The sequence below is a fragment of the Tachypleus tridentatus genome, chromosome 13, assembly GCF_004210375.1.
Source record: "Tachypleus tridentatus isolate NWPU-2018 chromosome 13, ASM421037v1, whole genome shotgun sequence".
Taxonomy (NCBI): domain Eukaryota; kingdom Metazoa; phylum Arthropoda; class Merostomata; order Xiphosura; family Limulidae; genus Tachypleus; species Tachypleus tridentatus.
Genome location: NC_134837.1, coordinates 106035802 through 106278776, shown reverse-complemented (window position 1 = coordinate 106278776; position 242975 = coordinate 106035802). Strand labels below are relative to the sequence as shown.

Genomic DNA, 242975 nt, shown 5'->3' with positions numbered 1-242975 from the left:
GGAAGCATGACTTCTGCCAATGTTAAGGTCGTTAGACATAGACGTGAATTCTGTATTGTATGGCAAAAGGTGAAGTTTGGGAATGCTGCTCTCCTCTGCTCGAGGTGACTCAGATCCCAGAAATGTTAAAGTAACACTGAGTACTAATCAAGAAGATTTTGGATGCCAGGTCTGTGTGCTAAAAATGACTCTTTGTTAATGTATTCCATCAGGATGAAAATTAGGTCTGTAGCACATTTTCTTTGGTGTCTGATGAAATCAAGCTCCTCAACAAACAAGAAATTGCTGCCATTGTTGAATTCCATTATGGAGAAGCTCTTCTAGCTTCAAAAAAGTAATAAGCAAAGACTCTAGTGACATTTCTGTTGAGCTCTCACTACTCTATTATATTGAGTTAGTGATTCTCGTGAAACATTCGATGTTTTGACACAGTAAATATCACTCAATAGCCTGGAAAGCATTTTGGCTATGTTTTCGAACACTTTACTCTCATATTCAATCATGCAAACTTTAAATGCATTAGGCATTATATAAACTGGCACCAGCAACCCAAACTGTATTAATAGAGTAGTAGTTGTAAAATGTAGTTCATATATTCTGTTACGTATTACTACCCAATACTTCAAGAGCTAAGCAGCACTACTTACTTTCTTACTTACTAACTTTCAAATATTAGTTATTCACATTAATGACTGTCTTAACTATTAAGACCTTCAGTGAACTAAACTCTGCTGACTTTGACACACAACACCAACAACATGTTAACAACTACATACATACAAATCAATCTTCCTTCCCACCACAATTCCCCGGTAACACACTAAACAGCTATACTAGTTCAATTAATAGAAAAATCACCACATTGAACTAAAAATTAACATTAATAACTTGAATAACACTTTCTTCCGGACAAGATCAAATATTATTCTCAAAAGAGGCTCCAATCTCCTATTACAACATCTCACAAATATCATGAATCTCTCACTAACAACAGGTTATTACCCCGACACTTAGAAAAATGCTAGTATCACCATGATTCCAAAGAAACAAATAAAGAGGTCTAATCCTGAAAACATTCGTCCCATCAGTCTGTTTTGTTGTCTTGGCAAACTGATGGAGAAAATGATTTCAAATGGCCGCCTTCATTTCGGCAAAATAAATAACATCCTACTCGAATCTCAAAACGCTTCCAGGAAAAACAAACAATAGATCACTTAATACGACTCATTGAATCAGTGTACAAAGCATTAAATAACAATGAGGTAACCACAGGCGTATTTTTAGATGTTCAAAAAGCATTTGACAATGTTTGGCATAATGCCATTAAGTATAAACTACCTAATTTGAAAGTAAATCAAACTATTATCAAATGGATATCAAACTTCCTAACAGATAGAACAGCTCAAGTAAGAGCCAACAAAACCTTATCATAACATTTCAAAATAACTGCAGAAGTGCCCCAAGAATCCGTCCTCTCGCCACTCCTTTATATTATTTTCGTTTGTGATATACTTTTCCTAGTCTAACTTACACTTACAATTCACAATACGCAGACGACATTGCTATCTGGAGTATTTTTAGAAACCCGCTAATAGATATGTCTCGCGTTCAGAAAACACTAAATACTGTCTTGAGCTGGAGCAACAAGTGGAGAATGGTTTTAAATCCAACAAAAACTCAAGCAATCCCTTTTATAGGAAATTAAAAAGACACAGAAAAACTTTGGAAAAAGTAAACATCTCACTTGGTAATATGCCTATCAACACGAACAAGCACTTCACATTCCTTGGAATCACTTTCGACTCCAGATTAACATGGAAAAAACATGTTAACAACATACATTTATCCATCAAAAAACGCATTTCACATTTGATAACCACAACTAGCAAACACTCAAACTACTCGCCAGAAACCATCATACAAATATACAAGGCTTACATCCGTCCGTTAATAGAATATGGATGTCAAGTCACATATAATGTTTAACAACACGCTACAGAAGATCCAAGTACAACAAAATAAAATATTAAGAGCAGCAAACCGACTACCATCATACACACCCGTAAACTATGTACACACAATCAGTAACCAACCAACTCTTAGAAACAGGCTCACAGAAATATCATACAAATATTACTTAAAAGCAGAACATAGAAACGAACTGCGTCATTACGTAACTTAGCCAGAGCTCCCACAAAATACATCTCACCATATAACATATTTCAACAATTACAAAACACTCAACAAAATACATAACGATAAAAATGGTGAATATATGTTTCTGTTTATAAGTATTTCTTTTCAGATCTGGGCACAAGACAGGTAAAACATTCGGCGCCTGTCCTGTGGAAGTGGGTTTTCTTGGGGCACTCCCGTTTCCCCCCATATCCAAATCTCAGGCACTGGATCTTTAGATCTTAGCCAAAGCAATATTCTTGCTGGGCCACGAATCGTGCCATTTGAGCTGATGTCTCGTCGGCTTTTTGGACTACTGGCTCCGGCCTGGCCTGCTTCCGCTGTGCCGCCTTTGTCTCGCCCCCTTTCTCACCCGTCATTTTTATAATGCCCCATCCCCCATCGTCACCTTGAACCAGTCAAAAGCAAAATTAAATAATATTTCATGTGAGGGGACGAAGAGGAATCACAACGTTCCTGACTACCCCTGTTGGGGAGAGAATTCCTCTGACCTCTCTCTCTCTAAACTGAACCCCTGCCAAGTTCGTTTGTATTTGCGAGTTTTCTTCCCGTTTCTCCAATGCATGTTTGGTTGCAGGAACACGAAATTTCATAGATGACGTTTTTGAGATTCTCTTTGGTAGGTCGCTGTTTGTTTTTTTACCAGAATGGACCTTAAGGTATTCTAGGATTTCCACTGGACTTCTATGTTGAATTTTTTGGCTATGCCTTTCAGTTTGTCACTGAAATGTTGCACGTATGGTAGGTAAATGGTGGTAGAGGTGGTGACTTTCTGATCTTTTCTTTCCTTCGTGGTCTTCAAGGAGTTTTTGACGAAGGAGGATGTGTAACCATTTTGTTTAAAACTCTCTACGATATTTTGGTGTTCTGCTTCGAGAGATATCTTATCGCAAATGGCTTCTGCTCTCTTGTTTCGGCATTGGATTATACCAAGTTTTATCAAGGTTGGATAATAGGACTGGAAGTGTAGGTTCGTGTGGGTGAGTTTTCTGTATACAATTGTGGTTATTTGTCTTGCTTGTTTGCTGATGAATATGTCAAGAAACGGTAGGCTGTTCTGTTCCACCATGGAAATAGGGAAGTGGATTTCTTTTGTCTACAGAATTGAGATATTTTAAGAAGACTGGTAAGTTTTCATGACCGTGGGACCAAATAACGAAGGTATCGTCAACATAATGTCTGTAGAAACTTGGTTTTATTGCTGTAGATGAAAGGGTTCTTTCTTCAAAGTCTTCATTAAAATGTCTGCTAGGATTGGAGAGAATGGTGATCCCATGGCTAGATCATCTGTTTGTTCATAGAATTCCTCGTTGTATTGGAAATAGGTTGATTGTAAGCAAATGGTTGTTAGTTCCATTATGGCGTCTATTTTCATATCTGTTCTGTGTGGTAGAGAGTTGTAATTCATCAGTCGTTGTCTGGTGATGTGAAGGGTTTTTGAGGTTGGAACATTGGTAAATAGGTCTGTGACATCAAAACTGGCCATAATATCCTGGGATTTGATTGTAGCTTTCTGAGTTGTCCTATGAAATCTGTCGAGTTTTGAATGTGATGTTCAGAGTTTCCTCGTATTGGAAATAAGATAGGTACTAGGAAGGTAGCCAGTTGATCGCAAGGTGAGTTTTGAGTACTGACGATACCCCTTAGAGGTATATTAGGTTTGTGTATCTTAGGTAGTCCGTAGAACTGAGGAGGGAAATTTTCGTTGGATCTTAAGTCTTTAGCTAGTTTTTCGTTAAGCCTTGTTTCTTTAGTTTGTTCAGTGTTGTATTGACGAGTCTCTGTCTTTTCTGTAGGATCATTGGTGTTTGTCTAATAACTGTTTGATCTTCGTGTCATAACCGTTGACATCTAGGATGACTATACTGTTTCCTTTGTCTGCTGGTAGAATTTTGATATTTTATTGGTTTCGATTGCAAGATGTAATTTCTGGATGAAATAAAAGTCTGCCACACGGAGAGCGTTAATGACAGTTGTTTAAAGTTAAAAGTTTATTGTGTGTTTCAGGCCGCAGCTATTTTATTGTATTTAAAGGCGAGTTTGAGGCAGCGTTCTTTGACAGAGGGACATCTGTTAAATGATGACGAAGAATGGTCGGATGATTATATGACGTATTTTGCACATGCTTTATAACTCTTGAGCTCAAACAACGAATTATATAGCCCACATAGCTATGGTTACACCTTTGTCGTGTAAATTTATAAGACTACGTACGAGCGATGCGTTTTAGGAATTCCGTCTTTAAATTTAGGATAATTACATAAACGACATATAGAATTGAAAACTTAGTTTGTGAATAAAATGAAGTTTATTGTCATTCATTAACAGTAGTGAGATTTAACCTTGTTCATTAAATATACTTCGTTAAACATGTGATATTTTAAATCTCATCTTGAAACTTATCTTTCTCAAACGTCATTCTTTACAATCTGTTACATATATTCTTATACTGATCAGCTGAACTTTGTCTTATCAATATTTAAAACAAAAAATCACAAATAATTATTTGTTACCCCAATTAAGTGCTATTATTATGATAATCACGATTGTGGATAAAGAACTCCATATAGATCTTGGAAGACATAATACGTAATACTTAGATAAACGACCACAATTAATGCAGTAAGAGTAGAAAATAATATTACATAAATTACACTACTATACACAGATTTACACTAAGTTATACTCTTAAGTTCTTTTGTCAAGTATAGAATATTAAGAAGGAAATGTTTAAATAACTATTTATTTAACATAATGTACAATTAGTGTGATATCACAAGTTTGAAAACCATATGTTTCATTACTTCGATCTTAAATATGCTAACAGCAAAAATTTCTTTCTCTCTCGGATCATCACAAAGTTATCCTGTCCAAAAGGATTTAAATCATAAATAATGAATACACCCAAGAACTAAATATCTTCTATCATATCCAACGTAAGAGTTGTCTGAACACTGCTCATTTATCACACAATTTCACTAAATTACACCATGTGTAAGACTAAATAACTTAATGCAACACATAAGTAGTAAAATAATTTGCACACTGTATTTCAATTCAAAACCAAACAAATAAATACATATGGTTCCCTATTAAAAATCTATTCCAAGTGTTTTAATATCAACAATAAACAAATGTAACAAGAGCATGATAAAGTCTTAAAATAAAAGAAATGGTTAAAGAGAAGAAAAAATTATATTGTCAATATTTTGCGTGAATAAAACAGAATTAACTGAAACATTGGCCACATAATTGTTTTTCGTCATTAATTTGAACCATTTCTCTGAATTACATTATCTACTTTTTCAATGTTTTAACAGCCTAAAGAAACCACAATTTATTTACACGCATTTAAATTGTTACCCATTCTGTAATTACTTAATTCATATATAATTGATACTGATAGCATATTTGTTTAAACAATTCTTGAAAAATTTATTACAAGAATATATTTTTGAAAACTATGTACAAAATAACAGCTTTATATGAAATAGAAATTTATATTGTAATATTGGTAAAAGCTCATTAAAAGGCAAAGAACAAACTAAATTCAACTCCAATTAAAAATTGAAACTGTCCTTAATTCCAGAAAAATAAAATGTAAGAGTTTAAGAAACACTTTCTATTCCTTGGGTTGTCTGAGATATAATTTTATTAAACGATAACCTCATACTAAACAAACGTTCTGTTCATGGAGAATTGAATCTACAGGATATTTATAGTAAAAGGTAAAAAATGCCATTTATAATAATAAAAAATACTCTTCTCAAGAAATATTCTAGCAAACCTGTTATATGCAACAGCAACTCAAGATCCAAAATACTAACTATACTATTAGTCATACCTTATTTATAAACTCTAGTTCAAAGGCATCTGAGATACTTGTTAAGTTTAATATTTACAGGAAGCCACAAAAAATTGTCTTATGAATTTTTAAAATCAAATTAATGTAGTATGTATCTTACACAAAGAACCTTTATTTTTACAGTCTAGAAACATCTGTTTGACCCTTCGAGGTCAATTTAAACTATGTTCTTTGTTTATTTCTTTTCTTCATCACACATGAATTTCAGTGAAGTAAAGACAATGTAGCATCCTTTTATATTATTTGATTTGCTACTTTCACTGTAACAAATTGGTTTTGCAAGGTTTGGGGCTCATCACCATAAACAATGCTTGGAAAATTGAAGCTAGTAAACAAAGTACGTTTCACATAATACTGAATAAATAAATATCAGTTAGTTCACTGAAATAATAATGAATAATTAATTGTGATGGTATGTTAAACAAACACCTATTTTAAGTTATTAGATGTGAGTAAAGGACTACATATTTAAACTAAATTAAATTTTTTGTTAAGCTCAGAAATACCTAATCACATGTACACATGCATCAAACACTATATCACAGCCACTACAGATACATATATATCTGATAACTTACCTTTGTCTATAAACCTGCATAATGATGACATTCAGCCTTTCTTTCTTTTTTGTATTTATGGCCAATCACATTATAATATAATCAGTCCTAGCAAAGCTTTTTAATCACAGGAAAGAAAGAATAAGTTTCCCCCATAAGAACACCTTTTGTTTTTTAAATATACCAGGTGATCAAAAAATTATTCATCCAAAAATAAAATATCATAAAAAATATGAATTCAGAAGTGTTGTAACTAATGTTATCAAGTTTCTCATCACAACATGGCAAGTCAGTTGCATCTGTAACAACATGGTATCATGTAAGGGTACCCAAAATGCAAGAAACACCAAGTCAATATTGAAAGTAAGATGCATGTTCTATTAGTACTATTTCCTGGTCATGTACAGTACTTGAGGACATTAATAACAACTTTACAAAGTTTTGACATTGTGACATACCTCATTTTTACGTTTATATTTTATATTTGAAGATGTAAATATATGAAGGCTGTTCAAAAAATATGCAGACTGTTTGAATTGCACGGCTCCAGTTGTTTCCAGGGGAATCCGCTTGGTGTCGCTAGGTTCGCACAGATCAGCTGATTACGACGCCATTTCCCGATTGCAGATATCTTCATTTGTGTATTAGCTACGCGGTTTTAAGTGAAGTGCGATTTTTTCGTTTGGCAGATTTCAGAATGAATGACCTGAAGGAGCAACAACTTGCTGTGAAATTTTGTGTTAAACTTGGAAAATCTGCAACTGAAACTTTTGCTATGCTTAACACGGCTTACGGTGATGTTGCTATGAAGCGTACAGCATGTTTCAAGTGGCATGAACGTTTTAAGGATGGTCGACAGTCCATTGAAGATGATGAGCGTCCTGGACGTCCTTCCACGTCAACTGACGACCCACACGTCGACAAAATCAACACCCTGGTGCGGGCAACTCGACGTCTGACTATCAGGGAGTTTGCTGAAGAGTGTGGGATATCAGTTGGATCTTGTTACGAGATTTTGACCGAAAAATTGAAGATGCACCGCGCTGCTGCGAAATTCAGCCCTCAGAACTCGTGAGTTTTTGGCCAAACACTCGATCACTGTTCTTCCCCACCCCCCTTGCAATTTTTTCTTGTTCCCCAAACTCAAAAGACCCTTGAAAGGAAGAAGATTTGAGACGATTCCCGAGATTAAGGCAAATGCGACAAAGGAGCTAGAGGACATTACAAAAGAAGCTTACCAGGACTGTTTCAACAAGTGAAAACACCATTGGGATAAGTGTGTGCATTGGGGAGGAGAGTACTTTGAAGGGGTCTCAGACCTGTAACTTCTAAATAAAGTACATTTTGTTTTATGACCTCAGTCCACGTATTTTTTGAACAGACCTCGTATATATATATTTAAACATTAAGATTGTTTAGAAGATATTTATCTAATGATTTTGATTACAAGCAACTACAATAACTTGAAAATTACTAAAAATAGTTTTTCATAATTACAAATACCCCAATCAAACAGTACAAGATGTATATGTCTATAACCAACAAAGACAATACAATATTGTGTTGAAATCCAGTATAATCATATCCTATGATATAAAAAAGAAGTTTCAAGTTATTTTATGCAAGGGAAACTTTGCCTTTAGGATACAAACAGGCTGTTCTGGTATTGCAGCCTTATTTTGATGAAGAAGAGAAGTAAGCAATATTCTTCACTTTCTGGATAATTCTGTACAATAACTTTACACCATTATATTTACCACAAGTTATTAGCACTGATCTATTTATTCCATTAGAAAATACTAAATCTTCATGATATCAGCAGCCAGTTCTATTTAATCTAAAGTTTTCTGATGATACTGCTCACAATATAACAATTCTAATCCAAGGCACCAACACAAGGTGTTTTTTTCAGTAGACAGGTCCTTCATGACCAGCACCTTGCTGGATAGAAGCAGATAAAACATGGGTCTTGTAGTGCATACTGAGACCTGTCATCCAAAACTTCAAAAGCTACAATGAAAAAAAAAAAAACAAAAAAAACTTTGATATAATTTCAGCAAATTTATTGACTTTTACCTAACCAGGAATTATTAAATTCAATTAGCAATTACTTTAACTGATCAGATAGAAAAACCAATTATTTTGTAATAAGTAAACATCTTAAAGATCAACTTCACCTCACTCTCAAAATAATGTTCACAAAGGTTAGAATATAGTCATGTAATTTTTTTAATCATGTTGTATATAATTAAAGTAAAAAACACTATTATAAGAGAAATAGAAAGCCATGGTTAAAATATATAATTCACACTAAACTAGACATTTGGTACAGGATAACACTGGAATTGATATGTAAACTCACTACAGCTCATTATATTCTGAGCAGCTGTTCTGATTAATATGTCATTTAAAGGTAGTAGAAACCTTAAAGTTATTCTTGAAACAAATTGTCTGACAACTAAACAATAATTTAACTTTCTCCTCGCTATCATTAACAATTACAATCATGCTCATAACTCATAAAGAACACTGATAATACTTTCTTTCAAAGAAGTTATATTCACTGTGGTTGCTTTCCTATGTATAATATCATACCTCACAACAATGGCTTCCTTGTTCTAGTGTGGTGATGTGCTGGTTACTTAATGCAAGTTTATGGTCAGAAACTTAAATATCATAGAACTACTGCATATAGTGGAATATTGTGGTAATATATATATATATGTATATATTTAATTTTTGCATCCAAGCAGTATAAAGTTATTTGTTATTATAAGAACATTATGTCAAAATACTCATAAAAATACAAGGTCATGTTTTTCACAAAAGTAAGTACTATTCTTCCAGCTAGCCTAAATGAGCTTTTAGAAGTGTATGTTACATTTTATTAACTCCTTAAATTCAAACAGATGCTACCAGCATCCAGCCAAAAAATCCAATTTATACACCAGAAGGTGACTCCAAATGTTTAACAATGTTTGAAGCTATTTACACAACAATGCTTCATGTGGGTATCCCTGAAGCTAAAGAAAAAACAAAAGAAATTTTAAATTTTATAAGTTGTGTTGATGATTATTAGGAAGTCATGAAAAATAATTCAAGTAGAATGCTCAAAAACTGATGGGTTTAAAGAATTAAAGCTTTAATTATAGTATAATCAAGTTTCATGTACACATTCAAAACTTACTGTTGATTGGTTGGATGTCTTTATCTAGCTCTTGTTTACAAGGGAAAAAATCTTTTACTTACATTTTTTCAAAACAAATACATAAATGTTGCACTTACAGTGCTCAACTGCTCCTATAAATGAAGTATTTTTTATTCCACCCGTGTTTATCACTTTAAAACAAAACTTCAGTACTTGAATGTGACAGTTGTTAGTCTACTTTAAAGCATATTCAAAATGAGCTTTCAATCTAGACAGTTTTTATGATACTCATACAGGTCAACAAATGTGCATTAAGAAAAAACATGATAATTTATAAGATATTGTGAAGCAACTGACAAAAAAATTATCAACTAAAGCTTCTTAACACAATAAATAATTTAAAAGATGAAATAAAACACAACCCTTTCTTTATACTTTTTAAATAATTTTCTCATGACCATTACCATGTCAACTTTTTGCCTGACATAATGTTATACTATTTCCTATAATTGTTGTTTTGTATTGTTGTTAATAATATGAGTGTTAAAGATAGTTTTGCATAACAAGTTGTCATATGATGATACATTTCTGGTTTTCTTTGTACAAGTACACACATACTCAAAAAACTGCACTTAAACCACTCATCGATGTTACACATTGACAATGGAAAACTGCTTTAAACTTAAATGGTTTAACTCATAATAAAACATATTATAAAGAAGGTTATTTGACCAAAATATTAATCATGCAATTCTTTTTTATCTCCAATAATTTTAATAATTTCTTTATGATGTCTAAAAATAGAATTCAAATAACAGCTTTTTTAATTGCATTATCAAGCTCCTCATTATGGTCACACATAATCTACATCATCACTACCACACACACACACAAGTTGAAGACCTGATGAAGATGTACAGGAGCAGGTCAAAATAGTATCTAATCCCCATTTCACCAGGCAGATTATCTGTTTCATCTGCTTTTAAATATAATTTTTGTTTATAAAAGTAGTATTTATCTTTTGCCTTTATATCAAATGCTGTATATTAATGTATTTCAAATTAATTGTAAATTAAGTGAAAAATGTATCAAGGATAAATTTCAAAATTCACGAACAAAGAAATTAAGTAACAGATTAACAGAAATAATAAGTACAAACAACACAAAGAAACAGGTGAATCCTGAAAGATAATAAAACTGAGACAGTGCATGAATAAATTCAGAATTCAATATAATCACATACAAAGTTTGAAACAAAATAGCTAGATGGTAACAAAAAACAATAGCTAAAGAACCAAGGGAAAGTTTTAAATTTAGCCAGTAATAAACGAGTCAGAGGAAGTACTTAGAGTATTTCATCCTCTCAAAATAATATCATAATATTTGGAATTCAAGAGTAAATCAAGTAAATTCTTCTTTATTCAAGCATAACATTTTTTAGCCTATTCACTGTGGAAAGTAACTATAGCTGACAGAAGATTAATTACCATTGACAGCAAAGATCAACTTTTCATTACAGCCATTAACAAATTGTTCTCTCCATATCAAAAAGCAACAATTCTCTACAAACTTAAATTGTTCAACAGACAGCAAATGTGTTGATATCCGAGAGCATAAACAGGAAACACAAGTATAAATAATCTTTCAACTGAGCTACCAGCCATCAGGTAATGAAAAGGCACCAATGTCACCTATATGCAAATATATCAGTTGACTGTTATATTTTCTTTGTGTTTTTACCATAATGCAGGTATGTTAGTGATGTGCAATGTACAGTTACGACAGAAAGTGTTTGTACCCCTGCGTCATAAGTAGTTTTTCCTCACAACTTAAAATGTATCATGATTAGGATAATGAAAGTACAGTATATTATAAATATTATACTAACACATATCTACATACATTTTTATGTAAATTGAATGACAAATAAACTGTTTATAAACAAATAACCAAACAAACTTAAGTGTTCGTGCATCTACTTTAATGGTCAGTTGTGTAGCCTTTCAGGTGAATTACTTGGCACAATCTCTCCTCATAGCCCTCCATTGTCATTTGACACTATTTGACTGGTATCTTCTTCCATTCTTCTTTACAGAAGACCTCCAACTCTTGCAAGTTTCTCGGATGGCACTGATGAACCCTGGTCTTCAACTCATGCCAAACGTTTTCAATTGGATTGAGATTGGGTGACTGCAATGGCCACTCCAGAATGCTTATGTGGTTCCTTTGCAACCAGGATTGCACATATTTCGATGTGTGCTTAGGGTCACTGTCGTGCTGGAAGATCCAACGATGCCAAAGCTGCAAGTTCCGAACATCATTCTTGATAAAAGTGCCTAATATATCAACATACTCTTCTTTTTTCATGATTCCGTTGAAGCGGTGAAGGCTGCCTACACCAGAAGAGCTGAAGAAACCCCATAGTATGATCGAGCCATCTCAGTGTTTAACTGTAGGAGCAGGATTCTTTGGAAGATTTTGTTCCCCCTTCTTACAGAAAATATAGCAAACATCATTGTGACCGAAAAGCTCGATTTTAGTCTCGCCTGACCAAAGAATACTCTTCCAATAGGTAAAGGGTTTATCTACATGCTTTCTTGCATACCTCAATCATGCTTCTAAATGAACAGGCTTTAAATATGGAGTTCTATGAGGACGGCATACTTTGAACCCAGAAGAGCGTAACATGTTTGTAACTTAGAGGTGCTTATTTCAACCCCAGTTTCCCTTACCAGTTTCTGTATGTCATTACGTATTAAACGAGGATTCCTATTAACTTCTCTGAGAACCTTCCTCTTGGTTCTCTCTGGAATTTTGGTGGGGCGTCCGGAACGAGGGAGGTTAGCAGTTGATTCTATAAGCTTAAACTTGGCAATTATGCTTAGAACAGTAGATTTTGGCACATTAAGTTGTGTAGCAATACCGGAAAGAGACATACGAGACTTGTATCTTACAATAATTTGGTTTTTTAAATCACTGGACAGTTGTTTCCTGTTCGCCATGATGACCAAGCAGATAATGACGGAGACAGCGCTAAATTGCCAGAAGTAAATTTTTTGCTAGCTAAATTCCAATAATTATGTCTAGTTCTGAAATGGTATAATGTAATTTATTTGCCAAACTAAACAAAATTTTTAGGGAAATATCAGTTTTTATACACTTTCAAAAATGTACAAACACTTTCTGCTCCTCCTATTTTTGGTTATTTGTTTATAACCAGTTTATTTGTCGTTTAATTTACATAAAAATTTATATAGATGTGTATTAGCATAATATTTATAATACACCATACATCTTTAAGTTATGAGCAAAAAACTAAAATGATGTAAGTGTGTCTCATATATCACAATACAGCGAATTATACTACTACAAAATGATGTTGCTTGATGGAGAAAAAGCACTGACTGGAAATTTACTGTGAAATCTAATTATGAAGTGAAAGGATTATGAGGGAAATTCTGAAATTAATAATTGCCAAACTATGCTGGACCTTGTATATTAAAAACTTAAATAATGAAATCAATACCACAGCTTCTAAAGTCACTGTTTCAAAACACTGCTACTACAAAGCAAGTAATTTATGAAGTATCAGTTATGAAACAAATCTGAAACTGCAAAGTTCAATCTTAAAAACAGTTTCATAGTTTTATCTACTACACTTTACACCACAATCAAGAGAAATATACTTTTACCTATATTTTAATAGTACATGTTTTTTTGTAAGCTGTATTATCATCAGTTTAAAAATAAGGTTATACAAAGGTTAATATGTTTATAAAATATACCATGCTTGCTAAGAAAAAAAAATCAATTAAAAATTTTCTATATTATTATAAATCTTGTGAGCCAGCCTTTGGAATGAAATTATACTTCCATGTTAACTCCACATTATATTCATTTACTGCAAGTTCTGAGTCCATTCTTAAATTTCCTTTCAGGTGAGAGTCATTTAACAAAGTTCGTTATCTGAAGAAAAGTAATGAATGAGCTTGAAAATATGCAATGAAAATTGTAGAACTACTTTGGAGTCATAAATTTGTAGTTTTTTTTCCCCTGACACTTAAATTAACAAATAAGTCTTTGTTGTTTCAAAAAAATAGTAATACTAACCTCTTTGTCATAATCATAAGCTCCAAGGACCTGAAGTAGTTTGTTCGCCTCTTCTGATGACCTCTGACCAGCACGTGAAAACGTGAACAAGACCTTTACTTTGCTAGAAAAAAATTCATATGTTCACAATAAAATAACTTATTTCAGACAAAGGATCTTTGTGGTACCTGTGAACAGTATTTAATCATAATATTGATTTGTATTTCAAGATTCTGAATTGTCTTTCCAAATTTCAAATTAAAGGCATACCTCCATTTACATTAATTATGTTAAACAGATGTTATCACTTAACTAATTACAGATCAAATACAGCTTGGTTCTTGGGAAGGAAACAAGTAAATTAAGTTTACCTTTAATTTTCTAGTTTTATAACTACACAGCCATTTGATACATGAAATAAACTATAACTAACAACCATTAAATCCTAAAATAAAATATACAACTGATGTTTACACATGTGAAATATGTTCTGAAGATACAATACCAAATGCTATAAGCAGTGGTAATTTAAATATTACTTTTATTAATAGTTTAACTATATATATAAGGCATCAACAATAAAAAAAAGTTAACATTTTAATGAAAATGTTTTGATTTTCCAAAAATATGACATGTAAAGGTTTTACTGACTGATCCAATCTGACAAAATCAATCCAAGCTAAGAAATTATACCAATTGTGCATGAATGCTACGCAAACACCAGCCTCTGTTCCAAAGGCATATTTATATTACACTAGCTATATTTCTCATCTCTTACTTCATCCAGACTTCTTTGATGGTGAACAAAAATGTTTCCAAGGAAGATTTTGAAAATGTAGGATTCTGTATGGCTCTTTCCATTTCAGTGAGTACTTGAGGAACTGTAACGTGATTAAGAATGTTAGAAACATCTGAACTCTGCACAACGTATAAAATTTTTCATTAAATAAAAAAGCACTTTTAAAATCAAAAAAATATTAATATCCACTTTGGAAATAAACTTTGATTTATTTTATTTCATTTTATGTTAATAAATAATCAAAATTTTATCATTTACAAATCTTTTATACTTCAAAATTGGCAGTAAATTTTGGAATAATAATGAATAAGTAAATACTACCCAAGAAAAATATTTTTTATGCAATCATCATTTATGCCTAAAATTGCATCTGTTAATGTTTATATCAGCTGAAACTTAAAAGTACAAACTATAAAATTATACTTTTTTCTGGTAATTTTCCATTGAAGTGCAAAGTGAACTCATAATCCCCAATATTTCTACTTGAAGAAACCTTCTGCGATGAATTTATACAAACATCGATGCAGAGGTGTAAACTAGAGGACAAGACGTGAGCAGGAATTTGAACATCCTCATTAAGACTCAAAACATTACATTTCCATGAATCTTCATAAATGTCACTGTTCAGCACAGGATGAAAACACCCTCTGGGAAGTAGATCCTACAGAATAAAAATTAAAAGTATAAAATTAAATTTGAAATATGAATATATTAAATATATATATATATATATATATATCATGCATATTAAACATTAATAATTGTAAACAAAAATAAATCACTTCAATACATGACTTACAGTAACTCTTCTCCCTTTATATAAGAATGAATAGCCACATTTTTTATATGCAATCAGACTACTCATTCTGTTTTGTAAATAACATGTTTTTAATGAATTAAAGTTTAGGAATTAGATTTTTAAACTATATGTAGTTCTAACTGATGAAGGAGTTCTCAAATGCATGTCAATCAAACTTGGTCAATTAACAAGTCTTAAGTTTTCCACTTTCCAGTTACCTGATAAAAGATCTCATGTTTTACTAGATTTTTGATGCATTCTCAGACTTTGAGCCAACATGAGTTATTTAACACTTCTCTACATAATAGAAATTTATAAGTTGCAAATATTAAAATTAATTTGTCAGGAATGACATTTATAGTTTCCACATATTTTCATAATTTGTTTTTATTTCATACTTGTATTATTTTTAACTGTAATAATTACAAAACAGCATCTGCAAAGGCAGAACATAAACAAACTTGATGTTCATGGTCAACATTTCTGTTTATATTGAACACTGATTTAAGGACACATTTTAATGGTCAGAAGTCATAATTTTCTTTAAACTGGTTGGAATTACAAACTTCACTTACAAAACTGGATAACTGATTTAGTTGCAAAAGAACAAATGACAGAAATTGTTTGCTTTTTTTTTATTAGAAAATTGGGAAGAGGGTTACATTATGAATTTCTAACAAAGTGAAAAGTTATTAAGTTTGGTCAATCATGATGAATACTTTACATGGTTATTTATGAATTAACAATACAGAAATAAATTCTGGAGCTCATCACCTACATAAAAATGAATCTCAGAGTAAAAGTCAAAAATAAAAAGAATTTGTCTGATATTTGTTCATAATCATAATTATATTTAAAACATGTAATATATATTAGTCTCCTTTATATCAATGTTATAGAAACAAAAAAAAAAAAAATCAGGTTTTAACTCACACATTAAATGCACTTTTCCCCTTTCACCTGCAGTTTGCAGTTCACTGGTCTTATGTTCAAATCTATATGTTTAAAGCATCCATACTGTGAAATAATCCATTTCATAAAATGAATCTACATCACGTATGGTCTTTGCAAGGATCACTAGTTTAATCTCATAAAAAATATTAAGTAATCAATGCTGACAAAATTGCATAGGTCATTCCACAGACATATAGAACAGCCTAAAAGAGGCCTAGCATTTAAAACATAAAATAAAGTTAAACATTTACACTTGATAAATAGAAATTCATTATAAACCTAAGAGTTGTTAATATCACATTGTAAACTTAAATTTAAAAGTTATTACTTGACATGGTGACATTTTTGGAAATGGACAATTCCACATTCATCAATACCCTTCTTATGCATTATTTGTTCATAAAGGCCAAAAACCAACAGTTAAAACCTTTTTGTTTGTTTTTTGAATTTCATACATAGCTACTCAAGGGCTATCTGTGCTAGCTGCCCTTAAATTAGCAGTGATAGACCAGACGTAATACAATTAATTAGTTTCATCCACTTCTGATTCTTAGGACTACTCTTTTGCCAATGAATAGTGGGATTCTTCCTCACATTATAGCTTTTCTAAGGCTGAAAAGGGCAAGCATATTTGGTAACAAGAACTTGAACCTGCAACCCTCAGAGTTTGAGTTTAGTGCTTTAACCATCATGCCATGCCAGGCCTCAATAATTAAGAAGCCTCTTTCTTTTCCTCTTCATTTCTATTCCTTCATTTACTATGGTTTTTAATTTAATTATCAATTTCAAATTACTTTTGTACCAACTGAATGTTTTGCTGAAGTTTAATTGCCAACCTTTTCAAAGTAACATTTTTTACGTCCACTAAAAATTTCAATATGGGCTTGAGACAATTTAACTAATCTTGTTTTCCTCATTAAAAGTCGTTACAGTTTTGATACTAATAACTTTTAAAACAGTAAGTTTATCTTCACAAAATTTCAAAGGTTTCATTAAACATTACAAGCCTTTAACATACACCAAATCATATATTTTGATGAAGTACTTTTAATACACTAAAACAAGATTTATCCATACAGTTTTTTTTTACTACTCCACATGCAAAGTGATTTTAATGTTAAGATTAAAAATATTTTTATTTATCTTAAAAATCTCAGATTTCACTTGTGGAATCTCTAAAATACATTCCAAATGTTTGTTTTTGGTAAAACTTTACACTTTATCTGTTACTTCCATTACCCCATCTCTCTACATCTCTAAAATAAAATCAAAATAAATCTAAATTACCCCTCTTTTCTTTCTAGAATAACTTCAAATTGTAACATGAAACCATGTCTAAGTCCTACTATTCATACCACTATAAGTTGCACATCACTTGAGGAACTTGGAACTCACATTACACTATATAAGCTACTCTGAGCTGCTTATGTGTGCACTTTGTGAAACATTATTATATTATTTATTTTACCTAATCTAACCTTGTATAACCTAAAGATATCCCTATTTTTACATTTCAGTTACTTTTATAATAATGAATAAATAATAACCATGAAAAACAAGTTCTTTCCAAGGTTGTTTTTTTTCTGTTGACTTTCAGTGACACTTCACCCTACTTTTTTTTTATACAAATGGTAGTGATAGACTTTATTTATTTATTTATTTAAATAATACACTAAAGAACATAGAATAATAGGATGCAAAAAGTAGACAATTTCCCTTAACTATCATAATTTTTCTGTCTTTCTAATTATGCAACAATAGCCACTACAAATTCACACAGTTAATTGTTACCTTTTCTATGGGAACCAAGCTTGTACTGACAGTGAAAATGACAATTCTCTGTATAAAAAATAGCAAAATATAATATATCATTTAATAGATGAAAACTCTTGTCTTTTCTGGTTATGCACAATATAGTATTAAGAGTAGTAGAGGATATGACAGGTGGGCATGGCAAGAGAGGTCTGATTTTATATTTAATGATTCTGTAACTAAATAAAATTGAAGGCTATTAAAATTACAGTTTGTCTGAACAATGACAATTTTATAGTGAGTAACTTATGTTGAATTTCATACTTATTGAAGGGACAGTGAATAAAACAGAGGAGATGCTTAGAGAAAAGATGTCGTTTATCCACTATCCCTTCAATAAGGGAAATTCAGTATTTTTTATATTATTGCCTTGTAAAATTAAAAGTTAAAACCTATACAATATCAACATATGGATTTTATGCTGTACTAATTGGTATAAAAAAGTTCATAGTTTAATTAAACTTTGAATGTAAGTAACTAAAAATCTTCTGATATGCACAGTAAAGGATACCTGTGCAGAAAGAATTAAAACTGGTAACTACTTTTTTGTAAAGTAAAATGAATAAAAAATAAATGATGATTAATTATTAACAGTACTTAATACTGTAAATATTTAACTTATCATAATGAAACCTATTATATGAATCAACCTGTAAATGATAAGTTTTCTGGAGAAGAGGTCAACTAAATGGGCAAAAATACAATGGGATAAAATTAAATGTTACCTATATACCTTACCTTGAGGCACAAAATAACAGATGAAATAAGAGACCTAGGCTTTCCTCTGAAGATCAGTTGATTGCCAATCACTATATTGTAACAAAGCGTATGAAACTTTTCTTTTCCTAGGACCTAAAAATCAACATCAGATAAATCAGTATTTCACAAAAATAGCTATGATAAATCATACAATATAGAACATTCTTTATAAGAAATTACTTGAAAAATACAATTATTATACTGAAAATCTTTAACAATTGATTATCCAACCTCTTATTACACGTACTGTGGACTAAAATAGGATATATACATATTTGGAATCTAATGTTTATTAACCATCAATTTACAGATTTGTTTTTATATCATGTACATACTGCATCATATTCAGTCATTCTGTTTATTTTTCAAAGTATAACCAAAGCCCTATTTATTTATGTTATATCAATATTTTGACTTTTTTTTTGTAATCTCCTTCTCTTAATTTTTACAGTCTTTCATTCATTTGATTCTAAGAATGACATTTTTTCTTGTGGATAATGTTTGTGAAAAACTGTATAACTTATAAAAATAATGGTCAACATGGAAGATGGCATTAATACATCAGGAATTATACTTCCTTACACATGTGAGGGGTGGAGCAAAGTAAAAAAAAATGTAAACATTTATTTTCTGTCACTGCTCAGGCTTTGGTCTTTAGCTCATAAAATAATTAGATACTATATTCTACCAAATATGGTAAATAACAATAAGTTAATTTATCGAACTCGGAGAGTGTATGTTATTATTTGTGATATGATATTTTAAAACTTATTTTCAGTCCTTTCTTCATACTTTTATAACATTATTTTTAATCAAAACTTATCTTGAATATTTAAAAGTTGGAATTACACAAATTTACTGTTTTTAATTATATCTATAAATAAGTAGATATTATAATTTCATTTGAAAAGGCAGTTTCCACAAATTAACATCTTTAAGATGTTATTCTTTTTTCAAGACAACATTATTTATGTTTTATATTTGTGGCACATTTCTTATAGGAAGGTAACCAATCATGGAGCTAGTGACTAGTATTATAAAGTGGATGTACATAATATTTATAATATATCAAAGGATAGATATTCCAGTAATACTAGATCAACCATGAATGTCCAGACTGGACCTCTTACAAGTACTTTCACAGTTACTAAACACTACAAAGTTATTCTGATTCCACACAAAGTCAGTACCACACCTGCAGTAACTATTGTTAAATGGGATTTCTCAAACTTTGAAGAGGTCTTAAGACCAGTCTCAATTTTTACAAACAGTGAAAGTCAGTTGTCGGCCAGTTGTCAATTCTTTTCCATAGTCAATGTCCCTCCTTTAGATGGAAACATCTTAAGAAAGGTGGCCTCACTGACTTCAGATAAAGCCACCTTAGAATCTAAAGTGAAGGAGCCAAAGTTTGTCCCAGAAAATCTAGATTTCAGTTTGTATAAGAAATCTGAAGGTGAGTTGCAACAGCATTTTATGTTTTTTGAAGATTATGGAGAGAGAGTATTATCCATATGATGGTATCATAATATATAAGAGCTGTATTAATTTTAATCTTGTAGCTTCAATTGGCACTCAAATTTTGTTGTTTTCATGTGTACAATGGTTTCATTAGTTTACCTTATAAAATTTTCATAAACTTGTTAGCATTCATAGTTTTTATACACCAAAACTATACAATTAAATGAATTAATTTAATGTTGATAAAACATGAAGTTATCCTGCAAAAACAAACTGTTCAAATCATTTTTTCATGTTAGAACTGTTGAATTTGTGTGTCTGTCAGCATTCACAAGGTACAATGTTTCAAATACCAAACATCAGTGTGAGAAATTTAAATTGTAGAAGCAAATGTAACTTATTCTATGATAAATAAAAATATCTGAATACAAATATAAAATAGAAATAATACTTTCATCCTTATATTTGCTATATCTACCTTTAAATAGCAAACTGCTCATAATGCTAAGCCTAAGTGATATTAATATTCAAGATTAACATTAGGTAAAAACTGGCATGCCCTTATTAAATTAATATTATTATTTTAGGAAATATGGTTGAGTACTAAATTTTTCCAGGCTATAAGGATACTGATTAACCAATTATCTTATGCTTTGAATCTAAAGGAAAGTGCATTTGTGTGTGTGTAATGTTGTAAGTATAATGTTTATCCTTATACACTTTATCAAAGATGGCACTTGGCAGTAAGGTTTAAGAGCCAATTTTTTTAATTGGAAGTAAGAGGGATGTGCTGAGCTTTGTAAAACTTTTACATCAGAGACAATTACATAACTTTTCAGATAAACTGCATTTTGTCTTAACATTCAAATCCTTTACATCACCTCAACTACTTCTAAGTTTCTTTAGAACTTACTCTGTTGTGCAAGTTAAGGATCATTAAGTATTGTAAATACTTATTGTCCTAAGATCTTCATGTGTGCGTGTCCGTGCGTGAGTGCATGCGTCCGTGTCCTAAGAACTTAACCTAATTCAAAGCTGGTCATTTTCTTCTTTCATACTTAAATTTATATATTAAACTTAAATTTATAAGCTTTTAATAGATTTTGTATTAAAACTATTTGGAGTATAATGAAAGGTTTGGCTCACATGAAATACTCTATATAAATATCTTATTTCTGTTATTTAAAAGAATGTGACAGAAGAACTAAAGATAATTTTTCATTAAATTTGTGAAAACACACATAACATGCAATTCAAAAATGTATATTAAAGTTTAATTATTTAAAGGTTTTGTAATTCCAAAACTGCATCTTTAAGTTGGTTGGTTGTTTAACATTTATTGGAGCAAAGCAACTGGGCCATCTGTGCCAAACAACCGGTAAAAAGGTAAAAAAAGTAAAATCATTAAAATATGTAAAAAGAAATCATGCTAAAACAAAACACAGCCCAATCTTCAAATTAAAATCTTAAATAGAGTTAAAAAGACTAATGGCCTTTAAAAATTTAAAAGCACAACTGAGGTGGACAGTGTCACTATCGCCAATGACACTGTCTAAAATCAAGGGTGAACCCATGGTAAAAATATGTTTAAAATTGTGCCAACACTCTCAATCGTATGACAGTAAAATGTGGGCTATTGTGACTTGAGTTTCACACAGACAACATATTGGTGCATCAATACCAGATAAAAGAAAGCAATGAGTTAAAAACTGTGACGAATGTGTAGCCTAACCAGAACAACTTCCCTCCTTCCAATCCTTACAGAAACAAGATGGCTAAAAAGCAAAAGAAAGTTTGATCTGAGAAAAGCTTGTTATAAAAAAGCACGTTGCTCACTCCAAGTCAACTGCCAACTGGCATGAAGCTGAGCCTTGAATAAAGGACCATTGTCCATGTATGGGACAGGCATGGTGGTGATAGTACCAGAGCAGACAAACTTAGTTGCAATATCAACAAGTTTGTTCCCATGAATGCCAACATGGCCTGGTATCCAGAAAAAATGGATAGAAGTAGATGATAGAGAGAAAATGACAACTTGGTTTTGAATATCAACAAGAACAGGGTGAGAACTAACATGAAGCACTTCCAGGAGCTAAGCGAGTTGATACAAATACAATATACTGAACAATCCAGTGCGTCACTGGTGCCATGCAATCATCTACTGATGGTTTGCAAATGATGGCAAAATCAGGTCCTGAGAGAGCAGTGAAAGAGGGCCAGTTGACCTGGTCTCCAACTTCCATCAAGGCATGTGGGTCGGGTGGCATAGACCATGGGCAATCTCTTTCAAAATTATAGGAAAATTATCACTGCCTAGTAGGTTATTGTCAACCCTCCATGAAAAGTGGGGGAATAGTGAAGAGGAAAAATTAAAAGATCAATAGCAGTAAAAGACTGACTAGGTACATGAAAACAAGTATAAGAACCAGTGTTGAAAAAATAAAGGTTGTGATCAAAGAGCATATGCTCTATGGAGTGACCTCTCCCATCAATATCAGGATTAAATATGGAGACAGTAACTGCTCAATGAGATCATCTAGGTCTGACTGATCACAGGTTTCTTCAGGCAACAGGTTGAGAGAACAAACAGTGATGGTATGACCGAATAAACCACGGATGGCTACAGCCTCCAAGGGTGTATCAAATGGCAAAGACTGAGTGGACACGTACACATCAACCAGCAATGCCACCCCACCATGCACTCATCCATCACAAAATCTGTCCTTTCTGTACAAAGAAAACTGCCAAAGGGTGACTGAACTAGCAGGTTTCAGAAATGCTTCCTGTAAGAAGAAACACACAGGATTGTAAGAATCTATCATATTCTTAATATTATCAATATTTGAATGAAAGCCCAGACAGTTCCACTACAGTTGATACAGCATTGTTCTAGAGTGCACTCGTAAGTGTTATGGTCTTTGTTCCACTACAACGAGCACATTAAAGAACCATGATAGGGTCACAACAAGCCTTAAGGACAAGGTGAGAAATAGGTAAACTACTCCATGATGAACAAACCAAAAACAATGACACTTGTTTTTATTGGATCATGAGCTTCTACAAAAATGCAAAAACTTCTTAATTATATCCTAAATTCTTGCATTTAAAAGTACCCAAGATCACCCTAAGGTTTTGTAAACAATACCGTGATGCCCAGAAAATACTCTCAAACATAGAACTCCTGAAAAAAAAAAAAAACTTTTATCATTTGTTTCTAGCTTCTTACTGTTAAAACATATTAGTAGCTTGGATTATGTATATTTAAAACAAGCCATTGAGATTCAAAGTAGGCAAAAATTATGGTGTAAACAAATCCAATTAAAATAGCTGCACAAGATAAAAAGATGCCAGAACCTCAAACACATTTACTGAAGTCATTCATAACCTCACTAATCATGTTTTAATTGACCCTGAGAAATATGCTTTGTTACATGCTTTAAACTTTGCTATTACTCCTAAGAAAATCAAATTATCTGATTACTTTGTAAATTTTGAATTAATACCTTTGGTATCTTTGTCACAGAAATTTAAGGAATAACTTTATCTGGATTTTATGCTTATCAATTTAAAAAACATAATAGTAACCTGTCCAAAATGAAAAAAACTGCCCTGATTAATCTAAAACGTTTAAGTAACGTAGTGCTCTCAAATCCAGATAAAGGAAATATTGTTGTCATTCTCAACAAACAAGTCTACCATGCTAAAGTCTATGGCATATTAAATGACTCCAGTAAGTTTAAAGTTTCAAAAAAGATCTCAATTAACATAGATAAAAGAAACTTCAAAGACTTATTAAAACTGAAAAAACAGAATGCCATTTTTAATCAAGTATACAACCAGATTCAACCTGTTGGATTACATAGTTGCATTATGTGTGGTCTGCCCAAACTACATAAAGATCAGATGTAGTGATCAGACCCATTGTATCTAACACAAAACACACAATTATAAACTAGTTATTTTTTTTAAGCAAGTTGTTATTTCCATTTACTAAGAGTAACTTCACCATTAAAAACTCCTCAATTGGTGGTGTAGCCATAGACTATCCACTTGCTCCTGTACTGGGTAATTTTTCTTGTCTCATCAAGAAATCAAATATAAACCAGTATAAAAGAAATACATTGATTATACATTAAAAGACACTTATTATATTCAGAAAGCAAAACCATATCAAAAAGTTTCAAAATGATTTAAATTCAAAGCACAAGAATATTAAATTCACAGCCTAAAAGTGAACATAACCAATAAAGATGTCTTATTTAGATCTACAAGTCATCAAGCATTTGAAATAACAAGACTGAAACTAAGTACCACCACAAACCAACATTTTCTGGCCTGTACCATCATTTTAGCATAGTTATACCTGACTGTTACCAAACTAATTTAACAAGTATTTTAGTTCATAGAGCATATAAACTTACCATCTTTTATGGTTAAGTTCATGATGAACTTGTAAATAATAAGAAACATTTGATTAAAATTGTCTTTCCTCTAGCATACATCAAGAAAAGTATTTTTGAAAATATTATTAAGATCTACAATCCCAAAATTCCTGACCTTAACCTTTTTAAATATTGGTGTTACTTTTCACTGGTACCAACAGCATCTCACTGAAAAGTAAAATCAAAAGCATTTTGCACCTGAGTCAGCCTAAGAGTAATTTTCAAACTGAAGTGGAATGGTAATTTTTTCCTGCTTAAAGATTTAATACTTCTTTCAAAAAAATTGCTAATAGTATTCAAATATTTGAGACAACAACTTTAGTCTTAGAATCAAGGAGAATGTACACAGAAGCACTATCAAGAACTCTGGAAATTATAATCATCTTTGCAGAAACTGTAACAAAAGACCTTATATTGAACACTTCAGAAAAACAGATTCAACAAATGACGAATGGATGCTAAAAAAAAAGGAAGCACTCCTACTTCATAATGTGCTGAACAATCAACTTGCTACAGCATCTAAAAGTATGATCAACTGATCATGCCTGAGATGAGCAAAAAAACTCCAAATTTCATCCAACAAACCAAAGATAGCTCCTTGACAGACCACATATTGGAATATGCAGATAAGCATTTGTGACATCTGCCACAATCATACCACAAATCTGGAGAAAAAGCCCACTTGCAGGTGGGAAAAAGAATCCATGTTAAATTAGGGCAGAACCAAAAAGTTATTGAGGCAAGAAAAATTGACCAGTGATACTACAAACAGCCTACAATAAAAACCTGGAGAATGATGCGTCAGAGGTTCATTGACTTTCTGGGAGAGAAGATTTTGTACTACCTCTAACAGAGGTAGTATGATCAAAGACAATTGAAAGAATATAGGGACTGAATACAATAGAGGAGGGGAGAGGCAGTGGATATTAAGTCCCTCAAATAATAACCCAAATAACTCATTGATCTGTGGTGAAAACTTATCATAAGGGAACCAGATCAGTAAATAAAGCCCCCACTGTGTTGTTACTGGTACTGTTGGTGACATGTCTAGTATCATTAAATAATAATATAATGATAGGAAGAAATCCTGGAGATAGAACTAATAAGGGCTGAGAAGGAGTGTGATGAGTAATGGGGCTTATCTAAGCTTGGAGTGAAACAAATGATCAACCAAAGATGAAAGGGTTGATTGTTGTCTCACCAGTTCTAAAGTCTCAGGAATATTAAAAAAAACAAAACAGATTGCCAGAGAAAGGGGGGACATATGTAAGTTCCAGAGATAAGCAGGCATTAAATGAACTTGGGACAATACAGTCTCCCTCTCCAGAAGATCCAAACAATAGAGAAATCAGCTGTGGTAAGGAAAGAGCCAAAGAAGACAAAAATGCTAACATGGAAATAATCAGGAAAAGACTTTACCTTAAAACCTCTCAGGACTGCAGTGAAGCAACTCGAAAAGGAGATGAATAGTAGGTAAAAGTACCACATGAGAACTGATAGAGCAAAATGAAGGCAAGAAAATTGGAAATGATATAAATGAACAGGATGATCAGGGTCTACAACCCATATGGACAAATCTGATTCCAACAGTTGAAAATCAAGAAATAGCAATTCAGCTTAATGGCATGCTAAAGACAGACACAATGCCCTGTATGAACCCTAATATATCCAGTGAATGGGTATAATGTAACAAAGAATGAAAGGGATTATAAGAAATTGGAAAATCGACAATCAAAACAAACCTGAGAAATAATGTCTAAAAAGTTGTATTAGACCTAGCTGATTCTGCACTAGAAGTGCAGGAAGACACAGCAAAAATAAGGTGAAGGTAAAAAACTTCAAATTCTTTGTTGACCCAAACAGGTTCAGCATGTTCAGAAGGATTATGGACAACATCAGAAGAAGCAGGTTAACTCATATAATGATCAATATCACATTGTATGAAAGCCAACAACTCCATAACCAAACTACCCCCAACCTGCAGCCTGTGTAAATGTGTTGGTAGACATGGCAGTATTACTTTCAAAGTGCCAACATGGGCTTCAGAATACATTATTAGCAATGAATGATCAAAAACAACAGTTTTAGAATAAATAAATTAAACTGGGGGAAAAAAAAAGTTATTTTTATGTTTGCCAACTGTTTTAGAACTGGAAAGAACAATTTCATTTTGGAATTAATGACAAGAAAAAAAAAGCACTAAGTTCAAAGAAAAGATAACACAACTGAAGAGTACAAGAGAAAAAATATATCAAATAGACAAAATTATATGCATCAGGAGGGTGTATCAAATTCCCACTGGTGGAAGGTTTTTACATAATAATTTATGTGTGAAATGCACTTAAATTATGTTTGAACATGAAATACGTTGTAGCTCAAAGTTTGTAACATGCAAAAAAATGACTTCCATAGGGTGGGCAGCACCAAACAAGAATAGCTGTTTAAATGAGAGGAGATAATGTACCACATCAGATAATACAATTAAAGGTATTATGTGGGAAATTATAGAAATTTTTTATATTTAAAGCAATACACTATATTACATCAAAACCACATAGACACAGTGTCTGTGAAAGTGTCTATATATTATATTGTCTTTGATTTTAAATTATGAACCAAGTTAAGCAGTTTGGCTAGCTGAGAGTGGTTGATTACACCAATCAATCAGATGGATGTACAATAGTTTAGGTTTTATCCTGTACAATGGTTTTTTTAAAAAACTGTTATTGTTTTATATTGTTTCAAAAGAAACCATGCATAAAAGTGTTAAAATTAATATTATTTGTGGAAATTACTAAACTGCTTGTTCATAATAATTTCATATTCATAGAATGTTTGAAAACTGTATGTCTTTCTCTTATGTACTAGTACCCTCATGCATTTGGCATGTACTTCCACATAAAAACTAAAATATTGATTCTTTCTGTTTAAAAATAGCTAAATGATGACCATTTGTTTAGGTAATGCCTGGCCAATGCCAGGTAAGGAAAGCTGGTGCTAAGAATAAAAGCTTTTTTTATTTACACTTTTCAAATTTTATTTCCATAACATCTGGAACCTAATAAAATAATATGAAATGCCTTTCTTCAGCAGAACTTTATACTGTATCTGTAATTTTCTCTATGGTAACACTAACTGTAGAGAAATCATCAATATACAGTGAAAACCAGTGAAATAAAAAGTTGGAAAATATAAAATAAAATGAAACAATACCTTATTTTTATTCTTCTCTGAATAGATCATTTTGCTGGATTAACAGTTTTCTTATTTTCAAATATCAACTGTTAACATTTGTGTATCTGTTTTACTTAATCATACGATTTTAGGACTATCGTTAGCATCGATTTAAGCAGCAATTCTCTCATTAAAAGCAGTAATATCACAATAGTAGATCATAAGCAAGTATCAAAACACTAGAAGCAAATTGCATGACCCGTGTGATCTTTGCAAGTTCAACATTTACCTGTTATAGGCTTTGCTTTTCTCACTAAAGTTGTTTTTCCAAATATAAATTCCTTCTTACTTTCAAATGTGCATTTTAGAACAAAAAACGTGTACCAGACAACAGAAGAGAATATCCGAAAGCTATTATAATTTAATGACTCTTCCACAAAGCCATATTTTGATCAAAAAATTATTTTAGCTGCTTGAAGCTGAAATAAAAACAATCACATAAAGCTATTTGATGTAAACATTTACACCTGCTAACAAAAAACATATACAATTGTAATGTAATTCTATGAGTTCAAAAATTGCTCTTTCTATTAGTTATAAAAATGTCTATGAAAATAGTGTCATGTGATAAAGATAAAGTTGTTCAATGCTATGATAATATGAGGTATTCCCAAATATATTTATATCTCAGCACTTTGAGATTGTAGGCTGTTAATATCTTATATTCTGGCCTGTCAATACGTGTAGTTTGTGTTTAGAATTAGTTTTAACTCTCAGCAGCCAACTTCTACATGTTAAAATATTCTGAAAGGGAAAAATTGAAACTCAGATGTCATATAACATGGAATACTGACAACTGACAATTTGATTAAAAACTTCCTTTTGAAATTAAAATATTAAAACTCAGATAATATTAAACTTTAAATAATAAACTATATTTTAATGTCAAGTTTAATGCCATACATTGATAGTAAAGATTTTAATTAAATTTTAAACCTAATTCTCAATATACACACTGACTTTCATCACACATTGGGTTAATAAATCTGTTGAAAATTAAAGAGGAAATAGTACAAAAAAGGTATATCTTAAACCAGCTTTTTCAATTTAAGGATAATTTTATTAAAATTTTGTCTGATATATCTATAATCTTGCAAGTGCATGGGATTAATTTTAAAAATCTTGAAATAATTTTCCTAATATTGTAATAAGAAAAGTACAGGGTAGATTCTTGACCGATGTTTTCATCACCCCCTCACCAAATCAAGACATAATATTCAACAGAATGTTATATCACATTATCACATACCTGTACATGTGGTTTGAAAATAATGAAGTAACTTCACAATATAATCAATTATCAGGTTTAGTTCACAACTGTTTTTAAATCTGCTGTGAGAACTGAGAACTCTTTTGTTTAAACGACAAAATCAGCAAACTCAACTGCTCCAATGACACTTAAGATATATAGATCAACTGAACATCTTGGTGAGTGAAAAAGAGAACATACACACAATAAGAAAGTTCCAGCATAGTCCAATATTTATGCAATAATTGTGATCAGCATATAACAGTGGCTTAAATCTCAATAATGATTCCAACAGAAAATTACAATCAGATAAGAATTATGTTTTAAGAACTGAGTTTTAGAATTTTATATTTCTACCTGTTAAAAAAAACACTATAATAAAGTAAAACAGACCAAAGGCCAACAGTGAAGAAAATAATTGCAATATTTTATGTAGCTGATACATCATTAGAGATGCTATATAATTAATAGTCATGGATTCAAAAGAAATTATGTGCATAAATAGTTTATAAAAACCAAAGGAATCTTGTTCATAATCCTGGGATTAACCAGTTTTGAAGCAAGTAGCATATAACCTTGTAACAAGCCTACTAAACAGAGTTTGAGTGTATAAAAAACTAACAAAAAGGTGTGCTAGATATTGTGAGGCTCAGATAGGTATTTGAACTTCAAAGCATGTTCAAAAAGCATATAAACACAATACAGTTTATATTTGGCCTGCAAAATCCAAGCACATCATTTTACTATTAAACCATTAGGTTATGTTTACTGACCCATCTTAGCTACAAGTTTACTTCCTTCTCTCTTTCCATGTATTGCCTGACAAACATGCTTATACTAATATGAATGGATCAAAGACAATATTCCTCATGTTGAAGAAAAGTTCAAAATTACACGATTTGTAAACAATGATAGCAAATAATTGTTAATTCAATATATATATATTATATACACTTTTGCTATGTAATACACATTACATTCCTCTTGAGTTGTAACAAAGGTTACTAAATTAAAACCTCCATTAAATTATGTTAAAATTCTATTTGCATGATTAATACATAAATAATGAGATGTTATATGAAGTCCTTCTTCAGAACAATTTAAAAAGTTAATAATTTTATAGTTACAACAGGCTGAGTATAGAACATAAAAATATCATTTAGATATAAAAAAAAGACAAGTCCATAAAATTATAGCATTTTGTGAAAGCTAAGTAAGTCAAACTTTTTACAGTAAACTTAATTCATGAATCCATGAAAAGAAAAGTTAAAATACATCATAAACTTGATGATGGGTAATGGAAATTATTCAATTTATTTTGGTCAAACATTTTGTTGTTCAATGATATAATCTAAAAGTGATTTAGACTTATAGATCCTGCCCAACAGTTATCAATCTGATTCATGATTATATTAATGCTCAAAAGTTGTCCTTAAATAAATATGAACAATGTACATAATATACAATAATTAAAAACTTGCAAGCATTAATCTTCACACAAACTTATGATTGTTCATGACTGACACAAAGGTCAGTGTCCACACACCTAAAATTATCTGGTAAATCACAATAACTGTCAATAGGAAAAAACTGATTGTTTAACCAATGTCGTCATCCTCTTCACACAAAAAAGACTGATTAACATCCTTGACTAACATCATATATGTATATACATACCCAGACAATATTAACTGTTTTGTAAGACATGTATATTAAACAAAGAAACATTACAATATTACCTCCACAAGATCTTGAAGACTTTTTACACAAGGACTATCATCTGGAGCAAAGTCATTTTCACTTGTAATACCACAGCTTACACTAGCTGTTTGTGCTTTAACATAAGACATTGGAACTTTTTTGGTGTGAACTTCAACAAACCCTTCTTCAGTCTCTGTAAAAATATCATAAAATATGATCTACACAAAGCTTTATGATGATACTTTAAAACAAAAATGGTAGGTTTAACAATAAAAAAACAACAAAATAAACAGTTCATAAAAAGCAATAATAACTTGAATAAAACTATCCTATCTAAGGTTCACACACTTTTAAAGCAAATCAATTTCAGGACTTCTGCAAAACATTTTCCAGAATTAATCATAAAGTTCCATATCCAAAAGCTGTTAGGTCAATACATCACCTGCAGTAAGACAGTGTATCCAAAATGACTTTGAAATCTCTCAAAATCATTTTAAACCTGATGAATTTGAACCAATGTTTAATATACTCATTATGTTGTCCCTTACATCAGTAATAGATCATTGTATAGCAAACATAAGCTTCTTTCAACATGTGGATAGATTGAGAAGCCTTATTAATGTTAGCAAACTTAAAATATTTATCATAAGCTATACATCTGGTACAATATTTGTTTGATTAAGCCTCTCAATCTATCCTCTGTACTTTGCAGTTACAAGGTATTCCCAATTTTAATTAAACATTATAATTTTCCTATACTTTAAATGTATATTTCCCATAAGCAATTACCTCCATTCATATAAATAGCTATTCTTGTTCAGTGCTGTCCTCAATTTGCAAAAAAATCTTTTACACATGCCCAAAGTCTTTTATCTCTCTTCCATTGTAACTGACTGGTTCCAATGCATTTCTTGTGCAAATCATCGTGGAATAACCTTTCACCAATGAGAGTGTGACATACTCTCATGATGTAACTCTCTCTATTAAATTCTACCAAACAATTACTTCAAATTTTGAAGAAAATGGAAGCACCAGTTTTCAGTGGGAAGTGTGAGAGAAGTGCCTATTGAAATACATTTTTAGTATCAGAAAATTATAGCTTCTGACACAATACATTATCTCCTCTCACATAAATGGTTAGAATCCCACACTAAATAGGTAGAGACCAGTGTGAGGTAAAGAAAGAAGCATCCTTTGAAAATGTCTGATGAGAACTAAGGTTGGATAGTAATCTGAACTATGCAATATTTATGAAACTCTATCCTAGAAAATATAAAAATGGATTAAAATGAAAGAACGTGTCATAGTTGTAGAGTGGGTATGGCATGACAAACGTACATGGCAAGTCAATTATATCCAAAACCCATGCTGCTGAAGAACTGACATCCATGTGGGATTAGGATAAGGATCATACCATTGGTAAGTCAACTACAATCCAAAACCTGACCATCAGCTACTAACATCAATGTGGAATTATGAAATAGAAACATATTCCTGGCAAATTAATTACAATTCAACATATAGCCATCTAATGAGGTAAGAAAGAAGATCATACTATCTTCATCTCAAGTTTGCAAGACTGCAAAGAATCAAGAACACCCCAACCCAAGAACTAAGCACATATTAACAAAACAAAATTGCAGAGAGATCCAAGAAACTGACATCTGGTATCAAAAAGATGTCTGCATAATGTAAACCATCTCCCTCAAAACTGAAATAAACAGGAACTGCCTTAAGAACAGTAAAATCCTCAGAATAATAAGCACCAAAGAACAGTGGAATGGAAAGAACCACAATAATCTGCAAGTACCTCCACTGTGACCTATAACACTGATAGAATAATAAGAATATAAATGAGGGAGGCACTTGCAGATTATTATGGAATACAGACATCTGTAATACAGTTATGACAGAAAGTGTTCTTACCCCTGCGTCATGAGTATCTTTTCCTCATAACTTAAAAAGTATCACGTTGAGGATAATGAAAGTATAGTATATTATAAATATTATACTAACACACATCTACATACAGTTTTATGTAAATTGAACAACAAATAAACATAGGAGGGGCAGAAAGTGTTCGTGCATCTACTTTAATGGTCAGTTGTGTAGCCTTTCAGGTGAATTACTTGGCGCAATCTCTCCTCATAGCCCTCCATGATCGTTTGACAGTACTCGACTGGTATTTTCTTCCATTCTTCTTTACAGAAGACTTCCAACTCTTGCAAGTTTCTCGGATGATGCTGATGAACCCTGGTCTTCAACTCATGCCAAATGTTTTCCATTGGATTGTGATCGGGTGACTGCGATGGCCACTCCAGAATGCTTATGTGGTTCCTTTGCAACCAGGATTGCACATATTTCGATGTGTGCTTAGGCTCATTGTCGTTCTGGAAGATCCAACAACGCCTAAGCTGCAAGTTTCGAGCATCATTTTTGATATAAGTGCCTAATATATCAACATACTCTTCTTTTTGCATAATTTCATTGACGCGGTGAAAGCTGCCTACACCAGAAGAGCTGAAGGAACCCCATAGCATGATTGAGCCACTTCTGTGTTTAACTGTAGGGACAGTGTCTTTGGAAGATTTCATTCCCCTTCTTACGGAAAATATAGTGAACATCATTGTGGCCAAAAAGCTCGATTTTAGTCTCGTCTGACCAAAGAATACTCTTCCAATAGGTAAAGGGTTTATCTACATGCTTTCTTGCATACCTCAATCATGCTTTTAAATGAACAGGCTTTAAATATGGAGTTCTACAAAGACAGTATGCTTTGAACCCAGAAGAGCGTAACATGTTCGTAACTGTAGAGGTGCTTACTTCAATCCCAATCATTACGTGTTAAACGAGGGTTCCTACTAACTTCTCTGAGAACCTTCCTCTTGGTTCCCTCTGGAATTTTGGTGGGGCGTCCGGAACGAGGGAGGTTAGCAGTTGATCCTGTAAGCTTAAACTTAACAATTATACTTTGAACAGTAGATTTCGGCACACTAAGTTGTGTAGCAATACCAGAAAGAGACATACGAGACTTGTATCTTACAATAATTTGGTTTTTTAAATCATTGGACAGTTGTTTCCTGTTCACCATGATGACCAAGCAGATAATGACGAAGACGGTGCTAAATTGCCAGAAGTACATTTTTTGCTGGCTAAGTTCCAATAATTATGAACCCAGTGTCTAGTTCTGGAATGGTATAATGTAGTTTATTCGCCAAACTAAACAAAATATAAACAAACCAAATAAAAGAGAATATAAGTTTTTTCACATGTTCTGAACTGTATGAACACTTTCTGCTCCTCCTATTTTTGATTATTTGTTTATACACAGTTCATTTGTCATTTTATTTACATAAAAAATTATGTAGATATGTGTTAGTATAATATTTGCAATATACTATACTTCTATTAGCCTAATCATGATACTTTTTAAGTTATGAGCAAAAAAACCACTCGGGACATAGGGGTACGAACACTTTCTGTCGTAACTAACTGTACGTGTCCAATTTTGACAGCTCACTCCCTTTTATTTTTCATTCATATTGGAAGATATCACCAGCAGAACACTACTGCCCTACTTGCAAATGAATGGTTTTATAATCATTTCTGTATTTTGTTTGTATTTCATTAACTCATTCAGAAGAATGCATTCATGTCCTCTCATCCCAGCAGCTTGAAATTTGAAAGTGGTAAAGACTCTCAAACTCCACTAGAAAAAAAGGGGCAAAAATGTTGTGTAAAGTCCAGAGGAAAGTGCATAGGGTGACTATGAAATCCTATTTTTAAAACAGACCACACAGATTTACTCAATACAAGGTATGGAAGGGATGGGCACCTATTATGAACTAAATGGGTAAGCATTGGCCAAGACAGGCAAATTAATTAAGCCAATTCTATCACAACGACAAACCTACAAGTGATCTTGTGGAATCCTCTCTCTCATGTATGAATTGGATGGCCATGGAATTATAACATGTTAGTCAACATGGCCTTACAATGCAGATTTAATTGGTTAAAGAACACTTTGTTAGGCATCATTTGGCACAGAGGAAGATCCAAACAAAGAGTAATAATAAAAAAGAAAAACAAGTCCCTGAAAATAAATAAAGAGTAATAAAAAAATAGCACACCCACTCACAGCCTTACTGAAGTCTGAAAAATGGCTACAGGTGGAAGATGGTAGCCTGAAAAGAAAAAAAACCACAATCCTATGTAAATGATGAAAGGTGAATGTATTAAGGGTAATTCACATGCACATTTGCAGAAATTTCTCCAAGGGACGAAAAAGATGAGATGCCAATGAAAATATAATGTGTCAAATTTGATAAGAAAACACTTGGAATGAAGAATGGGAGGAAGACAATAAAGAAGAATAAGCCAATTGAATTAAAAGATGAACCTAACTGGTGAGAAGGGAAAGAGCATCATGGAAGGAATCCATGCAAGTAATATAACAGTGAAGAGCACGCACAGGACAAAGAGCAAGAGAATAAGAGAAGAAGACCAAAAACAGAGGCAATTTGTGTATACAGCAAAAGCATCAATGTGAGTAGTACCCCCACTAAAGGCAAAGCCACTAAAGAAACAAGAGGATTGAAAGATCACTTAATCAAATAGACTTTGTTTGGATGGGAAAGCTGATCTGTAACAAGGTCGAAAGCATCTAGAATATGACACATGATACAAATATCTAGTGTGTGAGCCCCCCCCCCAAAAAAAAAAAAAAAGAAAAATGTTCCAACATATGAATACAGAGGAATCAAGAATGTGTGCCGTCCTTGTGATTGAGACAAGCAACCACTGTAGAATTGTCAGATTGGATCATTAACAAATGATTTCTGGCCAGATGCACAAACTGAAGCAAAGCACGACATCAACATCCTACAGCTTCTTGCTGTACATATGATCTCTCTGCCATAGACCAACATCTGAAGCTTCCTATCCATAGAGCCATACACCCCATCCCTGAAGGGACACATCCATGAAAATGTGTAAATCTGAAAGAAGAGAAGGAACAAAAACACCCACTGACATGCAAGTCTTGTCCAATCACAAATGCACATCATCAACAATAGTAAGAGGAAGGGTAAAAAGAGCCATACAAGGATTCCTTGCATGTGTGAGCCCAGCTTAGGGAAAAAGGGCTACCATGGAAAAAATCCACATCCTCCAAAAGTGATAGACAAGCATGAGTCAAACCTGAGGGAAAAAGGGCTGCACAGAAAATCACATTCCCAAAAGTAATAGAACCTTGCAAGTTGTAATACATTGTGCAGTAAGAGTGTGGAAAACTGAAAGCTTCATTGAACAAGGTCAAAGACGAGAAGGTTGGGCTCAACTGAAAGAGTTGTTGAAAAAACTTGATTAACCAGCCAAATCAAGCCACCTCCAGAACAAGTTGTTGAGTGGGATGGGTTAATTCCTGTTCAGAACAAGCTAACAGGAGCCAGTTGTCCACATGATGATGAAAGCACAACCTAAGGGCATTTAAGTGACAAGTTAATGCCCTGACCAACTGACAAAAAAAACATATGGGGCTGAAGCAAACCTGAAGGGCAATCTGTGAAACTGATAAACCACCCTGTAACAAACAAACTGAAGATAGGGTTGCAAATGAAGAGATATGGAGATATAAAAATAAGCATTTGTGAAATCCATCTTGTTCATCCATAAACTTGGAAAAAAAGCCTATCTATGGGTCAGAAATTACTCTATGGTGAAAAGAGGCAGATTGAGAAATTAGCTGAGATGGGACAAATCTGTTGCAGGACACCATTCTTCAGTTTTCTTGGGAACAACAAACATCTTGGAGAAAGATAATGATCAGGTTTTATAGACTGCTGAGACAGATCTTGTACCACCTCTGACAGATGTTAACTGATGGTAGGTTCCTAAGGCATGGGAACGATAACAGTTCTCTCTGATAAATCCTGAAGAACACAAGGAGCTGCAGTGGAAGATTTCCAAAGGGAAACAAATTTGTATGTTTGAGCTTCCACCAGACCAGAACCCACAGGACAGTCACCTGTACTGTTGACAATAGACCCATCTTGGTCAAATAATGCAATAAGATAAGAAACACCTGGAAGGAGGAACAGGTAAAGGCTAAGAAGGACTAGTATGAGAAACAGGAATAGGGGCTTGTCTTGGCTTCAAATGTGCCATCAAAGAAGAAAGGGTAAAGTGTTGATGTACATTCTCTGCATGATTCCAAAGTCTCAAGTACAAGATCAAATACATACCACCGAAGAAGAGGAGCTATACATAAATCCCTGAGATTCAGGTACAGCAAACAGACCTGAGACAAAGCCACATCCCAACCCAGAAGATCCCAACAACACAGAAACCATGTTTGTAAGGTGAGAGATGAAAATGATAACCTAGCCAACATGAAGGTAATAAAGGAGAGTCTTCCCTAAAAGAACCCTTATGGTCTCAATGGATTGTATATAAATACCATAAGAGACATAAGATGAAGGTATGAAAACTGGGCATGTATTAAACATGCAGAAAAATTACGAACTACCCCATAAACACAGATAAAATCAACTCCAACTGTTGAGAGTCAAGAAACAGACAGTCAGCTTCATGGTAAGCTAATGCAAATTTATTTATAGCCAATGGATGGGCAAGGCATACTGGCACCCTCAACCAACTGTGAAGCAAATTGCTCAGCATGAATGAACCCTAATATCCAGGGAGGGTGGGAAAACTAAATATGGAGAGGAAAAACTATCATGCAATAAAGAACAGAGGTCAAAGAAAACTATGAAAATGGATAAAACATCAAATACCTAAGAAATCACATCTAAAATGTGGTATTAGGTCTAGCTGATTCCACAGATAGACCATGAAGACATGGCAAACTCTGGCAGTGGAAAAAGGCTATCAAAATCTTCAACACCCTGAAGGTTTAGCTTGCTCAGCAGGAAGAGGGGCAAGTCTAGGAGAAGAAATCTGATGTATATAACACTGAATCTCACAATACATTATTGTAGATAAATCCAATGATGGGTCTCCCCCACCTGCATACTGTGATATTGTGCTACTATAAGATACAATACTGGATATGGTAACATGAGTCTCAGAATTCACTGTACAAATATATATCACGTAAAAGTGGTTGATGTAAAAAATGCTAGTGTGAGGTAAAAAAAAATTAGGAAATGAAGGTAAAATAATTCTTCAATGTCAAGAAAATATTTAATAAAGAAATCCAACTTTAAAAATTAAATGATTAAAATCATGAATGAGAATTACACAAAGAAAGAGAACCAAAGAAAATACATTTGAGTATGAGTACTGACAAATGGAAAGTGACAGTTGTATAGAATTAAACAAATGGAGCCACGCCATATGTCGCACTCTTTTTGGTGTAGGATTATCACATGGTGATTTACATGGAAGACGTATTGAAATCAGTCAATTCCAACTGACAGGAGGTAAAAGTCTTGTAGGATGCATAAAATGTTTTGCATACAGATGGCTGCACGGAACATTGTTGCACAGATTGGCTACACATTTTTACATTTGACTTCACCACACCATTAATTTTCTCACCATTAAATACCACTGTTCTTGTGCCCACAAGCATTTCTTGTATTCTCATTACCACTAATTATGGATAGTAAATAAAAAGATATTCAGTATCATCTGTTTCTTTTGCAAAGAACTACCTAATTGGAATTAAAATAAATTTTTTACTCTATTCTGTGTAAAACTTCAGAAATGTATGTATTTTTGTATATACAAGAGCTACATACAAACATTTTAAATTATGCAGTTGTAAGTTACAAATACATCTACAGCAGTGTTTGTGGCTTTACAATGTTGACTGTGAATGTACATTTATAAGATATGGCATAGTGTAATAAGGCATCAGCTGAAAATTAATGTTTATTATCTAAACTATCTTGTTTTTTTTTAATATAAGTTATATATCAATATTTGAGAAGATTAGTTTTCTAACAGCCAATATTACCAACGTGGTCAAATATCAAATAATAATAGATGTATAATACAAGTACTCAATACATCTCTAAATTCAAAAGTACACAACTTCTTCTTCTGTGCTATTTCCACAAAATATCTTGAAATGTTTTACAAAAAGGATATGCCTCTTTTAACTACAACCTAAGGTTGGTGTTGTACGGAATCATTCATAAGGGGACAAAAGTATTTGCCTTTAGTCTTATAATTCATATCTTTTAGTTTTCCAATCACAACTTTTGTTGTCATAGAAAGTACATGCTAAATTAAAATATATGATGAAAGAAACTCGTATAAGTAATATTTTATTTTTAAGAGCTATTCCAAAACATCAGCAATAGAAATTCAATTTTTCAAGCACTTTGTATGTATGATGTGTATGAATCCTGCAACTGTCAGTTTATACCAGCTAGCATATTACTACATTATTACATAAACTATAAAAGCATTTTACCAAATTAAAAAATAATGTGAATGCTTTTAATACATTGAATATAAAAACATCTCTAAATTCATTATGCTATCATTACACACAGACCTTCCTGTCTTTCCAAATCAACAACAGTGTCTTCACATGGCAATCCTTCCAACAATCTTTCTGTTAACCTATTTGCTCCAGCCCTGAGCAACCATGTGAACCAAAGATGTAAGCAAATAAAGACTTCTTTATCATTTGTTAAATCTTGTAGTGAACGAGCTTTGGCATTTCCTCGTTGTCTACGGAAATTATCAGGGGTTGTCCTTGTAACACTGTTCAGACGAACAGCTCGTTGAGGATTTTCAGACTGCTCTATGTCGTAAACCTGTAATTATTAAATTCTTGATCTATAGTCATATAAAAACTATTTAATTACTTCATTTGAGTTGTTTCCCACTACACTGAAAAATAAATTCAAAATTCTATAGGGAAGGTAATTTTACAGAAAAATCCATTTTAAAGGTTTTTATTTTTTACATAGGAGAAAAAAATAATTAATGCCAGTCAATAGGAGCAGTTTACATGTGAAAACAAAACTCACAACATAAAAAGTTAAATAGGTAATAAATTATTGTAGTTAAAAGTGCAAGGGGAGTTAATGGCCATAACTATGGTTAAGTGTCAAATATTTGAAAATGAAAAGCATTACCAAAGAACTTGTTAACTATTCAATCACTTCATTATACTGCACTATATGGGACTGTTATCAGAAACAAATTACAAAATAAATATTTACAACAAAAACAGCATGTAGAAACATATCATTCCATAACAGAAAAGGACAATTTCACAATTTTTGTGGCAGAAGTATGCTGTATGCTATATCTGAAAGAACAACTGTACCCCACATTTACTGATCAGAATACAAACTTTATATGAGTCTGCTCATGTTTTTCAAATAATAACAGTCACAGAAAGCTTTTTTGTTTAAGATTAAATGTGAACAAAGCTTTAAACACAAGTTTTAATGAAATAAACTGATGAAACATAAACAAGAGAATGTTATTTGCAAATGAACATGTATTGGTTTTGGATTACCGCATACTGAACAGTGATTTTATTGATTAGAAAAAGCATATTTCTAGAAAAGTGACAAGGCTGGTACAACTTAGGTTGCTACAACTTTCAGTTACACTCTTTAGAAATGTGTTTGGTGTTGCATTTCATTTTTAGTTCTTTAAACTTTCAGAAATATAGAATACTTTTTTTTGCATGTGAAAGAATAACTTAATGAAAATTGGTGCAGAAACATTTAACTATTTCAAGAATACTGTATATTCTTTCAGGCTGTTTATGTTTATCACCTTTAGAGGAATTGTTTGACATACTGCACCTAGCTATAACTGGAGGTTAAAATAAAAAATTATCATTAGAATACATTAATTTAATCACATTGTGTTAATATTGCAAATCTTAATGAATAAAAAATAATAAAAATGATACATTTTGATATGGGCTCTTCTACAATATATATAAAAATTCTTACACTTTTGCCATATACTTTAATAATGAATGTCATAAAGTAACAGTGAATAATTAAAAAGTGAAATGTTACCAATCACTCTTTGTTGATTTGATACAAGGCTCATACCTTTGCATAAGTACAAATTTCTGTTATGTAAATAAAAAAAGAGGGAATGAGGAAAATAATTCCAATGGCTTAATTTTAATAGGTAAATAGCACGGTGGAAAATTATTTTCTGATTTTAACTTGGTAAATCTATTCAAGGATATTTTTTTTAATTCTTTAACAATTAATGAAGAGAATACTTTTAACTTTTCTGTTCTTCTTATTAAATTTCAAAATAACTGATGTGTATTTGTCTTCCTTTGATGTTTAATCACTCTGACAGTTTTCTATATTAAATTTGTGCTTTTATACCTTTTGTTTCATTATATAAATGACAAATATTACTCAGAACAGTCTTTGATATCATGTGCTTGAAATAGTTTTAATTATGTGGTTCTAATTCACATCAGGTTAACCAGCCTTGTTTTGACTGGTTTTATTTGTAAAAATTGCAAAATAACACAAAGCAAACTTGTTCAAAACATAATCCCCTTTTAATCATATATAAATATTTTAATATATCTTTAACAAATCTGAAGGTATATTAGGTTGTCCAGAAATAAATTTTGAAATTCTCACGATGACATTTATAAGCTATATTTTGAGTAATTCATCATTGGTTGGTTGGTTTAATCCAACGTTTGTCACTTACAAAGTATCTTAATTGTCTGCTGTTTCAACTCTACTCAGAGTAAGTTTCTCAATCCCCAAGGCAGCATGGACAAGAAACACTTTTGTCTGATTTTCCTCTACAACTTCAAACTTGGAAGAAAAGCTACTGAAATTACATGGAACATCAACCAGGCATTTGGTCATGGATCTGTTACTGAACGTACAGTTCTGCATTGATTCCAAAGGTTTCATTATGGAGATTAAAGTCTTGAAGACCATGAAAGTTGTGAAAGGAAGCCATCCTTAGATGAAAACACATTAAGGGAAACAGTATGTCAGCTTGCATAAAAACTAGGCATATGCAAATTGGGCATTGCTAACCACTTGAGTGTGATTGAAAAGATGAAAAAGGTTGGATGAGTAAGCTCCACATGAGCTGACTGAAAATCAACAACACAATCAGCATTATGAGACCTGCACTACATTACTACTGTGGAACCAAAATGATCCCTTTCTTGAATGGATTGTGATATGCAATGAAAAGTGAATTATTTACAACAATCAAAAACAATCTGCATAATGGCTCATATGCAAAACAGCCTCAAAGTATTTCCCAAAGCTCAACTTTACACAAAGAAAGGTCATGGTGACTGTATAGTGGATTGCAGCCAGCATCATTCATCACAACTTTTTGAATCCAGGGGAAACAATCGCAGCAAACAAATACTATCAAGAATTGGCCAAAAGGCATAACAAGTTGCATGAGAAATACCAACTCTGGTCAACTGAAGGGGCCCTATTCTTCTTCATAAAAATGCTCGTCTCCACATGTGAAGAATGATGCTCCAAAATTTGAATGAATTGGGAATTGAGGTTCTTACTCATTCAACTTATTCCCAAGACCTTTCCCTTAAAGATTTTCATATTTTCAAGCACTTTGATATCTTTTTGAACAATAAACACTTTCAAAACCAGGCAGCTACAGAAAAAGCTTTCAAAAAGTTCATTGGTCACAGAAAACCCAATTTCTAAAGAAGGGGCATAAACAGCATCATAACACATTGGCAAAAATGAGTTGAAGCAAATGATGCTTACTTTGATTAAAGCATGTTTTACAACACTGGTTTATACTTTTCTAAACTTTGCAGTTCAAAAGTGATATTTGTTTCTGGACAACCTAATATTTCCTAAATATTACTCCAAGATGAAACTGTCTCAACAAACCCTATTTAGGTGCAAACTTAGTCACTAGCCTTTAAAGTACATTTTAAGGAACTTTTATGTATTTTCTAATTTCATAAAATCAACTGGATGTTAGACCAAAACAATTAAACAAAACTTTCTTAGGATGCATATTATTTTTCAATGATCCATAAAAAATTACTTAACATAATTTTTACATTACTTGCATCTATAATTTATGTTGTCCTAAGCTTCAGTCACAAGTAAAATCTTATTGTTGCTTCAAAAGTAAACATCAATTTCAATTCATTTCTAAACATTAGTTTATTATAACAAGAATAAATACCTTATTAGCTCTTTCTTGAAGTTCATGGATAATCAATTGTAAATTCTTCACCAAAAATTGCCAAGAATTAAGGAGAAATATTTTGTCATTCATAACAATAATAATGCTATACCACCTCTGAAAACCACGAGCTTGGCTGTCTTTCATGAAGAAAGTATGGCTGAGAATATGACCTCTGTGGTCATCACCAAAAAAGATTGGTCCTTCTCTACCTGGGCAAACCTATGGAAAAAAAAACAATGAAAAAAACTTCAAACTGAAATCAAATAACATCCAGTAAAAATTAAGTTTTGTTTTGCTTCATACTAGAACAGTACAAAAATATTAGTTTTAATGGAACTAATATTACATTTAAATAAAATTAATAATTTCAATCAAATTCTTCTTTCCTATCTGAGTAAGAAATACTGAAAAAATAGTGTACAACAGAATTTTAACAACTCTTAGTATATTTTACTCTTTTTCCTGATGATATTGGTTTCTGAAATTTATACATGCATATATTTTTTTTACTGAATATTAAAGGCCTAGGCTACAAACTATTAAAAAGGTAAACAGATCAACCAAAAAGGTTTAATAAAAATATTTAATACACTTTTTCTCACCTCACAACTTAAACTTCTTACACAAGCTTGTCGAACAATACTAAATACATCTGGGTGAAGTGGAAATTGACTGCTAATGTAGCTGACTCTTGCTTCATGGTCATTACATATGTATCCTCTCTGACTACTGGTTACTGATGTACATCCCTAAAAATATAACCATTGTATTATGATCTCCATTTCTAAACTATGAATGTTATAATTTTCCCATACTGAAAATATATTTCTGACAGGTACTTACCTCTTCTGACATGCATAGCTATTCTTGTTCAGTGCTAACCTCTATATGCAAAGAATTCCCACTTACTTACAATTACCATGGCTCCACTGTATCTTGCATGCAAATTATCATGCAACAACCTTTAACTGATAGGAGTGCAATACAACCTCCTGATGCATGTGACTCTGTCTATTTGATTCTACCCAATTATCACTTTGAGTTCAAGCAGAAAAGAAAGCACTAGTTTTCAGTGGAACAGGAAGGGTGAAAAATGTGAGTGGAGGTAAGTACTTGTTGGAAATAATATATTCAGTATATCAAGGATAATAACTTTCAATATGGTACATTACCTTCACTCAAATATATAGCTAAGATTTCACAATGAACAAGTGGATGGACCAGTGTGAAGGATACAAAGAAGCACCCTTCAAATACCCTGTATTGATAATCCTCATAATAAAGAATCATCCTTGGGAAACCTCACCACTTCTTAACCAGGTATACTCTTTGTCCATGTGAAAATATATGTAGCAAACACAGATGGAAAAATGAAAAGCACAATCAAGTGCAAAGAAAATGGTAGGATTGGAATTCAAACCACTGAAGAATATATTCTTAGTCCTGATGAATAGAAATTATAGATGAATCCTCTCTAGGCAATAATATGTGGGACAGCAAAACTAGATGTACTGCAATGTGATGGATCAACTCCAAAGCAACATTATCTCTTCAGACAGGGCTATACAACATTGGAGCATACCACAAACTTTCAGATACTATTGCATGAAAATGGACTTCCCCTAAAACTATATGCAACCATACCCTTCAAACAAGTTGTGAAAGCTTGGTGCAACATCAACCCTCAGAACCCACTATACGGATATGGGTAATTTTTATTATTAGTATACATGTGCATTCTCATCAATTTGGACAGAACCATACAGCACTGGAGCACATTGCTGACTTTTGATAACCACTGCACATTAGTGAATTGCCACTATAAACGATATGCAACCTCACCCTCCAGAGAGTCACAGAAGCCTGGTGCAACATCAACCCTTGTTGCCCATTGAAGATTAACAGAGATGGTGCACATTAAAGGGAGGACCAGTATCAGCTACACCAGCAGAATAGTCCCACCCTACTCTTGACTGAATGTAGTTGCATATTTAGTTATTCTAAATATCACATTCAGGAGGTCCACCACCTTACCACCTTGGAAATGGAAAGTAGCAATGACTACCATGTGATATAATGCAGCAGAAAGTCCAGAGAAATGTTTTTAGTGGAGACAGTGCAATGGGTGACCATGAAATCTCTGTTTTGAAGAGTAGACTACCCCTGATTTATTCAATCTAAGGGATGGCAGGTATAGGCAGCTGTCCCTCCTTCTGCTTTACCCATGTAAGTCCATGGATTAGTAGTCTGAAATAGGTATATTTATGATGCAAATATATCACAAGAGAAAACCTATAAGCAATGTCATGAAGCACTTTGTATTAGCAGTGTGCATTATAGGCCCTGGGAATACAGTATTTTATGATAGCAGTATATCCATACAGCACAGATTTGTGATGTACTGATCATACTTGGACAGTCAACACTCACTACAGATTAGGATCTTAACATTAAAATTGGTATGCACCTGCGAGAAAGTAAAATGTATACAAAAAATAACTTACACATTGAAAGTCTCATTGAAGTTCAAAGAATGGCAACAGACAAAACACTGTATCCTGACAACAAAGAAATAGCCACCAAATGTAAACAGTGAGAGATGAACGTACGAGTAGTCCACATGCCTGCTTTGAAGTATATCTTCCAATGGATGACAAGAAAAGGAGACAAAAAAGAATAAACCAATTGAACCAAAAGTGAAACTCAACTGGTAAGTGTTGAAGAAGAAAGGTCTTGAACTGAATTATGTTGCCATGGGATGATAAGGCAGGAACAAGAACCACAGAAGGAAACCATACAGGGAAATGTAAAAATCAAGACCATGTATAGAACATAAAGCCCATCTGAATAAGACTGGATATAAAGATGGTAGATGAGAGGAAGAGAAATTAGTGAAAAGGAAGAATATCCATAAAACTGACTCATTGGAGAAATAGAGCCATTCGCAAGTATCTAACACTTTCGCCCTTGTTCCTTCCCTGTAGGTTAAAGTGCACATGTCACGACATTTGGTATGTTTGTGTGTTTTCTTATAGCAAAGCCACATCGGCTATCTGCTCAGCCCACCGAGGGAAATCAAACCCCTGATTTTAGCGTTGTAAATCCGGAGATATATCGCTGTACTAACGAGGAGCATCACAACATTTGGAGTGTTATTTTCAATATTTTTATTAAATAATATTTTTACTATTTATGTTAATGAGATTTGCATCAAAACATAGTTTCTAATTTAAATTTTAAAATTATATATGTTTTAGTTTCCTAATTTAAAAGGAAATGTAAAGAAAAATGTTAAGTACCAGTTTTTGTGTGTCACATAACATGTCTTACTTGTCTTACTGCTCAGTTTCTATTTTATTATGCCCACCATACAACATGTAAAAGTAACTAATGAATTAAAAACTCAAATTTGAGATACAGACAAGATATATATAAAATATGAACCTCCATCTCTATGATTTGCTGAGTTCTCAATATATTTAACAAATCTACTACAGTGGGTCCACCCTTCAAATGATTGGTTTGATTCTTTTGATGATTCTTTCTTCCATCTTTAGGCCACTTACAAACAACTATCAGAATTTTGCTGAAACTGTAGATGTGTGATCAATGAATCTTTGCTTTGAAGAGGAATAAGATTTTTTCAACCCACATATACTTGACTTAGAGACCCTACTAAATTACAGGGATTTTGAGGATGCTAATACTGTAATTTCATATTTTTTTTATTTTTCAAAAGTTAATGTTTGATGCCTAGAAACATTATCTTTACACACCCCACCTGCAAGTTTAAACAAGGCTTAGAATAGTACTTATACCCAAGTGCAGAATTTCATAACATGGGTAGGTACACAAAATCAATGTTTTTCAATGTATTTCTCATTTACTTTCTATGTTTTGCAAATATAACTAATATTTAAGCATTTATGAGTAAATAGTAATATGTATATCTATATTTATACACATATGTAACAAATGATAAATGATAAATGAAACAGTATATTTTTGTTTGCCAATACAGTTATGTCAACTGCATTTATGTTATTTTAATTTTCTAAACTGAGGTAAATTTAAAACCACATTCTACCATATTCGAAAATTGACAACTTTATAACAAGAGGACAGTAAATTTTATAAGTATGTGACAAATAACACCATACATACACATATGCTGCAAAATTCGATAGAAATCAAACAGATAAGCAGTAGTAGTGAAACACCTGCAATGTAAATGGATTGGTGAGGCTCAAAACCTATAATGTTTATTGGACCCGACAGCATCCCCCGATGAAAGTCCCAACAGTAAAAAAAACACTTTTGGAGAGAGACCTGAGGAGAACAATAATACCACAAAGTTAGTGGTAATGGGGTTAAAGGTACTCCCCCATAAATCCCTCAGAAAAATGTTGGTGTGCCTCAGAAAGTAGGGTACGATAGACAAATACTGTAGGAGAGTCTTAATGGCAAAACAAAGGTGGGAAAACTGGACTTGGGATGAATGGACAGCACTGTCAGGGTCAGCCTCCAAACTGGCAGTAGCAATCCTAACTGTTGAGAATAATGAAAGAGGGAGATTTGACTAATGGTAAGTCAAAAGAAACTTATCTGTCATTTGTGAATGGAAAAGGAGCTAGAAAGAAAATACAATACTGAGAGGAAATACGGTCATGTAATAAAGAGGGGACTGAATTACAGGAATTCAGGGAAATAAATAAATTGGAACATACCTGAGAAATCATGTTTAAAAAAGCTAAATTAGGCCTTACAGATTCCATATGAGAAGTATGGGAAGGCACGGCATAATTGAGAAATGGAAAAAGGATGTAAAACTCCTTGTCATCATGAATAGGTTGGCTTGTTCAGGAGAAAGTCAATTACTATTGGAAAAAGATCAACTCAAATAACAAATCTCCTGATGAATAAAGGGCCAAACATTTCTCAGTCAATGATGTTTGACTCCACACTTCAAAATTGGAAACAAAGAACAGAATTTCAAGCTAATTGATGACATAAAAGTGCATGTAGATTCAACAACATATTCATAAAAATTACTCAGACTTACAAAATTGAATTGAAACTTGTGTTAAATATTTCAAAGGAAATACTGTTAAAATTCCTTAATTAACTTAAATGCTACAATTCAAGTTGTTTCAAATGAGTGAAAGAAAGTAAAATTGTGCTTTTAAACTAAAAACTACTAAAATTTCAAAATTGTTTTAAAAGTCAGGTCAAATTTTTATGGCACACTTATGAAATCGAAGTTAAATATTTTGCAATATAAAAGCAACTGTTGTGACAGATTTAAACACATTTTATAATTAATTCACACTTACTTCACATGTATCAGAGCATTTAGATAATGAAGAATCCCCAGATCCAGATATGGATACTCGAGCAAGCAGTTCACGTGGACCATAATAAGGCTTAGGAACTGGGGTTTCTTTCACACCCCAAGATAATTCTTCAGGGTCTCTGAAAGTCTGAGTACAAAAAAGGATACTAGGACCATGTAGCTCACAGAAGTGACAAAGTGCAACAACTGCATTCATCTGGAATTAAAGAGAACATATACATTATTTTGAACATACTTCTAACTTATAACAGTTACCATCTAATGTTAGCCCTACATATAACTATGATCAGAAAATTGTCAAATCATGAATATGTGAAGAAATACAAAACATTGGGAATCTCCTTGAGTCAAGAAATGTCATAAGTCAGAGCATACACAATAATCAGAACATTATGTTGAACATCTCAAGATTATAGAGTATTAATATTTGCCATCAGTATATATACTAAACCTTTGAATAGATGCAGTAAGTACAATAACTACAAAGTAAAAAAAAAAGTAAACACTTTGTTATTTAAGCAAAACATAAACAAAGTCATTGATACAACCTATTACAATATGGTTTATCTCGCATGTACAGTAATTAGAGGCTTGAATAAACTAGCAAACAAAGACTGATTGTTAGGCAATGTTTTTGACTCTTAGAATTCACAAGTTGTAGAATAATGTGCCACATAATTTCATATGTAGTGTACTGGTAGACCAAGTTTTATTAAGTTTTTGTTGGTTAATTTTAATTAAGTTGGTTGTCTTTGTTGGATTATCTTGATGGGCTAAATGCTTTCAGTTGTCTATGGATTTTTTTTTTACTGCATTCACAAATGAAAAAATATAGAAAAAGTAGGTTAAAATATTTACGAACTGTTAATGTAGAGACTCTACAACAATAAAAATCACTTACACTGAATGGGTGTAATATTTAAGGATAAAAGCAAAATTAAAATACTAAAATTATACATTAACATATTTTAACATTTTAAGTCAAATATTTTACTACCATTTCTCTCATCAAACAATATAAACAGTTTGAAACATATTTTACAATAGCTGACAGGCACTTATGATGATTGTATATGGGTGGAACTGGAAGGACTGTAGAAATTGAACTAAAAAATTCTTCATCCTTCACATCTTTTTAAACATGATCACAATATAAACATAATATAATGGAGAATACTGTTCAAATTAATTATGATAAACCAATAAAAATAAAAATTTTAATTAAAGAAGTCCTCTTATTAAACAGCATAAGCTCATTAATAAAGACCATGAAGTCACTATTCCTTAACACCACCACCACACACACACACACTTGTTAATGTATTCATTTTGTCCTGATGATGCTTTGTCAATAGTGGTGTGATGAAGTATGGACAAACTGGTTAGACCTAGATGATTAGTGGTATTTGCTAACCACTTAATTGATGGGCTATTAATGAATAAGTGCATCATCTCCCCATAACCCTTACACACACACACACAAAGCTTCCATCTTTCAGGTTTCTGAACATATCTGATGAGAAATCAAGATTTGTTTTTAGCTTGGCATCATACAGATAGAATCATTTAAAGACAAAAAATTAAAACTGCCCAATAAAGAACAATATACATGTTATTGGCTCAATTACTCTTAATATCAGAGCTAATAAAGGTAGCAAAATACTATTTACATAAACCTCTTTCATAGTGTTACTCATGCATAAAGACATGTGATATTGGGTGTGGAATTTCTTTATAACTTATAAAGAAGTTATGAAACATTTAAAAAAACATTTTAAACAAGGAACAAAAATCCACTTTTTTTCCTCACGTCTTATAAAATCTATTTTATATTTGGATAAAATGTTTGATGATTCCTTAGGTACTTTTGTCAAAATTCTGCATATTCATCAATACATGCCACTGGCTTAATTTTGTTGGAATATTGTATGCATCTAATTTCTTCAGAGACATATATGTGTAAACATTTACATATTCATTTATGGTTTATAAAATATTAATCATCATGATTTTACAATACAGTACATATAATGTAAAATGTTTTCATGAATCAAACTGGTGTTTGACCTATATACACATATACACATACACTTTTATTTTAAAGCTTTTTCTGTGTTTTTTATCATGTTATATATTCTTCATATGGTTGACAAAATTTAATGGGCTCATTTGATAGACAAAAAAAATAGTCTCATCAATCCAAGTATATTTGTTTGTTACTTTATGTGTGACTGAGAGTTTGTGGATTAGTGGGATATGCATATTTGTGTATATAATTTAGGTTTGAAGTTTAGAAATATGCAATTTTAAACTTGTGCATGTACATATTACACCTAAATGTTTAACATATTCAGAAGCTTATGGGTTCCCCCAAAATGTACCCAGAATATTTTCTAACATTAGAACAAGCACAATAAACAAACCAATTTGTTCAATGGACAAAGTATAGCAGCAATATTTCATGTCTCAGATACTGAAGCACATAAATTCCACATCGTTGGTATAGTATTAAGAAATGGTAAACATTCAAATAAACATTTTTTATGGATGTCATGAGTATCAGAAGTGTTACACACGTAATCAGGCCTACTAAATTATAAGTATGGGATAAGAGGTTGAATAAACATTTTGCACAGCAGCAAAAATGTCAACAATAAATCTTAGCTAATTCATAATGTATGTTTTTGTATGAAGTAGTTAAATTACTGAAGAATAATGCTAGTTACACTATGTACCACAATACACAAGTGTAGGCCTAGACTGGCTAGAGCATTATTTGTAATATATCACTAAGAGTTATAGAGCTAATGCTCAACTACTACTATACCTAGCATAATAAGTAGAGTACCAGTCTTAATTTATAAGATAGTTAAGTAATATTATTAGTTGCAGTAATTTCTTTTTGGAATAACAAGGTAATCTGATTTGATAATAATCAGAAAATATTGTAAGTAGAGTCAATCTTTTAAAGTAAGACTTGAGTACATAATTATTTTCGACTAATGTGAGATTAGGCTTAGCAAGTGTACTGCTATTGTAACTGGAATTCAATTAATTGGTAAATTATGAAACAAACTATATATATTGTATTATTAAATAAATATCATCTAAAGACTAGATTTTTTACTTTTATTTTAAAAATCAAGTTAACTGATTTAGTATTTAGATAAAATAAGAATAAAATACTGTAACATTTAATTCTCCAACATAAAGCATAATAGTGTCATCAATATACTACTTGTATTTAGTATTAATTATTTATCCCAAGACTACAATGGTTATGAATAGTGTTGCTGTTAATGGCTCACAATTTGGAAAGTATAAAAGGTGCAAGAGTGCATTTTGTTTGAAAACTTTCACTTGATATGTGCATTTTTAAGGAAGATAGTATTGAAGATGCACACTTTGAAGAATTTGTGGGTTAGATAACAAACTGAGGTCTATCCCAAACAGAGTAGAGAAAATGTAGACCTTTAAAGTATGAGAAATGACATCAGTAATTAAAGGTGAACATAAAAGTTTTTACCTCCACAGGATACAGTAATTAAAAATGACTTTCAGATAGTTAGAAACACTATTAGGACAACAAGTATGAATTTAATTTTAATGACCAGGTTCTTTTCAACAACAGATTTCATTCTTTAGCTTATGCAAAGGACAACCTAGGGAAAAATTTCATTAGATGTTTGGCATTTATTGGCACAAATCAAGTAGACTATCTGCACCAAACAAGTGGCAGAAATATTGTATAAGTAAAATATGTATAAAAGATAAAACATAAATAAAGTTAAAACTACACAAATTGCAAATAAAAGACCAATGGGTCATAATAATTTTAAAAAAATAAAATTGGACGATGTCACTATCACCAATGACCATGTCTAATTTCTTTGTTATAAATACATCTAAAATGGTGCCACTGCTCATTGCAGTGAAATCAATCCAACTATAAAATATGGGCTAATGTGACCTGAGAGTCACAAAGGCCACACATCAGTGGATCAGTTCTAAATGAAAGAAAACAAGTCAAAAAAAGTCAGGACAACCTCCTTCCGATTATTATAGAAACAAGATGACCAAAGAGCAACAGAAAGTTTGATCTAGATAAACTTATTACAATGTTGTTCACTTCAGGTTGACAGCTAATTGGAGTGAAGCCGAGCCTTAAATACAGGACCACAGTTCAGCACCAGAACAGACAGACTCAGCTGCCATATCAGCGATCTCATTCCCACAAATACTAATGTGGCCAGGTGTTTAGAAAAACTGAATGGAAACAGAAGATAAAGAAAAGAAAGGGCCAGTCAGTTTTATATATCAAGCAGGATAAGATCTAATATTAAATGATTCTGAGTCAGAAGAGAGCAAAAAAAAATTAAACAGTACAATCAGCAAACCGTAGATTTCTACATAATCTAGGGCAAGAGAAATAACATACAACTCTGCAGTAAACACATAAATTGTAGAGGGAATCCTGTGAGCAACCATCAAACAAAAACAAACCATAGCAGAGCCCACAGAGTCACATGATTTCAAACCATCTGTAAAAAATATTAACAGAAGAATGGTTCAAAAGATATTCTACAAAGAAAAGATGGTACTGCCAATCTTTTGTGTATCAAGGAAAAAATAAATCAAATTTCAAATTTAAAAAATTATTAAATGGATAAGAAATTTGCATTACTAAATAAAAATATAATAATTGCAAAAATTTTGTTCTCCACCTGAAACTCTTCCACAACATAGTTTAGGAAGCACTGAACTATGGGACAGGTAGTATTTAGCTGAGTAGGAGTCATCTTTAGCTAAGACAGGTTTATTTTTATAACAGGGTGTTTGGTCTTTGGAATGGGTTACTTTCAGATGTTGTAAAAGCAGTAAATTTAGAAGAGTTTAAGAGAAAGCTTTATAACTATATGAATGATAAGAACTGGCTGCAAGATTTTTTAAATCTACAATAAATTCATTTAAACAATGTGACAGCTGAAATGAGCCAATAGGTTCCTTGTTGTTCCTAAATGCTTATATTTAGAATGTTGTGCTTCTGTTCTACTACTACTAGATATGATAGACATGTTAGTGTTACATACGACACAGTGCTACTGTGTTATTCCCATACTACTTTACTTACGAGTACATGCGACACTTAAGTCATAAGTAAGAGTTAGTCTCTTTAAAGTAGTTTTTTTTGTAATTCATTTATTAATAGTTTTCAGTTTATCTTTGAGGAAGGGACAGCCAAGATAGACCAATAGGTGCCATGATGTCTCAAAACATTATTTTTGACATAAGTTATTTGTATGTAATACAATAAATGTGTAATGATACAATGTGATGATGATGTACCAGTAAATGCCAGCATCTGAAGGAAGAAACTTAGTTTCTCATGATGTTATAAAGAACAACAAGTAGGTTGTTAGTTGTTATAACTTCAGTATAAGGGTGAAATGCTCTTAGTTATCAACTTCCATATCAGATTGATAGAATTAATGAACAACTTCATAATTACATCAAGAAAGCAGCAGGTAACAAGGTTTCTATCATGGGGTATTTTAATCTTAGACATTCTGATTGGGAGACTTTAGTGTCAAATAGCAATGATAAGTTCTTAAAAGCTGTTCATAATGGTTGGCTTCAGACAGTTAGGGAACCTACTAAGAAGGATGCTATTTTAGTTTTATTACTCACTTTAAATGTGGGTATAATTGAAGGGATGGAAGTGGGAAAACATCCAATAAACATGATCATTATACAATTAGGATTGAAATGATATTATATACATAGATCAATAACAATAGTTACTTGATTTCCAGTTTTGAGAAGGCTAATTTTGGAGGGATGAGATAGGAATTGATAATGATTATTTGAAATACTAAGTTAAATAGCAATGTTTGTCAGATTTGGAAGGCTTTTTAAAATAAACTGTTATATATTCAAGACAAGTACATCACTGCAAATAACATTAAAAGAGAACAAAGTAACTTTTGGTGTATCTAAGTCATCCTATCCACTAAATTAAACACTAAAAAACTCAAAGCCAACATTCAGATGTTAATCAATATTTCTCTTAAACTTCCTTAAATTAAATGTATCTACAACATATGAAAGCTAACCATCTTTACAGAAAAATAAAGCTGTCTTAGCTGAAGATGACTCTTACCATACCAAAATGTCTACTTTTGTCCCCTATTCTTATCTTTCTTGCCATTAAATACAGAAAAAAGATGATGGATCAGCACTATCAGTTCTTTTGACAATCTTAAACATCTTAAACAGACTCACTCTAACTCTTCTCTTTTCAATAAAAGACAAATTTAGAGATCATAATCTATCCTTAAGATCTCTTTTCCATCCAAAGGACCATCATAGGAAACCTTCTCTGAACCCCTTCCAACAATTCAATGTTTGTTCCAAGGTAACAAGCCCAAGACTCAGACATCACTCCAAATGTAGTTTGACCAGTGATGGATACAATGCCATTATATCCTATTTAGACTTGATTCAATATTTCTTTAGATACTACCTAAGTAGTATCCAAGTTGCCCTTGCTTGGATGGCTTAAAATAGAGTCTGATCAATTATTACACCAAGGTCCCTTTCTTTCATTACACTATTAAAGTTATTTATATCCATACACATTTATAATCCAAATTATGATAACCCACATGTATTATCTTGCATTTATTATAATTAAAAGTGATCTACCATTTATCTGCCAAACTCATCAAACTATTATTTTCTACTTTAAATATTATGAATATTAAAGAGACAACAATAATTGACCAAGAAGACCCTCGATGTCACTCAAATATTACGTTAAGATTACATAAATTTCAAAAAGCCCCATGACAAGGTAATCACACATAAATAAAGGATTTAACACCCACAATGTCGAAGATAAATCTAATATTAACCTCTTACTTCTAGTTCTACTACTGTGATTAAGGAAGCCTCAAAATCAAAGAATAACCATTATACTTACCTTTTTATAATTTCAAAATGATTTCACTCTCTAAAATTCAAACAGCTTCATGTCATAATGACAATACGTTATCAACAATAAAATGTTTCATAAAAATAGAATAAAACACAATTTTCACAAAACTAAACTTAACATTAGCTTTAAAAATCGAAACGTGCATAAGTTTTGTTTGTCACATTCACGTGATTTCATTTTCGTTTCTCCTCACCAGGCTATCATAAAAAGTTTTCTGATGTTGAAAAACATTTGAAATAACTAAGAATATATGTGAAAATTGTGAATGTGTACTGTTTATCATCATTGTTTGTTTGTAATTAAGCACAAAGTTACACAGTGGATTATCTGTGCTCTGCCCACCACGGGTATCGAAACTCGGTTTCTAGCATTGTAAGTCCGCTGTGCCACAAGTATTCTGTTAATAACTCTTCACTGGGTTGTAAAAGACGTACAAACTCTAATAACTGTTGTTGTAGTAAATGGCTTACATAAAAAGCCACTGCTGTATTTGTTGTGTCTCATCTGACATGTAAGGCCGTGAAATGAGCAAAACACGTCTTTGGCAATGGATATGGCAAATGTGGTATGGCTGGAATACTATTATAATACATTCTTTTAATCTTTGAAGATCCTTCAGCGACTAGATAAATAATGTGGTGTTTAAAATGTAATATACTACCAATTGCTTTCTACAGTTATTAATCTTAAAGATGCGACCCTCAGTGGCATGAGTCTGAAAGCTCATAACGCTAAAAAACTGGTTTTGATACCCGTGATGGGCACAGCACAGGTGTTTTGTTGGGTAGTTTGGTGCTTAACAATAAAATAAACAAGCTATTAAATACAGTAGTATACTGTTATACTCCCTGGTTCACAGGGTTCCGACGGAGTGAACAGGAAGATCACTCTGCATTGTGTAGATTGTTTTCTTTCTAAAGTGGGGCCCGGCATGGCCTAGCGCGTAAGGCGTGCGACTCGTAATCCGAGGGTCGCGCGTTCGCGCCCGCGTCGCGCTAAACATGCTCGCCCTCCCAGCCGTGGGGGTGTATAATGTGACGGTCAATCCCACTATTCGTTGGTAAAGAGTAGCCCAAGAGTTGGCGGTGGGTGGTGATGACTAGCTGCCTTCCCTCTAGTCTTACACTGCTAAATTAGGGACGGCTAGCATAGATAGCCCTCAAGTAGCTTTGTGCGAAATTTCCAAACAAACAAACAAACTTTCCAAAGTCAGATTGAGTTTCTCAACATGAAAGTGTCAATACCTAAAATGTATGAAACAACAGTCTTTTGAACAAATACACTGTCAGAAACAAAGAAAAATATGTAACCAAAACAAAAACAAGTGTTTGTAGTGAATATGTAACACTGGTAAGATATAGAAAGAATGTAAAATATAAATTTTATTGGCTTTTTCTTCCGTTAAACGTGAAAACTCCCCCTCTTCCCTGTAAGCTAAAAGATTTGTTTATGGAATTTCTCGCAAAATTCCACGAGGGCTATCTGCGCCATCCGTTCCTAATTTAGATAAGTGGGTTTGATCGTAATATTTTAACGTCACGACGTTAAAGAGCGAGCATCTTGGTGTGATGGGGATTCAAACTCGCGACCCTTAGATTACGAGTCGAGTTTCCTAACCACCTGGCCATGCCGGGCGAAAGTAAAATAAAAAGAATGCTAAAGTAAAAAATAAAGTTAAGCTAAAACAAAGTTAAAGCAAGTTACTGAAAGAAACTTTAACTCGTAAGATCTGACATAACCCAATACCTACAAAATCCATATCAAAATATACGCGAAAGTGTAAGTCTAAAATCGCTACTTAATTAATGGGGAAAACCTATCTTTTAATACAAAAATGCAATAACATGAAAACCAAAGTTGTTCACGCGTCGCACCTTGTTCGCATGACCATAAACCACTTACTCTTAATCATTATGATCTTGAAGATATTAGCCATAAAATACTTAAAATACTACATGAAAATTTCAAGCTTTCCACCTTAATATGGGTTATGGCCAATCCCAAACCTTTGTAACATTTCTAGGGTTAATCAAGATGCTGTCTCTTCTTACTAAATTAATTAGAAATTCTAATATCCCACTTAATATGACTTAACTTTAAGCCTGATGTTGTTTTCCACTGCAAAACGATGGATACCTTCCTTACAACAAACTCCAACATTTGGCTAAGCATTACGACATCATTCACATCGACCATGGATGACTCCTTAGCCAACACCATGAAGGATATTAGAGAGCCTTGGTTATCCATTTTAAATTCTGTGTACCAGCTTCAGATTTCAAGTTGGCATAAAAAAATCTATAAAATATGCAAATCAAAAACTGAAATAAAGTAAAATTAAATTTAAACATAATGATAATAAGTAATTCAGATACAAATGTTTCTAATGGCTTTATAATAATAGCAGTAATTAGAAAAACTGGGAAACTACATTTATATGAATGCTTCTGTCATATACTTTATTAATTAAGGTGCAATGACGTGTACTAATAGTAAATTTAAGTTAAGCACTTCTAGTTACCTTTTCCTAATTCTGTTTCCTAAATAAATGAGCATCCTCTGGCACACATGCTATCACCGATACTGTATTTCTTGCATTGTAATTCTTCAAGCACAAACTACATTAGCATCTTGAAAGTGGAAAGATCATTACGTGTGCTGAATGGCATTATTTATAATTCAAACAAACCATATCGAGAACTAAACGCAGTTCTGACCCTGTTCTAGTCACTTAGATTGGTTTGGCAGTATCAATAGGTCAAATCTAAAGTGCTAAACTATTGTGCATTTTCCAATTAATACAAATATTTGTCTCTTTATTGGAATGGAAAGACAGAGTGAGTGTCATAGAATTCACCTGGCGAAAGTCAACACAGAACCTGCTATGCCATTTCCTTCTTCTTGATAATCGCCACCAGTAAATGACTATATACTTGTTGAAGGCTGTGTAATGATTGCTTCATTGAAGTTACATGACATGTTTCTATGTGGAAGAACTTTATTGTAGTTCTGCCAAATCAGTGTTACAGTTAAATAAATGTGTAAGCAGATTGAGTCAACAAGTCACCGAAACTTGAACTCATTTTAAATTACTTTGAGTCTAGATTTCTGTTGCAATATGTTTGCTTATGGACACGTTGCAACAAAAGTGACACTAGTGTTACCAACTGTATTAATTTCTTTTTGTTTGTTTACCATTATAACAACCATTTCAGAAGGAAACTGGATTGCTGATCATTCCTAATTGAAGATAAATACTGGGAGTTCATCCCAAAATGCACGAGCCACTTGATATGCTAATGTGATTACTTTTCAGACAGAAAAAGTGTATTTTCTAAATCAACCAGTCTGTTACATAATACCAATGCACTTGACCCTGTCCACAGTAGTAAGCCATAGAACACCACTTGAGTAAGCACAGGTACTATAATTATCTCTATAAGACACACTCACTGTTCCTCGGTTGGTTCTGACTGTCAAAGGATGGCTTTACCATCAAACTCAACTCACCAGTTGTGCAGATGAATTTTGCAGAGAGATTCTGTAGATGTCCATCCTGATAATGCCAATACCTTAACCGAGATCTGAAACAATTGCTTTATATTACGGCTCATGTGTTCTAGATGTTTTTCTCCAATCACGTTTAGTGTGCTAATATTTACCAGAATGAAATGAGAGTCCACTGTCCAGAGTGGTCATTTCATTCAAAGTTACTAATACACTGCATCATTCATCAAGGTTCTTGTCTCCCCCATGACAACCTAAAACTTCATTACTTTATATATATATTTTCATAGACACATACCAAGCATACCACAGCCCTGAAAAAGCTGACTTGACAGCCATACCCTTTGGTACAAACTACCTCCTGTGCTTCCTTAATTAAGGCAGCAACTGGACCTGATTCAAACCTGCTAATTTTCTGAAGCTAAAGCAACCGAAGCAACAGCATACTATTGACCCAAAAGGACACAAAAGGTATAATTATGTTCAATTCGATTGTACTATTCCCTTAATTAATTACTAGAAATAAATATATTATGTAAAACTGTTCTTCAATAGACTTGGTGTACTGGCTTGAATGATATTAGATTTCGAGTCAACAAAATATCAGTTTATTTTTTGCTTACTTAAAACTTAACTTTTTTCAGTATCAACTTTTGATAAAAAATTTTAAAAAATACTTATATTTTCGTTATTACAGTAACGCATGATGTTTTAACTATTCTGTCAAAGTACACGAGATATATCATATTGATTCTATTCTTTTCTACAAGTAACACCAGTAGAGCTCTGTTAATTTTCTTACGATTTAAAATATGATTACACTTAGTCATTGTTATCTTATTTCGTTTTAATTCCTACAAATGTAGAGTAACTCATGTGAAAATGCTTAATGAATAATCAACAAAAAATTTAGATTATATAACATTGAACTCTATGAGAAGTCAATCAATAACCATTAAAATATCAGATTAGTTACCTACAAGAAACTCTTTATTTCTTTTTGAATTTCGCGCAAAGCTACACGAGGGCTATCTGTGCTAGCCGTCCCTAATTTAGCAGTGTAGGTCTAGAGGGAAGGCAGCTAGTCATCACCACGCACCGCCAACTCTGAGGCTATTCTTTTACCAACAAATAGTAGGATTAACCGTTACATTATAACGCCCTTGCGGCTGAAAGGACAAGCATGTTTGGTGTGACGGGGATTCGAATCCACGGCCCTCAGATTAAGAGTCGAGTGCATTAACCATCTGGTCATGCCAAGCCTGGTAAGGATATTAGTCAACCTTATTCATTATGACAAAAAGGCAAGATATCCGCTTATTTCCGCCTTAAAATGATTCTTAAAACTTAAACCACTTTTAAATTTGTTAATGTATTAGACCTACGTTTATAAATCTCTATAATAACAATATTACTACTCACATGTAATCAATCCACTTACTTGTAATTGCATAAAGTCTCACGTTTATTTCAACTCTCAACTAACTTTTTTATTTTTATCTCATTTTTCAACTAACTTGAGGCATCATGAAACGTTGTCCGCTCTTCCCCCTTTCAATGGCTCAGTGGTAAATTTGCGTGCTTACAACACCAGGGATTGGGTTTCGATGTCTGTGGTGGATTAAGTACAAACGGTCCACAGTGTAGATTTTTGCTCAACAGCAAACCGTAATTTACGCTTGTTCTAGATATCTACAGGGTTAACATGAGCTTAACATCACATTACATTATTACAATCCATCAAATCCTTATAGTTAACGTATAAAGTAAAACATTAAAAATGTGTAGTTTACAACATCATATTAAACACAATCGAAATGCATAACAATTATCAAAATTTTAAGGACTACAAAAATCTGTTATTAGCAAGAGCTCCAAATACAAAATAATGAGCATTGCATTTGATTTTATCAGATTAAATTCTATTTTTCAGTTTTTGGTATTCCCGAATATAACCAATTTCCATACAAGCATAAAATAGATCCATTAATAACAGTCTTCAAAAATTTCCCACACCTGACGTAAGACTAATGGTTCTATAATTATTGGGATAACTTCTATCACCTCCCTTCAAGACAGGAGTGACAAGATACTATATGAAACATACAAAAGGAAAAGTAAAACTTAGTTTGAGTCATAAAAAAATCCTTTAATATTGACTAAATACACAAATACAACTAAACCCTGAACAGCTATACACATAATAGAAATAAAATTACAGCATTTTAAGATTGCTGTTGTTTTAAATTAAGCACAAAGCTTCACAATGAACTATCTGTGCTCTACGCACGACGGGTATCGAAATCCGGTTTTTAGCGTTGTAAGTCCGCAGACATATCGCTGAGCCACTGGGTTCCCGTTTCTAAGAGCTCAAAGAAAGAAACTTTACGTCTATGATAAACAATAATTTCTTTCAAAAATGTAAATACAGGGAAAATATACCTCTTATCTTTAACCTCTGAAAATAAATTTTACACGCGAATAAAAAAACTAATCTTCTCGTACAAGTGCAGATTGAAAGAATGTGCGTACACATATACATACTAAAAGAAAACAAGAAAAACCCTTCATGCAAATATATATATATATATATACATACACATACAAAAGGCTTCAAATACCTGCTTTTACACACTCTCTAACGTGTATGAAAGAATGGGAGTATTTCATTATATAATAAAATGGACGTACATATACATAAAACTTCAACTTAGAACATAAAGTGAGCCTGGCATGGCCTAGCGCGTTAAGGCGTGCGCTTCGTAATCTGAGGGTCGCGGGTTCGCGCCCGAGTCGCGCCAAACATGCTCGCCCTCCCAGCCGTGGGGGCGTTATAATGTGACGGTCAATCCCACTTTTCGTTGGTAAAAGAGTAGCCCAAGAGTTGGCGGTGGGTGGTGATGACTAGCTACCTTCCCTCTAGTCTTACACTGCTAAATTAGGGACGGCTAGCCCTCGAGTAGCTTTGTGCGAAATTCCAAAACAAACAAAGAACATAAAGTACACATTTTATGTTACTACAAATTCTTCAGTAAAATCTGGATAGCTTGGTAGTAATGGTAGCATAATGCAAGATCCGTCAAACCTGATTCATTTATATTTCCTGGCCCGGCATGGCCAGGTGGTTAAGGCACTCGACTCGTAATCCAAGAGTCGTGGGTTCGAATCCCTGTCACACCAAACGCGCTCGCCCTATCAGCCGTGGGGGCATTATAATGTGATGGTCAATCCCATATTCAATGACAAAAAGTAGCCCAAGAGATGGCGGTGGGTGGTGATGACTAGCTGCCTTCCCTCTGGTCTTACACTACTTAATTAGGGACGGCTAGCGCAGATAGCCTTCGTGTAGCTTTGCGCGATATTCAAAAACAAACATAGTTCAGACCTCAGTAAATAAATAACAACTGATAAAACTCTTATGAATTATATTTTTTTGACTGAAAGTCTTTTTACCGGGATTAAAATTCATCCTGTTTCTATTGTAGTTTAATACACATTCAGTGAAACTTGGATTCCCTACTAGATTGTAGATTCGGCATAATCTTCAGATTAACAAATGAAAAAAAATCATACTCTGCAGTCTTCTCGCCATTCAGCCAGATTGTGAAAGTGATTTTCTAATAGAATTGGACGACATTTTGCATTAATAAATTCATTTAACCTTAGCTTGAAAAGCAAGGATTGCAACACTCATTCAATCACATGATCACCCTAACTGTTAATACTTCAGTGATAATTCTATAATCCTTTACGTACATTGTATCTCAGCGCCACTCAATACTACTTGGGAAATTAATAAATGCCACTTCCTTGCAGTCATGATAATAAAGATCAATAAGTGTTCTAACTGTCACAAAACATAACCCAAACATTCTATCAGACATCACTACATGATAGTTTAGAAATTAAAGAACATTATATATTTTCAATCACTGGTTGTCCAAACTAATAATTGTCTTAGCTTTTGATGCTCAGCACTACCCATATCAATTGTGAGGCTACAGTAGTATCTTAATCACTGCCCATTTTTAGTAGCCACCTATATTCCCAGTGACTCCTCATCTAACTCATCATAAATCATCAGGTAAATCTTTTCATTGTTTTCTCCTTTATCATGTAGGTTAACATGACAGAGGAAGACATCTTTATTCTCCTCTGATTAACTGGTTTCCTCAAGAGAGACTCCTAATCCAGCTGGTGCATCACTTTGTTGGCCATGTATGGTGTTTGGATTCTACTTATTGGCACGCTACATGTGCATTTGCGCATCTAACTTTTCAAGATATCACGTATGGATCAATCCAGTCAGATTAAAGTTTCTGTCATGCAGAGTACATCTATCACAGCCACACCTAATCAATGCATTGTAGCTTCCATTCTTTCACCATCCAATAATAGCACTTCTTTTGATGTGCGACTTTTCCAAGATTTTGTCGGGCAGATTCATGGTGCCAATTACTGTTGACCTGAACCACCATGCATTGTGCACGCTTTTGAGAGTACTAATGGTCTTCCCCTTGTAAAAGAGGAACGTACATCATTGCGTACACATATTGTTTGAAAGTGTTCCTCCAGTAGTGATTATATTTGGTTATAGATAGTCATATTGCGTTTCTGTAACAAGACATGTTATGAGATTGTTGTTTTCATTTATACTAGTATCATTTGGAATTTTATCATGCTCAGTCAGTTTATTCGAAATAACAGCACTTGCTTCATGGTAATTACTGACGTTGGACCCTAAATGGAAAGCGTTGGGCTCATCTTCACTTTAATTTTCAAACTCTACAACGAAAGGTTTGCTTTCTTTTACTTTTAGCATATTTTTTCTGTTGCTTGAATTTCTTCTCTGGTAAACCAGATTTATACTTATATTGTTGAGCTTGTTTGTTTGTTTTAAGTGAAGCACAAAGCTACACAATGGGCTATCTGTGTTCTGCCCGTAACGGGTATCGAAACCTGGTTTATAGAGTTGTAAGTCTATAAACATACCGCTGTGCCACTGGGGAGCTATACTGTTGATACATTCCTCAGTTAGAAAGGGATTTAAGACTAAAAAAGGAAAATATCTTTAACATCTTCACGTCATCAATATACATTCAAATAAAAAACTGAATTCTAGATTTATATATTCAGAGACAGTATTCATAAAAATTTTGCAAGTGAACATTGGTAATAATTATAACTAAGATTCAAACATCTCACTCTTTGATGATAAAAATAATAATAAAATTGCTTCACGAAAGAATAATACAATATAGGTATGAAAATATTCACCTCTCTCTGTGTATATATATATATATATACATTTCTTACTGTCGTGTTTTTCATATACAATAAACCACTCTATTCGAAATGTGAGAAACATATTATTGAGAAGGAAATCCTTTTATGTGCGGCTCAATCAGCTTCTACTTTCTAAGGCTTGCTGTTGATAGCAAAATTGGATGAAACTTTGTATTTATCTTCCCATGGACCTAACGAGCCTCTGTACCAAATTTCGTTAAGAACCATTTTGAAAACCGTAAAAGTAAAACTGAATATCTGTATGTATCACCCTTATGGATCTAATGGACCTCCATACCAACACTGGTGAACGTCTGTTCACAACCATCAAAGAACTGACATGGAAATACAACAGACAGTATTGTTATATTTATATAGAGAGTAGCTGGAATACCCGTCTCCTGGACGGAAGTTATGTAATTTTGTGATTAGCGAAAAGTTATCTGTGAGTATGAAAAATTGATTCCCCTATGTGTAATTGTAAAAAAGTGTGAAAACTCCCAGAAAAATTGCAGAACACGAAACACGAAAATGCAAGTTTGCATGTGTCTTCTCATAGACCCAATAAACTTTCATGGCAGTTTTATTGAAGATCCTTAAACATGGGCGAAACAGTGGTAAAAGACGCCCGGAAAACCCACAAAATGCAAAAATAAATATTTGTGTGTATCTCCCTATAGACACAATGAACCTCATACCAAATTCGGTGAAGATCTATTTACAGGAGGCGAAGTGATAGTAAACAGACCCAAAACGCACTTAAAAACCAAAATATATATATATATATATTTACCCCTCTCCGCGTGGACCTCTTGTTCTCCATACCAGTTTTAGTCAAAATCAATTCACACCTTGCGAAGTAGTTAAATGGAAACACAAAGACACTACTGTTATATTTATATAGACGCTTAATTGCTAAGCAATGAGATATAAGAGCCGTTATTGGAACGCGACATTTCGTAAACGTACAGGCTTTTCTACATACTAGAAGCTGTTAATCTAACTGATTTTTACCGTAATTATTCTTTAATAGGTTTGGTTTGGTTTTTGGAATTTCGCACAAAGCTACTCGAGGGCTATCTGTGCTAGCCGTCCCTAATTTAGCAGTGTAAGACTAGAGGGAAGCCAGCTAGTCATCACCACCCACCGCCATCTCTTGGGCTACTCTTTTACCAACGAATAATGGGATTGACCGCTAAATTATAACGCCCCCACGGCTGGGAGGGCGAGTGTGTTTGGCGTGACTCGGGCGCGAACCAGCGACCCTCAGATTACAAAGCGCACGCCTTAACGCGCTAGGCCATGCCAGGCCCTATTCTTTAATAAGCCATGAATTAATTTCATGAATTATTTTAATTTTGATTACCTCACAAAGGAATTAATCGACGTCTGATTGCTTTCACTTCAATTTCTACTTCTTTGTTGGTTCAGTTTCGGAAAAGTTATTTATTTCAATTAGGTATAAAATGTAAGGTTAGGACAGCGTATGGGATTGAGGTGGTATATATTACTTGCCTCGTCATTTATGAGTTAAGCATATAATAAAATACCATATGAAATACTAGTAAAATAGTAAAAATTAAGAATTTTCATGCATAAACGCTACATCAAAAGCTTTATAATGGGACTAACCAAGCATTATATCGTACAATTATTTTATACTAAAATCTTGTATTTTTTATTCTTTCTTTTTTCAATTAAAGAGTTTTCTTTTTTCGGGTCTTCACTTAAGAAGACCCCCGCTAGTACAGCGGTAAGTCTACGGATTTACAACGCTAAAATCAGGCGTTCGATTCCCCTCGGTGGGCTCAGCAGATAGTCGGATGTGGCTCTGCTATAAGAAAACACCCACACATTCACTTGAGAAATAATACTTTCTTTCGACTTATTATTTAAAAAAAATAGTAATCAAATTCTGTTCATCAAGTCCCATTTTGTCTAAATAAATAAAAATCAACTCGAGTTATACGTCAAAAAATAAAATTGAGTAATATTTTTATATTTCAAACAGAGATCACTAACAACAATCTTCAACAAGAAAGATTTGTCTTTGTTGAATTTTAAGTCTATAGGTGACGCTTAAGTAGTGCTCCGATAAGAAGTAAATTTTGATAGAACAAATTTGATTGGTCTAACAGTGATTTGACCTCAAGTTTGTTATAAACAATGATTGAACTTTTGAGCTACATGTTTAACTGGTGGTGTAACGTGTAATACTTAAGCTATAATAATATTTAAGCTAGAAATGTGAATTTTTTAAAGACGTAATTCTTACCCGAAATATGTTGTAAAGTCATTGATTTCGAAAAGTTTAAAACATTTGTTCAAGTTTCTTTCTCAAGCACAAATTACTCAATACTTCAGAATGAGACCTGTACATGAGTAAGTGGAAAAAAAAATAGTATTGACAAATAATCCTTAGTTAATCTAACTTCTAAGAAAGAAGAAAAATAACTTATTTAATTTACAATGAATTTTAAATTTTATAATTATAAGAATATTGTGATATAGCTATTTTGTACATAATTTATTATATGACTAGAATTTTGCTCAAACTTTTAAATGCTAAAGTTTTAGATGCAATATGGACTTAGATAATAATTATAAAAAAACATAATATATCTTCAATAATAATATAAACTTTAAGTTACAGTTCAATAATTCAAAAATACAGATAGCATTAAAATATTTCCTGAATTTGTTGTATTCACTATTTTTCTATTCAGAAAGTTAAGTATAACTTACAAGGCAGTAAATGTGTAGACAGTGTTAAATCAGTAATTAATAACTTATACAGAAATAATTGTTTTAAGCATTTTTAATACATAAAAATTGTTATATATTTCAGATCGGATCGTATTTCAGACCAGTCTGAAGTAACACCATCAGCTCCACTACTTCATGACTTTGATGATCACTGGAGTAGGCATAATAATTTTATCCATAGCCATTCACAAAGTAACAGTACTGTTCTAACAAACTCATCTTCCTATGGTCTAACAGTAAATCTACCACAAGAAGACAGTTGTTCCAGACAAAAATATCTATTATCCAAACATTGCGATGTAGATAATAAACAGGGTACTCCTGAAGTGAAACCAAAATCTTCAGAACTAGGTGAGTCAATTGTATCTTCAAACTGTACTTTAACTAGGGTCTGAAATACGTGTTCATATTTAAAATAATCATTATAATTTTTGCATTAAGATCCTTTAGTATAATAACAAAAAAAGTAACTTATAATTTGAGTAACTTTTTTGTTTTTGAGGTTGACTAGTGTTAGCTGACTGTTTAAAATAAAAACATTTTTTGAGGGTTAAATACAAGAAATAATTGGCTATAAACTTATATGTGTCTACTTGCTTTTATTATTTTCAATATTAGATAATAAGAATTCATTAAATTTAACTGAGTAATTTTTTTTTACCAATAATGATAGTGATATTCATAATTAATCATTTGTTTCCCATACAAAAATGTTATTGATATCACCTGCATAACAAGTTTAATTTAGAAACAGAAGAAACTGGAATAAAAAATAAACAGTAGTCAAGAATTAGACTTCTGCAAAGTTTACATGTTAACAGAGGTGTTTAAAGTCTTGTGTATGCAAAAGGTCTTGTTCTGTGTTTAGCAGTTCAAACAAATGTTGCAAGTGTCTGAAAATGAATAATAATTGTATTGTGCACAGAATGTTCCAGCATAAGCCATCTTAATCTGAAACATGATAACCTATAAGTTAGTTTTCTGTAACAGAATAATTATGACATCTCAGCAAAAGATGTGTATTCTTATGATTAAAAATGAAATAGAAGGTATCTTAAATGAAGAAATTGTTAAAATCAGCTAATGTTTTACAAATAAAAAACTGAAATATTTGACTCATAATAAGTGTTGTATTTTTCCTATATTTTCTTGTATAAGATTTTAGGGTATTTATGTTTTAAGTTAATGTTTCTCTACAATGGATTTTTAGTTTGTTTTCACAAAACAAAATATATAGTCAGTTGTGAGAATATTTATAAAGAAATTAAAATATATAGTAACATTGCATGGGTACAAGATAGGAAGGAGGAATTTCAATGGTTGCTTTATAGTTAGTGATTGACAGACACACAACCTTAATCTCACTGAGTAATGGATAAACCTGTTTGGTGTTTTATAATGTTTAAATGTAAATAACATTTGAAGTCTTTATTGTGGTTTTAAATAAATCCTAGTTTTTATGGGTACATTTTAGATTCAACTGTTAATATTCTGTTATAATTAAGTCGTATTCTTAGTGTATGAAGCATTCTATTTTATATCCTGTTGCCTTGGGGTAGAATTCTAACAGTTATGTTACTTTGTAGTTTATACCCCAGGAGAATTGTTTGCTTATTCTTTTTATAATACAAACAGTTTGTAGAAATTGCTTTTTGTGTAAAATGTGTTGAGGAGATATTATAAGGAGTACATGTATCCATTGAATTTGATGAATATAGTGAAGTATAATGTTTGAGTTTAGCTACATGAAGAGTTCACTCATGATTTGTCAAAGAAATTTTGGCTTTCAGCTAGTTAGACTAGTTCAAACGATAAAACACCCATAAACATACTTTTATCAGGCAGTAAAATTTTGCAAGTCTTATAATATATTTTCTTCCCTTTAGCAGTTATTTTCTCTTGGAAAATTGAAACATTTTTGAAAATATTTATAATTCTGCAACATTTTTTATTGTTAAAAAATAATTCATGTAGTTGCCTAAGGAAAATATACATTTGTTTATTTCCATTGAGAAAGTTTAGCCACAAAATTGAATGAGCAGGCTAGAAAGTTTTTTTCTATACTTTAATTAGTAAAAGAAATTGTTTCATATGTAACAAGCCCCAAGAACAGAGAGCTTTGTTGTTGTTTTCTCCCTGCCATTCAGTAATCTCCAGAAAAAGATACTCTATTTAGGTGTTAACTGTCAAGTGGTAAAGTAAAAATTCATTGATGTGTGTGTGTGGATGTTATGCACAAATGTAGTAGTACAGCTTTGTTTGACGTTTCTTATGCCAGCTTGCCAAGTATTGCATGTAGGTATGGGAAAGAGTTGTCACTAAGTGTGAAAAAGAAAAGTGCAGTGAAGTTTTTTTGTAATATGAGAGTTCTAGGTTTTTTTAGTTACAACTTAAAAACTGACAAAATGTTATAAATTTATAGGCCTAAGTTACGGAAACTGATTTTTTAAAATGTTCCTCGTAATTTATCCATTTCGGATTAGTAATCAAAGACGTGTAGAAATATAATTTCGGATCAATCTTTTGCCTTTCACAAGTATTAGAATAAGTTGGACTAGACGATGAGAAATAAAACAAATAATTGAAACACAATTTGTATATACTGTATAATTATTTAAAAGTTACGATTTAAACGCCAAAATATAAGCTTTTCGCGATTTTTTATCATAGCCCTAACTTCCGACGTTTAAATCGTAATTTTTAATATTTGCAGCTACACTCAACATTCATCCCAGGTGAGGAGCTCTAAAAGTCCAATTGTTCTCGCTGCTTAAATTAATGTATACTGCGCATGGCACACTGCTGTATGTTTACCATAATAGTTTGCCAAAAGGGAACACACATTTTTGTTTATTGCGCAGGACAGTCGTAGAAGAGAGACTGTGCGCACTTGTAGTTGTAGATATATAGGCAAACAAGAAATGCCCGTTTTGTTATTTATAATTGAAACAGCGTAAGGAATGCCATTATTTCATTTTGTAATAGGGTTTATATAGATTGACGTCGTCAATGCTGGAGGACAGAGAAACGAGATCGACTTAGGCAGTGCCGATCGACGCACTACATTGAATTTATTTTTTATGTGCTATGTAATTATCGTGTAATAATACAAATATGTTTTATTTTACATACACATATATTTCACACAAAATAAGTGTTTTTAGCTTTCTTTGTTTAGTTTTTATGAGGATTCAAAGTTCGCGTCCTGTTAATGCAAAATTGTGCTTCACACAGTGAATTTGCTATACAAGTATTGGTTAAAGCCCACAACTTCATTTGAGTAGTCCAACATTTGGCAGTGTATTTTGTTGATTATCTGTCTTCCATCTGGTGTATCACCTCAAAATATGGACGGCTAACGTCGATAGTCTTTGTATAGTTTTGCACGAAAATCCAATACACACTCACGAAACAAATTTCGTTCATTCGCAGATATATGTGTAATTGAACTTTGCACAGCAAACATTTTTCTATGTATATTACAAGTGTTTCAAATATTACATGGTTTTCTTAAAAGTGAAACGTGTGGTCTGAAATTTCTAACACGTTTGTCGTTCAGCCATATAATTTCACATCGTAAACTAACGTATGAATATCATCCCTTGTAGAATAACTCTGAAGGCTTTTATAATACTAAAAAACCGTTTCGATATTCGTATTGGGCACAACATAGACGACTCATTGCGTTACTTTGTGCTTAACAACAAACAAACAGGCCGAATTAGTATCCACAATATTGTAAGGTGTAATTGAAACTTGTATTTAATTTTTTTCAATTCTATATTAGTTACCCCTTCAGAAATTATAATTGAAACATTTCTTAAAGCAATGAAAAAGAATCTAATAAAATTACACAATTCCATGGCGGGTCGGAAGTTTTTTTTTTTTTTGACTGTGGGTGGGGTGTGAAGAATCCGTTCTTGATCAGATGTCAAAGTTAATTTTAAGAATCTGTGAATGAAAGCAAGGAAGAATAAATAGCTTCAACCTTACCATGTCTGCCATAATCAATGCCAACGAAGCCTTTTGCCTAAAACCATTAAGTGAGATATCCAATTCGCTGAAATATTTAACCGTATAATTGCAACCCATTTTTACTTTTTAGGCCATTCACATTTGCTTAGGTAAAGGTTGTTCATATTAGTCGTGACTCAATGTTATTAGATCTATGCAGATTCCAGTCGATAACGCTAGGGTTATAACTGGAGTAAAAGTTACCGATGATGCTACAGTGTTCTAAAAATTACATCAAAAGACATATGTTGCTTAAATAACATACTGTTTATTGTTTCCCAGCGATTTAACATTGAAAGACTAAATGACATATCCGTGGGTCACAATTTGTAGTACACGTACACGTGATCATAATAACTATCAATCAACCTTCCTTATAAAAAAAAAAAAAAAAAAGATATATATTTTTAAAAATCTAAGGAAATAGAGAAGTAACTTTAATATTACAATATACATAACCCACGCACAACAAGGGACCATTTAGTTTTTCAAGTGGTAATAATAATGACAAGGGTAAAGAAGACAAAAGAAAATTACACAAACAGGTGAAAAAAACAACAACAAAACACATACAGTTTAGAAATGGTATAAATGATAAATACCTAAATAAACATTTTACTTTTTTTATTATCAGATACATACATGAACCGTATATGACAAAGAAAATTACATAAACAGATAAAGTAAAAACAATAGTCACCATATTTTTTAATAATGGTATAAAATGAGGCTTGGCGTAGCTGTTTTTCAATTCGTTTTTCAAAATACTTTTTGGCATGTTTTACCTGTTTGTTAATTTTCTTTGTGTTTTTTCCCTTGGGTGTTTCATTAACTTTTTTTTTTCATTTTCTTTTCTCATTGTCTATTTTGCCGTTGTCTTTATTACTTAGATCTGCCCTTACAGATTCCCCTCTTTAGCTCTCGTAAAGTGCTGGCGTCTACTGTTTCCCATGGCAACTAACTCCATAAGTCAGTCAAACCCTAGCTTGTCTTTATCAAACTTAACTATATGAATTAAACGTTATTTAACATACGTCAGTGGTGCATGTCGTTAGCAACCGGTTTCGTGGCATAAACTAGGGTACAACTGGGGAAGAGAAAAAATTGAAACTATTAAAATACAGTAAAATGTATTAATAACTTAAAAAAATAAAAATAATTGTAGGTAACTGTCAAAGCAACTAAAATTTAAAAGCTTAGCCTATATTCATGAAATTAAAGTTCTATTTAATATAGAAAATCGTTTAAAATCACGCCGTGTATAGTTTAATTTTTTAAAGGAGACATTACAATGTTGTATGTAAAAAATAATTATTCTCTTTCAGTACTAATCCAAAACGACAAAACACTGAAAAAGCAGCTCTTAAGTTACCAAAATTTTGTTTAATACATTTTTAAAGAAGAATAAGTAATGGATTATACATGAGATTTATGTACATATTATTATATATCAGCAACACGATATCTGCCATATCCACGATATTTATGTATCGTCATAAATATTCCTAACGAAAAATTTCAAGAAATATCGTTTAAGTACACATATAATGGAGTATATCTTCCCTAAATACACTTGAAAAGTATTACATTACGAAACCGGTTGCTTTTATATATATTTATGCGAGTTATCAGTTTGTCTTCTTGACGTTACTAGTTTGTTTCAGGGACTGGCTGAACCAGTGTCGATTACATTTGGTAGATACCCCAAATATCGAAATTGTTTAATTAAATGGTTAAGAAGATAGCGTAGAAAACTTTGTTTGTTGTCGGTTTTCTGCAGGCTTGCACAGAGAATGATACACGTGACAGCATGACATCCGTAAGAAGTTAACGAAGTTAAATGCTTCGCGAACCATGGGTACACTTACAAGTAGTATATCATTAGACACTCCGAGACAAATTAAAATGAAATAATAATTTTTTTATGTTTCCATTAGTCATATACATATTTTGAGTAACTTAATATTTATTGTTTTTATATACACGTGTAGTTTAAAATGTATATGAAAGTTAGCTTGATAATGTTGGTCATTGTTTAGTGTGGCGTCTAGTTGTAAAATTCTGTTTGTGTTCTCACTTGTATTAAAGCTGCATATCGTTACTTCTGACCCATATATGTAGGTATAAGTAAATGAACAAAACAAATTCGAACAAAATTAAAGACGCTACGTAAATTAAAAGGCTTCCTAAGGTACATGCTATAATGCGAGATATAAAACGTACCCTAGGATTTGGAGGTGACTGTGGAAATAGGGCTATCGCGGTGGAGATACTCCATATGTCAGTCGTAACTTCCGTTCGTCAATCTGAAATGAAGAAATTCACTGAAAAAAACAAGTAAAATAATCAAAAGAAATACAGGCCAGGAGAGCGGGATGTTGGTGTTCAAGTCCACCGTGTGCTACATCAATATCACTCTTTACCATCTGCTGTCAGCTATGGGAGGGTGACTGCTCTTCAAAGTAAAAAAGAAAAACGAAATAAGGTACTGCCACCTGGAGTAAGTGGAAATCCTTTTAATTTATGCATTGCTTTTAATTTACTTTTGTTTGTTCTTTATTCTTTTCTGATAGAACTTGGTCCGTCGTTTTTGACGGGTTGTACGCGTGTTAAAGATAACAAAACCTAGACCACTTCATTCACAAGAAAAATATTCTGATTTGTACGTATGGTCGCCGTCACGACCTTGTACATTTTTCTTCGATACGAAACATTATTCACCGTGGAATTACACAGTATCAGTTAAAACAATCAGTAGCTGTTTTTTATTTATTTACTAAAGTTGATACACTAAACAGAAGAAAAGTTAAAAAACGATGTTCCACATATTTGGAAGAACACACGTTTCTTTACGAACCCTACATTAGTAAACGGTCGTTAACAGCACCCGTGTACAGTAATACACATTGTGTGCCTTCTGGAGATCTATGCGGAATTTTAACGCGAATTATCTGGATAATTGCGGACTGTGTATTAGTTCATTGTTTGGGGAAGTCGCCGAAGAGTGGATAAAAACAGTGATTGAAAATTTGGAATGTTCTATTACTTTCTAATAGGAGTTTTTTGCAGTTTCTTGAATTGCACATGTCACTTTCGTAGATGTCACTATAAATTGAAAGTAGTAAACAGGTATATACAAATATTTACAAAGTATAGAAGATAATATTCCATTTCATTATACGGCCCGGCACGGCCTGGTGGTTAAGGTACTCGACTCGTAATCTAAGGGTTTGCGGATTCGAATCCTCGTCATACTCTATCAATCCCACTGTTTGTTGGCAAAAGAGTAACTCAAGAGTTAGAGGTGGATGATGAGTAGTTGCCTTCCCTCCGGCTTGGTATGGCCAGGTGAGTTAAGGTGTTCGACTCGTAATCTGAGGGTCGTGGGTTCGAATCCCCATCGCACCAAACATGATCGCCCTTTCAGTCGTGGGGACGTTATAATGTTGCGGTCAATCCCACTTTTCGTTGGTAAAAGAGTAGCCCAAGAGTTGGCGGTAGGTGGTGATTACTAACTGCCTTCCGTCTGGTCTTACATTGCTAAATTAGGGACGGCTAGCGCTGATAGCCCTCGAATAACTTTGCGCGAAATTCAAAAAGCAAAAACAAAACCTTTCTTCCAGTCTTTACACTGCTAAGTTAGGGACGGTTAGTGCATATGGCTCTCGTAACGTTATGCGAAATTAAAAACAAACAAAGAAACCATTTTAGCGCGCACCAACAAAGAAAAAGCAGAAGCCTTCAGACAACAACTACAGAACACTTTCAAAACACGTAACGACCCAGACATGAACAACTGTTTTTACAATAGAGTAAACAATCGTGTAACAAATAACCCAGAATTATACAAACTATATTTTTCAGTCAATATCAACAACAATAACAAAATAACACAAATAATTAAAATAATATATTGCTCACCAAAAAAATCACACTAATAGGACTCAAACAAGCAGTAACGAACTCAAAAAACAAATCACCAGAAAATGACGGTATACAAGCAATTCTCATGAAAAAAAGTACTCTAAAATTATTTGACCATCTATTAGCAATCTTTAATTAATCATTTTCCTCTGGTTACCTCCAAGTTTTTTGGAAGCAAGCAAATATACTAATGTTCCACAGAGAAGGAAAGCCAGCCAATAAACCAAACAGTTATCGACCAATCAGCCTGACCAGCTGTGTAGGCAATATTTTTGAACGAATGATAAGCAATAGACTCTCTACATTTTTGGATATAACATCAAAATTACCTGAGGAACAAAACGGATTCAGAAAATTTAGACAAACGACAGATCATTTAGTTAGGTTAACTGAAACAATAATAAATAGCTTTAATAAAAAAGAATGCGCTGTTGCTTGCTTCCACGACATTGAGAAGGTATTCGACACTGTATGGCGTAATAGTCTCCGGCTCCGTATGAATGAAATGGGACTATCGCGTGGAAGTATTCGCTGGCTCTCTAACTTTTTGGAAAACAGACAATGTAGAGTAAACGTAGAGGGAACTTTCTCGGAGTTCTTCTCTCCAGAAGCCAGCGTCCCTCAAGGAGGGATGGTTAACCCTATTCTCTTCATCATGAATGTGAACAATATGCCACTTTAAGATCCAAATCATGGATACTCGTCACAGTTCACTGATGATGCAGCAATCTGGAAAAGTGCCTCGACACCAGCAATAGCAGCTACAAATATACAACCGCAATTAAACAGAATATGTGAATACTGCCAAAAATATAGAATTAAAATAAACACAGCAAAAACCCAATTAGTGATATTTTCAACAAAACTTCAAAAAGTACAACCACAAATTTTCATGAATGGAGCACTTCTTCAGACTGCCACATCTGCAAAATTTCTAGGATTAACATATGATTCTGAACTTACATGGACAAACCATGTAACTAATATAAAAACTAAAATTTGGCGAAGAACAAACTATGCTAGGAGTCTAACTGGTAAAAACAGTGAAGCAACACCTGAAAACGTTCTCAAAATATACAAAATATATATAAGACCTGTAATAGACTGTGCAGCTCCAGCATGGATTAATGTAAGCAAAGAACAATTGAAAACTAAACTATAGTCATTACAAAATACACTACTTACGACAGCATATCGAGTACCTAGAACCATCTCTTCAAAGTTTATGCATAAATATTCAAATACACAAACAATAGCAGATAGACTTCTACATAGTACAATAAAATATTTTGATAAAAATTGGAGAAAAAATGAACTATTATGCGAACTCAACAGATACTGCATATATGATGAAGAGAATCCTAAGCACATCTCCCCGATTAATTTATACATTAGATCATTAAGATAAAATATTAAATAATTAAAAAAAAAAAGGCCCGGCATGGCCAAACGCGTTAAGGCGTGCGACTCGTAATCCGAGGGTCGCGGGTTCGCATCCCCGTCGCGCCAAACATGCTCGCCCTTTCAGCCGTGGGAGCGTTATAATATGGCGGTCAATCCCACTATTCGTTAGTAAAAGAGTAGCCCAAGAGTTGGCGGTGGGTGGTAATGACTAGCTGCCTTCCCTCTAGTCTTACACTGCTAAATTAGGGACGGCTAGCACAGATAGCCTTCGAATAGCTTTGTGCGAAATTCAAAAAACAAACAAATCAAAAATAAATAAATAGAAACTAATATATATATAATAATAATTAATTAATAAAATAAAAACAGGCCACCTATGAGCTAGACATTAGTGAAGGAACTGATGGTGCAAAATACATGGACATTGCCCTGATAGGGGCCCGAGTAAATGTGGGTTACTCTGGCAATCATGTATTAATTATTAATATACTAAGCAGTTCACACCAACAAGGAAAAGAAAGGAGGAAGAGGTCAAGTGCACCTGCCCATCCTGGGTATATACACATATATACCCAAACAACGAGAGAGAGAGAGAGAGTGATCATTTGACATTTATACTTCACCATTGCTACATGAAGTCAGAATACTTAGATTGGTTCTAATTGAGAAAAACTAAATTATTTGGGTTTTTAGACTAGAAAGCAAATGGTTGAAAAACAAGAATGACAAAAATGGACAGTTGTCCTAACCGATAGTCCGTTGCACCAATAACTGACAGAAGAGTGAATACGACATTATTGACATTAAAAGCATGTGGTCTACGAAAACGTGTATCAAGACTGGAGGTGATAAATGTTAGTTAATTCAACCAGTACAATGTGGGTCTTCATTACCATAATGCGTTTAAAGTTGACTTTTTTGGTTTGAAAGTTGATCACTACATGTACAATAAAGATACAATTTGGGACATTTTTTTTTAAATAAGGCCACTTGGGAAGAAAAAAAATTCAGCAACCGAATTGAAGATTTCTCACCTTACGAATGAAAACTTTCAAGCGGTGCCACTTTATTTGACCTTTGGTTGAAATACTTTGTTTATTGTCCCCCGCTGATACAGCGGTAAGTCTACGGATTTGCAACACTAAAATCAGGGGTTCGATTCCCCTTGGTGGACTCAGCAGATAGCCCGGTGTGGCTTTGCTATAAGAAAAACAAACAAAAAACCTCGTTTATTTTCGAAAGTGGTTCAGTTCAAAATGTATAGAGTGATAGCGAAAGCATTCGATCTTGTAACTGAAGTGAATAATCAATTTTTTAGTAAAGAACCTTGACGAAGGTCACACAACACCACATACGACAGTCACCATTTTTATTATTAACTCGTCGAAGTAAAAAAGAAAACGGAAAAAAGTTTGTGATTTTAATATATTTTAATGTATTTTTTTCATGTCATTTATTGATAACTTCAACCATTTCAAATTTAAAGAAGCTTCAAAGTGCATTATATAATCGGTAAAACATTAATATCAGTACAGTAATATTAATATATGTTTGCAATTTTGTTTGTATTTGTCTGTTTTTGGAAAGTGTTGACAATAAAAAAAAATGGAATTTTGAAATACATTTTTCAAACGTGCGAGCCTTGATGTAAGCTTAATGTCATATATAAAATGTTAAAAGTAGTTATCTTTATACAAGTTCAGATAATCACTATATTTCAAATTTTATACATCAATTCCAGTATACTAGTTTGAATTTCGCGCAAACCTATACAAGGACTATCTGCGCTAGCCGTCCCTAATTTAGCAATGTAAGACTAGAGGGAATGCAGCTAGTCATCACCACCACCCACCGCCAACTCTTGGGTTACTTTTTTACCAACGAACAGTGGGATTGATCGTTACATTATAACGTCCCCACGGCTGAAAGTAAGAGGAATGTAACTTCCAGACATTTCTGAACACAATCATGTCACTAGAGGAAGTAGCTACAAAGTCAAAATTAGTTCTTTAACAACATCATCCGTTAGAAAACTGAAAGATATCCAAGCGAGACATAGCCCTCAGCCAGCACAATAAATAAAGTCATTATGGCACAAGTCAGATTCGCGTGGTTGTCAAAGTTAATAAATACACTAGAAAAGTGACTATATGTGAACAATTTTGGTAAACTATACACTTTACCTTTATGAGCTAAAAAGGAATGGAGAATATGACACTTCCAGATAGCAAAACAGTAAGTGACGTGATGGTAACAAACTGTCATCTTGAAAACGTTGACTTCTGCCTTGACAACCCTTTTGACAAAATTATCATGACACATTCCAGTAACTTAAATACACGCTATAAACAAAGACCGGAAGAAAAACACGAGGCCACAAAATAATAACGCCCGGCATGGTTAAGTGGGTTAACGCGTTCAACTCGTAATCCAAAGGTCGCGGGTTCGAATCCCCGTCGCACTAAACATGCTCTTTCTTTCAGCCGTGGGGGCGTTATAATGTGACGGCCAGTTCTACTATTCGTTGGTAAAAGAGTAGCCAAAGAGTTGGCGGTGGGTGGTGATGATTAGCTGCCTTCCCTCTATTCTTACACTGCTAAATTAGGGACGGCTAGCGCAGATAGCTCTTGAGTACCTTTGCGCGAAATTCAAAACAAGCAAACAAAATAATAGCTAATGAAAGTTAGGAAGAACTGATGACAAATCTACAAAAAGAAAAAGAATTAACAATGCAATTAAAAGTTTCAGCAAACGTCCAGAAGTCTGAAAGTGAACAAGAATAAAAACAAACAAGATGAAGCAGCCGAGTTAATTTAGAAGGCAACGAAAGTTCCCAATCTCTCAAACTAATCCAATGAAAGGACAGCTGCTGAAGTTAAAAAGAGAAAAAAGCAAACTGAAATCTAAGCGAAAGACATTTCTCGAAGAATAAATGCAACTGACAGAAATGTTGCACTGTACCCTAATGTTGAAAAAAAAAAATGTAAACTTGCAGTTACTGGGTGACCTTTTTAAACATGTCAGTTGTATTGTTACATTATTTTGTATTCCCGATATCGTGTTTTGCATTTTGTTACTTTCTAGAAAAAGGCTTACACATTTTATAACAGTATCTGTATCTCCCTTTCCAGTGATGCAGTGGAATGTTTGCGGACTTACAACGCTAGAAGCCGGGTTTCGATATATGTGAAGAGGGGAGGGACCACAGATAGCCTATTGTATAGCTTTTTTCTTAACTTTAAAAAATAACAAACAAACTATTATTTATATATTCAGTGTCTTTTCTAAGTGTATTACTAAATTATGTTGCATTTCTCGATATCGTGTTTTTCGTTTTTTTAATGTTTAGAAAAATTAATCCTTCTGTTACTTACTTAGATATTTCGACTATCCGCTGTTTTGACTTACTCAGTAGTAGGTGTAACAAAAGTTTCCCCAACCTAAATCACTATTGGGTTCTTTATCAAAGTGTTGTTGTTGTTTTTCTGAGCATCTAGCGGTAATTCGTACCCTAATGTGGTTTTAACAACTGATTAATGATAAGAGGTTCGCATGCATGTGAGTTAGACTTGCTAATTTACAGGGGTTATTGCTAGGTGATGCGTGGGAAACATTTCCTATGGTAGTATGTGTGTGTCTGGTGTGTCGGTACGGAGCTTGACGAAGGAGATTATTTTCCAACCTTCATCTAAAATTTTTTCATACATTAAATTTTCTTCGACTCGTAATCCGAAGGTCGCGGGTTCGAATCCCCGTCGCACCAAACATGCTCGTCCTTTCAGCCGTGGGGGCGTTATAATGTGACGGTTAATCTCCCTATTCGTTGGTGAAATAGTAGCCCAAGAATTGGCGGTGGATGGTGATTACTAACTGCCTTCCCTCTAGCCTTACATTTCTAAATTAGAGATGGCTAGCGCAGATAGCCCTCGTGTAGCTTTACGCGAAATTCATAAACAAACAAACATTAAATTTTCGATGTATTTGTACAAATTATGTGGTATGATTTACTTTTAGCTTAACTCCTGACCTTTAAGAAACCAAGCTTACCAACCATTCATAATTTTGGCTTTATAATGCCATACTTTTGAACCTTCTGGTTATTCATTTTCCATTAAATAAGGTGGCTATTGCTATTCTCCAACTAGTATGAAAGACTAGGTAAATGTGAGGGACTTGAGTTGCTTGGAGAAGTACCCTCAAATACCCAACGGGGAATTACCTGCTAGCAAAACTTTTTGACGTAGAATTTTTTTTATAGAAGCTGCAGACAGATAGCTTCACCTTAAATTCTTGGTTTCCAACTATGTTACCTTCAACTTTAGTGGACTACCTAGTATACAATCCCAGAATTATGCAAGGAATCTTCCCATGGCCAAGTCTCCAATGCACCACCACCACCATCTGTAGCCACTGTAGGGCTGACAAGAAAGAAACGTGAGATTGAAATTCGTACATTGTATCGCCTTGAAACTGTAGGAGAATACTATCAACTAAGAGATCACCATTTGGTGTCTGTATGCCCCTGTAATGAGACCTCAAGATTGAGAAGTGTTTTTCCGGAGCTCAGAAATAAAAAATATCTGAATAATCCCTGGGAAACATCTCATTGGCAGACCATTGCTACAGCCATCGTTATTGCTAAGTTCTGGCACGACCTTGAGCCTAGAAATATCCAGAGTTTCATTATTAGTTCCATCCCACTACCTCTCTACAGAAAATAATGTGAGAGATAATCTCCTTTGGTATTAATTTTCATTTGTAAATATTTACATCAACAGCTAGCCACAATCCTGTGATAATTAACGTTGTGCTCTTTTGGATTTGTTTTGGAGGTAGCAGAACCATACTTGGGTAAGGGATTTAGAGATGGCCTTATCTATATGCGTAACCCCACCACCAAAGGGAGAGGAGCTAAAATGCGCATGGTATGTCAGTTAAGCATAATAAGGTCTCGAAAGGTGTTTGTAGATTCGCTGAACGTGAATCTGGTATCGTATTTTATGTTTTAGCCCCTTTGGTATCCCAAAAGTATTATTTTTTAAACTGTGTTCACAACCCTTCTGACAAGCTAGTAGAACAAAACGTGACACGTGCTCAGATACCACGTGTGGGAGTTCTATTGGATAATGTATTCGGATATGGACTATAAAAGCAATTGATTGGTACATTGGCGCCTCTTTGAACCATAAGGGACCCTTCGAACCCGCAGTGGAGCGTGGATAGTATATGCTAGTGATGATAAATATTCCCTTTCGTCACATCAATCAAGAAAGAGTTTTTCATGATATCTAGAACCAAGCTTTTTCTGGCAAGAAAAGGAGCTTGTTTTAGTGAGGGATCAAATTGATCATGACACTACAGGGGTGAAGGGGTTGTTGAATGGGTAGGATTCAGTTCCAGATCAACTTGGTCTGTGTATCATTTTCATTGACACTGCTCTTCTCATGACACTACAGGGGTGAAGGGGTTGTTGAATGGGTAGGATTCAGTTCCAGATCAACTTGGTCTGTGTATCATTTTCATTGACACTACTCTTCTAAGATAGATTGTATGTGGGAAAACGCTAAAGGTTGTAAATAGATAACACATATTGGTAATTAAAAATGAAAGTATTGTAAATAAATAATACACATTTGTAAATAAAAGTGAAAAGGTTATATTTATTAAACTACACGTGTTCTATCTTTATATAAACGTTTCGCGATTTTAATTACGTAATACATTGTGTGAATACTTACATTTCATTTTATATTTTTATTAGAAAACCGTACCTATATTGTCTATCTATTTATTTAATTTTTTCGTTTCATTACCAAAATAACCTTCAACAGTTTTAACCTGCACATAGACTATATATTTAGTTAACTTTTCACATTTTTGTTACTTGTGTGCATTATTTACCCAACCTTTTTCTTTAAACTACCTACACCTACTAGTTATAGTAGTTTTCAGACTGTTAATCCTTATAGATGTACTGTTTACTCAGCCTTTCACATTTAATTACCTACACATCAAGCACTGTAGTTTGTCGTGCAGCCAAAACAACCTGCAGGACACAGTATAGCAACATTCCAATTTATGTAGCTCGGACTATGGTAATCCAAATGTAAGCCACAAGTACAACGTTATTCAAGAGAAAAGCTGAATTTTAACCAAAATGTTTCCGCACATCTACCCAAAACGTTATGTGAGCTATTGGGCTAAAATCGTTACTACAGCTTCATCTATTAGTAAGGTGGACCTTTTTTAGTTTTTGTCATTTTTTAAGGTGGTTGATTTAGAGCAGCAAAATTATAGGGTAGAAACGTTTGTAGATACCTAAACCAAACTAGATTAGCAGTTTCTATCTCAAGTTTTCAAAGGAATAGTATGGGTGAACGGTTATTATTCATTTCCAACTTGTAAGCACAAATTCGCTAAATTTTATGAAATTATCTAAATTAAAGAGCGTTTAGCGTCACGTGATATTAGCTTAAATACTGGTATTTTATACGGCTGTACCAAGTGCGTGATGACAAGGAACTGTTAATCTAGATTCCATGGCGTTACTATAAAGGAACTTATTAACACTGTTTAATAAAGGAAAATTACCACCATATATTTTAAAGAATTTGTTTAGATTTGTAAAGTATAGGCCTGTTACGATCCTAATGTTGGTTACTACCGAGTGTCACTTTCTTACTTGCTGAGGTTTGATGTTTTGTGTATTGACAAAAAAATCATGATATCTAACCAAAACATCTTAGATATGAAAAAAGAAAAAATATTTGGCGTACGACTTAAAGGAATGAAATCAGATTTGGTGGCCAAATCGCATTGCTAATAATTTTATCACAAATATTCGTTCATTAGTGTAGCCAGGCCATGTATTTTGTTTTATCCACCATCATGCCCCAAGCTGAACAAGAAATGCTGTAAAATGCCTATCAGTGCTGTAAGTGTAGCTACCAGTCTGGCCGCCAGTTTTGACTCTATACCTTAAGCACGCTCAGTTCTTTGTCGGTCGCCTTTTTTTTTTTTCATGTCTAAGGTGTTTTTGATTAAATATTATTTACTCCAACTGTCACATTTTTAAATTTCCTGTATGTACTGCTTACCCAACCTTTCATGCTTAATTACGGGTAGGAAATTAAGTCATAATGTTTAATAGATAATACTTGTAGAAATTAAAAGCATAAATATTAATAAGTAAATAGTACATGTAGGTAAATAAATAAAGAGAAAAGTCTGAGTAAATAGGTGCGCAATTTGTAGCTTAAAAAGTTATGAACATACATGTAGAGTAAATAGGTTGGTAATTTAAATAAAAAAAAGTTGAAGTAGGTGGAGTGTATATGTAGGTAATAAATGCCCACATTGTATGTGTGTGTATATATGTATGTATTTCTTTTGTGGGCACCTTCAGTGGCACAGCGGTAAGTTTGATGGCTTATAACTCTTAAAACCGAGTTTCAATACCAATGGTGATTACAATATAGATAGCACATTGTCTGTCTTTGTGCTTAAAATCAAACAAGACGTGGCAAGGATGAGAGGAAGACCAATCAAAATTGAGATAATTCTGCTACGTCATTGTAAGAATCATTAGTGGGCTGTTAAATGTCGTAGAAATCATAGACGAGTTCTTGAACGTAATCGTAGGATTCATTAATGGACTGTTAGATATTATTGTAGGATTCGTTAATGGATTAGTAAATATTATTATATGAATCATTGATGGGCTATTAAACATCTTCGTAGGAATCTTTAATGGGCTATTAAATTATCTGAAGCTAAATAAGGTAAAAAAAAAAAAAGAAGGAACACGCGCTACTCCGGAAGATTAGTAATCTAAACAACAAAACACAATCGTTTACGAAATATCTAAACTTTCGTTGGTAAACAATAAATTTGGTTTGAAATTTTTATTTGATCATGTGCTAAAGGTTGCACATGGTTTGGAACTGTTTGTTTAACATCATCTGTTATAAATGTGACGTTCAATAAATCCTCTGTAATGCTTAACTTCATCTGGCTTAATGTGTTTGGATATTTTTAGCCCTAATCAACTGATGAGAATGATTTTTAGTGTGTTTGTCTAAATAATTTTAACCACACCTTCACAGAGCTATTTTATCATATTAAAACGCGTTTCACAGTCATAGGAACAACTTTTGAAAAACCTAAATATTTAGTCATGCGTATAAAAGACGATGAAATACAAAATTTTCTACACCTTTGTTTTGGAAGAGCCATTGTTTAAAGGAGAGATAGATTCCAAGCTTAAGTTAAACCATAACATTCGTTGCAGGAGAGCACCAATTTCGATGGTGCAGGGCGGTGTTAAAAACTTACAAGATGAAGAACGCCAGTCAACGACAGCACACCGTGTTTGTTATTTTTGTCTCGTTACTTGGTGAAAAGTGTTGAGGGGGAGTAATGTGTAAACGTTGTGCTTAAGTAGTTCTAACTCGCATTCTTCACAGTCGATTTTAAACGACATGTTAAAGAATCAATAATATTAAGATATGTCAGCATAAGAGGAAAAAATACCCAGAACGACAGGTTCGTGCCATTAGACAGTAAGGATTCTAAGTATGCTGTGCTCAGCAAAATTGTGTTCAGAGGTTCAAGAAAACTAAATGGTAGGAATAGCGCGATTTGAAGAAGATGAACATTTATCATAATGTGATTTTCCGTGCTACACTGAATTGAAATCAAGAGAAAAATCAAAAGTTAACTTGCCAGGTTAATTATTGTATTTATTCTATACATTTGAGCTAATCGAGATATGTTTTGTAAAATAAATTGGTGATTATTGGAGAGAACTGAATATCGAGATGCTTAACAAGAATTAGACATTATTTTTTTTATGTTTGGCAATATGCTTTTCTAAAGATAGCTTAGAGTTGTTTTCTTTTATCAAGGGGGCTTGCTGGAACTGTAGCTACCCCAGAATGTGTCTTAGCCTCTCCTGTATCTAAGAGCCCAACGAACATTGTTTACTATGTAGAATTATATGTGAACTATTCTCTAAAGTAAAATGAGTTTATTTGTGAGCATTCTTTTTTATATATATTTTTGGGCACAGGATCAGTCTGAATTGGCCCCCTCTAGAACAGCGTTAAGTCTTCGGATTTACAACGCTAAAATCAAGGGTTCCATTCCCCTCGGTGGACAGAGCAGATAGCCCGATGTGGCTTTACTATAATAAAAATACAAATAAATAATCTATCTGAATAATCTGAATAAAAACAGTTATTATTAGATTACGCAAGTAAAAATAGAGAAATAATGATGCATTCATTGGCTATTTCTTGTGGCAATCAAAAACTGAGTTAGGATTGATAACATCGGGCTAAAACAGCGAAAGTATAACCAAAAGTATTTTATTTTTTTATCATAGCCTGACAAAATACTGTATAATGTATTTCATGAGAAGCTTGTGGGCCCAGTATGGCCAGGTGATTAGGGCATACTCGTATTCTGAGGGTCGCGGGTTCGAATCCCCGTACCATCAAACATGTTTGCCCTTCCATTCGTCGGGTAGTTGTAACAGTCAGTCCCAATATTCGTTGGTAAAAGAGTAGCCCAAGAGCTAGCTGTGAATGGTGATGACTAGCTGTCTTCCTTCTAGTCTTTCTTTACTAAATTAGAGAGAGCTGGTGCAGATAGCCCTTGTGTAGCTTTGCGCAAAATTTAAACCAAACCAAACGTAATGCTTGTGATGTTATAGTAACCCTTTGAGAAATTCTAACTACGTATATTTGTCATAAGACGTTAGTGTTAAACCTGTTATATTTTTATCACTGCATTTCTTATCTTGTCACTAGAGATTTTCAAGAATTAGAAGGGAACATAATTTTCCAACCACACTATGGATACGGCGAACATAGAGAAGTTGAAATGGAGAGTTAGGATATATTATTGGCCTAATACCGATGTCTTATAACAAGTGTAATTAATTACAATGATGTTTCACTTACTTAGGAAATACATTCATACAATTGTGTAAATTTCTGTCAATTTTTATGGAAAACAACGACGAACAAAGACTAATCCCATACAATTTAATTCTAACTTTTACAGTGTAAAATTCTTTAGAAATATTATCCTAAAAGGCAGAAACTAAATTTTATTAATTACATTTGCCTGACTAATTAGATTTCTTGGAAATCAAGATTAAACAACCACTGAGTGACTTACCTGTAAACAAACATGCATATTTCACATCATTATTATTAGTTTTGAACACTTGCAGTATTCCAACAGACTACATTATTGTCCATGCAGTTACAAAATAGCATAGTAACTATGAACTGCATTAAAATGGGCGCGTAGCTCTTTCTCTCTATATATATATAACCCCAAAATGAAATGGTTTTGGCTCGCCATGGCCAGATGGTTACGGCGCTCGACTCATAATCTGAGAGTCACAGGTTCGAATTCCCGTCGCACCAAGCATGCTCGCCTTTCAGTCGTGGGGGCGTTATAAAGTGACTGTCAGTCCCACTATTCGTTGGTGAAAGAGTAGCCCGAGATTTGGCGGTGGGTAGTGATGACTAGCTTCCTTTCCTATAGTATTACACTGAGGAACGGCTATTGCAGATAACTCTCGTGTAACTTTGCGCGAAATTAAAACAACAAACAAAATGATTTTTTAAAAAGTAGTGGCTGATACAGTAATGTATGTATAGAAAGTCCACTTGAATTTATTCCTGTACTTTACATTTCTCTGTTGTATAGTTTTAGTTTCTGGCTTTGTACAAATAATAAATCAATATTATCTAAAGCCCACAGAAACTACATTTTGATTTAGTGTGACTTTCAACAATCTTTCTGCGTATGGCAAGTAAGTTTCAAGCGTAGCAGCGAGAGTTTGGCATACTTTATAAGAATGATGTTCGAGGTCATGGACTGCTGTTGGAATTACTTCCTCCATTACAAGTCGTGGCAGTATAATGATGGTATTGCCCGATATTGAAGTTTCTTCTTAACAAGTTTGTGTAGGAGACGGTAGCAACTGTGTTAGACCAAACATCTTGTCAAATTGTCTTAACTCTCCTATATTTTTACACGAACGTACGCTTCCAATATCCTTTTGAAGCAGACTAAAGCAACAAACGTTCATTAGGGCGGCATCGGGAGATTTGACAGGGATTTATTTGAATGGGATTGTTGAGAAACTAGTTTATTTGGTCACCTTCGTAGTGAAAACACCCGTTGATAATGTCGACATGTGGTTGAAAGCTTGTGGGTTTCTCGTTTGCGAAGCTTCGTCATTTTAAAAAAAATCTTGCTAACGATCTCAGGATATGTGATCCGCCTCAATAAAGTGGTTTTGTGGGCTATAGATCAGAAATTTCTATTTTATAACCATATTCTTCACTCTGCAGATGAGTGAGTTGCTTTGGTATTGACTGTGGTTTTTAAGTCTATTGCTGCTTTAAATGTTTTATGTACAGATATTTTAAGTTCCTGGAAGAACTTTTAAAGCTCTTTTCTTCAAAATATTACATCATGTAGAGCTGTAAGTCGTTTGAATGTGTGGTCTTTGGACACTGACAGTTTTAACTTTTCTATAACTATAAAATAACATCATATCTAATTACGTATTATCGCATTATTCATTGTTTCAGAATAATTCTCACACTTATGTCCAATTGTTTTTCTTGTTTTTAATTGTCAGTTTTCGAATTATTCTTTTGCAAAGATGTCCCCAAACCTTCTGCATTGCGATCTTAAGACTTGCTCGTTGGCTCAGTCTTTTGATAAAAATAAAATTTTACGTCATAACCTTACCTGTGTTGGCATTGTACTATTGAATAACCAGGAATTCGTCATAAAGATTTTTAGCGCAAAGCTACTCTTTAGACTATCAGCGTTCTGTCCACCATAGGGGATCGAATTCCGGGTTTCAGCGTTGAAAGTCCTCAAACTTAACGCTGAACCACCAAAAGACAAGTTATATAGGTGTTGTAGTTTGCTTGTGTGTGATCGTATTATACTATACCAATCATTTATATACACATACCGAGTTCCCCCTATAAACTAACGGAATCTTATCCATTACATCAAGTAGTTTGTGCTTTATTTGGTTATGTTTTCTTGTCATAATGAGTATAATTAAACTTTATTGGTTATAATTTTCCAAGTAATATCAATTATAATTTAAATTGTGAATTTATTTTTAGTCATTATTTTGCACTATAGGTTTAAATTCTAGATTAAATATCTTAATTAAGGTGACTGAACTTCCCAACACGCAGGATTATGATAACAAATGTCAGTAAAAGTATAATTATTGTTCATGTGGACACTACTGTTTTCTATTTTTTATGTACTCGATTGTGGTTTGTTTTGTTGTCGCTTTTATTGATTATTTGGTTTCTTATAATATACGAGTTACATGGAAAATTTAAACAAAACTAATATCACTGTTACAATTAATTTCAAAACTACTCGGATTCGCAATGTATTTGACACGGAAAATAGCTCATATTAGCTTATATGGCAACTTATAAAGATATTCACATACTCGGTGTTTGTATCTTCTTAGCAGAATGACTCATCAATTATAGGTTTGTCCAGACTTCAGTCAGCGTTTAGTTTTATGGGTTGCCATATAAACTAATTCTAATTTATTTGTACTTACTGACTGTTACAATATATCTAATCGAATTATCGTATCTGTGCGTGTTTGTGTTATTCAAAGCCAATATATTCTCATAGTTGTGCTCACTTAGACAGAGAATGCAGTGGAAATGCCTAGAAGACAGATGTATATATATATATAGGTTTCAGCAGTTTTAATTTCTTCCAGAACTAACACATGACTAATGTGGCACGTGGAGGAAAAGAAGCTCCCTCTGGCGTAAGTAAGATATCCTTAGACTGTAAGTACTTTGGGGTTGGTGGCTTTTCATTTTTGGTGCTGAGCATTCCCTGGTTTCATACATCGTGTGTCTATCATCTTGCACACGTTCCTGGAGTTTCTACGGAACACAAAGCTAAAAATACATATGTTACGAACACTTCAGAGTTTTCTTATTTCCACCCAGTGAGTGCTCTTAGAAGTGACGCTTGGAGAGAGATAGAGAACGGATAGTGTGACATCCGTAAAGGTTAACCAGGTGGTTAACAAAGTATATAGGTTACGTGAATGTATTACCCAGTAGTTACAAATCCATGAAATGCGACACTACATCAGATAGAGAACTACTTTATATGCGTGATTTGAATTGTACATGTCTTAAGTAATACTTTAAACGAGGTCCTTTAACTGAGAGCTATAATACATGAAGTTGAACACGAGGAACAACTGATATGTTACTGAGTGTACTGATTTGACAGTCAGCGTTGTTATGGAAAGAAAGGCATTGTCGTCAAAATATTAACACATATTTTTATAAAACTTCAGTACAAGTCAGTCAGTAGAAAAAACTTCAACAGACTTGTAACATCTTCTTTGACAGCAAGGTAATCGAAGTTTAAGTTACCGCAGGTTTAGAAGAAATTGGTTAAATACTGTTTTGAGAAGTTTAAATTGAAGTGAGAATGTTTAATGTAGAAATAAAGGTTACTGGTTAGGGGACTCTTTTTTTTTTTTTCCTTTGAGTGGATTGATCATTATTTTAAAACTGCAGCAAAAATTACATTGTAACGCTGGACTTTTTAATGTGAGAGGAACGTTTATACCAAAGTGTTCGATTTTTAGTTTGCCAAACAACAAATCGGCAATCCTGTATTAGTATAGGTTGGAAATAAACGTGTAGAACACTTCACAAAACGACATATTTATGGTATGAAAACAAATAAGAAAATGTGTTTAGCAATATCAGGACTCCACTCTATCATAGTGAAATGAATGTACAGTATATTCTGTTATGGACCTTTTTATTCGTTCATACGTTTGGTATATTGTGCTCGTCAAAGTAAAATGCCGTTGTCACGACAAAGTGGCCGAGATCGGAGTAGTCACTCTCCGGGAAGTAGCATCTATCGGCGGCAAGGAGGGAGGCGAGATTCAGGTGTGCGTCCTGCCAGCTCCTTTAAACGTCAACATAGCATCCGAAGTAAGGATTAAACAATTGACAGCATTGGGTTTATTATGAGCTAAGTCTAAAGTTTCATAACGTTTAAATATAAGGACATCCTGAAGGAACATAAAGGTAATGTTTTTAATAGTTTCTGTATTTTAATTACGATTGAATTTTTCGATATATCAGAACTAATTGCTTAACTATAATAGGACTGATATATTTCTAGAAAGTTAGTCCTTTGATAAGATACTGGAAAGAATAAAAACATACAAAGCTTGTGTAACAAATACATGAAAACATACGAACTACTCCTGAAGAATATGTGCATATTTGGTGTGCTGTAATTGGCATATTGAAGTGTGTGTCCTGTTTACATTGGAAGCTGTAAACACTCGAGTTAATGTCCTGAAGTAACGATCACCTTTAGCTGCAACAGAATGAAAAAGAGAACTTCTATTAACAACTGACAGGATATTCTAAACTAAGTCTTAATGGTTTTTCGTTGCACTTGTAGTTGTCTTCTAACAGTTTAGGGAGGCAGCGAGTAGTCGGTGGTATCGAAAAGGTTAAGAAACGTTGCTCTCTTCTTTCAACATAATATTTATTAGGTTATATACTCTATCTTCCTGACGTGCTTTTATTAAGAGATTGTAAACTCTTTCAACCTTGGACGTCTGCAAGGGTTGGGGAGATGGTATTTGTCCCCTGGAAAATGAAATACATTTATTTATTCTTTTGTATATATCCTTGATATTGACTTTGCTCCCCTTTGGATAAATTTCGGTGGGATGCTCCTGCTTCCAGGTGATATTAACATATTCACCAAGCTGTTTCTCTGTTCTACTCTTCCAACACGACAAAAAGAAATTAACATTCTATCCTCAGGCATTCTTGCAATAAGGATTATATACTCGTATCCTCCAGAGATACCTTTATTAAGATTTCTTTTTTTCAGAACTCTTGCATTCTTCAATTATGATTTATTAATGATAATCTGTGAAATATCTTCCTAGCACTCCAGTACTAAGATGTTTTTACCTTGTTCAGATACCTTGTTCATATAAATAAATATTGTAACCTATCAACATAACATTTCCTTAGTAACAGCTTCTGTGACCTTTAGTAACATATTATATAAACTGTACAACAGTGACATTCCTTTAGTAACAGATTATGTAAAGTGTACCACACTAACATCCCTTTAGTAACAGATTATATAGACTGTAACACACTAGCATCCCCTCGGTGTGGATTCCTGTACATGGTGAGGGGACCTCCCAGGGAAGGTTCTGTTCTTTCAGTTTACCTCCTCTAGGATCTAAACATACACCCACGTGTTTGCCGTGTATGATAACCCGTGAAGGGGAGGAGAAGATCCTAGTGGTTGAGGGGTCCAACCCTAACACACCACTTCGGCCTTGGGGTGGCTCCCATAGGATCAATCGGCTGGCTCTCTTAGGCTAGGGTCAACCAAGTAAGAGTGTTGGATATTCTCAACAGGTGTTGTGCACACTGTATCTGAGGCTGGTGTTTTGGTATAGTGCTCACGAAACCCTGACGTTGCTGCAGTGTCCTTGTTTGGCATTGCAGTGCGTACCCTCGTAGTACAGTGGACACCCAAATATTATTTTTTATTATAGATCCTCCAAATAAAAATTTAAATAACATAGTGAAAAACAGACCATAGGTAAACGACCACGTCTTGGAGATTCTGAGCACCAATCTTCAACATCTGTAACATCTGTTGTACCTCATTTTCTTACACTACATTCTCTTTCAGACAAACCTTTAAGCCAAATGTCTCCCTTTTTCAGTCAGAAGAGACTAGAGGGACATGCTGGCTCTCCAAAGTCAATAAAGAAGCTTCACTATTGTGACATATTGGTGGAAACATCCATATCTCAACACAGTGAACTCCTCTTGCATTCAAACGCAATTGGGAATATACCTATTGAGGTGACACCTCATGCTACTTTGAATTCGTCACGAGGAGTTATCGTTGAGAGGGATTTGAAGAACACCCCCGAGTTTCTGCAGTGAGGCGTATCACCACATCCAAGGATGGAATTATGATTCCGACCAATTTCCTCATTCTGAAACTTACATCACCGCGTCTACCTGCCACCATGAAGGCAGGTTATCGTAATTGCAAGGTACGGCCATACATTCCAATGAGTGTGAAATGGACCCTCATTGCGTAAATTGCAATGGCTCTCTCCCGTCCTACTTTCGTTCTTGCCCTAAATGGTTGGATGAAAAAGAGGTGCAGCGTTTAAAAGCGATTCAAAACATAACTTACCCTGAGGTTCGCAAGTTGTTGTCCACCACTTTCTCTTGGACTTATGCTGCTGCACTTCGTTCCACTACTACAGTGGGAGTGCAGACGGATCCCTCTGTGCCTCCAAAAGGATCGTTCTCAAACCAAACGAAAAGACTTTTGACCTTCATGGTTAAAAAATTTGATAAATCAACGTCAACACTCATCTCTGTCCCAAACATGCATTCCAGCAAACCCCAAGATCCACTTCCTTTGGTTCCAGGTATGGGCATTTCCTCGAGTCCATCTTCTCCAGCCTCGAGATGCAAAACAATCATTCGTTTACGCTCTCAGTCGCTGGCATCTTCTTCCAGCGACAGAGACCTGCCCAATCGACTCAGGGTAGGATCCATGGAGGTCAATAGACCTCCCTCGAATAAAGAAAAAAGACGTGGTCGAAAACAAAAGGGCTCTCCACCTAATTCGCCTACACATAAATAAAAATGGCCACTTTGATACAACGGAACTATCAAGGTTTTCGTTCTAATCTGGATGGCATCAAAGCACTGATTGATTCTTACTATCCTCTGTGTCTTTTCTTACAGGAAACATTTCTGAAATCTCCCAATACTGTCACCTTTCGGCAATTTTCTTTGTACAAAAATGACAGGCTGTGTGATGGACGAGTGCATGGAGGGGTGGCACTGTTGGTCGATCAGCATGTGCCCATCTAGTCTTTGCCACTCGGCACACCCCTTGAGCCCATAGCCATCCGGATTTCCTTGGGTCGTACTATCACTGTTCGTCTCCTGGAAAGTCCAATGATCAATGAGACCATGGTGTTCTCGTTAAATAGTTGCCATCTCCCTTTTTAATCTTGGAGGATTTAATGGACATAATCCCCTATGTGGAGGTGATGATATTGATGGGAGGGGTCGCTCTGTAGAGCGTATGCTCTCTGATCACAACCTTTCTCTTTTCAATAATGGTTCCTGTACTTATTTTCATGGACCTAGTCAGTCCTTTACTGCTATTGATCTCTCACTTTGCTCCCCTTCACTATTCTCAACTTTTCACGGAGGGTTGACAATAACTCACGAGACAGTGATCATTTTCCTATAATTTTGAGAGAGACTAGCCGTAGTCGATGCCACCCGACTCGCGTGCCCCAGTGGAAGTTGGATCTCGCAGAACTTGATCCTGCCATCGTCTATAAGCCATCAATAGACGATTGTGTGGCAGCAGTAACTGACTGTGTTATACAGGTAGCTGCTCAATGTGTTCTTGAAACCTTGACACGTTTTCCACGATATCCTCGTCCGTCGTGGAATCCTGCCTGCCATATGGCATGGAAGGCTCAAAAATGGGCCTGCGATACTTTTCGTAGGTATCCCACATCCTCGCATTGCATCACTTTCCAGCAGGCCTGTGCACATGCCTGGTGGGTAAGACGTCAAAGCCAGAAGGATTCTTGGATTAAGTTTACAACCAGCACATCTTCGATCCTCTTGGCCACCAGTTACAAAGTCATGTAGGACAATATTCAAAAAGTCAGTGGGCAATATAATTCTGTCTCCCTCTCTATCTTGCTCTCTGATGGTCAGTAAGTAGCTGATACCCAGAGCATCGCCGATTCTCTAGGTATCTAGCACTTCTGCTTCATTCTCCACCTTCTTAGCCATCAAGACTCAGACATCGTGATCACCTCTTTCCTTTCAAGTTGATTGTCTCTATGACTATAATCGTCCCTTACATTGGTGGAACTCAAACTGGCCCTTCATTGGTCTTGGCAGTACATCGGTTGGACCTAATTATGTACACTATGAAATGCTGCACCATCTATTTCCTACTTCTCTTGATATTCTTCTTATTGTTTTTAACTGGATATGACAGGACAATGTTTTTCCTGATACCTGGCACCAGGCTATTGTCCTACCTTTTTCTAAGCCTGGAAAGGATCTTAAGATTCCTTCAAACTATCGTCCAGTTGCTTTGACGATCTGTCTCTGTAAGACCTTAAATAAGATGGTTAATGCTCATCTTATTTGGTTCCTCGAATCAAACACCCTCCTACTGCCCACCCAGTTGTGGGTTCCGACGACAGCACTTCACCATGGACCACATGATTTGACTTGAAACGTCAATTAGAGAAGCCTTTCACAAACGACAACATTTTGTATCGATATTTTTTGACATTGAGAAGGCTTATAATACAACATGGAGGTATCACATTTTGCAAAACCTCCATTTATATGGGTTACGTGGCCATTTGCTCATTTTTATTAATTTTTTTAATGGACAGGCAATTCCAAGAACGTGTGCGTTCAACACTTTCCCATTCTTTTCTATCGGAACTTGGAGTCCCTCAGGGCTGTGTTTTGAGTGTCACACTTTTCAGTATAAAGATTAATGCCATCACTTAACAACTCCCTCTCACTGTTGTATGTCGACGACTTTCATATCTCACGTCAGTCATCGAATATGAGATATATTGAGAGACAGCAAATGATTTTAACTTCTCTTTTTCTGAAACCGTTTCCATGCACTTTTGCTGCCAAAGGGTTATTCACCCTGATCCTAAACTCTGCATCAGTGAAGTTGTGCTACCTATGGTCCCTGAGACAAAGTTCTTGGGGCTTATCCTTGATCGTAAGCTACCTTTTTATCACACATCAAGCAGCTACAGATCAAATGTACAAGAGCACTATACATCCTCCGTGTCCTCTTTGTCACCACATGGGGAGTGGATTGATGTTCTATGCTAAAGATATATTGTGCTTTTATTCGATCAAAAGTAGACTATGAATCACTGGTCTATGGCTTTGCCAGGACATTGGCCTTAAAGATGCTGGACCCTGTTCATCATCATGGACTTTGGCTCTGCACTGGGACTTTACTCACTTTCCTAGTTCAAAGCTTATACACAGAGTCTCATGAACCTCCTTTGGCACCTCTGCCATTCACAACTGTCTTTACTATATGCTTTTAAACTTTGTTCCTTACAAAGCATCCCACCTGGGATTGTGTTTTCCTTCCTCGATGGGCCATGCTTTTTCAGAACAGATGATCTGCCATTGTTCGTTTGGCATACCTATTCAGGAGCAGCTGGATGAATTGGGTCTGTCCTTGGATAACATTCCTGTATCCATAGGTCAGATCATCCCACCTTGGCTTATTACAGTCCCCAAATGTGACCCGTCTTTAAGTTATCTGAGAAAAGCAGACTCCCAATTCGAAATACTGTGTTATTTGCTGAACATCTTTTGAACCATCCTTCCATTCCTATTTATACAGATGGTTTGAAATCATGTGAACGTGTGGGCTCTGCCATGGTTTGTTGTGGTTCAGTGGTTACACGCAGAATCCCCTCTACAGCTTCTGTGTTCACTGCTGAACTGTATGCCATTTCTCTTGCTCTGGATCACATAGAAGCTAAGCAGTACTCAAATTGCACTATTTATACTGACTCACTTAGTTCTCTACTAGCCCTGGAATAGCTTCATGTTAGTTCTAACACTGTTCTTGCCGATATTCAAAATCGACTGGCCCATTTCTCCTTAACATCTTCTTCTCTCCAGTTTTGCTGGATACCAGGCCATGTTAGTATTCATGGGAAGGGACTCACCGACACTGAAGCTAAATCTATCTGCTCTGGCACTGTTACTGCTGTGCCTGTTCCACACATGGACTATGGTACTGTATTAAAGGCTCAGCCCTGTGCCAGTTAGCAGTTGACATGGAGTGAGCAATGTGAAAACAAGCTTTTCCAAATAAAACCCTCTATTATTGGACTTTGGCTGTCTTGCTTTCATAAGGATCAGAAAGAGGAAGTTGTTCTAACAAGACTACGCATTGGTCACAATTTTTTAACTTATCATTTTATTTTATCTGGGACTGATGCACCAATGTGTTGTTTGTCTAACACTCATGTCACAATAAGCCACAATTTACTGTCTTGTCGTTATGATTCTCAACAACGGCACCATTTTAAGCATGTTCTGTCCCAGGGTTTATCCGTAACGTTAGGATAAACTGTCCACCTTGGAAATGCTTTTAGTTTTTTAAAGGCCATTAATTTTCTTAATGCTGTTTACATTTTTAATTTATACATTAGACCTTTTTTTAATGTGATTCAATTTTAAGAATCAAAGTACATCTAGTTCGATTTGAAATTAGAAAATGGTAGTAATGTCAAATAACACAAAACCAGGAATGGAAAGACCAACTTCAGGTAACTCACCCTGCTGTTTGAACTACCTGTTAGTCATCCTGGCGAGTTATGATAATTACAGTTATGCTACAGAAAGTCCTTTATAACTTGTATTACTTTAGTTTTTCTCGTACCGCTGTAAACTAGATATTTAAAAATTGGATTTAATGCTATTTATGTTTTTAATTAAAAATTAAACTTTGCCTTGTTTTACCTTAATTTCCTTTTATGAATTTTAACAATATTACTTTAATTTTAACTTTTTACCACATGTTTGGTGCTGATAATCTAGTTGCTTTGCTCCATAAAACACCAAACCTACCAACCAACCAACCAACCACACTAGCATTCATTGCTTTAGAAACAGATTGTATAAACTGTACCACACTAGATTCCTATAGTAACAAGTTATATAAATTGTACCACACTAACATCCCTTCAGTAACAGATTATGTCAACTGTAACACACTATCACTCCTTTTGTAACATATTATATAAATTGTACCACACTAGCATTCCTTTGGAAACAGATTATATAAACTGTAGCACACTAGCATTCCTTTAGCAACATATAAACTGTACCACACTAGCATTCCTTTAGTAACATATTATATAAACTGTACCACACTAGCATTCCTTTAGTAACATATTATATAAACTGTACCACACTAACATTCCTTTAGTAACATATTATATAAACTGTACCACACTAGATTCCTTTAGTAACAGATTATAGAAACTGTATCACACTAACATACCTTTAGTAACATTATATAAACAGTACCACACTAGCATTCCTTTACTAACATATAAACTGTACCACTATAGCATTCCTTTAGAAACAGATTATATAAACTGTACCATGCTAACATCCATTTAGTAACAGATTATAGAAACTGTATCACACTAACATACCTTTAGTAATATATTATATAAACTGTACCACTATAGCATTCCTTTTGAAACAGATTATATAAAGTATACCACATTAACACCCCTTCAGTAACAGATTATATAAACTGCACCATGCTAACATCCATTTAGTAACAGATTATATAAACTACACCATGCTAACAATCATTTAGTAACAGATTATATAAACTGTAACACACTAGCATTCCTTTAGTAACATACAAACTGTACCACTATAGCATTCCTTTTGAAACATATTATATAAACTGTACTGCACTAGTTTTCTTTAGTAACAGATTATATAAAGTATACCACACTAGATTTCTTGAGTAACAGATTATATAAAGCATACCACATTAACATCCCTTCAGTAACATATTATATAAACTGTACCATACTAACATCCATTTAGTAACAGATTATATAAACTAAACCATGCTAACAATCATTTAGTAACAGATTATATAAACTGTAACACACTAGCATTCCTTTAGTAACATACAAACTGTACCACTATAGCATTCCTTTTGAAACATATTATATAAACTGTACTGCACTAGTTTTCTTTAGTAACAGATTATATAAAGTATACCACACTAGATTTCTTGAGTAACAGATTATATAAAGTATACCACATTAACATCCCTTCAGTAACATATTATATAAACTGTACCATACTAACATCCATTTAGTAACAGATTATATAAACTAAACCATGCTAACATCCATTTAGTAACAGATTATATAAACTGTAACACACTAGCACTTTAGAAATAGATTATATAAACTATGCCACACCAGCATCCTTATGGAAACAGTTTTTCTAACTTGTTGCCCCATCATTCCTTCATTAAGAGGTTTAGTAACATATATTATCCTAGCATTCCTTTAGTAACATATTTTGCACTTTGGGGTTGTTAGTGCATCATAAGAGTGACTATGAAATCTCACTATTCTGTCTAAATGGCCCAAGAGCTGTGGTGAGAAGTGTTGATTAGGTAACTTTCCTCTGGTCTATCACTTTCAAATTAGGAACAGCTTAGCAAACCAAATAAACAAACAGAGAAAAAATTCCATAAATTTGCAGAAATGTTTAAAATGCTTTACTGGTCATGAACATTTCTTCACAGGAAATTCCATTCTCTATTTTGTGCAATACCATTGGAAATGTAATAGACACTGTATATTTGTACCTGATACATGTGCATATTATTTCAAAGTACTATTTTTAGACTTCGTTATAGCATAGCTTCAGTTATATATCATAACCTGCAAAAATTTGTCTGGGAAAAGCAAGGACTGTGTTACTAACTTTAAGTAAAGGTGCATACTTGGCACAGAGTCAGTTCTTTTTTTAATCTAACAGTTGTCAAAACAGTGGTAAGTACAAGCAGCCTCATTGAAACTAAGAAATGCTTAAAACTTGAATATAATCCAATTTTTCTCAGATGCTTCTGAAGCTTTCATAGCTATAGGTTAAATTGGCATTCACTGCATTTACTGACTGTAGAACGTTTCCCTTTCCAGATCTGGATGTTTTTTACTTTTATTAGTTTTCATGACTTCAGTTGGTTTATATAATTAATTAATGTTTTGTGTACCATTATAATTTGATGTCATAGATATACTGTAAATGGTAAAAAGATTTCCCTTTTGAAGTTTAGTGACTTTTAAAAGATGCCATTATTTTGTGTATTGTTATAAACATTATAGAAAGTACTAACAAAACACTTTTTGCACACATTAGTTGACTCATAATGACTGTTATGTATTGTTATAACTTGGATCTGTTCTAGAAAGTATTAACAATAAATATTGGCTCTTTACAATCATCAGTTGGCTCTTAAAGATGTTTGTGCATTGTCATATGTAGGAATTATTCTAAGAATACAATAAATACTGCTTCTTTTTTGATTATCAGTTGACTCCTAATTATTTTATTTGAATCTTTTCTAGAAAATGTTAACAATAAAGGTATTATTTGCAGTCATTAGTTGACTCCTAAAGACTTTTGTGTATTGTTATAACTAGGAGTTGTTCTAAAAATAGAATAAACACTGTTTCTTTGCAATGAGTAGTTGATTCCTAAATGTTTTGTGCATTGTTACAATTTGGATTTGTTCTAGAAAGTACTCACACTAAACACTGCTTTTTTGCAGTCATTAGTTGGCTCCTAAAGACTACTTTCTGCATTGTTATAAGTAGGAATTGTTTTAAAAATACTGTAAATGACAATTATTTGTTATGGTAAATTATTAATTACTGTTTTGTGTACTGTTAAAACTTGAAGGTACCATAGAAACTATCAACTACAGAGATTTCTTCAGTTCAAAGCTCATCTGTCTTGAGTAAAATTCATACTGTTGGTTCACTCTCTAAATTAGAAGAACTTCTAGCAAGTCGTGTTGCTAAACTAATAACATTCACAAGCGAAAATCTACTCAGTGAAAAATTTTATATGCAAATTGTTCTGTGAAAGAATATTGCATTTAATATATATGTAAATGTTGTATATCATACATGTTTTGTCCAGTTAATAATAAAACATGAACTTACAAGGGATGGTATATCAACTTATTTTGACCAAATTGTAGAATGAACTGGACTTCCCTTGATCTTAAAACTTCAAGATTAAACAATTTTTGGAATACTAATTTTATTTATTATATATCTTATTGTATGGCTGTATAATGTGAAGAACTGAGTAGTGGCCAGTGACACTTTTTCATCACTTTACCTTTCCAGTGTATAAGTTTTTCTCATACTGATTATAGAGCACATTCACACAAACAATATGTTTGATATTGCTTGAAGTCAATGTGCACTTGAATCTATAAAATATGACCTTATATTTTTACCTGTTTATGTGATTTAAGGGATTTTTTGTGTACCTAGTATTTTAATTTTAATAACCAAATTAATATGTGGGAAATATATTAAAAATATACTGAAGACAAACAGGTTGAACTTAAAAGGTGCCCTTATGGATCCAAGTGTGCTGTTTAATGTTTTGAGGATTCATCCAAATCTACTCTTGAACAGAAAAAGTTTTGCCACTAAACCTCTTCAAATTTAAAAACTATGATTGTATTTTGTGTCGACATTGTTTTTAATATATTGAAAGTAACTGGATGCTTTTTTTGTATACCAAGAGTGAAACTTTGGGAATAGTATCAGTTTATGTAGGTACACTGTTAATACTATAAAGATCAGTGTAGAAACTAAAACAAAACTAAACAAAAAAAACTACAACTGTGTAATGTAGTTTTTGCATTTTTGTTTACCAATGGTAAATCTTTGGATTTGCAGTGTTAAAATCAGCAATTTGATTTCCTTTGGTAGATGCAGCAGATATCTGGATGGTTCTGCTATAAGGAAACATACAAACCAACACCAACTAAGTAGCTTTGTTCCTGCTTTTTATGAATTATATAGGGGTTGAAGGATAAATGTTAAAGCATATTCTTTAACATTTAAATAATCTTTAATCTTACTTTTTTGTACAGGTGGGTGGAAGGTTACGAAAAAATAAGTTTTTTAGTTTTATAATCATTGTGAACCAACACGTTGTACACTATAAAATAAAAGTAAAATATAAAAATGTGTTATGTGGTATGGTAATGTTGGCATATTTATTTCCCAAATTTATAGTTACAATCAATTCACAATGGACTATGGGTTTTGTTGTATCATGACCATAAGAGTAAGAAGCACATTTTGATGCCATAGACAACGACTTGAATTATATATATATCAAAATGGTTATAAACCACATAGGTTAAGTCTTATCAAATTTCCAATGTGGAATTTCACAGTCTTCAGTTAAGTTCTTCAATGACCATTTTCATGTTACATTTTCAACTGCACTTTAGTTTAACAGTGATACAGAAACAGAGTCAAACAAGTATAAGCATTCAGAATAATTGTTTTGGCATGTGACCCTTGTCTAAGATCAAGAGTTAGTGAAAGTTTACAAAATTTTTATTATGTTTATGAGAAGTTCATTGGCAACTAAGTTTGTGTGCAATACCTTCATAAAAGTTTTGAAGAAACTGTATGTAATTACAATAATACTACCTGTTATTTGCCGATGTAACTACTTTAAAGAGTGTGGATGGATCTTCACCATCATCTGTGACTCCTAGCTTAGTCCCTGAGCAAGTCAGACGTGTGTCCTCCCACTGCTCTGCCAGCATGACTTTTTCATTACCCAGACCTGCTGTGCCAATCTCGCCACCTGTCCGACCGGTAATCGTCGACGGCCTGCCATTCCACCTTTCGCCTCTACAAATAGCCACGTTTATCGCGCAGGCTAAACATGACTTTCCCTACACCCTTCCAGAACACGGATCCTTCGATACGGGGGAATTCTCCTCCAGCCGTCAACGCCCGCTGACCTATCGTATTTTTGCGAACCATGGAATACCCAATTTAATATTAAATGTTCATCTATCAAGAGCCCTACAAACTTTTCACTGTTTTCCTGAGAGGAGTACACCACTCCATTCAACCAAATGAAGCCAAATGCGCCATTGAGAGCCAAACAAGGTCCGAGATATACGCCGTGCACCGGATATTCTCGAAATACTCCAGATAAGCTACCAACTTCATGAAAGTAGTAACTACCAGTAAACATACAGCCGATACCATTCTACGTAATGGTTGCTATTATCACATCTTCCATTTTAGTGCTGAACGTCCCCGCCGTCGGTCAATTAATCCTAGGTTACCCAAGCAACCAGAACCTCTTTCGCCACCCAACGTATCATCTAATCTGCTCTTCCACCCCTCACAGCCTATTGTCAGGTCATTTCCTGTGAAGCCGAAATCCAACTCAATTCAAACCTCCACCATGAAGATCGATAACCATACTCAGACAGCCGACGATACGGCCGCCGGCCAAGTACAGAACAAGCCACAGTATCTCAAGAAATTCATTCAGACGTTGTCTATTTCGCTTCGCTCGAAAACGTTTTTCCAGATACAAACTACACAAGTTACCTATTCGGACAAATCAATCATAACAGACAAGCTGTCCACCATCTCTCAACCTATTCAGACATTTGAGGAATACCCGGATAACTTACCTATACAAGTTCAGACACCATACCCGCTGCAACAAAGATCATCACAAACCTGTGCAATTTACCAAGACTACGATTCAATATGTGAAGCACTACGACAGACCCCTTTGGCAAAAATGTTTCGTTCGAGACTTGCTGAAAGACTAGAGAACCAAAGTCGCTCGCCGAAACTTAGAAAGCTATCTTTTAGGCTCCGACAAGCGCAGTCCCTCTCCAATGAGGATTGGCCACATCTAACCCCTCCATAATTACTTGATGCATATCCCCCAGCTATCCAGGGTACGGTCAGGGAAGATTATTCGGCGCCCTGATCGTGAAAGTGGGTTTTCTTGGGGTACGCCCGTTTCCCCCACAGCAAATATTTGGGTATTTCTTTACCCAGGCCCTGAAAAGGTGATCCGTTACTCTGTGCCTTCTCTTCATTGCATGCAGAATCTAAATGAATACGTTTCCCTACTCTACCCTATTTGCCTACCCCTGCTCGTTATGTTAGGTTTGTTATTTTTTCCTCACTTCAAGTTAGCTCGCTCCTCCTTTTCTCCTCCGGCTCTCTGGTTTTCATTGCAACTACGCCCGAATCACCCCAAGTCTACCAGCAGAAATTTACCAAGTCACTAAGCTACCAAGTGTTTATCCCACAATTCCTGATGACTTTATCCTTCTATCATGCGCGGGGCTAAAGAGGAACAGAAGTTTCTGAGCGCCCTGGTTTGCCTTCAGGGTCTCCCCAAAGGTCTTTAAAACCAAAATTGCTAAGAAGTCTTTAATAATAAAAAATTCACCAAAATTGGTATGGAGGCTCATTAGGTCCAGGCAGGGATACATACAGATTTTCAGTTTTGTGTTTTCTACCATTACTTTGCCCATTGTTAATGGATTTTCACCAAATTTGGTAAAGGTTTGTTAGGTCCATTTACATGTAGCATCACATTTTGTGTTTTCCTATTTTTACGGCTTTTCTACGATTGTTATTACTACTCCACCCTCTCTTTTGATGGATTTAAATCAAAATTATCATGAAAGTTTGTTGGATCCATATGAAGTTACATGGAAAGTTGCAGTTTCACATTTTATGTTTTGCAGTTTCTATGGACATTTTTTTATAATTACGTGTAAGGGAAGCAACTTTTCATGTCTTCATATAACCTTATATTAATCATGTATTTACATAATTACTGCATGAGGGATGGGTACTCCAGTTAGTATTTAAACAAAGATTGATAAGCATCTAGTTTTAGACAAGTGAAATGTAGCAGCCTTTCAATTGTGGTAGTATTTTATGAACCTTTAGTTATATTTTCGTTCTACATAAGAGAATGTTTGTTTTTTTGAATTTCCCACAAAGCTACTCGAGGGCTATCTGTGCTAGTCGTCCCTAATTTAGGAGTGTAAGGTTAGAGGGAAGACAGCTAGTCATCACCATCCACCGCCAACTCTTGGATTACTCTTTTACCAACGAATAGTGGGATTGACCGTCACATTATAACGCTTCCACGGCTGAAAGAGTGAGCATGTTTGGTGCGACGTGGATTTGAACCAGCGACCCTCGGATTACGAGTTGCACGCCTTAACACGCTTGGCCATGCCGGGCCACATGAGAGAAAGAGAGAGTGGAAGGTGCTAGCAGTATTTCACACTGACTGGTCAGCTTGTTAGAACCTCACGTAATAACGTATTGAACCATATTTCACCGCGATAACCGTTTGGACTTTGTGTGGTGTAGAACCCCCCCCCCCCATCTCTCAGATGCTGACTGATGTCTTGTCTTCTTCAGTCGTATTTCATTCATTAAGAGGTACAGTTTACAGTTCGTGATTAATGTAATTTCTAAGTTCAATTCTAAGATGCTTAATCAAATTTAAATCCGGTAATTATGTAGGATAAGATTAGCCACTGTAATGCTCTTCAAAGCTATTTTAATAATGCAGAAAAGGGATTTTATCATTCTAATGTGAAAGAGTTAATGTCCGTTGGGGTGGAAATTCAGCACATTGTTGACACAATAGGCAACAACGCGTTCCTCACACCACTTTCAGCAGCTTGCACTGTCGAAATAACGTTGTCATACGTAAATAAAAAGGTCGAAACCTTGCTTAACAGATCACAGTTATTCATTACTCAACATCTGTTTCTACTTTTAACACTTCCGAAGTGGCGCGTTTTTGTCTCTGTCTAAGACATTCAGGTTTTCAGACTAGTTGTCGACTGTCATAACAGTTCTTTTAACGCCCTTTGTAAAATATGGTCTAAGATTTTCAAATCTTGAACATAATTTGTCAAGTCTGATGTTTGTCCCAATCCTTCCCAGTCACCATTTCTCTATCAACCATAGTGACTGATAACGCTTTCTGGTAGTACTAAAAGTATTCTCCGATTGTCAATGTTGAACGAGTATGATGCCCTTTACCTTTGAATAGCTGCTGACAAAAGAAGTATTTTAAAACGATTTTCTTGCTAAACTAGCGATGAACAACAAAGATCTGTTAGAGGTGCTAAGATTTTTTGGTTTTGTTTAACAACTTGCCTACTTTTTTTTAAAATTACAACTAACTGAAGTCTGAGAGACATGTTGGCCCGGCATGGCCAAGCGTGTTAAGGCGTGCGACTCGTAATCTGAGGGTCGCGGGTTCGCATCCCGGTCGCGCCAAACATGCTCGCCCTTTCAGCAGTGGGGGCGTTATAATGTTACGGTCAATCCCACTATTCGTTGGTAAAAGAGTAGCCCAAGAGTTGGCGGTGGGTGGTGATGACTAGCTGCCTTCCCTCTAGTCTTACACTGCTAAATTAGGGACGGCTAGCACAGATAGCCCTCGAGTAGCTTTGTGCGAAATTCAAAACAAACAAACAAACAAAATAGAGACGTGTTTGAGAACATTTAGCTCTTAGTATATTTTAACAAAACGACTGACCTGACAGAATCTTTATTTTTTATTTAACTATTTTTTTACATATACGTGTATATACATATATGCCCTCGCCAGTACAGCGGTAAGTCTACAGATTTACAACGTTAAAGTCAGGGGTTCGATTCCCGTCGGTGGGCTCAGCAGATAGCTCGATATTGGCTTTGCTATAAGAAAAACACACACATACATATGTAAATAGTTTTGGACTTGATATTTTTGAAAGTTTTGTAAAAAAAACAACACTTGTATATTATTTAAAGGATATTGTATTATAATTAAATTATTTTAATATTATATAGCACAGATATGTGATGTAAAGTGTCCGAAAATCTAACAAAAAAACCTATTTCGTATGTAAATTTTGTTACGTCTATTGCGAAATTTCCAGCTGACATTACTTAGCGAACGAGAGGCACATCTCTATGATCGGTTGGTAGTTTTAATACTTGACATATGATTTTCATAGAAGTTCAAACGATAGCTCTAAAGCCCAAATGTTTTAACTGGTTTTCTTGTATATCACCTAACAAACCTCTTCAGTGCCACCAATCTTTACCCTTCATTGTTTAACAATAAGTAAATTTCTCAACATACTTTATGTTGAAGTCATTTTTTAATTTGAAATAATGTTTGTAGGTTGAGAATGTTTTTAAACCTCACAGGAAAACCATTTATCACATGCAGGAAGTTTTATTACTGCTATTGACAGTGATTTATTCGGTTTACATATATACATATGTATCCAGTGTTGTGCGCGCTGAATTTAATTGGATGAAATCATGTCTTTCTAAGAATGAATATAGGTAAGATTAAACCGGTACTTTTTGTGGTTTTCGTCCCCTTTTTATGTTAAGAGACGAAAATCATTTCTGAAAATTAGAAAAAAAAATTCAAGGCATAATTAGAGACATTGAAATAATTTAAACATGTTTTCCTAGATTCCGAAATCCTCTTCAGCAGAATCTCAATAATTATGTCCCTAAGTCTGCGGATTTACAGCGCTAAATCAGGGGTTCGATTTCCCTTGGTGGATTCAGTAGATAGCCCGATGTGGCTTTGCTATAAGAAAAAACAAAAACAAGGCCCAGCATGGACAGATGGTTAAGGCACTCGACTCGTAATCCGAGGGTCGCAGGTTCAAATCCCCGTCACACCAAACATGCTAGCTCTTTTAGCCGCGGGGGTGTTATTATGTGACGGTCAATCCCACAGGTTCAAAACAGTAAAAGTGTAATATAGTCAGCACCCCAAATGATAAAATTTTAAACCATTCAGAACCTATTCCGTCATTGTCCCAAATAATTTAACTCGGTGATGATATTTCAGAACATTAAGAGTTTATGTAGTCCTTGCCCCAAAATAATGGTTTCACTGAATGGCATTTTAGAGCTGAGAATCTCTGTAGTCATTTAACATTTCAGGACAGCAAGAACATATGTCGTTAATCCCCTATTAAGGGTTTAACTGCATGATGGAGGGTATTTCAAGGCGGTTAAAATGTATATAGTCAGTAATGGATTGAGTGATGAGATTTTAGGACGTGCGTAAGAATGCATATGATGAATTTATCTTAGTAATTAGTTTCACTCAATGATTATCTTTCAATACGGTAAGGATACATGCTTAGTAAGCTTACGTGCTTACCTATATTTAGCAGAAGCAATGTGCATAAACCAACAGTAGTGTAAAAGAAACACAAGGACAGGAACAAGACTCTCTTTCAGACGAAACGCCTGTGTGCCAAACGTCTTTCTTGAACTAATTCTATCAAGACAGACTTTCCGTTAAAATATACTAAGAGGTTTCTGTTCTTAAAGCTTGTCTTTAAACGCACGGTCCTTCGTAATTTAAGGAAACAGACAAGACCACTTAGTACTTGTAAGAGATCTTTGTTATTACAGCTGGTGGGTTTATATCATTATTGTTTTGATTTCCAATTCAGATTTATTTCTTTTTCGTTTTCTTCCTTTCTCTCCATCTTGTATTTGACATGCGCAGTGAAAGGGTGTCAGTGAAGAGGTTGCTTCTTCAGATTATAATCCTGTCCGTTCTTATTTCTCAAATTAACGATAGGTTGAATTTTCAAACTGTCAAACGAAGTGAAAATTACCAACGTTGTTGGTGTAATTAAATAAAACTTACAACAATAACTTCTGTAAAGTGATATTTATTATTACGAACTGTTTTAAGTGTCAATAGAATGGCTTAGTACTCATTAGAGTACTACAGGGTGATAGTGGTGAACATCCCTGACTTATGTTTAGCACCAAGTTTTAATTACTGTTCCTCTGAGGGAAATCGTTTTTTTTTTTTAAATTTGAACATTAGTCTAAATGACATCACTAGGTTCAAACTCCAACGTTATTGCTTTTACTGTAAATGTTCTTAAGAAAATGTACAGAAGTTGCCAAACTAGATGTAAAGTAAACACCTGAACTGTGGAGTTCTGGCAGAGATCTTTCCCACCGTTGCCTTAAAAAAGATTTCCATTTTGATCAAAACTACTTCCGCTAGTCAAGGATATTCCGAATTGCACAAATACGCTCTTATAGTAAGTGATTTTAGTGGAGAGAAAAAATACATTAATGAATGATACATAAAAAGTAAAGTGGTAAACGAAAAAATTCACATAGTTGAAATTTTTATTTGAATGTTTTTGTTAGAATGTTAAAACTGGACGGCACTTTTTGCATACCTAAGTTAACAGACCAAGACAAAGACGCTTGGAATTAATGAAGATATCTAGCAGTACTCGTGTTTACACGATACTTTAAACCAGCTAACGGGGTTGACTATTCTTCTTTTAAATCGCCCACAACTGAAAGTGTTCAGCAGCATCGCGTCTTGAATTTCAAACCCTCGAGCCCGACATGACCAGGTGGTTAGAACACTCGACTCGCAATCTGTGAGTCGCGGGTTAAATTCCCCGTCCCACCAACCTTGTTCGTTCTTTCATACGTGGGGCATTATAATGTTTCGAACAATCCCACTATTCATTGGTCAAAGAGTAGCCCAGGAGTTGACGTGGGAAGTGATGACTAGCTGCCTTTCCTCTAGTCTTTTACTGCTAAATTAGGGAAGGTTAATGCAGTTAGCCCTCGTTTGGCTTTGCACAAAATTCCAAACAAACCAAACACACACCCTTGATCCGCAGCCTGACAGGCTAACCGTTATAAATATATCTGGCCCATAACAGTTCTTAACATGTGCTTATCATTACTGTGTTGTACAATAATCATATTATAACTGTAGCTGATTCATACAACGTTAACACATGCATATTGCCCCTGTTGTATTGTAAAATTATCATAATTACTCCTGTAACTGATTTATTCAATGTGTCTCAGCCAATCAAGTTAATATGTGGTAGATTAGAAGCCTAACTTGCAGATACCTCAACGGATACACTGTATGTTTGGTTAAACACTCAATTATTTCATGTTTTATTGTAATGAAGTTAACATTGTTTTGGTTTTTTTAATACCGTGAAAGCTTACCGTTATGATAGTTAATGCCATTGACTACATAGTTCGCAGTATTTAGGAATAATAACATTAGCAATACAGTATATCGTAATTAGGGTTAGTGATTTTGACACTACTGTTCACTGTAGTTAAGTTAATAACATTAACGACACAATTTACCAACGCTGGACCAGAAGCTGATTCAATTAGTTTCTCCACCACACATGACAATAGCCAAACCCTTCTTAGTTTGCTTCCCCTTGTGCAGGGGTTCCCAACCTTTTGGCACTCGCGATCCCTTACCTAAACGTTTGAAACCCATGTGAACCCCTACTTAGGGCTTACTATCAGCAGCTTAATTTTTCTTTTATTTTCTGTGAAGGAGAGGGGAAAGAAACATCTAAAAAAAATATTTAAAAATTCTGTAATTATTTATTAGCAAATTAAATCACATTGGTCCAACCTGAATTCACAAAAAGAACATATATTTTTTAAAGTAATATTAACATAGGTTTGAACAGCTATCCAACCCAGCTTGTGAGATGCCTGATGTTGCATTTCAGCAGCAAGCTTTGAAATTCGTGGCCGAGCGTTTGTTAGAGCCAGTCTCATGTCATCTCCAACATCCAATCTGTTCCTATTCTTTGTTTTTATATTGACAAGAGTGGAAAATCCTGCCTCACACAAGTAGGTAGAAGCAAATGGAACAAGGACACGTAAAGCTATCATGTTGACTTTGGAGTATGACTGATACATAGCGCACCAGAACTGAGTCACGGATTTCACCTTGAAGAGATCACGAGTTGAAGAGTCGTTCCTTAGATCCAGAAATTCATCTTGGATATCATCTGGGATGCTGGATACATCAAGTTCAGTACAAAATGGGTTCCTTACCAGGGCCTCCTGCTCCTGTGATAGCTCAGGGAAGTAACGCTCGACTTCCTTTTCTAGAGACTGAAGATGTTCGGTAATCTCATCCTTGAGGAACTGATCCAGTTGGATCTGAGACTCATCCGTCACTCCACAAAGTTTTTCAAACATAGCGATGTTTCCAAGATTGGTTTTCCGACGCCAGTTCTGCAGTTTGGAAACAAAGGCCCGAAGACTATCTAGAAAAAGGAGAACATGTGTTTCCCTTCCTTGAAGCTTCAAATTGAGCTTGTTCAGCTGGTCAAAAATGTTGGCTAGGTACGCAACCCTTTTATTCCATGCTTCATCTTCGAAGTGAGCTACAAGATCTTTCCTTTCTCGAGTCTCCAGGAATAGCTTTATTTCATCTTTCATTTCAAAGACACGATTAATAACGTTTCCTTTTGACAACCAACGTACTGCTGTGTAGAAGAGAAGGACTTCGTGGTCAGCATTCATGTCTTTGCATAGTTCTTTGAATAGGCGAGTGTTGAGTGCTTGAGTCTTCACATAATTTACAATTTTGATTACAGATTCAAGCACTTCTTGCAGAGAGGCAGGGAGAGTCTTACTGGCGAGAGCATATCAGTGAATCATGCAGTGGATGCCCTTTGCTTGAGGTGCTAGCTTCTTCACTCTCGACTGGAATCCTGATTTCGATCCCAGCATAGCCTGTGCCCCATCCGTACAAACCCCACACACGTTTTCCCGTTGAAGATATTCGTCTTGAAAAAAAGTTGAAACTTTTTCCATGACATCATCAGCTTTTGTTGTGGTTTCAAGTGCACTGCAGAATAAGAATTCGTCTTTGATGTCACCTGAATTAATGTATCTCACGAAGACAAGCAACTGAGAACATGAACTTACATCTGTTGACTCGTCGAGCTGAAAGGAGAACAAAGGGGAACCCTTGATTTCAGTCAAAACCTGTTCCTTCACATCCATAGACATTTTAGAAATGAGCCTCTGTATAGTATTATTTGACAGGGATACTTGCTGCATCTTCTTTGCACAGGCTTCTCCAAGAATAAGATTTACTGCTTTCATCATGCAAGGTTTAAAGAAGTGTTTCTCCAATCGTGTGAGGCTTTTTTTGTTTAGCAATTTCGAATGCAATCTCATATGAAGCTTCCACTACGGCTGCACTCTGCTGCTGAAACGACCCACTTCTATCGATTCTTTGGCTTTTAAGACACCGTTCATGCTGTTTGAAGAAATCCAAACCCTTCTTTGCGTGTTCTGGATGTTTCAAAACACACTGGTTTCTCGATGCCGTCGTTGGCGAGCACAGTGGTGAAGCCAATGTTGAGGTAGCATTCTGAGTATCTGCGCCGTTTAGCCATGGACACAACTCACCTCTACTGCATACTTATCTCCTTGTTAAAATAAAATAAAAATGTTGAATAATGAACGCATTGGCAACTGTAGATCTTACACTGACTACTTGTGGGGGGTGCAGGTAGAGTAATGATGGGGTAAGTATTGGGAGGGAAGGGAGCGTGGCCAGTCGCGCGATTCGTCATCCACCAATCTGCAACGGACATGTGACTCACGTGTCGACAGCGAGCACACACACACTTAATCACAGCTAAACAGACACACAAGTATACGTACATGCGCGTCCACTCACATACTCGCTACTCACTAGTACACATATACATACAGTTGCAGACACATTCACTCACAGTGAATACATACACCCATAATATCACCTAATGACATTGAACTAACGTAGCACACGTTTTGCTTTGCACCAAAACAAAAAAAAATGTAAGAGCATGAAAATGTAATTGATGAAATAAAATTAATGTTACCCAAACTACTTCTAACAAGGCTACGCGATTCCCCTGCCAAGGCTTTGCGACCCCCCTGCCAAGGCGACCCACCGGTTGGGAAACCCTGCCCTAGTAGCACAGCGGCATGTCTGCGGACTAGCACCGTTAGAATCCGGTTTTTGATATCCGTGGTGGGCAGACCATAGATAACCCATTGTGTAGCTTTGTGCTTAACTACAAACAAACAAACCTTCTAAGTTTCCCTTGGTGTTAAATGCGTACAGAATAATCCAGAGCCCATAGATGGCCACCACTTGAAATGATATCCGACTACAAAACAAACATGCTCTTCCATTTTTCTGGAAATTTGCTTCAAGTTTGTATGAATTGGTTGTTCCAGAAAATCATACTGCCTTTATAATGATATTATCTAAAACATAGTATTATCCTATCATAAACTTTAAAAAAACTGTTCTATTAACTCAGCGTTTTACATTCAAGAGCACCTCTTATAGTCGTTTAATACTGTTCTTTACATCAGTGTGCTTTGTTTTCGTCAAACGGGCGAGAGCTCACCGATGGTTAGCGTGTTTTCATGCGCCCTGAGGGTTCCGTTATTCGCGCCCTGTTACAACGCACGTACACCTGAAGGGATTTGCACTGTAAAACTGTACCTGCGCAATAAGAGTGACGGTTAAGTCCCACTGTTCGATTAGAAGAGCCCAAGCGGTAGCTGGAGTTGACCAGCTGCCTTCCTTCTAGTTGTATACCACATTAAAATTAGGAATGGCTAGCACAAGTAACTGTGGCGTAACATTGCGCGAACTTTAACGGTTCAGTATAAATATAATACCTTATATTTGTTTTTGTTTTCGTATTGTTTCAGTTTTTCATTATTAATACAGGGTGTTCGGAAAGTCGATGTGCAGTTTTGTAGGTTAATAAATATATAAGGGCACAGTGACTTTCCGAACACCCTGTATTTTATTTCAAACTCTATGTTTGACTGAATAGTCTTAATATGTTTCCGAAAGAAGTATGTTGAAGTTGACGTTCTTTTTCATGTTTTTATTTTTTTACCATAAAGTTACCCCACCACCAGATGCCGTTGACGATGAACCGGAACCTACGGCACCACCTGTGGAACTCATGGACAAAGTTGATGGATATGAATACGTGTCGTTTGACGTGGGTGAGTTTTGTACTTTTTACCGCTTGTAAAACTTTTTCCAGTTAACGTATCAACCATTCCTAAAGGATAAACTATTAGAGTATCATAACCAGATTTTGTGCACCCTGATTGAGTGGTATTTATACAATTAAACTTGTCTAGCGGTTATTCAGCGACAATTTTACAGACTTACAAATCTAAAATCCAGGGTTCGATTCCCCGCGGTGGACATAGCCCAATGTGGCTTTACTGTAAAAAAACAACAACAACGAATCATTAAACCTAATGTTCAAAGTTGTGTGATCAGAAAAACTATTATAAATTTCATAGATGTGATGCACACAAAATATCACGATATGTTCTAAGGAAAGAAAATCTCTTCTGATCCTCACATTTTTATATTCGTGCTTCGCTGATGTTTAATTGGCTTACAAAAGGTTATTTTTTGTGAATTAAGTAAATCAAATGTGGTAAGAGGATTAACATACTTCATGAAGATTCAAATCCAATGTGAAAAATAAAACATTTTATGAATTGTTTTGCAAATCCCACTTTTAAAAACATTCGTTGATATCACGAAGGTGGAGTACGTTATATTAAAATATTTTGGAGCCTCACTACATCAATACGGTCCGTATCGTCATGTTCGATCATGCCATGTTTTACGACTCTACATCTTGACAGTATTCCTGAAATGTACTTTTCATTACAAAAAGTGATATAGTATGGTTGTCACATCCAAAGCCCACCGTTGCTCCATGCAGACTTTCTATAATCCATCTTTTGTATGAGGACGACAGTTTCTCATCACTTGGTTCAACACTACGATCACTCGAAATTCTATAGGCGCTTATGTCTATGTGTCTTCGAATGGAATAGTATGCATACCTTTTTATTCACTATAGTCGCTTGTAGTATGCGACGGTTGAATGAGAGATATGACTGGAATCCGTTTCTTGGTGAAATCTTATCCTGTCGGCATAGTTTCCTGACAGATAGCCTTTTTTCACTATGCTGCGTACTGTTGCTTAAAGCAAGTGAACAGCCACTGATGTTTGTTGTCTATTCTTACCTGTCATAAGACTTCCCACGTCTAGGGTACGATTTGTTGAGGGTGTCTCTTTCTGAATGGGCCTGACGCCCCAAATTGATCCTCATTTCTTTGTTTTCCAATGCCAAAAGTATGAGGGATATTCCACTTCTGGAAATTCTAAATCCCCGATTTAGACTCATCTTTATGACCTGAAAGGATGAATATGTTACATAGGAAGGGGCTGTGACACATTCTTTCCAAAAGCAATTAGTTTTCTGTGGCATTACTATCTACAAAATGCCAAAATATGTATAAATTTAGTTCTTGTGGATTCCTTTCTATCGCGATGATGTATCGGTTGTGGTTGTCTAAACAGCAAATTAGTAAATTAACTCGTGCTCTATAAGGAATAATACCTTGTCAAAGTTCTTATAGAAACAGTATATTTTTCTGCTATGTTACAAAATGTTTTATATTTCGTTATCGAATAGTAATGTTTATGTTAATTAAAATATCTATTTTATGTTTTTAACAACAATATAAGCAGGCTTATCTTTACAGTGGACCACGTTATGGGATGCCGTAGGTAGTTACATTATTGAAAACCTGAGGTATGGAGGACTAAAAACAGGATATTTTTACTTTTCAATTTTTCCTGTTCATAGTGTTTCCAAATTGCAGTTTTACTTCTTTCTTGAAATTGGGGATAACATCGACCTGCCAGTTACAATATAAAAGTATTTGTTAATGGCCTCAATTTCACTGACATGAATCCTCGGAATGCTTTCCCGATAGATAAATACACAAATGTCAAAAGAAAGAATGTATCTTACCATTTGGACATCCTTAGTTGTGTGTTTTTCAATTATTCTTTGAGCAAAGTTTAAAAAATAATGTTAAATTCATACTATCCACCCACATTTCTTACATGTTTATATTTAATTAGAGTAAGGAGGGACAGCGGCAAGTTACGAACTTAGTGGTAAAATCCTGGGTTCAGTTCTCCGCGGTGGACACAGTATGTAACCAAATGTTGCTTTGTTATAAAAACAAGCAGTAAACTTAAGAATAATAAAATAATTTATATTTAATATTAATAATGAAGATATATTAAGCTTTTTTATTTATTTACAGAAAGTATGGATCTTGAAACAGAACTAAATTGTAACCGTTTAACAATTACAATTCAAAAAACTTAATTTTACTTTATAACCTAAAATATTGAAAGTTTATATAAAGTTAAACTGTAGGAAGATGTAATAAACTTCGTATTTCAAACATACATTATTCATTTTTATAATTAGGAACATTTTGAACATTGCAATGTTCATTGTCATATTTTGTTCTTATACCAGCATAAATGCAGCGTGTAACTAGCAGTTATAATAATTATAAAATTAAAAACTAATTCCTCAATAAACATCCATCAAACATAAAGTTATCAAATTTCATATCACTTTATATTTGGTAATATATCACATGAAGTGAAGGGTTAAGAATTTAATGGTCTATTTTATATTTTGTAAATAAAAATTAACAACTTACCTAGATATGCAAAGTAAACGTTTAATAATGTTTGTATACTGGTAATACCTGAAACTGCTTGTATGTCTATAAAGAACTGTAATGCTTAGAAATTAGATTAACATTATTGAACATAAAGCACAAAAGTTTAAACTTGATTTTAAAATAAAGTTATGCTTTGGTATATATATATATAAATAGTATGTTACAAAATTTCATTTTTCATTGGATTTACTTTTAAACCGATATTTGGTTAGGTGATTATAAACATCTTATACGGCCCCCCAGTGGCTCAGCGGTGTGTCTGCGGACTTACAACGCTACAAACCGGGTTTCGATACTCAAAAAACAAGAAGAACAAACCTTATACTAAATACATTTAAAACAGCATACCATATAAAAGTAATAACAGGTAGATGTCAGACTAGCTGGTAATGTAAATTATTGAAAGTGTCATGGCTCTTTCAACGTGAAACCCTGTGGAAAAATCTAGAATAAACTCTGACCATAGATTAAACGTCAGAAAAGCTCCATAGATTTCAGATGGCATGCTATGTGGAAAAACATAAATATGGAAATAACACGAAATGAGTCTGGAAGTTCCCGTATAGAATATTTCCTTCTGCAATCACATAAAAGTGACTGGTAAATGTGTTTTGTACTAGAATATGAAAAACAACTGTTCAAAACAGATCATTAAAAGATGTTCCTAAAACGTAAACAGTAGTAAAAAATATGGTAGGAGAAACAGAACAATGTATATGCCACACTGAAATGAGCACCTAATATGAGATTTGAGTGTTTCGCAAGTATTAATTCCACATGAAAAGGCGCTTTCAAAAACAGGACAGGCAAAATAAAATAGCGTACTGTGGACATTATAAAGCTTGTAGACGTTTTGACCAGGACTCGCACGACGCCTGCAAAAATATATTTACTCCGTTGAGCACAACTTCCCAAATGCAGTAACTATAACATACAGAGTGGCCCGTAAGTCCCTACCCATCCATATATCTTATGTATCCAGTGTATCTGTGTGCTGTCCCTCATTCTCGCTGCATAATATTATGCGACGCTATGTTCTGTGAGACATTTTCAAGTGTAAATGGGCTTAAATCGGCCATATTTCTCTGAAAAAGAGAAAAAAATTATAATACATGCGAAATTGAATATAACATGATAATAAATGGATAGGTAGGGACATACGGGCCACCCTGTATATACTAAGCCTACTCCATAACAGAGAATAAAATCAGTTATCCAAAATACACCAAAGTATTACATGAACGCTATAACAGTTAAAACATGAAATTATGTCAAATACATACGTATTTTCAGGAACAGTAAGAATCTTAAAATAACATATCAAAATACTAATACTGAGGCTAAGTAATGACAAACCAAATTTTAGAACCAAGCCGTAATAACAACAAAAACATTTGCGCACGTGTCGGGGTTACAAGCGACATCTCTACATTGAATTATTTCAGTGAATTTTGCATTTAAATCTATCTGCATATATAGAATTTTTAAACTTGTATCTTACGAGAATTAAATTAAAATGGTTAATTACACAAAGGTGTTATTCGTGGTAGCACTAGTGGCATAGGACAAAATATTCACGTATACGTTAAACAGGGTAAAAAAAAATCACAACTGTATTTTGTTTATTTCAAGCAATGTCTTGACAACGTCAACATCGTAGCTTCTTTGTTTGTTTTAGAATTTCGCACAAAGGTGAGTACCTTTGCTATGTGGAAAAACATAAATATTGAAATAACACGAAATGAGTCTGAAGTCTAAATTCCCGTATAGGAGAGATGTCGCTTGTAACCCTGACATGTGCGCAAACTTTTTTGTTGTTGTTATTACGGCTTGGTTCTAAAATTTGGTTTGTCATAACTTAGCCTCAGTGTTAGTATTTTGATATGTTATTTTAAGATTGTTACTGTTCCTGAAAATACACATGTATCTGAACTAGCCGTCCCTAATTTAGTAGTCTACGACTAGAGTCGCTAGAGGGAAGGCAGCTTGTCATCACTACCCACCGCCAATTCTTGGGCTATTCTTTTACCAACGAATAGTGGATTGACCGCAACATTATAACGCCCCCACGGCTGAAAGTACAAGCGTGTTTGTTGCGACTGGGATTCTAGTCGAACGCCTTAACCCACCTGACCATGCCGGGCCGCGAAATGGTAGCACAAACAACGCAAGATATTTAAATTAACCGTTAATGCATTAACGCACTTGACAAAATTACATTTTAGTTTTAACAATAAAAATCTGATTTCAGTATTTTTTATAAAACTAAGCCTAAATGATATAGATGTTTTGAAAAATATAGCATACTAATGACTTTTTAAACCAGAATTTTGTAAGTCTAAGACCACGATGAAGAAAATTCGCTTTTCTCAATTTTTTAAACTGAAACTGGACTGCGAAGTTTATTGCTCAAGCAAACATTAAACTACTTTAAATTATACTGGAAGATGTAAAATTATTTGATTTCTAAGTTTTTAAACTAGACAAACAAAATCTGAGAGATTCACACGCCATGCCTCATGGGCCTTATTTTAGAAAAGATGAATGTTTAGGCAAATAACCATTTTGTATTATGACGTATAAGAATCACAATTTCCGGTATTTACAGGTTAAAGTATTATACTCTGTAAAATAAACAATTGAACCATCAATAATAAGGTTATGACATGAAACGCAGACACGTATAATTTCGGATTGTTTACAGTATTTCTCTCCTATTTCAGTCGAAGTTCCACCACCAACGATGACCCTTCCCAAAAAAGAAGAGGAGGAACCTGAGCGGGCCTCGCCACCCAGGTTAGATGTGCTTTTTATAACGATACCGTTGTTTACGTTTATAAGATAGATACGTTATTTATTTTATCTGCATAAAAACATTTCCACTTTGACAATTTTTTCTTTTAATTTTTTAAACTTTTCTGCCGTAAGGTGGAATGATGTGTTTAAACAGTTCTGTTTTGTAATGACGGGATTAAACAATAACATTTATTGATAAAAGGAACCTTTTTTTTTCCTGATTGAGTAATATTTGGTGTACGTGGGACAATGGCTAAATCCCTCCCTAACCACTGATTTGTCGGCTCACCTCCTGTGTGTGTGTACGTGCGTGCAACACGCGCTCATCAGTACATCTGAGAACGCTCGTAACAGTTTCTGTTTTTGTTTTTAATTAGGACATTCATAAACTCTATTATTATTCTAATATATTAAATGCCTGTTAAATTGCCCTTCAGTGGCGCAGCGGTATGCCTGCGGACAAAGAACGCTAGAATTCTGGTTTCGATACTCGTGGTGGGCAGAGGACAGTGAACCTCATATGTTGGTTTGTACTTAACATCAGACAAACAAACAAGTTTGCCAAATTAATGTGAAAGATAATGTTACTTTTGAACAACTGGAATAGACAGTTAGTAGAAAACAAGTCCCTAAAGTGTTTTTGGTTTCATTCACTTGTTCTGTCAAACGATAAATCATAAACATTGCATTAAAAGCAATTATTATTTGTACTGGATAACACTTAGTTATAAACGTGGCAGGACAGGTTTTCTTCTTGATATTGGGATACATGGTATGAATTTTATATTTCATTATCACCTTCAAGTAATGTACACAATCACATGTGTTTTTTTTTTTGGCCCGGCATGGCCAAGCGTGTTAAGGCGTGCGACTCGTAATCTGAGGGTCGCGGGTTCGCATCCTCGTCGCGCCAAACACGCTCGCCCTTTCAGCAGTGGGGGCGTTATAATGTTACGGTCAATCCCACTATTCGTTGGTAAAAGAGTAGCCCAAGAGTTAGCGGTGAGTGGTGATGACTAGCTGCCTTCCCTCTAGTCTTACACTGCTAAATTAGGGACGGCTAGCACAGATAGCCCTCGAGTAGCTTTGTGCGAAATTAAAAACAAACAAACAAATGTCTATAAGAACACATAACTACTATTAGTCGTAAAAATTATTAAATAAATTAATAACAACTAAATAAACAGAATAAGAAACATAAACATTCTGCAGTATAACCTTTATAACCGTTATTTATATGCTTGTTTGGACGTCTCTTGTCGTATGAGCGTTATTTTTAAACTGTAAAACCATCTGAACATAATAACTGTTGTTCCTGTACTGTATGTGAATGAGCATCCTTTCTCGTGTATTCATTTCTCAATCTCTTGTTTTACAAATTTTATTTCTACCTGTACGATGAGCTGTTTTTCTTTTTTTTCGTACAACAAGTTTCCTGTTTTGCGTTAAGTCTTAAAAATCATTATTCTAGATCCCCAGTGACTCGATGGTAAGTCTGAAGGCTTTTAGGGTTAAAAACCGATTTTAGATGCCCGAGGTGGGCACCATAGATATAATCCCTTGTGTAACTTTATACTTAACAATAAATAAACAAACATTATTTCTAAATTTAAAGTCGTCTCTTGTATAATTTTTTTTATACTGTAAGGTCGTCATTTTTTAAATTTAGCCTTCATTTCCGTAAATTTCATACTATTTAGTTTAATATCATACAAAGTTATGTATTTATTTAAAAATACTTTTGTTTGTATTTTTAAAATAAATGTGAAAGTAAGGTCTTCCTAATGAGATTAGGACGAAGCTCATTTTCACAGAACGAAAATAGTAAACCAAAGTTAACCAAACAGACTACGATAGCAGCAAGAAAGCAATAAGTTAAAAGTAGTGTGGAGAAAAAAACAAAACCAACATATAACAGAAAGCGCATTTATCACTCCCATTTTGTATAATCGTTGCTAGCGAAATTTCTTTTTGATTCCAGAGAAAGAAACTTAGAAAAGTACACATACACTTAGTTTAACGGCTCACGCAGGAAGGGCCCTGTGGATATGTCGAGCAAACAAACAGACAGTTGGACGTTAAGCACGTGGTTACCAGCTGTTTCCTGTGGCTAGCCATATTATTAATCTTTCCGCACTGTCGAACTGCCAGAAAAATAAGAAAAAAATGAATTCTAGTCCATGTCTTTTCATTTATCAATCTTGATAAAGGGAGGAAATTCTGAATTATAACATACATCCGAATCTTTCGCCAGAAGGAGTTGATTAAAAGAAAGTAAATGTTGCCATTTGATAAAAATCAGGAACGTGTATGGCAAGTAGTTTTTATTCAAACATTCGAAGGTGCTTTCTAATTTTGAAATCGTACCTTTTCGAAGTTCCCACTAGACGTGGGGATAAATATGTGATTCCGAAGTGCAAAGTTTATTTACACATGTATAACGACATCAAGATATAGCTATAACACTAGTGCATGTTCCAATAGCTTATCTCTGCACATTTATTTTCTGTCATGGAATAAATAATTTAACGCACAATTCAGTCAAAATTCTCTTCATCCAGGGTTAATATTTAAGCTATTACTACAGTTCTGTCAATACGCAATCAGACAAAAGAAACAACAGTGCACATAGAAGTAATTATACGCTGTCCAGGTGTAAGGGGGGGAAAAAACTATGGGTGTATGTCCCACAGGTCTTCCACCACCATTTCTCATAATGTTAAATGAAGTTTCCACTCAGAAAATCAGTTTCTCAGAAAGCAATCAATTCTATTTTGTGTAAAGATTTCTCAATAAAATAACTGTCTTAGCTGTATGATAATGAAGCAGTCATCATCTAATATTCTATGACAATTTCTTATATTTGAAACTCGGTTCAAAAACTTGAAAAATAACTGTTCCAAAGCTCTCCAAGTTCAACTGATCTTACAATCAACATGTTGTCCTAACTTTAAGTGGTCAAGTGATAATTACAAAATTTAATACATACATTTTTTTGGAAAATACCACCAAGTAGCTTGGAAAACAAGAGTTACAAAGTACATTCAACTTAGTTTTTGAATTGCAAATTATTATCTTCCATTGTGTGCAAACTGACATCAGGCATCATAGTTTCTGGTAATCCCAACTGTATGAATCAGGAAACTCACTTCCTCATTTGGCTGATCTTGTTCAGCAGGATGAGCACTTTCAGCTCTTTCCTCCTCATCATCTAAGTCAAGGTGAAATGAGACAGTATTCTAATTCTTCTCCTGTGACTTGGTTATTTTGATCTTTCAGTCTTGATCAAGCTGCATAAGAGGTTGATCCTGTAACGTATGAATTCATCTTGTAGGTGTGTTCTGTTTACTTTGTTTTATACCTCTCAACTGGTATAACTTGTATGTCAGTGAACCAATTTGCATGATCATAGACTCAAAACATGTGATTAAACATCAAGACATCATCAACATGGATCAAGCATTTCTCCCATTGCAGCTTCTTCAGTGTAAGGTCCATTAACCTCTTGAAAATTTTGTATGCACTTTGAAGGCTGAATGGTGTGAGGCAAAACTCATATAATCCATTTCACATACTAAACACAGTTTTGGGTTTACATTTGTCACCCAACTGAACTTGTCAGTATCCAAATACCAGAAACAAAATGTTTATTTATTGAGCTTCTTACAGTGTATCCAGACATTCATCTGTTTACAGTAATGGTAATGTGTCAGTATGAGTTACCTTTTTTAGGCATCTAAAGTCGATACAGAATTTATGTTTGACCTCCTCTTTTGTGACAATCACTAGTATAGATGACCAAGCACTCTGAAAGTTGTATAATCCCATCCTTTAACATCTGTCAAATTTCAGTACTGGCTAATTCCACAATGATCAATGAAAGCCTGCAAACCAGATGTTGAATCATACATGCACTGTCTGTCTGAGTAATGGTGAGTTACAGTCATTTGACCCAGTTGGTTATCTTGTCCAACAAATACAATGACACTTTGCATCCAACAAGTCACTGAGTTACTGATGTTGCAATGAATATAGATCATTTGCACAATTAATGTCACAACCTCAGATGAGACTGCATCTCTGTACTTTCAGATATGGTGTGACAGACACAACTCTAGTGTTACCACTAACTTTACTAACTGTGTTGATGACCAAGTTAGTAAGAAGATGTGTAACTGATTGCAGATAATTTCAGAACAACACTGGGAATTAATCACTCCTTAGACAGAACTACCTGAGCTAATACTGCAGACATTTTTTACATGTTGCATGACATGAATGCACTCACACCTTGTGTAATAAGCCATGAAACACCAATTGTGTATAACCAGAGATTTTCCCCTCCATTCATATCTAGTTTATCTCCATTCATCCAAATGAAGATTGTGTGAGCTGGCTTTGTTTGGAGTGTTTGATATACTACAAGATCTACCAGTATTCTGGCTTTACTTGTATCAGCCTGGAACTCTTATCTTTAACACCCATACCTTTACAGGGACATAAGAATTTCCATCCTCTCCTAAAGGTGCAAAGTTGGTTACCAAATTATTTGTTTCAAAATTTCAGTTGCATTCCTCTTTGGTGGTGGCCAGGCCTGACTTTGGCTCCATTAATGTTTCAGAGTTTTGTACAAGCAATTTTTACTGCTTACTGTCAGTTATTTGGCACCCCCTGAGCTAGTGGTTGAAACCAATAGCCTTGCCTACTTTGCTGCAAGGTGATCCAGCATACCACATCTTAAATATATGCTTTGTTCTTCCCTTGAAGTAGAGGCATACCAGCAGAGGCTGTGGCAAGAATGCTCAAGGGGGACTAGAAAATGTTTGCTTTTTCATTGGAAACAAGTGCAATTGTGTTATGTAGCCTCAGAATGTATGGGTAGTTGTTTAACTTTCATTGCAGCCCAGGATCAGCACAATGCCAGTACTTTAATAGAATAGCATGCCTGAAGTGTTTCCACTACAGCTACTGCTGGTGGCTTTTCTCTTCTGTGGCCTGTTTAACATTACCACTTTGTATCTTGTTGTTACAGAAACTGCATTTGTTAGGACAGAAATGTTTTTTACACCCAAGTTGTGTTTACAGGTAGCTTCTTAATGAACTTGTTAGTAAGGATATCTTAATGGTCTCTCAAAACCATCACAAGTAAAATCCTTACCATGCAATTGTGCAGATTTCCTTGTAAATGGCCAAGCTCAATGGATTGCTTGACCTTCCACCAGGTTGACTGCATGACTTGACAATGACTGTATCCTTGTATCAAAGTTGTATCCACTAAAGTGCTTAATAGAGTAAAGAACTGTAATGTCCAAGCTCAGGATCAGACATTGTATGATGTGAATAGGAAATCAGCCATTTCCAGTAATTATCTAACTGAAATGCTTTAAGAAGTAATCAAGATATTCTTTTTCCACAATTTTATATGTTGGGGGTGAAATTTGTTTTGTCTTACTTACAGAGATCTGTGGTTGTGGCCAGAACCCCTCCCCTAATATCTTAAGTGTATTAGATATCACAACTACAGTATGGTTGGCTTACTTAGGGTTTATGATGCTTTGATGAATGGTCAGTCCTTGCTCCAAGGTAGCATAGCAATGAGTTTCTCCCACTTGTTTATCCATTGATACCATATGATCCCAGACTTTTATGAACCATGGATGGTTAGTAGAATATCATATGGCTGGAGTAAGCTCATGACTGTTCCTTGGATCACCAGTTGGTGCTGCTGTTTCACCTATTGTTTAAACAGCTCTGATTAGTAGCCTATGTCCACTGGCACCACTTCAAGTCTTTCTCAGTTTGTTTTGAGTGACTTCAACTAGAGCTGGGGTTGCATCACTCATTGCTAGCAGAGGCCTTGGTGTCCTGTATGGACTGCCTAGTACCATGTTGGACTAACTGGACATCACACCATTGTGATGACTGTCAGATATCCATGTTTACCTCACTACAAAGGTCAGTCTTTGGGGTAAGAACTCAAACAGCTGGCCTGCATGTACTAAACATTAGCCGCCTCTGAAATAGTTCCACATCCATGAGAGTACATCTCCCAGACATGACTATCCTGAACAGCTATCTCTATGCAGTTATGAACTCTTTATCTTGATTATAAGTACTGATACTTGTGAAAAATGTTATTCTCTTAAGAAAGAAGCCTGTATTTTTCCCAGGTGAAACTGATTTTTCTCAAGACTAAATTAAAATTTTCACATAATAATAGGAGGTTTAACCAAGAGATTTACTACAAAGTAGTTCTGATTTTTTTTAATGTGACTGAGCTCACTAAAGAAGTAAACTAGATATAAATGTGAATATTACAGTGCAAACAATCCCTGTTCAGTGCCACAAACAACACTGGATGTATTTAGCACAACATAGAGTCATCTTAACTGGAAAGATCTCAAATCAAAAGTTAAATGAACATGTAACTCTAGAAGTGGAAGTTAAGAAAAATATTATTATTCCAGCCTGAAAAAAAAAAAAATGTTATGTACCTAAAACTTCCATCATATTTTCCTAGATGGCTTGCACTACTCACATGACTATTGGTCATTCACACTACAAAATAAGGAAAGTTGCAGCCTTTATACATTGACTGAATATTCAGTGGAAAAGGGCACACTTGTTATGGTATGGTTAATCTTGAAAAACATTTTTCATGCAAATACAAGTTACTATTTTAGGTGAATGACACCAAACATTTGGTAGGTAGAGTGAGTAAAGTGAACTTAACAACTTCTTGAACAGCATGTTATTTGAAAATCTTGTATACACCTGAATAAATGAGATTTTTCATAGTTTTATATTAATACAAGAGGGTAGAAAACACATTGTTTGACTGCACATCATTGTCTTATTTTGCCACTATATTTTCATTTTGTGAGTTTTAGCACAAGAATGAGAATAATACAATGTTTTCTGCTTGATAAGACATTGATTTCTATAAAATAAAGGGTTCAGCTGTGAAAGAAGCTCATTAAAAAATTCTGAATATGATTTATGTATGGTATTCTTTCCCCTCTGTTTTTTAGAACTTTTGATCAAAAGAAAGTTGACTAACCATATAGATCAGAACTAAAATGGTTAAGATATTGTAAAGTGATACCTATACTTCACATTTCATGAATAACATAGAAGACAGAATAATGTTTTCTATTTTATTAGTTTTATGAAACCTTCTGTTCACAATGATATATAGTGTGCAGTAAAGCAGCATTTATTTATATAGTGTAAAGTGGTACCTATACTTCACATTTCATGAATAACGTAGAAGACAGAACAATGTTTTCTATTTTATTAGTTTTATGAAACCTTCTGTTCACAATGATATATAGTGTGCAGTACAGCAACATTTATTTACTTATTTAACTTAATGTGACTCATGAAACATTGTAGTCAAACAGTGCTCAAAACTAGGATTGCTACATAAAAAGTGTGGCAAAACAATTTAGTTGTATGATATATTGAGAACTTCTGTACATAATACTGCCATTTAAGTTGTGATATCAGTAATTTTATACATGTTACTATTATTTTATACTTCCAAAAAACTCCAGAAATGATTATTTCAATGTATTTTGATAATGCACATAAATAATAAGCAAAAGTACTCCTCCCAATTGAGAGGAAATGTTTAAGTTAATCTATAAATTTAAATTATTTACTGTGCTTTAGAAAGGTTAATTGTGTTATACTTTTGGTTTCATTCAAAGTTAAAGCTCTGAGTTACTTATACCACTCACTGTGAAAAGTAATTGTTGATCATTTTTAGTCATGCTAAAAGCCACTCAACAATAACATATGGTAAATCTACATTTTTATTATTACCGTTACCTCAGATTTTGAAATGTGAATAATAATGCGAGTAATTTCTAACATTTTATTGTAGAATATCCTGGTTGCAAAATATAATTTGATATTAACATTATTCATGTCTGTTCTCCCATCATTCCAAAGTGAATGTTGAACTTTGCCTGGTGAACAGTTTTTCAAATGAGAGACAGTCATCATGGTTTTGCAGTATACATAAGATGAGAATTACTCATGTGTTCCACTGAAAGTAAACAATGATATATAATTTTATTTCACAGAGGATTCATTTGAACCAGAGTTTTCATTTTATGAACCAACTAGACGAAAAATGTGTTGAGTCATTAATTTGAATGAAACAACCATTTTCACTGGGAGTTTTTTACAACTCTATTACCGTATAACAGGTTGTAACAGGTTTAAAGAAGAATTATTGCAGAGAATAACTGTATTAAATGTAAAAATGTATCTCTTGTACAATTTAATGAAAAAATAAGGATTGACAGCAGCAATGTTTTGGCATACAGGGCATATATACTACAAGAGTAGAGTACTAGATAGGATATCTAAATATGAAAATCAATAATATTAGGTGTACATGAGAGTACAAAGATAAATAGTGCTTCAACTAAAAACAAAATATATAAGAAGTTATTGTACAAACTACAAACTAGCTAGAGCAAACAAGGGTTAAATATTCAGAAAAACGTTTTACACGTATGAAAAATAGGATCATTCTTAGCTATAGATCACTCATATATATATCCGTCGTCTCAGCATATACTAAGTCATGTCTTTAGTCGTTGTGAATGTTTGTATTGAATCGTCTTCATTTCATCCACATCTACCTGTGATGTGTGTGAGTTTTCTCAACCTTCACCATTCATTCATGTGCAGAAGCAAGTTTCTAATCATTGATAGAAGTTCAAACTGTCCTTCCCTTAAAATTCATCCATAGCTAATAGAGGAAAGTAAGTTTTATGTGGGTTCAAGTGATTTTTATCACTTGTGAGATTGAAGCTTTGTTTTGCCAATCTGCAACTTGAGGCAGTCTGATATAGGTGGCTTTTCATTCCTTAATTGTTTCTAACAAAAGAGGCTCTACTACCTTGTCTGCAGTGGTTTCTGATTTGGTTCCTTGGTATAAATTGAGCACACAAAATTTTCAACAGCTTTTAAAAGATCTCTTTTTAAAACATGAGACTTGTACATTAAAACCAAAGCCTTCAAACAATGCTCAGACCTCATCTCATTTTCTAATGCCTTTTTTCATTGAGGTTCCAGCACAACTATTTATAGAATCGTGACCTGTCAATCAGTGGAGTGATGGTAGTGCTCTGAATACAAATGGCCCTAAAATTTGTACTAATATAAGTATTGGAATGTAGTGCAGATAATCATTAACACCAGTGTGAAACCAATGCCTTGAGCTCTCCAGTTGGTTTGCAAAATGTGCACAGAACAGTTACATCTGTGTTTGAAGAATTTCTGACATATTTGAAATAAAGTATGATTCTTGAATATGCATTTCTTCATTGCATTATAGATTAATAATATCTTCCCAATTACCTTTGGTGATTTTCACATCTCTCTTCACTGAATCTTCTCTTACAATGTATATGGCTTGTTCATTCTTAAGTTTGTTATTTGCTATTGTAACAGTGGTTTCTGAGAAATATCTATAGAGGTTGGTTTTATTCTTTATATTTGCTATTTTTTTCATGTGGAAATCTTTACTTTCCTGCATTTTTCTTTCAGGAGCCATTTATTGGTTTCTTCACCTTCTCTATACAGGTTATGTGGACAGATCATAGTATTGCCAGAGACTATCAATTCTAGAACTGTCATAATGACCAAGAGGGGTAGTTATAAATTCAAAGTGAACAGAAGTCAATTCTGAATAATTTGTTATGGATTTTTTAATTCTGACAGCTACTTGCTTTGAACAACAAGAGTCATGTCATTATTCAGTATAGCTTTTAACTTTATTCAAGGAAATACTGCAATTCAGGGTTGGGGATCAGCTCTTTAAATTGGCCAGTCAGTGTATTTAACATTCAGTAGATATGCTCCAATTTAAAATTTTACAGCATGTTATAAAACGTTATATTACACACACACACACACACACACACACACAAAATTAAGTTTACATGGATAATTTAATGGGTAAAAGGAATTCCTTTTTGATAACTTCAAACACTGACTGTATTGTGTTGGTGAAAATTCTAAATATATTGTTTATATATGCTGTTTATTCTCAATACAATTGCAGCAATGTACACCATTTTGCTTCACTCCCTCTCTCACCTCCTCTACTCAGGAATCATGAAATCTTTCTCATACTAAGTTTTTGTAAAACATTTGAGAAGTCACTCATCTGTGCATGAAATGGATGGAGTCAGATGTCTTACTCTCACTTGCCTCTTACTCACTCAGTTGATCACTTTGCCTCTCTTGCACAGAGTAAAAAAAGAAGAGAGATCTTCTTTCTTGCATCTTACCCACACTATACTCAAATTCTGCAAAATTTTCTTTTATAAATTATTTTGAACTCTACTTCTGTAAACAAATTTTGTTATAGTTTTATAAAAATCATTTGAAATGTTGGCTACCTCCAGTTTGAGTAAAAGTCAGAAAATGCTGAAATAATCCAAAGAATTTCTGCTACATTTGTGAAAGATATGTTACAGTTTCATCAAGGAAAAACATTACACACAAGGTAAAGATACCTTACTTACCACTTTTGAGGTGTAAAATTGATGACCAAGAAAATTATTGGGCTCCATGTGCATGTTGTATAGTTTACACATCTGGCTTGACATAGTGGCTGAGTAAGAAAAGAGCAAGTATGTCATTTGCAGTTCCCATGATGAGCCCAAAAATCATCTAACTGATTGTTATTTTTGCATGACTAATATTTCTGGATACTTAGGTAAAACCAAAGATATGTTAAATATCCAGATATTGCATCTGCATTGTAATCAGTACCTCATGGGAGTGGTCTTTCAGTGCCTCATCCAACAGCAAATTGGGAAGCAGAAGAGTTATCCTGACAATGAATCATCTTCATCTTCTTCATCTAGTAATTATACTTTTGTGATACCTCAACATAAACTTCATCTGATCACACAAGAAGAGCTAATTGATCTGATTTGTGACTTGTTATTTTCATAACATATAAGAATATGTTGATTAAATATGTCATAACTCAAGAACTAGAGGTGATCAGTAATTTTAAACATAATTTTTTAAATAAGCATCATCAAATTACTCAGAAACAGTTGCTTTTTTTTAATCTGGTAACACATAAAATGTTTTGTGTTGTTGTTCAGTGAAATGAAAAGTTTTAATAAAGTTAATGAATTATAAATTGATTAACTGTATCGAGAAATTAAAAAAATGCATTATCCAATCATTCTTTACCCATATTTAAAAAACTTGTATAATTTTTTTCTGATACCACAGTTTGAATGGAAGTACTACCTGATCATGTTGAGAACTCAATCTAATATAGAAAGCAGTCAAACCTTTTATGTAGTTGGTATTCAGTTATTTCATTATTTAAAGGAAACTTTTAACAATATCTCTTAGGCTAATGCCTTTGGAACACGTGAACTTCAGATAGTAGCTTGAGACCACGATTTTTGGAGAGAGCTTTAAGAATACAATGTGTGATATGATCCAAGTTTTCTCTGATATGGAAAAACCACTCCAATGCTAATATAAATAATTATGTGTTTATGTTAAAAATCAGCATAGTACTCTACTTTCAGTACTGTCTTCTCACATTTTGCCTTTGTTTAATTTCCCACAATTTTTTTCACTCCATACCATTTCACTCTGAATTTTGATAATATTTCATGTAAGGTTGTTCTTTGGAATTTGAAAGGACTTAAGCTTGAGGGACAAGTAGATCTGCCTGTCTTTGTGTGAAGGTTGCTGACATTTGATTGTTCCAATTCTTAGCATTTTGCTTTGCTTATTAAATCAGATGCAGTGTTTTGTTTGTGTGAGATATTTATTACACTTTGATGTTACCAAGGCCCTATATGGCCAGGTGCTTAGAGCACTCAACTCATAATCTAAGGATCATGAGTTCAAATCCCCATCACACCAAATATGCTTGCCCTTTTAGCCATGGGTGCATCATTATGTTATGGTCAATCCCACTGTTTGTTGATATAAGAGTAGCCCAAGAGTTGACAGTAGGTGATGACTAGCTGCCTTCCCTCTGGTCTTACACTGCTAAATTAGGGACAGCTAGTGCAGACAGCTCTTGTGTAGCTTTGCACAAAATTCGAAAATCAATCAATCAGTTCTTTGCAAAAATAAAACTTCATACATAGATTATTATGCTGTATTTGTCATATCACATGAAAATATATATTTTGATTATTTTCCAACTTATCTTCAAATGTGAACAGGTGTTATATGTTATGCATCAAAATGGCACAACTTTACACTGTTTGCTTAAGAGAACATAGAAGCAGTGGACTTGGAATTAGGGACAGTAATGCTGATAGGTTGTGACTGAAGGCTCACCTTTTCTCTAATAGTGTACAAACAGGTCATCATCTCTGTCATATCAAGCATAGCAGCAGTTCAGAATAAATGATGGAGAGACTGTAATCCTAAACTAACAGAATTATTGAACATTGTTTTAAGACTTGCAACAGCTTTACAAAGTTTATATAAGTGATTTTTCTGGAAAAGAAAAACAGCATACTCTGACTGTATGTTCAATGTTATAACGTCAAAGAATTGTCTGTATGCACGTTGGTGGATCAAAATTGAGGCTCATATTAATATTGCAAGCTACGCCTTACATGTACATAATTATAGTAGCAGTAGGCATCTGTAAGTCTTGCCAGACTATAAATTATGCACTCAAAAAATCCAATTGTTTAGGCACTTTGATTGCATAGTCCTATTTGAGACAAGCACGTTGTTGCAGCTTGAGCAGATAAAGGTGGTTGTTGGGTATGAAGACTGTTGCACTGAATTATTTCTGACGGTCGTTTTTTCATGCTTGCTGAGCTATTTTCTTTTTGTTTGTCTTCATATCTTTCTTCACGAAGCTTTTCCAAGCACTGCAATTTTATGTTACCTCTTTTTAGTCGTTAACACAAATTCCACTTTTGCAAGCGTCCATGTAGCGTAGATGAGGACTTCCAACTGATCTTTTTCCCGTCGCTTGCTCCCCATATAGGATGTATTTGGGAATTCTTCCATTCTTCATGCGTCTTGTAACTCCAAGGCATTTCAATCTTCTCTGACTCGATAGTGAGAAGATGCTCTGCATATTGATGCACTCTAGCATTTCGCTGTTGGTGATTTTGTTCCACCATTTTGTCCCAAAGATCCTGCAGAGATAACACATGTGGAAACTATTAAGCTCCATTTCTTGCTTTGTGTTAGTCGCCAATGCTTCACTGCCATGTAGAAGAGTGCTGAGTACACAGGCCTTGTACATTTTAGTTGTGGTATTCATTTTCAGTTTCTTGTTTTTCACGTAACTATAGTAATTTAGTAATATTCTCTAGTTCCGTATTATTACAGTCCATAATTTAAGTACTTGTACTTGCCTAATGTATAAGAATTAATTACCCAAAACTACTAAATTATGTTTTTACAAAATGAACGTTACAAAATATGTTCGTTTTCTGCCCTGTTAGAAGTTTTTGAAATAGGTGTATTGAAGTTGAAATGCCGTTTTGCAAATTAGTTGGAGAATTGTAAGATCTGTGTACGAAACATTTTATAAAGTTTGTGCTTAACTGAACAGGAAAAGGCAAAAACAATGCAGAATTTGTTTAGTGTATGTTAAATATAAAGATACATTTAATTTTTGATCAGGAATACTAGATATCCAGGCCAGTTACACTATAGAAAAATTAGAAAGAAGTGAGTAGTTATAGAATAACGAAGAAGGAGTCGCTATGGAGGATAAAAAAAAAAAAAAAACGCACTTCAAGAGTTCGTTCGTCAAAAAAAAGTGATTTTAACAACACGTAAGCGGTTTTAGTGCTTACTGTTTCCTTTACTTTTAAAAGCGTAGGTCTGTGTTTGTTTTCAGTTTTGCGCAAAGCAACACGAGGGTATCTGCGCTAGTCGTCCCTAATTTAGCAGTGTAAGACAAGACGGAAGGCAGCAAGTCATCACCACCCACCGCCATCTCTTGGGCAACTCTTTTACCAACGAATAGTGGGATTGACTGTCATATTTTAAAGCTCCCACAGCTTAAAGGGCGAGCATGTTTGATGTTACGGGGATTCGAATCCGCGACCCTCAAATGCCTCAACCACCTGACCATGCTGGGCCTAAAAGAGTAGGATTGGAAGTATATGCAAACAAAAACTTTTTATAAAATAATCAATACAAATATTTTGTTATAGTGCTGATGAAGTTTAATCCACGAATGAACCAAATGGAAGAAAATGTTTCATTTTAGTTTACACTTCTTAATTGAAACGATTCAATTGACCTGTAAGATTTAATTTACTCTTACACGCGTTATAAATTTTATAAAGTACACCAGCAGCAAAGAAAATCTTTATTTTCCAATTTAATAACAGCTTTTGTATCTTCTCATTAGAATCAAACATTTATTTAGAACTATTTAGTGAGACAATTATGACCTATTAAGAACGGCAGAGTACATCTAAGAAAAGTGACCCACAATATTTGTCAAGTAAATTTAATTTAGTTTTTCTGTCGCGTTAAGAAAAATCCAGAAAATTGTACCCTTACTGTGAACACCAGGAGTGTGCCTTTAACAAAAGGATCGGGAATTCATATCGCAACCGAGTTCTCTATGTGCGTGTTTGTATCAGTTTGTTTATTTCATTTTTTAGAAAGTTCGCTTTGATGTTAACATACAGCGAAAGAAATAAGTGTTTTAAAAGATGCCTTATTCAGTGCTGCAGATATTGTTGTCATGTTACAGAAACTGCTCACAGATACGTAAGCATATATAGACAAATATTTTTGTTATAATAAGAATTAACCAAATCTCTGACTCTGTGCTCAAAGAAATCGTTTGGGTGTTTGATACTACCATATATTTTTGCAGTGGTTTTTAATTACTTCATGGAGTAACAAAGCATAGCTATGTATAAGATTAATTATTTAATAGAGTGAAAAACATGATGTGCAAGATAGACTGTATTAGTTTAGTATCGCTTCTCTCGTTAGACGAGACTAGTCTTCATTGTTAGCAAACTAGTCTGCGATTTACAGTGCATCCCAAATAAATGACATGTTTAATTAGCTTGTTCCCTCTTTCTGTTCAGTAGTTCTAAATTATAGATGGCTTTTCCTGAACTTCGATTTCTCTGACTGGCTGTTTAGTGCATATGTTTTATAAGGCGCCATTTAGGTTGTAAATACCGAATGCTTTTCCTATTCTTGCATTTGACAACGCCCTCACATGACAACCGTATGACACGATTAGCTCACACACTTCTCACAGTTGTGTTAACTTCTAGTTTTTTAAAGCTTGATTCATGGATAAAAATAGCTTAATATATTAATATTCTTACGTAAACCAAGTATGTTATTTTAGCTGCGCATTAAGTAGAATATATATTGGTATTTCTTTTCAAACAGGAAACACAACTACTTAATAAAGATAAGTGTTTGTCCAAAAGTGATTATTAAAAGAAAGCAAACGGGATAGTTTTTTTCATTAGAAACATACCTTCATACTTAGCTTAGTTAATATAATATGACCGAAATGTAAAAAGTTTTCATTTACTCTCCTGCTCAGACGTTACTTATTTCAGTGAACGTCGTTATTTACAGTCTGCATTAAACTTTCTAAAAATATTTTGCTCGCATCTTCTCTTTTAAGTTTGCATTATATTGTGACGGCCACTCCCACTAGTCGTTGGTAAAGTATAGCCCAAGAGTTGGCGGTGGGTGGTGATGACTAACTGCCTTCCCTCCAGTCTTACACTGCTAAATTAGGGACGGCTAGCGCAGGTAACCCTCGTTTAGCTTTGTGTGAGATTAAAACAAAAAACAATATTTTAATTTTCAAATAAAAGGCGGCATTTGCACCTTAAATCAAAATGGCAGACTGTACAACGTAAGAAATAATCAGATATTTTTACATCAAATGAAGCCTGAGCTAATGAGATTAATTATTTTGTGTATGACAAGATGTAAATTTTGGCTTGTTAACTTCATTCAGTACATTGAACGGAGCATCTCGCCTAAGATGTAGAGGAACCAATACAAGTGCTCTAAACCGTTACATTTAAGACGGTCGAGAAACATGTTTGAAATAATTTCGGAACGTACGAACACTAAATTGTAGCCTGGCATGGCCAGGTGTTTAAGTCACTTGACTCGTAATCTGAGGGTCGCGGGTTCAAATCCTCGTCACACCAAACATGCTCGCCCTCTCAGCCGTGTGGTCGTTATAATGGACGTTCAATCCCACTATTCGTTGGTAAAAGAATAGCCTAAAGTTGGCGGTGAATGGTGATGACTAGCTGCCTTCCGTCTAGTCTTACATTGCTAAATTAGGGACGGCTAGCGCAGACAGCCCTAGTGTAGCTTTGCGCGAAATTCAAAACAAACCAAACCAGTGTAAATTTTAGTCAAGTGCGTGTATAGATCTCTAAATGTTCGCAATTTTAGTTTTTCTGTGGTAGAGTATTTTGCAAATAGTAGAATACTGTTATCGCGTAGTACTTGGTCTCTGCTTTTAATCTTCCCCCAGATACCAAATTACATATGAATAAATTAATACTTGCTCTATCTAATCTTGTTTGTAATATGTTGGCCGGGTTTCCTGATTAAAATCATTTGTCTACCACTACTACCATTGAAGGGAAGGGTGCTGTTCAGCGACATCTAGTTACAAAAATATGAGTTATTTTCACTGTGATGGTTGATTTTTGTGTCTGTTAAAATTCCATAATCTTGATGCATATTTTATTTCTATGTCATTATTTCTACCATTTTTATTTAGAAAAAATATTAGGATTATGTGATATTCTAGCAACATTTGAATTTGGACCTGACACATGGCCAGGTGGCTAGAGCACTTGACTTGCAATCAATGGGCCTTGGGTTTGAATCCTCACCCCCACCAATCCTCTAGTTGTGAAATTATGACCATAGAGTTGTACATAAACCAACAAGTGATGTTGATTTCCGTAACAAGCATTGCTCTAATAGTTTTCATATGATACATACCAATATTACTTTTGTATAAAATTGATGAATTTAATAATTACAAGAAATCATCTTCACTTCAGTGGTCCACAACTGACTGAACAAGAAGCTCGGCAAGCTCTCCTGAAGTACGTGTCAACACGTTGCTGCTACGGGAAGAGTGCTGCAAGAGATATGGCTATTACAAAAATTGAGCACTCCTGTGCTTTTCATGTAAGTGGTATGTCTTAAATAGCAAATTAATTATTTGTATAGAAAACCACTGTTTATTGTTTATTGATGTATAAGATCAAATATCATATTATTGTTCATGTTTTGTAATTTTTTTAACATGAAGTGTCAACCATGATTGCTTACTTGGTAATTTCAAATAACAGAAGGAATGTTTAGTATTTTGTAACATCAGATAATTTTTTTTGTTTATTTTCTTAAGACATTATATATTTTATGGTAGTTTATTTTATATTATTGAGTATTATTTAATTGCCTAGCTCTGTTTACTGACAATGTGATTTTCAGTTTCCTCATCCTTTTTTTTTTACTTTACATAAATAATTAAAGAAAGTAGGGGACCAGATTTAATTTATGCAGTAGTTTAGTTTTAGTTGTTTTTTTTAACTTCATGCAAAGCTACACGAAGACTATCTGTGCTAGCTGTCCCTAATTTAGCAGTGTAAGACTAGACAAAAATCAGCTAGTCATCACCATCCACTGCCAACTCTTGGGCTACTCTTTTACCAATGAATAGTGGGATTGACCATCACATTATAATGCTCCCATGGCTGAAAAGGCAAGCATGTTTGGTGTGACAGGGATTCGAACCCGCAACCCTCAGATTGGGAGTCGAGTGCCTTAACCACCTGGTTATGACAGGCCAATTTATACAGTAAGGCATCAAAGAAAATAATTTGGATATCAGTTGTTTTAGTATATATATATATAACATTTTTGTATTTATTTATTTTTCCTTTATTCACACGTGTAAAAATAAAGATAAACGTATTGTTATTAAAGCTGCAGCCAAGCTGAACAAATTCTGAAACTAGAAAACATAGGGGTAAGTAGAACATAGGTAATGTCTATGGCATTATTTCTTACAAAATCACATTTCTATTCTTTTGAAGTACAGATTTTGAATAAATACATTTGCATAATAACTTGTTATAATTTATTACATAACCAATATGCTCTTCAAAACTATTTGTTATCCAACAGTTTTTTTATTTTTATATATATTATTGCATTTTTATGAACATTAGATGGCTTCAGATGTGTGTTTTTTTTCTCTTATCTAGTATACCCTGGAAACATTTTCTGAAAAGAGACAAACAGCTTGGGCATTTGAACCTTATGCAGGTAATGTAGGATACTACTTCACACACATGAGATGCATGTTAACTGTCAGCTCTTAATAGGGCTACAGACAATGTATAATGTCGTATAAAAACTCCCTTTAATGTGTATGTGGAGGAAAATATTTTATCTAACAGCCATATAGTGGAAACTTAAGTATCCACTGTAGGTCTTTTAGTTGAAAATTTAAAAATATTATATTTATTGAAGTTATGTTCAGCTAACATTTTTATTTGTCCATGTGATATCTCGAAATATGATGTATAATATTGTGGGTCCTAAACGTCTATGAAAAAAAACAATGCTTTTGTAGGAAAGCTTTGGAAAATTGTGATTGTAAGTAATTTTGGGTAATTCATTTTTATTTCACTATTTCATTATAAAGTACTAAAATAATCAGTAATATTGGAATTAACCTAAAAATGGCCTTCTGAAAATAAATCTAAATCTTTGTGGAATTTATGTGTAAAATTGTGTTATATCAAAGAAGGCTATGTGCAACATTGTAAACTGAGAAAATGTAAACTAATTAATAAGTGATGTATATATATTTTCAGTAAAGCTGAGAAGTTGCAGTAAATATTGTGGTGGAACTTTTTTTTACCCTAAAAATTTCTAGTAGCAGGATTTATTCAAACTTTTCATGAAGAATGTTCCTTTTTTTTTTTTAAAGTATTGAAAATAAATATTGGGATATGAAGAATGTCTGTAAAGAACTGTGCATTAGGCCAGATGAACTGTGCATTAGGCCAAATTTACAAGGTTCAACAATATTAGAATTTCATGAAATAGAATAAAAACTGAATTGGAGTCCAGCTGGGATGGCCTAGTGATTAATGTGTTTGAACTGTGAATCAGAGGGTTCATGGTTATTAACATATTACTGCAAAAATGTGATCTGCACATAGAATCTGTGAACTCACTATAAGAATGATGGCCAAGTCCAACTTTTCAGTCAGACTCAAGTAACTCAAGAGTTTGCTGTGGATTCTGTTGACCAGCTGCCTTCTCTTTGGTCTGTCAGTTAAAATATCAAGTATGCTTATGATAGGCCATTGTGTAGCTGTGTACAAACATTCAAAAGTAAGTACGGAATGGATGTTTTAAATACATTCATCATGGATGATTTATTCAGAGGTATTGTTAAAAACATTAACAGGTGTCTAATAAAAGAAGGTCAGCATGAGTATATGAAAATGAAACAGATGAAAGTAGCCTGAATATTATTTCTTTTGCTTCTCTATCTTGGATTATTACACTCTGTAGCTGTGAATTTGAAACTTAAAAGCTGTTACATGATTGCATTAAACATCATCCCATTGTTCTTAAATAAACAACAAAAGTTGTTTATTATGTATTACACTGATATATGTACAGGAGTTAGACAAAAATGGTGGACACCTTGAAAATGTTGTTTATCTTTTATTAGATAACATAAATATGTAAAACTATATTTTTAGAATGCACTCAATGAAATCTGTTTAAATATGATCTTAAATCCTAATCTGAATGCCATCATTAATACCTGAACTTTTCATGATTTTACTTACATTTTCTCATAAAAAATGTTGTTTGCTGGCTGTAGTTTCTTAGATCTTATTCCAATTACCTACAAAATTATCATACAAGTTTATCTGCAATTGTGGAGTCACTGATGTTATGGAATGGCTCGGTCAATCATCTGATATCAATCCAATTGAAAATTTATGAGATGAGTTAAACTGGTTAAAGAATGGTCACAAGCCAAACACTTAAATTTAACTTTTTGAAGTAGTCAAAGAAGGATGGAAGTCAACCACTCAGGGATATTTGCACAAACTCATTAAAACCATGCCACTTCAGTGTGAAACAGTACTGAAAATCAAGGTGATGCCAACTCAGTATTAAGTTGTGAAACTGGTTGGTGTTATTTTGAGGTTCATTTTTACATTCTGTTATTACAAATAAACTTTTTTGATTATTTTGTAGCTAATTGAAATAAGAAGAGCTAAGAAACTACAGCAGGTGCACAACACTTTTTATGAGAATATGTAACTAAAATCATGAAAAGTTCAGGTATTTATGAAAACCAGTGATAAAATTACTGTGATATATTAAATCATTTAGTATATGTTTATTCAGAGTAATACTAACCAACTAGCCTGTAGTATGTACTAAAGAATAGAAGCTAACTTTCTTGATTTCTTACATTAGGAGGGACAATAGACAGTTCTTCTACTGATACTCCTCCTGGTCCTTGGGAAATTTTTGCTGTTCCTTCCTCACCCTTCATGAACTCTAACACTCAACTAGAGGTTCCACACACAGCTTCAATCAAAACATGCCACACCTGTGGAGGGGTTGGACGTAAACGCTGCTACACTTGTTCAGGAAACGGTTATGTAAGCAATAAATAACATACAATCTTTACAGAAAAAGATTGGTTGATTTTATAGTTGTTAAAAGCCCAGGTTTTATTCATACACACCCATAACTTTAGTGAAAATAATATGAGCTCTATTTTGTGTTGCTAGTAATACCTGTAGACAGGTATATTGTTTCTGTTCCACCACGAACTGAGTAAAACATACAATCATAAAGAAATGATATCATTGTCACACTACAAGGGACACCCTTAAACAATGCACTGGATATGAAATAATGAAAACACTTGAGTTTTTAAAAAGAACATTCACTTTGGTAGTGTTTAATGTAAAAATATTCACCATAATGGACATTTCATAGCTTAAATAAACATGATACTAACTATTTTACAGTATATCTTGTCTTACGGTTTATGTCTGGTGCACCTCTTGACATCAGTTTGTTACCAAGATGTACTTGAACAGATGTAGGATTCAACAAAACTTCATAAAACATAACAAGCATTAATTACTCTGAATATTGGATCAAGAAATTGCTATGTCACACCTTTTGTTTTCTTCAATGGGTGTTGGACTTTAAGGTGCCAAAAAACTGTGTTATTTAATGCATATTAACAGTCACTGAATGACATAACATGATATCATAACATTCTTTTAAACAAAAGATTTGTAAAACATCATGCACTGCTTGAAATAATTCTTTGGACTAATGTTCTGTATTTTGTATAAGATTAAAGAAGGGTGATTCTTATGATATGGTTAGGATCATCTACATACCAAATCTAACAATTTATTTAGTACAAGCCGTGCTCAAAATTGTTTAGATGTATTTAGAGTTGCTCTTATATTCCACCTTATGACATTTCTGTAGACACTGAGGTTAACAACAGGATACTCTCTACCTATAAACCTGTTATTATTCTTACAATCCATATTTTGACATTCCTGTAGACTGAAGATTTCAGTAGGGTTACCTCCTATCTGTGAACCTGTTATTATTCTTTTACTGCATCTTGTAAGAACTGAGGATAACATTAACTTGTAATCAGTATTACACTCATCTTGTAAAATTTCTGTAGACATTCAGTATAATATATGAATAGTGTGTAATATAATGAATGAAACCTTCATTAAGTTATGAAAAAGAAAATTTTATAACAAACAATTATAATAAAGAAAATTATTCTCACTTGATTGATAGTGTCAAAAAATTCAAGACTTAAAAATTTTAATTGTTTACAAAAATGTAATACATGGGATTTTTTTATCAAAATTGTAAACAGTAATTGTTTTCCTTTATTTTATAAATGAATACTTTTTTCCCCTGTATATTAAGCCTAAGTTCATAAACTGGTGACTTTCTCACTAGAACATTTAGTTAGTTAATTTTGGAGTAAATTAAGTTTGATTTTAAATACTGTATAGGAACAATGTTATTCATGTCATGGTGACGGCTATAAAAACACCCTGAGTGGATCACATGAGAGATGTTTTAGGTGCCATGGAATAGGACGCAGAAGGTAAGTCTAAATTGTATAAATTTCACAACTTGTTGTTTACATAAAATTTTCATTGGTTTGGACAGTGAAAATACTTTAATATGTTTTTCCTTGTTTATTTATTGTGTATATGAAATAGTTATAGTTACTGAGTTGTGACTTAAAATATTCAACAAAGGCTAATATATAGGTTTTACAAGGTATTATAATTTATAAGGTATTAATTGAAATAAATATATTGATATCTTTTTTACAAAATGTGTAGTATTTAAGAAGACTTGAACTTCATCTATCTCGTCAGTGATTTATGTGTTTCTAAATGTGAAATGAAGTTTCTTTGCATTAGTTTTTCTCTATTTTCAACTTCCAAACTTGTATATATATGTTGTTTTTGTTTGTTTTTTACAAACACAGATCCAAATAATCCAATAGAAGGCTTTGCTGTAAGAATTATATGGTAAAATAAACTTTTGGCTTATCTGCTATTGCATTAGTCATTTCAAAGTATAAATTTGTTGTTTTTTAATAATTTAAATATATAACTGTAGGAAAAAGTATTTATTTGAAAAAAGGTTAAGATAACACCAAGTTATTTTTTTTTGCTTTAAGTGAAATAAAATTTTAACGTAAAGAGTCAATGCTTAGAAATTACTCTTGTGTTCCATAGGAAGATGGAATATTGTTATAGAATAAGCACTCAGAAAAAGAGTTGTTTGACATTATTAAATTTTTGAAGTAGATATTAATATCTTAGCTTACATTTTTTAATCTACACATTTATATTTCTTTTAATGAATGATTAGAATCTTCTTGAACATTTAAGAAACAGTTAAAGCCACATTTAAAAAAAAGTAATTGTAGATTGAGTTGTGAGTTAGTTCAGTGCTGGGAAAAACAAATAGGTACAAGTGAAATTTCTGTTAGATTTAATTTGTTTATAAATCTGGGTCATCATTGAATCCCTATCATTACTAAACATGGAACTTGAAGAAATACAATGTTTTTGCTTTTGTTAATTTCACTGAATTTTCCATTATTGTTTTACCAAAGAAAAACACTCAACAATAAAATTCATTACATCAGTATTGTAATACCATAATCAAATTCCATGCTAGTTACTCAGCAAATAACACCAAATATAAAAGCTCATTACCTGCAAGGAGCACAAGGCACAACACAGATAATCAGTTATGCAACTTTGTGCTTAAACAAAAAAAAAGACAAGGAATTTTTTTTGTTTCTTGCATTATTCATTGTCTCAATAACTACTAGCATCATAAACATTTATGAAAAAAATTAAAAATTGAAATAGATAATAATTCAATAACTATGTGTTTTTTATTTTTGAACCAATTCAAATGCTCAAAATGCATTAAACTTTTTTGAGTGTGTGGTATTCTCAGATGCACTCTAGAGTATCGAGTAAGTTGTGCTGAATTACAGAAAATGCTACACAGAGGTAAACTGTATTCTCTGACTTTGGCTGCATTGTAAAGAATAAAAGAGACTGGACACAGTGTATAAAACATAAATAAATCTTTATTTAATAAATTAAACAAGAAATAATCAATATACTTACTAAGGATGGTACCATCACTGAAAACTCCAGAAATCTCTTTGAGGAAGAAAAACAGTCTGTTGAACTTTGCAGGAACTTCTGTACCAGATTAAGAATACATAACATCATATACATAGGAAAAAAAAAAAAAAAAAACTGTTCTTTCCTGAGGCATTTATGCTAACCATATCATTGTTAGTTATTTACCATAAAGAATATTATATCTTACTCAGCAATGGAAAAGATAACTCTACTTTCTCATAGGATGTAGTACTTTACAGGGATCTTTACCATGAGAAGGTACACATGATATCTCAGATATATGATCCAGTATAATAGGTTAGTTAGGACAAAAATAACTTAACTACTACCTCTTGGCCAATATATAGTTAAAACTGCATACATTTGTATGTATGAAAAATTTCTTATTAAATAATGGGGTAGAAAATATATAGTATAACAATCAAACACAAATTTTTTAGTCAATAATACATTGTGTATTAATAAAGAACTACTTCTTTAGCAATAATCCAGCTTGTTTGATAAAGTCATGTATCTTACTTTTTTTTAAAATATCTACTAAAAACCTGAGGGTTCAAAATAAGTGTGTTGTTACTGAGTAATAAAAATAAGTTATATTTGTTAATACTTTATAAGAGTGTGATGACTGAATAATGAAAATAAATTTATGTTTTTTAATACTTTATAAGTGTGTGATGACTGAATAATGAAAATAAATTTATGTTTTTAATACTTTATCTTTAATTAATTAAGGTTGTGAAAGTATTATAATGTAACTACAGAAATGTGTAATTTGATAACCATATTACAGTGGATTCATGTTTCATTAAGTGATTTGATTCGGTATTGCATAAAGAAAAGCTTTTTTTAAATAATAAGTTATTTTATTTCAATAAACGTAAAAGTGCTTATCAGCTTAAAGTGTAAATAAAAACTTTGCCAAAGTTATAACAATTCTTTGTATGATTTAAAAATTTATATAATTATGCTTTATCATTATCAGTCACATTTATTTAAAGGAATAATTTACTGGAATAGTAAATTAAAACGTTCTTGAAAACTTGGTTAGGCTATATGTACACACACATGCACATCACTAACAACAAAAACGTTGTAGTTATCATTCAATATTTGAGCACTATATATATATATATATATATCTTAGCATTAACGATTGTTTTTAATTATACAGTGATATTTTGGGCTCTGTTTATTTAGGTGCTGGAAGTGCAATGGTGATGGCCTAGCCTTGTGTAAGGGGTGTGCTGGTACAGGTCAGATCAAGTGTTACATCAGACTTACTGTAGCATGGTATGTTAAATATAAGTTTTCTCTATGTGTCTGTGTAGTTGTAGATTCCCACTTGATTACTTATTGTGATCAAAATTTAAAAAATATTTTATAAAAGCTAACACCAATAATTTATATATATATTGTTATTGGGGAAATTTGTCAACATTGTATGTAATTTATTTATTATTGAAACCTGCTTTAAAAACAATTTTTTATTCAATTTAAAAAATTGAGTACAATAATATTTTAAATATATTTTGGTTCAATTTAAGTAAACCAGATTAATTATAGAAATAATGTGTCTGAAGTTTAGAAAATGAATGAGAAGAAGTAATGTCATTGATATTGATTGATTTGTTTTGATGCTTCTTGATATGATTTTGTTTTGTCACCGTGAACAAATGTCAAAACTACATGCAGTGGTTTGATATGCAAAAGAGACTGTAATTTAGTTTCTATAAGCTACAATGGAAAAAAAATGCACATACACTATTCTGTGATGATAAAACTAAATAGTAGTTTGATTTTGAATGCAGAAATAGAAATATCATTTAATTAGGTTGTTTGCTAGTTGTCTTCAAAAACATTTTGGTAAAAAAAAAGTACTACCCTCTGTAAAGCTGAGATTGGTTTTGTACAATTACCTGTTGTGTGGTTCCAGAAATATATTTAAAAAAAACAATTAAAATAGTCAAATTGTAATCAGTAGGATCCATGACAGCATCATCACTTCAATTTCTTTTTTTTATTAGGATGAACCACACTGATGAACATGTAGTTGAACACTCTGCTGTTCCTGATGAGAAAATCAAAAGTGGCTCAGGACAAGTGGTTTTTGAAGAAGAGGATGAGAAGGTTAGTGAAAACAACAAAAGCGAGCTGTATTGGCTTGAAATTACTTGTAGCTATGATACAAGTTACATAGTATGGTGGTACAGTTGAACAAGTAAGTCTTATTTATATGGAAAATCCACATGTAAGTTCATATGATAGTTGTTTATAACTTAATTTTGTGCAAAAAGATTATGCTCATGTTCACCTGATGACATTTGAAATGTGTTTTATGGGGTAAGTTTTTTATAGTGCCTTTCTTTAATAGAATTTATCATGGTAACATTTTAGTAACTATTTGATACCATTTTATTTTGAGAGAAGGACTGTTAAGCTTTCTGAAAGTCATCTCTGAAATCTTTATTTATTATTCATAAGAAATATCAGTAATGTCAAAGAATTATTTTAGTAATTTTCATGTTTTCATTAAATTGACTCTAATTGTTTTCTTTGTCAGTGTTTAGTTAAAGTTGTGCCTTTTTTTTGCAGCTTTGGCCAATTAATCACTTTCCAAATACTGCCATTAATATGGCATCTGTGCAGCTAATTCAGCAACATGCAACAGCATTTCCTGCAGAAAAAGTTCTTCGACAGGTAAGTTTGACATCGTGTATCCATTGTGCAATATTGATAAATACTGATGAAATGCGTACTCCTGACGCATATATTTTCAGTTTATTCTAAAACTAGAACTTCATCTAGAGTCAGTTTCTTTGTTGCTAATGGTAGACATGACACACCTAAAGTCTTAGTTCATTCTGAATCTAAAGCTGCATCAAAAGTTGATTTCTTTGTTGCTAATGGTAGTTCTGATGTACTGCATTTTTCGTTTATTCTAAAGACAGAGATGTACCTAGAGTCCTTCTCTTTGTTGCTGTTGTTAGTCCTAATGTACTTCATTCTTAGTTCTCTTTAAAGCTGGAGTTTAATCTATAGTGAGTTTCTTCATTACTGAAAGCTAAATCATCTTTTTCCATTTGGTATTTATATGATCAAATATTAATATTAATAAAGAAAGGTTCAAAGCAGAGGAAAATATTATTTTGGAGCATTATAGAGAAGAGGGGGGTACACATGAGGTTCTTAAATTACTCAAACATTCCATTAAACTTGTGCTTGTAGTTTTATTCTATGTTTTACAGATGGTTATTGAAGTTCAAAATATTACAGAAATAAAGTGAGTCAATAATAAGACATATTTTCTAAAATTATCATATTTTCATTAATCTAATCAACTACTTAACAGCTCATTTTAATACCATTTATACACTGTAAATATTATTTCACTTCGATTAAAATAAAATAATAATTCTGAGTAATTATTAATTCTCTGTTCCAGCGACAGCGGGTGCGCATCATTCCTGTCACTACAGTTCATTATCAGTGGAAAAATCATAACAACACCTTCTGTGTGTTTGGCTTTGAGAAAAAGGTCTATGCTCCCAAGTACCCTCAGACTTGCTGCTGTGCATGTACTGTTCTCTAATTGATGACCAACTATGTTTTTACTTCTCTGTGAGATACACCATTAGTACTTTGGTCAATGATGCTTTATGACTGTTAGACTTCAGATACAATTTATCATATCTCTTGAATTCTGATACTTTACATTACATTTATCTATGATTTTAATCTATCTTCATAGTGTATGACAGGATGAAACCAAAAATACAGGAAAACCTAATATATATAAAATATATTTCGTACAGTATATGATATATTTAAGCAATATGACCATTTAAAAATAAAAACATTGCTAGAATGGTTTACAGTAACTTTAAGGTTTCATTGTGTTTCTATACAGCATTTTAATACAATGCTCAGAATGCAGATAGTTTTGTTGTTTTGGTTTTCTATGATTAATTGTAAACCTATATTTTACCATTGTTAACATAGTCATATGCTATTAGTGTAGTACTAATATTAATACCACAATGTCTGGTATTTCTGTTTCTCTAACATGTAATCTGTATGTAGACAAAGATACTGAATTTTGTGTGGTACTGTAATCACATGTTGTCTATTAGGTACATTGTTCTAATCTTCAAGTGCTCTGTAATATAAATTATTGTGTGTTTTATGGTACCCCATGTGGAACCCATAATGTTTATAAAAGTTTACTGCTATGTACAACTACTATAACTACAATCATTGTCAGGTCTGTTCCTCTATCTTTTAATCCTTCTGTGTAGTTAACAATACCAGTGGTAGAATCCATCTGCAAACAAAACACTGTGTTTTGTGGTGCCACTAACAGGCTGTATGATGTTTATAAGGATTGTTGTTCTAACATTTTTTTCTGCAGACTGAAATACTGTGTTTTATGCAGTATCATTGCTACGTATCATCATGCAATAGTGATCCTATCACTTTGTTTATTGTTGTCTTTTTGTTTACATTAATATGACTCAGTGTCTTTTTAGCTTATACTAATGTGATTCAGTGGTGTCCATGTGTCCCCAGTAGAAATCGGCTAACTCATGTATGCTTATAATTTGACTTTTGTTAAATTGTATAAAAAAATTATATGTCAAATCAAATTTTTTGCTTTATCTTTTCATTTCATGAAATTTTGTCACAATTCATGTTAAAGGAACAGATGCAAAGTTAATGAAAGTATTGCTATTTGAGGCATTATGAAAAATGTAATGATTTTGTGCAGTTTTGTACATGTTTTAGGTTGTCACTAACCCTTTCATAGGTAAGCAGAAGCAGTGAAAAGTTCTTAAATGTTGTGATATCTTCAACAGGCTTGTGCCTGTGACTTTATTATATTCTGTTTTATAATTACCACTTGCAGCTATTAAACAAAGAGATTACAGTTTATATGTAGGGTAGTTGAATAGTCTGTAACTTATGTTACATGTTTATATATGATATTTTTCAGTAGTTGTTTGAACATTCTGTTTCATGTGCAGTAATTATTTTGAATTATATAAGGTAAAAACAGTGAAGCTAAAAAACAAAAAATCAGTCTGTGTGTGAACCTCACAGATGTAATAAATGTTGCTCTTCTTGCCATATAATTAATCTGAAGGACTTGTGTGTTAGGGGACTTGTTTACAGGTGTTGGATTTGAATAGTTACTATGTATATGCTATTTTCTTATTTGTTAAAATTAACTTCCTAAACAATGTTTTGAGTAAACAGGCACTCATATAAGATTACCTTTGAAATTGACTTACAAATAGTACTAGTCTAATAACCAGGTTTAAATTATGTACAAAAAATATTAAACTGCAAATTAGAATAATATTAAAACAAGAAAAGTCAGGTGTTATGTAATGCAAGTTTTTGTGCCATGTAAATATAGATCTTTATGTGTTAGATGTCATTAACTATCCATTATTATATACCATTTTATTGAAAATCAATTCATTTATAATACTTCTTAAATACAAATGTGAATGGTACCTACTCTATGACTTGCTCAGTAAACAATTACAATTATTTTGTTTTAATTTTGGGATTTTTACATAGGTGTTTCAAATGTTTGTCACTTACTGAGATAATAGTTTTGTACAACATTTGTTTTATTCATATGTGCATAGTGCAAATAATTGGCAGCAAATAATTAGATATACCGAGAGCTTGAACTATGGAAATTACAAGATTACTAAGATCTGTCCAGAGTTAAAACACAGAGATTACTTATAGGAGTTTGATAGATTTTTAACATAACTTTTATAGTGTTTAGTACTTCCTGTATTTTATGTAATAAGTTTACACACACAATTAATTTATGTTTGAATATTTCACAAAATGTTCTTGTGTTATATATATATTTTACCTACCTTTAATTCACTTTTTTTTATTTGGAAGATTATTTACATGTTCTTCATGTCAATTCACTCAGCAATTACCCCATTACACCAAACATGCTCACCCTTTCAGCCATGGAAGCATTATATGTAAAGGTCAATCCCACTATTCCTTTGTAAAAAAGTAACCCAAGAGTTGGCTGGGGATGGTGATGACTAGCTGCCTTCCCTCTAATTTCACACTGCTAATTCAGGGACAATTAGTGCAGACAGCCCCTTTGTAGCTTTGCACAAAATTAAAAAAAAAAAAGAGCAAAACAAACTGAAAAAAATGGTTGTGACTTATGTAATTCTATTAAACAGATATAGTTATTTACTTTTATATCAATTTTATAAACACCTATCAAGTCAGTACAGAGATAATTAAGTAGTTTTGGAACATGAATAAAAACATGTGCAGTTGCAACATCAAAAAACTGAAAGATGATTACCCAGTTGTTCTAAGAGAGAAGGTCTAAGTGTAACATAATAGGACTAAAAGTTATTTATTTGTGAAAATTTGTACACAGCTTGTGCATTGTACAGGCTACTAGGTACATGATGAATTTATTATGTATTTAGTAATTTAAAGCTAAAATTCTTTAGACTTATGAGATTTTAATCAGTTTTGTGTTGATTAGCAATGTGAAACTACACAGTTAAAGATATGTTGACCTGCTGTAATGAAATGATAATGAAAGTAATATATCATGATAAATATCTGACTTAACCAATTTTATGTGCCATTTCATTTGGGCAGGGGGTTTAGAGAGCAAAATGTAGCAGTAGACACACATAATTCATGGCACAAAGACACAAATTCCAAAAAGAACAATTACAGCAGTACAAACATCCTTTTTTTGGGGGTTTTGTTATTAAAACAGTTCATGTGATTTATATTTCAAGGACATTTTTCAAGTCTCAAAAATAATAGCTATTTAAAAATTTGCATGTGTCAAAATGTCAAGGCGTGATTTCTGGTGTCACCAAACTTCAAGCTACTAATAAAATGAAAGAATAGAGACAAAATTTGCAAGAAATAGTTGTTTTATTTTATGTTGAGTTTTTCATATATCTTTACACATTGTGTTTTTACAGCAAGAAATAAAGTTATCTTTTTCTTCAAGATTAAAGTTTTTAGAATAAATGTGTTGTTTGATAATATGACTTATTTGTACTCATTTATATTTGTATAGGATTTTACGTTTTAGTATAGAATATTTTTCTTTACTAATAATAAGTGATTTTATATTGTGTTAATTGTGTGGTTTATAATATAATGTTTATATTATGGGTCAATAGAAAGATGAAGTAAGATTGGAAACCATTAATGAAAATGAATATGATTTTCCAACTTAACTGCATAATCTGAATATAAGTCATTGTAACTTATGTTTTAGTTGTTGTAATATTAAAATTAAAAAGGAAATAGAACATGCAGAATAATTGTAATAAAATTATGGAATAAGTTGAAGAATCTCATGTTGGATTTTGTAACAAGTAGAATTTAATGTCTTAACATAAAAACTGTGAAGACCAAATGAGATGTGGTATATTTTATTTGTTTTTTTATGTAAACGCTGCATTGTGTTTTTATTATATTTTTAGAATATTAGGTTACCAGTTGATGATGAGAGGTTAAATATCATTAGTGTACTGTATTTCTATATTAATTGATAAAATGTTATTTTTCTTTCATTGTGTCTCATTTCTTTCATATTTAAAATTTTTTTTATTTCAAATATAACTAAAGATTAGACTTTGATCCTGTGCTGAATTTTTCTATACAGTTATATGTGTAATCTTATGTAATTACTTCTTTTATTGTATTTCATTTCTTTCAGATTTTTAAATTTTTTGTTAAATACAACTAAAGATTAGACTTTGATCCTGTGCTGAATTTTTATATTAGTAAATGTGTAATCTTATATAATTACTTCTTTTCTTGTTTATCAATTGAAATAACAACAATAAAAGTGTTTTATAAACCTTGACAAAATTATTTGATTTGTTCTTTAATATACGTTTATTTTACTGAACAAAAAGTTTTCACATAGTCAAGGAGAATATTTCATTCCTACTGTAAAATAAAATGAAAAGAAATATAAGTAGTACATCTCACTTTAAAAACATATTACCAAGTTATAAATATTTTATTTCCATTTTTCTAGTTATGCAAGTTATATTATTATCAGGAGTATCTAACTACTAGAGAGTTGGGCAAAACAAAATATATAGAATGCTTAGCAGGTTATTTTTTACACACAGTTAAGCTCTTACAAAAAAAGCAAATCTCACTTTAATGTTAAATTAAAAATAACACCAAGTACTGTTCTTAAAGGGAATTATAAAAAAGACCTGAAAATGCTGGTCATGTCAAAAGCATTAATGACAATGTATGTATGCTGAGTGGAAAACTTGGAGAGGGGGGTCAAACACGACTTCATGTTGGGTACGAGTTAGATGTAAGGTGACCCTGAATATAATAGTTTTGTCTTTACATTTGATACTAGTACAAAGTTACTTTAAAATATATTTAATACTATTACAATACCAGAGATGGGTTTAAAACTGATATTTCAAACACAACCTCATGTAGGGTAAGGGTTAGGTATAACGTAACCCTGAACATAACAGTTTGGTCATTCGATTTCATACCAGTTCGAAGTAACTTTAAAATACATTTAATGCTATTACAATACCAGAAAAAGGTTTGAAATTAGTATTGTACATTTAATTGGGGTATCTTGTGGATAAAGATAGATTTTCAGGTCGAAACGTTGTTCGCTCCTCTACGTAAAAACTTTTCTCAACCCTAACGAGCCGTTTTACATAAATATTTTTCTCTACAAGTGGGTTTTCTCTACATCACTGATTAATGTTTTCATATGCTTAGTGTTTGTTGTATACTTACCGTGAAATTTGTTATTGAGCGAAAATCGATACGATGGCCTGCCTGTTTTCCTGCCTGCCGCTGGTATTAAAATCTGAGCTCCCCAGTTGCACAGCGGCATGTCTGCGGATTTACAATGCTATAAACCGGATTTCACTGCTCGTAGTAGTAAGAGCACAGATAGCCCATTCTATGGTTTTGTGCAAAGAAATTGAAATCTGATTATCAGCCTTGTAAGGGCTCAGACTTACGTTGCTCCCATAGGCAGCCTATCGTAATGCATGAAACATTATGAATAATAAATTCAATACATTATGATAACTCTCAGATGTACTTATTTATTCACCATTTATGATATAAATATGCATAAACCTGATTAATTTATAAATGAGACTTAGATGATTAGATAAAGTTTCACGAAAGTCCATGCTTCCCAGTGCCACAGTGGTATGTCTGCAGACTCCCACCGCTATAAACTGGGGTTCGATACCCGTGGTGGGCAGAGTAGAGATAGCCCAATATGTAGCCTTATGCTTAATTCCAAACAAACCAAACGAAAGCATACTAATACGTGAAAGAAAAGCTTAGTAATGATTACACTGCACAACTATTTTTGTGCATACCCACCAAATAACAGTCACAATCAACAAAAACTTTTCAGGAAGCAAAACTCTGAGAAATAGACAGTTAACTGTTTACCGGCAATAACGTATTTAATTGCGTTTATGTTTCTAATACGCCATTAAGTTCAACATAATTAAAAGTGTTTTGTTCCTGATTTTTGTTTGTATTCTATGTCCGGTGCATCACGTTGCAATGTCCAACAACAGTCAGCAAGCATTGGCGGATTCCAGTTGCCCTGATATCGTTTTTCCATTGTAACAATGTCCTGGTGAAAACTGAAGATTTCGATGAAACGGTACGTGATGGGCAAATTTGGATGTGATTTTCGTGATCAGCAGCCAAAATTCTATAAGGAACACCCAACAGTGTTCAAGAAGCAAAAACTTTGTTATGCAGTGTTATTGAAGTAATTTAAATGTTCTTGCATAAAGCAGTAAATATGAACTCATATTTAAAGGTTTTTCTTCATGTTTGTTTGTCTTGTTTCCATTGTTAGGATGCATTTCAAAGAGAAAGTAAATCTTAAAAACTTTGATTATATAGAAATTTTGCTAGATGTCGCCTCACAATGTAAAGCACGTGAGTTGGACATTGAAACAGTTTCTCGTTCATGAGTTTTGTATAGTATTAAACATTACGATAGTGTGACGAATAATAATGGCAGCTAATAAAAAATTTAAGTTACTTATTCACTCCGCTCATCAACTGGTACAAGTCTGCTCAAAAGGTGAAAAAGTGTTGCGAGGAGTTGACATGAGTCACGTGGCCGTTTTAGAAGCCAGCAAAGAATCTGAGGGTGGTAATATTGGTGGTATTAGTGTTGTGGTTGATAGGTGAGAAGAATAAAACCCTTTTTTTGTGTGTGTAAACGCTTAATGTATTTATTCTAAAAGTAACGTAAAGAATATATATATATAAAGTAATTACATTTTTCGTTTTAGGTTGCAAAATTAGTATGAACTTCTGTGATTTCTTGGTACAAAATGTACGGAATATACAAAACTGGCAGGACCAGTTGTAAATGAATAAACTGTCCGACACACTGATAGTCAATAAAAGAACAATAAATTATTGGTCACCAATTTCACACAATTACAAGTATTGTTTAGTGTAGATAAGATACGGCTAATATTTTTTTTCTTTATACTAGAAAATCATAGTCATAAAAATAGTGATTCAGTTAATAATCGGCATACACATTATACATATACATACATTATACATATACTCACTGGCATAACCTAGTGTTTAAAATTTGCCAAAAAGCTGTAGTCTTTTTTTTTTCATTTTGGCTGGAATTTATATTTTTCTATTAGGGAAAAAAAGACAAAATTGTTGTAAGCAAAATGTTGGGGGTCCAATGACATTCATTCCCCAGTTCAATTACAAGAGGAAATTGCATCACTGGCTTTCCACCTAGTGATTCTGACATATATGATTATTGTTTTGTGCAAATACATTGGGTAATACTAATAGTAATTTGAAAATAAAACTGTGAAATAATCAGTTTTATTTATAGCTTTTGTACAGCAAGACTTATTTTAAACATGACTATTAATTATTACAGTATGTTTATTATCATAAAAGTTTGAATGAAACCTAATGTTGTGATCAGAAATAGCTGGAACAGTAACATTTCATGAATGTGATGTATTGCAATCCTTCACAGTTTTATAATAGTTGTTGAAATATATTTTCATTAATATTTCAGTAAAATTATGGTTAAAGTCTAGAAAATGGGAGAGGAACAGCCTTGTTTTAAAAATATGTTTGTATATATATATGTTCACACATCTGTATTGGTCTGTATCTAAAAAAACTTATAATCTGTAAAAAAGGAGTAACAGTTACTCAATATACAGCAAGGAATTGAGTGCATGAATGAGGTAGAAGTGCCTATAATAGATCTATATAGGGATTTTTTTTTATTTTTTTTTTTTGAGTTGACCAAGGCCAAGGTTTTCCTGATTTTTAGGTAATGTTATTCAGGATTTGAAAAATTATTAGTTTCAAAAGTGTGTCAAGTTGTTTTTATTTTGTATATAAAATACAAAAAAAAAATTAGGTTATTGAAGATTGTTTGGAATCTTTAGATTTTTGAAAAAGCACAAGTTCATCAAAAAGTATGTTCTGTATAGAACAATTTTTTTTAACTGACAGAGAACTTTTTTTTACTTAAGATTACTACTATTTATGTACTTGTAATCTTATAATTTCAATTAAATAAGAAATATTTTTTGTGACTGTCAAGAACTATTTATATTTTTGTGAAACTGACTTTTTTACTGTGAATATTTGAAAAATTCATTTGAGATTGAATATCATTACCACACATAAGTTGAAGCAAAATAATTCATCTTGTTTGGCTTTTGAGGAAATGAAAAACAAAGAGAAAGAAAATGTGTTTTTTTGCAGAGATGGTAAAATAGCAGATATTGGAAATGATGAAGAAATTATTTTTAAGTACAAAAATGAAGTTTTTGATACACAAGTGGATGCTAGTGGAATGTGCATTTTACCAGGTGAGTCTATATCAGAGTTGTTGTTAAAAATCTAAATTGAATTTTTGTTTAGTTTTCATGCATATCTTGATTGAAAATATATGTTATGATTTTTCACTAAACTGAAATGAAAGATGTCAAAAGATAAGCTTCTTGCTGTGTTTACATGCAAAGATGACAACTTTTCAAAAGTCAACTTTATCTTAGATATGTATATAACTATTAAAACCTTTTTACCAATAAAATAGTTGATTAAATGAAATATTTTGAGAGAGAAATATAGTAATTTAAATTACTATTAAATGGAGTTCCCCTTCTTAACTAATTTAAAAGAAAATGTACTGAAATTTTTATATTTTTATTTTCATTCTCTGACTAGGATTTATTGATGCTCACACTCATCCGGTCTGGGATGGTGATAGAGTCCATGAATTTGCTATGAAGGTAGGAAAGAATAGCTGTTTTAGTTTTAGCAGTTTATTTTTGTATCTTTTAACTGTTTCACTCCTTTGCACATCATATGATGCTTCTATAGTTAACTGCTTCATGCACCATATGATGTTTTAGGTTTCCCCACCATCGTTTGAAATCCTGATTGTACCAGTGACTCATAGATGTCACCTTGACCCATATATGTAGTGAGAAAAATGTAAGTAATGTAAATATTAGGATTTATGCACTAGTATTAGTGACTTGTATTAGTGTAATAAGTGTATTATTTGTACAATATAGCTGATTTATTTATGACCAATTCTGTGAGAGGAGTACAATACAACACCTTGTAAAAGCAAGCCCTGCTCGCCCTCCCAATTTATTCAGTCTGTGACAGTTGCCCAGGGCAAGACCACTCCCTCTTCACTAGGCCTACACAGTAGTCATTATATTATGGTTTAGTGTTTAGTTTTTTAGTTATGCATTCTAAACTATGATTTGATAAGATGTTTGTTTGTTTTTTTCAAAAGAGGTGGGGGTATGGGGTTTCCACCCCACCTGAATAGTGAATGGGTTATAGACTTGAGCTGGGTAGTTATTTTCACACAAGACTTGGATAGTTGGAATAATTACAATAACAAGTAGTAATAATCAAAAAGCTGATTTTGAATATTTAATTAATTTTCAGAATTGTAGCACTAATTGATTAAGTTGATCAATTTTGAATTAATTGAAAAGTAGAATGAAAAATAAGTGCAGTATTTCACTTACTTGGATAACTGGAATGATTTAAAACACTAATTTTAATTAGTTGATTAATTTACATAACACTTATTGATGTAAGCCATGCTCACATATATATATATATTTGATTAATTGAGTTAATTGCCCAACTCTTAAAAATAATTATGAATTTCCATGAATTATCAAGTTTTTTAATTTGACATAATATTTTGACAACATAGAACAAAAGGGTAACAAAAAGTGAAACTTTAAATTGGAAAAGGGCTTGCTGTTGAAATATTGTTAAGAGTTTTTATATTATAGAATTCTGTGTTATAGTCAGCACATCTTTTCTTGACCTTGCTTAAAAAACATCTATTTTGTAAATTACCAGTATAAGCAATCATTTAGTAGATTATAGAATATTGAAGTCTTTTTCTGATATTCGTTATGAAATGTAAAACTGTATTTAACATTTATAAACTGTTGATACTTTTGTTTTAAAGAAAAGTGTTTAGAATTTTTCATGGGGGTAAAAAAAAGCTATAATAATATATTAGTCTTATTTTATTGTTTTCATATCATAAAGTAAGCATTTATGATACAGTGGTAGCTTAGCAAATATTTTAAATTGTTTGCTTATTATAAAATGTATAATAAGTAGGTAAGAAGTGAGATTTACACTGAAAAATGCTTTATGTGATAATGGGTATGTGAAAATAATATTTTTAGCCTTTTAAGACATTTTTCTGTCAGTGTGGGCTTTTTTTATATTTTTGAAAATACTAGAAAGTATCAAGATGCATCAGTGTAGTTTTAATTATTTTAGGGGCATATTTCAAGGATTTCTTTATTTCAGCTTGCTGGAGCCACATACATGGAATTACATGCTGCTGGAGGTGGAATTCATTACACAGTTGACCATACTCGGGAGGCTTCGGAAGAAAAACTCTTAATGTTGTTTATCCAACGACTTCATTGTATGCTCCAAGCAGGAACAACACTCATAGAAGCAAAATCAGGCTATGGACTTGATTCAGAGAATGAGATTAAATTACTTAGGGTTATTGAAAGAGCAAAATTTGTTCAGCCAATAGAAATCTCATCAACATATTGTGGAGCACATGCTGTTCCAAAGTATGTTAGCTTTGTAACCCTCAGCTTGTAGACTTGTCTTTTTATACCACTCACTATAAGTGGGCTTCTCATTATGAAGAATTTTATGTTTTTACATGTGACAAAACTCATTACAAAGAATTGATCAGAAAAGAAAGTACACTGAAGTCTTTTCACATCCTGGTGTTAAGCAGTATTTATATTTCTGAGGTTTGCATAACTTGTTTTGTAATAATGTACTGTGTATATTGTGCAAAAGTAACTTAAAATTCTCATATTTGATTGCATAGTTGCAGATTTATTCAAGATATTAAGAAGAAATAGCTATACTCCAGGAAATAATTAGACACACCAATCTTTTGTAATACAGTGAATTTTATTTCATCTACTTTTTTTTTTTTTTAAACAGAGGTATGACTTCACAACAGGCCACTGATAACATAGTCAGTGACCATCTTCCAAGAATCAAAGATCTGATGAACAAAGGAAGCCTGTGTGTGGATAACATTGATGTTTTCTGTGAGAAAGGAGTGTTTGAAGTTGAAGAAAGCAAAAAGATTTTACAAGTTGGGCGTTCATTGGGTTTGAGGATAAACTTTCATGCTGAAGAACTACATTGCATTCATGGAGCTGAGGTAAAAAAAAAAAATTGTAATAATACTGTGAAATATCTATAGTGACACTGATTTTTAATTTAAGCATAAAATTAATTTTACTTTTTTAAAATTATTAATAAAATGGGGATAGTCATCCATATTTGAAACTGGCTAGCTTCCATAGTTTGTAATATGACAAGATTCATAATTTAAGTGCATCTTCCTATGGGATACTTTATCAATGAAGAATAATTTCATTTAACACTAAAGGTTTTTGCCTTGTGAACACAACCATAAATTTAAATAAGTTATCTTTACAATTTTATAATATAATAAGATATATTGTAACTTAGAAGACATTTTTTTAAAATTATGTTTTACAACTATCATAAAATGATAAAAATGTACATAAATTCAAATTTAGATATAAAAGAAGCTTATGAAGCTGGACAAAACCTTTTAATGTCTAGGTTTCAGATTTCATTAGAAGACTGCATTTAATATTTTAGTTTCATTATCATTCAGGAAGATATCTAGTTGCCTTAGAGAAATAATTTTCACTTCAAGTAATTCATTTATATATAAAGTTGAAGTCTGGATAAATTAATAAACAATATTTACATTTTCTGTTTCCAGTGTCATTTAATGACACAGTTAAGAGAATTGAAAAAAAAAGTAAAGCATAACTGATTATAAATTTTGACTAACTGCTGCTGTGTTTTAAGTTATATTTTTAAGTTAGTTATAAATGTTAATTAACTAAAAAAATGTTGCTAATATATACTAAGTACTAACATGCTGCTGTTAACAACAACTCTATTTAAAATATTGTGCTTATAAAGATGTGTCTGTTGTGGTTGGGGACAGAATCTCCTATTGTAGAGCTTTGTTCCCCGTCTGAAATATGGTATTTTATGATTTTTAAATTTTCTACACTGTGACGTTCACTAACATGAATTTTTTTAATATTTTCTCTTTTCCCCACTCTTAATAAAAAAAATCATTGAAACTCCACTAAATGTATGAGGACTAAATATAATAAATACAAGGCAGTAATATAATGATAATTCCAGTATGCTTTTGTTATTTCAACCATTCATAATTGTTGAACAAAACAAACCTACAGAACCTGATCAAAGGAAACTTACCAAAACAGACCTGACAAAAATCCAGTTTTTTTGTTTGTTTTTTAACTAGGGAATAAAATAATTATTTATTAACGACTCTGTTTTCAACGTGAAGCACTCTGACGTCTTAAAATAAACTAACTTGTAATTTGAACAGTGGCCTATTAGTTGTGAGATAAATACTTTACTTGTCAGTAACTGCAGTAAAAGCACTAAGTATTTTGTAAATGAAGTTTAGGCCATTTTATGTTCATATAAGAATTGTATTGAAATTTTTTGTAGCTGTAACACTGAAAAAATTACCAATTTTTGCACCTTCTGAAAGTGAGTTTACCCTTGAAATCAGAAGTAGTTGTGTTTACAGTTCTTTAGTAATTACTGCTGTAAAAATTTCATGACAGACAATTTGTTTCACATTTTTAAAGTTGTATGAGTATTTGAAATTCTTTCTTAGAACACTAATGAATAAAATGTAAATATAAAAATAAGTTAAAGAAAAAGCAGTAATAAATATAGCGTTAATAGCAAAGTATTAAAACTTGTCACAAAGAATTGTTGAACAAAAATTATAACATTATTCTCTAGAGAGAGAGAGAGAAAGAGTGAATGTATAAATAAACAACAAAAGAATTTCTCTTTCTTCATAAAAAAAATTATTTATTTAGGTGAAAACTTAGTCATTTTATTGTATTATTTTGTCTTTTAATTTGCTAGTTTGTATGTTCTTTTCTGCTTCGGTGTTTGGTTTCTAGAAGTCAGTTAGTTTTTGTTGTTTTTTGAAGTATACAAACTAATTTATTTCAAACCTTTTTTGCATATTTATCATGTGTATATATTATGATAATTCAGATGGGAGCAGAGCTTGGTGCTGAGGCAATATCACATCTTGAAGAGATCTGTGAAGCAGGGATACAGGCTATGGCCACAGCAGGAACAACAGCTGTTGTCCTACCAACAACACAATACATTTTACGTTTACGATCTCCTCCTGTACGCCAAATGATTGAAGCAGGAATCCCATTGCTCTTGGAACAGATTTTAATCCCAATGCCTACTGTTTGTCCATGGTAAGTGTAAACATGTATTTAGGCCAAATATTTCGTTAATCTTATTTCTCAACAGTTTATTCCTTCATCAATTTGATTCATTTCATTCATATCTTGTTATTTGAGAAAAGTAGGTCGAGGATTTTGTTCAGTAAAAGTACAGAAATGTCTCACTTTGAATGTGTGAAAAGTTTAATCAATAATATTACATTGATGATGGTAGACAGCTGATGTTATAACCTGAGATTAGTTTTATTTACATCCTTCTAGCAAGAAATGATGTTAATGTTGCTTTGATTGTGGAACCATTTAATTCTTGAAAATTAAGATATTTATGGACATATATATATATATATATTCTTATGACTTGCTTTTCTTGACCAATTTTGTCTATATGACAAATGATCACATGTCTGTAAGCATATTTGTTTGTTTTTGAATTTTGCACAAAATTACTCAAGGACTATCTGTGCTAGCTTTCCCTAATTTAACAGTGTAAGACTATAGGGAAGGCAGCTAGTCATCACCACCCATTGCCAACTCGTAGGGTTCCCCTTTTTACCAATGAATAGTGGGATTGAACGTCACATTATAATGCCCCCCACGGCTGAAAGGGCAAGCATGTTTGGTGCGACGGGGATTTGAACCCATGACCCTCGGATTACGAGTCGAACACCTTAACACTCCTACGAAAAGTGGGGACTAATAGGCCCCAGAGCAACTTGAAAGGTTATTAATATTAGGCTAATAATTTTGTATTTAAATGAAATTGCCATTTAAATCCATTAATGAATGGATTAACGAGATTCCCACTGTCCCTATCTACTATCTAGCGAAACCACAGCCAGGGGAACGGGCCTGGAGAAATCAGGACTAGAAACATCTTTTCGTAGAAGTGTTAACACACTTGGCCATGCTGGGCCCCTGTAAGCATATAAAAATATATATGTACAAAACTGATTAAAATTTTGAGAAACAGATTTATTGTAGAAAGTCAGCCAAATATACAATAGATGTATAAATATAGACAAGTCTTTTTCACCAAAATAAGTTCCTTGTGATTTGACAAACAAGTTACATGACTGGCATTAATTTCATACATACTGGTTAAAATCTAGCACATAGATTGTTCATAAGGAATCTTAAGCAGTAAATGCAGATGTAATATTATTTCTATCTGCTATTACATTTTTTTTCCTTGAAATGTCCTCAACCAGTTAGTTTACTAATGGAGAACATTTTTAATTACTGTTACCTCTGTAGCTTGTACTTACCAAACAGCTGAATAACAAAAAAATATGAACAATTACTGTGAAGGGTATGCAGATTTGACAACACAACATAACACGTGTGTCTTTTATGTATGTATGTACATGTCTTTATATCATCAGGTTTATCATAACTAATTCTTATTTAAATGAAAATTCTTTGATACACATAATGACCAGGATTTAAAAATATAATTTGTGTTCTTAGTAATTGTGTGTGTATGTCTATATGCATACTTACAGCCATTGGCAATGCATCTTGCTTGTGTTAACTTTCGTATGAGTATGCCAGAAGCCCTTGTGGCCTCTACAATTAATGCAGCAGCAGCTCTTGGAAAATCTTTGACTCATGGATCAATAGAAATTGGAAAGTTTGCTGACTTGGTGGTGATTGAAGCACCAAGGTAAAGTTACTTATAAATGTCCGTGTTTGTTTGGTAAGTTAGTATAATATCAAAGAACACACATATATATTTTGTGTATTAAATGTTATTTGAAAATAAGCATCATTGTACATTTAAAAAGCTGTAAAGTTTCATCTGTAATAGTACAGAAAATTGAAATGTGAAGTAATGTATTACTTTGTGCCATTTCTAGAATAATTTTACAACAAAGTATCCAAAAACATTTCAGGAACTTGTACACATTATATAAACAACTGAAATATCAAACATGTAGTTGTAAAAAGAAGAAATTGGATGCATTGTGTTTACTAAAACACCAAATCTTTTTCATTGACAAATACAGATTGTAATATATATAAATCATGGATGCACAATTTAACTGGTTTAATTAGTCCATTTTTATGTTTTGTATAAAATCATATTATAAATGTAGGTGGGAGCACATAGTGTACCAGCTGGGAGGCCATGACCAACTTATCAAGGTTGTCATTAAACATGGAAATGTTGTCCATAAAAGAACACAGTGATGTTTAAGGAAGGAAAAAGGTATGTTTCATTTCAAATTCCATTCAAGAATTATACTTTTTACTATCTAGAGACAAAACATAGACTATGAAATTATAATGTAGTTTTTGGATGCAAGTTGTGAAATAAAAACATTGAAAATGAATGATCAAAAGATGAAAGAAAGAAAAAAAGAGACTTTTATAGTCCAGTTATTTTTAAAAGACCTTTTATGTATGTATATTTTTTATAATTATCTGGAATTTAAAAGTCACTTATCTCTCACTGACATTGTAGTACAAATTTTGAAAGGCAACAAAAAATTGAAAAAGACTGGATTATGTTACAGTTCCTAAAATAACTGCATAATACACTGCCCAATTGGAGATAAATTAATGTGATTGTTTAATGTATTTTATTCATTTATCTTTCTCAGTATTGCAAAATACAAAAGCAAATCTCAACATTATAATGCTGCTATATATTGTTTTTGGTTGTTATTATTTCAAAATTATACATTTCACAGATTACTCGTGTTTATAGTTTGTCTTGTTTCTGGTATCTGCATTAATATTCAGATGGATGTATCAGGGTGTACTCAAAGAGTGCCTCTTATTAAAAAAAAACTTCCTTCATGAAATATGTGTATAATAGAATAGAAACTATTTCTACTTAGTTCTCACCAACATGCTGACTACTGGAATGTATCCTTTGAATTCCGTTCAAGCACCACTAAATTCAATAGCAGTATCTAACACCATTAACATTTCATCATTCTTGTGTTTTCTTCTGAGACACTGAATTTTCGTCACAGGAAACTTTACTTGTAGAGAATCAAGCAAAACTTTAATATTTCACAGTTTTTAACATCTTTCAATACTCGTTGAAAACTAATTGTAACTGAGCTGAAAATTTGCAATTATTTGTCTATACAAATATAAGTACAATCACTATAAAAACAAATAGCTTCCAAATTAAATGTCATAGAAAAATAGTTTCTCTGTATACTAATGGTTATTTGCAATTAAGCAAAAGCATAAACTTTTGGCTTTGAAGATTTTACTTTTGTAGGATAATATTTATCTTATTTGTCTCTCAGCTGAAATACTATATAAGCTAGGACAGATATATATATATATATAAACAAAATGCCTATAGAGCTATGGAAAATTTTTTAAATTGATACATAAATCAAAATGGAAAATGAAAATACAAAAGTGAATCCCAACAGCATTTATTTGTGAAAGTAAAAAAAATAAACATACAATCTTCAAGTCAACATCCTGTCTAGGAATATTAACATTAGAATATTTTAAGTATTTCATCATAAAAAATAGATATATAAAAGAAAGATATTTTTGTGCAGTTCAAAACTAATCACACACACACACACACACACACATTTATTTTAATGATTACTACTGCAGATTACATGTGCATAGCACAAATATTGGATTTTTAAACATTTACAATGCTAAAATTAGGGGTTAGATTCCCCTCAGTGGACTCAGCAGATAGCCAGATGTGGTTTTGCAATAAGAAAACACACATACACATTTTCAAACAAATTTCTGTTTAAAAATCTAGATCAGTTACACATGTAGGTTTAGTAGCCTTCCCAAAGACAAATTCACTTATCAAAAATGATATTCCTATTTGATTGATCTACAAAATAATTTTCTATCCTCTAAGAATTATTTTGCCACATGCATATGTAATGTATAGCATGTAATATGCAAGTTTCTCTAATCTTTCAGCAAAATAATTGTTTCTGCAAATAAAAAAAGTCACTGATCACAGAAACTGTGCTATTCTTATTCAGTAATCTATATGAATATCAAAATATCTAATATCTCAGTTTGCATTAATGATCGGCATATCACAAAATATTATTTCTTTTCTTTGTTAAACCTAAATGTAACAGGAATGTGCACAATGGATAAAGCTAAAAATGTAATACATATTTATAATTACATTTTAAGAGTAATACTACAAGAAAATAAACATTTAATATCAACAATATTGTGAAGAGAAGAAATTTCAGGCTTAATGTCTATGATATGTCAACTATTTGTTATTTGTTTAAAGGTAGATGACTAAAGAGAAAGGTTGTATTTATTTATATCTGGAATTTGACCTTTCAGTGATCAATTCATGTAGTGTATTATGCATTTAAACAAACACCCACATATGTCATAACAGCAATTTACAGTTATTTAGCAGGCACATACCTTATCTTTTATGTATATATTATGGAGATTAACAAATTTAAAACCTGTGATTTTTATATTGCATTGCTGTTAAAGTTAGGTTTTCCAACAAGTTCCTCATTCTTCACAAGCTATATAATTATTTCAGTGTAAACAATGAATATAAAAATCTTATACAGTAAAAGTAACAAATACTAGAGTCAATATGTTTTTACAAGAATGTGGTAGTTTTTTTTTTGTTTTAATCACATCCACAACCAAAATTAAGATGACTTTAGTAATTACCAACATGTTTTCAGAATAGCAAGACCCCATAAAACATAAGTAAAACTAAGATTTTCTTGCATGTGGAGAATTACACATTAAGTGAATACCCTAACAACCAGGTCTTTCTTAGGTTTGGGGTATTTTGTTTAGTTATTTAGGTATCTAAACAACTTACATTTGTGCATAATGTTGTTGCATACTCTGATCTGAATAATCATCAAATATAAACTGGTTATTAAAGTTTTAAACAGCATTTTCCTCCCTATCATTTCTTTCTGGTTTTACTTTGGTTGGAAAAACAAATATTTCAGAAACCACAGTTTTGGAAGCTCCAGCAAAGCCTGAATTTTGGGAACGGTTTAAACTTGATCCTGTTGATGGTGTGTGAAGACGAACCTTTGAACATAACAGTCGGTAGTAAGCTTGACGGTAATGACGATTCATCACTGCATAGATGAATGGATTGATACAAGATGACATCCATGCCAAGACTGAAGCTAGGACATGTATGGTAGGGTACCTGAAAAGATGGATGTTTATTTTGTTCAGAGATTTGTACTAAAGCCTATTCCTGGTTTAGTTTACTCGCACACTTCATATATTAACTTGTTTTTAAGCCATTTTTTTCAGTAAGTCTTATAGATTTATTGCCAGATATAGTTTATCATACTCTGCTATATATTTACTGCTTTTTATTTCTCTTTGTTACTTGTTAAATTTAAGTTGTTGTTTTCAAACAAACCAAAAATTATAGTTTTAATACTCTAGAAGTTTCATATATAATCTTTTATTTGTTTAGACTGTTTTGGAATATTGTGTGAAGAATTCATTCATTCATTATTTACAAAGATATTTTTTTTATTAAATGTTTGTTTATATCAAATCTTTCAAAGTGGAAGTGTAAATAAAAAGATTTTTTTTTATAATCTGGACTAAGCATTATTTGTGTGGTCTGTGGTCGCAAAAATTCATACTGTACTTGAGAACCATGCATGCACTACGAAAGCTCAAATACTTTTAAACCTACCTTGGACTACCTTTAAAAGAGATCTATATTTTAAAATGACAGTAAGTTGCCTATATTCATTGTTTTGAGAATTTAGTTCTCAATCTATAACAAATGTATGTAAATAAAGGCAGAGTTATTAAAGCAATTGTGAATGATCAACTGGGAAGTCAAACAGGAGATAAAAAGAAAGAGAACTGGCCCAGGGATTAAGGCACTCAACTCGTAATCCGAGGGTCGCAGGTTCGAATCCAGGTTGCACCAAACATGCTTGCTTGCCCTTTCAGCCGTGGGGGCATTATAATGTGATGGTCAACCCCACTATTCGTTGGTAAAAGAGTAGCCCAAGAGTTGGCGGTGAGTGGTGATGACTAGCTGCCTTCTCTCTAGTCTTACACTGCTAAATTAGGGACAGATAGCCCTCAAGTAGCTTTGCACGAAAAAAAAAAAAAAAGATAATTGTTAACAACTTTCTTTGCTTTCGGCATATATGATATTGAAAAAAAAATGTAATAAAAACAACTTCATAGAGTTTGCATAGTGGGATTGTAATGGGTACCTACATGCACCAAATATTTTGTAAAGTAAATTTATTTGTTCATAGATGAAATCACCCAAGTTATGATGATGTAAATCTTTGCTGCATGAATCTTTGAGTTTTCAAATGAGTATTTCTAGGGGGATCTGAGGGTATGCCTCCCAGGACATTTTTGAAAATGTAATGCTATGCAATAAAGATGATTTAGTATTACTAAAGGTGTAATAAAGACAAGAATAACAGTTCAAATAATTATACCATTAGTTGTACTATGATATTTAGTTTTGAGCTAGTTTAATTACAGATACTGCATACACAAACAATGTTGTATTGAATTAAAAGAAGCAAAAATTAATACATAAGATAGAAATATACATACCATGTAAAAGTTGGCAGTATATCTTAAAACAGACTTTTGATGGTAATGTTTGTAAGAATAACAAATATATTTGTTAGGTATTTACTGTTGAATTTCTTAAATACTATACTTAACTTTTAAATACAGATTAACAAAAATACTTTTAAGACTGGGGAGATTGTATATCATTAAAAGGAAAATTTTGAGAAATTGTTAGCTTAAAGCTTGTGAACAACATAAAATGTTATTTGTATTAGAAGGTATACATGGGAGATTAACGTTGGTAATTAAATATTTATTCTGACACGAAGCAATTAGAAACAGTACAGTAAGAAGTGTCTGAACACCATATTAAGATGTTAATGTAAGATGACAGCTAATACTCCTCACTCGTGAGAAGTAATGTTTCAAATACAAGTTAAAAAAGCAAATGTCAGAAGACTTTTGATACAGGTGGTAACTGTTACAATATTGTAACTTTATGAGTAACGTAACCGATTGACTAGAAACAAGTACAGTTGTCACTGTCATGAATTTGTAAAATGTAAGAATAAAATCACCTAAAACTGGTATTTATAATGTTCAAAATATCATAACGTATACCTTATTCTGCTGTCAAAAACATTAACTATCATCAGGGGTAGGAAACAAAGAATAAATGAACAGAAGATTATCAACATCATGCGAGTCAGTCGAATTTCATCATTCCGTTGGGTATTTTGTCTCGTCATGGCGGATGGAGTTGTTTGACTTATTGGACTGTGAGCCTCAATATTTCTCCGACTGTGACGTACCTGAAAATACAAAAATTCATACCTTCAAAAAAATGAGTTTCTTTCGGGGAAAAAAAAGTGTGCTAGAAACAAATTTCAGAGTTACTTCATTGCGAGTGGTTTTATTTGAATGGTAAGATGCAACAACTTGGTTTGAAACCAGTTTATCTGCAGTAATTTGGTGTGTAAAATGTACGATAGGAAATTTTATCTTTCCAACAGACAGTAATTAATTTATTTCAATATTTAAAGTTTTGTTTATACAAACTATGGAAATTAAGCAGTGATCACCATCCCAGTCAATACTTGCAGTTTTATAATTTGACGGTTATTTAAAAGAAATCAGCGATACAGTTATGTTAGAAAAAAGTAAATCTAAACAGAAACTTCGAATGCACTGTTTTATGTATTTACGGTTATTATCGCTGGTCTTACAGTAAATAATAAAATCGGCTGTTGCATGCACGTGAAACATGTCATTAAACTGTTGGAATTAACACTTGGGGTGCTGTGAAGTTGCATTAATGGTTTGTGATAAAGTACAAAGCTGTACAATGTATTGTCTGTGGTCTGCTCCATGCAGCATCGAAATCTAATTTTTTATTATTATAGGACCGTTGAGCTGTAAATTACTGTTCGCTGCATGTTTGAATCAAAGATAGATTTCACTATTAAGTTTTGTCCGAAAACTCTGTGACTATAAATTAAAAATAGCTTGAGTAAGTACTAATAAACTAAATATGATATCCATACAATGCAGTGAAGGAAGCAGTTGTATGACATGTACATCGATCATTTGAACATGTAAATTACTTACAAAACTTTCGATGGCACACTTTAAGTTAATGTTTTTAATAAATAAGCAAAAAAAAGAAGAATTAAAATATAAATCTGCGATTTTGCTCTAAAACAATCTGTAACTGAAACTCCAAACGGGTACTTCTAATCAAAAACCAACAGCGTATGAATTCTGAGTTTTACAAACTAACGGATATGTTTCAAAAATGTGCATTTTCTGTCCTGATAAAATAACCACTAATATACATCTATAAGTATCCGAAACGAGGTGGCTTAGCTGAAACACCTACTAGTAATCAGTTAGGAACAATGAACCCTACCTTATCTCGCTTTTGAATGAAAAATATATAAGTAATAGCCGAAAGTTATACTGAAAATTGTCCAAAGCAACAGACTGCCCGAAAATGTTTCAGCTGCCCAAGAAACAGTTTGAAAATGTGAAATTTTCGACTATTTAAAGTTACATATTCACTGTCTAATGTAAATTTTAAGTTGTTTACGCTTACCTTACACTTATAACTTCTAAAGCGTGAATGCGCACTTAAAATCTGTTTATTTTTTCAATGGATTCCGGAGAAATACAATAAAAGGGGTGGCCATCATGATTCAAACGTTTAAAAATTACCAGAACTTGCAAAGTACTATCAGGTATATTAATTACCTTGTAGAAGATACAAGAGTAGGAGACAATAATCACGACACAAGGAACCAAGAACCCTATGATAAACAAAAACTTCTTTGGAGAGTGACCGTTTCGTCTTAGAATAGTGCAAGAAAAAGTTTCGTCGTTCAAACCGAACTCTCCCCAAGCACGTGCCAATGTTGGTGTAAGCATGGAGAAACTAAATATCCAAGAAAAGGCAATCATCAGCGCCACGTAACGTTTCTTGTAGATCCTGTCGTACAGGTTGTAGTGGTTGATTAAGATTAATCTAAACCGGGAGAAAAGTGTGTTAAAAATATTAAGATATCAAACACAAATCTGCTGTAATTAAAGACCGTGTATAAATCATAACGTGTTAAAGATATGTAAAGGAACTGTAAGGTAATATACAATCATTTATGGAAGCTATTTACCAATAAATTTTAAAGATATATAAAGGAATGGCGAGATAATTTACAATCACTTATGGAAGCTATTTACCAATAAGGCCCGGCCTGGCCAGGTGGTTAAGACACTCGACTTGTAATCTGAGGATCGCGGGTTCAAATCCCCATCACAACAACTATGCTCGCCCTTTCACTCGTGGGGGCGTTATAATGTGATGGTCAATCCCATTATTCGTTGGTAAAAGAGTAGCCCAAGAGTTGACGGTGGGTGGTGATGACTAGCTGCCTTCTCTCTAGTCTTACATTGCTAAATTAGGGACGGCTAGCGCAGATAGCCCTCGTGTAGCTTTGCGCGAAATTCAGAAACAAACAATGGTTCGTATCTGTTCGTTACGACAGACACGCGGACACATTTTCTTAAAATTTTTTGAAAGTCGAATGTGATCAACGCTGCATGGCTAAACACACGCTCTACTGAGTGGCCCTCTAGTTTAATTCTCTTTATTCAACCCACCTTTAATTATTATGTCAACAAGCAAAAACGTTTCATCAGAGCCCGAAAATTTAATATTTTGGGGGGACCCAATTACGTTTTATGCGGAGGAGTATCTTTTGTAGTCACGCCACTAATTAGCATGTATAATTTGTGTCACCCAAGGAAATGTGAAGCAAAAAAAAAGTTGCCTTTAATGTATATTTGATTCTTAAAATCCATCAAACAGTGAATATTGTGGAAAAATGCAGCAGTGATTTTGGCATATCAAATTATATATATAATTGTGCTCACTATGAGTGTTGTTACAAGAAACAAGGGTGTATTTTTTTTTAACTTTCAGCAAATAATAGTCTAAATTACATATAATTCCAAAATCTGTTGTTTAGTGCACCAATGAGTACCGACATATTTTCTGTTGTGAATTTCACCCTTGGATACAACTTGGTGCAAAGTAACGTGGCCAAAACGCGAGATTTTTCACTAATGGGTGTGAACGTGAGAATAAGTTCAGGTGTGTAAGTCTAAAGCTCAATGAGTGTGTTCTGGCAGCTTTGAAAACGTAACTAGTGGGTATTAACCTCAGAACAGCTAGTTTTACATTATAAATGTTTTTAAAGTTTAAGCTAGACATAATCTAAAATGTAAAGTAAAATGTTTTAGAATAGTATTGCATTAAATGTTACATAAACCTTAAAACTAAAAGTAAAATTATTGTGAAGAATAATAGGCTTAGCTTTTAGTCATTATTACAAGTAGTTTTTCAAATGTATGAGTATCATGATTAGGGGTATCAGAAACAACAAAAAAGGAATAGTTTGTTTGTTTTTTGAATTTCGAGCAAAGCTATTCAAGGGCTATCTGCGCTAGCCGTCCCTAATTTAGCAGTGTAAGACTAGAGGGAAGGCAGCTAGTCATCACCACCCACCGCCAACTCTTGAGCTACTCTCTTACCAACGGATAGTGGGATTGACAGTAACATTATAACGCCCCCACGGCTGAAAGGGCGAGCATGTTTGGTGCGATGGGGATTGGAACTCGCGATCCTCAGATTACGAGTCGAACGCCTTAACTCACCTGGCCATGCCGGGCCCAAAAGGAATATTAGAGTACAATGAAATCTTTTCTTATATATCATTTTTAAAGCCTGGAATTGGTCATTTGCAATAATACATGACGTTCGATAGGATAAATAAATATTTAACATTAAAATCAGGAATAGATTGTTTTAGGAACATTAGTTTGGATTTCTCACTTTTAGGTTTACGGGCTTAGCTAATGCTGTAATTCAGCTAGGTCTAAAGTGGTAACATTAGGTTTAGTCTTAATAACCAACTTTCCCGGTTTTCACTTCTCTGTTCTAGTGTCCCGAAGAAATCGAGACAACAAGTGTTCCGGTTTCATTTTGCTTTATATTTTTCCTAATTAGTCCGTATTTGCCTAAACGGGCTATTATTGTATTAGATAGAAAAGACAGTCAGCATTAATCAAGGTAAAAATATAGTTTTAATGAGGACACTTGCTCGTGCTATTGCAGTGTCATCATCTCTTACATGATCGCTGAGAGTTGTAATGAACTCAGACTTTGCCTTTATTTACGTTGAATACGGCGGTGGCGCCAGCTCAAAAAAAAGAAAAAAGAGGGGAGACAGTGAAGGCAAAACAAGACATTCTTATATTACATTGAGCTAAGGTTAGGGTTTCAAAAAGTACTTTGCATTGAGTTTTGAAACCCCAAAATACTCACAGAATTTTTTTGGGGGGCGGATACGTTTTTCAAGTGGATTGATGAATAATGTTAAAAACATGAATTTACCAAGACATTAATTGTAACGATCCTCTTCGACTTTAAACCATCGTTAACCTTACACTTGTAAATTTAGTCATGAGCCTGTCATCATTATTATCAAGGTCAAAGGAAAGAGCGCTTTCTTTGTGCACCCTAATTACTGTTACATTCTTCAGTTTCTTATCTGCCATTGTTTCTAAGGTGATTTTAATCAGTTTTAGCTTGCTAAAGCTTCTTTCACAGCCGGGTTTGCTAACTGGGAGAGTTATTACTATCTTTATAACCTCGTAAAGTTCAGTAAAAGCCATAGATAAGGCTTTTATCTGCAAACTCTCCGACTGCTCTAAATGCCCCACCTGAACTCTCATTCATTCTATTATCTTGTCTCATTTCAATTTGTATGTTTTCAAGATTCAGTCTATAACGGGCTGCAAGAGGTTTAATAGTCTCAAAATTGAGGAATTTTTTCAGATTTAAGGTAATCTGCAAACAACAAGCGAAATATTTGGAAGTCTTCCCCATCGAACCATTTGTTTAGATGGCTCGTTTTATATCAGATGGTGTTCCGCTCCCAAGTGATTTAGAACTACAAAGCCATTCATGTACGAGGGTGTGGAGCTTTATAACTGGCGCCAACGGCAACATTTCAGATCATTTTCTGGTCACGATGTCACAAGAACTTTGAAAATATCGTGCAACGTTTTCGTCACATCTGTGGTTTGTCAACCCTGCTAGACGACTCTCAAGGAGATCTGCTACTTTCATGTAATACAACCTGGAACTTGCAGCATATCTGACGCTCTTTTTGGTTCATGCAAGATGTCTTTCAGAAACAGCATACAATATTCGATCCTAGGGTCAAGTTGTTTTAAAATGAATCTGGCATTTAATGAACGGTTTTGATTGTTGTCACTTACGTCAACATGTATTTAAGCAGCCAAACCTCGCTAAACAGCATGCATCTGACAATCTCATTGTGTTTTTAAATTGTACAGGCTTTTATTCTGAGTACTTGTTGTTTTTTTTCTTCTTCGGAAAGTAATTCACTGTGCATGAACATTAGAATAGCTACTAAAATTGTAGTAAATCTGAAGCGTTGAGAAAATGTCAGTCATCTTCTTATGACAATGAACAAAACAGTGAAGGTAATTTTTATTTGTTTAACCCCAGAGTACTTGCCATTCATAACAGCCGTAGCATCACATCCTTTACCATCAGGTTTATGACATCAATAGTGTTGTCCTTTATTATATTTGGTCAACGATTCTGCCTCGAGTTATCAGCGACTTCTGAATCATTAAAATATCGTAGTAACAAACTCATCTACTCTTTTTTTTAAGGATGGTGGTGGATGGGTCTTTAGTTTCAGACTAAGAATGAAAAGAACCGAGTTTATTTTTTTATATCACTGAGGGTATTCAAAGTGGTATATTGTATACTGTAATGTCTACATTTGACATTTTAAAGCCCTTCATGAGTTGTTCATTTAGAATCTGGGAATAAGGCTTTAATAAGTTTTATTCTCTAAAAAACTATTTTTGGCTGTGTCTCTTTCACGATGACCCCTCTCAACTATGTTTTGGACAGCTGTAAGTCTCAACGTATCTGCAAGTATTATGATCTATTTCCAAACCTACAATCAGCCGGTGAGATTCATTAAAGCGGTCCGTTACTGTTTTCTCAGAAAGCTTTGATTCGAAACAAGTATTATATTTCCATATATTATTCAAATGTGTATAAAACTGCTTGTTGTTTTTTGGAGATGCAGTTTCCCATGCATCGGACCCTCCAGTTACACAAAGCTTGTTCCCCTTGTACCTGTAGTAAAATAACAAGACAAAACAGTAAACTGTCATTAGGTGTGGAATACTTAGGTCAAGGATGTAATTTATACCATTTAAATATGAATCTTTGTCCGTGTGTCTTTGAAAAGCGCAAGAGCTCATTTTTAGTTTTCCTCAACGATAGTTGCTTTGACAAGTAGAGATGCTAAACTCTTAAAATATTTTTAAATATTTGATGTATTTGTTCCAACACAGCGTGTGAATAAAACATAAATTTTAACTTGGTTAATTTTCTCGTCATTTAAAAATTAAGAAGAACAGGTGCTACTTAAATTTAAATAGGTTTTACTTATTAGTACAGAAAATATTAAGAATATTATTGGAAGGAGAAGATCCTGTGCTGAGGTCGTTGACAAGCTTCTCAAGTATATAAAAAAAGCAATACCATTAAATCAGTATTGCCAAATCTCGCATAAAATAAGTGGCACTGCCATTCAATACAAGGATGCACTGACTTTCAAAAGTGCTCCCTTATGGCTTACCTTAAAAATGGCGATTTGTGCGGCTTAAATGGGCTGATCAGGAACGTTACAATTGTGTTTGGTTTTTGGTAATTGATTTGGTCAACGAATAGTTTACAAGTGATTCAAATTTTAGAATTATCTTATCACCACTCCTGTTCATTGAAAAAAACATTTTACTGTGTGTTAAAGTCGGTTATTACAAAAAAAAAGCCCAGATAAACGACCCAAGAACAAACAAGCCCAATTCCGTTCATTATAAGAAGATTTGGTAATACTAATTAAAATCACCTTTTTTACAGTGCGTAATTAGGTGTTAAAACAAACTATATAATAAAAAGGTATATGGTCATAGATTAAAAGTGGATACTATCGGCCAGTTTCATTCCTGTGGTCGTTAGTTCGGAATCGGGAACGGCACTAAGGCCAACTGATAAACATATTCCAGCGGAACTCCATAACAGAGGGAAAGCCTGTGATAAATTTTTTAGTGAATCAATCAATCTTAATTTGGAATAATTTTTAAGTAACAGATACTTTAGGTAGCATACCTTGTTCTTCTGAAAACGTAAAGTCGTTTACTTTCAAGTCATGTCATTAGTTGGCATATTTTTAGTCTATCGTAAATTCATAAGAAAATCAATTTAATATATATTAGCTTACCAGCTATTTATTAAAAAGTTAATGGCCAACCACAAAATTACAAAACTAAATGAAACAAGTTAACTATAAAATACGTCATCTTCAAGAATTTGTTTTTCTATTTCAAGGAAGAATGAAAACTTTACAATACCTAAAAAATTGTTTAATGTGGTTGTTTGTAATTAAGCACAAAGTTACACAATGGGCTATCTGTGTTCTGCTCACCACGGGTATCGAGACCCGGATTTTAGAGTTGTAAGCCCGCAGCCCGGGGATAAATTGTTTGATGAACAAAAAATTTAAAACAGATAAATAAATGAATGCATTGTAATACATTTTACTACAATAATTCTTAAGAAAATATACTGTTTCAAATGCAGACGTACCTGTTGATTGTAATCATTGTCATAGAAAGGAGTGAGGCCCCAACGTTTCCATAGAAGAAAAACGGAAACAGAGAACACATTGTGTCTCCTAGCAACCAAGCCTGATGGATATACCTTGATGCTGTTAGGGGTAAATTAATCGCACAAAACAGGAAGTCAGTTGTACAAAGACTGATTACAAACGCTGTGGTAGCGTTTCTCAATTTTACACTCTGACAGAGGGCGAGGATCGTCAAGAAGTTTCCCAGAAGCCCAACGATGATGAATATAACACAGCAAACAGCAGCAAATACTGTTGCACCACGAGGATATCTTGGTATCTCTAGGATAACTTCAGTTTCATTAAGAACTTCCATCACGTTCTTCACACTCCGTCTAAATCACCAATAATGATATTTAATTCTCAATAGCTACATATTAAATCAAATCTATAAAATATAAAAGAAACTGCTTATTCACACCTCAATGGACAGCCCTTTTCAAAAGTGCTTGACAATAACATTAAGTACACCTTGAACACCAATTAGATGGGCAAAATTCACATTGAAGCATATATTTAAGTTATGATTGATATAGTTTATAAAGTATAGTTTTAAGTTATGTTTTACACTAAACGCCTTATTTTCGGAACTAGGAGTATATGAAACATAAACAACGTGGGCTGTAACTCAGTCTACCTAAGAATTTTTTTAGCTTGCATGTTTTGACACCAACGTATTTTGCGGAGTGGGGAATACTCGGAGAATGATTTATTCATGCAAATATAAAGCTAAGGGAACTAACCTTCAAGAACAAATAGTACATCTTAATACATGTATTTCAGAACGGTTGGTATGGGTATTAATACATTTTTATTTCAAGTGGGTTTCTCGTCATCAAGAAATCTTGATACAATATTGGTAAAGACATCTGTTATCAACGTTATGAACTGTAAAAATCAGTAAGGAAAGTACTTTGAACATTTGCTTCTAGGATTTGTTTTGTTTTGAATTTTGCGCAAAGCTACTCGAGGACTCTCTGCGGTAGCCGTCCCTAATTTAGCAGTGTAAGACTAGAGGGAAGGCTACTAGTCATCACCACCCACCGCCAACTCTCGGAATACTCTTTTACCAACGAACTGTGGGATTGACCGTCACATTATACCGTCCCCACGGCTGAGAGGGTAAGCATGTTTGGTGTGACGGAGATTCGAACTTGCGACCCTCGGATTACTAGTCGAGTGCTTTATCCACCTGGCCATGCCGGGCCATTGCTTCAAAGGAGGAAAGTGTTGTAAAATAACGTAAAACTTGTGTTCATTAGTTCATAAATTAATTAAGTAAACTTAAGGTACACCCTGTATATGTAGACAATTATACAAATACGTTCTGGTTACATTTTCAACGTCTGTAACTTATTACACGTTGTCAAGTGCACGTTTGTGTTAAATCATAAACATTACATATACGTATACGGAAATTAGTGGAAATGTAACAAAATGTAAGAGCTTCATAGGAAAAAGAAACAACGTAAAACATAAATTAAGCTCTTTATATCGATTTCCATGAAATAAAATACAAAAACTCAACTTTTACATAGGAAGATGCAATGAATTGTTTTAACGTAAACGAAGTCTTTAAAAGACAAACAGGCTACTTTTGGTTTATTATTAATTCATTGTGCAGAAATTACTTCAGAGTTTCGTGGCATGCTACACAAGGTGTATCTGCGTATAAACAATTCTTGATTTTGAACTGAGAGACTAGAGCATTGCTGCAAAACTGTTACAGTAAGTCTCTAACTTTAATAAAAAATATATACAAAAAACTCCTCCCTAAAGTTTATGATATGACAGATTGTAGAGAAGTAAAAAAAACACGCTCCGGAAGTGTCACGATTTCTAAGGGTGCCTCCTGGTAGGATAAAAATGTTATTTGAGATATTTTACTTTGTTATTTAAGTTATTTTTCTAGCAGCTTATTTTTAATAACTAACTTTTCTTTAAAAAAATACACGCATATGGTATCTCCTAAGGGAGGCGCACCACATGGAATGAAAACCGCTGGACTAGGGTGGGAGGAAAGCCAATATCAGCATCCTCCAGCAACTCTTATGTGATGGAATGATGGTATTTGACCAATGCACTTATACCCATTCCTTCAAATGTGAAGCGCAATTTTGTAAACAAGAGTCACACATCATGAATCTTTGAATGCACAGTCCGCGTAACCAACGATCACGTCCATCAGGGAAGTAGAGTTGTTGTACACTATTCCTCGATATAAACAGTGTTTCTGTGTTAGAATGCTTATATACATTGCTTTATTAGTAGCCGTAAGACAGAATAGGTAAAAAGGATATTTCTCTACAAGGTTTTTCAAGACCATCCTTCATCTTTACAAATTAGTACTGTTACTTCACATCTAATAACTTCTTTCCTTACGGGTGTTGGACTCACAACATACGAATCACAGGTTCGAATCCTGTCATCAGTTATGCTCGCTTTTTCAGTTCTGGAAGCGTTATCATGTGAAGACCAATCTCATTACGGATTAGAATAGAACAACAGTTGGCGATGGGTGTTGCTAACTAACTACTTCCCTCCAGTTTATCACTTGATGTTGAATTTCAAGCATAGCTTTTCGAGGACTATCTGCATTAGTCATCCCTAAATTAGAGATGGCTAACGCAAATAGTCCTTGAAAAGCTATGCTTGAAATTCAACGCAAAAACCTTTTGTTACATAATGTTCGACGTAGACTCTTGAACACTTAGGATATCTACATTCCATAACAACTTTCACATTTTTATTCAATGAATTAAGATGCAACCTGTATGATTGTCCCATGACAGAAAAAAAAAAAAACTAGGACAACAGCAAAATTTCGGTATTTGATAAGATTCAAGTAAGTGAAAAATTCTGAAGAATCAATCAACATATTCATGCACACGGTACTAAGAATTCCAAATAAAAGCTAACCACTTTAAAAGCTATTATTTTTTTCTTTCTGACTATGTATTTTATTATTATTATTTCAATCTTGAAAACCCCTGTTTAATGTAATTGGAGAAATTTCATAAGTTTTATTATGCCTATGCATCACTAGAAATATCGTTATGTTCCATCCAGTAATTTATTTTGGACAAAATGTTCGACACACACTTTTAGCTACTTAAAATATATTCCTAAAGTTAATATCAACGTTTATAAAATTACGTCTTATTCTTACAAATAATTTGAATAATACACACTGAGAATATCTATGATACAACGCCTGCCATGTGCATTTTAAGCTCTTGTAAGATGCTCTGTTCGCGTAATGTTTTTCGAAATTTTAAAAATATTACGCAAATGTGATGCTGAAAACTGCAATGAATATGGAGAGCAAATGAAGGCGAATGACTTAAGTGAACAACAACAAATACTGTCTTTATTCAAAACTAACTGACAATCATACAGCTTATTCGGAAGTTTCTAGTTGCTTATGGTGTTACTTATTTTTTAATTCAAACCCTGATCATCGATTGTTTGTTTTTTAATTTCGCGCAAAACTACGCGAGGGCTATCTGCGCTAGTCGTTCCTAATTTAGCAGTGTAAGACTAGAGGGAAAGCAGCTAGTTATCAGCACCAACCGACAACTCTTGGGCTACTCTTTTACCAATTAATAATGGGATTGACCGTCACTATAACGTCCCCAAGGCTGAAAGGACGAGTATGTTTGGTGTAACAGGGATAAATAATAATAAAATAAAGTGAATAGGAGTAAGATTACATTTCTTCTTTTCAAATAATAGAAACGTAAACCTTATTTCATGAAAGGCCCACTCGACTCGTAATCTAATGATCGCGGGTTTGAATCCCAGTCACACCAAACATGCTCGCCTTTTCACTCATGGGAACATTATAATGTGACGGTTAATCCTACTGTTTTTTGGTAAAAGAGTATCCCTAAGGGTTGGCGGTATGTGGTGAAGACTAACTAGCTGCCTTAGTTCTAGTCCTAAATTGCTAAATTATGGATAGCTAGCGCAGATAGCCTTCGTGTAGCTTTGCGCGAAATTAAAAAAACAAACAAACTAGTTCATGGGAAAATGTAACTACAAAAATATTTCAATCTAAAATTTATTCAAGAGAATTAATGAAACGGATATCAGTTAGTGGAATATTAGCGGAAGTCTCTGGCATGTCTCATACTATTTCGAAAGTTTTGTTTTTTCACTTCCGAAATTTTTCTCTTGGTAACTGCAGACCATGTGCGTTATGTATCTTTCTTTTTCATCGTAGATCATCTTTAACTTCAAGTTGTGGTTTAAACAAGTGAAAGAAATGTTAAAAGGTCGCTCCTTATAAAGGAACCATGTTCATGTGGACTTGTAGATGTGTACAAGCATGTTATTTCCATAAACATCCTGTAATGCTTGTGGTTAAGTTGATTAATACACTTTTCATGTTACAAAAATACTTGTTGAAATCCGGCATATATTTTATAGCATGAATTAAAGTCATTTGGCGCATGCAGGTCAAAAGGTTAAATAAAAGGTGGCCAACATTTCGAAATCAATTTATCATTAATAATGTTTCTTCTGAATGTGATTTATGAGTTTTTAGAGAAGTATGTGGTTCATTTAATTAGGCTGCAGGTAATTATAAATTCCGATAATTAGTGAAACAGGCAGAGCAGAACAAACCATCTTCGGTTAAAGAATGTAGGCATGCGGAAAATTATTTTATGCTAAAAATTACGTTGTACTTTGACTTAGCGAATTATAGTAATATAACTAAACGTAGTTTACTGGTTGCGCGAATTAAACGTGTTAATTTAGCCTATTAACATGAACATAATGATTATTAGCATTAAAATAATATTAAACATTTAAGCCTGTGCCTTAAAATTATACGGCCATATAAGTATACGAGACATTTTCGCATGGTCTTCGCTGTATCACCCGATAAAAATGTTTTTTACATACCATAGGTTATCCTGGACACAGACTACAGCAAACTGAGACTTCAATCACTCGAGTGTTAGTAACTCAACCACTCGTTCAACAGGATTATGATAACGTGTGTGTAACGTCTTAAACAGGGTTTGAACAACAGGAAACCGAGTTCTCATATGACATACGAACGACGAAAAATAATTTCTCCTCCTTGCATGTCATGCATATCTACATGTTTTATGCGATTTATTATTTTACTTGGTCAAAGAAGAGAGCTGTTCTCATGACGTAATATAACATCAGCCAATCTATCTTTGTGTATTCACTTTTAAAAAACGAACGTTGTAGCTTAGTTAAGTGAAATACGTTTATTTAGACACGGTGGTAGAGCTATAATTACAGCGACATCTACTATGTAGCAATGCCAAAATTCAAACGGATATTCTAATAAAGATGTGTTATTCTCAAACGAAAAATAAAAGGTGTAAAGCTCGATAGCGAACTAGGGTGCACATTGGCATGTTACCATGGGTAATACGTATACGAGAAGGGAATAGTGTTTTGTATTTAGAAACGGCTGGTATGGTTGCAAACTGTCTTTGTTGACCTGAAGATGACCTAAGAAAGTCGAAACCTTGTTCTATATTTTAAGTAAAGTTTTAATACCCATACCAGCCATCTTTAGAATAATTTTCACTTCATGTAGATTTCTCATCATCACGAAATAAGTGCGACATAGCCAGGTGGGTTAAGGCGTTCAACTCGTAATCTGAGGGTCGTGGGTTCGAATCCCCGTCACACCAAACATGCTCGCCCTATCAGCCGTGGGGGCACTATAATGTGACGGTCAATCCCACTATTCGTTGGTAAAAGAGTTGCCCAAGAGTTGGCGGTGGGTGGTGATAACTAGCTGCCTTCCCTCTAGTCTTACGCTACAAAATTAGGGACGGCTTGCGCATATAGCCCTCGTGTAGCTTTACGCAAACTTCAAAAAATCGTCATAAAGTAGTGTTTTGCAAGATTAACAGCAACATAATTGTAAAGTAACAATTAAGTAAACCTAATGGGACAAATTATTTTTCTTAACTTGGCCTAAAGCTTAACTTGTTTCTCTTAACATGATGAAATATAGTCTAAGATTTAAAATAACAAAAGATAACAAATTTCGCAAAAAAAATCATGTTCAAAGTTTTTAAAAATGTCAGAAGTTAGAGAATCAGAAAAAGTTAAATACCAGTCTAATTAATGTTTCGAGTTTCACAAGTTAAACAACAATAGCGCCATTAAGTGGTGGAGGTAGATATAAAATATTACTGTAACGTTTGACCTGAAGCTAATATATTATTATCAAAATCAGTTTTAGGTCTTACCAATGAGTCGACCCTCTGATACAGCGATAAGTCTACGGATTTAAAACGCTAAAATCAGGAGCTCGATTGTTCCACTCGGTGGACTTAGCAGATAGCCCGATGTGGCTCTGCTATAAGAAAACACACACTCACCAATGAAGACTGTGTGGGCCACTAAACCTTGATGACAAAATTGCAGTTCTCAGTTAGCCGGTTAATTAAGGTTTCGGTTTATTACCTGTTACGAGTTAATGAATTTCCAAGTTACACAACCGTATTATTAATGAAGTGTTACTATTATATACAGTTGGGCAAATGAAGGCCTGAAACTTTTTCGCAATGATAAAAACAAAACTAATCTATGAATAATCATGTTCTTATCTTCAGTTATTCCTTAACGAGATTGAAGTTTATACAATTTTCTACATTTAACAAAGGTAGTCAAACACACCACAACACAACAGATAATGTGAACATCGTAGAAACATAATTAGTAGTGTGACGTCACTAATGACGCACCAACGAATATTCATATTCTTGAACCTCAGGGTCACCCAGAACATACCCAGGACCTATTTAGTTGGCTATAATACTTGCTTATAAGCAAAGTATTGAACATAATGCCACTAAAACTAATATAAATACTAGTATTAAGAAGTCCAGCTGATGAATTCATTCGGCACAGTGACCACGCCCCTATGATTACAACTTAACTCTTTAAACACACGGTTTTACAAAGAAACAGTGGAGTTGATGCAATGGCTAATAAAACACACCTAGTTGTTAAAATGTTCATCCCGCCCTTTTTCCGGTATCTGTTTAAAAGGAAGGATTTGTGCTTTAAGGAAACACAACATGTTAAGTCTCATTAAACCCTCACAAGAAACCTTTCTCGGTTATGCACTATAAATGTACTTCGCTAAAAAACTTAGAACTGTCCAATACTTTGTTTACCTAGTTGTCATCAATATACCCTATGTAAATGATACAAGAAACCGAATTTTGATAAATCAACTAATAAAACACCAAATTATTTGTAAGTCCATGACACCATTCTTCATTCTGGCCCATGATAAGATCAGTATTATTTGTGTTTTGTGGACCGCAAGGATGGAGTCACGAATTTCAGTGTTAAGTTCTCAAGTTATTTTGAATACAGTAATTTATACAATATAAATTCACTTCAGTTTACAGTTTTGTTCTATGTTTCGACTATCTGGGGCTAAAATTAGTTTATTGTTTTCGTTTTAGTATAAATCTGCGCAATGGATTACCTTCGCTGTACAAGTCGCATGGATCGAACCCCGGATTCTAGCGTTGTGTTTTTTCGCTTATCGCTGGGTAAAAAACTAGAACAGGGGTCAATATTTTTAGCCCCCCGCTAGTACAGCGGTAAGTCTACGAATTTACAATGCTAAAATCATGGGTTAGATTCCCCTCGGTGGGCTCATCAGATAACCCGATGTGGCTTTGCTGTAAGAAAACACACACACAATATTTTTAATCGGCCCGATTGCCGCTTGGGAGGCCTAGGGGTTATCTTCTGAAACATCATGATTTGAATTTGAGTTAAAAATAAATATTAAACAATCGCTCCGCCTTTTGGGTTCGTAGATGATTCGTAAGAGCGCTTACTACATCAAAATACAACATTTTGATTAGAGTACCCAAAGAATTGGCAGGGGATGTTCATTAGCTGCCTTCCCTCTAATATATCAATTTAAAATTAGAGACAGCTAGCGCAAATAACTTTTGTACAGTTATGCGTGAATATCGTAAAATTAACAAACGAACAAAACATCACTAGGATAATATCTACTGTTAAACCACTTTCAGGTGAAGAATCACTAATCAGGCTTAGCAATCAAGAAAGTACTTCAAACTAAAAAAAAAATCACGTAATAAACAGACTAAAATAGGAAATAATCTTATCCTAAAGATGAAATAAATACTTATCAATAAAACAGACAATTTGAATAGTGATACACTTGAAATTATAAAATGAAAAGCGGTCAATGGATTTAGAAATACCAGGGAAAGCAATCATTCAACAGGAAAGAGAGGAACATATTGATTTTGTAGGCTACTTCGGTCATTGATCTCCTACTGTCACATTTTGTGCTCTCACCAAATTAACAAAAATATCATTTTAAGTTGAATTAAGCACTTATTTCAAAAGTACATACTCCTCTTTATTTTAGCCTTAAGACATAATTTTCCTTCCACATCAAACTTTTACTTTCAAGCATCTAATTTCAAGTACAACACGCCTGCTTGCAGCAACGTATCTTATCGACGCCACTAGCTGATTTAAAAGTCATATGATTTTGAAAATACTTTCATTTTTGATATATTTACTGTATAGAATATCCATACTTCAAGTTTGGCAAATAATTACATGCAAGGTCACAATAAATTTACCTTATATTTACTCATTAAAGATAAAAGTACTGAATTTTAACGTTAACAATTTGGTTATAACTGTCTGCTTTATTGCTAGCTATTAAGAATATGAAACATAAAACAGCAGCAAAAAGTAATGGATTTGGTTTGTTTTAGAATTTCGCGCAAAACTACTCGAGGGTTATCTGCGCTAGCCGTCCCTAATTTAGCAGTGTAATATTAGAGGGAAGGCAGCTAGTCATCACCACCCACCGCCAACTCTTGGGCTACTCTTTTACCAACGAATAGTGGGATGATCGTAACATTATAACGCCCCCACGGCTGAAAGAGCGAGCATGTATGATGCGATGAGGATTCGAACCCGCGACCCTCAGATTACGAGTCGAACGCCTTAACACGCTTGGCCATGGAAGGTCAGCTGGTTGTGTTATTTCTCAAAATGTAACCTCATAGTAGGTACACCATTACTTACAGAGTTCGACTATTCCATATGGTTAAACCTGAAATGGCTATTTGCCAGCTCTGGAAAATACCAAAAAAGCCTGTACTTTTAACTGTTGTTGAACCAGTATTCAAAATACATCACACTTTCTTACAGTTTGCAGATTGTGTCTGTTTTGTTTCATCTCATAGCAGACACTTCAAACAGTTCACTACACTAAACTTCTCACATAAAGTAAAATAAATAAATGCAAAGTGAACCTGAATAGCCTCTTCACTCTCAGCAATTTTAATTAAAATAGTCAGCAGTCCATACTAGTACATGGAATAATCACAGTGCAGAATGTATGGTCAGGCTATCACATGACAAGAAATCAATTGGATGAAACAAAACTTGACTAATTAGTGTATTATTACAAATTAACAAATATAGACAATTGTGAGTGTGCCACACTCATAGCTCGTGTTCAACCGTAAAAGTAAAACTCGTGCTCCGCACGAGCCATGGGTCATTTGCAAGAATGATCGGTCAAACCTCATTATTCAGTGAGGGTTATCCACAAATTGACGGTGGGCACTGTTAACCTACTGCCTTCCCTATAATTTATCACTTCAAAATTAGAAATGTCCTCGAGTAGCTTTGCGAGAAATTTCATAAACAAAAGAAGTTGACACTTAAGCACTTCGCTCGTCTTATTACACATTGGTTTGCTGTTTGTTTGTTTCTTATTAATAATCTCCCCCAAAAACATATATACACTTATACACTTCATAATATTTCCTGTAGATCATGACAATCTGTCTGGAATTTGTTCTATCACTTAGCAAGTACGATATTTGTTTGCAAACACATGTAAGAAACTGCATAGAAGGAAAAGCAAGAACTTGTATTTTTCGGTAGGAAAAAACAAAACAAAAATCTCTCAGAACTCTTCTCTTAAATATAAGTTACTACTCTTATCGAAACAATTCGATGATTTATTTACGAGACTGTTGCAAACGAGGTGAAGAATGTTGAGATGTTTTAAGTGAGAATTGTGCATCTCAGGAAACCTCTTTCAAATATCAGTTGTCTGTTATCTTACGGTATGTAACAGACAATATTCACGAGAACGTTTTTGCACTAATACATAGCGAATCTTTTGTTGGATAATAGTTGTTTCAAATGCCAGTGTAGGTTCTCAAGTCCTGGAAAATTAGCATACAAAAATGCACTGACAACTTTACTAATGAAACAGTAAGTACGCAAAGACAATATAAAGGCTTCAATACGTGGCTATTAAGAGCCCACGGATCACATTCGTGTTCAGTGCTATGTAGACGTATTAACTCCAGTACTGTTAGTTACTACAAAGGTTGCGATTCCATTCGCTTCTCTATTCAGTTTGATTGAACGACAATCGCAGTGTTTATTCCGAAGTCATGGCAACAGACGAATGCATGAGAAAATATTAAACAGAACATTCACAATCGAAGACTCTTTATGATCGGCGAAACTCGTTGGTGGTTTGGTGGTCTAAAGATACAAACTGAAGTAAATATATGGACAGTTTTTAAAACCAAGGTTTGCTTTATTCGTTATAATAGCCAGAATTTAAGACGACCAGATATCTAAACTTTACTAGCGCGTGGAGGTAACAGCTTATAAAGTATTGCTACTTAAACATGAAACGATTATCACATATTCAAATCCATGCACATAATTGAATTGACTTCACCATTGTCAAAATACTTCCAATCTAGCAGAATGGTTCTCTTAAAAGATCATTTGGTAATTGAGACATAGGACGAACCCAATACCTTAATAGATACTTTGCTGCTGTTGAAAAAGCTGCAGATAAGTTTAGAGTGGACATAGGCTGCAAATAAGCTATGGAAGAAGAAACTCATGGCACACAAGTTCGTTCATGATGAATAAATATCTGGTGCTATTAGGCCTGTAATATACAGATCCACATCGTAATCCTTGATACAATTAAGAGATCATGTGTCGCCATTTTCTCTACAGTGAAATACTCTCTATTGATCTTTCGTGTCTGGATCCAAGTATCTTTTCTGAAGTAAGAGACTGCGAGTTTCAGATATCGCAACTAGAAGAATTAAGCAAAGGTTTGGTAAGTTTATTAGGTTTACTAATCTGAATAATGAAGCAGGTCTTAATTTAAAGTCTAATAATTTGTTTTCCCATGATAAAAGAAAAACTAGACATTTTCTGACAAAGAAAAAATCGGCAGTTTTGTTATTAAATTTAAGCATCAAAGTAGAGTTCTTTCAGCCATATTACATTCATATATTAGTTAAATACAATGTTTTTATTCACTCATTTACTATCTTTAAGCAACTAGGAGCCTGTCACACCTTGAACGAATAAAATAATTAAAGTAAATTAATTCACTATACATTGTAGACCAAGTATGTTTTTTTTGTAATTCTCCTGTCATGTTTATAGAAATCTGTTAAAAAATAATAATAACGTATAGTAAAATAGTTTGGTCTTAGTTTACTCTTTACTATCGCTTTTTACCAAAACTCGTGTTTTTATGACACTCCAATCTCTAAGACGTTTATTACAGTATTTTTTATGTAAAGTTAAAGCGTACGCAGCAATCAAACTCGAGACGAATACTTTGGATACTGCGGAAGCGACAGCACTGTTTACATTAAAGCGAATTCGATCAGTATATATAATTCACAGGCGATCTTCATTTCTCCATATGTGCACCCGGTGAGACAGCGGTAAGTTTAAGAACACATAATTCTAAAATCCTAGGTTCGGTCTCCTGCGGTAGACACAGCAGATAGCCCTAATATGGCTTTGCTCGATATTAAATAATATCCACAAATTCTCCCTCCTTTCATGGTAATAAGTATATGCGGTATGCATTAAAATGCCAGTCCTCACGTTTCGGTAATTACTATTATAAACTGTCTTTTGAGACTAAAAAACTTTTAATCTTACTACGTATTGTTTAATACTGTCCGTCCACTTTGCTTTCAGGCTAAATTTTACTTTTCTAATACGATATAACCTGGTTTATTGGTAACGCCACCTGGGGAGAAGAAAGCCATTTTAAACTTTACTGATTGTTATAACTACCTCAGCTGAAGACCTAACTAAAACAGATAAACAAGGTATTTGAATTTATTGCTACTGCGTGTTATCACCCAGCTCCTCTTCGTCTTTCAAGAAAACAGACAAGCTCAATATATGATAAAACTGTTAATACGCTCTGTAATACATCAACGTGGAAAATGCTGAGATAAATGTATTTTTTCCTTCGTTGTATTCTTTTTTAAAACATCTTTTCCGAGTTTTACCAAAACTCGATATATCGAACAGCTTACATCATTGTCAACAGTTAATAATAGAGTGCGTCACATTCGACTCCACCATACTTGAACCACAAAAATCTTGAGAAGTGTGAAGGTTAGGACAGACAACTAAAGCTGAATTTATGTGAAACTATCTTGACATGTGTGTATTGACACAATGTCTCAAGGTCAAAGTATTTTAGACATAAAGACCACCCCTCTTCAGATTTTTTTTCCCCATTGGGAGAGAATTTGGATCTCTAAAATAATATACAATCAGAAAAAACTGTGTATTCATATCCACATTATTTCTGGATATAACTTTTCACTTCTAATTTATTCCCGTTACGGATTTATGCAAATTTAGAATATAGACTTGCGATTTTTTAAGCAATAAATTGGATAACCACAGAAAAACTTGCACCCAAAAAAGGAGGTCTGAAAACAGGCTTTGTTTGTGAGAGGGGTTGAATGTTGCAATTTGAGGTGTCATATTTGTATTTTATAGTTATGATAAAGCTAACTAGAACTAAAAACCGTGGGGAAGGCATCTAAACGTTTGACTGTTAACCTGTTCAGTGCCGTAGACGAGATAACTCGTCCAAGCCGATCAGTAACACAATGCCACGGACGGGTTAATTCGTTTTCAATAATACCTAACTTCAACGCTAGATGTCAGTACCATACATGCATTTGACCTACTTACACATTGTTTCACTTTCGATCCAAAATGGCGTCATGAAAAAGTTACAAAGGGAAGAAGCATTAGAGTTGTATTGTAGCAGCTGAAATACTTGGCAGTCAACAGGTTAGTTTTATAAACACATGCACAGCTTAAAAGGCTGGGAGTATTTTGTGGTATCACAGGAACTCGAACTTGGCTTGCCAGCTTTTAAATTCGGTGCTGTACTACAGGGTCAACTCGCACACTACTTAAGTTATTTTAAAAAAATGTAATGCTACCAATTGCTAATGCATTGACCCCTTTTAGTCACTTGCTAGAACAGGCATCGTCTCGAATATTAGTTTTTGAAGGTTTGACTTTTGGTATTGGTAATGAAATACAGTTTTCGTGCATTCTTATTTATAAAGATGATAATGCATTGTTTAATCACTTGAGTATCTTCGCTATCAACATTTTCGACGGTAATCCCACTAAGATCTCATGAAGTTCGGTCAAAGAGAAAGACTAGGTTAACAATTACAGGCTATAAGAATGTATACTTATTAAAGAGTAGCATGCTAAGCCAAGCTAGAACTCATCCGTTAAATGTTTAAGGTCACTTGTTTGTTAAATCGACTCATTTGATTTTATTCAGCAAATAAACTTCAATTTTATATATGTTCACACATGTAAATATGCGCGCATGTGTCTGAAGTTAGTGAAAGTGCAAAATCCCAAAGACTTTAATAACTTGAAGACTAAAATAAATCCCTGGCAGGCACAGGTATGATTTCGGCGCAGATAGCCTAATCGCTTTGCGCTATAAGACGCCAAACCAACCAACCTAAAATAAAATGAACTTAAATCGTGAATAGGGAGAGCGAGAGATAATTGTTATGTGATTACATTTGTTTGTTTAAAGTTAAGTACAAAGCTACACAAAGAGCCATCTGCGTTCTGCACACCACGGGTATCGAAATCCGGTTTCTAGCTTTGTAAGTCCGCAGACATGCTGATATTCCAGTGAGGATGGGTATATATATGTATATATAAAAAGTAAAAGCCTACTGAGATTATTTAAACTATTTAAAAACTATTTCTACACTCCCAATACTTCAGCTCTTCATTCTAACCTCCGTAACAATCAGTGACCTTAAAAGGTCACACGAAGCTGCAAGAAAACATTTCAGTTTTCAAAAATGCCGCAAACGAACGAATTTTCCTTTAGCTGTTTGTCAGTCTCTTTAAATCCTCTTAGTGTGGTGGGAAGACTAACGAAAATTTCCAACTCTGCAGCTTTCAGATTAGTGCACGCCAACGCAAACAGGAAGTGTTTAAAGAAAGTCTTTATACGAACATAAAGGATCTTCAGAACTGTTGATATTTGTATGAAATGATTTTAATCTTAACTTCATTCAGCAGACCATGTGTAGGAAGAAGGAGTCTAAGAACGTTTGTTATCTGTGTTCGGATATATTTTCAGGTATCTTCTTTCCTGTAACGAGAGTTTTTATTGGTGTCACCCTCCGAGTGGCGGTGTGTCCTTGACGTGTACATTTTCCAAGCATATCAGTATAAGCCTTTTCGAAAAACCTGGTTCACTATTGACTTCTTCTACTAGTACATTATAATGTACAGAAACAAACAACTCGACTATTTACCAGTATTATGTTAAAATGCTTCTTTGATTACATGATCAAAACTGGATGTCAGCCATATTCTGAAACTTTCATGATAACATAACACAGTTTGCTGTTTAATAACACTGAAAAATGGCGCTATTATTTAAATAAAGTGTTAATATGTCCAAAATTTATATATAAATACACACACAAGTATAAAAACAATTTAGAAGGGAATGTTTCAGCAACTCCTTGAACCCCCCCCCCTCCTAGTAGATCGTATGTCCGTCTTTCTGTCTACACATTTCTATGTTTACGGTCGACAAAAGTGGCATTGCTATGTTTCGACGAGAAACAGCTCAACTAATGGACGAGCTAATGTCGTAGTTTCTTACCATGTGTTGAGACGTACGAGCCAGTGGGAACAGTGTCAGGCTAATTAATTTTCATAAGAACCAACGCAGTGTAAGAGGATACTCAAATAGATAAATGTTTTATGATTTCACGTGTAGTTTTAAAAATTAAAACAAAAATATTGATCTTTCTTGAAAATTAAACATTTCCTGTACTAGTAGATTCCTCAGGCCAGGCGGTTAAGGCGCTCGACTCCTAATCTGAGGGTCGTGGGTTCGAATCCCCGTCACACCAAACATGCTTGCCCTTTCAGTCGTGGGGGCGTTATAATATAAAAAAGTGGCTCAAGAGTTGGCATGTGTGATAATTAGTAGCTGCCTTCCCTCTAGTCTTACATTACTAAAGTAGGAACGGCTACCACAGACAGCCCTCATGTAGCATTGCGCGAAATTAAAAAACAAACAACAGCAACAAAAAAAAAAACAATCTAGATTCCTCTTTCTCTCAAAACCTTTTCTATTCATTATATAAAATGTTCAATGTTTCAATGTCAAACTGTAAAAGCAACAAAAAAAATTGAAATTATTCATATTTAAATTATATATAATAATTTTTATAACATAGATTGAACAGGGAGTACTCTGAAAGAATAATGGATAATAATAAAAACTCGAACCTATAATTACGGTTCTTTAAATCAGAAAATTCTGCACGACTTACAGATTATGAACACCTAACAGTGAATATGATTATTTATAGAAGACACGTGAAAAACTATGAAAGACTCTCCAAACACTTGTTTGACTGGTAAGTTATCCATGACATAATGAACGCGAGCTACCACTCCTCTCCATTAAAGTTCGATTTTTTTTCAAGAGTTAAGAGCACTCGTGTTAAGAGGTCAACAGATAACTTTGTATCATTGTTTATAGACCGTTTTTTTAAGAAAATTGTGCAGAGGCAATAAAAACCCCAACCCTTCCAAAGCATTTATTCCATTTAAAATTAAATGAATATTAGGTGTATGCAAATGGTTTTGTTGATGATTCAGATGATTGTTTTCCCATTCTTTCAACAGTTTTTGACAATACTATTTAGGTTTGTCATGGGCTGGTTTAAGATTAAGAATAAACTGCACGACCAACTATTAACCCTTGTTTCTCATACTATGAATGATTGTCAACGAGAAGTACTTTGTTTGGTGACCGTGCAAACAGTTATACAACCATTTGGAAAAAAAAAAAAAAAAGGTCAAACACCTCGTTTGTTGGTTTGCAATAAATTACAAACACATTAAAGTAATGGCATAGCATTCACAAAATTTTCAATGAATCAAAGAATTAAAATCACCATTTCATTTAACCAGCACATTCGCTTCCGCTTCGCTCATATACAGTGGCATAGTTTTTTTTTGTAATATACTGCGTCACTCGCATAGGGGTTAGTACAACATGTTAAATCCATCTCACGAAAACATGAATCACAATACTTTAAATTTATAAGGGGCTATTTGAGCCTAGTTCGTAAGGCTTATTCTTAAGCTTTTAAAACAATATTTGGGCAAAACAAATGTATTATGTGTGTATTATAAAAATATATATTTGAACTGTAAATTATTGTCAAAAATAATGTTTTGCTTTTTCATTAATCAACTGGGTTATTTATTATAAAAATAAATTATACATCTTGTTAAAACAAAAACGACGCGAGTGACATGGTCTCAGAAGTAAATAGACTTTCATAGAGGCTCATGTCACTCATTTTTAAATGAACAAAAACCACATTCATGCTTAACATCAGAACTGGCAACAAGTATTATCCGGTATTAAAAATAAGAAGTTGTGCCAAAGCGAAATTCCACAAATATAACCTTGGGAGCGGCTGCGTTAAACAATTAAAAATGTAAATTGTTGGTACAACTTGATTTAAAACAGCAAACAAGTACCTTCGTATTAAAATATTGCAGAGTTAAATTTTGTTTGTTTGCTTTTGAATTTCGCGCAAAGCTACACGAGGGCTATCTGCGCCAGTCGTCCCTAACTTAGCAGTGTAAGACTAGAGAGCTAACTCTCGGGCTACTCTTTTACCAACGAATAGTAGGATTGACCGTAACTTTATAACGCCCCCACGGTTGAAAGGGCGAGCATGTTTGGTGCGACGAGGATTCGAACCCGCGACCCTAAGATTAACCAACCTGGCCATTCCGGGACAGTTAAATCTTTACTGGAAATATCTTAACATTTCAGGGCAAGCATTTACTATTAAAACATTTTAGAACTTCATATTAGTCCAAAAGGTATGCCCCAAAAACGTTTGCATAAATGCTTTACCGTATCTGGAAAAAAACCAAAAACATATTTGTTACTGTTTAAATTTAATGAATTTAAATTACACTAATCCAGTTTATTAGAGTTTTCCATTCTTTTAAAATTTATTTCAACCATCTATTTAATTAGCTAATTTGTGCTACTTTGATTTGGCTATAAATTTTTGTGTCAACAAGAAGTCCCCACCCCCTTCACTCATCCGGTCGCTCACCAGTAAATCTATACTAGTAATGCTAAAAACCATGTTTTAACACCGGTAGGGGGTACAGCTCAGATAGTCCGTTTTGTACCTTTGCGTTTATATACAAACTATTTTGTCTGACTGTATTATGATATGCAAAGTTAACTTATGTTTACGTAAGTAGAAGAATGAAAACACGAATGTTCAAGAACATTTTCTAAAGACAAATTGGTTCTGTAGCCTCCTGTTATCGTTTTCTCCGTTATTTCGCTCATTTTAATTTAGTGTGGCATTTTTAAGCGTTTTTGATATTCTGAATTTAAATATTGTTTGCACAATGAAATGTTAATTTCTAATTTTCTGTTGTTTATTTCCATTTTGGAGAAAAGTTACTTTTTATTTCTATGACAAGGTTACGAAATAGGCTTGGACAGCGCTAGAGAGGTAGGCCTATGGTTATGTACCACATTACCACCTTAATTCTGTATTCATTTAACTTTATTTCTGCATTATATCTTCGCCATAAACATACAATGAATTTTGCTCTATTTATTTTTAATAAATCATTACCGTAAATAGACAAGTGTGAACATCAATACACCCCCTAACCCTCACACAACAAAACAGCGGAAAAAGTAAAAACACTGACGGAAGTAATAAGTAGGAATATACATCAATTTGATTGGTCTTGATATATTGCGTCATGCAAAGAGTATGTATTGTTATTCAAGAAAAAATAGATCCAGTAAATTTGTACACGCTTCGTTTTCTTTTCGTCTTCAATAAAATTATTGTACTATATTAATTTTTTCACCTATTAAATGTGTACTTTTGTCATAAAAACTGGAAATAACCAATGATTTCAAATTCCCAACAAAAATCTCATTTCTAACAACGTTTCGGCCGTAATACGCTTGCGTATGATGCGAAACAATCTTTGCAATAGTGCATGTGTATATACATACATGTTAAAAATGTTTTTTTTCCACCAGGAGGTGGCGTGAATGATCTTCCATTTTTTTCAGTTTTTCTCGTAAATTACTTATATTACACAAGATATTTTTGGTTACGTTTTTTTCTGCATTTTAGTTGCTATAGTAATTTCATACTATAAATTTCATTTTCTGAAAAAAAAATTTGTAATTGTTTGAACTTGAAAATTCTAAAACTGCTATTATTTGTGGTACCTTTAATTTGGTTTGTTTGGAATTTTGCTCAAAGCTTGTGTGTTTTCTTACAGCAAAGCCACATCAGGCTATCTGCTGAGTCCACCGAGGGGAACTGAACCCCTGATTTTGGGGTTGTAAATCCGCTGTACTAGCGGGAGGCATTGCGCAAAGCTACACGAGGGCTATCTGCGCTAGCCGTCCCTAATATAGCAGTGTAGGACTAAAGGGAAGAGAGCTAGTCATCACCACCAACTACCAATTCTTGGGCTACTTTTTTTTATCACAGAATAGTGGGATTGACTGTAACATCATAACCCCCCCATGGCTGAAAGGGTTGGCATCTTTGGTGCGACGGGGATTCGAACCCGCAACCTTCGGATTACGAGTAGAGTGCCTTTCACATGGTACGAGCAAAAGTCAGAGAGATGTTCCGATACAACCGAGACGTGTAAATAGTTTTATTACGAATTGATATTTAAGAAAAAAGAAGGAACAAGCTTAGCTGTTACCTACAGCACACATTCTTTGATATCCACTTCACAGAAATTTAAAATTAAGTTTTTTTAGATAATGGTATCGACATTGTTTTATTGTATTATATAAAACTAAATAAGAATGGCAGTTTATTAAGACAAGTAATTCATAAATGTGTATAATTTGATTTTCATATTTATTTTAGTTGTGTTTGAGATCCATGCTCACATCGGATCAACATTTAGAAGTCTTACACGACATTAAAATTAAAATAGAAATTAGGAAATTACTCTTGTTTCACAATATTTACAATGCACGTATTATAACTCTCCGTGAGCTAAGGCGAGTTGCCTGCTATATTAAGAACAAACAATAAAAAGCTGCTTTAGAACTAACACTTGACTTGAAGTCTGACGAAGAAAAAACAATAACTTAGGTTTGAGTTCGAATAAGGTTATGCAATAATATATTTACCCTGAAACATTGTTTTACCAGACACACCCTGAGATTCCCATACGCTTGCATGTGTACATTTATTTACATGTGATGCAGTTTCTGCACACTGATTTAGGGCTACCCTAACTTTGGTAATTTGTTTTTGTGCAGGTATTTTTTCCTCAACTCCAGAAGGTTGCGGCAGATAGTGCGTAGGACAGAGCACATAGTTTTAATCATTTAATCTCTTATTCGATTATCTATACATATCCATTAGTTATTGCTCTGAAACAATTCTTATAATGTGTGAGGTTTCGCGTCCCTTTTACTTCATCATATAACGACCTAAGTGTATATAGGTATGCGAATAATGTTATTACACTTAATTTAATTCAATATTATACAGTGAACCAACTGTTTAATGCTGTAAACTACAGTTTCGTTCTATTTAAGGCTTATTAGAACGCACTGGGTCAGCAAAACAGCGAAATACCAACAGGCTGCTTGTAATAGTGAAGTGTATATAATATTTATGGGTTTCTTGCGTGTTTTTTTTTAAGTGTCGTACTTCACTCTAACATACCTATACACATTTGTTGTGATAATTATTCCTCATGTTCAGATTTGTCATTATGACATGTAATAGTTTATGGCCGTCTGCTATTCGTGTCGATTCTAGATTGGAAGATATAGTATTTCCACTACACACTCGGTACACGATGCTTTGTCACGAGACAACACAAATGCTGATTTTCACTTTCAAAGTTACCTTTTACTCTATTCATATTTAGAGTCACGTAAAATTTGCCTCATTTCCCCGAATACAAAACTTACTTCCTCTTCACACTTTAATAACGTAAAAATTGGTAAACTGTATTCAAACACGCTCTGTTTGTAACATCAGGTAGAATCATCCATTTTAAAATTATTGCTTATATTAAGGTACAAATTTATTCCACAGAAAGTCACATGCTACGTATCCAATTAGTAAAACAGAGCCACAACTAATAATTTCCTTTGCTAGTAAAATTCTTTTGACCATTAGCCTTATTGTGCTTGTAAACAGTGTCAAAGAGTTAATAAATTTAAAATCACCTTCAAAATACATGAATAGTAACAATGATTATTTCACAGCATTGACTGATCAAAACTAAAGTTTTATACGTACAAAATCGCCTAAATTGCTATATATGTGTTTGTGGAGTGAATCAATATTATTTCAACGAATTTTTTTCATCTAAGTGACTTTTTCAGATAAGCGCATAGAAAAAAAATGACGAACCTTATCGCTCTAATTTTGTTTACAATTATTTTATTCTGAAGCCCACACGATTCCTTTCTGCACGCACACGTCTACACACCCGCGCGCCTCACGCTTTATATTCCTAGTGTTCAAAAATACAGTCATTAAAGAAATAAAGACAAATACGAAACATAGCTAATTATAGAAACATAGAAACTTAACCCTAAATATACTGAAACAATAAAATCAAAGTTACAAAAACAGAGTTAAACAAAGTAAGAAAAAAGTATTTCGACTAAGGTTCGAACAGACAGTTAGTGATCAGCAAAAGTACGGATAAAGCTCAAATATTAGGTAACTCCGTTTTTGCAGTTTTGACTCATTTCAGTACTTTAACTATAAAACTATTACTACAGCTCGCTAGGTTACGTATCTATCGATCCGTATTTGTCTGTATAAACTTAGCGCAGATAGCTTTGTGCGAAATTCAAAAACAAACTGTACAAAAATTTAAGTTTAATATAACTTATACGGCTAAACAGACCCAAAAAGGGTATTTTGGAGGAAAGCAGTTGATGTTTAATGACTGGAGTGTTTCCAAGAGTCATGTCGATAGAGTAGAGCATTCATTCCCAATTCAGGTCCTACATTCGAGACCTCATACGTACCTTCATTAATATAAAACTTATGAATTTAAGTTGTAAAATAAAGCTAATCGTGAGCTGCGCATGACAAATAGTAATGAAGGAAAATACTATAATAGCCTGACTGAGGGTCGAACCCAGGTTGTACAATTTACAGACAAGTAGTCGCCGGGATTATATTCGACTCGAAATACTGTGAAACAAATAATAATAGCTTTAAAACACTGCAACATTATCTTGATAAATGTTGAAGCAATATAATATTTAATGTAGATGACTAAAATCTGATAAACTATCAAAACTTAATGTTCACGTATCTAATATCATTATTATGTGGGTTTATAAACTATATCCAAAGAAATAATACAAGTACTATTATTCGACAACTACTTGCGCTTTTATGCGCATACAACGCCATGGGGCCCTGAGGCAATGAGGGGGCCCTTGCCGTCATGCCAAGCTATGTCGCGTGTTTGAACTTACTTGGCAATAAATTGAGAGTAGTCCAGAGTATTACAAGTTGAATTAGCCGAGAAATCTCGCCTATAAACACAGTTGTTCCTTTTCTGTTTTAACTCCCTATCCAGAACGTTAGATTTAAGACACATCATTCCTTGAGAATATAACTATCCATGTTTAGTTGTCACGTGACCTTCATTCTCTTTCATTGGTTTTTTAATACTAAATCTGAAACCAGTTCTCACTTTCAAATATTATAACTCTGCCAAATACATTTTTTGCGATTAATGCAGCAAGATGTAATTGTATTGATAGTTTGATAACCCAGCCTAAGTGTAATTATTGACTAGTTTGGATATTACAGTATTATAGTGTACGTAATATTATCGTCGAAGAACAGGATATAAAAGGTCCTCAAATACCAACCTTCCGATTGTTTTAACCGAGTTTTAATTCAATCATTGAAAATAAATTTTTCATTAATCGGATAATTAAGATGTTTAAATAAGCATTCCATGGAGTACAGAATAGCACGGTTGGCCATCACTTATTCTTGAGATCATGCTTGAGCAAACAGGTTACCATACATGTACGATGGGTAACAGCTAAGACTACCCCTCTCTCTCGTACCCCCAGTTCACAGCAGGCCCATTCAAACGTCTTATGTCTTGCTTCTTCCACCATTTTGTTTCCGGGAGGGGAGGAAATACTTGTGGTCAGCATACTGGACTACAGAGGAGAGTTCGGTGGTTCACAGCAGTTAGAGAAAAATAACAAAGACACTTAAGGGTCCTGGATACATTTTAAGGATAATAGTGAAACCTCTATTCGATTATGGTAGCTCGAGAACTGGTGGTGTTGATTAGCTGCTCTTCCTCAACTCTATCCCTTCAAAATTTCAGACTGCTAGTACAGGTATGGAGATAACCCTTGTATCAGCTTTGGAAGAAATCCAAACAAATAAATAGGCTTTCTCGGATACGATAACAATCTCGCTTGGCCATTTTCAGAACAATAACTCTTTTCTAATAGATAAATACGTAAGAAATCAGCGTCTGTCATTCGATAAGAAAGAAATTACAAGAATAAAATACAATGAATAATTACTGAAGTGCGAACAGGGTCACGTGGAGCTTTAACATATGCCGACCTCTTTCAAAGTAAAGAGTCCATTTCACCAACTTGTCACGCCGCATAAAAAGGCACGCGACTTTCAACAGCTATGGAGACGATTTTCTACCGTAGTACAAGAGTTTATACCGTGGCGAGAAAAATAAAAAATAAAGTTACAATGCAAAACAAAAGAAAAGCAAAATAAGAAATCGATGTTCACTCTGAAATTTTGTATCTGAGCCGATGTGTTAGAGGTGGATCAGAATAAACATTGCTTGTCTTGTTTTTTTCTATTCTTCCTATAATTTACAGGCAAGTTAAAACAACCTCTCTTTTGGTATTCATTGTTGATATAATAATATTCCAAGAATAGACTTCAGATACATTTGGCCAGTTTTCATTCGTTATGTTACAGCATATAAAGAAACTACAACCACACTACTCGTTTCCTTTCTATTAGTAATTCCGTGGTCTATGTTAGAACAATAACCGTAGGAGAAAATGCAAACTACAACTACAGTAACTAACTTTAACTATTGAGTTCTCAGAATACTAAAGGTTAACATGATACTTTATCATCAACTCATCAATAAAAGAACTTCTCACCTTCTGCCTCTCTCAACACAAACTACGACAAAGGAAAGACAAGATGTACCAGCAGAAACTGTCAAACATGAAATGAACAATTTTTTTTATAATCTGCCCCACATATCCGAAATAGAATGTATAAAATGACCGTCAACATTGCCCGTTTATTGTTTATTCAGCTTCAAATGATAAGATTGCATATTCCTATTGTTTTAGATGAATTTATCCGCCACTTTCGTAATCAAGTAAAACAAACTTGTGTTAGCGAGGGAATCATAAAATGTCGAAGAAAATAAAAAGGGTAAAATAATCTCCAAATTAAAATAAACTTACTGACGATTGTGAAAACGATGTGTTGGTCAACAGTACTTTGTCAGGTTTCTAGGAAGTTTGTTGTGCTTCGTCAAATACGATTTAAACTTTTTTTTCGGCAGAGTTACAGTAATTTCATTCACCAAAGCTCAAAAACACGCTTGTCGCACGAATTTTCCGCACTTAAGTTCTTTGTACAACAAACTTTTACAGGTATCTTTTTCTCTTTGCATGCAAAGCTTAAAAACCAAATTACTTTCGAACAACTTCCTTTGGGAAACGAATTTCAAAAGAAAAACAAGTGTCTAAATAGGACCTCGATTTTTGTTCAGTTAAGTAAACTCAGGTACAGCGCCTGTAAGTTCAATCAGCTGAACTGAGAAAGACGTAAGCGCAGTGTTTTGCTAAGATACTCGAGCGTTTCTGCTCGCTGCTCCTGGTGGTCTCTCATGCGTTCAGTGGTTCGTGTTCCCAATAAAACGTGGTCTTTTTTTTTTATGTTTGATGTTGCTTCCTCTGCTTCAGCTGGAAAGCTAAATAAACTACGCATGCTCAATAATTTGAAAAATCACGAAGAACGCGCGTGTTTGTTTCAGAGTAAATTAATTAATTTTAGCAGCATATCAGAAAGTTATAAAACCTCTTTTACTTCCACATACAGCTACTTAAAGTTAGTTACTTAACCATATTCATTTTTAAACACGCCGAAAGCTTTCAACCTCATCGTTTGAATATCTTAAAAATCTCAACAAATAACAGGCTTCAAAAGGGGCGAACTTACGGCTTTTAAATTTACTTTTGAATGCATAAGACAATTTTTAAAGTTAAAATGACTTCAGTAAATGTACAAAATTTTAAAACTTTCCGCTAAAAACGACAAGTTATTGCATTTCTCAAACTTCTCCTTGAACAAAAGAATAAAAAAGGCAACATATTTTTTTAATGGTTTAAAAACGAGACGTGTAATTTTTAAACTGCCCGAGACGTGAAACACAAATTAAGCTTTTCACGTTGGCGGATGTTGTTGTTTTAATTTTTATTAAATAAAATTATTAGTCTATTTTATTTCGGGAAAGTGGAGCTTGGCTCATTTAACACTGATTGTGATATAACGAGTTGAAATAATGAAAAAGGTGTAATATTTTGAATTTTATCTTGTGGTCAAGATATGCCTAAGTGAACATGTTTGAGTAAAAACTCAAAATTTTCTTTCAATTCACACTGTATTTAAGAGTAGTTATACTTGTGACAATGTCGTACACGAGAAAGGATTCCAAATCAGCTGGCCCGGCATGGCCAAGCGTGTTAAGGCGTTCGACTCGTAATTCGCGGGTTCGAATCCCGGTCGTACCAAACATGCTCGCCCTTTCAGCCTTGGGGGCGTTATAATGTGACGGTCAAACCCACTATTTGTTGGTAAAAGAGTAGCCCAAGAGTTGGCGGTGGGTGGTGATGACTAGCTGCCTTCCCTCTAGTCTTACACTGCTAAATTAGGGACGGCTAGCGCAGATAGTCCTCGCGTAGCTTTGCGCGAAATTCAAAACAAACAAACAATCCAAATCAGCTAAAACACACGTTTAGAGAGCACTTGAATTGTGGGGGAGAAGGTAACAAGATGAACTCTTGAAAACTATTCACAGATGCGTGTCTCACAACCAGGCATTTGATAGCTGGAATTTCAGTTTTATAGTTCTGTTAACAATGGGAACGCGCTCCCCTCTATTTCCACAAGTTTGAGCATTTTCTTTAAGTGACAACAGCAGAAAACTCACTATCCAGTGCTTTTAAAATGTCATATTCTGAGATTCATTTCCCCTAAAAGTTTGCGGGTGAGATGCGCAGAATAACAGGAGGTTCGGCAGGGTTAAATTATATAACACAAGCTAACCACACCAATGTTGGTCATTCAAATAAGAAATTAAAGGAGGTTGTATCCTCAAGGTATCACCTTACATACCAGTGAAAAAGATCATTCTCTACTTCTATACATATTGTTCATAGTTACGGATATATTTCTCACGACAGAGCGCCTGTGACACGAAAGGGAAACTTCCAAAAACATGGACTATTAGGACGAAAGATATTTGCTCATTTTAATCAACGTTCTGTATTAAAAATACATATGCTGTATGTACGAATACTTTGAAGAAAAATAAGGAGAGGGAATTATGTTTTGTTTTTTTTTTAATTTTGCACAAAGCTACTCGAGGGCTATCTGTGCTAGCCGTCCCTAATTTAGCAGTGTAAGACTAGATGGAAGGCAGCTAGTCATCACCACCCACCGCCAACTCTTGGGCTACTCTTTAACCAACAAATAGTGGGATTGACCATCATATTATAACGCCCCCACGGCTGGGAGGGCGAGCATGTTTGGCGCGACGGGGATGCAAACCCGCGACTCTCAGATTACGAGTCGCACGCCTTAACATGCTTGGCCATGCCGGGCCCGGGAGGTATGAAACACTTATTATGGCTGGATACTACAAGAGGAAGAAGTCTTTTTGTTCATGATTATTTACAAGTTACTGGTATCATACTTCATTGAAAAATAAATACGTAAATAAAGAAATGGACCAGAAAGTCAAAAGAACTAAATAAAACGAATCTTTATATAAACTAAAACTATAAAGTTCATATTAGTAGGGGCCCAGCATGGCCAGGTGGTTAAGGCACTCGACTCGTAATCCGAGGGTCTCGAGTTCGAATTTCTGTCACACCAAACATGTTCGCCCTTTCAGCCATGGGGCGTTATGACGTTATGGTCAGTCCCACTATTCGGTGGTAAAGAGTAGCCCAAGAGTTGGTGGTGGGTGGTGATGACTAGCTGCTTTCTCTCTAGTCTCACACTGCAAAATTAGGAACAACTAGCGCAGATGGCTCTCGTGTAGCTTTGCGCGAAATTCAAAACAAACCAACTATGTTAATATACAATTCATACACTAGACCTGTAATAGATTATGCAGCTCCTGCATGGATCAATGCAAGTGTAAAACAAATTCAAAACAAACTCCAAACATTACACAATACACTAATTACATCAGCATACAGAGTACTTGAAACCACTTCATCAAAGTTCATGCATAATTACTCAAACATACAAACAATTCCAGATAAACTTCTATAGAGTACAATAAAATATTTTGATAAAAATTGGCGAAAAAATGAGTTGCTATGCGAACTAGACAGGTATTGCATATATGATGAAGAGAGACCTAAATACCTTTCCCCGTTAAATCTATACATTAGATCATTAAGACAAAATCATTTAAAATAATAATAATAACAGTGGTATTAGAATATAGATAAAATAAAACAGGCAACCTACGTTCTAGACTTATTAAATAATATTAATAGTAATAATAAAAAAAAACAAGAACAATATAAATGGACATTGTCCTGAAAAGGACCAGACTAAATTTATGATATAATTCCAGCCATTCTGTATTTAAATCGAAATATATATTAATCTGGCCACTCCAACAAAGTCATGAAAGGAGAAAGAGATCGAGTGTACCTGGGCCTCCTGGGTATACACATAAATATACCCGAATACCAGAGAGAGTGAGTGAGTGATTTTAGCTCCCTTCGCCACCTATTAGAAAGTGAAGTTAGTTTAATGAAACAGCGAGTCTTATGTCGTTTTCTACTGATAAATAATTTTGTAAAGAAAAAAAAGGTGTTTTTAATGTATCATACAATTGCAAATTTAATATAAATTATAAATTTAGATTATGACTTGACTCGTCTGGGACATGGACTAGCCCTGTGGCAGAGTTCTGGACTTCGGAGATAAGTTAGAAACTGTGCGATGCATGGAATATTCTGAGCACCTAAAACTGAAGTGCATTATAAAAATGACAGTCATTTCCTTAGCGTCGGTGGTAGGAGGCTGTTTAATAGTCACCTTCTATCTGATAAATGGCTCAAAATGGATGATGGTCATGTTTACATAATACGAACTATTTAATGATCTATGATTTTAGTAAATTTCGTTTCAGTTTAGGGAACTTTCAACTTGTTTTAGTTATAATATATACGTCTCACATATTCAGCAACAATGTAAACAAATAAGCATTCCAGAAAATAAGTGTGAAACTTAACATTTATTAGAATATTTTGAAAATACACAGTCTTTTCTCTGTTTTTATTTTTAAATTGTTTATTCAAAATTCAACAAGATTGACAATTGTTGCGCCTGCAGAATATATCACAAAGTTGGGTGATATAAGTTGTACAAAAATATATGTTTAGCCACCTCCCATTGACACAGCGATATGTCTGCGGACACACAACGCTAGAAACCGGGTTCCGATACCCGTGGCGCGAAGAGCACAACCTATTGTGTAACTTAATTTCGAACAACAACTGCAATGTTTTTAAAAGATATGTTGATACAATTTTATAGTATATATAAATACATATTTACTATGATAAGAATATCTTAACTAAAGGTTTTATTTATCCAAATAATCTCCGTTCCTCGAAATGTTGATGTTATCTAAATACGAGTTTACGAAACACATGACGTCCTATTACATGTACACCAAGCTCAAGAAATCGTTTCAAATATCTACTAAAACTAAAGTTTGTACTAAACGCATGAAATCCTTAGCAGCTTAAAGCGTTCTGGAATTAACAGATGCCCCTATGTTCATTGTACTGAGTAATAACAGGAGTTTCAGATTTATTTTTAACACTTCTTTAACCATTATAAAAGGAAAACCCGCCAATGCGCTCAAACATTCGGCTCGTTGAACACTTTAACATTATCACTCAAGTGGATTCATCGTGTCATATCCAAACACTGATCCACTAATGGTCTTCTTTTTATGTATATTTTGCGCATTAAAACAATTAGCTGTGAGTAATCTTGCATAAAGAAACATTTCCATCGTCGTTCTGCAGTATATTCTGATAATAATGGATGAGAAAACAAAGGTTTCTGACCGAGCGTAACGCATGAGTGTTACTGTTCAGTAATTATAGTTACCAGCATCAAAAGTCATATACCAAATACAAATACTAACATTGTATTAGGCTACAGTCTCTCCTCAACACGTTCGATACCCTCCAATTAAAAAATATTTTTTTCTCTCTTCTTACAACACCGTACCAGTGGAGAAGGACCATATGTGCACCATACGTTTATAAAACTTTCAATGAACACAGTAGCTTTTTATTATTTCAGTTGTAACATACACATGGAACACCACTAAGCCTTTTATTCGTGTTATTTGATACTCTTTATTTTAATGTACAACATTCCTTTGGCACAAAAAGGTTGTTTTTTCCTGAGATGATGGTCGCATAATTTATAAAAGAACTACAAGTAGTAATAAATTTCAAAAAGGTGCGTTTCCTCGATTGTAAACAATTTAATTTTTTAACTTTGAAAAGTAAACTTTTAATCAGTTTATTTTATATAGTAACGTATAAAAGATGTCAGTGAAAATACACACTGTATTCCATACCTGAATTTTAGTGAAAGATGTAAGTACACGTTTTTTCCTTCTTTTGACATGTAAACTTCATTTTTTTTTTTAAACTGGCTTTTACTCACTAAACTATTTATCTAATCTCTGTGTGTTTCACTGTTTCCACTGTTGGAAATTTCAGATGTCTAAGTTTGGTTTGTTTCGAATTTCGCGCAAAGATATATGAGAGTTAGCTGAGCCCCTAATGTAACAGTGAAATACCAGAGGGAAAGAAACGAGATCCTCACCACCACCTCTTTTACCAATGAATAGTAGGATGGATCGAATATTACAACGCCCCCACGGCTAAAAGGGCGAACATGTTTAGATGTTATAACTTTTGGTGTATCACTTATCTATTAACTGAATTTTTAAAGATATTGTCAAAGGTTTTAAATGTTTAATAAGATATAAATACAACATTTGATTACTGTTTACGTGGCAAGTATTTAATGACGGTTTTTTGTTTTTGAATATCTCGCAAAACTACTCGAGGGTTATTTGCACTAGCTGTCTAATTTTGAAGTGATAGACCAGTAAAAACACAGCTGGCCAACAACACCTACCGCCACATTTTGGGACACTCAGACCGAATAGTGAGATTTAACCATTACTTTTATAACGCACACACACAAATCCCATGTCCCAAAAGTGTGCACAGTATACTGTATACGTTTATGTGATAACGGGGTGCGAACCACGGAACCTTAGATTCACTGTTCGGCATGCTAACTACTTGGCCTCTCCTAGTTTAATGACATAATATAAAATGAGTGCTAAAACACTTTAGCTTCGATGTCTGTCCATTGGACTCTGATGTACTTAAATACGTGTATTTGAGGAATTCTTTGAACTAAAAGTGACAAATATAACGTCCTTACGAAAATGGTCAAAAAGAACATTACGTTTACTTATATGACGTTTCAGCAACGTCGCGTTCTTTCTATATTAGACTAGCAAAACAACAACAACAAAATGAGATATAACGAAGTACTTAATCAAAGAAATGTATTTATATTTTCGTCATGACTGCAAAATTTACAGTCGTCCACCAACATCCCTAACGCACGTCTGCCTGAATGCATGACGTTGACTAACACATATGCAGTTTCCATACAGCTGTTCATGATTTAATCATCTCAGAAGTTTTCTCACGCGCTTCTGTATGTAATCATTTACACATTCCTTTCCTCGTGACCTAAGACGCATCTGAACTCTAACCTTTTTTTTTTCTTCTTTTTGTCAGCTTGCCTCTCTGGTTTTCTATGTTCTTGGAAGTTTCTTGCTAAAAATGTTGGATTGTTACTGTGATATACTTAACCTCACATATCACTTCGATTTTAACAGTCTACCAAATACATCTTGTGATATTTAATGTCAGTATTTAAAACAGTAGAGAAACTAACGATGGAAATTTTCGGTATAAAATAAAATTAATGATACAGATACAAAACAAGAGGGTTATTTGCATTAATCAAATAAAACCTTGTTCAAATGGTAAATTTCTCCCGAGAAGATGAATTTTACCAACATTTCTGTGTTTCATTATTGTCGTTGTTGATTGTCTTTTATCTTGAAAACCGACCAAACAATTAAGCCACTTACTAATTTTAATTACTTTTACCCTGTCGTAATTGAATAAGATTCCAGCCTGGCATGGCCAGGTGGGTTAAGGCGTTTGACTCGTAATCTGAGGATCGCGGGTTCGAATCCCGTTTGTCACAAACATGCTCACCCTTTCAGCCGTGAGGGCGTTAAAATGTGACGGTTAATCCCACTATTCGTTGGTAAAAGAGTAGCCCAAGAGTTGGCGGTGGGTGGTGATGACTAGCTGCATTCCCTCTAGTCTTATACTGCTAAATTAGGGACTGCTAGCGCAGATAGCCCTCGTGTAGCTTTGCGCGAAATTCAAAAAACAAACAATAAGATTCTCTCCTCCTAATCCATTAGGTCCTTCTTTTTTATGTCGGAATGTTTATTGTCCAACAGAAAAATGGTGAACAGCACCATTGGTCTCACAGTGCGAAGCGCGATTTGAGACAACGAGATGCAAACCATGAACTTTCGGATTCATAAACAAAACACACCGAGACGTGTGGTTCTCAGGACTTTCCTGCTTTCAGTGTGTTATAGATTTATAATTATAATGGTTAATGCTTTTCTGATTAAGTGATATTTTACAGTAATGGGTTAAACATTAATTAGAAAGAGTATTACGTTTATGTTAATTTCAAAGTTGAAGCTCATAGTCACACGATATATTTTCGAATCCAACATATGGAATGGTTTGGTTTTAAATTTTACGCAATTTTTACCAACGAATAGTGTAATTGATGGTAACATTATAATGACCCCACAGCTAAGACAGCAAACATGTTTGGTGGGACAGAGATTCGAACTCACAACTTTCAACGTAAGATGTAGCGATTTGTTACTGGTAAAGGCGAGACATGACGTTGTAATTAATTTAAAAAAAACTACAAAAAGGCTTTATTGAAACTGAGTGTACTGCGACGTATTGTAATACGGCAGTAGGACTATTGCAAATGAAAGAAAGATAAAAGGGGTTAAAATGTATTTAAGTAAAGAGAATGATTACAGTATAACAGTGTTTTATTAAACAGGAATGAAATAAGGCAGCACACGATCAGCAGGAATTAATGGAAATAAAACACAACAACAATTATTTTTCAAAAAGTAGAACGAATATGATATGATGGCGCCAAAAACTACAATATACACACAGGCCCGGCATGGCCAGGTAGTTAAAGCACTCGATTCATAATCCGAGGGTCGCGGGTTCGGATCCCCGCCACACTAAACCTGCTAACCCTTTTGGCCGTGGGGCGTTATAATGTAACGATTGATCCCACTTTTCGGTGGCAAAAGAGTAGTCCAAGAATTGGCTGTGGATAGTGATGACTTGCTGCCTTCCCTCTAGTCTTATACTGCTAAATTAGGGACGGCGGTTAGCGCAAATAGCCCTCTTGTAGCCTTGCGTGAAATTCAAAAACAAACAATATACATATATTCTAACATGGCCAGGTAGCTCGGGCGCTCGTCTCGTAATCCGAAGGTTGCGGGTTCGAATTCTCATCATACCAAACACGCTTGCCCTTTCAGTCGTGGGGATGTTATTATGTGACAGTCAATCCTAATATTCGTTGGTAAAAAAGCAGTTCAAGAGTTGACTGTGGGTGGTGATGACTAGCTGCCTTCCCTCTAGTCTTACACTGCTAAATTAGCGACGGCTAGCGCGAAATTCCAAACAAATCAAATCAAACTCTCTCTTTGTTGGCTGACCAACACGTGCAACACTGTAATAGTTTTGCTCTATGTGAAAGTGGTAAGTTTTTCCATATACACAATACAACTACCACATGCATGAGACTGTGGATAGGTTCCTTGACCGGTCAACTACCTAAGATATCAAATCAAGCTGAATAACCTCAACTGGATTTATGATGTTATAAAACACAACGTAGAAAAAATGTTATAAATATGATATGTAAGAAAGGAAGTAGAAAACAAAATCAAGGTAGATAATATTTACATATAACATGATAAACGAACCTTTTTCTTCTTCGAAGAAGCTAGATAAATTACCATTGTCATAAAGGCAAAATCCAATTATATATATATATAATCTTAAAACGAAAAAATAACAAAAACAAACTTTGGCAAATATATTTGTAGTTGATTGTAATGACATACTTGGGATGCTATTTAAGTATTTTTGTAAAAAACAAAAACACTAAAGCTTCATTTGTTACATTCAATTTACTTTTTGTTTTATTGAATACTTAGTGAATCAAAACCCAAACATATTACTAGTACTAAATAACATTATTCAACTATTTAGCACCAATTATTTTACTGGACTACTAAATGTAGCAATTCACAAGTTAATAACTTCTATCTGGTATGACTCTAGGTTAGTCTTTATTTTTGTATTTGAAAGTTTTCATTCACACTAATTCTTTTGTCCTGATTTTGCTTATTCTAGAGTCTTGCTAATGTTTGCAGCTGCTATATTTTACTTTTCATTAGCAATGCATGCTATCGCTTTTCCTATGTTGTTATTGTAAACACACACACCTTTCAGGATGTGGATATTAAAGTTTAGTAGAGAAGCCCCTTGACTCTTCAGTAGGTTGACTTTCCACTGGAAATGTCTGTCAGGTGTTAACTAGTTCCACATTCTCTCATTGATGTACTTCCAAAGACAATCATGGTAGGTGATTTTCAGACTGGACAGCCTGTGCTTCTGGATTTTATAAGCCACATGACCAATTCTTTTCAGTACAACATATGGTCGTTACCAACATTCATTTAACATTAAAGCTCATCTTTATCTTTATGAAATTCAGTTTTATCACCATTAATATCATAGCAAGTTTTCCATTTATCACTAGCTAAGTCAAACCTTTCCAGACAAAGCTATGTATGATATCAATGGCATTTCTTACTCTTTCTGCATATTCTGTTTAAGATGTTGTAGAATGATTATCGTCAGGAATAAAGAAGGTCCAATGGCAATGCTTTCCTAAATATCAGTGATAATAATTTGTTATCTGTAGTTTCAGGTGAGGTCACTTTATAACTCATTAGTAGCAGTGGAAGATATTCCTGTTATGTTTCTTTATGTTCACCCACATATCTTTTCACCATATGTTAGAAGATGAAGAAAGATGCTTGTGGATATTTGGGGAAATAGTCCATCCCAACCTTGATGTTTATATATTCCCAAGGTTACTTTGTGGCAGAGGACTAAGCTCTTTGCCAGTAATTCTGAAGTGGTACTCTAGTTGTTCAAGTTGTTTTGGTTTTTTTTGTGAACCTTTTCACTCATGTTATAATTCAAGTTTATACAGATTTTCAGCACTCAAACCAATATAAAAATTCTCTTGCTCTCCCTATGTCATCTTAACATCTAATTGTGCAGCTACTGAAAGGTTGTTGAAATGACAGAGTACTTCATAATGTAGAGATTCTGGAAGTAATGATTCTAGTCATTGTATCTCTCATTTATAACATGAAAAAGCCTTCCTTTAAGTATAATGAATCCCACACTGCCCATTACATATTTGTATCAGCACTGTATGAAGCAACCATTTGTCATGTTTTTCCACACAATCTTTGATGCATTTGACATGAGGTTTCAAATTTGTATCTTCCTGCCTGAGCATCTTTCATTAATCCTAAATTATCACTTGTAGAGATTAGATCTTAGGCAGATTAAACTCTATCGTACTTTTGGTTAGTCACATTTACTATCTTGCACTTCCCTTTTCTCAAACATTCCATATTAACACATGGTCTCGGGATAATGCATCAGCAATGTGAAATAATAAAATTATACTTCTGAAGGTTATTGAGCTATCTTGCTGTCTGGCCTTCTAATTTACTTATAAACTTACTTGCAAAGTTTTCTCAGTAACAAATGTGCTGACTAATTAAATCCCAGATGAATAGACATAATTCACTAATACACTAAGTCAACCAATTACATTTACATTATTCATTTCATACTTACTGTAGAATTCTATTACTTTAGCTTGATGTAATGACATTCTTACTACACAACTCTATTACTTTAGCTTGATGTAATGACATTCTTACTACACAACTCTATTACTTTAGCTTGATGTAATGATATTCTTCCTCTGGCAAACAAACATTGAAATTATAGCTTGCAACAGTAACAAAGAATACTTAATATATTGAACACATATCTTGTTTTCAACAATAGAAAATAATGAATGAACCACCCAGACAACAACAAACTTCATACATATGCCAATAGCCTAGATTTACTTTCAATAAAATAAATGTAAAAAAATAAAAAAGTTTAATTTCAACGTTAAAAAAAGAAGGTGTGAACCACTGTTTTATTTCATATTACATATCTGTTAAAAAGTTCTGAAATGTTGTTTAGATACTTTGATTAAAGTTAAAAAATTCACTTAAGTGTATGTGCATTTTTTTATACTTCAACATTTCAGGAAGCAAAATACTTAAAAAAAAGCTTAAAACTTTCAAACAACATTCTCTCTTATTACTGGGAACATCTGGCTCTGAAGAAGCAAACTTGCTGATAAAAATATAAACATCCAGTGTCATATGAAAATAAAAGTTCTCAGATGATACAATATGTTTATATATCAACTTATTTTACATCTTACAGAAATAAATTGCACTGAAACACATTCACAATAAAAAAAAGACAAAACAGGCCATTAAATATGCTTGAAGATGTCTCCTCAATATATGATTATAATTTTCCTTAGGGTAAAAATGACTTGAAGTTTTGTTTTACAAGTATATTAACATGCATTATTTTTCATAGTACATTTACTTTGATAAAAAAAAAAAGAAAATTGTAGAATGAACTTAAGTTTGATGAAAAGTTGGACCATTTATTTATCACATGACAAGTATGTTTGACTGAAACTATTTTACAAACACAAATAGCACAATTCAACTGCTGCACTAGGAAACATGGTCCTTCAAAATGATTATTCTTTCATTTCTTCAGCCTCTTCGTCTTCCTCTCCACGGATATATAAGATATTGTTGCAATGAACCATAACTTCCCCAAGGTTCCCAGTATTGTTGCTATCTATGTATTCTTCAGTGTTTGCCAGCTTCAGAAAAATAATTATTTTCTGATTAAAAGATTTATTAGTTGAAAAGTATGATTAAAGGAACATTATGTGAAATAAAAATATTTCTAACAGAGAACACAGAAATTCCACTCATTTGTATAAAAAGAACTTAACCACTTATGTTCTATTTTCAGCTTAATCTTTTTACATAATTTAGTACAATTTATTTAAAAACCCTAAGTATTTTAGTATTCTATTATTTGTTTGTTAAAAGTCATGTTACAGTCATAGTATCCAAAATGCACAGGGATATTTTCATGGCTGTATCTTCAATTAAGAGCATTGTAAGTATCTTTAATATAAAAATATGGATAATAAAACAACAACTGTATATTTTTTCATCTCAAAAATGATTTTAATCAAGAGATTTATTAGGAAACTAAGACAATTCTGTTTAGCTGCAGTGAAAAGATCGCCATATTTACTCCATGTGCAAAGGTAGGAATCAAAGGCACATTCCATGACTTTTTATAGAGTGCCATTCAACATTGACGCTGTTTATCAATGCTGTACAATGCTGGTTTCACGTCAGTTCACAATAGAGGAGAGTAAATACCAGATACAATATTCATGAAAACTGAAAGACAATGTAGATGTGTATTTTAAAGGTTTGATAGGTTATGCAAACTGTACAATGGAGAAAACTACTTTTATTCTTTACATGAAATAATTTTTCACACTCGCTTGTCTGAGTCAGACTGACCTCAGTAATTCACAGGCATATCTTGAGTACAAATATTTTTGTAATACACCTGATTTTCTTGTGTACACTTTACTAAGGGTTTACCATTCAACACCACCTAAGTATTTGTTTACAACAAAATAAATCGAGATATGTTGATATTTTTAGTTTCCTTGAAATTTATGTAACATCTGCTAGTTAATTCAGGGATTTTTCTGATAACCATTATAGAGTACATTTTACAGTGAACTATAGGATTGACCCCTAAAAAGTGAGCCCCATTAATACTTTAGCCTGTTATTTACATGCCTATTTAATGTTTTAAAGCCTCATTTGTGCATAAAAAGTTTTGTACCGAATTAATAGCAATGATCCTTTCTTCGTGCAGATGAAAAATTGGAAGTTTGCACCAATAACGCTTAGAACAAAGTTGACAATGAAACGCAACATGGGTTTATTTCATGTTAAATTTAAATCATGCCTGGAAAAGGCTGTTTTAATGGATTTCTATCAAAAGATGAAAAACTTTACTTAACCTAAAGATGCTTGTTAAATGACTATGGAGATTGTTATCCATTTTTATATCAATAACTTCTACAGAGTACAATACTGTGAATAAATTGATTCAAGAATAACACAGGACTGATGATTATAACTAAGTATTTCAGAGCTTGAATTATCAGCTATTTCAATAGTTTTTTTTAACATGAGGAAAGATTATGTTTAAGTTACATGATATTAGAAAATACTATGTGAAATAATTACAGTACAAGTATTAGTGCTGAAGTGTGTTGCTATTACTATTGGATTCTATATTCATTATTGTCAATTTCCATTTAAAGCACTCCGTTTGACCCAAGAGCCTATTTAGAACATGACTGATACATTGGACTCTGAGAGAATGTGTCTTCTGAATGTTTCTATATTCTGTGCCATGGTGGAGAGAGCACCAACTGAGAGATGAGTCATACTAAAAAATACCCAAAATGTTTAAGCATTTGTACATTAATATTTATAAATGGTTAGTAAATATAATTCTGACAACTGAAATGCAGGATGCAACAGTTGTCAAAGGTAAACAATTTCACATAAATGAATGCATTAAAAATTACAGTGTTATATGTAGGTTAAATTATTCAAAAGTAATAGGTCTACCTATAACCATCCACAGATACAAGATATCCTTTATATTCCATTCTCCGTTTCAACTTAACAATTACAGGTTTTCCAGTGAGACTGTTCAAGAAAGGTTTTGGATTAAGAGGTAGATTCTAGAAGATAATAATATGTAAAATAGTAAACACTGTCCACATAATGACCATTATAACCATACAAAACATGCTTTCTACCCACAAGATATTCATATAGCCAGAAAATAAACAAAGTTGGAAGTAAATGATTCTAAAATGCTGGTAAGAATAGTCTTGAAGTTAGGAAAATCAAATACAATAACTAGCATACATGTGCTAGTGTTCCTCATGATGCTTGAAACAAATGTCATGTTGGACTCAGCCAACTAAAATGAGTTTAACTTTTAGTCAGCTTTTTAGGGTGATTATCCACTTAACTGAGACTTGTAATATGTAATGTTTCTTAAGAAACCAACACTGGATGCAGAATGAAGTTGTTCACATAGTAGTGGTCAGAGGTGCCTCTATTATCAATGGTTTAAGACATGTTTCTAACAAGTTCTACCAAAATTAGGAAAATGCTTGGCTTAGATGCATATAAGCTGGACAAGATTACTAAAGGAATTACTATTTCAATTAATAACTTAAAAATTGTTTAGTTTCATCAACAATGTATTGTGGCATTTGTACTTGGGTATTTCAGAGATTTTAAACATCAATGACAGACCTAAAATGTCATTACAGAGCTGAAGATATAGGACATTGTACAATTGATATAGTTCTGATATCTTTAATTTTCAGATCTAACAAAGCATATTTAAGAATTTTCAGAAAGAGCTGAAAACTAAATCAGTAATGTTAACCAGATTAACTAAACATCAGCTTAAATAACTTCTTTATATGTCATACACATACACGTGGTTTTTATTTAAGTTGTCATATTTCTTCATAAGTTATTGTTGTATAGAATAATACATTATAAGTTTCTTAATTGCAAATCCATTTATTACCATTTCTATACTAAAATATTTTCTGGAAACCTAACTATATACCAACTGTCTATAACAAAATAAATTCACTCAATTAGTTCTGAAACATTTTTTTTTAGATAGTAGCAAATAGAAGTTATACAATTTTGGAGTTACAACTAAAACCACATATGACAGTGATGGGCAGTTCACTTATTTTATGTTTATTTAATACATACTTTACAAATAAGAATGCATCCGTAATAATACTTGATGAAACACTGTAAGATTAGCTTATGATTCAACTGTAGTCTTAAAATATACATTTGGAGATATGTAATTACTTCACACAAACTAAGTTACTTGAAATTGACAGTTCAAGAATTTCACAAACTGTGCAAGGATGTAGGATACATCTTATGATGTTAACAAAATACATGCACACTGTACAGCAGCATTAATGACATGCTTAACTATTCATGTTTTATAAATTTTTATTTTAGGCTTTTTATTTTATTTTATTTAAATCTTTTAGTTTAAATTAATAATACATAATTTGATGGCTTATATATATATATACACACAAATGGGCAATATCATGATGAAGAAACCTATGTGTGTGGTCAACTGCTTTTTTTCATCATGTTTGTTTGTTTTTTAACTTTGTGCAAAGCTACAGGAAGACTATCTGCACTAGCCGTCCCTAATTTAGCAGGGTAAGACTAGAGAGAAAGCAGCTAGTCATCACCACCCACTGCCACCTCTTGGGCTACTCCTTTACCAACAAATAATGGGATTGACCACCACATTATAATGCCCCTGTGGCTGAATGGGTGAACGTTTAATGTGATGGGATTCGAACCTACGACCCTCAGATTACGAGTCAAGCACTTTAACCACCTGGCCATCATGTCTTATATCCTGACTTGAATTTATCCATTCAAGGATGTGGAATAGAAAATTTGGTTTCTTATAAAACAAAAGTTTACATACACATTACATTTTCATAGTCTTAAGTGTAGTTGTTCAGCATAATGATTGTACATCTATGCTGTACAGATATTATCTGTGTGGTTACTGTACAAAAATCATATTTCTAGGCAAGTAGAGGAAATAGTTCAGAAAGAACGTTTTGAATGTGTTTTTGAAAAACATTAAATTCTGTGCATAACTTTAGATTTCTTGTTAAAAGGGGTTAAAACATAATTTATTGGTAATTCTACAGAAAAGTAATGTGTTCTCTTTTTTCTTGTTGTTGTTGATGGAAACGGATAGTAAATTAAAAATAAAAGTATTCGCATTCCCAGTTTGACTAGGTCTATTCTCAGTTTCTGTTATAAAATGCTGCCATCTATTGTACTGTAAAGAAGTTACATTTGGTGATTTACATATAAATTCTCAAACACACTCGAAACATTTGCCCTTACCAGAATTTAAAGCAACACCTTTTCCATAAGAAGCTTTTGCTCTAGCCATTATACCACAAACTTTACAAAAACTGCAGGATTATTATATAAAAAAGGGGTAGAATAATGTCTGATGCACATTATCTTATGTATAATTGTAACTGGTACACTGCTAATATTTAAAACAATGTTTATTTTACTGAGAAACAAATGTAGAGTAGTCTTGCATATAATGCTATAAAATAAACCAATCTAATGTTGTGATTAGATATTGGTTTATGGAAAGAAAAACACTACTTATAAATGTTTTTAAAAAAGACTGAAAACAAATTTAAATATTTTACTTGAAAGATTTAAGCCCAATATTTAAAGAAAATTAGTTAACTCTAAGTAGGTCTGACTTGCTTGACTTAAACCCAGAAATCAGGTTGTGCATACCTAATGTCATTTTTAGCAAGTAAATTGGCACTGTGAGTTGACCCAAAAGCTGAGTTACACCCAATGCATTTTTCAAAAAAAGATAAAAGTGTAACAAGTATTGCTAGTTCTGAAGATTAGGTTGCTGCTTACAGAAGGATTTACATCATTTGTTTAATTAAGCAAATAGCTTACAGATACTTTTTAGTTACAATAAATACAAGTAAATGAGTGTCCATAACCAAGGGTATAACTGATCAGGCCACAGCTTGCCCACTCAACATGGTGAGTTCCACATCTGAATATGTTATACTCAGGTTTGATCAGGCCACAGCTAGCCCACTCAACATGGTGAGTTCCACATCTGAATATGTTATACTCAGGCTTGATCAGGCCACAGCTAGCCCACTCAACATGGTGAATTCCACATCTGAATATGTTATACTCAGGTTTGATCAAGCCACAGCTAGCCCACTCAACATGGTGAGTTCCACATCTGAATATGTTATACTCAGGTTTTTTAGCTCCCTGTAATTTGTCTGCAAGGGTTTGTTTATTGTAACTCTAAGGCCCTCTCAAAATTCAATACCTGGCTATGTCACTGATACGGGTTATCATAATCTGAATTATAAGTAATTTTGATGGAGATAGCTTTACTATTGTTACAAAAGAAAAATATCTTGGTGTCCTGGTAGATCAGTATCTTAAGTTATCCAAGCAGCATGCTGCTACTAGTGGCAAGGAGAATATGATCTTAATAATAGTACTTACAGAAATATTAAATATGAGTCTAATTAGGTTATTACTTCATCATACAGGTTGCTAGTTAGGTTATGTTTGAAGCAGTGTCTTGAATCTTGGGCTCTTTACCCTAAAAAGGACATTCAGTTGTTGGAAGAGAGTGCTGCTAGAATGATACCTATGATAGAAATCTTGTCTAGTTATAAGAAATTATTTTCACTTAATAAAATTAATGGGGATCTCACTAAGGTGTTTGATAAATGCTATAATTAGATTTATCCAGCTTAACATTTATAGCCATTTGATGCAACAAGCATATTAACCATATAGTGTTACACACTTTTTCTCATAATGTAACAATTGTGATATTCTCATTGGTCTATGGTTGTTTTTGAAATCAACTTGTAGTTAATACTATAATAGATTATGCCCCATGATGGATAAACTACCATGGAGACTTTGTTTTCTTCTTTTAACAAAGTCTTGTTGTTTGCTTGCCACATATGTTAATTTGAAGGTGGCTTTGAAAGTGCAAATATTTATTTTTTTTGTTTCCTAGAATATGTTTGATGTCCCATAATGGGTAGCTGGCCCCAGAAGACATTATTTACTTTATCACACAATAAAGTGGTTTTGTTCCCTCACTTTGAAATAACAGACTAGAAGGAAGGCAGCTAGTTAACACCATCCAATGCCAACTCTTGGGGTACTCATTCTACAAATGAATAGTAGGGCTGCCCTAAAATTATAACGCCCTCACTTACACGGCTTTAAAAGGCGATCATGTTCAGTGGTGGGAATTCCAATTAGCGGTTTGCAACGTGCGAGTTGAACGCCCCTAACCACTAAGCCATGCCAAGTCCCTCTTAAATGATATATTTCAAACGTTCGGTATATTCCCCCCTTAATGTTTGTTAAATATCAGATGAGAACTAGTAATAGTGCTAGTGTTTGAACTCGTAGGACACTATATTACTACTATAGTCTGTATTATATAATTATCGTAGTCTTCTTGAAACTAAAGTTAATACTTGTTAGTCAGATATATGTTTCAAGTACTTTACAACTGTTAATTTTACTTCAACTCACCGACATAATCATAAAACATCTGCTCAAACCAATATAAATAGTTACATGAGACCTTTATAAAAGATAGGGCCGACATCTATAGAGTATAAAAAACATAAATAAATAAAATAATCCTATATTATCAACTTAGTAACAATTTCGCACACATTTCAAGAAATGATTAATGGACAACTGAAAAAAATGCGTAATTTCACAATGTCGTACTATTTAAAGGGAAGAAACATTTCAGATTCAGTATAAATAAAATTTAAAAGTATAAAAGAAGCACACAAAATTTTTCTGTATCGGAATCCTAGTAACAAATTTTAATAATGAAAAACATAATTATTTAAAGCTCTGGCGACAACTGTGGTAACCCATTGGGAAACGCAAGTGAATTTATCATTGATTGTATTATAATAACAGATTAGGGGAGAATAATTTGTCTTGTTAAAAGCTGTTTTAAAGTAACTTGATCGAACTATGGGGACTTTGACGGAAAAAATGCAATTATTTCAAGCTGTGGATACAAGTGTGATTAGCAATAGTGTAAAGAATTCTTTGTGCATACGATTGCCTTATTTTGAATATATTTATTGCGTGGTCTTCATTTATATAAGTTTAAATTTATCGTCAACAAGTCGAAGACACTTACTGTAAAGAATCGCGACCCTATCAAACCTAACAAACAGTTATTTCTCAAAAAAGCGAAGGGATTTTTTGTCTTTAAAATAGTCTTACCCTGAGATACTTCCAAGCATTTTTATTTTAGGTCAGTGTTATTGGCAAGCATAAATAAATTAAAAGCTTATTAAAAAAACTGTTAAAAGGAAAAATCCCTCATTTGAAACTAGGACAACTTTCATTAACTAAATATGAATTTTTATTTTAAAAATAACAAAACTCAACAAAACAAATTTATACTTTTAGGATAATTCTTCGATCATTATTGGATTATAAATGAATATTAATTTAATTACAATTATTTCCAACATCAGTAAAGCTTTTTTTTTTTTTTTAAAGCATCTTAACGTTTTTAAACCTTTATAATATATGAGCAAAATCAAGTCTAACTTCGAAAAGTTTAAACATAGCAATTTGCAGCTAAATAACTTACTCTATTTAGTATTTCTATATTAAAAATATGAAACTGTACTCCAAAGATATCGTAAAAATAAAGAAGTTAGTAATTACAATTTAATACCTCATCATTCTATCGATCACAAAACAAAAATTAAAAAGCAACACACAAAACGTACAAATTATTTACGTTTTCCACGTTTTATTTATAATTCGCATTAGCAGTAGTCGTTGGAAGTATTAATTAAAAGTACTTGTTCCTTTGAGAAAAGTTTACTATATATTTTTTACGAGAAGATGTAAAGTAATAAGAAATATAGGCTAATTACTTAATTGTTGTTTAGTTGCCAGAAACTAATCAGAGTAATAACTCTTTCCATACTTTTGATATAAACATTTAATGTTTTTATGAATAATTTACTAGAAAGCAATATATTTTGCACAATAACAAATGGATTTTACAATATAGCAACAATGAAGCTTTTCTGGGTTATTTGTATTATCAAAGCTGCAAAGATATTTGTGCTGCGTCCACCAAAGATATCGCACTCCGATTTCTAGAGTTATAAGCCCTCCAGATTACATTTGAACCACAGGGTGGCATGTGCGTATGTGTGTATGCGTGTTTTCGTATATCAAATCCACATCTGATGCATCTGTTGTGTGTGTGTATTTATCTAATAGCAAAGCCACATTGGGCTATCTGCTGAGTTCACCGGAATCTGCTGTGTCCACCAAAGGAAATCTAGTCTCTGATTTTAGCGTTGTAAATTCGAAGTCTTACCGTCGTCTTACTGGGGGACCACAGGGTGGCAGTAATGCATAAATATAACTTTTACGATATTGGTATGATTCACATGTTCAAGAAAAATATTTTGGTAAAGAAAATACGATAAACTTTAGATTCAAACTTAATTTACAGCACAAAATATTATACGATTAAATATATTATAAAATGTGTTAATATAAGTAAGAATTATATTTAGTTGTGAAAGGTTTTGTTAAAGGTAAAAACATTCACAAAAATAAACGATAATTTCACTAATATTATTTTTTCTTTACTAGATGACGACACCAAATCTCAAGAAAAATAGTTTTTGTTTTATTTATTTCTTTTGAATTTCTCGCCACTCTACACGAGGGTTATTTGCGCTAGCTGTCTCTAATTTAGCGGTCTAGGATTAGAGGGAAAGCAGCTAGTCATCACCACCCACAACCAACTCCTGGATTACTCTTTCACCAACGAATAGTGGGATTAACTGTAACATTATAATGCCCCACGGCCGAAAATGTTTGGTGTGACCTCCAGATTGCGAGTAGAGCGCTCTAACCACTTGATCATGCCGGACCAGTTTTTGTTGTAACGAAAAGCTGCACAACGGCTCTCTGTAATGTGTTTTCTGTAAACATCGAATTCATAATTCTAGCTTTTAAACTTACCGCTGACCCACATAGGAACTCCTCCAAATTAATAAGTTTTAATCTGGGTTGATGCATTAATGGAAGCGAAGTTAGAAATGTAGTAACTAAAAATAATTGCAATTTCTTAAATCATAGAGTTCAGACTACTTATTACTCTCAGATGTGAAAAGTTTGCTTCATCACCAATTTAATATATTACTAAAGCAGGCAAGTGCAGCTCTTTTATATATATTACACATATACAATAAACTTAAATAATCAAAGGGTACAAAATTTAATACATCTAAAAAAATTGACATCTGAACTCAATTTTGGATAAAATATACATTATTATGGTTTTTTTCTAGATTCAAAAATTAAATAGAACAGTGGTCCGTGAATAACTAAAACCTTTGCTAATCCAAACAACATCTCAATTTAAGTTATATTGTCTATGTTAAATAAGTAATTTGAATTAAAGTTTCTAAAATAATGACTTAGATGAATGTCATAAGAGCACCAGGAAAGTGAAATGAAAACAATAGTGATTTGGATGTCACACTTCTCACACATTGGTGAGTTAGATTCATGCTTTAAAGAAAACAATGTGGAATCCTGTTAGAGTTGCTTCCAGCCCACGATATCTGCGCAAACAAGACAGCCCCCTGTTGATGGTCAGCTTGACCTAGAAAAAAGTTTTGTTCTGTTACTCGCTTTTAAATTGCTTACAATTCTATTTTGAAAACAGATGACTGGGAGATCTGATGTAGCCAATCGAGAACCTTAATACTTAATAACAAAATAAACAAGTAGTTTATTAAAAACAAGACAGTTTTTAGTTGGAACTCATGGTCAGGGTGCAATCCTCAATAGTAGCAACAATGAATATAGGTCATTTTATTTGTACTGGTTTACACACACATAATCAAGTTGTGGCTGCTGTTTAATGTATCTCATATTCAATGATCTAAAGGAGGATTTTTGTAACAGTTTGAAGCTGTTTACTCATGGCATTGATTTTAATACTAAAATATATGACACTCAAGACTTAACCTTGAGATACTCCAAACTCCTGTGTGAAAAATCGGCAGAGTATTAACTCACATTATCTTAGAACGATTTACTTGCTAAAGAACTACGAATAAGAAACAAACAAAAAATATCTACCCCTGTAAGATCTAGTTAAAAAGAAGTGTGTGTTTTCTTATAGCAAAGCCACATAGGGCTATCGATTGTGTTCACTGAGGAAAATCGAACTACTGATTTTAGCGTTGTAAATTCGAAGAGTTACCGTTGTCCCAGTGGGGGACTTAAAAAGAAGTAAAATATAACACCGAGAAAAAAAAAAAGAGAGAGTGATGATACAACGCCTCATAACGGTTACCGTGTGGTGTTGCACTTTACTCTCATAATAATGTAAATTTGTTTTGAATCCTGCCAGAGGAAATAGTCTATTTATTATTTTAAGACAATCAATACCGAAAGAAAATGAGTTCCTTTTGTCAGTGCATTGTTGTTTAAGAATGCAAGGTTATAAAAACCCTGTAATAGATTGCTTCTTGGCTACGACGTGGCAAGATTGAAAGGGAAGTATAATTCCTTGTAACCTTTCATAATTACGATTCCCCTCGGTTGACACAGCAGATAGTCCGATGTGGCTTCGCTATAAAACACCCACACACACACTATACTTTGTCTCAGATGATCTAAGAGATGGTAAATGAGCGATCGAAATTCCTTCTGACTCTGTCAGCTTCAGGATCAAGCCATACAAAAAGCAATCACATATTTGTAAGAACGAACTATCCATGAAGGATACCACAGGCTTTCCTTTTAGTTTGTTTGAATTTCCTGGCAGATTCTTACCCATTATGAATGAAGTTAAAAAGAGGAACATGTTGAGATTTTAGGGATGGTAGTTTCTGCCTCGTCAACACAATTGTGAACAAATAGCAAGTTAATGATGACAGGATCAAGTTACAAGAGTATGATGAAAGATACACAATGAGGGCTTTGAGGAAGAGTTAGATGGCATTGACTGCAACTAATCTCTTACAAAATGATAGAAACATAATCATCGCTATTTTAATATTGTCTTCCTTTCTATTAAAGGATGGAATAGAACAGATAAACAAAGAGACAGGTCGATAAAAATAAAAGCATGATTCAGGTCGGCGTAAAGTAAGTAGTATCTTCAATGTTCAGTAAAGAGAAGTAATGATATGAGACCATATTTTTGCAGATTAATTTCAACTGTCAATATTTCCACCTTATCAGACAATTATTTAAGTTTCTGAGAATGATGAAAGGAAATAGCAACTGCTCAGAGAGATCATCAAACTCCTCTTGATTAATTTGCTTACACAGTGACAGCATAGTATAATGGTCCAACATGTGTAGATACGGATAGCCTACTAAGACATAATGACAGGAAGAGGCATGGATGACGTATCATGGATGCCAAGCAGCACTTCTCTTACTTGGACACTTCTGCTACAGAACCTGTATTTCTGCATTTAAAAAAATAACTGATGAATGATTATGAAATTGTCAGCTTTCAGAAATACCTTCTGGAGGGAGATACACATAGAGACTTCATGAAAATTAAAGATAAGCCGTTAACAGTCACAATGAATAATTGTTGTTGTTTTTAACGTGAACTTTAAGTAGATATTAGAGGAGATCCTTTATAGAGTTTGTATTTATACCACTTTTTGAGTTTCTTCTTAATTGGTTTGTTGACACTCAAGGACTTTAACAAAGAGATTTAAAAGGAAGTACGCCACTGTCTGTTGGGCAGGAATCCACTGAACGTGACTGAATCCATATGATGGTCTTGCATTTTGGGACCTGTCTTAAATCAAATCATCTTAGATTCTTGTATACAGGAAAATAAACTGAAATTTTTGTGGATTTATTTACTGCAAAGTCCAGAGAGGAATACAAAGCTTCATCAATAGTTAGAAAGTATTATACTGATAAAATGGGGGAAAAAAATCGATCTGCATTTCTATTAAGTAGGTGGAGCAGAGAATAGATGTTCCATTACATTAAGAGTAGAAAAACTTTCACTTCAAGGGATATGTTCAATATTTCTGGACATTTTCTTCTCATCCTTCCAGTTATGGTATGAACATAAATAAAAAGAATGAGTAAACTTTGGCAGTTGACACACAGAGACTCAGCATTATAATAGTGCTATCATGAGCTCTACTATTACAAGGGCATAAGTAGAAAAGTCACAATAGGACGTATTTAAATGGACAAAACCCTTTCATTTGAAACGTATGAGAATATATGACTATACAGAATAATTTAAGTACATCACCTTGACATTCGCTGGAGATGGGGAGAAGAAACAGTGAGAACGAAAAACACGGTGGGCGCTTCTTTATAAACAGGTGTCCACGAGACAGCTGTAACACTCTGGTATTGGACGTTAAGAAAACTGGTTATAATAATTAATTTGCTGAAGGAGTTAAGACTGACCTCAATGGCAATTATTCTGAGATCACTGAAAATAAACTCACTGCTAGATTGTCATGGACAGAGTTTTCAATTTAGGATTTCTTTAAAGTACCTCTTGAGTAGACAGTGAAGCAAAGTTAGGGTTTAGTGCACACTATACACAAATACCAATGCTAGATATATTGTTCAGAACATCTAATGAGGATGTTCAATTCAGGCATTTAATTAACCATACCCATCGCCGAACAGCCAGTTGACTTACTTTGAGAGAATCACCCCAGTCAAGTGGATAACATACCAGACTCACACGAGGAAGATCTGGGCTCGGATCCTGTCCACGTTTACGACAAATTGCTGTCGTTGTGACCCCACGTTTATTGTTATCTAACAAAGACAAATTACTGGTACTTTGTTCTTCACGTTCTGTGGTCTAACCCAGCAGTTTTCAATCTGTGTTGTTCTGACCATTGGTGGTTCGTAGGCTCCCTTCGGGTGGTTCGTAGTGAGGTTACATAATTACTTGGCCTGCTGTGCTGAATTAATAATATTAATAAAACAAGTAGTCCGCTGACAAAAAAAGTATGATAATCAAATGTCTACCCAAAACAAGTTGACGTCATTGTGTTCTTGACCTTCAGCCTGCTGTCTAACCATGTTGTTGTTATATGTGTGATGACTCTAATAGGATAGGTTCATACAGAGGTATTTTTCAAATTGTTCCCTTTACTGATGATGAAAATACATGCTTGCATGTAAAAACAAAAGTAAATTTTACTTTAATGATTTATTAATACAACAAGTTGTCACGTGAAAGTGAAACTTACACGGTGATCAGAAAGCTGCAATTTTAAAATAAAAGGAAACCAATATCAGGTATTAACAAAGTATTTTTATCAAACTGCGCCTCCTAGTGACATGACGGTATGTGTGCGGACTTACAACACTAGAATCCGGGTTTCGATACCCGTGGTAGGTAGAGTACAGAGAACCTATTACGCAGCTTTGTGTTGAACTACAAACAAACCACTGCTTTATTGTACTGATTTTGTAATGTATAGAAATGAATCTCTAAGTACCCTCAAACAGACATTTTGTAATTTTATATGTTCATATTACATTAACTGTACCACCATAATACCCAATATAACGTTTATAAAGATAGTTTGCTTGAATTAAACATTTTTTTTCCATTTTTTACACAAAATTGCTTAGTTTCACTGTAGCTGAGAATGTGTTATGAGATATTTTAACCTGCTATTTAGTTGCACATAAATGCCGTGAACACTCAACTTTTGTTAGTTAAATCTAATTCAAATGTACGACCAAAATGAGCAGGTTTAAGACAACAAAGGACTAACTTTCCGCACACATCCTTAGTACGACTCTTTTCTTCGTCCTTCTGTCTGTTAGCAGCGAATTATCGTTTAAGTGTCGAGACTTAGTTTCTAAACTCGGTATACAGACAAAACAGGCCATGATCTTCTGACATTCCTTATGGATTTATTTTTCAAGCGAGTTGAAGTTTCCTGTCCTGTAGAAGTGAATATTAGTGTTAAATTGGGCAGAAGGCTATGTTTTGTTTTGTATTTTAACATAGTTCATCGTTTATAGCTCATCAGTGCAAGTTCAGTAACTTATTAATACGGCGATGTTTTTAGCGACATTTTAAAGTCTGCTGTGTATGTCATTACTCTAAACGTACGCTTCTAAACTGTCCACACAAAATGTCGTCATACAATGTCACTAAATGTTAAGAAAGATTTACATTTCCGCGTGTTACTTGAAATAAAACTTGTTCTACATACGACGAAATATTTTTGTTTTGGTGTATGCATGTTTAAAGAATGTGTTTCTCCTGAGTAAGTTTTTCGACATTCAAACACGATGAGTCCCCCAGTGGCTCAGCGGTATGTCTGCGGACTCGTACCCATAGAAAACGGGTTTCGATATCCCTGGCGGGTAGAGCACAGATCACCTGTTGTGTAGTTTTGTGCTTAATTCTAAACAAACACAACTGAGTTGTCTAAAAATTTCTTCTTCTTAACAACCTGACTAAGTAGAAACACGAAGAGTATTATATTAATATTTCATATGTCACTGTAGAAACACGAAGAGTATTATATTAATATTTCATATGTCACTGTAGAAACACGAAGAGTATTATATTAATATTTCATATGTCACTGTAGAAACACGAAGAGTATTATATTAATATTTCATATGTCACTGTAGAAACACGAAGAGTATTATATTAATATTTCATATGTCACTGTAGAAACACGAAGAGTATTATATTAATATTTCATATGTCACTGTAGAAACACGAAGAGTATTATATTAATATTTCATATGTCACTGTAGAAACACGAAGAGTATTATATTAATATTTCATATGTCACTGTAGAAACACGAAGAGTATTATATTAATATTTCATATGTCACTGTAGAAACACGAAGAGTATTATATTAATATTTCATATGTCTCTGTAGAAACACGAAGAGTATTATATTAATATTTCATATGTCACTGTAGAAACACGAAGAGTATTATATTAATATTTCCCATGTCACTGTAGAAACACGAAGAGTATTATATTAATATTTCATATGTCACTGTAGAAACACGAAGAGTATTATATTAATATTTCATATGTCTCTGTAGAAACACGAAGAGTATTATATTAATATTTCATATGTCACTGTAGAAACACGAAGAGTATTATATTAATATTTCATATGTCACTGTAGAAACACGAAGAGTATTATATTAATATTTCATATGTCACTGTAGAAACACGAAGAGTATTATATTAATATTTCATATGTCACTGCCTCATTATACTTTGTATCTTCTACATGACACAAAATGTGTGTCTGCGTTTTGTTTGATGTGGCAGGTTTAACGGATTCTAACCTCTTTCTTCCCACTATTACATTCGTCTCTAAGAAAGCTAAAGTAGTTAATACTGATTTTGTACAAATAAATATTGAACGTATAAGCTGAATCATATATATTTTACCTCAAGAATCCAGGTAACAAAATAACAAACTATAATATATGTTCTCTTGTTCTACTTTAAGCACGTATATACCAAAGTAGAGGTTTCAGTTTATAGACTTGAGTTGTCTGCATTACACACACACTCTCGGATAATACAGAACAAGATGCATGGTTCTCTTCTCGTTACTCCAGAAACACACTCTGCACTTTGATATCGTGGATCAGCTATACGAGTTTTAGTCAAATTTCATTATTCGGTCAGATAAGAATAGCACTTCAGCTGGCGGTGGGTGCTGTTGATTAAATTAGGAGTGTCTATAATAAAACATATATTTCCAAATGAAGGTATTGTTGGTTCTTATTACGTCCGAAAAAATTTTCATCAACATTGTTAAACGATCCTTTTCTAAAGTTTAATCTTGTTTTATGGAATTTAAAAGCGAAATTTTCATTTTGCACAAAAACAGCTTTTAGCTACGTTATGGAAAAATGTTTATAGCTTGCGAAATTGATAAACAAATATGAACAGAATAACATAGATGTCTTATCATTACTGAAAAACCAGATGTAAACAATACCAATAAATCGATCTCCATTTTGATATGATCATAAGAAGGAAACGGAACTCTTCGAAGGTGGTTACTTGCGACTTACTTTCTAAGTGCCACAGAATACCGATTGGACCAATAATTAATTATACTAAATAAACATTGTAAAGGAACCACTGTCTACACGTTGTAAATGCAGCAAGATTTTTTCTTTTTTAAAAGCAGGCGCAAAGAATTTAAACTGATATTAATTCAGTATATAGACTTACACTCATTTAAAAAAGTACAAATTATACAGTTGCGCTAATGTGATTCAAACGACATTGGCCCAATGATAGAAATGTCACGATACCCATGAATTGAACAAACTGCAAAAGTGTAGTTTTTTTTTTTTAATTAATAGGTACTAGAAAACACCCAAGACATGTGGCATTCAACAAAATCTAGAACTTTTTATTTTGCTTCACTGACTTTCTAGACAAAACAAGTGGCAGAAGTAAAAATGAAATAATATTCATACGATGGATTTCTCACCTTCAACGTTTTTATGGCTTTACGATGGATAATTCACTATATAGTGTATTTATTCGCTAAAAGCAAAAACAAACAATTTGTTTGTTTTTTGAATTTCGCGCAAAGCTACTCGAGGGCTATCTGCGCTAGCCGTCTTTAATTTAGTAGTGCAAGACTAGAAGGAAGGCAGAGGAAGGACCCAAACAATTAGTAACATTATTTTCTCTTTCAGAAAAGGTAACTAATTTTTATACTGTAAAAAAATATTCGACTTTCTTTCAGGGTGTGAAAAGACAACCAACGATAACAATCGTTCACAATTTAAAACCAAGCGTCTCCAGTAATTCAAGAAACGTACCTAATAACACTTTGTATAAAAACAACTAATAGCTTATTGGACAAACACAGCGGAGAGAATCCAGTATGTATGTAGGCCGTTTAAGTATGTAAAATTAGTACTTCTTTATTTTTTGGTTATGAAAAAAGGCCATAAAAGGTTCAGTGGTGGTTAATATAACCAACATAAAAAAGTGTCACATTGCGTCACATTTGGTTTCTCGAAACAGAAAGAGTCGTAAAAGCTAAAATGCATTTATCGAAATAGAATAGTTCGATTACTGTCTGCAATTATGATTTTAGTGACGATTGTGAAAATTGAAGATAGTTTATTGAAACCTTATAAGTGTAGTTAGTGTTAGTATAATAAGCCTAAAGTAAAAACGTAGGGTGAAATCACTAGTCTAGCATGGCCAGGTGGTTAAGCCACTCGAATAGTAATCCGCGGGTTGGAATCCCCGTCACGCCAAACATACTCGCCTTTTCAACTGTAGAAACGTTATAATGTCACGGTTAATCTCCCTATCCATTGGTAAAAGAGTAGCCCAAGAGTTGGCGGTGGGTGATGATGGTTAGGTGCCTTCCCTGTAGTCTTACACTGCTAAATTAGGGACGGCTACTGCAGATAGCCCTCGTGTGGCTTTGCGCGAAACTCAAAAACAAGCACCTCGCCTAGGGCTAAGTGCATAAAATATATCACGAAAGCAAAAATATCGATTTTAATTTTAAACTTAAATCGTTTCTGAATTAAGCTATTTTCTGTTATATCGTCAACGTTTTTGAATAAAATACAAAACATTTTAATAAACGGGTTCTCTCAATTAAGAAATCAACAAATATTTTTCCAGTATTACTGGCTATAACATTTAAATTTATTCTTTCAGTACATAGATTAACAACAATATTATGCTATACTTTTATCGCTAAGCAACATGACATAAAAACTATTGTTGGAACGTAGTTTTACCTCTAAATATTTCTATACATTAGAAGTTCTTAATCAAGCTAATTTTTATTAATAATTATTCTACGAATATTCCACAAATTCACTTCTTAAATGATCGTTATTTTCATTGTTTTACAAAAGAATTTATCGACGTTTGAGTGCTTCAACTGTACTTTTCTGCCTCTTTATTGGTCAAATTAGATTTTTTGCAAAAATTTATTCATTTCAGTTCGCTTTGTGAAGTTAGGGGTATGTTATGAGGTCAGGGTGGTAGTACTTGTCCCGTCATTTTTGACGGGCTATACACTTGTATAAAATAATGAATAGAATATAACTTAGAAATCTCACGAAAATTAGTGTTTGCTTCATCACTAACTCCCTGTTCTTAACGTATCTTGATGACGTAACAGTATGAAACTCATGTTTTATTGTATTATATGCATTATAACAATATGTCGTAGCCAACGAACATAACATGACATGTGCGCTTCTTTTTGTCTACCCACCTTTCGTGTGTCTACGGGTTTTTATCTTCTATCTAACTGAATAAACAAACCTGGACATACTATACGTATAGGTATAAATATAAATTTATTTAAATATTTTATTGTGTCAGGAATTTATGGCTTGTTATAAATTATCAGTCTTTAGCATTTTATGGTGTATTCAGAGTATGGTATAAGTCGGTTATTGTCACGTATTCTTTACGCTCTGTTGTCTCGAGTAGCCCTCTGGCTGGTTCTGTAAAAAACCAAAAACGAAAGCGTTAGTCAGACGCTTGATTGACCGACTTCCGGTGTGTGTCTTAAATGGGATCAGTGTCTTGCTTTTGAGGGCTTAGGGACCGAGTACAAAGTGATAACGGTCTAAATATTTGTTATTACACTGAAGACAAATCTTGTGTGACGGTCAGCGGAAGACACTTGTGAAATATCATCATCATCATAGCTGATATCAGCGAAAGCTATCTTATGAGGTAAATATATCTTTTAGGTGGAGTAAGGTATGATATAATTTGTTATCAATACGCCCATCTATAAACTGTTTATCAAAGAGTGCTTGTGTTAATTGGATATTTATTCATGCTCCACTATTGTAAAAGGTTAATGGTTGTCTTGTGAAGATCGTAATACATGGCTTAACACAGTATAGTTTGTGCGACGCACCTTTTTTGTAGGTGGTACAGATATTTCTTTTTTAAATTTTACGTGGGAAGAGGTGTTGTCCCCTTAAGCAGTGCAACGAAAGCTTTCGAGTTTTCATGCAGGACTTACAGTACGAACTGTAATTTTAATGGGGTGTTGTTGCTCAAAAAAGAACAAAGGAATTGTTTCATGAGTTAAAATATGGAATTTTAAATGTATCATCTATCTAAAGTGACATTTCTTGTTACTACGCGAATCTTTTAAAACATAAGTTTTCAAGTAGGTAATGCATTATTAATTGTTTCGTTCACTCCAGGTTACACGATTAATGTAACCAGACGAAAAATGTCACACTGAATTAAATAAACGCAAAACTCGAGAAATACAGAAAGAATCAAAACTAAGATTTGGCATTTTTGTTTTGGAACTGATAGAATTTTCTATTAGGATATCTTTACCTTTTTCTCCGATTTTTAATGAAAACAAAAATTAAATGCAAAGATTTTTACTATTCGAATGTCTAATTTTGCATATTTATATATACGCATTTGTCTGTTAATTTGCACGAGAGCTTTGTCCTGTCTATGCGTGTGGAAACGATATTAGCTTGCACGTGCTTTCAGAACATCAACAGCAGACAGTCATATGTTATGATGCGAAGTTCGCTGTACTGAATAGGGTAGAGTTTTCATTGAACAAGCAAACTATCTAAACAGTACCGATAGTTTAAGTTAGTTTTTGTAATGCTGCAGAAAAAAAAATCAGATTCCACGAAGGAAGTTAAGTTATGAAATTTTCAATTAAAACCGGTTTAAAACACTGGAACCGGATAGAGAAGAAGGTTACTGTTCTTTGTGATGCTATGGTCATAAGATGTGGGGCAGTTCGAACATGTATGTATTACTTAGTTGATGCTAAAATGTGCCTAACAACTTACAGTCTTATTTTATACGTTATTACGATATATTGCATGAAGCAAACGTAATGTATTGAGAACTAGTACTTAACTTTCTAATGATTAGAAAGGTACAATAGAAACAAGAATCTAATGTCACATTTATAACGTATAAAGTGTTCTTTAATAGATTGTTTAGGCAGAGTATTCATGATAAAACTTTGTAGAATGGACAGCAACTGCCTGTTGTGGAGACACAAGTATGGAGGAAGCCGTTTCAAAAGTCTTCCGTCTGAAGACGTAAGGTGGAAGACTTTCGAAACGTCGTCCTCTTCACTTGTGTCTCCATAATAGGCAGTTTCCATCCAGTCTACAAAGTTTCAACATATAATGCGAATTAAGGCAATCAACTTTTACTTTACTCTTTATGTATGTGTATCAGTACAAACAATTACATTGTATAAAGGAAATCATAGTTGAATCTAAACGTTCTTCCCTCTTTTTTCACAATGAAACTGTAAGTCTGTAAGTTTACACATCTCAGGCTTTTGTGGGACATCTGTAAATAATTATATAAAGTTGTATCGAGTTATAAGAAGTAATTAATGTAAATGAATTTCCTTAAATACTCCGAATCACTTTTAGCCAGTAAAACAAACCAACTCTCATATAGGTTACTGGTAAAAAGCGAAAGCAAACTTGTATCGTGCTAGACTTCTGACGGCTGGTTTTGAAACTACACGTCTGAGCTTGATTGAAGTCCTGAATCAAACTGAAACTTGTAATGGAACCCTGCAGGATCATTCTGAAATTTTACACCTAAGTTTCACTGAAGTCTCAGGTCAGACTAAAACTTATAAGATAGCGAAATCCTGTCGACTGTTTCTAAAACTTTACATGAGTTTTTTTACTTAACGTCCTGCATCAGGCTAAAACGTATAGTGAAATCCTACCGGCTGTTTCTAAAACTTCACATCTGAGCTTCACTGAAGACCTAAATCAGGCAAAAATAATGATGATTGAACCTGTAACTGTGATAGGTTGTTTTTTTAACATTGTTGCTTTAATTTCTAAGCGTAGTAGTTTACGGTACTGTTAGCTAAAATGAAAGCTAATTTTCAGTCACTTGAGCTAGTTTTCTGATAAAAGATTAGTGTGCAATGGAGATACGACCCCTATGACATATAATTGAGGTAGAACAAATGCGAGTGCGGGAAAGACCCTTGAACTACGAAAGAGTAACACCGCTTATCATCTATATGTGAGATCATTGGTCAATTTTTATTTTATTTTTATACACGTGGTGGTGACATTAAGCTGATACCAGTTAGAAACAAATAAAACATTGACTGTGATTAGCTCTGACGGTTCATTGTGTGTCGTGAGATCAGAATAATACGAAATTCGTGTAATGTAGATGGCGTTAGTGATATTCGACATAGATTTCATGTATAGCTCGGTGATATTTTTTGTAGTCTGTATAGGGGGGTAAATATTACTATTTCGATAGGTACTGCTCATTTCACTCAAAAATCTACGTTATTTTAATTCATTTTCCTAAGCAGTTTTATATTTGACGTAACATCAATGTATTCTTCCCTTTTTAGAAATGCTCTACACTATTTTTTTTTATAAACTCTTCTGTTTGTGTCAAAGTCATGGCCAGGTGGTTTAAGGCGATCGACTCGTAATCTGAAGGTCGCGGGTTCAAATCCCGGTCGCACCAAACATGCTCGCCCTTTCAGTCTGTGGGGCGTTATAATGTCACGGTCAATCCCATTATTCGTTGGTAAAAGAGTAGCCCAAGAGTTGGCGGTGGGTGGTGATGACTAGCTGCCTTCCCTCTAGTCTTACACTGCTAAATTAGGGGTGGCTAGTGGAGATAGCCCTCGAGTAGCTTTGCGCGAAATTCTAAAAAAACAAACAAAAAACTTGTGTCAAAGGTTGTTTGAGTGCATACATGCAAGATTGCTATTACTTTCGTGTAAAATCGTAGCTAAACTTTATAGTCGTTGATAAATCTAAAACTTCTCTGAAATTGTCGGAGGGATTAAATCATACTTTAGAAAAATGTTATTATATTCAGAGAAAAACAGAGAACTTGTATTACATATTCAAGTTTATTATTGGTAGAATCTGGTGAAAGTAATATGTATTAAATTCTAGTTTAAAAGTCTGTAATTTCTAGTGGCCTCTGTTGGTAAATCCTACTGTGACGGTTCATACACCTGTTTAAAAATACGATTCTACTGTTCGACACGTGCTTTTTCTTTCTCTCAGTTTACAGCTTTACATACATTTATGTACATAAAATTAAAGAAATATACATTTGATATAAATTCATACAATCTTTTCAAGTGGTAAAATATGTTATTTATATTAATATGGGATTATGTGTCGTTTTTTGTTTCTTGCTATATCAAAGCCTTACAAAATAACAAAATAATTCATTTTTATTCAGGTATATTTCATGTAGCTACTGTATTTAATCAGTTAACATTTTGGTAAAGAGGATGTAAAAGATCCCAAGGTCACAAATTTAGGGTAGTCTTTTGTGTCAGGTTTAGTCGTTATGTAAAGACTTGACCTTGTTTCTGTATCATCATTCCCATGTGGTGCGAACTGTGGGATGGTATAGATACATGTACAAGTTAGTATGAATTTGGAGTTTATCTACTTTAAATATGTACAAATGAAATGATTGTTGACGTAGCTGGTATTGGGTTATAAGCTTTCATACTAAAACTAGGTTTTGACTTAGTGGTGCTGAATCATCATTTTGACGGAAAAACGGATATTTACTTGGTGTGTGCATTCACAAAGTTATTTTTAAAATGTCGTTATTCTTGTAGAAGAAATAGTTTCTGTGACTACACGTCTGTCAGATTCTACTTTTATGTTGTTATTAATTTGAAAGCAGACATTTTAGTTTGTACACTTAGTTATATGTACGTGTACTATATTTTAATATGCTTACCTTTATCGACATCTGTAAATGTACTTATACACAAGAATGTGTGCATTTCACTTATTTTATATACATTATTTTACATTCTTCAGTTTTTGTCGTTTATACTATAATAGTTAAGCTTGCACTCTCTACATCTTTTAAATATATATATCTTTTAGTACTGTCCATCGGTGGAACAGTGTTAAGCTTACGGATTTACAAAGCTAAGATCCGGAGTTCGATTTCCTACGTTGGACACAACAACCACTTAATGTGGCTTTGCTCTAAAGTAAGTAATTAACTTTTAGCAATGTCTCAAGGTTGAATTGTATCAATCTTTAGTATCGACCCAATGTCAATTGGTGCTTCTAGATGTTTTGAAATGTGGATGTTTTGTCACACAGTAATCATATGTGACTATATCATGATGTCTTATTGTTGTACTATGCAGGTTATCATCTGGGCTCACAAACACAGTTAGAAATTCATTGAGCTCTTACCAATGTTTTGAAATTACGTTGCCAGAACAATCTTAAAGTAGCGCAACCTTGGATCCTTGGAAAACTGTGTAAATTCTTTCAGATATAGTATATCTGCAGTGATACCAGCTGGTTATGCAATCTTTCTAAGGACCTTTCCATCTTGAGACTTAGTAAATTGCCTGTCCATGACCACAGACCAGCACCAGTACAATGCTCGAGTAAGTCAATCTCAATTTTTGGACAACCCACAGAATGCTGTTTAAACATTTGTAGGCATCAATATACGTCTTGCATAAAGCTATTCTTAAACCCATTGATGTCGCCATAGAGCCAAAGTTCACCTATTGCATGAGTAAAACTGTGTGAAAACTTCCACACTAGATCCTTTCTCAAGATTGCAATGCGACATTTCTATTGACATCTAGATTGTTTCCACATACCAGAAAGAAGTCTTGTTAACTGTCTATTGTGATGATTCTACTCAGAGTGCCTGGTAACTCAGCAAAATAGAGTAACATTGTGACTGTATTTCCACAAGAAAATGAACGTCTAATTCGTGTATCATTACCAGAAAATACCGTATGATGTTCAAGTATAAGATATCACACATACATTCTTTATATTATATCATTTCATCAAATAGATATCATTGTTGATGAACGTTTTGGATAAGAGTGTAGAACACTGAAAAAAAAGTGGAAACCCTCCCTCCAGGCGCAGCAGTATGTCTGCGGACTCACACCGGTAGAAACCTGGTTTCGATACTCGTGGTGAGCAGATTGTTTGTTTGTTTGGGAATTTCGCACAAAGCTACTCGAGGGCTATCTGTGCTAGCCGTCCCTAATTTAGCAGTGTAAGACTAGAGGGAAGGCAGCTAGTCATCACCACCCACCGCCAACTCTTGGGCTACTCTTTTACCAACGAATAGTGGGATTGACCGTAACATTATACACCCCCACGGCTGGGAGGGCGAGCATGTTTAGCGCGACTCGGGCGCGAACCCGCGACCCTCGGATTACGAGTCGCACGCCTTACGCGCTAGGCCATGCCGGGCCATGGTGAGCAGAACACAGATAAACCATTGTTTTTTGCTTAGTTTCAAACAGTCAATCAATACTTTGTTTCTCTTCCGTTCTTACTTTTTTTCCAAAGCTTTGGTTCATATATAAAACTTTAATTTAAAAGAATGATTTGCCTAATTCTTGTGTATGATTATATAGTTACATTTACATGTGCAAATTTAATCAGTTGCTTTAAGATCTTCGCATTTTGTATGCCACGTTGTCTGATGTAAAACAAAATAGGGCCCAGTCTGTCCAGGTGGTTAAGGCACTCAACTCGTAATCTGAGGGTTGTGGGTTTGAATCCCCGTCACACCGAACATGGTCGCCCTTTCAGCCGTAGGAGCGTTATAATGTGATGGTCAGTCCCACTATTCGTTGGTAAAAGAGTAGCCCCAGAGTTGGCAGTGGGTGGTGATGACTAATTGCCTTCTCTTTAGTCTTACATTGCTAAGTTACGGATGGCTAGCACAAATAGCTCTCGTGTAGCTTTGCGCGAAATTCAAGAACCAAACCAAACCATCTCGTTTTACACTTCTAAATTAGGGACGACTAGCGCAGATAGCCCTCGAGTAGCTTTGCGCGAAATTCAAACCAAACCTTGCCCCTCGCTAGTACAGCGGTAAGTCTCCGGATTTACAACGCTAAAATCAGGGTTCGTGTCCCCTCGGTGTGCTCAGCAGATAGCCCGATGTGGCTTTGCTATAAGAAAAGAAAAAAAAATCAAACCAAACCAAACCAAAAACAAGATAACATCAATTGTGATTGAGTTGGCCTAATCAGTTTTTTTTTACGTCATTTTTTTAAAATATAGTTTTGGTGTCTCTTGTGCGTCGAGTTGAACTCTGAGGCGGTGTGGGTGGGTCAAATTGCATTTCATCTTGCATTAGAGGAGGGTGAACATTTAACGTAAGTCCAGAGGCCAACAACCACTGTCAAATATCGTTTGACGACTTGAAAAATGATACAATCATAGTTAATTAGCTTTAAAAATCTGCAGTCTTAAAATAATATGATTTAGTATTGTAGTTGTTTGAGGATTAAAAGAACTTGTACTCCTTTCCCTCACGATCGCTGTCTATGCGTTGAATTTAAAGCAGTAGTTCCAGTGCAAGATCACGTATTAAAAATTCACACACGAGAACAGGTCAATAACCCAACACTTAGTTTTCTAGCTTATAAAGATAAACCTGACTTAAATTACTGATTAGGTTCATAATAGAAAGGGCCAGAAACTTGTGATTTACGATCAAATTACTGCTGCTGGCCATGTATGTTTAACTTTGAAATTACACGCAACTTAGGATTCAATAACAGCAGACCCGGTAAGAACTGGTATTCGACGAAAGGCCTCGATGCAGTGTGGTTCACGTATAATAACATTAATTTTTTTTTCTCTTACTCATAAGTTCTTAAAATGTTTACAAAAAAGAAGAAAAAGTTTCCTGTAAATTATATAAACATTAGTCATATGTCGTTATGCGACAGGTATTCTGTTGACAGCAACATAATCTCACATGATCCTCGCATGGCCTGGTGGATAGGACGCTCGACTCGTAATCTGTGGCTCGAAGGTGGGAATCCTGTCACCGAACATGCTCATCCTTTCAGCCATAGTGGCATCACAATGTAATGAACAGTTCCACTATTAGTTGTTAAAAAGTGTAGCCCAAGAGTTAGCAGTGGGTGGTGTCGACTAGCTGCTCTCTCTAGTCCAGGGGTCACCAAACTTTTTTCACAGGAGGTCATATGACTTGGGGAATGAGAAGCGCGGGCCACATGATCATCATGTTCAATACTCATAAGTTAGAACGAAAGCTCTCTGTAAAAGACTTAACACTAAGTTTAGGATGCCACATTAGCCATGTGGGAGTAGCATGCAATACACACATGTAATAAAAAACAAACAGAAATACAACCAGCATTTTTATTTACCAAAAGGTTATCAAAGAAGGTGACATTAGCAAAAACAATTGTCACATCGCACCCAGTGAGTACATATTTGAATTTCACTAAGCCGCAAAAAGTTAGTGAGATTTATGAAATTGGCGTTTGGCTTTCAAAATATCTTCAATGTTCAGTTTTGAATTGCTGCATCCAATCATTAGAATTGCTTTCAAATGTTCACCAGTCAACCTTGATCGATGTACCGACTACACATGCTTCATTTGCTTGTTCACAGACATAAGTTGTTCCGAATACTGATGTCATACCAGATGCGAACTACTTCAGCTTTGGAAAATCATCTCCAGGTATGCAGCTGTAAAATTCAATAAGTTGCCCCTCTCTGTGTTTTGCTTTCGACAAGTCATTTCCATGCAAATCGATGACCTCCAGCTGAAGTTCTACTGACACGTCATCAATAACACAATCAAAAGGATTCTGAAAAAAGAGAATGCCACTTTCGATTCTGTCGAGATCCGAAAATTTCTCTAAAAATGCTTATTTAAATCACCAATAATTTTTTTCTGAAACTTCAGGTTGACATCTTCTGTGATTCCAGCATGAAACTCATTGAAACACTGAAAATGAGAGAGGTTTCCTCCTTCCAAATGTACTTCAAACAATGACAGCTTTCTCCGAAATCCTTTAATGATTCTATAGAGATCACATACAAGGTTATTCTTCCCCTGAAGTTTTAAGTTCAATTCATTCATGTGGGATGTGATATCAATCAAAAATGACAACTTTGACAACCAGGTTGGATCCGACAGAAGTGGATCAGCTCTATATTGCACGATAAGAAATATATCTATTTCTCTTCTCAGCTTATAAAAACGAGACAAGACTTTACCGCAGCTGAGCCACCTCACTGCCGTGTGATAAGGCAAGTCACAGAAATCCGAATCAATTTCTTCAAGAAACGCCTTGAACTGGCGATGATTAAGTGCATGACCCCGAATGAAGTTCACTGCAGAAATGACTGGTTTCAGTACGCAAGAAAAATCTAAGTCTTTTCCACAGAGTGCTTGCTGATGTATGATGCAGTGTATGAACAGAGCGCTTGGGAGTTGAAGATCTTCCAACTGTTTCCTGATCAGCCCCACCAGACCCGTCTTTACTCCAGCCATGTTTTTTCCTCCATCAACTGTTACACCTCTAAGCTGATTCCACTGAAGGTTATAGTCTTGCAAAGTTTTATGCACTTCCATGAAATTGTCTTCTCCAGTTGTTCTTCCGTGCATGCTGTAAACTGATGCCAACTCTTCCGTGATCTGAAAGTCCAAATTAACTCCACAAATGAACACGAGAAGTTGTGACGTACTCGAGAGATCGGTAGACTCATCCAGTGCCAGAGTTTGTTTTTGAATTTCGCACAAAGCTGCTCGAGGGCTATCTGTGCTATCCGTCCCTAATTTAGTAGTGTAAGACTAAAGGGAAGGCAGCTAATCATCACCACCCACCGCCAACTCTTGGGCTACTCTTTTACCAACGAAAAGTGGGATTGACCGTCACATTATAAGACCCCCACGGCTGGGAGGGCCTAACGATAGTCGACTAAACAGTCTCTAACCTAACGGGAGGCCCGGCATGGCCAGGTGGGTTAAGGCGTTCAACTGGTAATGTGAGGGTTGCGGGTTCAAATCCGGGTCGCGATAAACATGCTCGCCCTCCCAGCCGTGGGGGTCTTATAATGTGACGGTCAATCCCACTATTCGTTGGTAAAAGAGTAGCCCAAGAGTTGGCGGTGGGTGGTGATGACTAGCTGCCTTCCCTCTAGTCTTACACTGCTAAATTAGGGACGGCTAGCACAGATAGCCCTCGAGTAGCTTTGTGCGAAATTCCCAAACAAACAAACGAAAGAAGAATTTTCCTATTGGTTAAAAATACGAGTGACAGCTTTGTTTCTTTTTATCAGAGGCGTAGATTTTTTACACCCGATGGGAGGGGGATGATTTTTGCAACCACTTATGTGGACTGTTCAATTTGCAAATTGGTAATCTCTGATTACGTGAACCTGAAAGCTGTAAACATGCAGTCACAGAGTAATCTTGTTGCCACTATACTTGCATGTATACTTACTGACTGATACTTAGACCTGTCGCTTAGATCGAAAAGCTTAGAAGCACGCCTATATTAAAGATGTAGATTTCGGCTACTGAAAAAGCCTACATCTAGGCCTAATTATGTAATTCAATTGGTAAGAACACGAGAATCACAAGAACAAACACACAATGTGTAGGCCTGTGATGCAATAAAACAATTCAACAGACCAAACTGTAGGGGGGGATGATTGTATGCACCATACCCCCACCTAAAATGAAGGGGGGATGGGATACATCCCCCCAGGATCTACGCCCATGCTTTTTATCATAACGTCTTGTGTTTGCCAGCTTAAAGCGACCAAGTGATTTATTTTGTTATGACAGTCGGACATTTGATGAAATGTCACTTTTTACCGTGTTTCTCCGATAATAAGACCTACCCATAAAATAAGACCTAGTGTGCTTTTTGGGGATAGTTTTAATATAAGCCCTACCCTTAAAATAAGCCCTAGTTAAGAGTGGCAGGAAGAGGAAAGAAATAAAAAAAATAATTTATTAATTAGTTTAATAGTTAGTTAATTAGTTTGTTTAAGTATTAATCAGTTAGTTTAATAGTTTAATAATAGTTTATTTTAAATGGTTAGTTTAATAGTTTTACTTTGTAACTTCATTTTTTTAATATATCAAAATAAGACATCCCCCGAAAATAAGCCCTAGTGTCATATTTTGGAGTGAAAATTAATATAAGCCCTGTCTTATTTTCGGAGAAACACGGTATTTCCAAGCGGCTAGCTGTTGGCGGGCCGGACAAAAAGACCTCGAGGGCTGTAGTTTGGTGACCCCTGCTCTAGTGTATCACTACTAAATTAGGGACGTATAACGCAGATAAGCCTTATGTAGCTTTGCGCGAAATTCAAAGCAAAGAAACAGTCCTACAGAAATTAATCTTACAAAACATGGGAGACTTACTAAAAGTCTATAAAAGTTGTCACATATAATTTATTTCAAACGAGTCTCTGATTTATTATATTACGTATGTTAACGTGTTATTGTTTAAAATAACTGGAAATTTGAATTTGAATTTATAAGTTATTAAATGTTAACATGTATCAAATTTATATTTCCCAACAAGATACACACGATTTTTTTAGAACAAATATATGTTAATATGTACAAACAAACAAAAAACAATAAAATTTATAATAATAGTTATTACTTATAGTTATTACAAATGATGGTTTATATACAAGGGTTTACACACTTACAGACAATACTGAGTCTCATATCCGGTGTAGAACTGATTATTTTATCGACTATTCAGGTCCATGACAAGCAAATTAATTCTGAGTTGATATTGTCACACCTCGCTTAAGCTAGTTAGCGTGATTGGCCTCTCACCCTTACAGCTCACTTTTTCCGGCGAAGGTTTTTAATGTCTGAAGTTAATTCACTGAAGTTGAACGGTTTGTAATGTTCGAAATCTAAAAACGTTCCCGGTCAAATTTTACAGTTTTCCGATTAATAGGCATTAATCAAAACTATAGTTTCTAAGGCCGATAGCGCACTGACTATAGCTGACTTATAATAATACTCCTGTTCTCTCGACTGTTATGTTTTTGAATTTCGCGCAAAGTTACTCGAGGGCTATCTGCGCTAGCTGTCCCTAATTTAGCAGTGCAAGTCTAGAGGGAAGGCAGCTAGTCATAACCACCCACCGCCTACTCTTGAGCTACTCTTTTACCAACGAATAGTGGGTTTGACCGTCACATTATAACTCCCTCCACGGCTGAAAGGGCAAGCATGATTGGTGCGACCGGGATTCGAACCCGCGACCCTCGAATTACGTACCGAACGTATTAACACACTTGGCCATGCCGGACTCGACTGTTAAACGAATCACGGGAATTTCTCGAAGTTTCAAAAATGTTCGAAAACGTGCTAGTGATTTCGTAAAACAAAATCAAAGTCTCTAAATTAGGAACAGCTAGCTATTGGAGATAGTCCTCTTGTAGCTTTGCGCGAAATTCAAACCAATTATATCATTTGTGATTTAGCAGTGTAAGACTAGAGGGAAGGCAGCTAGTCATCACCACCCACCGCAAACTCTTGGGCTACTCTTTTACCAACGAATAGTGGGATTGACTCTAACATTATAACGCTCTCACGGCTGAAAGGGCGATAATATTTGGTGTGACGGGAATTCGAACCCGTGACCCTCAGATTACGAGTCAAACGCCGGGCCATTTAAATCTGAAACGGTATCTTATGCCCATTTGAGTTAACAGGTCATTTTTAAACCCTTAGGGCTTAGCTATACCTGTCCTTAATTTTGAAATAATGACCAGAAGAAAATGCAATCAGCAAGTAGTACCTGCCGTCGTAAATATTTTGACACGATCTTTGAAACTAATAAGACGATTGTCTTCGCCATGTTTAGAACATGGCCACAGCTGAAATTAACACGAAATGCTGAAAGTAATAGAAATAATAATTATATGTTTGCTTTATTTTCATCGTTTTTATCTAAGAAAAGTGAGCTTACTTGAAATAGTGTGAAAGGAATCTTTTCATTTAAAAAGCACCAAGGTCTGTCTGCATTCTCGTATTCGTCATTCTACACCTTCAAACTGACTCAGTCAGTCAAATCGAGAAAAGCAAATTGTAAGATTTGTTGTAAATGTCAGTCCGCTTCTTAAAGGTTGAAAGCCTAAGGAATTGGTTACAATTCTTATAACCAACACGTTCAATGCTTATTTTATGCAAGACTGAGGTGGAGCACATTGAAGAAGTATTGTTTCTTTATGACCACATTTCTCTATTTTCACAATCTTTAAACGTCATGTTATACTTCTGACATAGAAACCTGACAAAGCTACCTATCTTATTTGTTTTATCTTGGCACAAAGTCTCAAAATGGGCTATCTACACTTTCTCCTTTGCAGGAAACCGCCCCCAGATTTTAACGTGGTAAATTTGTAACCTTCTGATGACCCATCAGGCTGAAAGAATTAGTGATTTTGATATAATATAAACAATTTTTCCATTTTCTTCATTCGAAGTTTTTAAGATTTACTTTTGCGACTACATCATTAAATCCGTATAACCAATATAAAAGCCAGTGTGTGTCACGTCACATCACACTTTATTTCTCGAAATAGGGGGACTCATAACAGCTTGATAGTGGATAAAAATTACCTCTTTTGACTCGGAGGGTGCGTCTGACCTTGACAAAGCTATCTGGGAGCCATGGGAACACGGGTTCTATATTGACAGAAACCGTGATGGCAACAAAGATATACGTGTCCAACCTTGACGAAACTTGTGGAACTTGACAGAACATTGTGAGAACCATAGCAACGTACATATAGGTTTTACCTTGATGAAACTTCGTGAAATCATAACAATACACACGTATTTCAAAACTGCTTGTTCAAATGTATAGGGATTAGATTAAGTATGAACTTATATTTCCACAGATCTGAAACTCACTGAAAAACTAGGTGTTGGAACTTTCACCGATACACGATATATGTTGAGTTTATGTCGCGATAACATGCACTGTATTTGTACAGTATAAGGTATATTATATAGAATATCACTTTAGAGTATATTATAAACACCAGATTTGATATAGAGGCTTTAATGCAATTATAATTTCCGGTTTAATTAACAGTGACGTATAAAAAGTATGATATTTTTTGATATCTTTGAAAAGAAATTAAGCGACATTTAAAATAAATGTATTTTTCTTATGTAATAGCAAGCTAACTTAAGCGATCAACGTTTTAAACACACAAATAGTATAGTAACACACTAAACATTTTATCTTTTGTTAAGGTTCCATATGATTCTTCAAGTTTAATTATTATTTTGAGATGTTTTTTACTGTTAAGCGTAAATATACGGGAGTATCGATTGTTTGTTTGTTTTGAATTTTCGCACAAAGCTACTCGAGGGCTATCTGTGGTAGCCGTCCCTAATTTAGCAGTGTAAGACTAGAGGGAAGGCAGCTAGTCATCACCACCCACCGCCAACTCTTGGGCTACTCTTTTACCAACGAAAAGTGGGATTGACCGTCACATTATAACGCCCCCACGGCTGGGAGGGCGAGCATGTTTAGCGCGACTCGGATGCGAACCCGCGACCCTCAGATTACGAGCGCATGCCTTAACGCGCTCGGCCATGCCGGGCGGGAATATCGAAATCCAGTCTTTAGTGTTATAAGCCTTCAGATTTATCGCTGAACCATGGGGGTGGGGGCGTTTTAAAACATTTTCCATAAAACTCTCAGGCACAAGAGGGTGATAATATTTTTGTCTACCTTTTGTATTGGATAAATAGTTTCAGTAAAACTTAGAAATATTTCTTAATAGTTATGGGAACGCCCCCTTTAATAAATGTTACTGATGGGGTCATAGTTTTGAGTTCGTGAA

At 33.7% G+C, this 242975-nt stretch overlaps 4 protein-coding genes and 1 long non-coding RNA gene across 10 annotated transcripts; 2 read left to right on the top strand and 3 right to left on the bottom strand.

The window, feature by feature from the left end:
- Window positions 1–4923: 4923 nt before the first annotated feature.
- On the bottom strand, window positions 4924–55808 carry BHD (folliculin). 2 transcript variants are annotated; one of them, XM_076475018.1, is made up of 12 exons: window positions 55578–55777; window positions 48576–48791; window positions 43845–43991; window positions 43240–43461; window positions 39590–39854; window positions 31101–31255; window positions 18958–19071; window positions 18199–18246; window positions 15078–15315; window positions 14634–14736; window positions 13877–13979; window positions 4924–8628 (listed from the first exon to the last, which is right to left on the bottom strand). In XM_076475018.1, exons 2-12 carry the CDS (start codon window positions 48789–48791, stop codon window positions 8527–8529), a joined length of 1713 nt encoding a protein of 570 aa, XP_076331133.1. In that variant the 5' UTR covers window positions 55578–55777; the 3' UTR covers window positions 4924–8526. The 2 variants fall into 2 exon arrangements, with proteins under 2 accessions (XP_076331133.1, XP_076331134.1); XM_076475019.1 differs by lacking the exon at window positions 18199–18246 and having other exon boundaries at window positions 55578–55808.
- A 10727-nt stretch (window positions 55809–66535) lies between these two features.
- On the top strand, window positions 66536–150315 carry LOC143237855 (protein SSUH2 homolog). Of its 2 annotated transcripts, XM_076477537.1 has the most exons (12): window positions 66536–66767; window positions 67234–67502; window positions 113119–113223; window positions 118528–118600; window positions 135682–135811; window positions 136894–136954; window positions 139145–139332; window positions 140740–140834; window positions 143611–143703; window positions 144438–144540; window positions 145006–145110; window positions 145856–150315. In XM_076477537.1, the coding sequence occupies exons 1-12, from the start codon at window positions 66751–66753 to the stop codon at window positions 146000–146002; spliced, it is 1386 nt and encodes a 461-aa protein (XP_076333652.1). In that variant the 5' UTR covers window positions 66536–66750; the 3' UTR covers window positions 146003–150315. The 2 variants fall into 2 exon arrangements, with proteins under 2 accessions (XP_076333652.1, XP_076333653.1); XM_076477538.1 differs by lacking the exons at window positions 66536–66767; window positions 67234–67502 and adding an exon at window positions 89449–90547.
- Window positions 150316–152385: 2070 nt separating this feature from the next.
- LOC143237852 (putative imidazolonepropionase) lies at window positions 152386–164953 on the top strand. The gene is given in 10 exon segments (XM_076477531.1): window positions 152386–152666; window positions 154249–154355; window positions 154714–154778; window positions 156349–156626; window positions 157015–157240; window positions 159178–159340; window positions 159343–159395; window positions 160886–161046; window positions 161480–161592; window positions 164339–164953. Coding segments are annotated over 9 exon segments (1323 nt in total). The 5' UTR covers window positions 152386–152490; the 3' UTR covers window positions 161574–161592; window positions 164339–164953.
- Window positions 162769–198652, bottom strand: LOC143237854 (protein trapped in endoderm-1-like). 4 transcript variants are annotated; one of them, XM_076477534.1, is made up of 5 exons: window positions 198198–198652; window positions 174166–174540; window positions 168162–168432; window positions 166533–166723; window positions 162769–164547 (listed from the first exon to the last, which is right to left on the bottom strand). In XM_076477534.1, the coding sequence occupies exons 2-5, from the start codon at window positions 174519–174521 to the stop codon at window positions 164271–164273; spliced, it is 1095 nt and encodes a 364-aa protein (XP_076333649.1). In that variant the 5' UTR covers window positions 174522–174540; window positions 198198–198652; the 3' UTR covers window positions 162769–164270. The 4 variants fall into 4 exon arrangements, with proteins under 4 accessions (XP_076333649.1, XP_076333647.1, XP_076333650.1 ...); XM_076477532.1 differs by lacking the exon at window positions 198198–198652 and adding an exon at window positions 196188–197378; XM_076477535.1 differs by lacking the exon at window positions 198198–198652 and adding an exon at window positions 180457–180615.
- An 11396-nt stretch (window positions 198653–210048) lies between these two features.
- LOC143239222 (uncharacterized) lies at window positions 210049–216832 on the bottom strand. The gene is made up of 2 exons (XR_013021067.1): window positions 216752–216832; window positions 210049–210297 (listed from the first exon to the last, which is right to left on the bottom strand). It is a non-coding gene; the product is annotated as an uncharacterized LOC143239222 (long non-coding RNA).
- Between the last annotated feature and the right edge of the window lie 26143 nt (window positions 216833–242975).

Coding starts and splice junctions, on each gene's coding strand:
- BHD (XM_076475018.1), bottom strand. CDS start 48,791: ATGAATGCAGTTGTTGCACTTTGTCACTTCTGTGAGCTACATGGTCCT. Junction 43,462..43,844: donor TAAGAAGTTTAAGTTGTGAG/GTGAGAAAAAGT, acceptor TTTTTTCCATAG/GTTTGCCCAGGTAGAGAAGG. Junction 14,737..15,077: donor TGGAAAATTACCAGAAAAAA/GTATAATTTTAT, acceptor ATCACGTTACAG/TTCCTCAAGTACTCACTGAA.
- LOC143237855 (XM_076477537.1), top strand. Junction 136,955..139,144: donor GGCATTTGAACCTTATGCAG/GTAATGTAGGAT, acceptor TTCTTACATTAG/GAGGGACAATAGACAGTTCT. Junction 144,541..145,005: donor TTGAAGAAGAGGATGAGAAG/GTTAGTGAAAAC, acceptor TTTTTTTTGCAG/CTTTGGCCAATTAATCACTT.
- LOC143237854 (XM_076477532.1), bottom strand. CDS start 196,315: ATGATGTGTCTTAAATCTAACGTTCTGGATAGGGAGTTAAAACAGAAA. Junction 168,433..174,165: donor ACAATGATTACAATCAACAG/GTACGTCTGCAT, acceptor CTCCCGGTTTAG/ATTAATCTTAATCAACCACT. Junction 164,548..166,532: donor GTTTTTGACAGCAGAATAAG/GTATACGTTATG, acceptor CCATCTTTTCAG/GTACCCTACCATACATGTCC.